The sequence below is a fragment of the Brassica napus genome, chromosome C3 (genome assembly GCF_020379485.1).
Source record: "Brassica napus cultivar Da-Ae chromosome C3, Da-Ae, whole genome shotgun sequence".
In the NCBI taxonomy this organism is placed as follows: Eukaryota; Viridiplantae; Streptophyta; class Magnoliopsida; order Brassicales; family Brassicaceae; genus Brassica; species Brassica napus.
Genome location: NC_063446.1, coordinates 60841500 through 61120297, shown reverse-complemented (window position 1 = coordinate 61120297; position 278798 = coordinate 60841500). Strand labels below are relative to the sequence as shown.

At 36.1% G+C, this 278798-nt stretch overlaps 23 protein-coding genes, 4 long non-coding RNA genes, 4 other non-coding genes and 9 pseudogenes across 39 annotated transcripts; 16 read left to right on the top strand and 24 right to left on the bottom strand.

Annotated features, from left to right (window-relative positions):
- Nucleotides 1–2839: 2839 nt before the first annotated feature.
- On the top strand, nucleotides 2840–4865 carry LOC106389818 (annotated as a pseudogene).
- On the bottom strand, nucleotides 4644–7234 carry LOC125584451 (annotated as a pseudogene).
- Nucleotides 7235–13716: 6482 nt separating this feature from the next.
- On the bottom strand, nucleotides 13717–16065 carry LOC106386462. The gene is made up of 3 exons (XM_048752931.1): nucleotides 14886–16065; nucleotides 14586–14814; nucleotides 13717–14201 (listed from the first exon to the last, which is right to left on the bottom strand). Exons 1-3 carry the CDS (start codon nucleotides 14952–14954, stop codon nucleotides 14053–14055), a joined length of 447 nt encoding a protein of 148 aa, XP_048608888.1. The 5' UTR covers nucleotides 14955–16065; the 3' UTR covers nucleotides 13717–14052.
- A 12386-nt stretch (nucleotides 16066–28451) lies between these two features.
- Nucleotides 28452–38502, bottom strand: LOC125584450 (homeobox-leucine zipper protein ATHB-40-like). The gene is made up of 3 exons (XM_048752930.1): nucleotides 37581–38502; nucleotides 29348–29673; nucleotides 28452–29139 (listed from the first exon to the last, which is right to left on the bottom strand). Exons 1-3 carry the CDS (start codon nucleotides 37660–37662, stop codon nucleotides 28885–28887), a joined length of 663 nt encoding a protein of 220 aa, XP_048608887.1. The 5' UTR covers nucleotides 37663–38502; the 3' UTR covers nucleotides 28452–28884.
- A 525-nt stretch (nucleotides 38503–39027) lies between these two features.
- On the bottom strand, nucleotides 39028–40203 carry LOC125584449. 2 transcript variants are annotated; one of them, XR_007321380.1, is made up of 3 exons: nucleotides 39994–40203; nucleotides 39486–39909; nucleotides 39028–39409 (listed from the first exon to the last, which is right to left on the bottom strand). It is a non-coding gene; the product is annotated as an uncharacterized LOC125584449 (long non-coding RNA). The 2 variants fall into 2 exon arrangements; XR_007321379.1 differs by having other exon boundaries at nucleotides 39195–39909.
- Nucleotides 40204–49466: 9263 nt separating this feature from the next.
- LOC125584448 lies at nucleotides 49467–50375 on the bottom strand. Its single transcript, XM_048752929.1, has 4 exons — nucleotides 50280–50375; nucleotides 50016–50177; nucleotides 49682–49934; nucleotides 49467–49604 (listed from the first exon to the last, which is right to left on the bottom strand). The coding sequence occupies exons 1-3, from the start codon at nucleotides 50346–50348 to the stop codon at nucleotides 49695–49697; spliced, it is 471 nt and encodes a 156-aa protein (XP_048608886.1). The 5' UTR covers nucleotides 50349–50375; the 3' UTR covers nucleotides 49467–49604; nucleotides 49682–49694.
- A 3155-nt stretch (nucleotides 50376–53530) lies between these two features.
- On the top strand, nucleotides 53531–56249 carry LOC106428003 (uncharacterized protein At4g04775-like). Its single transcript, XM_013868739.3, has 2 exons — nucleotides 53531–54053; nucleotides 54169–56249. Exons 1-2 carry the CDS (start codon nucleotides 53865–53867, stop codon nucleotides 54421–54423), a joined length of 444 nt encoding a protein of 147 aa, XP_013724193.2. The 5' UTR covers nucleotides 53531–53864; the 3' UTR covers nucleotides 54424–56249.
- Nucleotides 54886–56275, bottom strand: LOC106420858. Its single transcript, XM_013861715.2, has 4 exons — nucleotides 56210–56275; nucleotides 55695–56109; nucleotides 55092–55609; nucleotides 54886–55023 (listed from the first exon to the last, which is right to left on the bottom strand). Exons 1-4 carry the CDS (start codon nucleotides 56273–56275, stop codon nucleotides 54886–54888), a joined length of 1137 nt encoding a protein of 378 aa, XP_013717169.2.
- A 200-nt stretch (nucleotides 56276–56475) lies between these two features.
- Nucleotides 56476–59912, top strand: LOC106389819 (aminopeptidase P1). The gene is made up of 12 exons (XM_013830167.3): nucleotides 56476–56736; nucleotides 56844–56907; nucleotides 57023–57162; nucleotides 57240–57902; nucleotides 57988–58074; nucleotides 58405–58539; nucleotides 58618–58752; nucleotides 58831–58911; nucleotides 58995–59154; nucleotides 59230–59301; nucleotides 59380–59504; nucleotides 59586–59912. The coding sequence occupies exons 1-12, from the start codon at nucleotides 56644–56646 to the stop codon at nucleotides 59751–59753; spliced, it is 1923 nt and encodes a 640-aa protein (XP_013685621.2). The 5' UTR covers nucleotides 56476–56643; the 3' UTR covers nucleotides 59754–59912.
- Nucleotides 59913–60614: 702 nt separating this feature from the next.
- On the bottom strand, nucleotides 60615–62214 carry LOC106389820 (NEDD8-conjugating enzyme Ubc12). 2 transcript variants are annotated; one of them, XM_013830168.3, is made up of 6 exons: nucleotides 62074–62214; nucleotides 61680–61830; nucleotides 61489–61597; nucleotides 61311–61389; nucleotides 61075–61191; nucleotides 60615–60991 (listed from the first exon to the last, which is right to left on the bottom strand). In XM_013830168.3, the coding sequence occupies exons 2-6, from the start codon at nucleotides 61798–61800 to the stop codon at nucleotides 60854–60856; spliced, it is 564 nt and encodes a 187-aa protein (XP_013685622.2). In that variant the 5' UTR covers nucleotides 61801–61830; nucleotides 62074–62214; the 3' UTR covers nucleotides 60615–60853. The 2 variants fall into 2 exon arrangements, with proteins under 2 accessions (XP_013685622.2, XP_048608885.1); XM_048752928.1 differs by lacking the exon at nucleotides 62074–62214 and adding an exon at nucleotides 61951–61998.
- An 11587-nt stretch (nucleotides 62215–73801) lies between these two features.
- On the top strand, nucleotides 73802–73908 carry LOC125584604. Its single transcript, XR_007321516.1, has one exon. It is a non-coding gene; the product is annotated as a small nucleolar RNA R71 (small nucleolar RNA).
- A 3862-nt stretch (nucleotides 73909–77770) lies between these two features.
- On the top strand, nucleotides 77771–79552 carry LOC106384672 (heterodimeric geranylgeranyl pyrophosphate synthase large subunit 1, chloroplastic). Its single transcript, XM_048752927.1, has one exon. The coding sequence runs from the start codon at nucleotides 78281–78283 to the stop codon at nucleotides 79364–79366; it is 1086 nt and encodes a 361-aa protein (XP_048608884.1). The 5' UTR covers nucleotides 77771–78280; the 3' UTR covers nucleotides 79367–79552.
- A 4926-nt stretch (nucleotides 79553–84478) lies between these two features.
- On the bottom strand, nucleotides 84479–85177 carry LOC125584447. 2 transcript variants are annotated; one of them, XR_007321378.1, is made up of 2 exons: nucleotides 84969–85177; nucleotides 84479–84851 (listed from the first exon to the last, which is right to left on the bottom strand). It is a non-coding gene; the product is annotated as an uncharacterized LOC125584447 (long non-coding RNA). The 2 variants fall into 2 exon arrangements; XR_007321377.1 differs by having other exon boundaries at nucleotides 84479–84902; nucleotides 84969–85158.
- A 21410-nt stretch (nucleotides 85178–106587) lies between these two features.
- LOC125584446 lies at nucleotides 106588–111513 on the top strand (annotated as a pseudogene).
- Nucleotides 111514–125209: 13696 nt separating this feature from the next.
- On the top strand, nucleotides 125210–125316 carry LOC125584603. Its single transcript, XR_007321515.1, has one exon. It is a non-coding gene; the product is annotated as a small nucleolar RNA R71 (small nucleolar RNA).
- Nucleotides 125317–132138: 6822 nt separating this feature from the next.
- On the bottom strand, nucleotides 132139–132904 carry LOC106386118. The gene has a single exon (XM_013826006.3). The coding sequence runs from the start codon at nucleotides 132804–132806 to the stop codon at nucleotides 132285–132287; it is 522 nt and encodes a 173-aa protein (XP_013681460.1). The 5' UTR covers nucleotides 132807–132904; the 3' UTR covers nucleotides 132139–132284.
- Nucleotides 132905–133840: 936 nt separating this feature from the next.
- On the bottom strand, nucleotides 133841–134419 carry LOC125583213 (phenolic glucoside malonyltransferase 2-like). Its single transcript, XM_048749846.1, has one exon. The coding sequence runs from the start codon at nucleotides 134417–134419 to the stop codon at nucleotides 133841–133843; it is 579 nt and encodes a 192-aa protein (XP_048605803.1).
- A 9573-nt stretch (nucleotides 134420–143992) lies between these two features.
- On the bottom strand, nucleotides 143993–146037 carry LOC125584445. Its single transcript, XR_007321376.1, has 2 exons — nucleotides 144389–146037; nucleotides 143993–144310 (listed from the first exon to the last, which is right to left on the bottom strand). It is a non-coding gene; the product is annotated as an uncharacterized LOC125584445 (long non-coding RNA).
- Nucleotides 146038–150405: 4368 nt separating this feature from the next.
- Nucleotides 150406–151794, bottom strand: LOC106386119 (cold-regulated 413 plasma membrane protein 4). Its single transcript, XM_013826007.3, has 4 exons — nucleotides 151469–151794; nucleotides 151274–151381; nucleotides 150960–151030; nucleotides 150406–150875 (listed from the first exon to the last, which is right to left on the bottom strand). Exons 1-4 carry the CDS (start codon nucleotides 151645–151647, stop codon nucleotides 150622–150624), a joined length of 612 nt encoding a protein of 203 aa, XP_013681461.1. The 5' UTR covers nucleotides 151648–151794; the 3' UTR covers nucleotides 150406–150621.
- A 361-nt stretch (nucleotides 151795–152155) lies between these two features.
- LOC125584444 (NASP-related protein sim3-like) lies at nucleotides 152156–154516 on the bottom strand. The gene is made up of 6 exons (XM_048752926.1): nucleotides 154100–154516; nucleotides 153763–153998; nucleotides 153272–153490; nucleotides 153104–153194; nucleotides 152755–153028; nucleotides 152156–152677 (listed from the first exon to the last, which is right to left on the bottom strand). Exons 1-6 carry the CDS (start codon nucleotides 154393–154395, stop codon nucleotides 152321–152323), a joined length of 1473 nt encoding a protein of 490 aa, XP_048608883.1. The 5' UTR covers nucleotides 154396–154516; the 3' UTR covers nucleotides 152156–152320.
- A 3486-nt stretch (nucleotides 154517–158002) lies between these two features.
- LOC125583891 (transcription factor HHO5-like) lies at nucleotides 158003–159699 on the bottom strand. Its single transcript, XM_048751442.1, has 5 exons — nucleotides 159363–159699; nucleotides 159146–159291; nucleotides 158797–159052; nucleotides 158617–158693; nucleotides 158003–158521 (listed from the first exon to the last, which is right to left on the bottom strand). The coding sequence occupies exons 1-5, from the start codon at nucleotides 159586–159588 to the stop codon at nucleotides 158282–158284; spliced, it is 945 nt and encodes a 314-aa protein (XP_048607399.1). The 5' UTR covers nucleotides 159589–159699; the 3' UTR covers nucleotides 158003–158281.
- A 5444-nt stretch (nucleotides 159700–165143) lies between these two features.
- Nucleotides 165144–166844, bottom strand: LOC125583926 (annotated as a pseudogene).
- A 123-nt stretch (nucleotides 166845–166967) lies between these two features.
- Nucleotides 166968–168215, bottom strand: LOC106389826. The gene is made up of 5 exons (XM_013830172.3): nucleotides 168027–168215; nucleotides 167881–167933; nucleotides 167506–167682; nucleotides 167336–167413; nucleotides 166968–167243 (listed from the first exon to the last, which is right to left on the bottom strand). The coding sequence occupies exons 1-5, from the start codon at nucleotides 168096–168098 to the stop codon at nucleotides 167072–167074; spliced, it is 552 nt and encodes a 183-aa protein (XP_013685626.2). The 5' UTR covers nucleotides 168099–168215; the 3' UTR covers nucleotides 166968–167071.
- A 124-nt stretch (nucleotides 168216–168339) lies between these two features.
- TRNAN-GUU lies at nucleotides 168340–168413 on the top strand. Its single transcript has one exon. It is a non-coding gene; the product is annotated as a tRNA-Asn (tRNA).
- A 576-nt stretch (nucleotides 168414–168989) lies between these two features.
- LOC106389827 lies at nucleotides 168990–172250 on the bottom strand. The gene is made up of 9 exons (XM_013830174.3): nucleotides 171681–172250; nucleotides 171275–171370; nucleotides 171080–171196; nucleotides 170275–171005; nucleotides 170101–170200; nucleotides 169951–170010; nucleotides 169784–169867; nucleotides 169593–169709; nucleotides 168990–169509 (listed from the first exon to the last, which is right to left on the bottom strand). The coding sequence occupies exons 1-9, from the start codon at nucleotides 171744–171746 to the stop codon at nucleotides 169207–169209; spliced, it is 1674 nt and encodes a 557-aa protein (XP_013685628.2). The 5' UTR covers nucleotides 171747–172250; the 3' UTR covers nucleotides 168990–169206.
- Nucleotides 172251–181791: 9541 nt separating this feature from the next.
- On the bottom strand, nucleotides 181792–184461 carry LOC106389828. Its single transcript, XR_007321024.1, has 3 exons — nucleotides 184214–184461; nucleotides 184017–184123; nucleotides 181792–183498 (listed from the first exon to the last, which is right to left on the bottom strand). It is a non-coding gene; the product is annotated as an uncharacterized LOC106389828 (long non-coding RNA).
- Nucleotides 184462–185299: 838 nt separating this feature from the next.
- Nucleotides 185300–187231, bottom strand: LOC106389829 (methionine aminopeptidase 1D, chloroplastic/mitochondrial). 3 transcript variants are annotated; one of them, XM_048751541.1, is made up of 9 exons: nucleotides 187083–187231; nucleotides 186895–186964; nucleotides 186545–186776; nucleotides 186277–186438; nucleotides 186162–186203; nucleotides 186005–186076; nucleotides 185848–185927; nucleotides 185673–185770; nucleotides 185300–185603 (listed from the first exon to the last, which is right to left on the bottom strand). In XM_048751541.1, the coding sequence occupies exons 1-9, from the start codon at nucleotides 187186–187188 to the stop codon at nucleotides 185410–185412; spliced, it is 1056 nt and encodes a 351-aa protein (XP_048607498.1). In that variant the 5' UTR covers nucleotides 187189–187231; the 3' UTR covers nucleotides 185300–185409. The 3 variants fall into 3 exon arrangements, with proteins under 3 accessions (XP_048607498.1, XP_048607499.1, XP_048607500.1); XM_048751542.1 differs by having other exon boundaries at nucleotides 185718–185770; XM_048751543.1 differs by having other exon boundaries at nucleotides 187060–187195.
- Nucleotides 187232–198245: 11014 nt separating this feature from the next.
- LOC106384677 (probable disease resistance protein RPP1) lies at nucleotides 198246–204121 on the top strand. 2 transcript variants are annotated; one of them, XR_007320947.1, is made up of 5 exons: nucleotides 198247–198957; nucleotides 199150–200263; nucleotides 200368–200652; nucleotides 200778–202338; nucleotides 203710–204121. XR_007320947.1 is itself a non-coding variant. In XM_048751540.1 (4 exons), the coding sequence occupies exons 1-4, from the start codon at nucleotides 198446–198448 to the stop codon at nucleotides 202227–202229; spliced, it is 3363 nt and encodes a 1120-aa protein (XP_048607497.1). In that variant the 5' UTR covers nucleotides 198246–198445; the 3' UTR covers nucleotides 202230–202525. The 2 variants fall into 2 exon arrangements, 1 of the variants encoding a protein (XP_048607497.1); XM_048751540.1 differs by lacking the exon at nucleotides 203710–204121 and having other exon boundaries at nucleotides 198246–198957; nucleotides 200778–202525.
- LOC125583212 lies at nucleotides 204102–209927 on the bottom strand (annotated as a pseudogene).
- A 2049-nt stretch (nucleotides 209928–211976) lies between these two features.
- Nucleotides 211977–214776, bottom strand: LOC111204717 (uncharacterized membrane protein At3g27390). Its single transcript, XM_022700018.2, has 8 exons — nucleotides 214375–214776; nucleotides 214130–214238; nucleotides 213829–214024; nucleotides 213617–213750; nucleotides 213143–213538; nucleotides 212881–213058; nucleotides 212360–212808; nucleotides 211977–212264 (listed from the first exon to the last, which is right to left on the bottom strand). The coding sequence occupies exons 1-8, from the start codon at nucleotides 214463–214465 to the stop codon at nucleotides 212111–212113; spliced, it is 1707 nt and encodes a 568-aa protein (XP_022555739.2). The 5' UTR covers nucleotides 214466–214776; the 3' UTR covers nucleotides 211977–212110.
- Nucleotides 214777–215817: 1041 nt separating this feature from the next.
- Nucleotides 215818–217537, bottom strand: LOC111204716 (eukaryotic initiation factor 4A-I-like). Its single transcript, XM_022700017.2, has 6 exons — nucleotides 217340–217537; nucleotides 217199–217247; nucleotides 216998–217135; nucleotides 216364–216658; nucleotides 216186–216283; nucleotides 215818–216120 (listed from the first exon to the last, which is right to left on the bottom strand). The coding sequence occupies exons 1-6, from the start codon at nucleotides 217399–217401 to the stop codon at nucleotides 216103–216105; spliced, it is 660 nt and encodes a 219-aa protein (XP_022555738.1). The 5' UTR covers nucleotides 217402–217537; the 3' UTR covers nucleotides 215818–216102.
- Nucleotides 217538–217648: 111 nt separating this feature from the next.
- Nucleotides 217649–221917, top strand: LOC106384676 (annotated as a pseudogene).
- A 4927-nt stretch (nucleotides 221918–226844) lies between these two features.
- On the top strand, nucleotides 226845–228220 carry LOC125575279 (annotated as a pseudogene).
- A 55-nt stretch (nucleotides 228221–228275) lies between these two features.
- Nucleotides 228276–230559, top strand: LOC111205626 (probable disease resistance protein RPP1). Its single transcript, XM_048751544.1, has 2 exons — nucleotides 228276–228530; nucleotides 228646–230559. The coding sequence occupies exon 2, from the start codon at nucleotides 229202–229204 to the stop codon at nucleotides 230087–230089; it is 888 nt and encodes a 295-aa protein (XP_048607501.1). The 5' UTR covers nucleotides 228276–228530; nucleotides 228646–229201; the 3' UTR covers nucleotides 230090–230559.
- Nucleotides 230560–230717: 158 nt separating this feature from the next.
- Nucleotides 230718–234779, top strand: LOC111215688 (probable disease resistance protein RPP1). Its single transcript, XM_022719626.2, has 4 exons — nucleotides 230718–231527; nucleotides 231748–232864; nucleotides 232967–233242; nucleotides 233368–234779. The coding sequence occupies exons 1-4, from the start codon at nucleotides 230929–230931 to the stop codon at nucleotides 234499–234501; spliced, it is 3126 nt and encodes a 1041-aa protein (XP_022575347.1). The 5' UTR covers nucleotides 230718–230928; the 3' UTR covers nucleotides 234502–234779.
- A 1019-nt stretch (nucleotides 234780–235798) lies between these two features.
- Nucleotides 235799–238990, top strand: LOC111215689 (annotated as a pseudogene).
- On the top strand, nucleotides 238446–242000 carry LOC111215938 (disease resistance protein TAO1-like). The gene has a single exon (XM_048751545.1). The coding sequence runs from the start codon at nucleotides 238728–238730 to the stop codon at nucleotides 239463–239465; it is 738 nt and encodes a 245-aa protein (XP_048607502.1). The 5' UTR covers nucleotides 238446–238727; the 3' UTR covers nucleotides 239466–242000.
- Nucleotides 242001–247488: 5488 nt separating this feature from the next.
- On the bottom strand, nucleotides 247489–247595 carry LOC125584796. Its single transcript, XR_007321704.1, has one exon. It is a non-coding gene; the product is annotated as a small nucleolar RNA R71 (small nucleolar RNA).
- A 5850-nt stretch (nucleotides 247596–253445) lies between these two features.
- Nucleotides 253446–255934, top strand: LOC111215692 (annotated as a pseudogene).
- Nucleotides 254791–256876, bottom strand: LOC111215691 (transcription factor SPATULA-like). Of its 3 annotated transcripts, none has more exons than XM_022719629.2 (7): nucleotides 256359–256872; nucleotides 256101–256199; nucleotides 255951–256016; nucleotides 255761–255826; nucleotides 255405–255659; nucleotides 255247–255316; nucleotides 254791–255165 (listed from the first exon to the last, which is right to left on the bottom strand). In XM_022719629.2, the coding sequence occupies exons 1-7, from the start codon at nucleotides 256803–256805 to the stop codon at nucleotides 255107–255109; spliced, it is 1062 nt and encodes a 353-aa protein (XP_022575350.1). In that variant the 5' UTR covers nucleotides 256806–256872; the 3' UTR covers nucleotides 254791–255106. The 3 variants fall into 3 exon arrangements, with proteins under 3 accessions (XP_022575350.1, XP_022575351.1, XP_022575352.1); XM_022719630.2 differs by having other exon boundaries at nucleotides 254791–255145; XM_022719631.2 differs by lacking the exon at nucleotides 255761–255826 and having other exon boundaries at nucleotides 256359–256876.
- Nucleotides 256877–278798: the final 21922 nt, after the last annotated feature.

The following is a 278798-nucleotide window of genomic DNA, read 5'->3' as shown; positions in this document are numbered from 1 at the left end:
TTCAAATTTTCAATACCTTCAAGAGTCACTGATCTCGTGCATAAATCGCGGAAGAAACCACTTATCCCTGCAATTGCTTCATGAACATTTCGTGGTAATAGTTCCTTGAAGGCAAACGGAAGGAGGCGCTGCATCATTACATGGCAATCGTGGCTTTTCAAGCCAGTAAACTTTCCTTCCTTTCTGTCGATACAGTTACGCAAATTAGATGCGTAACCGTCTGGAAATTCCACATCGTTTGAAATCCAATCAAAGAACGCATCTTTTTCCTCTGCATCAAGTCGGTATATGGGAAAAGGAGCCCTACCATTCTCATCAACATGAAGTTCTGAACGAGCACATATATCGACTAAATCCAGTCTTGACTTCAAATTATCCTTTGTTTTACCTTGAACATTAAGGATCGTGTTCATGAGATTGTCAAAAAAGTTCTTCTCAATATGCATGACATCTAAATTATGCCTTAGCAGATGATCCTCCCAGTATGGCAGATCCCAGAAAATACTTTTTTTGTGCCAGTTATGTAGGTCTCCAACAGCATCTACCGGAAAACACTCATGTCCACCAAAATCTCTTAGTTGTGTCTTCAAATCTTTCCCACAAATTTCCGGAGGTGGACTGTCAAACACCCTCTTGTTCTTCGTAAACAAATTCCTACTCCTACGATATGGATGATCAGGTGGTAGGAATCTCCTGTGACAGTCAAACCAACACGTTTTCCTTCCGTGTTTTAGTTGGAAAGCATCAGTGTTATCTTGACAATATGGACATGATAGCCTTCCATGCGTTGTCCATCCAGATAACATACCATATGCTGGAAAATCACTTATTGTCCACATTAGTACTGCCCGCATTTGAAAGTTTTCTTTACACGAAACATCGTATGTTTCAGCACCTTGAGCCCATAGTTGTTGCAACTCATATATTAGTGGCTGAAGAAACACATCAAGTGATCTCTTAGGATGCTCTGGTCCGGGAACGAGAATCGAGAGAAACAAAAACTCTCGTCGCAAGCACAAGTTTGGGGGTAGGTTGTATGGTGTAAGAATGACTGGCCATAGAGAATATGTCTTCCACTCTTGCCAAACGGGCTGAAACCATCAGTACATAATCCAAGGTAGACATTTCTTCTCTCATACGCAAAGTCGGGATACTTTGATTGGAAATGCTTCCACGCTTTTGCATCTGAAGGATGTCTGATCTCACCATCTGTTGAGTGCTCCGCATGCCATCTCATTGGTTGCGCTGTGCGTTCAGACAGATACAACCTCTGCAACCTTTCCGTCAAAGGCAAATACCACATCCTTTTATATGGCACTGGAACTCTTCCACTCGTATCTTTATAACGAGGCTTCCCACAAAATTTGCATGTAACCCGCTGTTCATCCGCCCTCCAATAAATCATGCAGTTGTCGCTGCATACATCTATTACCTGATACGATAAACCAAGACCAGCTACGAGTTTCTGAACCTCGTAGTATGAACCAGGAGCTACATTATCCTCGGGTAGAATACCTTTTACAAAATCAGCAATCGCATCCACACAGTCTTCAGCCAAATTATAATCTGTTTTAATGCCCATCAATCTTGTAGCAGATGATAAAGCTGAATGACCATCTCTGCAACCTTCGTACAATGGTTGCTTTCCAGCATCCAACATATCATAAAATCTCCTAGCTTGTGCATTGGGTAAATCTTCCCCTCTAAAATGATCATTTACCATCTGCTCAGTACCTACACCATAATCTACATCCGTTCTAATTGGTTCTTCTAATCTAACCGCTGGCTGAGGTTCGCTAGTACTACCATGTTCATAATCAGTTTCCCCATGATGATACCAAATTTTGTAACTTCGTGTAAACCCACTCAAATATAGATGAGTCCAAACATCCCACTCTTTAATAACCTTTCTATTTTTACAATTAGAGCAAGGACATCTTAACATACCTGTTTTTGCTTCCGGTTGTCGGTGAACTAACCCCATGAATTCGGTTATACCTCGTTGGTATTCTTCCGTAAGCAATCTCGTGTTCGGATCCAAATGAGGTCGATCGATCCAAGAACGAAAATAATTTGAAGAAGACATGTTTTTATGAATCAAATTCGTGTGTAAAGAGAGTAAGAGAGAGGATGAAGATATGGAGTGAATGAAGAGGAAGAGGGGTGCTTGTATTTATAGTTGAAATCCTGGCGACAGACCGAGGAAATTCCGACGGAATTCCGACGCCAACGGCTAGTTCGTCGGAATTTCCTCGGAATTTTAAAAATCCCCCAACGGCTCTCTAACGGCTATAATATATCCTCGGAATTCATCAGCTTTTTCCGAGGAATACATTTTTCCTCGGTATTCCATAAGAATATTCCGACGGATTGATATTTCCTCGGAATTCCGTCGGTATATTTCGAGGAAATTCCGAGGAAACCAAGTTTTGTGTTTCCTTGGAATATCCTCGGGATATTCTGAGGATTTTATTTTCCGTCGGAATGTCCGTCAGAATACCGCTGTTTTCTTGTAGTGCATGGTCAGCCTTTATAATCACAACATAGTGAATTTTGAGTACTTTTTAAACAAAGACTACAAAAATTGAACAAACCATATAATTCAAATTTATCCTAATGATGAAAATATATGCATATAAATATACAAAGGCTACAACTTTGCTTCAACATTGTACGAAACATATAACTGAGATGATTAATGGAGGTTTGTTCAAGTAACAGTAAAGTTTCTATTTAAAAAATAAGAGTTTATTTAAGGGAAAAAAAATTCTTGTAGGAGTCTCTGTCTGAGGTAGAGTCTCTAAAATAATTCAAAAGCCTCTATTCAGAAACATTGGAGTGTGTAAGACGGAGTTCGTCAATCAGACAAACCGACGTACAAATCTCCGATGAACGTATTCGCTTCACAGATCCCATCCATGGCGCTTCTCGGATCCGGCTTCACCAGCGAGGTATTCTTTCCGATCCGGTTTATTGCGGATTCGTTTGTATTAATAACAAAACTTTATGATTTACTCAGTTGAATATGTTTTGGTTGGATTCTGCCATCGAATTCTCTTGTCCGAATTCAAAATTACGGTAATAAATGCCTGCGGGTTTTGTCTGATCATAAAAAAAAAATTGGTCTTTATGAACGTTTTGTCTGATCATCGGAAAAGGTTTGGTCTTTGTGAACGTTTTGTCTTCAGGGTTGTATTGACGGGTCATATTTAGATTCCTCAACTGTCGGAGAATTCTCGTACTTTGTGTTAATCTAATGTGAACTGTGTTTTGTTTTGTCTAATGGAAATTTCAGGTTGGGTTACGTGTACTGCTTTCACCACTTAGTTCCAACATCGTACTTCGTACAGCATGGTGAGTTTAGGTGATAGCGCCATCTAGTTGTTAAACTAATGGTACTATATGATTTTGAGGAAGGATTTGGGTGATTGATAAATGATAGCTAGGTGATCGATGTGATTATGATCTGATTAAGCAGATTCTATTTGATGTTGTTACGGGTAGGGAGTATTTTCCTGATGGTCTGTTTAGTCGAGTGGTCAAAGATTCCGACCTTGTTGGAATAATGTAGGTTACCTTCAGGACAGGAGACAATCTCTTGTTGGTGAATATTGTCTTCTATCAATAGAAAGTTTTGTTTTCTTGTTGCCTTTGGGTTCTTTACTCTATTAAAAAGTATAGCTATAGAAATGTCTGAGTCTTTGTTTCCTGCAGCTGTTCCATTGGCATAGGGTTGCCTGTGTATTCCACTTTCAAGGCCATTGAGAATAGAGATCAGAATCAACAACAAAAATGGCTTATCTACTGGGCAGGTTGTATCATTGTGACTGCCCTTTTTACTTCTTTTCCTCATCAACTACTTTATCGCAATCTCCCTGCGATTTCTATCACATGGCATTTGATATTTTCCACCTTCTTTCGTTGCAGCTTTTGGTTCTTTCAGCCTTGTTGAAGTGTTCACAGACAAGCTCATTTCTTGGTACACTTCTCAAAAACTATCATTGTCTTATCATAAGCAGAGTATTGATGATACTCGACAACTCCGGTTTTTTACAGGTTTCCACTGTATTATCATGCAAAGTTTTGCGTTCCTCGTCTGGCTTCAACTTCCCACCATTGATGTGCTTTTCCCATCTCTTTGCAGTCATCCTTAAAAACATTTTATTAATCCCTTGCTGATCGGTTCTGCAATTCTCAATTTGCTTCCTTGTCCGGTTATAGGGAGCAAAACTAATATATAACAACCATCTTCGCCCTTTCCTTATACGACACCAAGCTAGAGTGGATCGACTTGTGGATGGAGTCTATGAGGAGATGGTACACTGTTGCTTCCTTCATAACTCTTGACTATTCTGCATTCTTCAGTTTCTTTACAAATGCTTTTATAAACACACAACATTTGTGCAGGTCAAGGTCGTTAGGTCGCACCAAGGAGAAATACGGTTTGTGCGATCAATGATCGCTAGCATCTTGGGATCAGGTTAGCTTCCACACTCTAAATGTTCGGTCCTCAAATAACTACTAGTCTGTTATTAAATAGAATGTTATCCTGCTTGTTGTTCCAACAGCCAATGAAGTTACACCACCAAGCCAACAAGGAGAGATCTCAAACAGTAGTCCCGAACCAGAACTATCAACGGCAATAGTCCGAGATTCAGAGTCTGAATCCGATCATGAAGAGTAATAAAAACAAACAAGAGTAGTCGTCATAGCTTTGCAGCTTTTTACAACCTTAAGGCAAATCACTATTACATCATTAAAAATGTCAAACGATTGTACACGGTCACTTAAATCTCAAACAAGTTTTTATCCTTTGTTGAAAAATCTCAATAATACGTTATAAAGCTCCCTCCATGTTTTCCTAAGCGTCAATGTGTTCATTCGCCATCTTTAGATCCATCAGCATTCTGTTCTAGATTAGCTACTGCCTCTGGTCCATGAACTCTTACCAACTCATCCTGAATAGTGTTGTTCTCCGTCTTGAGCTTCTCACATTCTCCGGAGAGTCTCTGTAACTCATCTCTTAGACTTTGATTCTCACTCGTCAAACTCTCTACTCTCTGCTGAAGCTGCTCGCATTCCGCCTATTCAAAAAGGTGAATGGAATGAGTAATTTACATCAGAAGCAACCATAGTGAAGTGACACTAACACAGAGATGATGATAATGTTACCTGCTTCCGCAATCTGGACCGCCTAGCGGATTCACGGTTAGATTGTTTCCTTTTCTGCCTCTTGAGCTCTCTTTCATCCTGTTGAGTAATAAACACATGAATTTATAATCAAATCAGAGAAGCTACTTTGCATTTGAATATAAGATGAATAATGATTTGGTCTCACCTTCACAGCTACACAGTCTGAGAAGACCATAACTCCATCCCCATATTCAGATTAGTCCCTGGCGCCACTGGCTTCATGGGCATGGAACCTTGGATCTCACCAGTAGTATTACTCTGAGAACTTGCTGTTTTACATAAACTAATACAAGTCAAGAGAAATACCGAGAACGCAAGCAAAGGAGAAAAACAAAACTTACCATCAGCCAGCATCTGTCCAAAGCTTGGCTTTCTAAGTGAACCTTGTTCCTACATTAACATGATATCCAATTTAACAACTCACAGAGCAGTGAAGCAAACGAAAAACACGTCAGACTCATATCAGTGTACCTGGTGATTGGCATTGTCATCGTTTTCATCAGATGAACCAGCTGCGACACTTTCTTCACTGCACAATCATAATTACAATAAGTCGAATAATACAGAGAAGACCAATTACAATAAGTAACACAGTGAACAGAGCGCTTAAGGTCGCACCTTTGAGATACAGCATCGTTTCCTGAACCTGACAGCACCTTCTCACCTCCTCCACTCTTTCTTTTCGAGTTCCCCTTTGGCTTCTTGCCAGGGGCTTGAGCTTTCGCGGTCTCCGTGTTGGTTGGACCAGAAGCCTGAGGCTACAAGAGAAGGATGTCAAGCGAGTTATAGTTAGTCTATGCAAGTATCTTTGAAACTATAAACGATAACTTGAAATAGTATGGAGAGTTACCATGGGCATGCCAGGATGGGCATAGACAGTCCCTGGGGGATACATTGCTGGATACGGAACTGGGGTCCCATAAGGCGGCATCATATGGTGCTGAGAGTAAGTAAAACTCATGTAAGTGTTTTTCAGAAGACAAAGATAAAAAAAGCTTATTTGCCCTAGGAAGCTTACTTGAGCACCCCACATATAAGGGTGAGGACTAGGAGATCCAACTGGGGATGGGAAAAAAGGACTTGGAGTACCTCCTCCTCCATAATAAGCCTAAAGATATGAGTATACTGTTATATTCTGTGTTTCTCTAGAAAGAAGATACTCATACTACGGTATGAGAACTAACAAGTGCTTAAAGTTGTGCCATTACACACGAACCTGCATTGAGTTTGACCAGTCTGCATAAGGTGTGGGAGGAGTGTCCTGCAAACAAGAGGTAGATACATCAAATACAAGTAGATTAAAAGAAATATTGTATAGGGACATGAAGAAGAATGATGAACCTGTGCCGAGGATGCTGGCTTGGAAGGCTTAAATGGGGTATTTTCCTCGCTCGTTCCCATTGTCTATGATCTACAAAGAAGGAAGCACGAATCTGTCAAGACAAAGATTTTGAAACAGAGGATTAGTCATCCACAACTCAAAGCAGATGAAGCTTATGTTCTAAGACAGAAACTTTACTACAGAACATAAAAAAAAAAAAAAAACGAGAAGATAATTATTACAAACATACCAGAGAGAGCCTGTTGTTAAACGAGTTCAACCAATTCAATCTAATACATGAATTTCTCCCACAGAACCTCTAATTACAAGAACTATGCATGAATTTCTCCTTACGGAATCTCTAATCACAGAATTGTATTAACGAATTCAATCAAAGCTCAGCACACAATCATCATAACGAGTATACATATGCACATGCAAAAGTGTTTGCATAGAGAGAGAAAGAGGAAAAAAAAAAAAGAAACAGACCGATGTGGAAGTCCAGCTAGGACTTGAGACAACGATGAAAAGACACGTCTTTTCTTTTTTCTCAGACAGATCAGACAGAGACCAAAACTCAGGTCTCAAGCTCCTAAGAAAATAAATTTGATTTTTTTTTTTAATCTCTAGGGTTTCCTTACAGCTTCATTGAATCTGTCGGAGAAGTAAAGATCAGAGAAGGAAAAGAGGATTTTGAGGTGAGTTGTCCGATCTGCTGTGGCCAAGTCCGATAGGAGAGAAGAAAGAGGAAAGTTTTGTAAATATTTGGGGATTTAGGGTTAGGGTTTTTATGATCGACACGTGCGACAAGGAGACGTCCAGCTGTACACGTGTAGGGATAAGGATTTGACACGGTGGTGACAGTGGTGTGACTCAACTACCCATTTAAAATATCATTTATTACCAGTTTAAATAATTAATATTAGTGCTGTTACGAAAATCAAAAAAACAGAAGGAGCCATAATGTTTGAAATTATAAAAGATGTGGGGCCCACTGCACTATTTGCACAGTAAATTTCTTTCTATATATACGAACGTTTTCGTTCATTTGTAATCACCTTCAACCTTCTCTTCTCTCTGATAAACATTTCTATCAGTGTTATAAATTTCTACGGGTATAAAATTTCGCCCTTATTTAAATTCCTGCGATATAATAAAATACAAGTTCTTTTTATAACACGTTATCAGCACGATCACTCTGCGATTCGGTAAAATTTATTTGTATCATTTATACCCTGTTATAATGGTCGGTATACCGCCTCTACTATTATTTATATCATGTTATAATGGCCGGAATACCGCCTATATTATTTACTAGTAATTTAATTTATTTATTGGTCGGCCGAGCCGCCTTATATTCTGTTTATTATTTATTGGTCGGCCGAGCCGCCTTATATTCTGTTTATTATTTATTGGTCGGCCGAGCCGCCTTATATTCTGTTTATTATTAATTGGTCGGCCGAGCCGCCGTATAATTTATTTATTACTCTGCATTGATCGGCTGAGCCGTCGCATGATTTGTTGTCATAACATAAATATTTCATTGCCATAATTTTTACTTTTATGAAATTTTATAGATTTGATTGACTGTTTAATACGATATTTTCAGACTGATTTTTAGTGCACTCGATTTAACCCCAACGGTCACAAAGAATTTTTTCAAAATTTCCCTTTCTCCAACGGTCATGAACAGTAATTTTCATCTATAAATACAACTCATTTTCACTCCATTTCATCATCCAAAACATTTCATCTTCTCTCAAAAAAATTCAAATCGCTCTCCTCCGATTTTTCATTTCAAGAAAGATGATTCGCGCACTTTTGTTTTTATGTGCCATTTTTATTTGTGTTTCTATTTATGGTTTATTCGTTGGAGAATTTACTCCGAGTGAATTTAAGATGAATATCGGTTTAATTTTCTTTACATCGCTTCTCCTTGTAATTGCTTGCATGATTAATGTAAACGGTTTCTTTTAATATTAATAATATTCTAATAATTTTTATTTATGTGCTTTAGAAATACAAATGGCAAAAATCGAGAAACTTCAGTTTCCGGCATTGGAAGTAACTGGGACAAACTACACGGCATGGGTTACAAACATGGAGCTTCATCTAGATTCCGAGGAAATACTCGGAACAATAAAAGACGGCAATATATCAACCTCTCATGAAAAGGCTAAGGCCGTGATATTTCTGAGAAGGCATCTAGATGAAAATCTTACGCATGATTATGCGAGAACCAAAGATCCCTTAGATCTTTGGAAAGCTCTGAAGGAGAGGTTTGATAACCAAAGAAAAATTACTCTCCCCCATGCACTCGATGAGTGGAAAAATCTACGATTTCAAGATTTTGAAAAAGTGGAAACGTACAATTCCGCTATATTGAGAATAGCGGCGCAATTAGATTATTGCGGTAAGCCTGTCTCGGAAGCAGAAATGCTCGAGAAAACTTACCAAACGTTCCACAAAAATCATTATGTTCTACAAGAACAATATAGAAATTGTGGGTATACGAGGTTCTCTGAACTCGTTGTGGCGCTTATAATAGCGGAGAGAAATAATGAACTCCTCATTAAAAACCACAATGCCCGACCCACGGGAACCAAAGCATTTCCTGAGGTAAATGCAACGGATATAAAAAATCCGGAAAAAGGAAATTATTCCTATCGTGGGCGTGGTCGTGGCCGTGGTCACAATCGTGGTTTTGGTCGTGGTCGTGGTTATCGATTTAACCGCAACCATGAAAGGAGTAACAACCCAAGAGGAAGGGGATCCAACACATGGAATCGATCTGATCGGGTAAAAGGGAAAGAAACCCAAGAAAACCCTACTCATAAAAATGAGAACGTCTGTTACAGATGTGGATCGAAGGGACACTGGTCTCAAGTATGTCGAACTCCTCGGCATCTATGCCAATTGTACCAAGAATCTATTAAAGGCAAGGCAAAGGAAGTAAATCTCAATGAACACCTTGTGGGTACAACATCGACATACCTCGAATCCTCTGACTTTATGGGAGATTTCGACGAGGCCACTCATTAAAATAATTGAAGTGCTTGTACTGATCAAGCTTAATAATGCCTAGTGATGCCATAAAATATTATGTATTTCACTTTCAAAATAATGTTGTATTTCAAAATATATAATGTATAATTATTGTGTACTTGTTATTAATGCATAATATGTTTATTTATGAAAGTTTATTTTATTAATATTAACTGTGTGTTACAGAAATGGATAAGAAAGCAAATGGAACAACAACTAAACAAATTGGTAGAGAAGTTTGCATACCAGATAGTGGCACAACGCACACTATACTGAAGGATAAGAGATATTTCTTTACTTTAAAGTCAGTAAAAATGACTGTAAACACAATATCAGGTCCTACAGACCTGATCGAAGGAATTGGCAAGGCAAACTTTATGTTGCCTAATGGAACAAAGTTTTCCATAGATAATGCCTTATATTCTCCAAATTCTAAAAGAAATTTGTTGAGTTTCAAAGATATATACCGTCAAGGGTATAACACTCAGTCTGCAACTGAGAATGGAAAGAAGTATTTGTATATAACTTCTGAAAAATCAGGCAAAGGCCTTGTACTGGAAAAATTTCCAGAACTTCCTTCTGGATTGCATCACACTTATATTGATGCTATAGAATCACATCTTGTGATCAAAAGAAATCCAGAAGATGTTACATTATGGCATGATCGTCTTGGTCATCCAGGCACTACAATGATGCGAAAAATCATTGAAAGCTCACATGGTCATTCAATAAAAACCCAAGATATATACCAAAGTAATAAAATGACATGTGATGCGTGTGCTCTTGGGAAATTAATCATAAGACCATCACCAACCAAAATTGACAAAGAATCACCAAAGTTTTTGGAAAGAATCCAAGGTGATATTTGTGGACCAATACATCCACCGTGTGGACCATTCTACTACTTTATGGTATTAATCGATGCATCGAGTAGATGGTCACATGTTTGTTTGTTATCATCTCGAAATATGGCATTTGCGAGATTTCTAACTCAGATAATCAAATTAAGAGCACAGTTCTCAGATTATCCAATTAAAAGAGTTAGATTAGATAACGCTGGTGAATTCACATCCCAAGCTTTTAATGATTATTGTATGGTATCAGGGATTGAAGTAGAGCATTCTGTTGCTCATGTTCATACACAAAATGGTTTGGCAGAATCATTAATTAAACGGCTGCAACTAATTGCAAGGCCATTGATCATGAGATCAAAACTCCCAACCTCTGTATGGGGACATGCTATTTTGCATGCAGAAGCACTAATTCGGATAAGACCAAGTGCATACCATAGATATTCCCCATTACAGTTAGCATTTGGAAAAGAACCAAATATCTCTCATCTAAAAATCTTTGGTTGTGCGGTTTATATTCCAATAGCACCACCGCAACGTACAAAGATGGGACCGCAAAGACGGTTGGGAATATATATTGGCTATGATTCTCCATCAATAATAAGATACCTAGAACCACAAACTGGTGATGTGTTTACGGCACGATTTGCCGATTGTCATTTCAATGAGAAAGAATTCCCAACTCTAGGGGGAGACAATAAACAAGTAGGAAAAGAGATCAAATGGAGTGTACCATCGTTATTACACCTTGATCCTCCTACGAAACAGTCAGAACTAGAAGTTCGACGTATCATGCATTTACAAAATATAGCAAATCAGCTACCTGATGCATTTGCTGATACCAAAATGGTAACTAAATCACATATACCCGCTGCAAATACTCCTGCTCGTATTGAAATACCACAAAATGGTGGAACGGCAGTTGATACACGTGAATCAGGAACACGTTTAAAGCGCGGTAGACCTATTGGTTCAAAGGATAAACTTCCTAGAAAACGTAAGGAATGTGAAAAGCATGATACTCCCAAAATAACAGAAAATATTTTGGACGAAGAAAATTGTGAATCTAACGACAATATAAAGCATCTTGAATCTGAAGGAAATCATGAGATTTCTATCAATTACATCCATAATGGAAAGATATGGAAACGAAATGAGATGGATGATATTGATGACGTTTTCTCATACCTTTTAGCAAAGGAAATAAATGAAGAAAACGAAGATCCAGAACCAAAGTCTGTATATGAATGTCAAAAGAGACATGACTGGATAAAATGGAAAGATGCAATTCAAGTCGAATTAGATTCGCTTAACAAACGAAATGTATTCGGACCTATTGTGCTCACACCCAAAGATGTAAAACCTGTTGGGTACAAATGGGTGTTTGTCCGAAAAAGAAATGAGAAAAACGAGATTACAAGATACAAAGCTCGTCTCGTAGCCCAAGGTTTCTCTCAAAGGCCAGGAATTGATTATGAGGAAACTTATTCTCCTGTTATGGACGCAATCACATTTAGATTCCTGATGAGCCTAGCGGCCAATGAAAATTTAGAAATGCGTCTCATGGATGTCGTTACGGCATATTTATATGGATCATTAGATACTGATATCTATATGAGAATCCCAGATGGATTTAAAATGCCAGAAACGTTAAGTTCCAAACCTAAAGAGTTATGTGCAATAAAATTGCAAAGATCATTATATGGGTTAAAACAATCTGGACGAATGTGGTATAATCGTCTCAGCGAACACTTAACAAAAGAAGGATACACGAATGATCCTATATGCCCTTGTGTTTTCATAAAGAAAACAACATCCGGATTTGTGATAATCGCGGTGTACGTTGATGATCTTAATATTATTGGAACTCAAAACGAAATCCAAAAGGCATCAAACTATCTGAAAGGAGAATTTGAGATGAAAGATCTCGGGCAGACAAAATATTGTCTAGGATTACAAATTGAGCATTCTCGAAAGGGTATATTTGTACACCAGTCTACATATACCAAACGAGTATTGAAACGCTTTAACATGGATAAAGCAACTCCTCTTAGCACCCCGATGGTCGTTAGATCACTTAATGTTGAAAATGATCCGTTTCGACCATCTGAGGAAAATGAAGAAATACTTGGTCCTGAAACTCCATACTTAAGTGCAATTGGAGCTCTTATGTATCTTGCAAATTGTACTCGACCTGACATATCTTTTGCCATTAATCTTTTAGCGAGATTCAGTTCGTCTCCTACGCGAAGACATTGGAATGGAATTAAACATGTCTTTCGTTACCTTCAAGGAACAACTGATTTAGGCTTGTTTTATCCTAAAAGTTCAAAAGGTCAAATGATTGGTTTTGCAGATGCAGGTTATTTGTCAGATCCACACAAAGCTCGATCCCAGACAGGATATGTTTTTACAATTGGAGGCACCGCCATATCTTGGCGTTCTCAGAAGCAGACACTTGTTGCTACTTCTTCAAATCACGCTGAGATCATTGCACTCCATGAAGCAAGTAGAGAATGTGTATGGCTAAGATCAATAAGCCGACACATCTGTTCAAGCAGTGGGATTGACGAAAATACGGAGCCAACTATTCTATATGAAGATAACGCGGCATGTGTTGCTCAAACGAAGGAAGGATATATCAAAAGCGATAGAACCAAACATATACCTCCGAAGTTCTTCTCATACACTCAAGAGCTCGAGAAGAATAAAGAGATTGAAGTAAGATATGTTCGATCATGCGACAATGCAGCCGACCTCTTCACAAAATCACTCCCTACCTTGGTATTCAGAAAACACATCCATAACATTGGGATGCGCCATCAGAAGGATCTATGACTGTTCATTCGAGGGGGAGCTTACGTAGTTGTACTCTTTTTACCTTACTATGGTTTTTCCCATTGGGTTTTCCTGGAAAGGGTTTTAACGAGGCAACAAAGACGTTAAGCGAGAGCGGATAGTGACACCGGCCCCCAAGGGGGAGTGTTACGAAAGTCAACAAAAACAGAAAGGAGCCGTAATGTTTGAAATTATAAAAGATGTGGGGCCCGCTGCACTATTTGCACAGTAAATTTCTTTCTATATATACGAACGTTTTCGTTCATTTGTAATCGCACTTCAACCTTCTCTTCTCTCTGATAAACACTTTCTATCAGTGTTATAAATTTCTACGGGTATAAAAATTTCGCCCTTATTTAAATTCCTGCGATATAATAAAATACAAGTTCTTTTCATAACAAGTGCTTCTTTCATGACAATTAGATTATACTTTATTTTATTTTATTTTTGTCAATAGATTATACTTTATTTATTAGATGAAGAATGTAATCTCTATTGAAAATTGCTCATTTAATATATTTCCCCATTTTATTGTGCATTATATAATTATTATTATTATTTCAGTCTATTTTTTTTACGCATAACTAAGTAGGGGTTATTGGTTCTACTATTTTAATGGATTTGAGAATTCTTCTAGGATTTAAGAAATCCGTTGATTCTTAAATCAGACATATAGATTTTGAAATCAAACATACGGAATTCATAATCAAAATAAATGGATTTTTAAAATCAATCAAATGGATTTGCAATAAATTCAGCTTTATAATAAAAAAAAGTATATAAAAAGTAAAACACATTCATATATTATACATTTATAAAATCTCTCCACATATTTGTTGCTATTGTGGCTCTCACTTGATTGGCATGTTCTCTTTGCTGATCCTGAGTTTCAAGAATTTCTTCATCATTGTTATTAACTTCTTCAACATCTTCTACATCCTTAGAGTCATTTTCTTCAGGAAAATTATTTGTTCTACAAAACTTCCGAAGAAAATTATGTAACCCAACACACGTAAGTACGATCTCTGTTTGTGTCTTGTAAGGAAAAGGGGGTGCAGATTTAAAAATTAGAAACCGAGATTTGAATATACCAAAAATTCTCTCGATAACATTCCTCAAGGAAGCATGACTATAATTAAACAACTCTTTATCATTCAGAGGAATGGAATCCTGACCAGAAAACTCTTGTAGATGGTATCGAACACCTCGATATGGAGTTAAGAAGTTCCGACGATTTGCAAAACCGCAGTCAACTAGATAAAATTTTCCTGATATTAAACAATAAAGTAGTTAGTTATCTGGAAAAAATATGTATGATTTACAATATATATATGTACCTTCTGGAACTGGTAGTCGATTAGTGTTCCTTGTTAAAGCATCATTTAATATCTTTGAATCATGAGCTGAACCTTCCCATCCACTAAGTACGTATATGAATTCAAGATCAAAATTACATGCAGCCAACACATTTTGGGATATATCACCTTTTCTGTTGCGGAAAGGAGCTGCATCTTTTTTTTGCACCATTGCAAATATATGTGTACCTTCGATAGCTCCGACACAATCCTAACATATAGTAAAATTATGATCTATAGAAAATAATAACTCAATCATGGTTAAAATATTAAAAAATGTACCTTGAAGTATGGATAAAATTTTGTACTTTCTTTAATCTTGTGAGGTGTTCCGGGTCCGGCGGTAGCCATAAAACTTGGTGAAATTTGGTTTAAAGCTCGCAATACTTTGTGAAAATTTTCACTTATAGCAAACTTGGATCTCTTAAAAGTATCTCTTGTATAGCAATACCTCGAATTTTACATAATGAAAATAATAATAATAATAATACAGCCTTATGTTTTTTTACCTTTAGATATTCATCCCATACTTCTTTTGAAGCTGTAAACCTTTTTGTGGTTGAATCCCATCCAAATCCAGAACTAAAAAGAAGAAGTTCAGCCGCGTTTAGATATTTTGTTTTCAAGATCTTCATTCTGTTTGAGTAGTATTGATAGGTTTTATTGCATCCATGCATTCGATTGAGAGTAGATAGAATTCGTCTCTCCACCGTAAATTTGCTGAATGTGCCATTACTGTCACGCAAACCCGAAGCAACAGCATCTAAAAGTAAATTGATCAAAGTTTTATTTTCTTCAGGACTCCATTGAATATATGAACCTTTTTCTCGTTCTTGCGATGAGTCTTGTGTTTCTTGATGTGATTCTCCCATTGATGCTTCTGGTTTTAGGTTTTATGTGTTTGTCTGTTTATAAAATTATGTGTGTATAATGAAGATTATATAGAAATCGTGACACATGTATTATGGAAAACGGAAAATCAATATAGAAATAATAGAAAATAAAAAAAAATCAGGAAATATAACTTTTTGTTCAAAAGAAACGACATACTCCTACCCAAAAAATAAAAACGATCACATATTCTACTGAAAAATGGAAGTTGGTGTTAATAATAGAATATTGCATGATGAAAGTGCCATGGCTTATTTGAAATTTTTGTTGTATACGTGAGATATTGGACATTTTTTGTTAGAGAAAAATTTATAAGACAAATCCATTCAAAATAACAAGCTATAACTCAATATTTGTTTCTTTGTATTTTACTCTCTAAAACACTTATAAATCTATTCAAATCCAAATTCAAATCAAATGCTTAATCAAATCCTTACTATTGAATAACACCTAATTTTGAAATCTATTTTAAAATCATAGAACCAATAACAATGAATTTGAATACAGATTTTAAAATCATAGAACCAATAACACTAGATTTTGCTTGAATTTTCAAATCCATTAAAATCATAGAACCAATAACACCCCCTAACTAAGTGGAAGTTGTTTTCGAGGTTTGCATGATTGTCTCGATTTATTGAAACGCTCAACAGATAAAGTTTTAAATTATCTATGTTGAACATCAAAGTTTCTAGCTAGATAGAAAGACCATGACTGATATTAGGCCTGGAACTTAAATCCGAGATCTGCATTCGATCCGAGATCTGATTCGGATCCGATTAGAAAATCAGAATATTCGGGAGGCCAAATCCGGATCCAGATAGTAAAATAATGGATCCGTCAAAGTCGGATCCGGATCCGGATATCTTGATTTTTTTATCTGGATATTCGGATCCGTAATTTTTATTAATAATTATTTCAAAAGTAGTAGTATCTATATATAAAAACTAAATTTATTTATTATATTTTCATTTTATAATAGTATATTTAAATTTTATGTAAATTTTGTAATATTATACATAGAAATAATTAAAAATATTATATATATTTTTTAGTTTTAAATTATTGTTAATATTTTATATATATTAATATTATTTATTTATTTATTTTAAGGATCCAAATCCGGATCTGGATATCTGCCAGATATTATAATTTTGAGAAGGATATGCGACATTCCACTACAAGAATAATGCATACACTCCGACAGCTATATTCATCGGAAGTTACACGGTAATGACCTGTTCCCACTATTTTCCGACAATCGAATATTAGTCGGAGTTTGGCTCTCGGTAATTTCCATTTCTCGGAAACAAGTAGGTAAATTCCGGTGAAATATCTTGTCGAAAGTCTTTTTCGGAGAGTGATAGGAAGATACCGAGGAACATTGGAGCGATATGTACCAATAAACTTCCGACAATTTAGTATTTTTAAATAAAAAAACAAATTAATAAAATAAATAGAAATAGAATTCAAATAATATTACACTATCAAATATATATTACATATAAACAATTAATTACAAAATTCTATAAAATAAAAATAAAACTATTTAACTATACGGTGCTTCGATGCCGGTGTCGGTGTGAAGGCTCCCGCTACACGGAGTTGCGATGGTGACTGGGAAGGAGTTGCAGGTGGCGGTGCAAGGAGTTCCGGCGTGGTGGTGTAAGGAGTTCCGACGGTGGTGGTGAAAGGAGTACCGGCGGTGGTGGTGTAAGGAGTTCCGGAGTAGCGGTGCAGAGAGTTACAGTGGTGGTGGTGATGCAAGGAGTTACGGCGGTCCAAGGAGTTGAGGTGGTAGTTGTGTCTCTTGAAAGAATCACAGATCTAGAAAAACATAAGTAAATATGAATGTCTCTTGAAGAATCACAGATCTAAAGAACATAAGGAATATGAATGAGAGGAGGGGAAGAAAAAAATAGGAGAAAAAAGGAATGAAAGAAGATAAAATGCAGGAAATAAGAAGAAGAAAAGGGAAGAAAATATCTTATTCTTCATAGAGATCTGTGGAACAAAGTGGTAGAAGAGAAGATAAGCCGAACATTGATAGAGAAGAGGATCTATATTGTTGCTAAAAAAAAAGAGGATCAATATTAAATTAAATAAAAATTATTAAATACATATGTTTCGAAAACAGATATGAAATCGCTGTGAACCACATATTATAGATAACTATAAACGTTATATATTAAATATTATGGTTTAAATATTATATATATTATCAAATATGTATTCGATACAGATCTGTGTATACAATACAAAATTTCCGGAGAAGGTTTCATGTAAATTCATCGGAACAATACCCACTTTAAAACCGAGTATTTTCCGATGATAACCTCTCACAAAATAGAGAGAAATTTCATTTGAAGGTACAATCCGAGAATTTTCCGACAATTTAACGAGACGTTCCCGAGAACCTTTCTTGTCGGAAAAATCCTTCAAATTTCTGATGAAATTAGTGAGTCCTCACAACTATCTCGCTTAGTCATCGGGAATTTTCCGAGAACAAGTGCCATCGGAAACTTTTTGTCGGAGTCTGTAATGTTTTCTTGTAGTGTTCGGATATCCGACATTCGGATATCCGTGGACTCCCAGATCCGGATAAGATATTAAAATCATGGATCCCGGATCGATCCGTCCCAGGTCTAACTGATATAATATGAAGATTTGTGTAAAAATTATACATTATCTTTCAGTTTGTAAAAAAAAAGGAATTTCAGAAAGAAAAAAAAAGAGTTTGCAAAGAAAAAGAATCACATTTGTATATCTAATGTTGTTTTCTAGCTAGTTGACTATCTGTTTGTGATTTGTAGTTTTGTTGCTCTAGTCGAATTCATCGGTAACCTAGCTTTACCGTTTCACCATCTTTTTCCGATCTGCCCATTTACGGGATGAATTAATGAATTAAATATTTTTTTTAAAAAAAGTTACCAACATGCATCAAATCAAATATTAGCTATATTAAAAATAAAAATGATAATAACCAATGTTCAAGATGTAAGTTACATCTTCGGTAAACACTTATGACATATATGGGCGGGCCTATTTTTATCTCTTATTATGTGCTAGCAAAGAAATCATTTTGAATATTAGCTTTATTAGCAATTGTTTTCACAAAAAAAAGCTTTATTAGCAATTGTATTTTAACTAAATAGATAATCTACCAGTTTTTCAGGTAGAAAACTATTATAACAACATTTTCTTACAAACAACCCGTTCATCTGGTTTTATTAGTTTCTCCTTTGTTTTTCACTACAAGAAAACAGCAAGGATACCGAGGGAAAAAATCGTCGGAATTTCGTCGGAATAACGTTATTCCGACGACATACCGACGAAACAAGTCCTCAGAAATAATTCTTCGGAATTTCTTCTCTCCTCGGAAATCCCTCAGAATTTTCCGACGGAATTCCGAGGAAACAAATTGCCGAGGAAATTCCGAAGATCACTAGTTTGTCGGAAATCTCCTCGGAATATACCGACGGAGAACTTCGTTGGGATATTTCCTCGGAACTTCATCGATCGATGCGTTTTTGGACATATATACATCGATCGATCCGTTTATAAAAAAACGTTCGGAATATACCGAGGGACACCTTTCCTCGGAATATTCCGAGGAACATGTCCCTCGGTATATTCCGAGGAACATGTCCCTCGGTATATTCCGAGGAAAGGTGTCCCTCGGTATATTCCGAGGAAGATGTCCCTCGGTATATTCCGAACGTTTTTTTATAAATAGATCGATCGATGGATATATGTCCAAAAATGTATCGATCGATCGAGTAAAAAATATAATTAATTTCCTCCGAATGTAAAAAATATTTATTTTTTTTTAAAATAAAATTTTTGAAATTTAAATTCGAAAATATAAAATTGAAATCATATTAATTAATATTCAAAGTTTCACAAATAAAAATAAAACATTCCGAGTTTTTGGAAAAAAAAAACTACGGGCCTGGCACGTCTGGGAACACCTCGTTCGGGTACATCCTCTGCATCATCTCCATCATTTGCTGGTTCAGCCTCCTCTGCGCTTCATAGCCCGCCTATTGAGCCGTCATCTGGGTCTCCAACAAAGATATGCGATCATCCTTGTCCTTCAACTGAGCCGTAAGTACTTCTGGATCAACAAAGGGCGGTGGTGCAGAAGAAGGAGGAACCGACCGGGTGTGACGACCCAAACCGACCAAACGTCCCTTCTTCTTTGGAACCGACTGAATAGAAAATAGCCAAATTTACAAATTTAAACCAAGAAATAAATGAATTGAACTTTAAAAAAAAAGAACTTACGGATTCAACGATTTCGTTGATTCGAAATCGGGACAAGTTGGTCGAAGCCGTCGAAGCGTCATCCTCGGTTTGAAGCTGAGACACTTCGTCTACGACCTGAGTTTGGACCAGGTCGACCACGTCCCTCAGAAGACCGTCATCAATCTGGCCGGTCTTCTTGTTGGTATACGCCCTCCTCATTAGGGCGAGATCATCAACCGGCTCGCCATCATTTTCTTCCGCCTTGAAAAAAAACATAAATTAAAGAAACATTAGAAATTAGAAGAAATGCACGATAAATTAAAATTCTGAAACTCAAATAATTGAAGAAAAAGCGGTTGAACTTACCATGCGATCTCCCAGAGTGGCAATAGATTGAGCACCCAAGTTATGCTTGTAGATGCCCTTCCCTTTACGGTCGCTCCTGCGGTTGGTGGAGTTGGTGGAAGAAGTTTCTTTCGTCTCTTCCTTATCCCAATGCGCACACAACTCCTTCCAGACCGTGTCGTTCATCGACTTTGGGACCTTTTAATTAAAAAAAATAGTTTAATAAATTAAAAAAATAGTTTAATAAATTAAAAAATTGTTTAATAAATTAAATCGAACCTTATTGATTTCTCACTTCTTCTTCCACTCGTGGATCTGCTTCCCATAGTTGTCCATAACTTTATGGACGAAGTGGTGATAGATAAAGAGGGTCTCATCGGAATTCCAGTTGAACTCTTGCTGAAAAAAAAACACAATTAGTAGAAAATTTATATTAAAGATTAAAAAAAAACACAATTAGTAGAAAATTCATAATCAGTCTAAGACACTTAATAAGGGTTATATAAGTGTTATTCAAACCGCAAAACGTTGTTTTCGGTTTAAAAACCCTACTTCCTCGGAATTTCCTCGGAATTTTCCGAGGGAATTCCGAGGAAACCCTTATCTTCCTCGGAATTCCGTCGGAATATTCCGAGGAAATACCGAGGAACTAGTGTTTGGGGTTTCAAAACATCATTTTTTTTACCGTATTTCATTTCTTATACAATTGTAATGCATACCATTGAGGATTCTTTGTATAGATGAGCATAAACCATTAAATAACAAATTTCAAAACTAATTGAAAGTATTCCCTTTACCGTTCATTAAAAGGTATAAGTGTTTCTCTTATGTTGTGGGATTTCGTTCATACAATCGGAAAAGTGTTAATTATACGGTAAAGAACAAATTTTGACTTCATAATGAACGTAAGACACTTAATAAGGGTTATATAGGTGTTATTCAAACCGCAAAACGTTGTTTTCGGTTTAAAAACCCTATTTCCTCGGAAAAGCCTCGGAATATTCCGAGGGAATTCCGAGGAAACCCTATTCTTCCTCGGAATTCTGTCGGAATATTCCGAGGCTTTTCCGAGGAAACAGGGTTTGGGGTAACAATGTGATCGATCGAGAACAAAATCTCGTACGTTTTTTTATAAACGGATCGATCGATGGATATATGTCCGAAAACGCATCGACCGATCACTAAGATGGACCAAAGCGTAACAATGTGATCGATCGATTAGATTATCCCACCGATCGATCGAGAATATCAAGTGTTCCTCGAAATTTCCTCGGAAAATCTCGTACGTTTTTTTATAAACGGATCGATCGATGGATATATGTCCGAAAACGCACCGATCGATCACTAAGATGGACCAAAGCGTAACAATGTGATCGATCGATTAGATTATCCCACCGATCGATCGAGAATATCAAGTGTTCCTCGGAATTTCCTCGGAAAATCTCGTAAGTTTTTTTTATAAACGGATCGATCGATGGATATATGTCCGGAAACGCATCGATCGATCACTAAGATGGACCAAAGCGTAACAATGTGATCGATCGATTAGATTATCCAATCGATCGATCGAGAATATCAAGTGTTCCTCGGAATTTCCTCGGAAAATTCCGAGGCTTTTCCGAGGAAAGAGGAAGTGTTCCTCGGAATTTCCTCGGTATTTCTTTAAAAAAAAAAATCAATGGTAGTCTGTTTCCGAGTCATCATCACCAGATGAATCTGAATCTGGATCTTGGTGAAACTCTCCAATCACTGGTTCATCCTCTACGTGAACGACGGCTTCCTCTCCGAAGTCGGTTAAATCGACTACAAGGCCAACTCCAGCTAAATCTTTTGCTGCACTTAAGTTACCGGATGTGCTTGGTTGTAGTGGGTCTTCCAGCTCAGAACTTCTCTGAACTCGGCCTCTCGGGTTGAGTCTTGTAACAGTAACCCCTGGATCATCTCTGTTCCTTACCCGGGGGTACTTGATATAACAAACCTGTAACATTTAGAAAATTATTAGTAAAATTATAAATTAATACACATGATGATGAATCATTCTGAATAATTAACATTTAATTACCTGATCGGCCTGAGAAGCAAGAATGAAAGGATCATAATATTGCAGCTTTCGCCTCGAATTTACTGATGTAACACCAAACGCATCTGTTCTTACACCTCGATCTGGAGTGTTGTCGTGCCAATCACAATAGAAAACAGTACAGCGCAATCCAACCATGCCCAAATACTTGATTTCCAAAATCTCATGTATGTGTCCGTAGTATACATCATCTCCTGATGCAGAACAAACGCCAACATCATAAGTCATACTCGAACGTCTCCTCTTCTGAGTTGCGAATGCATATCCTCGAGTACAAAACCTCGGATATGACTTCACAACAAAGTTTGGTCCAACGACCATCTCACGTACCCAATCGTCAAATGTTTCACCTCTGGCCAAACCAGCAGACACCTATTAATAGCACATATATATATGTTATATCAATAAATGTGAATTAGTATAAATATGTGATAAAATATATTTTAATTTGTTTAAAGCACTCACATAAGTAAACATCCATCCAGTAAATTCTCTCTGCTTCATTTCTTCTAGTTCGTCCTCTGTGGCGTATCTATACTCGAACCGCTTTTCTGCCATGAAAATCCTGTATATGATGACAATAATGTAATTAATTAAGATTTAAATTTCAACTTGTTAAAATAAAAATTTGTAAGCTAATTTATTTACCTCTCATATTGAAGAACGTCTTCGCAGTTGGTGAGCAAATATGTTTGCAAATGACTGCGCTCCTGCTCAGTAAGTCGACGGTCCTTTGGTTTTCCGCTAAGTCGTCCAACGTCTGTGAAAATGTCTGGAACCGTAACATGATATGTTGCCCGTTCGCTTCTATCATCATGCCGAGCAGGTCTTCTGTTTTTGGTCTGAACTTCTGCTGGAAAGTAGTACTCGGTAAAGTTTGAAGTTTCTTCATTGATCATCTGTGCGACTATAGAACCTTCCACCCTACTTAAATTTTTCATCATCTTCTTCAAATGGAACATATACCGCTCATACAGATACATCCATCTATACTGCACAGGACCACCAAGTTCCAATTCTCTTGCCATGTGAATAACAAGATGCTCCATAGCATCAAAAAATGAGGGAGGAAATATCTTCTCAAGGTTGCACTGAATCACGGCTATGTTAGTCTTCAAATTTTCAATACCTTCAAGAGTCACTGATCTCGTGCATAAATCGCGGAAGAAACCACTTAGCCCTGCAATTGCTTCATGAACATTTCGTGCTAATAGTTCCGTGAAGGCGAACGGAAGGAGGCGCTGCATCATTACATGGCAATCGTGGCTTTTCAAGCCAGTAAACTTTCCTTCCTTTCTGTCGATACAGTTACGCAAATTTGATGCGTAACCGTCTGGAAATTCCACATCGTTTGAAATCCAATCAAAGAACGCATCTTTTCCCTCTGCATCAAGTCGGTATATGGGAAAAGGAGCCCTACCATTCTCATAAACATGAAGTTCTGAACGAGCACATATATCGACTAAATCCAGTCTTGACTTCAAATTATCCTTTATTTTACCTTGAACATTAAGGATCGTGTTCATGAGATTGTCAAAAAAGTTCTTCTCAATATGCATGACATCTAAATTATGCCTTAGCAGATGATCCTCCCAGTATGGCAGATCCCAGAAAATACTTTTTTGTGCCAGTTATGTAGTTCTCTAACAGCATCTACCGGAAAACGCTCATGTCCACCGACGTCTGGCGTCCTTTCTGCACCAAAATCTCTTAGTTGTATCTTCAAATCTTTTCCACAAATTTCCGGAGGTGGACTGTCAAACACCCTCTTGTTCTTCGTAAACAAATTCCTACTCCTACGATATGGATGATCAGGTGGTAGGAATCTCCTATGACAGTCAAACCAACACGTTTTCCTTCCGTGGTTTAGTTGGAAAGCATCAGTGTTATCTTGACAATATGGACATGATAGCCTTCCATGCGTTGTCCATCCAGACAACATACCATATGCTGGAAAATCACTTATTGTCCACATTAGTACTGCCCGCATTTGAAAGTTTTCTTTACACGAAACATCGTATGTTTCAGCACCTTGAGCCCATAGTTGTTGCAACTCATATATTAGTGGCTGAAGAAACACATCAAGTGATCTCTTAGGATGCTCTGGTCCGGGAACGAGAATCGAGAGAAACAAAAACTCTCGTCGCAAGCACAAGTTTGGGGGTAGGTTGTATGGTGTAAGAATGACGGGCCATAGAGAATACTGTCTTCCACTCTTGCCAAACGGGCTGAAACCATCAGTACATAATCCAAGGTAGACATTTCTTCTCTCATACGCAAAGTCGGGATACTTTGATTGGAAATGCTTCCACGCTTTTGCATCTGAAGGATGTCTGATCTCACCATCTGTTGAGTGCTCCGCATGCCATCTCATTGGTTGCGCTGTGCGTTCAGACAGATACAACCTCTGCAACCTTTCCGTCAAAGGTAAATACCACATCCTTTTATATGGCACTGGAACTCTTCCACTCGTATCTTTATAACGAGGCTTTCCACAAAATTTGCATGTAACACGCTGTTCATCCGCCCTCCAATAAATCATGCAGTTGTCGCTGCATACATCTATTACCTGATACGATAAACCAAGACCAGCTACGAGTTTCTGAACCTCGTAGTATGAACCAGGAGCTACATTATCCTCGGGTAGAATACCTTTTACAAAATCAGCAATCGCATCCACACAGTCTTCAGCCAAATTATAATCTGTTTTAATGCCCATCAATCTTGTAGCAGATGATAAAGCTGTATGACCATCTCTGCAACCTTCGTACAATGGTTGCTTTCCAGCATCCAACATATCATAAAATCTCCTAGCTTGTGCATTGGGTAAATCTTCCCCTCTAAAATGATCATTTACCATCTGCTCAGTACCTACACCATAATCTACATCCGTTCTAATTGGTTCTTCTAATCTAACCGCTGGCTGAGGTTCGCTAGTACTACCATGTTCATAATCAGTTTCCCCATGATGATACCAAATTTTGTAACTTCGTGTAAACCCACTCAAATATAGATGAGTCCAAACATCCCACTCTTTAATAATCTTTCTATTTTTACAATTAGAGCAAGGACATCTTAACATACATGTTTTTGCTTCCGGTTGTCGGTGAACTAACCCCATGAATTCGGTTATACCTCGTTGGTATTCTTCCGTAAGCAAGCTCGTGTTCGGATCCAAATGAGGTTGATCGATCCAAGAACGAAAATAATTTGGAGAAGACATATTTTTTATGAATCAAATTCGTGTGTAAATAGAGTAAGAGGGAGGATGAAGATATGGAGTGAATGAAGAGGAAGAGGAGTGCTTGTATTTATAGTTTAAATCCTGCCGACAGACCGAGGAAATTCCGACGGAATTCCAACGCCAACGGCTAGTTCGTCGGAATTTCCTCGGAATTTTGTAAAATCCCCCAACGGCTCTCCAACGGCTATAATATTTCCTCGGAATTCATCGGTTTTTTCCGAGGAACACATATTTCCTCGGAATTTTCTCGGAATATTCCGACGGATTGATATTTCCTCGGAATTCCGTCGGTATATTCCGAGAAAATTCCGAGGAAACCAAATTTTGTGTTTCCTCGGAATTTCCTCGGAAATTCCTCGGGATATTACGAGGATTTCATTTTCCGTCGGAATGTCCGTCAGAATATCGCTGTTTTCTTGTAGTGTTTGTTTTGTTTTTGTTGTGTTTTTTAGTTTCTTCTTTGTTTGGAGTTGTGATTCCTTCTTGTTGTGGTATGCCTCGGGAGTTTCGATAACTGCCCGCTTTGTTTTTTGCTATGTAATTCACGTTGATGATGGAATATTCAGACGAAAAAGAAACTGGAGTTGTGTGCGTGTGTGACTAAAATATTCTGATTAAGATATACAGAATAATTAATTTCATCCAATGGCCGACTTAACAGTGGGTTCAAACTCCAAATGACATAAATAGTTGTATATTAAAAGTTGACTAATTACAAAGATATGATATAGATATGAAAATTCACTCCAAACAAATCGTTTATCTTAAATAGAATATTTCATGGAGCATGCATGAGCATCACCATTAGCAACTAGGTGACCGATGTGATTGATCACCATATAGCAAAAGGTGACAAACATTTTAATTATCATCGTATGTGGACTCAGACAACACACTAGATGCACTGAATGTGTTGAAAGTTGTTATAAGTACTTAAAACGAACCGTCCTAGGAAAGAACCAGTACACAATGTTCGCCTTCACTAATTCGCCAAATATTTCTTCGTCGGCCCAGAGTTTTTTTTTTTAACTTTACGAGACCAGATTTTTTCGGTCGGTAATTTGAATATTGATTTATATATGCCTAGATCAAACATATCAGAACGCCATTCAAAAGCAAAACAACCTAGTCAAATGTCTTTTAAGGAACAGACTTTGAATTCTATTTACACAGCTACTGCATTGATTGTTTAAAATATTTATGTATAATCAAAACTAGATGATAGTTTAATCTCTAAATCAACAAGAAAAAACTGGATAGTCGTAGGTCTATTTAGCTACTCATCTTGATATAGTACTAATATGCATGTAACCGTTCATGTTTAAGAACATGTTTAATGCAAGTTTCTTAGCTAGGTCTCTTACTATTAAAATATAAAAAAGTAATTAAAAGCATGAGAGAGGAATATGATATGTCTCTTATTTCAACTTCCAGTTATCTTGGTAAATTTTTTATATCGTTAGTTGCATCTTAGGAAATCATTTTTTTTGAATTTTCTCCATTGGTTACTGGTCGAGCCACAGAAGCAAGAGCATGATTATTGGGGGGGGGGGTTAGGGTGGAATTCTTAGCGGAATATAAGAGTCTGTCTCTTAACTTTTAACTAAAAAGTTAAGAACCAGCTCTTAAATAAGATATTTAAGAGCCGTTTCTTACCTTTTTTAGTTAAAAGTTAATAGTCGGGTTCTTATATTCCGCTAAGTAGGCCAGAGACGGATCGGTATCCGGGCAATTTTAAGGTATCCGGATCCGGATCCTTATCCGGCGGATCCATAATTTTACTATCTTTATTTAGATCTGGGGTTCTCGGATATCCGGGCGTCGGATATCCTTCTAAAAATTGTAATATCCGACGGATATCCGGATTCGGATATAGATCCTTAAAATAAATAAAAATAATAATATTAATATATATAAAATATTAACAATCATTTAAAAATATAAATACATATAATGTTTTAAATTATTTCTATGTATAATATTACAAAATTAACATAAAATTTATATATACTATTATAAAAATGAAAATATATTAATAAAATTAGTTTTTATATATAGATATTACTATTTTGAAATAGTTATTAATAAAACTTACGGATCCGGATATCCAAACTAAAAAAATCAAGATATTCGTATCCGGCTTTGACGGATCCAATATTTTACTATCCAGATCCGGATTCGGCCTTTCCGGATATCCGGATTTTCGGATCGGATCTGGATCGGATCTTGGATCGAATCCGGATCTCGGATAAAAGTCTCATGCCTACCGCTAAGAACTCCACCCTAAGAAACTTCCCAATAATCATGCTCTAAGAGACATCTCTTAGCTTAGTTTCTTATTTTTTTCTCTACGTATCATTTTGTGAATGGCTTATTTTATTTTATTAAAATATTATTTTATTAATAAAAATTATCTAAGAGACTCTATTGTGGGTATACACCATTGAACATGCTCTTACGATTTTGATAGGACTATTGAGACATTTTCATTTGATGTATTCGAGTCATATCAATGATGATAACGCTTAAGTGATTAATAAAGCCAATATGACTGTTTTCTAACCATTAGTTGTCAAGTGACTATAAAACTCGACTCATAATGTTTAACCAAATTTAGGTATGTTTGATCCGAACTCCTCTTTATTTAATTTGTCAAACTCTTACTCATGGAGTTAAAACGTTTAACAACTATTTTGTTTTGTTCATGTCATCTAGTCATTTATCTTCTAGACATCTGCAATATATTAAAGGAAAGAATCAAGAATATTTGAATCTTGCATCGCATATTTGAGCCATACTTTTTTGTTAGTTGATAAAAAAAATTATTTGAAGACCACCATTAGCTTCTAGATATAAAGAAAAAGTCTTAATTACGGTATGTCTTAGTCACTTTTATGAATGAATCTTATACCCATCAACAGAACTATCAAATTCAACAAAAGTCCACTCCAAAAATTTCCAAAACTTTAACCGAACGAGGTGTTAACCTTCCATTAAACATATATAATATGATTTTATGTAAAGTACATTGCAAATTAGTAAACAAAAAATGATATATGACATACATATATGGATAGGTCAAACCAACCAGAGCTTGTGGTGCGGCGGTGATTAACTTGAGGGAAAAAAACCCAATACGGTGAAGCCATCAGGGTTCGAATCCCAGCCACTAGAGAATTAACATTTTGGCATCGTCAATGATAGAAGGGGGAAATGAGAACAAGTTAATTAGTTGTTATAATTGAAAGAGAATTAGTTATTACAGACTTTTTGCTTCGAAATTAATATGCCAGACAAAGTGACTCAAAATTAACTACATAAGCAAATGTTGCTTACATACAACATTGCCAAATTACACTAGCGTGAAATATATCGGCGTTATATTTATTTGTATATTAGAAATTCAGCAACTATATAGTCTTTTGATTTAGTAAATAATATTCCTTCCTGGTTCACGACACTAATTAATACAATTAAAATATTACATTAAGCTGGTAATTCATCCACTCCTCTCCGTCGATGTAGCTGTTTTCCGGCACCGGATAAACCATGTTATCGTAGTCGTCACCGTCCTCTTCAACTTTATAGTCTCCAAAAAACGACGTTTCATTGTGTTCGACGGAGACTGAAGAAGAAACTGGACTGTTGCTAGAGCCTCCTTCTACTCTTTCTGCCAATCTTTGGATCTCCCTCTCTGCATCAAAGAGTTGTTCCTTGAGCTGAAGAACCTGAGGAAGAATATGTAATGTTAAGCAACTAATCACCATGCAAACATTTGATAAAATTTCAAATAAAAAGTATTTTTGTTAGTGGGTCTGCTCTATAGTTTTGAGTCTCATTGATAAAGACTAGTGACTATTAAATTATAGCATTGTACGGAACACATAAAATTATTTTATGTTGTGTGAATGCAATGAGATAGAAAATAAATGATACCTGTGACTCAAGTCGGCACTTGTCGACAACGACGTTGTCATGTGAGCTTTTGAGTTGGTTGTACTCGTCCTCGAGCCTTTTGTTCTTCCACCGTGCACGACGGTTTTGAAACCAAACGGCAACTTGACGAGGGTCAAGCCCTAGCTCCGCCGCAAGTTTATCTTTCCTCTCCGACTCAAGCTTATGTTCATCGCAAAAGCTCATCTCCAACATGTTCATTTGCTCATCAGTAAGCTTTCTCTTCTTAAACAAGCAGTTACTTCCATCTCCGGCAGCCACCGCCCTTTTGCTCTTCTTCCTCCTTCGCTTCGGTGGCTTCACTTCTCCTACGTACCGACCAAAAGCAAATTAGTAATTCGCTAAAAATAGAAACATGTTAGATTAAAGATTTGATTTTATATTTACTTTTTAGTTTCTTGATGTGTATACCAAGATTTTAGATGTAGGTCTGTTGGTCGAGAACTTGTTTTTTAGGAAAGACTCAAATAGATAACTCAACTGAATTGTATAACTTCTTCCAAAACTAAATTGGAAATTTTTTTAGATAAACTAGCTAACACTACAAGAAAACAGGGGGATTCTGATGGCCGAAATCGTCGGAAATTCGTCGGAATCGGTCTATTCCGACGAATTTCCGACGAACCCGTCCGTCGGTATCGTTTCGTCGGAAAAAAAAAATTCGTCGGAATTTCGTCAGAAATTCCGACGACTTTCTGACGAATACCGAGAAACGTCATTCTGACGAACTTCCGACGATATTACGATGCGGCTACACGAGACCAGAGTTCATCGGAAAATTACAATTCCGACGAACGTGGTTCCTCGGTTTATTCCGACGAACTTTGGGCGTCGGAATTTACCGACGGACATCGGTCGTCGGAATATACCGACGAACCACGTTCGTCGGTATATTCCGACGGAAATGAGTTTGTCGGTAAATTCCGACGGATATATGTCCGTCGGTATATTCCGACGACCGTTGTCCGTCGGTATATACCCTTTTTTTTTTACAAATTAATTTTGCATTTTTATATATTTTTTGATATTAATAAATTTAAAAAATTGGAAATTTAAAACTAATAATATTATAAAATTTAAATTCATAAAAACCGAAATAGGAAAAAAACATTCATAAAGTTTAAAATTCATACAAACCGAAATAGAAAAAAAAACATTCCGAAAGTTTTATAAAGCCGAAATAAACTAAGATGAACTCGAAGACATCAAACGATCTAGCTTCTGCATAATCTCGGTGTTGAACTTCTTCTGGGATGCCAACTCAGCAAGGATAGTGGCATTCTCCGAACGGATAGTGGCATTCTCCGAAAGGATAGTGGTGTTCTGCTCCTCCAATGCCCCAATCCGTTCATCTTTGTCATGTAGCTCCTCGAGAATCATGGGATCGGCATACGGAGCTTGCGAAGAAGATGCCGGATACGAAGAAGCACGACGGGCCAACCCAACTAAACGGCCTCCTTTCCTTTTAGGAACCGCCTACAAAAATATTTAAAGTAAGTAAATATGGACAAGTAAGTAATCGACATTATAAAAAAATATATAATAAAAAAAATAACCTTTCAATCCATTGCAATCATTTGGTTGCAATAGAGACAGGTTGGTTGAAGCTCCCGTGGAGTCGCCGTCATCAGAGAGAGGCTGAGATTGAGAAACTATCTCAGCTTCCACCAAATCAACTACACCTCTGATCACGGGGTCCTGAATTTGACCCGTCGTCTTGTTAGTGTGAGCCACCTTAATGAGTTGGAGACGATCAACGGGATTACCGTCATTTGCTTCGATCTAAAAAAACCGCCATTATTAGCCAAAAAATATATAAAATATTTATTTAAAAATATAAAGATAAATAATAATAAAAAACTTACAAGTTCATCCTCCTTAGTAGACATGGAGCAAGCGCCGAGGTTGTGCACATACATACCTTTCCCGCCACGATCGCTCTTCCGGTTCCTGGAGTTCCTAGAAGACGTCTCTGCAGTGTCTTCCCTCTCCCAATGAGCTATCAACTGCTCCCACACCCCCCCCGTTGATGAACCGTGGCTTCTTGTTCTTCTGCCAAACTGTCTTCCACGCGTTTATCTGCTTTGTGTAAGAGTCCATGGCCTTTTCGTTGAATTTCTTACGGACTGTTTCCGTAAGATCGGAGTGCCAGTTGAACTCTTGCTACAAAACAAACACAATTTAATAAGTAAATATATGTAAAAAAATGTAAAAACTTAAAAAAAATGAAGGGTTACTATACCGCAAACTGACGAAACCACAACTCTCGTTCGTCGGAAGGGATCACACTCCACTTTGGATATCCAAAACGGAGCATGGAGTACATCATCTGGTTGATGCTCCGGCTAATGCCATTTTTCGACTTGGTGAACCTTTAAAAAAAAATACAAGTTAGCAAGTTAATTAAAGCAAAAAATATAACGGTACAAATAAAAAAAAATACTAACCAAGTGCTATGGCCTCGTCGTGGGTTGAGTTGGAGAAACGGGAGATGCTCTCGACCTGGTTGTTGAACCAATAGATGAACCGGCATGACCCCCGGATCCTGTTGAGCAGCAGCGTGAGGGGCAGAGGGAGCTGGAGCGGGAATATATGCGGGAACCGAGTCATGAGACGATACCGATGCACGGGAACCGCTCACCGAACTACGTCGAAGACGGGCTGCGGGGCGGGCTTCATCCTCGGCCCTAAAAAAAAAAATTTGTTAAATATTTATTAGTGGAAACTTAAAAAAAAATATAAAATTTTTTAAAATTTTAAAATTTTTACTATACATGATTTACATATATATATATATATGTATACAAAATTATAATAAATTTATAAATATAGAAAAATGTTGTTAAAATTTATAAATGAAGAAAAATGGTGTTAAATATTTATATTTTTTTTCAAAAAAACGTTTTTAAAAATCAAAAAACGTTTTTAAAAATCAAAAAACGTTTTTAAAAATCAAAAAACGTTTTTAAAAATCAAAAAACGTTTTTAAAAATCAAAAAATGTTCCAAAAAAAACTAAAACAACAATCCTAACTTATATATCCTAAACTATCCATTCAATCCTAAAATGTTCAATCAAACAACCTAAAATCCGAGATCAACTTCCAAAACCCTAAACAATTGAAAAAAAAAGGTTTGGGATGATTCTTACATGATTTGGGGTTTGGGGAAGAGATGGGAGGGTGAGGAGAGGATTCGCCGGTGAAGAGAGGCCGGAATCGCCGGAGAGTCGCCGGAATCGCCGGAGAGTCGGAGAGTTTTGAGAGAGAGAGGCCGCGGAGATAACGAAGAAGAAAGGAGAAGGGTTTTTATTTCCGTGGATTCCGACGGACACGGGTTCGTCGGTATTCCGTCGGTATATTTAAAATATACCAAATGCCGATTCGCGAAAATTTTCAAGCGGTTTGGTTCTCCCGGGCTAATTGAAATTCCGACGGAACGTGTCCGTCAGTATTTTCCGACGGACACATTCCGTCGGTATATTCCGACGGAATTCCGACGACTTAGTGTTTAGGGTGTTCTTTTCAAGTTTCTAAATGCAAAATCCAAACCTTTGATAATATATATAGTATTTGCATAAAGATTTAACAATAAAAATGTTTTATAACACGATTTTACACAACAATATTTTTTGTAGTGTAAGCTTATATAAATATGATTGTATAAGTACATAATGTTAAGATGAGATGTTATGAAAACAATGATATGCATACATAAATATTTTAATGAGTTGTTATATTTGAACGGTTGCGATCTAATACTATACTAAACACTTATTATGTGTTATTTTCATAGTTTTGGCATCTAAATTTATAGATTTTTATGATTGAAACTTTATAGAAAAACATGTCGTCGGTATTTTCCGACGAAATACCGACGACCTTTCCAATTTTCAATGAAACCCGTTGTCGTCGCTATGTCGTCGGTATATTGCGAGGGATTTCCGACGGACCATTAAAAAAAAAAAAAAAAAAACTAATCAGAATCTTCTGAATCTTCATCAAACTCCCCAACCTCGGCTTCCGGCTCTGAATGTACGACAGCATCATGTCCAAACACAGTCAAATTCTCAACGAGTTGAACATTTTCCAAATCTTCAACTGCCTGGGCGTTGCTGGTAGACTCTGGTTGCAATGGTTCATCATCATCAGAAGTTCCATCCACTCGTCCTCTTGGGTTGATTTGCGTTACAGTAACCCATGGATCGTCTCTGTACGTCACCCGAGGGTAACTGATGTAGCACACCTATACATATCAATTATACAAAGTATTAGTTCAATATATAACATTAATTAATTATATTGGTAAAAAATTATGAATATATTGACATACCTGATCAGCTTGCGAACCAAGAATGAAGGGATCATAATATTGAAGTTTCCGCCGCGAATGAACTGATGTAACACCAAACGCATCAATCTTCACTCCTCTATCTGGGGTGGTGTCATACCAATCACAATAGAATACTACACAACGCAATCCAACCATTCCAGGAAATTGGATTTCCAATATTTCTTTTATGTTGCCGTAGTAGACATCGTCACCAGAAGAAGATGAAACACCAGCATCATATGTTGTCTTAGAATGACCTTTCCTTGTGAATGCATATCCTCGCGTACAAAATTTAGGATATGATTTGACCACATAGTTTGGTCCCTGCACAAATTCGCGTATCCAATCATCGAACACAAGACCTCTGGCCAAACCATCATTCACCTATAAAAAAAAACATATATGATTGCAAAATTAATTAGTTTATATATATTAAATTTAAACTAATCATTTGCATAGGGTAATAGGATATATGACTCACATAACTACGAAGCCACGCAGCAAATCCGTTATCTCTAAGTTGTCGAAGCTCATCTTCTGTTGCATGCCTGTGAGTCATACGCAACTCCGCCATATATACACTATATACAAAAATATTATCAATATGAAATAAATTTATTGAATATTAATCTAACAATAAATGAATAAATATTTTTACCTCTCATATTGTAGAACATCTTCACAGTTGGTGAGCAAATATGTTTGCAAATGAGCGTTCTCAGTGTCCGTAAGTCTCCGCTTCGTGAATTTTCCACTAAGTCGTCCTATTTCCTTGAACATGCTTGGGACAGTAACATGATATGTTGCTCTCTCCCCTCTATCATCATGCCGAGCAGGTCTTCGGTGTTTTGTTTGCACTTCTGGTGGAAAATAATTTTCAGCAAAGATTGCAGTTTCTTCATTGATCACCTGTGCCACTATAGATCCTTCCACCCTGCTTTGATTTTTGACCATCTTCTTCAGATGATGCATATAACGCTCAAAAATATACATCCATCTGTACTGCACAGGACCACCAAGTTCCAATTCTCTTGCGAGATGAATAGCAAGATGTTCCATTACATCAAAGAATGATGGAGGAAATATCTTCTCAAGGTTGCACATGCTGACTGGTGCGTTTGTCTTCAAATTATTAATACCCTCTTCAGTCAATACTCTGCTGCATAAGTCACGGAAAAAAACACTAATCCCTGCAATTGCTTCATGAACATTACGTGGCAATAATGCTGAAAAGGCAAACGGAAGGAGGCGCTGCATAATTACATGACAATCATGACTCTTCAAGCCAGTAAACTTTCCTTCGCTTCTATCAACGCAGTTCCCCAAATTTGATGCATATCCGTCAGGAAATTTCACTTTCTCTGTAATCCAATCAAAGAACTCTTCTTTTCTAGCACCATCTAGCCGATAAATGGGAAAAGGGGCCGTACCGTTCTCATCAACGTGAAGTTCAGAACGATCACAAATATCGACTAAATCCAACCTTGACTTCAAATTATCCTTCGTTTTACCTTGGATGTTAAGGACTGTGTTCATCAGATTATCGAAGAAGTTCTTCTCAATATGCATGACATCTAAATTATGCCGCAATAGATGACTCTCCCAATATGGTAGATCCCAGAAAATACTCTTTTTGTGCCAGTTATGTAGCTCTCCAACCGCATTGACTCGAATGTTTTCATGTCCACCTACATCTGGCGTCCTTTCTGCATCAAAATACCTAAACTGCTTCAACAAATCTTTCCCACTAACTTCCTCAGGTGGACCATCAAACACCTGCTTGTTCTTCGTAAACGAAGTCTTACTCCTGCGGTATGGATGATCAGGTGGTAGAAATCGTCTGTGACAGTCAAACCAACACGTTTTCCTTCCGTTCTTTAGTTGGAAAGCATCTGTGTCATCTTGACAATATGGACATGATAGCTTCCCATGTGTTGTCCATCCAGATAACATACCATATGCTGGAAAGTCACTTATTGTCCACATAAGTACTGCCCGCATCTGAAAGTTTTCTTTGCGCGAAACATCGTATGTCTCAAAACCATGCGCCCATAGTTGTTGCAACTCATATATTAGTGGTTGAAGAAACACATCTAGTGATCTTTTAGGATGATCTGGCCCGGGGACTAGAATTGAGAGAAACAAAAACTCTCGTCGCATGCACAAGCTCGGCCGTAAGTTGTACGGTGTCACAATAACTGGCCATAGAGAATACTGCCTTCCATGCTTTCCAAATGGGCTGAAACCATCAGTAGATAATCCAAGATAAACATTTCTTCTCTCTTCCGCAAATTCTGGATATGTTGACTGGAAATGTTTCCAAGCCTTTGCATCTGAAGGATGTCTAATCTCACCATTTGTGGAATGCTCTGCATGCCATCTCATTGCTTTTGCTGTGCGCTCACACTGATACAACCTCTTCAATCTTTCCGTCAAAGGCAAATACCACATTCTTTTGAATGGGATCGGAACTCTTCCCCTCGTCTCCTGATAACGAGGTTTCCCACAAAATTTGCATACATTCCGTGTCTCATCCGCTCTCCAGTAGATCATGCAGTTGTCAATACATACATCTATCACTTCATACGGTAGTTGAAGACCTGCAACAAGTTTCTGAACCTCGTAGTATGAACCCGGTGCAAGGTTATCCTCAGGTAGAATACCTTTGACAAAATCAGTAATCGCATCCATACATTCTTCAGCCAAATTATAGTCTGTCTTAATACCCATTAATCTAGTTGCAGATGATAAGACTGAATGACCATCTCTACAATTTTGATACAAAGGTTGTTTTCCTGCATCCAACATGTCAAAAAATCTCCTAGACTCGGGGTTTGGTTCTTCCCCTCTATAATGATCATGTACCATCTGCTCAGTACCTACACCATAATCTATATCCGTTCTAGATTCTTCTAACCTAATATCAGGCTGAGGTTCACTAACAGGCTGAGGTTCGCTAGTACTACCATATTCATAACCAGTTTCCCCATGAAGGTACCAAACTTTATAATTACGTGAAAACCCTTTCATATACAAATGAGTCCAAACATCAAATTCTTTTATAACCTTATTATTATTGCAAGAAGAGCAGGGACATCTTAACATACCACTTTTTGCATCCGGTTGCTGTTGAACAAGCCTCATGAATTCTCCAATCCCTTGAACGTATTCTTCCGTAAGCAAATTGGTGTTCGGATCCAAATGAGGTTTATCCATCCACGAACGATAATAAACTTCTGAAGACATGATTTTCACGGAATTGTTATGACTAAAGAGAATGAAGAGAGAATGAAGTGTGAATGAGTTGAATGAGGAGGGGTTGTATTTATAGGAAATTGCTTACGGACCTCCGACGACTTTCCGACGAAATTCCGACGGATATAAAGAAGTCCGTCGGAATTCCGTCGGAATTGTCCAATCCCAAACGGCTATACAACGGTCATATGTATTTGTCGGCAACGGTCACATGGTTCGTCGGAATTCCGTCGGAAAATACCGATGGCATTCCGACGACTTTGCTGTTAATCGGAATGTCGTCGGAATTCCGTCGGAATATACCGACGACCTTCCGACGACTACAACGGTTACATTTTTTATCGGAATGTCGTCGGAAAATTCCGACGAACCGTATGTCGTCGGAATTCCGTCGGAAATGGCCGACGGAATTCCGACGACTTCATTTTTTTGGATTTGGTCGGAAATTTGTCAGTATTCCGTCGCAAATGTCCGACGACCTTGGTGTCCGTCGGAAGCTCCGTCGGAATTCGGAGTGTTTTCTTGTAGTGTAAAAACCCCACTTGTTAATTTATAAGAAAATCTATTAAATTTTGGCTTTATCAAAATTCAAAACAAACAAAAAAATGGTGTGGAAATTTCGGACAAACCCTGTGGTACTATATGAGTGTAGACATCAGGGTACAACTGAGAGATGAAAGCCATGTTATGGTCACTCGCCGTGGGGTTCATGTTCTTGTATATCTATCTCTCTCTGTTGTAATTTGTCTCACTTGTGAGCTGTGAGAAGTTGTGTTGTGGAAGAGATAGAGAAAGACCTGTAATTTATAAGGAGTATTGCCAAGAATGAGTTTGTAATCTATCTTTTGAAGTGTCATGTGCCTAATGTGGGCTTCTTGTCTTTGAACCAGCTCATATGTAGAACCCATTCTGCTAGACTACTAGTGGATTATAAACATGACAAAGCTCTAAACAGCTAATCCTGAACCTTTTGGTTCTTTTAAAATAAAAATTTAAGATTCTCAGTTACTCGATTAAGACACTAATCACCACCAAAATGTTTACGATCAAACATTCAATACCAAGGCACAACGTGGACGGTCCAGAAAACACTCACGTCGAGTAAAAGTTTAAACAAATATAAATATAGTCAGCCAACCTGTCTCTTTGGTTCCTTCTACATCCCAAATCACGATTAGAGCTTTAAGCACATGGTTAGCAATTAAACAAATCTTGTCACTAGCTCCTTAATTTAAGATTATAAATCTCCATTTTCGGAAACGTGGCATGTCTAATTACTCCACAGGCGTCCCTAATGACAGCTACATTGGGAGTCTTTTTCTAGATTGCTCTTGGGTTTGGCCCCATAGATTCGTGGGGTTTTCGTTTTAACGTATTGTTTTATAAAAACAATCTCATAATCAGTCTTAATTTGTTGTTATATATTTACAATATTCTTTCTATCTCCACTCTTGCAGCTTTAAACGCGATATTGTATGTTTTCATGGTGGTCCAAGGTTATAAATAGCACAACAAGAAGTATGGTCTTAATAAATTAATAAATCTTATTATAACACTAATACATATTCCGATTGGCTGCTACAAAATTATTGCATTATCCAATCAGGTAAGATCTAAACTAGCTCTTAATAACTACAATAAAATAGTTAAATACCCAAAAATGTATTAACATATTGAAATGCCTATCTTCTTTCACATTTTAATCGTATTAGAAATTCATTTACTTAACCAATAGCTGAAATTTGACCTTTCGGCTCTATTAACTATTCTCCTGATTAACAAACGAATTTAAAAATTGTAACACTATGATTGATAATTTTATGCAACTTTATATTAAGATCTTAGGTAAGCTGATAAATGTTAGGTCAATTTGACTACGTTAGTTAAAAATAGTACGCTTTCAACCACGTAAAAAGAGACCAGCGGATTAGTCACTAATAGCAACTCCAATGGTTTAGAACCCATAATGGGTTCTAATCATTAGTTTAATTGTTAATTTTGTACTTTTTAAGTTTAAAATATTTGCTAATGTAATTAAATTTGTCATGGTTTAATGGGAGAACTTCTTTGAGGTTCTTCAATTTTTTTTTTTAATTTTAAAAGTTGAATTATTAAATTTAAATTGTACAAAACTTATAAATTATTGGATTATGTTCTCTTTTGTAACAAGTTTTTTATTGTTTTCCACCTGCAAAAAATACTGATCAGAGACAATACACACAATAAAAACAAAGAGAACATAATCATATGAACAAACAAATATAATAAATAGACGTTGGGTTAAACTCAGAGCAAGCCATGCATAACGTTGGGTTATATTCATTGTTAAACCAAGTGTTCTTCACAAAAAACAACCGAGAAAGCAAAAGATGTTGGGTTTGCAACATCATTCCAGCACAGACCAAGACAACATGTTAAAGCTTACTTACTTTACCACCACATCTAAACTTCAGAACACCTAAAAATAAAACAACCAAGCAAAGTAATGAAAGAGAGAAGCAAGTGTCTGATGAAAGCATATCTAGAAAACATACTTTTCAGAGCAAAGACTCCAACACCAAAGGCTAAACCGCCTGATATTAGAGGATGAGATGCAGCAACGTTTACACCATTTGCATACAAACATTGAATCATCACATGACGTTAAGATAACAACAACGAGAGCAAATCAAAGCACTGAGTGTAAAAACAGACCTTTGATCTTAGTAATCACCATATGCTCGTAAACGTTATACTCAGAAACAATCTCTCTAATAGAATCCTATATCACAAACACTCAAATTCGTTCAGAGGATGAACAAAGCGCTCTCGATTGTCTACTAACCTCAGGAATGATCCGAATAAGAAATCATAAAGACCTGAAGAGACTGAGAAACACTAGAAACAAGGGAACTTCTTCTCCTTGCTCGGCATCGCCACTAAATGAATCTCCGTATCTCCCAGCAACACCACCGCAGTCTGTTAATCACCAAATCAAACTTCAAATTACTGAATCACTTCTACCAATTATGGAGAAATGAATAATCGATTAAATGCTGCTACCTTCAATTCATGGAAGCAGACTGCGTGGAGACGCATCAACTCGGGAGGTTTGATCGGAGCGGAGGACTCGAGCTTGCAACGAACGGAGCGGAGAAGGACAAGCCGACGAAGGAGAGAGTCATAGATGAGAGGTCGAATAACACCATGACAGATAGGTCTCTTAACAACACTAAAAGTCCCGAAATACACAGCGGTTCTCTGACTTTTAATTATTTTTCATTTATTTTTATTTTTCTTTTCCTTAAAACCCCTCCTTTAGAAACCTCGATGGAGATGGTCTAAGACGGCAACCATCATATCAGTTACAATTGAAAATTCCTACAAAAAAATATATCCCTACAAGTAAATAGTTATGTATATAGACGCACATGCACACTATACACTCATGCATAAAGACGCTTATCCATTTAGAGATCAAAAATACATACTTCGATGTACTATGAAACAATTCAAAGAAAAAACGTCTCAGTCTATCAAACTTAAGCTCGGATATTGATATGGATACAAAAACTGAGATCGAGAGAAAGATACATATTTATATAAAAAGATTGATGATGATCACTTGAAAATATTTACGCATACTAATTAATAATTATACATGTAAAATCAAACTACTGTATAATTGAATCGCAAAAACATGAAAATCTTTATGTCAAATACGACACAAGTGAGACACTGGAGTTAGTTTCAACAACTATTCTAAGCAACTTAACATTTGTAACCAAAAAGAAAAACTATTCTAGACTTGATTATACATTTAAACATTGTTAGTAGGTTGATAGATTTCTAATTTATAAATAGCGCAGTGTTGACAAAAATAAACCCAATATGAAATAAACCTATATTAAATAGGCTTCTAATAGATATCACACAGGCTAAAAACTATAAAGACCAATAACAGGTCATAGACTGGTATAGTATGAAACCAACAAACTTGGCCCAACTCAATATTGATCGAAAGTTACACAGGGCCGTTTTGGCTGACCTGATTAATGATCTGGTGACTGTTAATCACGGTAATTACTAAAGTGGTGATTGTTTATTTACTTACTGTTTTTAATACAATTTCATTCTAAAGACGAAAATATTTGCACAACTCTAATTGATTAGAATAGCATTGACTCTGAATAAATAAATGTAAATAGTTATGAATGAAAATAAAAAATTGTGATATTTGGATGTATTCATGTCCTAGCTTCATAGGCCATAGAAAAGAAATCTAACTTTTTTTATTAAGATATAACAAATCCATAAAAGAATTGTGAACATTTTAGATAATGACAAAAGATCTTCCATAAAAACATAAAATGTGCACTTTCTTAATTCCTATATTTCTATATGAGACTAAATTTGTTCTCGTAAGCGAACAAAAAAGATTAATTTCACTAGCTCGGTTAGAGCATCTGCAATGGAACACTATTTTATCCTTTATATTTTACACTAAAATAGAGTAATTCTATTATAGAATTGAATTTGCTCCAATGGTTTATTCTATTATAGAGTAATGTTATTTTTTACTCCAAATATAGAGTAAAAAAGCAACATTCCTCTATATTTCACTCTATTATAGTGTAACTCTATTATATAGTGAACCATTTGAGCAAATCTAACTCTATAATAGAGTTACTCTATTTTAGTGTAAAATATAGAGAAAATAATAGTGTTCCATTGGAGATGGTCTTATAGACCAATATTTTTGACCAAAAAGACCAATTTTAATCATACGACATTGACTCTTTTTATTATTTTTCTATATGAAACATTTGTTTAGAGCCAGAGGAGTGGAGAGATCATTTGTTTTTAGCTTGCCTTTACACATATGGATTATGGTTGCAGGTTATTGGATTTTTGCTGAGAACAGCTCATACGCCTGATTGGATAGAAATTTTGGCTAGGATTCTTGGTTCTGCGCATGACAGACTCACCTATATTCTTCTGAGTTTAGCTTTTCAAGTGACCATTTATTATATCTGGCGTGATAGGAATGAACGAAGGCATACGCAGAAAACTCGTCCAGCACATCAACTTGCAAAACTGATTGACAAAACCATTAGGCAACATATTATATCGACGCGTTACTACGAGAAGAGACGGCTCGAGGGTTTGCTTCAGCGATGGTTTGGAGCCTACATTGGGCAATTATAGGAGTTAAAAGATGCTTAATACTCTACAAGTTTATTTGTAAATAACTATTATTTTTCCGATGATCAATAAATTTAATATTTCATTAAAAAAACATATAAATTTCTTTTTCCTAGAAAACTTATAAAATGGCACTGATGTATCAATCAAACCCAACAAATTAATAGAAAATTTAGATGACACATGTCACTTCAAAATTGTCAATTGACTTATGCTTTTATAGTATAAAAGATTAATATTATTGGTGACAATGGGAAATGGGTGGATGCGTCCTGAGTTTAGAGTACAAGTATTAAAAGTTATGATGTTTTTACCAAAATCTTTTTATGTTTTTCTTTTATCCTTCCGTTTTGTTTTTAATGGAAAATTCAAATCCGGTGATCAAGTTGATGATGACCACTTTCGGATCCTTGATCTGGATAGGGATGTTGATAAGGGCTTAAACCCACATGCTTGATCCCGGTTAGAGCATCTCCAATGTATTACTCCATTTTCTACTCTAAAATAGAGTAACTCCAAAATGGAGTTGAGTTTTGTTTCAATGTATTACTCCATTTCCTACTCTAAAATAGAATATTTTTAATATATTATGTTTTATGTTATTAAAAAATTAGTAATATCATCTTTCATTTATACTATTTGCAAAATAGTCTATTTTCGTATGTATGATCTTTTATGTTTTATATTATATATATTTTGTTGCATAAAAGAGTTCACTAGATGGATATTTATATAATTAAGAAATATTAACAGTAATTTTTATAATATATATAGTGAAATAATATTTATATATTTATTTATAATAATATTTTATTAAAAACCAAAATATTTAAATATGGAAGACCATTTTATAAATAAAAAAGTTCAACTCCATTTTGGAGTAATGAGTTGGTTTACTCCATATTTGGAGTAATCATATCTATTACTCTATTTTGGAGTGGATTTTGGAGTGGGGTTGGAGATGATTTTACTGCAAAATGGAGTTTGGAGTGGGTTTTGGAGTAGGGTTGGAGATGCCCTTAGGAATGTTCTTACGTGTTTTTTGTTTTGTTTTTCTATTTTATTCAGATGTTTTTATCAAATCGTTTTCTATGTTTTTTTAATTATACCTTTTTGATTTTCAGTGGTGATTCTCTAATCGGATCTTTGATACCCTGTTGGGAATGTCCTTATGTGTTTTTGGTTTTGTTTTCTATTTCATTTTGATGTTTTTATTAAATATTCTATTTTTTTAATTATCCATTCTTTTTTATTTTCAGTGGTAATTCTATCATTTTTATTCGGTTAACGATGTTGATAAAGGCTCAATAGGTCAATCCCATCCCACATACTTCGTGGCACTTGGGATACGATTCTCGCCTCTTTCAGTGAGTCTAGTGGGCCAACCTTGCCGACCAGTTGTGGCCTTGTAAGTCGAAAAAGAAGACAAGGGTTCAATGGCTTAATCCCATCCCACATACCGGGTTTTTCAAAAGTCAACTCTCGCCCTCACGAGAGATATCCCATGATTCTAGGTTGTTTTTCAAAAGCGGCTCTTAGTCTCACGATTCTAGAATGACTAGAGTATAGAATGCTATTTACTACATTAGTGTAGAGCCTTTAAAAGTTGAGTTAGCAGTTGCACCTTACATTAGCGTTTTCAAGGCCGAGATAATCCAAACATATCCGGATGGTGTTGGGCTGATGATTTTTGGTTCCTCTGTTCTTGTTACGACTGTCTCTCCTCGTTTTAATTCAATTGTGGAACTTCGAAGAAACCCCACTACCATTTCTTCGGTTAAACAAAACTCAGCCTTTGCTGAGACGAATTTAGAGTTAAATCTCTTGGATAAAGATTTCCTGAAATTCAGAGACCCTTTCAGAGCCATCTAGCTCTTAAGAGAGAAGAAATTCCCTTATGGTTCCCGTTGCCTCCCTTCTTGCAGAAATTGCAAGTACCCTAGAAATCATAGTCTGGCGCTCTGTTCAGAAATGAGAATATAGCAATTCATGATTCGCTAACCCCATTGCAATTCGGAACACGATGCTGATCAAACAAGACAATTACCTTCCTAGAGGGATCAAGATAAATAATAACTAACTTGGAGATGTGTTACGATTCTAAATTGCCTGCAAAAAAATATTGAGTCATCATGTGTAAATCATGTGCAACTATAGAAAGCTACGAACTTTATGTGTGTTTACCTGAAAAGTTTCTGGTTGTCAGAACTTTACTCTGGTGCAATTAAGTTTATTAGAGTATGATTGCTTGCTTGATGTTTGATTACAATGCAACAATTTCGAGTACAAGAGTATTCAAGTCTTCTTGTCAAAGCTTTGTCTTTTGATTGAGCCATTTCTGAAGAAAATGCACAACTATAGAAAGACATGGACTTTATGTTTAATCTAGTACGTTGATTTATTGTCTATGATGGAATTGATTACTTCATTAACTAAACCATTTTATTTGTAAGGGAATCTAGTACATGTGTAGTTTCAGAACTCAATTGGATTTATGTCTATTGTGAACAGTTGCGAGGCCAAAAAGGATCAAAAAATTAAAAAGGGTCATTAGGAAAACCAAATATGGTTCTGGGAATTCATTGATATAGTTTTCAACTAAATATGTCACTTTCTATTATGAAATGCAACTTACCAATTTGATTTATAGTATTTGTGGTTTCAAGTGATCCTATTATCATTGACGTAGATCTTCCATGATCGTGAGTCCGTTCTGGTCACTATTGTGTACACTCTAGTATTCTATATGTTTGTTGAGTAAGATTCCCCATATGCTATGTAGGTGTTAAGCTGTAGTAAGATGAATTTTTAGAAGAAATCATAAATTTGAATCTAACATTCTCAACACCATGATTGATATATTTTTAGTCAGGAAAGTGTTGAGTCTTCTGTAAATTGCATATCTGCGATTGGTTCTTAATATGTTCTTTCATTACTTGCACTCACTTACTTATAAATCCATTTAATCCCACATTTTTATGGAATCTATCACTTTTACTGTCTTTTGGCTTATATGATAGTTTGGTTCCTTTAACCAGTTATTTTTGCAATTTATTCTTGTTTTAATGATCTAAGAAAGGAAAGCAATATAAGGAAGCATAAATGCGGAATCTTACATCACATGGATCTTTGTTCTACAATTTAGTGTCAATCTCTGAAACACATATTGATTCCACGTCATGTTTGTGTGCAAACGGATAATAATCACACAGCTAGTTCATCATGGGTGCTTTCATCCCAATAAGCTACATATTTGGAGTAGGAATGTTCAAGATAGACTTTATTCGTTGAGGCTTAACTTATGGATCATGTGTGTTTGCTAGTGATGGCTCAAGAAAAGCAACAGAAACCCATCCCACATGTGGGTTTGCTATTTCACCTTACTTGTTCATCATGGTTATGGAAGTGGCATCTAAGCTTCTTGAACAAGCAGTTGATAATGGGAATATTAGACTTCACCCGGGGTGCGTTGAGCCAAGGGTAACCCATCTCTTGTTTGCAGACGACCTCCTAGTGTTCTCAGACGGATCAAGGCATTCCATCTCTGGTATTAAGCATGTGATGTCCAGTTTTCGGGATTGGTCTGGCCTAGATATGAATGCTTCAAAATTAGAAATATTGTTTGGTGGTTATGAAGACATTGAGGCCTCGGTGATCAGTGATATCTCTGGTTTCAAGATTGGTACATTTCCTACAAGATATCTTGGTCTCCCGCTAAATCCGAGCAGAATCTCTCAAGCTACTTTGCAACCGTTTGTGGAACGTATATCTTCAAAGCTCAACAACTATACAGTTAAACTGCTCTCCTTCGCGGGTAAAGTTCAACTTATTGTCTCTGTGATTTATGGGTTAGTGAACTTTTGGAGCTCGGTATTTGTGCTGCCTAAGAGCTTCTACAAAAAGATTGATGGTCTATGCTATGCATTTCTTTGGAAAAATCGGACTGATTCAGCGGCTGGAGCTAGAGTTTCCTGGGATAATATTTGTAAACCAAAGATGGAAGGGGGTCTTGGCATCAGGAAGTTGGAGGACTTTGAGATGGTTTCCAGGCTGAAGAGAATTTGGAACTACTTCTCTTCTTCGGGCTCCATTTGGGTTGCTTGGCTCCAACAAAATGTGTTACAAAGGAAAGGGTATTGGCAGACTATGGATTCTCAACGATTCTCCCCTACAGTGCGGAGCATGCTGCAGCTGAAACCAGTGATTACGGATCTTATGCGCTGCACTGTAGGTAATGGTAACCTTGCCTCCTTCTGGTATGATTCTTGGACAAGTTTTGGCCCTCTAATAAACTTCATTGGTCATAGAGGCCCGACTAAGCTTCGACTGCCTTTAGACTCATTAGTGACTCAAGCAGTAAGGAACGGGAACTGGTACCTACCTCCTGCCAGGTCTAATGAGATTCAACAGCTCCAGATTGAACTCACCACAATTAATCCCCCCTCTGTTGCAGCAGAGCGAGATACATTTCTATGGCGCAGTAACACTGGTCAGTTTGTCAATACTTTCTCTTCCAAGGCAACTTGGGAGTTCATTCGAATTCAATCTCCCCATGTGAACTGGTCTAAGGCTGTCTGGTTTAAGGAGGAAATTTCCGCTGTAGTTTCATCACTTGGCTGGCGTTTTTGAGCAGATTACCTACACAGGATCGGTTGAGATCTTGGGGCTTAGATGTTCCAACCAGTTGTGTATTATGCACAGGGAACTCTGAATCTCACCGGCATATGTTCTTTGAATGCGACTTTGCAGTTTCCATTTGGTCTCGCTTCTCTGGGAGGTATCTAATCAACCCTCCTAGTAGTCTTGCTTTTGTTCTGGACCTGCTACAGCATCACAACTTCTCATCATCACCTCCAGCATCCATCATTTTGAAGCTCCTACTCCAAGTGGTCACTTACAACATTTGGCGTGAGCGCAATCACCGGATCTTCAGGGACTCGGCATCTTCTGATGCGGCTTTCTTCTCTTCGGTGGACCGAGCCATGCGTGACAGGCTGCTCTCCCTCTCAAGACCGATCGTGCGATCTCCTTCGCTTTTGGAATTGTATTTTTGGTTTGTTGTTCCTTATAGCTAGTTCATTGTCTCTCTTTTCCTTTTGTACTTGCGTTCCTTCTTGTAATAAGTGGTGGTCTACCACAACTATGTAATTCAGAAAATGGTATGAATTTAACATTTCAACCAAAAAAAAAAGCAACAGAAACAAAACTCGCTCTTGCTGAATATCAAAGAAATTACATGGCTGCAATAGTTAACACTCAAGAGACGTGCACAATCTTGAAACCCAAAAACAAGATTTTTTTAGAAAAAAGCTTCTATTTTAAAAATTAAACTAGCTTTTTTTTTAATTGAATCGAATTTCTGTTTACATGCTTGTTTTTTTATCGTCTCTTGATTATATATCCTCCACATATGTGAATTCGTGTATAATAAAAACAAACTAGGTGTCTTGCCCGCACATGCGGGCATAATCTTCTTATAGATATTTATTATTGGGGAATTGCCACTAATACCACTTTTCTAATACCACTTTTCAACTTTTACACTAACCAACTTTACCATTAAAATTTTAGTGGGTAAAGTACCATTATACCTTATCTAATCAAACATAAACATATGTCTTCTCCAACAAGAATTTTCAAAATCCCCAAATTGATCGACGACCCCAGCGAAAGATTCGACGATTCCAGCGAGATTCGACGACTCCGGCGATTTTCCCGGCGAGATTTGACGATTCCGACGACATTGACGTCCGACGAGATTTGGCGAAGACTACAAGCTCAAACGAACAGAACAATCTCTCTTCACGAACGCGTAACAAAGGTTAGAGGATAATAGATAGTGATTTTCGTCTAGTTTCTGTAATTTTTGCTTGGTTTCTCAAAATCGATCGATTTTTTGGAAGGAGACGAAGTTTTTCTATTAAGTTTTCAAATCACAGATTTATAAACCTTATAAATTTTTATCGATGAGGAACATAGTGTTATGTATTTTTTTTGATATATCTTGTTGATCATTCCTTCTCTAATCCCCATGTTCTTATAATCAGGTTATGACGATCGAATTGTGTTCTATACGTGGAGAATGAAAACTAATAAATAGAATTCACTGGGATTTCATAGTCGATGATGAAAGGGGATCTTCTCTTAGTATGATTCATGAAGATATCAGCTACAATGATTTGATTGGGGTTGTTTTAGAAGATTTTGGAATTGATGTCTCACCTTCCAAGTTAAACAGTATAAATCTTAGCTATGTCTCACCTTCAAAGTTTAACTTTGGTTCAAAAGAGCTTCCTCCAGTATTTATTAGGAATGATAGTCAAGTATCATCATATCTGAACAAACTTCAAGAGAATGGAGGCCTTCATCTATGTGTAACCATTACGGTAACTACATGGAACTCCTTGTTAAGGTTTTCGTTTATGATAGTTATCAGTTAGTTATTTTACAAGATAGTATGTAGTACTCAAGATTTGCTTATTGCTGGAAGTATGACATAGCAATACTTATTACAACTTTTAAATTTATAAGACCTTATAAATATAATGATGTCATTTGGAAATTCACTATTAGCTTTATGTTTTTTGTTAATGTTTCAGAGAATAACTCAATTATCATCAAAGATTGTGTCAAATATGATTCAGACACGGGATGAAGTTTTAATTACTCATGATTTGCCTATTGCTGGAAATAGTAACCCCCTTGAAGTATTTATTACAATTTTTATATTTATAAGGGCTTATAAAAGAAACCGTAAAAGATTATATATATTTAGCCTTATGTTTTTATGTTTTCAGAGGGAAACACAATGTTCAAGAAGATTGGAGTTGCAGAAAGAGAGAGAAGACACATGTTTTTATATGTAATTTATATGTTCTTGACACATATAAGAGAAACAAGACACATGTCTTTCTGTAATATATATGTTTAACACGTATTTTTATAAGTGATTGTAAGCTGTAAATCATTTGTACTTTACATTTACTCTAGTTTCTTTTTTAAGAAAATTAGTAACGAGAATCTTCATGTATTTATATCACCGATTTTACTTTTTAAACTTTTTATCATTAATTTTCATAATGCTTTCTAAAATCTTATTATAAGATATATAAGAGGTTATAAGTTATTTATCAGCCTTTACATATCATTTTTTTGTGTTTAAAATTTTCTTCTCCGAGTTTATATAATACTTTATAAACTAGTATATCTGAGTTTTACGAAGGTTTATAAGTGATTTTTAATAACTTTTAATACATTATTGTTTATGAATCCTTAGATAATGCTTATAAATGTTTTAATCATCTCTTGCGAATAATTATTTATAGGCGATGTAATCTGTAAACAAATTATTTAGCAACTATAAGTTTAAGCTTTATACATTAAAATTTACAAGGCCTTATCAAATATATTAAATTTTATACCCTTATATCAAAGTTTGGAGTAGTGAATGTTGGAGTAGACGACGTCATCTACAAAAGATAAGATTAGTTAAGCTTAATATCAAAAAATTTATAAACCTTTATATTCTATCTTTTTAGAATTGTACCTTTGACTTTTTTTCATGCATCTTTTTTCTTCACTTTTTTCAGTGTCTTCGTCTGAAGTGATTTCTCTGTATTCTCATTTTCCCCAAGAATATTCACTTCCATCAGTTGTTGTGTATCAGAAATTTCTTCATCATCATTTTCATCATCTGTTGCATTTCTTTTACCACCAGAATTTTCTTCTTCTTCATTTTCATCATTTGGTGCACCTTTTGTATCATCATAGTTGCATGGACTCTCATAACTGCCAGGTACCTTCAAGAAATCATATCATAATAGGTAAAGAAAATAACATGTGAAAATATTTATAAGTGCTTGGTAAAGTTATTTGCTTACCAATCCTAAGACATTCTCGATTACTTTTACTCGTTTATTCAAATCATAAAGTATTTGGATTAACTTATCGAGTTTGGAACCATCTTCATCTTGAAATTTCTCCTTAGCTTTCTCATACGCTTCATCTTTTCTTTTCTCTTCATTCTTCTTATGCTCTTGTTCCTAAACAGTATTATGATGGCTATATAAACATATTCATCATTCAATTTTGATAACACAATCAGAAAATAACATTTATAAACCATTATAAAGAGAGTTATTTACCTTATTTCCTCTTCCTTGTTTCTGCCTTTCAACTTGCACGGGCTCCTCAACTTCTGTCTCAGCTTCCATTTGTTCTTCTTCTTCTTCCTCAAGTGTCTGCCCCTATTTCCAAGAAGAAAAAAACAATAACAAATTTATGATGGCTTATAATTTTAAAAAAATGATAGTCCAAATTTATAAGGGTTTATATATTAGCTTACTTCATTGATTTTTTAAGTTTCTCTTTCTTTATCACCGTCGCCGAATTCAGCATCAACTTTCACTTGTTGTTCTTCTTCATCTTGTGTTTGCTCCTATTTCAAACAAAAATAAGAGATTTATAAATGCTTATAATATTAAAATAACTTAGCAATTTCAAATTTGATAAAGTCTTATAAAACATCAAAAACACAATGACCTTAGAGTTTTTGCTGTACATCTTTGTCTTCTGTCCTGCTTTGTCGACCAATGTCTTCTGTTGTAAGAAAAACATCCACAAATCCTTGTTCCCATTCGCTTTTCTTCACTTTGTATCCTTGTTGAACTAGTTGTACAACAATGTCATAGTCCTTATCATCAGGATGTGTTGGGTTCACCAAATGTCTGAATTCCTCAGAGAATCCAAACATTGTAGTAACAACACCCTGTAACAAGGATAAAACAACGTTTTATAAGTCTCTGTAAATCTCTTATTTATAAACCATTATGAAACAATATAGTTAACTTAGTAATCTCATGTGAATGGCATGAGCTAATGAGGGCATGAAACAAGAAAAGTGTTAAGAGAAGTGAAACATGCGAGTTCACACACAAAACACAAGATGCGAGTTCACACACAAAACACAAGCCAAGAAGAAACAGAGCAACCATTCTCAATAATCTAATGTGAATGTTAAGGGCTAGTGTGTGAATGATGCAAGCAACGTGTTACAGAAAAAGTACAAAATGAAAAATATTCTAAAATATCTAAACACTTCATATTCTTTACCAAGGCGCCTGCTTGTGACCCTTTTTCAAGGAGTATGTTTATAAACCTCTTTCTAAACAATACAGTACGAATAAATTTATAAATTTTAGTAAAAACTCACATTATTTTTCTTCTCCACCTCCAACACTTCAGTAATTGTCGGAGCCCATGTTGAGTTCCAATGTAGACATAACGGATCTGCAGAATAGGTTTCCTGGCATGGTTTTCCCAAAGTTTTACCAAGCATAGGCACTGATGACATAGCCCACAAATTTATGGCCAGCACAAAACCTTTCACTTCATAACTCTCTCATGTCCACGAACTTGCACTCAAACGTTTAACACTTTTGGACAAAACTTTATAAGCAACTTTACCCCAAGCCAACTTCGACAAGCTATCAGAGTTCTTATAAGCCAGCAACCTTCCCTTTGGGATTAGAGAGCTTGAGTTTTCTGCAATAATTACCCCTTCTGTGATTATTGCTATTCCTATAGATAGTCTCTATAGTCTTGTCATTGTTCTTGCTTTCTTTTTGAGCATATCATACAAGCTTCTCACTGTGTACTTGTCCCCCTTGCTTAGCATCCAAAGATAAGGTTTCTTCACTTGTCTCAACAATCTCATGAAACCCAGATTTATAAGGGGTTATAATTCCTTAATATTCAGTTTTCACTATCGAAAATTTTCTCTTCCTTAATATGCAGTTTTCACTATCGGAAAATCTCTTTCTTAGCTGGAACCATTCAGATCAATCTTAATATGACTTCAAAACCAGATTTAAGTTTTCAAATACTCAATGTTTTCACTCTCAACGCTTCACTATCAAATCTGTTTCTCTTAGATCGACCTCTTTAAATGAGATATCTAAGAGAACCTTGTTTGATTTTTCGATAAGAGAAAGCACAAAATCGAATAAAAAAATACAGAAATTAGAGAACAAACAAATGCAGAAATTAGAGACATACAAGTTGTGAATCACGTATAGGAGTCGACATCTTGGAGATTTTGAATCGATTCGTCGCTGGAACTAGACGATGAGAGAGAGACGCCAGAACTAGACGGTGAGAGAGAGACGCCGGAACTCGACGGTGAGAGAGAGACGACGGTGACTCGACGGTGAGAGAGAGACGACGGTGACTCGACGGTGAGAGAGAGACGGCGATGAGAGAGAGAAACCGATAGTGGAGAAGAAGATAATGTAAGGGTATTATTGTCTGTTTCTCATTAATGAAAGTGGTATTTGTGAAAATGTCCTTAGATTGATGGTAAAGTTGAAAAGTGGTATCCAACAAAGTGTAAAAGTAAAATTTTCCCTTTATTATTTTATATTTTGTTAATTCAAAAACAACATGTTAAGTTATTATTTATATTCTTAACAAGTTTATACCAAACATAAAATAATTTATATATGACAGCAAATTTCATTAAAATATATATACTAATTATTGTGTTGAAATTTTCAAAACACTCATATATTATAAATGTTTTAGACTATATTTTTATACAAATGTTTTTTCTTCATTAATATTTAATTATATACTGTTTTATATCTTAATTTTTATAATAAAAATATTATTTAAAGATAACAACACAACATATAAGTATTATCTTATTTTTTAGAAATATAAAATATTATTTCAAGATAACAACAAAATATATGAGAATTATCTTTTTAGAAATTTAATATTGTTAATTTAAAATTCGTTTTTAATTAAATTATTATATATAAAAATTTATTAAGGGTAACAACGACATTAACCAGTCTAACTTTTAACGTGGGAGCTCGATTCTGAAAATTTACTTCGCAAATAATAGTATAGATTACATATTTTATAGTTATATTATTTAAATTAATAAATTATGGACTCAACTAAAAACTATTAATAAATTAATGACTCAGTTTAAACCTAATTAAAACATGACAAATAAGCAAAATTAGCTAAAATTATGGATATCATGACAAATAAGCTAAAAATTCACTTCGCAAATAATAGCATAGATTACATATTTTATAGTTATATTATTTAAATTAATAAATTATGGACTCAACTAAAAACTATTAATAAATTAATGATTCAGTTTAAATCTAATTAAAACATGACAAATAAGCAAAATTAGCTAAAATCATGGAAATCATGACAAATAAGCTAAATCGTTTCATAAATAATAGTATAGATCGGAGTTCTAGTGGAAAAATCTAGTATTCTACTAATTCTAATTTGCTATTAGGAAAATTAAGCTATTTGTTTAATTGTTAAGCAAAAAAATACATTTTAAAAAGAACATTATTTATATTTAGGGAAGACGAGCTATTTCCCCACGAGAAGTATCGCATAGCACCAGATGTCTCCCAAAACTATGCCTCGTTCTATGTATCCCCGAGATTAAAGTTCGAAACCTATTTCCCCACCAATATTGGTTTTCTCACGGTTTCTGTAAACCTAATATAGAACCCGGGTTGTCTTGTAATAAAGCGAACAAAACTAAACCAAAACGACATAAAACCCAACCAAACGAACTTAACCCGACCCGACATTGCTTACCCAACTTAAATACACCCGAGAAAACAGAATACCCAAATCGATTTTAATCAAGAACCCTAAAATTGTTTCTCTAGATTGAAGCTGCAGAGAAGAAAATGTCAGGGGCTTCGTCGAATAGCTCAGGAGCATCGACGGGAGGAAACGCTTATCGTCGTCGGGGTGGAGTGGTCATGGGAATTCCGAAGAAGTGTTGGTGTGGTGATGAAACTGTTCCTCTCATGTCCAAATCTGACAAAAATTCGTACCGAAGGTACTACCGTTGTGCTACTGCTGCAAGAAAGAAGGTGAGCTGTTGTTTGTTATTTGTTTTGAAATCAATTTTTATAAGCTATGGTGTTGTCTGAAATCGATTCTTATAAGGTGTATTGTTGTTTGTTATATGGTGAAAAAATGTGGCAGCTTGAGAATGATAATCACATCTTCAAGTGGATTGATGAGGCACTGATAAATGAGGTTGAAACTCTTGAATTCAAAACCGCAAGACTCGAGCAAGAGTTGAGAGAGATACAAACGAAGGTGGAGAAGGAGTTATGTGATAAGGTAGAAGCGTTGTTAGCTGAAGGCAAAGGCAACATGAAGAGAATGATGATAGTAGGTATTGTTGGATGTGTGGGTGTGCTAGGAATCATGGAGTTATGCATAAGAAAATGGTGAATGTGATGAGAAGAAAATGATCGAGGTTGTTGGTTTTTAGTGCTAAGTAATATGTTCAAGTGGTTAGATTATTGCTTTTGGTCGATCTTGTATGAACAAAATGGTTGAACTTGTTGTGTTTCATTGGTATCCAATGTTATCCTAACCTTTTATGATCGTTGTGTTTTGTTGTCATATTCATTGAAAAGAGACAAAGATAACATAAACAAACACAAGTTGGCCACTTTAAAATGTTAAATAACATTGGTTTGAACAAAAGAAAGTGTTAAACAAACACAATTTGACCACCATCCAAGCCGACAAAAGAGTTTAAAAACACATGCTAGACAAGTTCAAACCACAAAGGACAAGACACAAGACACCACAAAAGTTAAGTCACATGACAACACAAAAGCTGAGACATAAAAAACACACCAGCCGAGTCAGAAAACACTACCAAAACACCATCTCAACTCGAGACCATCAACACATATCTTCATACCCATGAATGATTTGAGCACCAGCTGGAGAAGCAACCTGAGAAGAACTTTGAGAAGCAGCTGGAGAAGCAACCTGAGAAGAACCTTGAGAAGCAACTTGAGTAGGAGCACCTTGAGAAGTCTGCGAGTTAAAGAAGGTTATTAGTGAATCAATCTTTGAGAAGCAACTTGAGTAGGAGTAAAACAAACCTTATTTTTCGTATGGAATCTCGAATTGTGATCAGGTTGGCCACATATTCCACAATGCATAATCCGTTTTTTATGTTTCGGTTGCTTCTTGGTTGGAGACTCGTTCACACCTTTCTTCCTTTTTTTGTCGGCCTTAGTGACCTTCTTCCTCCCCGGTTGGTCTGGCTCAGGTGGAATATGATTGTCTGGAGCCCCTGTTGCTGGCCAAAACGGAGCACCTCTAACCGGCACAAGGCCTTCTACATAGTTTCTTCTCCACATCGCTGTTCTGAACCACTGACAAACGAAATCCTCAGGCTTAAGCTTCTTATGAAGAATGACTCCATATGCATGCTCACAGGGAATACCACATATCTCAAATTTCTTGCACGAGCAGGTGAAATTATCCAAGCTGACCCGGTAAGTGCATGAACTTAACTTAACTTCATACATTCCGTTGGTGCTTCTTGTAACTTTGCAAAGCGAAGCATCCTTCTTCTCTTCCTTAAGAAAGTCTGTCACATAAGGTGTACAAGTCCCTGAAAATACAAACAAAACATCATCACAAAGTCTGTTAAATAGCCGATTTTTTCACTAGAAAACACAAACATAATAACTTCATACCTTTGTGAGAATGAGAGATAGCAGATCGCTTTGCAATGCGAGCCATGGCAAGTCTTCTTATACTCTCTAGCATAGGCACAAATGGCATATCTCTTGCCTTCGTAATAGTGTTGTTGAAAGACTCCGTCGAGTTATTTTCAACATCTTCACAATACGGCCCCAACCTGTAGAATGCTCTGCACCATGACTTTGGATTTGTCTTCTGAACATCATCGTATACACCAACATCGTAATTAAAAATCCTATCAAGATTTTGCTGATACTCTGCTTCGTTGTAACTCCAAGCTAACCTCCATATGTAAGGCTTCATGTCGCTTTTACTCCCATGCTTTTTCTTCAGATTTCCATAGATATGTCTCACGCACATCCTATGCTCTATTTTAGGAAGCTCCTGTTGGACAGCACTAATCAGTCCCTGCATCAAATCAAAACCGAGAATCAGTCATGTTAACTGAAACAAACCCGAGAATCAAACATGTTAACTAAAATAAAATCCTAGAATCAAGCATATTTACCTTTTGACAATCAGAGATTAGAATAAATCCCTCGCCATCATCGAGTCCTAAGTCCTTCTTTACCATTCTCACAAACCATAACCAATTATCGGTATTTTCCACTTGAACTACTCCCCATGCCACTGGATATATGGCATTATCTGCGTCTATGAGATACTATGCGATACTTCTCGAGGCATAGTTTTAAGAGACATCTGGTGCTATGCGATACTTCTCGTGGGGAAATAGCTCGGCTTCCCTTATATTTATTTTAGTTGCGTGACTTGCGTCAGCCATTAGGATTCCTAGGAACACGTAATCTGTATATACAGTACTTTATTATCATCTCTCTCTCTCTCTCTCTCTCCCCATCTGTGCTCGACGACATTGACACAAGACTCAACATAACGCAAAATTCTATCTGAAACAGAAACAGAAACCGAAACACCGTCATCATGTCTGAGATTCTCTCTTCCCTGAGGTCACTAATGGCCTCTCACTCTCCTCCTCTCGACGCTCTCGTCGTCCCTTCCGAAGACTATCACCAGGTTTGAATCGACCCTTTTTCTTGTATCCATGATCCGATCTTTGAACAATATAAAGTTTCGATTTTTACAGTTTTATTAAATCGAATTTTGTGTTTCAATTTCAATAGAGCGAGTATGTGTCTGCTCGAGACAAACGGCGTGAGTTCGTGTCTGGATTTACTGGAAGTGCAGGTTTGTGTTGTGTTCTGTTCTGTAATAATCGTTGGACTGGATCTTTGGTTCGGAAAAAAGACTTACCCTTAACTGATGATCTCTGTCTCTATCTCTCTGTTTTGGGTTTTGATAGGTTTGGCGCTAATCACGAAGAACGAAGCAAGGCTTTGGACTGATGGACGCTACTTCTTGCAAGCGATCCAACAGCTTAGTGATGAGTGGACACTCATGCGTATGGGAGAAGATCCTCTTGTTGAAGTTTGGATGTCTGATGTGAGTCACTCACACGATGATCAATCACTTTCACATGTTTCTTTTGATTTTGATTTTTGTCTTCATTGATGTTTTAGAATCTGTCTGAGGGAGCAAACATAGGTGTTGATCCATGGTGTGTCTCGGTAGACACAGCGAACAGATGGGGAAAAGCCTTTGCTAAGAAGAGTCAGAACCTTATTCCGACAACAACTGATCTTGTGGATGAAGTCTGGAAGAGCCGTCCACCTTCTGAGATGAACCCTGTTATTGTCCATCCCTTGGAGTTTGCTGGCCGCTCTGTCTCCGACAAGTTGACAGATTTGAGAGCAAAGCTTAAGCAAGAGAGTGCGCGTGGTTTAGTCATCGCTGCTCTCGATGAGGTTGCTTGGCTATACAACATCCGTGGAACCGATGTTGCTTACTGTCCCGTTGTTCACGCCTTTGCAATCATTACAACCGACTCTGCGTTCCTCTATGTGGACAAGAAGAAAGTATCCAATGAGGTGAGTGAGTATTTCAAAGGGCTTGGTGTGGAAGTCAAGGAGTACACACATGTCATCTCAGATGTGGCGTTGCTTGCTTCAAAACAACTTTTTTCATCATTCTCATCTAAAATCGAGGACATGGAGATTGATTCTGACCAGACTGATCGGTTGTGGGTGGACCCTGCTTCCTGCTGCTATGCGCTTTATTCAAAGTTGGATGCTGATAAGGTCCTCTTGCAACCATCTCCTCTCTCACTCCCAAAAGCCTTAAAGGTAGTCAATAATGAATACTCTTTACAAAAAGTAACTTCTCTTAATTTCTTTGCTTTATAGTATTGATTCTTTTATGTTATGTTAGAACCCTGTTGAGCTCGAAGGACTCAAGAAAGCACATGTTCGTGATGGTGCAGCTGTTGTCCAGTACCTTGTTTGGCTCGATAACCAGGTACTGTAAATGAATACTTCCTCCGTTTCATTTCAAATGTCGTTTTAGATTCGTGCACAGGTTCTAATTTTGCATATTTTCTAAATAAAAACATCATTAACTATATACATAATCATATTTCAACCATAAAAAAATAAACATGAGAACATAAAAGAGTCATGTAGCAGGTAAAATTAATAAATTTTGCATTGAAATTCTAAAACAACACATATTTTGTAACAAAAATTTTACTCTACAACGACACTTGATATGAAACGGAGGGAGAACGAGTCCTGGAGAAATCTTGTATCCAAGATTGTTTCATGTACACTCGTGTTTGTGAAACTGTAGATGCAAGAGCTTTATGGAGCATCTGGATACTTTATGGAAGCAGAGGCAAACAAAAAGAAACCAACTAGTGAGACCTCTAAGCTTACTGAAGTGACTGTGAGTGATAAGCTGGAGAGTCTCCGAGCTGCCAAAGAGGTAATCTCTTACATATCAAACGTCATTCACTGTAAAAGCATCTTAATATATAAACGTTTCTGTTCAATGTGGTTGCAGCATTTTAGAGGTCTAAGCTTTCCTACTATATCATCCGTTGGTTCAAACGCTGCCATCATTCATTACTCACCAGAGCCTGAAGCTTGTGCTGAGATGGACCCTGACAAGATTTACTTATGTGATTCAGGAGCACAGGTTTATAATCACATGATTTGAGTATATACTATAAGCTTCATTTATTTTCTCTAACATACACATTTTGTTTGAGTGAAGTATCTCGATGGAACAACTGATATAACAAGAACGGTTCACTTTGGAAAACCTTCAGCTCATGAGAAGGACTGTTATACCGCGGTAATTAATGATTAACTTTCTGCTGAAGAATATAACGTTGTTATTGACTCTAATACGTATGTTTTAATGGGATGCATGTTTAGGTGCTCAAGGGTCATGTTGCACTTGGAAACGCTCGGTTTCCGAAAGGAACAAATGGTTATACACTTGATATACTTGCTAGAGCTCCTTTGTGGAAGTTTGGGTTGGATTATCGACATGGTACTGGTCATGGTGTTGGCTCTTACCTTTTCGTTCATGAAGGTAAAGCGATTAGAAACCTCTTTGGTAATCAATCTTTTTTGTATGTATATTAATAGGTGTTGGGATTGTGTGCAGGACCTCACCAAGTTAGTTTCAGACCTAGTGCTAGGAATGTTCCTCTTCAAGCTACCATGACTGTAACAGATGGTCTGTCTCTGCAACGAAAGCTTGATATTGATCTTCATATGCTAAGAACCGTGGTTTGTTTTCTTCTTTCTTTTGCAGAGCCTGGTTACTATGAGGATGGGAACTTTGGTATAAGGCTAGAGAATGTTCTTGTTGTTAATGATGCTGAAACTGAGTTTAACTTTGGTGACAAGGGCTACTTGCAGTTCGAGCATATCACTTGGGTACTTACTTGCTCACTTAACTGTTCTTGGTTCTGTTATCTATATGCATGTCTGAGTAACTCTCATTCTATCTCTCTCTAGGCACCGTACCAAGTGAAACTTATCGATCTAAAGCAGTTGACACGAGAAGAGATCGATTGGTTAAACACATACCATCTGAAATGCAAGGACATCTTGGCCCCGTTCCTGAACCAGGCTGAAATGGAATGGCTCAAGAAAGCTACCGAGCCTGTAAGTGTATTGGCTTGAATCCCTCCTGGATCTCTCTTACTAGATGTTTACCAATGGCTTCTTCTGTGCTGTGCTTTCACTGTTGAACCAAACATATTTGTAAGTCATTACACAGTTTTCTTCTTCTTGGTTTCCATTCAGACATCTAAAATAAAAGGTTCATGTTTCTTGAACACATGTATCTTTGTTTAGCCCTGTTCGTTTCGGTAACGCTGCGATCAAGACATGCGACTGCATTTTTTCACAGTTTTCTGCTTTATTGGTTTCGCGGGTGATAAAATAGAAAACGCAGCGATCAAATATTCAAAGAGCTCCCGTGACGCTGGTGACGCAAAAAATAACAGCGTCTCATTTTGTCCATATTCTCTCTCCTCTGCGGCTGAAAGACGGTTAAAAGCAGCGGATCCTGCGGTGATTCTTCCCTAGCTTCCGTTAAATTTTGTGACGCTCATCTCGATCGCAGCGTTTGACTAACGAACATGGCTTTTCTACAAGATTCTCAGTTCTTAAACTTTGTAGCTTACGGCGTCGAGAACTTTATCTGCTGTCTTATTCTTCAGTTCCTTGACATTCTTTCTCATCTCTTCTCCTTCTTCGTCATCCATCACTCTCTTCACCGTTTCAACTCTCTCTTCCTTTCTAACAATCCCATTGCCAACATTAATGTTGTACGTGAAGCAGATGCCCTTGATGGCTGTTCGGTTTGGGTTTCTGTTGGTCTGATCGAGAAAACGTGAAAACAGCGACTTCTAAAGAAACTGAAATGATCTGACATTGATTAATGTTCTGATTATTTCGAAACACAAGACATGTTCGAGACCACTAACACTATGTATTATACCAGAGCTGGACTTATAAAACAAACCAAATCAAACTGAATTTGAGGAGAATTATAAAATATAAGATTAGAGATCAAGCATGTTACAGAATCCACATTTTTTGAGTACTCAGTTCCTTTTCAGTCTCCTTTGTCGAACTCTCACGAACTAAAAGTTCAGAAAGATCACGCCAAGGGAAATGTAGTCTTACACAAAAGCAAATAAACAAGGGGTTTTTGAGAGATACAATAGGCAGACAAAGGGGCTTTCATCGGTTCTTATCGTCTTCAGAGCTTTTTGTTAGATACAGCGCGGGAAAAAGGTTTGACCAACATAGCCACCTGTCATGGCCCTCCGGACATTGGTCTCAAACAGCTTTGGGTTGTCCCTTAAAACTTGTGCTGCATCATGGTTCAATGGATCTTCAGAATTTGGTTCCTGTGTGAAAAAACACATACACTCAGTTTAAGAGAATCAGATAATAACACAAACACTAAGCCTGATTGATGTATCAGGCTTACCGTGAAAAGGTGGAAGAGTCCATAGATAACAGTGTTGATGTTAAGAACAGGTTTCCAGTCTTCACGCAAGATGTTGAGGCAAACGTTTCCTTCCAAATCAATATTGGGATGATAAACCTTAAAAAAAAAACAAAGAAAACAAGCAATCAGAAAGCAAAGATGGAGCTATAAGGAAAGCAAATATATAAACAAGTAACATATTCCAAGTAGAAGATAGAAACTATAAGGTAGCCTACCTTGGTTTTGCATTTAACTTTAGGAGCTTCATGTGGATACACAGGAGACACTTGGAACGTGAAAACAAATGTACCATTACTGTTTATCATTAACCAAGAAAAATAAACAAACAAATGAGTTTCTGAAACCCTTTCGAATTGTGAGCATGAGTTATGGAAAAAAGACTCTACACTCAACTGGTAGTATCCATCATCGGGTTTAATGGAGACTTCAAAGTTCATCAAATCATCTTTGCCATTAGGAAACGATATCGTACACGAGCTTGGAAGGTTCAACTCTGATATATCTACACAATTTTAAAAAGAATCAAAACTTTAGGAAGAGACCATATGCAAGAAGGAAAGAAAGATATAAAAAGGGAATAATACCTTTGTGAAGACGAAGTTCACCAGCAGATTGCTTCTTAACAGAAGCTCCTCCTCCTCCTCCTCTACTAGCGTTTTGAGCTTGTTCTCTTTGCTTTTCCTTTACTTTAAACAACCCAATCATTGCTTCTGCTTCTCTGACTTCTAAATAAAGCTGAGACAAACCAAGGAATGAACAATCAGTTGGTTTCTATGCAGATACGGAGACAGAGCAGTCAATCTTGGTAAGAAAGCTACGAGAATTTCTAGAAAGACTTGATCCCTAAACACAAACCCAGAAAGGAAAACGCTTTAATCAACTTAGAGCTCAAAGATCGAAACTTTCCTAATGAGTCGAAAAGGAAATACAAAAGAAACTAAAAGTTGATATACATAATAAATGAAGGAAGAAGCTTACAAGTTGATAATTTCGTTGCAGAACACGAGATCGGAACAGGTTAACGACTGAATCAAAAACGACCAAGAATGACACAATCCTCTCTTAGCTTTTTCTCGACGCCGAGTTAAAACAAAATCTTTACACAACTGGGCCCATTAAGCCAATTAAGCCCCTTAGGCCCGTTAAATATGTTTTACCAATAAGTTTGGTACTTTTGCATGTTCTCATGTCTTTAATTATGATTTTACAAAGCTTTAACACACGTCATGACTCACTAATGGTGACATAGGAAATGAAAAGAAATAATCTATTTTTACTCATTTTTTTAAAAGTAAAAATATTTGCTGCGTATAATTCTCTGTCATTTCTTAAATTTTAAATAGAACGAAAGTAATATCGTTCTTGTTCTTGTTCATTTTTTTTTCATTCTTTCTATTTGAATGGTCACCAGAGCCTATGTGAATGAGCCGATATTCTATAATGCCCTACTACCTATTACGTTTATTCTAATATGTCCCAGTCTTATTAAGTTATTTCTTTTCATTTATTTTTAAATGAAAACGTGGCTAAGTACAAAAGAGCCCTTAATGAATTTAGTTATCTACGGATCCAACCTAAACTAACTCACCCGACTCAAGCCTAGTCGGGTCTAACCCGGATTTCCCAACCCTAGCACGTGTTTCTCTTCCCCATTCTCAATCTCTCAAAAGAAAAATCTCTACCTTTCTCTCTGCCTCCGGGATGCCTCACTTCTCAGTCGAAAGAAAGATTCTTCTGTAAATCTATCCTATTCTCTATGTTTCTCTTCGCCTCTCCGATGTTCCTTCCTCAGTCTCCAGAGTTCGTCGGCGAGAGAGTGCTCACCAAGTTCTGGGAACTGACACCTCCTTTTCGTCGGTATTGCTGTCGATTATGGTTCCGTTTGCTTAGCCGTAGGAGTGTTGATTCAAAGATGAACCGTGTAGATGAGTCTTTATTGTCTTATGTATCTAGGATCTTCCAGGTTTACTCTGTTTTTACGAGGATTCTTGTAATTTTAGGAGTGATGAGAGTCATTTTATTCATGTGAGTGCGGAGTATCTCTAGTGAATTAATGAGAGCGAGTCTGTCGCTGAATCAAGTGCAAGCTTGGAACTCATTTTCAAGGGGAATATAAGGTTGTGGTTGCTCGACCAGCTTATCTTGATGGCCATGTTGTGCACCAACCATTAGGCTTGCCGGTTAGGAATTTAATGTCCGGTTTGTGAGATAACGCAGCTTGTTGCTTCTATGATTTGCACTTTCATCCCCTTCGGTGCAAATCTACTGAACTTTTGATTTGATGCTTGTGTTTTCTCTTTTGGAGCAAGTTGAGAAGACTTACATCATGGTGAAACCAGACGGCATAAAACGATGTCTTGTAAGCTGTTTTCTTCTCTTTTGTTTCACGCTTTTGCTTCTTTGATGTAAAGTAACCTCTGAACTCTACAAAGCTTTGAATGTGATTTGCAGCCAGTGAGCTATCTTTCTTTGCTTAAACTCTTTATTGTTTCTATGACACACATCGGGTCACCAACAATATCTCATAACACAATAGGCCATATACACAATTCCACTCACTCTAAGCCCAAATAAAAATCTGAATAAAAATCCCAGTAGCACCAATCCGTTTAAATCAACTCTCGTTTTGAGAAGAAAGGCTTTAAACTTATTGGATTTAAGATGTTTCAGTGTCCAAAAGAATTGGCTGTGGTAATCATTCATAACATCACTGGTTTGATTATGTTCTTGTTTCTTTTTTTGCCATGATCAGTTTTGTCTAGGTTATTTACAAGCTTAATAATAAGTTCTTTATCACAAATGGCTTCTCTTCTTTTACACAGGAATTTTTGCTTGCTTGATGGGTATATGAAGGAATGGTTTCACGTCCAGTCTAAGATATAAAAACTGAAGAAAAGTCAAAAGAGAAAAAAAAGAGTTGATGGAAAAGGGAAAAAGCAAGATTTATTAAAAAAAAAAATTAAACCTGGATCTATTAAAAATTTATTGTTTTGTACTTGTCTAAATGTATGACAAAAATATTGGATGCCAAAAGAAGAAAAAATTGTATAAGTGTAACTAAAAATTTGGATGTTTGATGTTTGCTATTTAGAACCTCTTGGTTTAGAATATTGGGTATTAATATGTACAAAAAAAATATTTGGATAACTGAGTTTTTTCAGTTATTATTAAGAAAACTATTTTTTTAAAAACAATGTCTAAAACTTAAAAGATTATTAGAAACTCAATAATTTAAAATGAAAATCAGTTATATACTAAGATGAATAAAACACCTAAAACATGTAGAACATATTTAACACATGTTTGAAAAATAATTTTTAAATATTACATTTACACTTAGTAATACTCAAGATAGTAGTAATATTATCTTGTTCATAGTAATACTTTTGAAACTTTCAATATTTATTAGTAATACCATATGAAAAATTAAAAAAATATTTCTATTGAAACCAATGTATATAAACAATTTTAGATCGTATATAACACTTTTTTAAAAACAAAATTCTGAAAATATGTAATTTGTGTGATTCACCTTATTATGACTTTACCATCAAGACATTAGGTATGGAAGTATACGGAAGTTTTTTGTGGAAATGATAAGTTTTCTAACAACTTAAGAAATATTAAAAAAATCATGACTAATTTGGTATCCAAATACATATATGGACATATAATTTCAATTTATATAAGTTATAACTGCCAAAAATATATAATAAGCCTAAATTATAATTTTTTTAGAAATATGCATAATACATAGTAGTTCAAGGTAGTTCGAGGTAATCCAAAATAGTCTTAATAGTGCTAATAGTCCAAAATACACATAAAAGTCCTAGTAGTTCTAGTAATCAAAAATACACATAGTAGTTCGAAATAAAACCATTAGTACCTAATAGTTCAAATCACAAGACAAGTTAATCGGTGGTGGCAGGACTATTTCCACATTCAAAATATTGATATAGACCTCTACATCAATTTCTTTTTATCTTTACCTCTTTCTCTTTCTCGTACACTAGATCCTTTGATTAATAGAAAACTTTTATTTTTGTGTGGATTCGTTACTTGTTTCAAATACTTGAGGATGCATTTAAGTGCTCTAACTTCTTTCTTTTTGTGGGTTATATGATTTTTAAAAGTCTTTTTGTTTCAAAATATTTGAGTCTTGAGAGTTTAAGATTAAATCAAATTTATTGAAAACTGTTCAGCTAATTAGATTTTACGGTCTTTATAACTGGTCGAATGATTTTAAATTTATATCTTTAAAATGTTTTTTTATAAGATATTGAATTTCTTAATCTGTGTGCAGTAAGATAAAACAACATATATTGTGAATGAAGGAAGTATTAAAATAAAAATAAAAATAACTATATTGAAATTTTAAAATGATACTCATTATATAATAAGAAAAATTGTCAAAATTATTTTTATGAAACAATAGGAATATTTTATATAAATTTTTAACTTAATTATAAATATAAGGTAATAAAATATATGAAATATCTTATTTTGATTTGAACGCTTTTATATAAAAGAGATAAAAACAATTTAAGAAAATATGTTATTTATATATTTTATATTAAATTTAATTTTGAATTTAATTTGTGGTTCAAATATTCTTAAATAATTTATTTGTTATTTTATTTTATTATTATAAAAGTATTATTTAGTTATAAATAGAAAAATGGAATTTAAAATTATACTTTTTCATGCACATAAATCATCAGTGATATTTTTATTTTTTTTGAATAAATTGTTTCAAAAAAAGATGATGAAGCTAAAAAAGATAAAAAAAAAGAAAAATGCTTAATTGTTTTTCTGATCGCTGTCAAAATTAAAAAAAAAAGGATGGTAGTACCCGTACAAATATTTTAAAGAAAAATAGAAAAGAAATAATATTAATAATAAGGGAAATCGCATTTTAAACACCGAGAGTGTCACTTTCTAGCACTTTAAACACTGAAATTTTTTGACTAGCACATTAAACCTTCAAAGTGACATTTTTATCATAATAAACCTCCAACGACATTTTCCAGTTCATAGACGACCAGTACTGTTCATTTTACAGGTTAAAATAATGACGTGTCGGTTTCTTTTTTCCTTAAAAATATAAAATAAAATACGTAAAATACAGAAAAATTCGAATAAAATTGGAAAAAATATAAAAAATTCAAAAAAAATCAAAAAAATCAAAATTCAAAAAAACATAAATATTAATATTTCAAACTTAAAAATAAAATACAATATTAAAAATTCTAAAAATGCAAAAATAAGATCTAAAATTAAAATTTAAAATTTAAAAACGAAAATAAAATTTTAAAAATTCTAAAATAAGATCTAAAATATTTTAAAAAAAATAATTTGAATTTTTTCTTTATTTATTTGTATTTTTATGTTTAGAGCATAAGAGTCTTTTGCATCTTTAATGAAAACAATTTGGTCATTTTTTTTTAGAAAATCTTTTTGGGACAAAACTCAATATAATCCATTTGAGAGAATTATTAGCCATGTGTCACCATCAGTTAACATGGGGTGAAATTGGCGGCTCCCGAGATGTTTTCCGCAAAGTGTACTTATGCGCTAGTCGGACTATGTAAGGTGTCTGGATATTCGGAATAAAAAAAAGTTTTTTTGATGGTAGCAAGTTTTGATATATTTTTTTTGATGGAGACAAGTTTTGATATCATCATAAGTGACAGTCACTTTAATTGGATGGAATTTTAAAATAAATATAATTTTTTTGGTTAAATATTTACAATTTTTCTTTTACAATTTTAATTTTTAAGTTTGAAGTTTTAATTTTAGATCTTATTTTAGAATTTTTTTAAAAAAATTTAAATTTTTTTTTTTAAATTTGACATTTTAATTTTAAATTTTATTTTTGAATTTTTAGAGTTTTAATATTTTATTTTAAATTTTGAAATTTTAATTTTAAATTTTATGTCTTTTGAATATTTAGATTTTTTTTTAATTTTGTTTTGAATTTTTTACAATTTTTTCCAATTTCATTCGATTTTTCTTGTACTTTTCTGTATTTTGTTTTTTTTTAAGAAACTGACACGTCATCATTTTGAGCTGTAAAATGAACAGTACCAGTCGTCTATGAACATGAAAACGTTTTTGGAGGTTTATTATGATAAAAATGTCACTTTGAAGATTTAAAGTGCTAGTTAAAAAATTTCGGTGTTTAAAGTGCTAGAAGGTGTCACTTTTAGTGTTTAAAATGCGATTTTCCCATAATAATAATAACAACTAAAGAAAAAAGTTGTTTGTGGAAAAAAGAACAGCTCCAGCCGCCGGGAAAAAAAGGAAAAAAATGCTGAAAACTTTTTTGATCGATGTCAAAAATAAAAAGAAGCTGGTGGGACCCAGAAAATATTCAAAAAAAAGGAGAAAGAGAAACAATAATCTATATATATATATATAAATACGTTGGTATATCTCCTGTTTTGCCACGTGGAAAGTCGTTCGCTGCAGAGACGACACGTGTCCGTCACAACATTATTTGGGCTTCAGACTTATAAATTTTGGGTTTTATACAACTCTAATTTTTCAAGTCCGGTAACCCACAAAGTCCACCTCTGAACCAGCAGCCGTAATCAATTATATATAGATAGATAACAAAAAAATCCACGTCATCGTAAACTACTTTACCACTTAAATTATTTGTCGGTCTCTTTAGGCTCTACTGTGTATGACTCTAAATTTTGATTTGGGTGTATACAATAATATTATTCTTACTATAGTCAACTAGCGAATAAAAATATATTTGATTCATTCGCCAATTTATTATTCTAAGTTAATATATGGTCAATAATTGTATCCCAATTTTAATTTATAAATAAATAGAATGACGAGAAGTTTGAGATCAAACATTAAAATCGATGTGCCGTTAACTAGTACTACAAAGCTCTGCACACATGAAATTAACCATGTGTTTACCCGTAACTGAAGAATCGAACCTTACCAAATAAAAAACAAAATCGAAACTAAATCAAATTTCATAAATCAGGTATATTTCTATATATCATGTATTCTATATTTTTCTGAAACTAAAATATCAAAAACAAACGAGAACCGAACCAAAATCAATAAGTATCTCAATTTGAAATATAATTTACAAATCTAAAATATTAAATAAACTTAGTTTTACAGTAACAAATATCATAAACTTATTATTTATAAACTGAACTATCCAAAATGAATTATATGAATACCATTTCCCTAAATTATTTAAAATTATATAAACTACCTGATAATTTATCCAAAAACTTAAATCACTTGTTTTTTTCCTGGCAAAAATCAATTTATCAATAAAATTTACTCAAATTAACCAAAATAATCTGAAACGCCCGTAACCGAAAGAGACCTGATTTTGTTTTTGATATTAGCTGGTTCCCCACTTTGTTGTCCAAACTGAACCAAATAAATAAAATATTTGAACGAGAATTGAATCCAATTTTATAAATAACCGAACATATCTTATATCTGTAGAATTAAAAAAATAAAATAAAATAAACCAAAACAATTCCAAAAAAAAAAAATCTAAAAAAGTATAATTCGAAAACATAAAAAAATATGTTTTTTATTTAAATAATTATTTGTTATATATATATCAAGAACAAGGATATAAGAGTCTTTTGCCACTTATTGCAAATATATTTTTAAAAATGCCCCTTTAGTGATGGTAAAGATCAATAATGGTACCATGAATGTGGTAAACATGAAATTTCACATATTATCTATTTAAAGTTAATATTTTCTTTTATTATGTCAAATTGAACTAAGAATAATAAGAAGATATATATATATATATATATATATTATCATATTATTCTGAATTGTTTTTTGCTAATTTTGTATTCTCTAAAAAAATAGAATAATGAAGGATATTGTCATTTTAATTTCAAACCAAAAATGTTTATTAAAAATAAGGGCACTCGCACTGGTTGAAATTCATCAGTTTCTAACAAATTTAAAAATATTAAAAGCTGAAAAAGAAGAAAGAGAAAGGATAAAAAAAAAGCAAGAGTGGTACCTGTGGGAAGAGCTTTCATACATTTCTAAAGAATCAGTGAATACATGTGGTATTATTTTACAGTTTTTTCTATTTTAATTTTTAAAATTATTAATAACTAAATTATGTACAAAAATAATAATAAAAATATTAGTGAGGTACTCTACTTGCTATTTTACCACTAATGATGCCCTAACAATGTGATATCAGAATTCTATTCATTATTGTTTTTTATAATATAGTTTTCAATCCACCATGATTTTTAAATGCTTCATAAAATTAATATAAATTTATATAAAACAGTTTTTATTATTCACTTGCCGTCCGTAGGGCGGACCCATCCTAATAAATAAATAAAGGGCAAGAAATCAAAGAAGAAAGAGGAGGGATAGTAAGAAAAGAAAGGGGATAGTGAGGATAAAATTTTAGTAAGTAGGGTGTTTTAGAGTACTTTCTTGGTTCTACTATCACATCACGATCTTTGTATATTACTTTTCTTGGTTCTACTAATCACATAAATTCCATAACATTTGAGAACCAACCACCGTAAAAGTACTTCATCAATCGCAAAACCGGAAACTATGGAAGTGATAATCAAAAACAACACACATTCTCCCTTGAAAACACAATAGTTCTTTTTGGGTAAACGAAAGGTGAGTTAATTTTCCACTTTTATTCCATCTATGATTCTGGAGTTGTGATGAGAATTGTTTCTTATGCATGGTTGGCGCCACGTGGAGCATGGTGACGAGAGGAAAATGAGAATAGATGATCCGTTTCACGTAATTTCTTACATACTTATATCAAATACCTTTTTTTTGACAAAACTTATATCAAATACCTTTTGTTTCATCTTAGTAATCAATAATATTGTTTGCCGGGACAGAATAGCCTAGTGGTAAACACTAGAGTGAATTGGATCCCAAGGCGCCTGGGTTCGAGTCCTCTGGGGTTCCGGAGACCGCCCGTGTCAAAAAAAAAAAAAAAATCAATAATATTGTTTCGTTGTTAACTTTCTATCACTTTCAAATTCTAAATCAATTTGTATTTTTGGCTAGACAAAAATCACTCTCACGTTTACAAGTTGATATCTTGCATATTTGCATTGTCTTAAGTCCTCATTTCACACATAATGATCATATAGATTAGGAATTTAGCATCTTTAGAATCCATACTGCATTCATATGTCCTAATCAGGTAGTGGAGTGTGGAGTAATTGGAAGTGTTTAGAAGCATTATGGCTCAAGAAGAAACGAAAAATGATGTTAGTTCGAGTTCAAACGAGCACAACTCGAGTTGAGCCAACGCGGGTTCCATTACCCGCGTCAAGGCGTCGAGAAGAACATAATGAAGAACTCCAATGCGGCTTGGAGCGACGCGGGGTCGAGTACCCGCTCGCACGAACTAGAAGAATCATCGGAAATCCAGCGCGGGGAGGATGACGCGGGTTGGTGTCGATCGTCTCAACCCGCGTCACGAAGAGAAGGGACCGATGAGTCACGCGGGACGGAGCCACGCGGGAACGTCTACCCGTGCGCATGACGAGAGAGTAACCTCGACAGTCTGACGCGGGACGAAGGCCGCGGGTTCCATTACCCGCGCGCATGACGGGAAAGATCGACGTTCTGACGCGGGACGAAGGCCGCGGGTTCCATTACCCGCGCACATGACGGAGAAGATTGGCGACCATCCGACGCGGGTGGTGTGACGCGGGGTATGCCCAGTCGCTCCAACCCGAGTCAATATTTATCCTAAGTCGAATTTTAATGTTTTTAAGGGCTTTTAAGACTTTTTAATGGAAACCATTAGGTTTTCCAAGGACATATACTCTTGTAATCCCAAAGTTGGGATCTTATCTTGTTTTCTCTATCTAATCACAAAGAACATTTAGGTGAAAGATCTTATCTTGATCATTTTCTCTTGTGATTGTTTGATTATTGGGATCACTAATCATGATTAACACCAAATCATCATTGATTCTTGGGCTCATCATGAAGAGTAGTGAGTAGTCATCTTTGGATTCATGGGTTAGGGAGACTAAGGGTGATTAAGCTAGATCTAAGGTGTTTTAGTATAGATCCATCTTGTTCCTTGCTAGTAGAGTGCTTTTAATGCAATTCTAGAGTTGGCCTCTCTAAAGTTGAGCTCTAGGCATTTCATGCCTGAAAGGTGTTTGATGAAATGCCTGAACCAACTCTCCTAAGCTTTTAACATTATTTACCAAAGAGATTTGTTGTTAAAGGTGTTAAGATGGCTAGTAGACTTGAGATTAATGATTACTTAGATAACATTCAACCAAAGAGATTTGATGCTTGAGTTATCTTAGTAAATGAACATTCATCTAGAGATAGAGTTTGTTTAGGATGGTGTCTAGGTCTAAGGTAGATAGATTGGTTGAAAGTTAACATCTTTAGATTGAAACTTGATCACCTAAGGTCAATTCCTTTAGCCCATGAGTTCTCTTATCCTATAAGAAAGAAACCTTTGTCCTTTATTGCATTTTAGTATCATTCTAGTTAAAAAAATCATCTCACCAATTGATAGCACTTAGATTAAGCATGGTCTTGCATTCCCTTTGCTTTAGAATCACTTAGAACTGGTTTGACATCCTTTATTCTACGACATTTGATTAGGAGCCTTGAAACTCCTATCATCAAATTGGCGCCGTTGCCGAATTCTAAGTTGATTGTGACATTGGGATTTAGTCATTTGCTTGAGACTAAGTCAATTTTTGTTTAATTGTGTTATTGCTTTTCTTTCTTTTTTCTCCCTTTGGATTTCAGGTGTATGAACACAAGGAGCAGAGGTCCAACAAACCTGGTTCCAAGAGTTGAAGACATTAGAGCACTTGAGAGGGAGATTGTAAGACAGAGAAGAGAAGTAGAGCAACAAGCTCATTTGCAAAGGTTGGGGTTTGATATGGAGAATCTGCCTCAAGATGGTGATGCCCAAGGAGGCATTGATCCAAGAGCTGATCACCTTCGACCACAGCGCCAGCCACAACACCCACCACGCCAAGCTCGCGCCATTGGAGCCTAAGATCAACCTCACATTAATGGTCATAGGTTAGGAATCAGAGCACCACCAGTGGAGAACAACAACTTCGAGATCAAAGGGTCTTGGGCTTCCTCCCCCATCTCCAACACAACAAAATCAGTAGGGATCTCAAAGTTACCAACCATCAAAGGGAGGTCTTCTAAAATACCTACAGGAATCTTCACTGATCTATCAGCCAACACCAAAGAGAGTTTACACTTCTTGTATTGAGTAAATCCAAGCTTCTTTGCAATAGACAAAGGCATCAAGCTGACACTAGCCCCAAGATCACAAAGACACCGTTCGAATACCATGGGTCGTAGAGCACAGGGTAAGGTGAAACATCCTGGATCCACTAGCTTCCTTGGAACATCTAACCTCTGGATAATGGCACTGCACTCGTGGGTAAGGATCATCATGCCCTCCATCTCTTTCTTCTTTGCAGCTACATCATCTTTCAAGAATTTGCTGTATTGAAGCATAAAAGCATCAATGATGGGCATTGTGATCTGAACTTCACTCATTTGTTTCTCAAAGAGTGCCTTGTACTTCTCCAATAGTTGTCTTTTGAATCTTCTAGGGAATGGTAGCTTTGGCTCATAGGGAGGAGGAACAAAAGAGGAGTCCTTTGTTGGAGTAGCAGCTTCACCATGTTTCATTGTCCTCTTCTCTTCTCCAACCTTTCCTTTACCCTTAGCTTCAACAATCTTCTCTAGAATTTCTTCATCAACCTTCTCATCTACAATCACCACTTCATCATCAATGTTGATAGCCACCTCCCCACCTTGCTTTTCACCATCCTTGGTGAGAATTCTTGGAGATAACTGTTTACCACTCCGTAGGGTGATTGCTTTCATAGTTTCCTTGGGATTTTGCTCTGGCTTTCCAGGTAATGCCCCTTGTTGGCGACTTGGTTGAGAATTCATTGAAGCAAACTGGTTCTCCAAATGTCTGATCTTGTTGTTGAGCTCATTGTAGCTTCCATCAATCTTGGAGTGAATGTTCTTGAACTCATACCCCATTGTCTTCTCATTCTTTGCCTGAAAATCCAAGAGTTTCTTGAACATTGCATCCACACTTGTATCTGAAGCTGGAGCTTGGGAAGAACTTCCTTGAGCCTGAGTAGACTGATTGTTGTTATTGTTGAAACCAGGAGGGGTGTTTTGTCTAGGTTGATAGCTCCCTTGCTGAGTGTTTTGCTTCTGTTGGTATCCTCCTTGCTGGTTGTTAGAGTAGGATCTTTGCTGGTAGTTGTTGTACTGAAAGTTAGGCTCCTTCTTGTACCAAGAACCATTGTGGTTGATGAAGCACAGCTCTTCTTGGCCTTCCAAACCATCAACCTCATTGATCTTGGGAGGAACCTCTTGATTAGGACCACCCACAAAGTTCATCTGCTCTTGCTTAGCTTGGTTGGAAAGAAGCAAGTCCATCTTCTCTTGCAAGGACTTGATCTCTTTCTTTGTCTGTTGATCATCACTTATGTTGACCCTATCATGCTCCTCACTGTAGACCGAGTCACTCTTAGCCATGCTCTCTACCAATTCCTCTGCCTCTTCCTCGGTTCTCCCCAAGAAGAAACCATTGCTGGCAGTGTCAAGCCTGTTTCTGCACTGTGGTAGAGCTCCTCTGTAGAAGGTGCTAAGCAAACTCTCCTTGCTGAAACCATGATGAGGGCATTGAGACCAATAGCCCTTGAACCTCTCTCATGCTTCACTGAAACTCTCTAGACCTTTCTGTTGAAACCCATAGATTTCGTTCCTGATCTTAGTTGTCCTTGAAGTAGAGAAGAACTTGTCTAGGAAAGCTCTTTTACACTCTTCCCAAGTGGTGACAGTGTCACTTGGAAGAGTCTTCTCCCATTGGTGTGCTTTGTCTCCCAAAGAGAAAGGGAACATCTTCAACTTGAAGGCATCTTCAGAAACACCATTTGTCTTGGAAAAGCCACAATACTTATCAAACTTGTACAAGTGATCAAAACGGTCTTCAGCAGCAAGACCATGATACTTGTTGTTCTCTATGGTGTTGAGCAGCCATGACTTGATCTCGAAGTTGTTGTTCTCCACTGGTGGTGCTCTGATTCCTAACCTATGACCATTAATGTGAGGTTGATCATAGGCTCCAATGGAGCGAGCTTGGCGTGGTGGGTGTTGTGGCTGGCGCTGTGGTCGAAGGTGATCAGCTCTTGGATCAATGCCTCCTTGGGCATCACCATCTTGAGGCAGATTCTCCATATCAAACCCCAACCTTTGCAAATGAGCTTGTTGCTCTACTTCTCTTCTCTGTCTTGCAATCTCCCTCTCAAGTGCTCTAATGTCTTCAACTCTTGGAACCAGGTTTGTTGGACCTCTGCTCCTTGTGTGCATACACCTGAAATCCAAATGGAGAAAAAAGAAAGAAAAGCAATAACACAATTAAACAAAAATTGACTTAGTCTCAAGCAAATGACTAAATCCCAATGTCACAATTAACTTAGAATTCGGCAACGGCGCCAATTTGATGATAGGAGTTTCAAGGCTCCTAATCAAATGTCGTAGAATAAAGGATGTCAAACCAGTTCTAAGTGATTCTAAAGCAAAGGGAATGCAAGATCATGCTTAATTTCAGTGCTATCAATTGGTGATGATTTTTTAACTAGAATGATACTAAAATGCAATAAATGACAAAGCTTTCTTTCTTATAGGATAAGAGAACTCATGGGCTAAAGGAATTGACCTTGGGTGATCAAGTTTCAATCTAAAGATGTTAACTTTCAACCAATCTATCTACCTTAGACCTAGACACCATCCTAAACAAACTCTATCTCTAGATGAATGTTCATTTACTAAGATAACTCAAGCATCAAATCTCTTTGGTTGAATGTTATCTAAGTAATCATTAATCTCAAGTCTACTAGCCATCTTAACACCTTTAACAACAAATCTTTTTGGTAAATAATGTTAAAAGCTTAGGAGAGTTGGTTCAGGCATTTCATCAAACACCTTTCAAGCATGAAATGCCTAGAGCTCAACTTTAGAGAGGCCAACTCTAGAATTGCATTAAAAGCACTCTACTAGCAAGGAACAAGATGGATCTATACTAAAACACCTTAGATCTAGCTTAATCACCCTTAGTCTCCCTAACCCATGAATCCAAAGATGACTACTCACTACTCTTCATGATGAGCCCAAGAATCAATGATGATTTGGTGTTAATCATGATTAGTGATCCCAATAATCAAACAATCACAAGAGAAAATGATCAAGATAAGATCTTTCACCTAAAAGTTCTTTGTGATTAGATAGAGAAAACAAGAAAAGATCCCAACTTTGAGATTACAAGAGTATTTATATGTCCTTGGAAAACTTAATGGTTTCTATTAAAAAGTCTTAAAAGCCCTTAAAAACATTAAAATTTGACTTATGATAAATATCGACTCGGGTTGGAGCGACTGGGCATACCCCGCGTCACACCACCCGCGTCGGATGGTCGTCGATCTTCTCCGTCATGCGCGCGGGTAATGGAACCCGCGGCCTTCGTCCCGCGTCAGAACGTCGATCTTTCCCGTCATGCGCGCGGGTAATGGAACCCGCGGCCTTCGTCCCGCGTCAGACTGTCGAGGCTACTCTCTCGTCATGCGCGCGGGTAGTCGATCCCGCGTGGCTCCGTCCCGCGTGACTCCTCGGTCCCTTCTCTTCGTGACGCGGGTTGAGACGATCGACACCAACCCGCGTCATCCTCCCCGCGCTGGATTTCCGATGATTCTTCTAGTTCGTGCGAGCGGGTACTCAACCCCGCGTCGCTCCAAGCCGCGTTGGAGTTCTTCATTTTGTTCTTCTCGACGCCTTGACGCGGGTAATGGAACCCGCGTTGGCTCAACCCGAGTTGTGCTCGCTTGAACTCGAACTAACATCATTTTCCGTTTCTTCTTGAGCCATAATGCTTCTAAACACTTCCAATTACTCCATAGGACACTCCACTACTTGATTAGGACATATGAATGCAATATGGATTCTAAAGATGCTAAATTCCTAATATATATGATCATTATGTGTGAAATGGAGACTTAAGACAATGCAAATATGCAAGATATCACAATGCAAATATGCAAGATATCACAAGTTGTCATGAAGTTTATATGCAAACAAAATATTCGGTGAAGACCAATCACCAACGAATGCTGAATTGTAAAGAAGACGAAATTACTAACACTTAATAATTAATTATTGTGTTAACGAATGCTAAATCACCAATCACCATAACTATTAATTATTACATTCTGGTTTATACTGTGGTTTTCTACCACTAATCCCATGTATTTACTATTTACTATTTAAATAATATTCATGAAACTTTCATGTATAAGAGAAAATATCAAATCCAAAAGTATGAAGAACTGGTATACAAGTGTTGTCTTTCTTTTTTAACTTATATATTGTTTCTGATTTTATTGAATTTTGTTTGGTTAGTGTGGTTCATTGCTATAAAGTTTCAGCATATTTTTTTCTAAAAAATGTCTGTTCTTTTATTTAAAAATGTCTAACTTTAAATATAGTTAATAAACAGTTTTCTTACTTCTTATAGATAGTTTACTTAAAACATCATAATAATTAGTAACACTTATATTTCTATTTTAACAAAACAAAAACATGTATATTAATAATTATACTGCACTTTTTAGTATTAACATTTTATTTTGACAAAACAAAATGTGCCACTGCATAGCAGGAGCCATAATACTAGTACAATAATAAAGAGTCATATGGGGACAAGTAAGAAGATGGCTCAATAATAAACTATTATTTTATGCCCTTCCCCACAAAACGTTTCTTTCAGGTATTTAAAAACATGAAAGAGTAAAAAATACTGTTAACGCACAAAACATGTGTATTGTCGCCTCGTTGGGTTTTAATAATTTTGGGTTGGATCATTCTAGAGGTAGATAATGCTTATTCAAGATCAGCTATTTCCGAGGGCGCAAAATGAAATTGTTGATTCGCTGGCTAGAAATGTCTATTCTTTTTCTAGATCTCTTTGTTTTATTGGATGTTCTATTTTAGTTTGATTACCATCTCAAGTTTAAGTAATATAATAGACGTTTGTTGTAAAAAGAAAATTAAAATCAATAATCAAAACTGTGACATGTGTTACACTTATCACATGGAAAATTATCGGATAAAATTTGACTCTAGTTAGTGGATATAATCAATCAGCTATATAAACTATTCTTTTATGCCCAATAATAAACTAGAGTCAATAATAAACTCATGTGTTACACTCAATAATAAACTATTCTTTTATGCCCTTTCCCACCAAAACGTTTCTTTCAGGTATTTAAAAACATGAAAAAGTAAAAGGGGAAATTAGGTAGATATACTGTTAACGCACAAAACATGTGTATTGTCGCCTCGTTGGGTTTTAATAATTTTGGCTTGGATCATTCTAGAGGTAGATAATGCTTATTGAAGATCAGCTAGATGGCGAAAAATGAAATTATTGATTCGCTGGCTAGGGAGGTCTATTCTTTTCATAGATCTTTTTGTTTTATTGACTGTTTTACTCCGATCTGGTTACCACCCCAAGTTTAAATAATATAATAGATGTTTGTTGTAAAAAAAAATTAAAATCAATAATCAAAACTGTGACATGTGTTACACTTATCACATGGAAAATTATTGGACAAAATTTGACTCTAGTTAGTGGATATAATCAATCAGCTATACTTTATTCTTCACAAGTTTATTAAGATATATATCAACATGAATTTCTAACTAATTATATTAGTATTTAACTAATTTTTTTAAAAAAAATTATATTAAAATATTTCATTTGAAAGAGTTTAACATAGATCTTTTAAGTCTATGAAACTTTTATATTAATATAATTGATAAGAGATTCATATTGAATACATATTCTCTTTCTATAACATTTTTATTCTAGAAAGAAAATTAAAATAAATATTTTGGAGGAAAATAAGCGTGACCATAGTTATATTTTACAAAATTAATAAACAATGGAAGTGAAGAAGAAGCTGCTTTCTAATAGTAAAACATACATCGTCATCTCCAACACTAACCCTTTATAATGATCTACACTCCAGTAGTAATGGCCAACACAAATCTTGTTTTACAATCCCAAGTTACATACTCTTGAGAAACCACAATGGCTTCAATGACTCTAGGTTCATTGGTTCACCACCATCATCCTTCTATCTTTACCCGATCTTCTTCCCTCACGACTCTTAAACCCATCGTCATCAACTCAAAACGCACCGTTTCATCATCATCATCTTCCTACATCGTCTCCTCTTCCGTCGTCACTAAAGAAGACAACCACAATTACAAACCATCATCCTTCGACTTCATGTCTTACATGGTTAGTAAAGCCGAGTCCGTCAACAGAGCCTTGGACTTGGCCGTTCCTCTCCAAGAACCACTCAAGATCCACGAAGCCATGCGCTACTCTCTCCTCGCCGGAGGCAAACGGATCAGGCCCCTTCTCTGCATCGCCGCTTGCGAGCTCGTCGGAGGCGAAGCATCCGTCGCTATGCCGGCAGCTTGCGCCGTCGAAATGCTCCACACCATGTCCTTAATCCACGACGATCTCCCGTGCATCGATAACGACGATCTCCGCCGCGGGAAACCCACGAACCACAAAGTCTTCGGCGAAAAGGTCGCCCTTTTGGCCGGAGACGCGCTTCTTCCCTTTGCCTTCGAGCATTTAGTGTCGGCGACGAGTCCCGTGGTTTCTCCGGTGAGACTGGTTCGAGCCGTGGGAGAATTGGCTAAAGCCGTTGGCGTCGAAGGCGTCGCGGCTGGACAAGTGGCGGATATAAGCAGCGAAGGGTTGGACCCAAACGACGTCGGTTTGGAGCATTTGGAGTTTATCCATTTGCATAAAACGGCGGCGTTGCTTGAAGCCTCTGCGGTGTTGGGTGGGATCGTTGGAGGAGGGAGTGACGATGAGATCGAGAGGCTGAGGCAATTCGCCAGGTGTGTTGGTTTGTTGTTTCAGGTGGTTGACGATATCTTGGACGTCACGAAATCGTCTCAAGAATTAGGTAAAACTGCTGGGAAAGATTTGGTTGCTGATAAGCTGACGTATCCGAAGATTATGGGGTTGGAGAAATCGAGAGAGTTCGCTGAGAAGTTGAGTAGAGATGCTCGTGAACAGCTTTTAGGGTTTGGTTCCGACCAGGTGGCTCCTTTGTTGGCTTTGGCTAATTACATTGCCAATAGACAGAACTGAAGTGTGTTTTCTTTCTTACTTGTTAGAATCATTCGAGATTTTATTCTCTGGTCTTGTTTCAGATTGAATTGTATAAAATATCGGAGAAGCTGAAACAGATTCTTGTGCTTGTTTGTTGGTGTAATCTCTATGTTTCCGTGTACTACAAGATAGTTATGTGTTTAATATTAGGGAATTTTACTCGAACATTACATATTTTAGGGCAATTGACTAGAATCATACAAATCTTTTTTTTATTAATGCCATTTTTTTTATACCAAGCGTGCCATTTTTTATGTTATGAGAAAAAACGTATTTACAAAAATGCCATTACTTTTTAGTGCCACATAAGGAAAAACCCGGCGCCACGTAGGAATTATGTTTCGTGTTTTCATTAAGTCAGCCGTAAAGCACTATATACGTCGTTACGACTGAGTTATTGCTACGTTGCGGCTGAATTAAACAACGCGGCTGACTTAAGAGAAAACGGCTGACGTAAGAACATAAGTCAGCTGTTAGTTACAGCTGATTTACAGAAATCTGGCTGATTTATGGGATAACGGCTGACTTACGTACACGCGTTACACGGCTGAGTTATGTTTACACGGCTGAATTAATGAACATCGACTGGCTGAGTTATTGAACTTACGATCGACTTATGGGATGTTGTTATGGCTGAGTTATATTTAATCAGCCATAATTGGATGGGTTAACAGTAAACTCAGCTTATTTACGGCTGACTTATTAGCGAAAGATTAATTACTAGAATAGCATTCGTTTGACGGCTGATTTATTTGACGATACGGCTGACTTATGATTTTGCATCCTAATTACGGCTGATTTATTAGCAAAAGATTAATTACTGAAATAGTATCCACGTTTCGGCTGACTTAAATTGTACACGAGGGTTGATTTATTTAGGCTGAGTTATATATTCGTTTGGCGGCTGACTAACCGATTTTCCATGTCATCTGCCATGTCATCAACTCGGATTTGCCATGTCATCACTAGTCTAATGTTACAACAGTAAAATAAGGGTCTATGTTATCTTTCTTCTTCATCTTTGTTATCTATCTTTTTCATCTTATTCTTCATCTTTCTCTGAGATCTTATGGATCTGGTAATTATTGTTTCTGCAACTAGGTCTATAAAAATAGATTTAAAAAAAATTTAAAATCTGAGACAGTTCTACTGCAGTCGTCGTCATTTTCGATGATGATCAGTTAAAGAGGAGCTTCCTCTCCTCTAGTGTCATGTATGGCAGCCCGACATCATGTAAGAATGCGTCCGACATCCTGCAAGAATGCTCCCTCTCTCATTGGATTCATCGTCTTGCAGAAGAAGAAGACTCAAAGAGAGATGAAGAAGCTAAGTCCTGTAAATTGTAAAAAAAAAAGAGAGTTGAATAAAAAAGTAAGAAAATGAGAGAAGACGAAGAAGATGATGAATTTGAAAACTGATTTTATATTTTTGATGACTTAGATGGTGCGTCATCTGAATATGATAACACCAGTGAGTCTTCAACACATATGTTATGACTGAATTATGCATACGTTACGGCTGAGTTATGCATATGTTACGGATGAGTTTATAATTTTTTATAACTTTATAGTTCTATAGTTTAGGGTTTGAAGTTCAAATTTATGAAAAGATTAAAGTTTTAATATTGTGTTCAAAAGATAAACTTTATAATTTTATAACTTTATAGTTCTATAGTTTAGGGTTTTAGGTTCAAATTTAAGAAAAAATTAAAGTTTTATATTGTGTTCAGAGTTGAAGGAATGATTTTGTTCCCGCCCAAAATATGAAACGTCGCGAAACAAATTACACTTGATGGCTAAGTTATAGGAACGTTACGGCTGGCTTATACTATTCAGATATGTTATGAATGAGTTATGCATACTTTACGGCTGAGTTATGCAAACGTTACGGCTGAGTTATAATCAAATTACAGCTGACTTATGCATACGTTACGGCTGAGTTTATAATTTTTATAACCTTCTAGTTCTAAAGATTAGGGATTCAGGTTCAAATTTAAGAAAAGATTAAAGTTTTAGTATTGTGTTCAGAGTTGAATGAATGAGTTTGTTCCCGCCCAAAATATTTTGTTTCCGCCCAAAATACGAAATGCCGCGAAAAAAATTACACTTGACAGCTGAGTTATAGGAACGTTACGGCTGGCTTATACCATTCAAGAGACAAATCAGTCGCATAAACAACATAGATCTAAAAACTCAAAAATCTGAGACAGATTTATAGCAGTGGTTGTCGTCTTCGATCATGGTCGGTTAGTGAAGAAGCTTTCTCTCTTCCAGTGTCATGTATGGTGATCCGACATCCTGCTGCTTCCTCTATGATCGATTTCGTCGTTTTGTAGAAGAAGAAAGAGTTAAAGAGAGAGAGAGAGATGAGGAGACTAAGTTCCGTCAATTGTAAGAAAATGAAAGCTATAGTTTAGTGATTGCAAGAGAACATATATAAGTGAGCATATATCAACTGAATTTGAGTTTTAGGATATATTTGTATCAATGATTGTAAGAGAACATATATCAACTGAATTTGAGTTTAGGGTATATTTGTATAAGTGATTGTAAGAGAACATATATCTCAAGATCAAATTAAAGTCTCAACTTGAAAATTCAAGAAACTATACACATTAGTTGATTTATATTCACATGATATTGTTAAGAAGATCTTCAATATAACTTTTTAAAATACTTGAATTCAGTTTTCTGATTTTAGGGTATGTTTGGGATATGGCTGAGTTATCTAAACGACACAGCTGAGTTATATAAATGATACGGCTGAGTTATCTAAATGACACGGCTGAGTTATATAAATGATACAACGATTTGGGATAAGACGCTTGTGGAGACGATTTCTTAGTTGAATGAATGATTTTGTTCCCGCCCAAAATATGAAACGTCGCGAAAAAAATTACACTTGACGGCTGACGTATAGAGCTGACTTATAGAGATGACTTATAAGAACGTTACGGTTGACTTATACCATTCAGATACATTACGGTTAAATTATGCATACTTTACAGCTGAGTTATGCATACGTTACGGCTGAGTTTAATTCTAAACCAACCCTAATCTAAAACCTAGAAACAAAATAGCTTGCAGCCGTCGTCAACAAAATCTAAACCTAACTAAATCACCGTGTGTTTCTTCCGCATCACGAGGCCGCAAGGTCATTATTGTTTTCTTCCTTCTCCGCCGCAGTCTCGTTACCACGAGAGCTCTGACGTCTTCAAGTCACACAACGGTTTTGTTACCTCCTCCACCACCAAGCTCCTCTGCCTTGTCCACCTTCCAGTAACAAGAACAAATTGTTATAAAAAATGAATGATGATGTATGAATTTCTCTTGTTTATAAGACAAAAAGTGAGAGAGATGAAGAAGATCTGGGACTGTGAAGAACTCCCGAAGGAAAGAAAAGAGGAGAAGGGGACGTCAAGTAGAAGAAAGAAAGTGAAGAAAAAAAGCATTTTAGACCACTAGATCAAAACTAATCAATGGTCAAGAATTGTAATCATTGTACTAAAAAAACTAACCAATGAGAAAGAAGTTAGAAGATAACTCCAAGATGGATTTGTAGTCCTTAGATTAAAACAATCAATGGTTACTGTTTTAATTTTGATGGTTAAAATTATATTTTATATTAAACTGTATTTTTGATAAAGTTTTAAATTTTAAATGAGCAAATCTCCAAAATAGCACATTTCTAAGTTTATATCACAAAATAGCACTCTAAAACTAAAATGACCAAAATAGCATTTTATCTTTTGAAAATTTTAATTTTTTTATTTTTTCCAAATTTGAAATCTTATCCCCAAAACCTCATTTCTCAACTCTAAACCCTAAACCCTAAACCCTAAACTCTAAACCATAAACCCTAAACTCTAAACCCTAAACCCTAAACTCTAAACCCTAAACCCTAAATCCTAAACCCCACTCTTTAACTCTAAAACCCTAAGTTTGTGACTTTTGATAAAACATTAAGTGCTATTTTTGTGACTTTTGACCTTGAGTGCTAGTTTGAGAACAAAAACTTGATTTAGTGCTATTTTTGTCTTTTTCTCATTTAAAAACTTGGATTTTATTATGTTGATTTTTTGATGTGTGGTTTAAATATGAAGTTTTAAGTTTTGGGTATATAATTGAGTAAGTTTAGGGTTTGGTATATAGTATTTTGGGTTTCGATTTAACATTTAAGAATATATTTTTAAATAACAAAAATATTAGAGTTTTAACATTTGTAGTTAGAATTTATGGTATATGATTAATTAAATTGAAGTTTAATGTTTTATGGTATAGGTCAAAGCATGTGGTTTAGGGTTTAGGGTTAAAGGTTCGAAATATATATGGTTTGAGATAATGTTTTGAAAATATTTAACTTTATAATTTTATATTTAATATTTGTAGTTTAAATTTTAAAATATTATAATTTTATATTGAAAATATTGAACCCTTAGACTAAAACCAATCAATGGTCATGAAAAACCAATATAATTTCAATTTTAGTTATTTTCAATTTGTTTTAAAAATTGCTTAAATTTAAAGAATATAGCTACGGGTTTAAATCAAAATTTTAAATAGAATTTTAAATTAAAGATTTTTTTTAAATGATTAAAATTTGAGTTTAACTCTAAACTATAAACCTAAACCTTAAACTTTAAATAATAAAAATATATCAGATTTAATGTTTAAAGATAAACTTTATAATTTTTATAACTTTATAATTCTATAGTTTATGATTTGAGGTTTAGATTTAAGAAAATATTAAAGTTAGAGTCTTGTAAATACGAATTGTATAAGTGATTGTAAGAGAACATATATCTCAAGATCAAGTTAAAGTATTAACTTCAAGAAACTATACACATTTAGTTGATTTATATTCATTTGATATTGATAAGATGATTTTCAATATAACTTTTTAAAGTACTTGAATTCAGTTTTCCGATTTTAGGGTATGTTTGAGGTATTGCTGATTTATATAAACGATACGGCTGAGTTATCTAAACGATACGGCTGAATTATCTAAACATTTTCTGATTTTAGGGTATGTTTGAGGTATGACTGAGTTATGCAAACGACACGACTGAGATATATAAACGACACGGGTGAGTAGTGTCAACATAGCATAAATCAAACACAAAATATATAGGTGAGTTATGTTTTTTACATAGAAAACCAAATATACAGGTTTTCTGCAACATTCCGGTGATAACTCGTCCATGTATCCAAGTTTCAATGAACTCCTCTGTGTCGTCTCTGTTGAATCCATTCCGGCTTACAAAACTAAACCAGAAATTAAAAATAAAATCAAACCACTACATTTCCCTATCTCGGTTTACACTAAACCAAATTAAAAAAAAAACTAGACCTAAAAAAAAAAACTTCAGCCGCCTCGATGTTCTGTCTTCTCCAGCCTCTGGCTCTGTCTTCTCTCGGACCTCCTCTTCGCCTCCTGCCTCCGGATCTGTTCTCTCCGCCTCAACCTTGAGCAAAGAACAATCCAAAGTAGCGGACTTTAACAACTACAAATCCCACTACAATCCAACAATGTTACGAGATGAAGATAAGTAAAAAAAAGTGAGAGGATGAGGAAGAGAGACCTTGGTCTGCGGCAGTTCGGTGATGGAACAAAAGAGAGACCTCCAGTCACCTCGTCTCGTCAGGCCTCTTGTGCTTCCTCCAACTTCCTTTACCAAAAAAACAAATCAAAATCAGATTCAAAGGAGAGAAAGAGAGAGGGAGAGAGCACTACAAGAGTGGAAAAGAAAGAAGAGACTCAGATCGTGGAGAGAGAGAGAGAGAGAGAGAGAGAGAGAGAGAGAGATGTGGGAACCGAAATTCGCACTGTTGATTTCCGTTTAAATAAGGAAACTAGAAAAACCCTAATTTCCCAGAGGACCCGGATATCTGTTAATTACCACACGTCAAGCAATCAGAACACGAGAATAACAACGATAAGAATAAGAAATCGAAAAAGAGAGCAAAGTAGATCTTATTCCGAATCTGTGTATGAGCGTTTACAACAAGGTATAAGCCTGGGCTCGAGAGCTATCGGCAAGATTCCTAGTTCTAGCAACCCTAAGACGGCTAAACCTAATTTAGTCGCAGCTCGAAATAACAAAAACGGAAAATTGCCTAAATTGCTCTAAGTGCTAAGTTTGCTCTGAAAAGTCTTCTGCCATGCTCCTCGCCTAGGACTCCTTATATACTAGCTCCAATGTCAGTTTACGCTTTTACTCTTCTGCCCTTAAGCCGTCATAGCATAAAAATGGAGATATTCCATTTTTCCCGATCTTCCAATTATCTTCAAAACTTCCGTATTTATCCGCGGAAACTTGACATTTATCCTTCCTTGTGGACCAAGCGTAAACCGTGCCGCAGTTTACGGGCTTTTGGTTAAGAAATCGTAGGATGGGCCTCGAGTCGTGTTTTAGATCCCTTTGGGCAGTCTTCCGACTCGACAAGTTTACTACGAATTTTTTTTGATAAAGAACGAACTTTCCGCGGTTTCTAATCCACGAAGTTTGATCGATGAATTTGAATAGCGGAAAACATGGACTGAGCTTGCTACGGTCTTCGGGAGATAGCATTCGAAGGTTTGACGAGAATGCATGGATTGATGTCGTATCGATGTTCGGAAGGGTTCAATCGCTACACAGCAACTGAACTTCGGCTCGAGCCCGGTGGCTACGTAGCGACCGAGCGGGACGAACACTCGGTAGCTACGTAGCAACCGAGCTTTGGCTCGAGCTCGGACGCTACGTAGCGACCGAGCGGGACGATCGCTCGGTCGCTACGTAGCGACCGAGCGGGACGAGTGCTCGGTCGCTACGTAGCGACCGAGCTTTGGCTCGAGGTCAGTCGCTACGTAGCGACCGAGCTGGACGAGCACTCGGTCGCTACGTAGCGACCGAGCTTTGACTCGAGCTCGGACGCTACGTAGCGACCGAGCGGGACGATCGCTCGGTCGCTACGTAGCGACCGAGCGGGATGATCGCCCGGTCGCTACGTAGCGACCGAGCGGGACGAGTGCTCGGTCGCTACGTAGCGACCGAGTTTTGGCTCGAGGTCGGTCGCTACGTAGCGACCGAGCTAGACGAGCGCTCGGTCGCTACGTAGCGACCGAGCTTTGACTCGAGCTCGGTCGCTTCATTGCGACCGAGCTTTGGCTCGGACTTGGTTGCTACGCAGCGACCGGACAGCGTGTATGCGTGGTAATTACGCAACGATCGAGCTTGGTTAGTTTGGTTTGAATCTTCAAGGATACTTCTTCGTAAAAACTTCGTGTTTGGTTATATTTTACGAAAGTTACATCTTCCTTTTTACTATCTCTTTCGGAAATACGATCTCCGAGGATTTTCGGGTGGTAATTCCGTCGTAACCGTTTTTGACCCCAACAGTTAGCCCCCCAGCCCGTTAGGATCATGCATCGTAGGATCCTAGCGTGCGGTTAGGCATGTTCGGCAAGTTAGGCGTGATGGATGGAATTAATATCCGAAAGTCCGAGCTTGAACAGTAAATCCTCATGCTTATAAGAAGGGAGGTAACTTGTTTCATAATTTTTTCACTTTCTTGTCTTTCTCTAAGATCTTTCTTAAGAAAAAAATTTCTTTCTTTCTCTCCACCCTTTTCCTCTATTTTCTTAGGAGAAGTTTAAAGATGTCGAGCAAGAAAAAGATTGCGAAAAAAGGGTCTTCATCCGCGAGTGCTTACGAAGAGCTCATTGTTCCGAAGATGGAGTTCGTGCCTCACTCGGTACATCCTGCCGAGAACGAGGCATGGTGGGTTGCTCATTATGGCTCGTTGACCCCTCCCAAGGAGAAGTCGTTCCCGGTCCTGACCCATCGTGGAGTCGAGAAAGGGGATGCAAGCAGGAGTACCGACGAGTTTCTCGCGATCATGCGATCGTTCTACCATATCCCGGATGCTGTGGAGTTCCGGGTTCCTCGCCGTGGGGAATGTGCTAACAGCCCCCCAGAGGGTTACTTCACTTGCTACGAGGCGTTCGTAGTGCGTTGTCGCCTATGGTTCCCAATACCCGAAATTCTCGTCCGAGTGTTGGACCGTTTCGAAGTTGCGATAAGCCAGTTGACTCCCCTTGCCATTCAGCATCTTATTGGGATCCTGATCCTAAGCTACGAGCATGGCCTTTCCCTTTCCGTCGATCATTATGAAGCGCTTTTGAGGCTTCAACTTGTCACAGATACGGATAAGCATAGGTTGGTCCCTCGGAAATTTATGTCAGTGGTTAAGAAGTTCATTTCGAACTTCAACTCGTGGAAGAAGTTCTTTTTCTTTGTTCGTATAGACGCTGCGTCCGTCGAAGAGAGTTGCATTCCACTGTTCCGGAGGTTGCCGAATGATCGTCCCTTCATCAACCCTCTTGCTCCGTTCCCTGAGGACATCATTGCGGTGAGGGATCTTCTCAGGAACGGTCCCTTCTTCTGGACTTCTTTTACGCCGAAGAGGGTTCGGAAGGCACTGAGATTCGTGCAACCCGGTCCTGCTTTGGCTGCGGACACGGGAAGCGACTCCGAATCTGACGACCAGAATCCCGTCGAAGCTCCAACAGCTGTGCCGGAGTCGAGCTCTCGGAAGGAAAAGATGTCGATCTTGGCGACATAGAATTTTCGATGGATGACTCTATGCTTCCAGGATGGGATCCGAACCTTGCTTACGGCGATGGGAGTGGTTCGAGCGAGGTCCCTATTCCGGATTTCGATGATTTCTTTGCTGATCTGCCACCGGGTTTCGATGCTCCTCCTCCTACGAAAGAATCGGCGAGGCCGAGAGTCGTTGCGGAAGGATCTCGCATCATCAATGGGGTTAGTTTTTTGAGAATTTTTTGGTGATTGTCCTATGTATATATATATTTATAACATGTCAATCGATTTTGCAGGGCCTGAGCTTGCTGGGCTCGGCCATTGAGGCGGGCCATAGAGAAGCCATGGTCTACCGCTTCAAAGCGGAGAAAGCGGAGCGGGATCTCGCTCGCGTGCAAGGCGAGATGTTGGAGCGAGAGGCGCAACTTACTCGTGATCATGCGCGGGCCATCCGCAAAGCGGAAAGGAAAGGCAAGAGGGAAATCGTCGAGGTGATGAAGACTCGTGCCTCTCAATTCCAGGTTGAGTATGGGAACCTCAAGAATGCCTTTACCTTGGTGGGTGACTTTCGTGAGTGCCGCGGTTCGGTCGGAAGTCTTTGGAGGACGCGAGCCGATGACTATGCGTTTGAGGAGGAAATGAGCTTGATGAAGAGTGGGATGAATGAACGTGCCCACGCTGAGGCGCTTATCCCTCCGATCGACGAGCGGATTCAAGGGTTCTGGGATTCCATCCCGGTTTCCCCTGATACCGAGGAGGTTTCGACTGGGTTTCCCGATGATGGCGAGGAAGTGGATCGTCCCGCGGATGCGTTCGGTGCTTCGTTGTCCGGGGACTTTGACTTTGGATTATGAGAGGTGGAATAGTTATCGAAAGAGAGATGCTCGTCTTTCTGTTTCATGTTTATGGCCGATTGTGGCCGAGAGATTTGTACGGGCCTGTTTTGGCCGTTTTTATCGTTTATCGGGATTGGCCGTTGGTGGCTTTGAATCCCCTTACCGCTTTACGCGGTTATTTATATGATGAATGTTTTCGTTTTCGAGTTTTCCTGAGTAGGTTTGAAGTAAATATGAGTTGTCGTCTCATATTTAATTCCGATGAGACGTTCAATCTGTTGGTTCGTTCGTGATTTTCGTAAAAATTATTTATCTTTACGATTTTCGAGAACATTGAGATACGAACGGAGAGACATGGTTTAGGATCTCGTATCTTTTAGATATCATGCCTTGAGATGTTTGAGACCAGAGCGTTGGGTTTAGGGCAAGACCTAGGTTTACTTTCGGTTAAGGTTTATGCGGTGACTAGCCGGCTATCGTTTTTCCTGTTGCGATTTCTTCCTGATTCGCACCGATTTAAAGTCCGCGATATGTTCTCGGCTTATATGACTTGTATGGTACGAATCGAGCATCTTCTCAGAATTAACTGGAAGTGCTAAACCAAAATTTCGGATTTTTGTTGTAGCGCGCTTTTGTCCTTGTGCTGGACGTTTTTAAAGATCAAAAGAGTGATCGAATTGCGTTTGTTTAAGACGGCTGGCGTGTTCGTCGGGGCCAATCGACGAACGGGGTGTAAGGTTTTGGTGGTCGCGTTCGGACAATTTGTTCGTATTATCTTCGAATTTTAACTTTGCGACGTCTCGCAGTTGTTTCGAGGATTATACGTGTATCTTTGTGCGTTTGAAGGATGATGATTTTTTTACGATTTTTGGGCCGGATGAGGCTGCAGACAAGAGTCTTAATGTTTCCAGGCGTGTCCTGAAAATTTTTTGTGTTTAACTGAAGCGTAAACGTTTTCCGATAAAAAGGACAACGTATATTGTAGTAAAAGTTTTTGAAGTTTCTTAAAAACTCGATTACAATAATGGCGATTTTTTAAGTGGGAGTATACGAGTATACGCACCCACTCCCCCCCCCTTTTTAGAGAGGGGGATAGCTGAACTCGTCTTTTGACGAGCTGCCTACGTACCCCTTTCGAGGATCAAGCCATCTCGTAGTTCTGTTTCATGCCGCGAGTGTTCTTACTCGGCGGTAGATGTCGCGATGTCCGCCTTGACCTTGTCGATCGTGGCTGGGTCAACGCTATTTTCCGGATGTTCCGGTTGAGTTGTAGCGTGGGCTTCAGACTTGTGTCGAGCTTCGACGTCCGATGCGTTTGCGTTGGTAGACGTTTTTAATTCGTTTTTCCCGGGGTGCTTTTGGCCGAAGATTGGTCTATCTTCGTGCGCTTGCCGTTTACAGCTGCAGAAGTCGTGATTTGCCTTAACTTGTGCTCTGCGAGGAAGCATAGCCGCGACTGTTTTTGGCACCCCCAGATGGCCGCGACTCCGCTTGGGGTTGGGAATTTGAGACCCAGGTGGAAGGTTGACGGAACTGCCTGCATGGCGTTGAGCCATGGGGTTCCCATGATCACGTTGTAGATAGCGGGATGATCGACCACCGCGAACTCGACGATTTTCGTGATCTCCTTGGCCATGACTGGCAATTGGATCGATCCAAGAGTCATCGATACTTCGCCTGAAAAACCCGTGAGTGGTTTTGGCGTCGGAATTACTTCTCCGAGTTCGATGCTCATCCGTTTGAGAGTGTCGCGGAAGATTACGTTGACCGTGCTTCCCGTGTCGACGAGTACCCTTCCGACTTCTAAGTCTCGTATAACGAGATCTATGACGAGCGGGTCGCAGTGAGGTTGATCGATGCCGCCGGCCTCTTCCTTTGTGAAGGTGATCGAGCAATTTTGGCCATCTCGGGGAGGAGACCATGTAGACCAATTTGCGCTCGACTCCGCCTTCCGTTGGTAAGCCTTGATGGCCGACACAGTGTCGCCGCAGTATTGTGATCCTCCGATGATCATATTGACTCTGCGGCGATTGTTATCGTTCCCTTTGTCGTCTGGCCTCCTGCCGCGTTTATCCCCAGGCTGGTTTTGTTGAGGGGATTTTTCAGCGGACGGATTTCTGTCCGTCTTTGGAGGGCGATCAGAATCGAGGATCAGATCCTTGACGCTAGTTACTTCCGAGAGCTCTCCAGCGAGTAGCTTCGCGGCCAGTCTTGCTCCCAAGACTTTGCAGTTGGTTGTGGAATGTCCTCGGGATTGGTGGAACTCGCAGAAGGTGTTTTCGTCATACCCTTGATTGCGAGTCCATGTGTTGCCCGTGGTCCGACCCTGATCCGAGTTGATCGCATAGTTATGCGCCCCCTGGAGATCTTCCCCCTCGTGATGGACGTACTTGCCGTTACGAGAGTTCTTCTTTTTCCCTTTCGGGTCCACGTCTTTCGAGGATGGTCTTACCGCCTTATGTTTTTGCGATAAGACTTTAGTTTCCTCCTCTACTATGATGTAGTCCGTTGCTTTGTGGAGGGCGTCCTGGATCGTTCGTGGTTTGTCGAGAGTTATCCACTTTCTGAATTTCGACTTGTACCAGAGCGTCTTTCTCAGCGCGTCGATGGCCACTTTGTCGCTTATCCCACTGACCCTTGACATTATCAGCTTGAACCGACTGATAAACTCGCGGAGGGGTTCGTCTTCCCTCTGGGAGAGACTCCAGAGGTCAACATCAGAAGTTTCTCTGTCTATGAATACAGAGTATTGCTTGAGAAATTCCGATGCGAGCTGTCGGAAACTCCCGATGCTGTTACGACGAAGGCGTGCGAACCATTCAAGTGCTGCTCCTTCCAGGTTTTCAACGAACAGGCGGCAGTAGCCGGCATCCTTTTCGCCGTCCTTCAGTCTAGCTCTTCCCATCGCGATGTGGAAAGCCTGAAGGTGCGCTTTTGGATCGGCCGTACCATCGTACTTCGGTACTTTGATTTTTCCCGGATCGGACACCCTCATGTCCAAAATGCGATTGGTAAAAGGGGTCTTCCGAGCTCCTCCCTCACTTATGCCGCAATCTTGGTGATGTAGTCGCGAAGATCGCGGATATCCGATGTCTCGTCAGTAGATTTCCGAGCCTGTCGGCGTTTACTGCGAGTGAGCTCGGTTTGTCTTTCAGCCAGCTCCTCCTGTTCGTTCCAATAGGTGATTTCTTCCTCTTCCGTAATTGGTTTTTCGAACGGGGAGCCTTCCCGAGCAGATCGGCTTCTGGTCCTTCTCGGATGTCTGTCGACGTCCTCGTCGGTGTCATTGGAAACATCGCTAGGATCCAGGTCAATGTGTTTGGCTTCGTTATCCTCCGAGTCCTTTGCAGGGGGCGGAAGACTTTCAGGGTTCCCCTTTTCGATGGGAGATTTCTCGCTAGGGTTTTGACCGGAAGGTCGTTCCCGCGCGACTCCTGATCTGTCGAGTGGGGTAGCGAAGTCGAGCCTTTTCCCGCGGATTTTGGTGGTTCCGCGGGGGCGGATTGCTTGGGTCCTTGCCGTTAAGGTTTCAACCTGTTGGGTCAAGGTATTCACGAGCTTATCCTGTTCTTCCGACCTTTTCTCATAGGTGGCGAACATCTTTTTAAACTCCTCGAGCGTCGCGGCGTTGGCTTGTGCGTTGGCCGCGGATACGTCCGCTACTGGAGTGTGGAGATCGGTGCCGCTGCCTCCGTTAAGAGGAGTTTGCACGTTATCCGCGTCGTTAGTTGACATGTCTGATCGAGAGTGATGTGGCTTTTGCGGGTTAGATTGATCCGTACCCCCCCTCCTTCTAGCGCCAAACTGTGGGAACCGAAATTCGCACTGTCGATTTCCGTTTAAATAAGGAAACTAGGAAAACCTAATTTCCCAGAGGACCCGGATATCTGCTAATTACCACACGTCAAGCAATCAGAACACGAGAATAACAACGATAAGAATAAGAAATCGAAAAAGAGAGCAAAGTAAATCTTATTCCGAATCTACGTATGAGCGTTTACAACAAGGTATAAGCCTGGGCTCGAGAGCTGTCGGCGAGATTCCTAGTTCTAGCAACCCTAAGACGGCTAAACCTAATTGAGTCGCAGCTCGAAATAACAAAAACGGAAAATTGCCTAAATTGCTCTAAGTGCTAAGTTTTCTCAGAAAAGTCTTCTGCCATGCTCCTCGCATAGGACTCCTTATATACTAGCTCCAAGGTCGGTTTACGCTTTTACTCTTCTGCCCTTAAGCCGTCATAGCATAAAAATGGAGATATTCCATTTTCCCGATCTTCCAATTATCTTCAAAACTTCCGTATTTATCCGCGGAAACTTGACATTTATCCTTCCTTGTGGACCAAGCGTAAACCGTGCTGCAGTTTACGGGCTTTTGGTTAAGAAATCGTAGGATGGGCCTCGAGTCGTGTTTTAGATCCCTTTGGGCCATCTTCCGACTCGACACGTTTACTACAAATTCTTTTTGATAAAGAACGAACTTTCCGCGGTTTCTAATCCGCGAAGTTTGATCGATGAATTTGAATAGCGGAAAACATGGACTGAGCTTGCTACGGTCTTCGGGAGATAGCATTCGAAGGTTTGACGACAATGCATGGATTGATGTCGTATCGGGTTTCGGAAGGGTTCAATCGCTACACAGCGACTGAACTTTGACTCGAGCCCGGTGGCTACGTAGCGACCGAGCGGGACAAACGCTCGGTCGCTACGTGGCGACCGAGTGAGACGAGCGCTTGGTCGCTACGTAGCGACCGGGCTTTGGCTCGAGCTCGGTCACTACGTAGCGACCGAGCGGGACGATCGCTCGGTCGCTACGTAGCGACTGAGCGGGACGATTGCTCGGTCGCTACGTAGCGACCGAGCTTTGGCTCGAGCTCGGTCGCTACGTAGCGGCCGAGTGGGACGATCGCTCGGTCGCTACGTAGCGACCGAGCTTTGGCTCGAGCTCGGTCGCTACGTAGCCACCGAGCAGGACGATCGCTCGGTCACTACGTAGCGACCGAGCTTGGCCGAGCTCGGTCGCTACGTAGCGACCGAGCTTGGCTCGAGCCTGGTCGCTACGTAGCGACCGAGCGGACGATCGCTTGGTCGCTACGTAGCGACCAAGCTGGACGAGCGCTCGGTCGCTACGTAGCAACCGAGCTTTGACTCGAGCTCGGACTTGGTTGCTACGCAGCGACCGGACAGCGTGTATGCGTGGTAATTACGCAACGGCCGAGCTTGGTTAGTTTGGTTTGAATCTTCAAGGATAATTCTTCGTAAAAACTTCGTGTTTGGTTATATTTTACGAAAGTTACATCTTCCTTTTTACTCTCTTTCGGAAATACGATCTCTGGGGATTTTCGGGTGGTAATTCCGTCGTAACCGTTTTTGACCCCAACAAGAGAGAGAGAGAGAGAGAGAGAGAGAGAGATGGCGGATGGTGGTGGTGACGAATCTGAGAAGCGATTGTGGTGGTGACGAACGATGGCGGATGGGAAAGATGGCGATGGTGGTGGTGACGAGTGAATGAGCGGTGGTGGTGGTGACAAGCTGAAGGAGAGATGGCGATGGTGGTGGTGGTAAGGAGGTCAAACGTGATGGATTGGAGGAGAAGGAGGCGTCACAGAAAGAGAGATTTGTGTGTTAGGTTAAGAATTGTTATCCATGCAGTATAGAAACTGACCAATAAGAAAGAAGGTAGAAGATAACCAAACGATGAATTTGTTGATGTGGATTGTTATTACCGATGTGGATTTAGTTTTTAAAAATAATTTCAATTAAAAAAACTAGCCAAATGTTTTTTTTGTCATTTACTAGGGTTATCCAAACATTATAGTAATTTTAAAATGATGTATAACACTCTAGTAATAAACCAGCTTTTCTAAAACATTCTAGTAATTTTCTCCTAATATTATGAGATCAATCTTTGTAGTTTCAGACTAAACAGTTTAGTCCATTAGGAACCTTTTAAGGCCCAGATTGTAGTACTGGGCTATGAAAACCGATTCGATCTTTAGTATATACGACTTTAACAGTTCTTGACCTTGTACCATTTTTCTTATGTTAAACATAAAAAGAGAGAGTGAATTTTGAGGTTTGGTGATGAAACAGGCTGGCAAACTTAAGTGGTCAAGATACATGACAGAACATACACGTTGATCTAGACATGGACCACGAATACCACATGGAGGTGGCCATCCCATGCCGGGATTCCCACTTGAACCAATTAAACTGAGATGTGTTTTGCGTTTTCCCTGATCGTTTTTATAGATGTGAATTATGAACTAGCAAACCTTGAGAGTCTTTTCTTTTTTTTTTTTGTCGCTAGCCACAAGTACGAACACTGAATAATACACTTAATGAATTTCATCTGCACTTCTAAGATAAATCTTTTATATTTTAGTCATAACTTTCACAGTCATTAACTTGATAATTCATCAAAATCATTGCAATAATTGTTTTACTATAATGTTATCTCATGTAGGAAAATATCATTGCAGATTGTTATAAAACGGTCAAGAGATCCAAAAAGCTAGAAAAATGGTCCTAGCTAACTTTGGTCTTAATGAATTTAGACAAGGCGAAATTATATAAGGTCTATTTTAGATGCAAAATAAATGCAAAGATAGTATTGGGAAATGGAGAGGCTCCAGACCATGAGAATGTTGGTCCCTTGGACCTTCACACATAAAAACAGTTTTGCTTCTTTTGTTTTTCTTGATTTGATGCCATTTATCTTCCAAGTAAGACAAACACTAAATGGTATCTTTTTAGCTTCCTTTTTTTTCATTCTCTTCCTCTTTCTTCCTCAAGAAACACATCATGGCCAAGTCAATCGTCATTTTCTATACAGTCTTACTTCGTTACAACTTACATGCACTATATAGTCACAGTCATGCCTGGCGCATGACTTAACTCGCTGAGATGTTGAAACTTTATACATCAAAATACAAAAGACAAAAAATCATTTTCCCTCTTTTTCGTTACTCTTTTTCGTTAATTATTAACGTTAAGAGGGGAGCTGGGTTTGAATATACATGGAGCATTGTATTTTTTTCATATAACAGTCATCGATTTTAGTTATGATATCTTTGTGATAGATATACCTGAATTTCAGTCTTTGTATATCAATCCTAGTGTGTATATCATAAAACTCTGACTGTTATAACTGTCAAAACTATAGATGCTCTCAGTTTTTAATTTAATATTAGAGCTTGCGTGCATGTACTTATTTTTACTTTTATATACATAAATATTATTTAAATATTTATTAGTTAATATTTTAAATATTATCATATTTTAAAATGCTTATAAGTGCAATAATTAAATAGTACAAATGCTATAAAAAAATATTGACATATACGCCATACTAAACCTTCGACAAATATTAACCCATTGATATGTTTGAATAATATTTCTTTTAACACGAAATTGTTTCCCAAATTTAATAGTATTTTAAATATTTTGATTAGATATGAGCTATATTGCGAGATTCAGATACATCAGAAAAAGAATATTCAGTTATAAACATTAATATTTTTTTACAAGTAATTCAATGATATTTAAATCTTAATATTCATAGATTTTATCGTTAAAAATAATTAATAGTAGCTGAAATGGTTAAAAATATATTTTAGAAATATATATATATATATATATATATATATATATATATATATATATATTATGTGAGATTTAGATAGATTAAAAATGAATATTCTGTCATAAGCAATACATATTATTCTACAAGTAATTCAAAAATATTTAAATCTTAGAATAGATATATTTTATTGTTGAAAATAATTAATGGTAACCGTAATGGTTAAACATATATATCTTGAATATTCAAAATACATATATTTTAGATACAATCTAAATGCATGGAGATTATATGATACTTGGGAAATATTACATAATATTATTAAAAATTGTTTTTAAACTTGAATTTTTTAAACTTTAGCTAAATCATTTTAGTAAATATGTTGACCACAAAGTTTTATCTAAACTTGATTAAGGAAATGATTTAGCAAAATAGGAAAAGACAATGATTACTTAAAGTTAAGGTTATTTAATACTTCAATGACATTGACTTATAAATAAATTGTAAATTTATGGTGAATTTGTATTTGTACTTCTCTTTTAATAATATAGATATAAAAATACAAAATCTTGATTAGTATATATATATATATATATATATATATAATCTAGTATATATTTATAGTCTAGCAAAAAGTAACCATACGAATAAGGTAAACATCGGGGAAATGTAGAGAGAGAATTCTCTCTGCAAATCTTCGATCTAGATTCAAATTTTGAATCTTGTTTTCCTTGTTTTTCATCTGAGCTATGTATAGAGCAGAAGAAGATCTCCTCGCTTGAAGCCACCATCTTCATTTGTCCCTCTTGTCGCTCCAATATAAGGTTCATATGAAGCAGCTCAACCTTCTCATGGCTCCTTTGGTGATTTCGTCCTTTCAATCGCAATTCCACCCTCCGTCTCCTCCGTCGCAAATCCGTCCTCCGTCTCCTCTGTTTCGACTCGCCCTCTAACTCCTCTGTGGCGACTCCGCCTTGCATCTCCTCCATCTCGACTCCGCCATGCGTCTCCTCTGTCTCGACTCCGCCCTCTGTCTCCTCCGTTGCAACTCCAACTCCGCCCTCCTCTTGATCCGCCACCGTGTACGTCTCCCTTGTGCCATTTGAAGCTCGCTCTCCACCAAAACCACCGGATCCTCTCGTACCGTTCAATCTCGTGCTTCTTCTGTTGTTCGACATAGCTTTCTTAGTGCAGTGATGACTGAGTTTTAGAAGCTGAAAAAAAAAACTCCCCAAGGTGTCCATGTACCAGTTGTGAATTACTACATGAAGTCGTACAAAAAGTGCAAGTGCTACGTGAAGTGAATCTGCATAGCTGACTTGAATATTGGACTTGGAGCCGACGTAGAGCTAAACTACAAGATACTTGGAGGAACAAGCTATGATTTACTTTGGAAAAAGGTAAATCATCAAGGGAAGATTTTCAAAAGGCTTTGAAGAAGTTTTGGAAATATTCCATAAAAGAAGATTTGTTAAAATCGCTTCCTTGAGAAGTTGGCAAGGGTAAGACACGAAATCTACATGTATAAGTAGACAGAGATGTGCCTTGGGATAGGCACCACTTCAAGAGAAGGCCGTAAGCATAAGGGCTTTGGGGTTGAATGAGAGTAGAGACAAAGCATAAGAGCTAGGAGTCATGAGGGGGCCAGAGGGGTTCTTGGGTTAGCTTGATCTAGGAACGTATTAGGCTAGGTTCTCTGTCTGGAGTGTGACATGTTAATCAACTCGAAAGAGAGCTAGTAAGGCACTTTATCTATGTAAAGATAAAGATTCATTATTATCCTGCTGTAGTACTTTATGAAATAAATAAACGCATTGTACTTATATGTATTACTCTCTGTAATAGACCCTTCTTGCACTTTCAATTGGTATCAGAGCGGGTCACCTAAGTCACTGGTGAAGATCCTGAAGGAAAGAGAGAAGACTGAAGACTGAGTACAACAGGAAGCATGGTGGTTGAGCTGAAGCAGTGTCTGGGCACTGAAGTAGTGTATGTGCGCTGAAGAAGTGTATAAGTGATGTATTCTAAAACTCAATCATCAAAGGAGATATTGTTAGTGCAGTGACGACTGAGTTTTAGAAGCTGAAGAAAAACAACTCCTCAAGGTGTCCATTTACTAGTCGTGAAGTACTACATGAAGCGGTGAAGTACTACATGAAGTCGTACAAGAAGTGCTACGTGAAGTGAAGCTGAAGTGAAGCTGTGTAGCTGATTTGAAGACTGGACTTGGAGCCGATGAGGGCAAAACTACAAGATACTTGGAGGCTAAGCAAGCTATGATTTACCTTGGAAAAAGATAAATCATCAAGGGAAGATTTCCAAAAGGATTTGAAGAAGTTTTGGAAATATTCCATAAAGGAAGTGTGAATATCTCTTCCTTGAGAAGTTGGCAAGGGTAAGCCATGAAATCTAGATGTATAAGTAGACAGAGACGTGCCTTGGGATAGGCACCACCTCAAGAGAAGGTCGTAAGCATAAGGGCTTTGGTGTTGAATGAGAGTAGACACAAAGCATAAGGGCTAGGGGTCATGAGGGGGTCAAAGGGGTTCATGGGTTAGTTTGATCTAGGAACGTGTTAGGCTAGTGTCTCTGTCTGGAGTGACATGTTTGTCAACTCGGAAAAGAGCTAGTAAGGCACTTTATCTATGCAAAGATAAACCTTCATTATTATCATGTTGCAATACTTTGTGAAATAAATAAAAGCATTGTACTTGTTTGTATTACTCTCTGTAACAGACTCGTCTTGCACTTTCGAGCTTCTTCTCAATTGTTTTCAAAAACTCCTGATTTGAAATCCCCTTTGCTGAATTTGGTGCATGTGTTCAGTGATGGTGTTATTTCTCTTGTGTATGTTGATGACACAAGTTTTGTCTCAAAGTGCTTATCTTTTGCAGGATGCAATGTGTTCCTTTACTGGTGCGTTGATTGGATTTTTCACCGTTTCTCTTCCATCAATTTCATATATCCTCCTCTCCCGTTCATTATGCTTGTCATTGTATTTTTTGATTCAACAATGGTCTGCTCGATCCCCATCTCCATATCCGTCTCTCTTCCTCTTCTATTAATCCATTGTATCTCAGAGATTTTTTAACTTAATATTAGGTGATGAGTTGATATCATTGGTTTGGTATCTTGAACTCTCCTTTGATATATCTCTTTTTCTCTCCTTGGTGTGATCCTTTACTGCAGTATGCAGTTCTAGCTTTGTGGTATTCAAGTTCTTATGTGCTCAGTTCTAGCTTTGTGGTATTTCACTTTTATGGAATTTGTTCTTCTCCCAATTTTATCATCTACTTTATGTGGCTCTGGTGTAGGGAATGTATTGTTGAGGATTAGAGATATTTCTAACACTAAAGTTCTAATCAAAGGCTTTGTAGCCATGTTGAAGATTGTTGATTGTGCACTTGTTGCTGCTTCATCTTGGTATTTATATCTCTGATTGTGGTCTCTAATTTCCAAAGCGTCATCTCACTTTACAACTCGATGGTCGTTGAGATTAGAGGACTTCTCGACATCATTAGTTGTTTAAGCGTTTTGTATGCCCCTATCTTTCTATCATTCTATGTTGATTTGCTTCCTTGTAATAGCTGTTTGTTTAGCATGAATGACTTCAATTTCATGTACGTATACTTTCTCCATTGATGGAAAGTAAGAATTTTATAAAAATAAGGTTTGATAAAAAAAAAGAGTAGCAAAAAGTACCTGACTTTAACAAATGAAAATATATTTATAGTCTACTTTTATTTTTGATGTTAGAAATCGGTATTGTCTTGTTATAGATGTTCCAATGGACCCAAAGTCTAGGCTCGTGAAAACTAGACCAGGTAAGAGTTAGTATACTAAAGCCATGTCACTTCGTAGTAGGTGAAAAACTGAATTCAAACTGAATATAACTTCTAAGAAGATTGAGTTGGATAACTATACTTATAAGAAGATGACGACTCTTTTTAGTCTAGTAAGGAACTTTGTGTAATCCATAATATAAATAAATAACTTCCACTTACTATGACCAGTTTTGTTTATATGTCACAAGCATCTACGCTCGTTGTCCCTATCTACCAACTCATGGCTCTCGAGTAAACGTTTCCGTTCAGAATGATCCCAATATTTTCAGCCAATGAAAGGGAAGAGTATAGAAACATTAAGGAAAATGCCAATTAAATAATTTCTCGTCGTTTTACTCTCAGTTTACATTAATTCAGGCATCTATAATAATTGTTGCTCGCGGATAAAATCTGATCGGTTAGAGCTTAGCACCATTAGGTGAGGGATCTCCCTATTCAACATTTTTATTAAATGCCCTCAAAACTCGATGTTTGATCCTTATATATATTTCGTTTCATTATGCCTACATCAAAATTACTATAACGCCCCGACTGTCCACGGGTAATGGGCTACCCACGCCCGTTCTTTCGGCCCGTGGGCCCATCCCGTTTGACAAGCGGTGCGTTAATTTTTTTCAAGGCCCGATTCTTGTTTACTAACCATGCAATCACCACTCGATTTTTCCCCGTGCTTTGGCCTCACTCGCACGGCATCGCGAATCACTTCCGGATAGGTCACCCATCCTTTCACTACTCCAGCCCAAACACACTTAACTTTGGAGTTCTAAACGGATGTGTGATAGAAAAAGTAAGTTAACTTTGGTGATATAAGTAGCCAAATCAATCCTCTTATGCCTTTCCATAAATCACAACTCGGGATGTTACAATTCACCCCCTCTCAAAGAACGCAACGTCTTCGTTGCGCTCACGACAGGTCTCAAGGCGCCTTTCGGGTCAGAATCAAAATGGCTAACCAGCTCTGATACCACTTATAACTCCCCGACCGTCCATGGGTGCGTTAAATTGTTTTCCAGGGATCGAAAGTCTTGTTTACTAATCGTGCAATCACCACCAGACATTTCCCTGTGTTTTGGCCTCACTCGCACGGTATCGCGAATCACTTTCCACTAGGTCACTCATCATTTCACTATTGCAGCCTAAGCACACTTAACTCTGGAGTTCTAAATGGAAGTGTGACAGAAAAAATAAATCAACTTTAATGACATAGGTAACCATATCAATCTTCTTAAACCTTTCCTTATATCACAACTCAGGATATTACCATTACTTTATATAGAAATTTTATTTCTGTAAGTAATTAATGTATTCACTCGTTCATCCAAAAGGAGACGTACGTAAAAGTTCCTATATTCCTATATACTCAATACACATGAGATTTTACATACACAAGATGTACTAATATGCCCTCATATATATACTAAACGGGTGATTGGTAGTTGCTGTAGGTGTTGTCCACAGCCCTATTTATTTCTAAAACACCAAATTCAGAGCAATCAAACTTTAAATTTTTTTTTAAAACCACGACTCTTGAAATAACCTACAGCTGTACAAGTGCTCTGCAGAGCCAAATATCCAAAGTAATTTTTTAGTGCTTTCCATAAAATTCTACAGCAATAAAATCTAAAGCCACGGAAAAAATCTACAGATTTTTTTCTACTACAGCCCTTACCAATCAGACCCTAAGATAGTACTCCGGTCAAGCCAGATGAAATATTCGCCTTAAGCCTCTAAAATTTTTGAAAAAATATTATATATAAACAATCCTCAAAATTTGTAAAAAATATAAAATCCAGTCTCCAAACTATAGAAATCCTTTTAAACCGTCTATAACCCAAAATCTTTGGGCCGGCTCATAATAGTTATAGTTCCCCGTTTCATTCATATACACATATATGTATTTTTGTATTGAAACCAGAAACAAATGCGCAAGTCATAATAGCAAACCTAAATACAAGTTTTTAGCAACAAAAAAAAAACTAAATACACGTAGTGAGCTTGTGGTCACACACCATTAGACAAAAACACAATGAAGTCGCTGAATACCAGTGCTTAAAAGGCACTGATAAAAACAAATAAAAAAAGCGAGAAAATTATTACAAAATCAGTTAAATAAAATAAAAAGATAAGATAATAGAAAATAAAAATGAGAGGAACAACTAGATTGACGCAAAAAGGACAAGAAATGGAATGAGAAGGGACCATCACTGCCATTTTCACAACCCCTTTGTTGCCTCGCTCTCCCATTACTCATGCATGTAAAAAATTCAAATTTATTTGTTTCTTTCTCATCGACTTTATTGTATTTTTGATTTTGTAAAATAATAAAAGTTCTTGGCATGGTCGAAACATAGAGTTAGGATACAACGAATATAAACAAAATTTTAACGATGTTAAAACCGATATTAACGCAAACATATAACTCACGTTCATTTTGGCAAAGACAACTCTATTTATTCGGTAAGGCAAATTGTCATCCATTTCATAATCTTAAACCACTAACCACCATATGTCAACTCACAAACTTATGAGGAATAGCATTATCATATGACGTAGACTGATGGACGGATGGATGGATGATATGTTTTAAAAAAGATTGATGGATACGAAATCAAATGATATATTGACAAGACAATAAATCGAACCTTTGAGGCTATGAGCATCTATTATGGGTCGTTGTAAATGCTTTTAGTCAAGAAAAGCTTCTTTGGATATCTTTCAACAAAAAAGAAGAAGCTTATTTCTATTTTTCCTTTTTAATGGTGGTTTTATCTTCTAACTATTAGCAATTGCACACCATCTGATCATATCGAAACTTTATGTTTAGGGAAACCCCGATTAGTTTTTTTTAACTGATACATTTTATCTGAAAATCAATTTTTAAAATGTTGTTATATCATGTAAATATGAAACATATAACGCTATATATTTACATAAAAACACTTTAATATATGTAGTTTGGTATACATTCCATTATCAAGAATTCGTATACCATCAGAATTTCTTGTTCACAGAAAAAAGTGTATAAAATGTCTTGTGAGTTCTGATTACAAAAAAAAAATATTACATAGTTATAAGTCTTTGGCTTTCTTATAGAAAACAAAAACGACTTTATGATGAATGTGTGTATGTGAGGTCGAGAAGCGAGAAACGTGTTAAAAATGAAGAAAATAATAAATATTTTCAGGGTTAGAGACTTGACATCATTGAAGATTTTATCAAGCAGATCAATAGAAGAGAGCCATTACCAGTTGGCTTTGGTGGGTAAAGAGTATAAATGCCTAAAGAAGAAGATCCTCTCCACGTACACGTGCGAAAAAGGAGGTTCAGCACGCAACGGATGGTTGTGCATAAGTGTGAAAGGAGGGTGGGATTCATGTGAGAGACTCACCCGATTAAACTCTTTTTCCTAAAGAGAACCATATTGAGTTATAAGGAAAAATAAATAAAAACGAATTAAAAAGAGAAAGATATATTGGTAGGAGGGAAGAAGGTTGAACTGTCAATTGTTATTCCAGGTTTACAATTGGAATTACAAAAAATTGCAACTAAAATTAAAACAATCTCATAAACATTTATTTATTACTAGTGTTACATGAATACAAAAGGACCTTGTTATATATATTGTCTAACTTTGACAGCACACCATGAAATTTACCTCACAAAAGTGGCTAGGATTATCACAATGTTTTATTAACTAAAAATGAATCCATTAGTTTCGTGGTAATATAACATTAATCTATAATGATAGATTCCAGCATGGTGTCATGTCACAAAAAAGTCTCAATGTGTAAATTATAAAAGTGGACTTACATTATTACTTTCGAATTTCGACATTTCCATTAGTTATTTATCCCATATAACATACGTTGTAATGTCAAATATCTATATAACCGTATATGGGATATGCACGACAATTTAAATCTGATAATAAAAAAAATTAGGTAAGACGTACGTGATACGAGATAAGTCTTCAGTTGAAGAGATGAATCTCAATATCCTCACTCCCTAACTAATGTAAAATTAAGGTTAATATATTTGGAGAAAGTTATATTTCTAAAAATTTAAAACAATCAAGTTGTTTGATTTTAAAATAGTAACACATGATATATAAGATGTTGAGCTCTCGTTCACACATATCGGTCTCAAGAATTTGTCGTTAGTGCGCTCATATAAAATTTTCAGACTATTTCCGCTTGTTTAAATCCTTTATTCCAATCTAAACGCTTATCTCGAAAGGAAAATATCTACCTTTTTATTTGGTTTAGAATTTTTCAATCGCCAAACCATGAAATGTACATATTTCCCCCTTTATACTAGTTTTTCTGCTGATTTTCACTATACTCTATCAATTTTGCATTGTTTCTAAGGAATATTTGAGAAGAAAAAAAATCCATCTATACAGTTTAATGAAATCATTTTGTTAGTGTGCTGAAAAACTTATATAATTGTCTACTCCATGTTACCACCTCAGACGTGATCCTCTATATTGAGTTAACATAAGAACCAAAAAAAACGCAGCCACATCGATCTCAAATTTGTTGAACCAAAAATCAGCTATGTGTCGATTTCATCGGTTTTCTAGATTATCCCCACACATACCTAATTGGCATTGTGAGAACTTGACTTCTAATCCTTCCTCTTACCTTCAACACGTGCCAAACAACACGTCCGGTGAGTGCGAACGTCCAACTTTCATTTTCTATCCAATGAGTAGAAAATGTAGACGGAGTTTCATCGTACTAGAACCTCAAGTAGCAAAAAAATTATGCTTTCAAGATCGATGGTCCGGGTAAAAAAATAAGCTAGGTTGGATATGAATTATTTTGCATTTTCTTGCATTGTTATTTAAAACTAGACCATCCTAGTTTTGAAAATTATATGTCTTACATAATTGATCTATGTAGGTTACGAGATAATAAAAATGCTAATTAATTAACTAACGGTCACTTCAACGAAAAGCCGATTGTAAGTGACTAACTTGTGGTTAGAACTTAGAATCAATTGATTATGACACACTCATTTGTTTTGGTATAGTGATTATCGTTTTAAAAGAATCATAATCTCCGTATAAGGAAAGTTAATCTGATTTTTCATAAAAATACAAATAAAATGTCTGAAAGAAACCAGAATACTAGTTTGTTAGGACTGATTCACAAAGAACATTTATGGTATTCCTAGGAAGGACTAAAGCTCACGCATATGTATTATAAGCTTAGTCTACACATTTAAAATAAATATGTAGCTTTTAAACTATATTGGTTTTTAGCTTTTTATTGGGGATGATTGATGTGAGGTCTAACCTATGTAATGTCATCTGACGATTGATGAGCGACGCACCAACAAGGATCAGTTTTGAATGGACGTAATTGACTCTATCTGCGAGTTAACCCAGGGTATCCAGAAAAATGATAGCGAGAGTATTTGGAGAATATGGCAGTGTCTTCATATTTTTGCATGATTTTAGACAAATAACCACATAGCATAAAAATTAATAAACTAACCAGAAAATAGTTAGAATATTTTCTATATTTCCTACAATATATGTTACTATCTTTTTATATATGTAACAATTATATTTTACTGTGTTTATATAAAAGTTCCATTTAATTGTAATCCGAATATATTTAAATTAGCCTAAGTTACAAAAAAAAGGAAAAAAATATATTTAAATTATCTAAGACTAAATTTTTGAGTTATTTAATATGTTTTATATTCTATCATTTTGTATTTTATATTTTATATCAAATTTATAAAGTATATCAATTTGTATTGACAAATATAATAGTGTGATTAGCATAATATTTCTGCTTTGTATACTACACTATTCTGTTTACTGATGAAGTAATCAAAATAGTATTTTATTTAATGATGTAGTACTCGATATGAAAATCTATGCATAATTAAAGAAAAGATGGAAACCATGAATGCAAAGAAATAGAAAGGAAATCAAGAGATAGTATTGTTTTTACAACTGAAAATGAAATTAACTTTATTTAAAATATTAGCTAGTCACATATTTATTTTGTATAACATTTTTTTCTAATACGTTAAATTGCCCATATTTTCTTAAGAAGTTGATGACAACAACAAAAACTAAAGAAGAAGATTGGTGAGTTAAAAAAGAAGAAGATTGGTGGGCTAAAAAGTAAGGCGAAGAAGAAAACAGAATAGTGCCTTCTATCTCTATCATATTTTTCTCTAAGTTTTATTATATTTTTAAAGAATTCCTGAATAAACTCTTAGTAACAAAGAAAACAAGAAAAGGAGAGTCCAGAAAAAGAAAGCCAGAGAGAAAGAGAAAACGATACCTATACCTCTCTCCCTCTTTTTTTTCAGCAGCAAACTCCAAAGGTATTCTCTTCTCATCTGCTCTCTCTATATGGTTATGTTCATCAGTTATAGTCTTATAGATGATGTATTTAGTTTTGAAAACAGCATAAGACCTTGTTGACTCTCTCTTTGTCTTTCTTTCTTAGTTATGTTTTGTATTATATCATGAAGAAGAAGATTGAATGATTCACATGGCAATAACCAAAACTTCTCCTACTACTACTTGAAGACTCTTCACAATAATTCTATGTCCCAAGATTACCACCACCATCATCATCAACAACACCAAGGAGGAATCATCAGCTTCTCTAATGGATTCGACCGATTAAATTCGACCAGCTTAACAGCTCAGCAGAAGCAAGAACATCAAAGAATAAAAATGGACGAGGAATCATCAGTCGCCGGAAGTGGTATTCCGGTCTATGAAACTGCCGGAATACTATCAGATATGTTTAACTTTCCCGGAAGCAGCGGTGCAGTAGGCGGAGGAGATCTTGACCACGACCAATCTTTCCGGTCAAATAGACAGTTTCTTGAGAAGCAACATCAGAATATTCCGGGCGATTCAGCCGCTGCCATGCAGTTATTTTTAATGAATCCTCCGCAGCCACCGCAACAACCACCGTCTCCGGCATCGACAACCACCACAAGAAGCCACCACAACAATTCTTCAACTCTTCACATGTTACTACCAAATCCATCTCACCAACAAGGCTACACTAATACTATGTCTATGCATCAGATTCCACATCAGCATCATCACCAACAACTGACGTGGCAGTCTCCCTCTTCCTCCGACCATCATCATCATCACAACAGCCAAACCGGTGGACAAGGCTTGTCCCTATCTCTCTCGTCGTCTTTAGAGGCTGCAGCAAAAGCGGAAGAGTATAGAAATATATACTACGGAAACAGTTCTTCTAATACATCATCTCATCATCAGCACAGTCAATTCAAGACACTTCTAGCTGACTACTCTCAACATCAATTCCGATCATCTCCGGCTGCTTCTTCTTCTTCCATAGGAGCGATCAATATCATAAGAAACTCGAGGTACACGACGGCCGCTCAAGAGTTGTTGGAGGAGTTTTGTACCGTTGGAAGAGGATTTTCTAAGAAAAGCAAACTTAGGAACAGCTCAAACCCTAATACTAGTGGTGGCGACGGTGGCAGTGGCTCTCCATCGTCGGCCGGAGCAATTACGGATCAGCCTCCTTTGTCGGCGTCTGATCGGATTGAGCATCAAAGAAGGAAAGTGAAGCTACTCACCATGCTTGAAGAGGTATGTCTCCTTAATTTAGTTTCAATTTTGGTTTTTTTTTTTTACTTGGTCCTTTAATGATAGTAACACATTTTACGTAAAAACTTTTCATGAAGTCCCATAAAATTCATATAATTTTAGTCAAATACTCAATTGATCCAAAAGTTATTATAACGAAGGGACAAGAAACGTGATATGACTGGATTGAACTCTTTGTTTTGAAACGATTAATTTATAAGAACTGGTCATAACTTTGATTATTTTGCTAGAGTCTGATTACGCAATCCTAGCTACCATCATTTATATAAAAAATATAAAAAATTAAACAACTTATTCGTGTGGCAGTCCTATTATAAGTTATATTGAGGAATATATTGATGCTTAGCGTTTGGTAGAATCGATTAATCAAAGAAAAATCATTACCATATATCTTCTATGTCTATTCCTTAACGTTACTTAATTATTTACCCATTATTCGAATAGTTCTCTTTTTTAGTTGACTTATTTTTCTCACTATAAGTATTTTATTTTATGCTTGGGCTGGGATACGAAAACTTTGGAGTATATTCTCTGGTTCTCAAATTTTATTACTGTCTCATCCTAACGTAACTAATTAGTACTCTCATTTGTTTTTTCATCATTAGTATTCTTCTTGTAAAAAATTCATCATTAGTATTTTGATCGATGAGACTCGTACACAAATATACTTGCTCGTGAAAAGATCTCTAAACTATATATTAATCACGTGAAATATAACACAAGCTATCGATAACATTGACTAAAAGGAAAAGCAAATATTAAATATGTATGGATTGTATAATGTAGAGTTTAATTTTGTTGGCAGGTGGACCGACGGTACAACCATTACTGTGAGCAAATGCAGATGGTTGTGAACTCTTTCGACATAGTAATGGGCCACGGTGCTGCGTTACCGTACACCGCTTTGGCTCAAAAGGCTATGTCTAGGCATTTTCGATGCCTTAAAGATGCGGTTGCGGCTCAACTTAGGCAGAGCTGTGAACTTCTTGGGGACAAGGATGCAGCCGGAATATCTTCTTCCGGATTAACTAAAGGCGAAACGCCGCGGTTGCGTTTGCTAGAACAGAGTTTGCGTCAGCAACGTGCGTTTCATCAAATGGGGATGATGGAACAAGAAGCTTGGCGGCCACAACGCGGTTTGCCTGAACGCTCCGTTAATATCCTTCGAGCTTGGCTCTTCGAGCATTTTCTCCACCCGTAAGTAAATTCTTTTATTTCTTACCTTTCCCGTTATTCCTTAATTCTTGTTATAAATCATTTACGATTGGTGTTAAAAAAAAAAACTCATTTACGATGAAAATAAATTATTTTTTATAACAACTGAGCAAACGCATTTATTTCTTGTTATTTCATCAGTGATTTCTTTAGATCTATGTCAGTGGAATTTTGCTATTTTTTTGTTAGTCAGAGTTATCGAAAAAAGGGAAATAAAGCAAAAGAGTAGTGTTTTTGTACTTTTTTACCTCTCTGTCAATTGCTTTATGAGTAAAAACAAAACAGAAAAGGAAAAAGAACTGGATCTATGCTATGTAATCATCAGCTTTTCTTTTGTCTCTTAGATTCTCACGCCCTTGTTAGTAAAAAGAAAGAGAAAGCCTGTACTTTTTCTTGCATATACTTGATTGTGTTGTATACGGAGAAAATATAAAGAAGATCATTTAGATTATGTTTAGGGCAAAGAGAGAGTGATGTCATTTTCTGGTATCTTTCTCAGGTATCCAAGCGATGCAGATAAGCACCTCTTGGCTCGTCAGACTGGTTTATCCAGAAATCAGGTCAGTATAAAAATATGAATGTTATATAGGAAATATATATAGTATATGTCTATTACATAAGCATAACACAGTAAAAATAATTATTTTCATCAAGCAAATACTAGACTATGTTTTAAGTTCGTGCACAAAAAAACTATGTTCTAAGCAAGCTATGTTTCCAGGTATCTTTCTTAACTAGATATACAATTCATGGAATGGTCACAATCTGGACTACTGATGAATTACCTTGTTAGTAATATGTCTTTAGAATTTGTCAAATTTTCTTCCACGTATAAACAGCTTCATATATACAAAAAAATTAAACATATGATTTTGTCAAACGTTTATTTTAAAATTATAGACGAAAACATAAAGAATAGTTTCCTTTGGGTTTAGAATTTGTAAGATGTTCGATAGAATAAAATAACGTTTTTCTCCTTATATATTAACCTAACATTTTTAACTTGTGAATCCAAACACGGTCAAACATTTAAGTTTGAAATAATCTAACTCTCTATATACTTATATATATGTACTATCGTGAAGTTTTGTTTTGGTTATATATTATGAAGTTCGTTTTATATAATTAGAACTAGATAACACTTTAATTAACGGCCCAGATTACCTATACACGTAGAATTTGACATTTTAGTTAGCATATGCTTAATAGTGTTTAGAAGTTAACCTCACAAAAGAAAGATTGTTATACCAAACTTTTCTATTCAGGAAAGAAGCAACATGCATGAGTCTTGAGTACACTAACTAGTAGGAGTAACTAACTTGAGATAGATCTTTTGCATGGGTTTTGTTTCTTTCCTTCGTTTGGTTTGATACTCTACTTTTACCAATCACACTGCATATGTTTTGCCTTCCACTCACTATTAACATTTCTTGGGATTCGTTTCGTTACAAACATATAGAAGAGAGAGAGAGAGAGAAGAGAGAAGAGAGAAGAGAGAAGAGAGAGAGAGAGAGCGATAGACATTAAAAACTGAAAAGGGACCATTTTCCTCAAGTAGATCAAAGTTTGCAGCTTTCAAGAAACCCTCAATTTCTTGCATACATTAAATAACAAAATGACAAATAAAAAGGAGTCCATTATTTTCTTTCGTTATAGTAACTGTTATCATTAACTTGGTGAATACTTTTTTGTCTTTTTATTCAGGTATCAAATTGGTTCATTAATGCTAGGGTTCGATTATGGAAACCAATGGTGGAAGAAATGTATCAACAAGAATCAAAAGAATTAGAAGAAAACGAACAAGATCAAGAAACAAAAAACAGCAACAGCGAAAAGAGCACAAAACCCAACAACGATGATAGCAACTTCACTCCAGTTCGGACCACTTCACAAACTTCAATGACAGCTGCACAATCAGCAACAACCGCACCCGACGCAGACGCAGCAGTAGCGACAGGCCACCGTCTAAGATCATCATCCGACATCAATGCTTACGAAAACGACCCTTCCTCCTCCTGTACCAACGTCGCCGCAGTCTCTAGTTACGCTGGTTCAACCGCGTTTTCGGCGGTTGCTACGTGTCAGAAAGGTATTGGAGGATTTGATGATACTGACATGGATGGTGGTAATGCTATAAGGTTTGGGACAAACCCTACTGGCGACGTGTCACTCACGCTTGGTCTACGCCATGTTAGCAATATGCCTGATCAACGCTTCTTTCTGCGATAGACAGTTACGTTTGGGGGGGGGGGGGGGGGGGGGGGGGGGGGTTTGATTTTGTTACTACATTTATTTAGTTAATGTATATTTAAACCCTCACAAGAATACTTTAGATCATCCCTATTTTCTTTTACCTCGTTTTCCTCTTGCAAACTAGAAGACAACCATTTAACATCATATTGTAATTGTACAACACTACAACTTATTGTTTTCTTTCACTGGTTTGTTTGTCTAATCATACTATCAGTTACCATACTATCGGAGTATTTTACATAATATTAGGTTCGGATCATTTCTAGTTCGGGTCTCCTTTAGATATTCATTCAAATTCGAATCATTTTTTGGGTTATTAGAAACACCACAAACAGCTATTTAAATACTCAAAATTTTTAAATAAAATTAATACTTCCTCCGTTTCACAAAAACCATGTTTTAGAAGAAGAAAAATATTTTTTTAAATAAATTATTTATATTTAATTCATCTAATTATAATTAATTGTAAATTTTAAAAAATTACGTTCACCGAATTCTTATTAGTTTAGAATTATGAAAATAGATAATTGTAAAATATTATGTATTTAATACCAAAATTTAATATGTTTTGAAAATCTTAAACATACATCATTTTGAATTGGAGGAAGTATATAACATATATAAACTTAAACAGTGAAGCCCTTTCTCAAAAAAATAAAAATAAATAAACTTGAACAGTGATTAAATCCTAACATAAAATAGAATATTTAAATTATTTGTTTTGGTTTTAGATATTAATTTGTATTTTTTGGATATTTATTGGAATTTGGATTCATGTTTTCCGAATATTTTTGGACCTTTTTGTGATATTTTAGATTTGTTTTTTGGGTTCGAGTCGATCGGATAACAGGATGCATTTGGATATTTTATATATTGGATCAAATTCGTATTTTCGGATCCGATGCATATTCGTATTTCAAATCCGTTTTTTTTTTTCAGCTCTAGTCGCTGCGATGCTTCCTCGATCTTCCACGGAGATGATGGTGACGGGAACCAAAAACGTTAGTAGACCGAGCAAAAATTTGGTAGTAAAAAGCCCAAATATATGAAAGGCTCAAATATGATTCAAGACTGCGTGCTGTTTTCCCCCTCCTATACCGGGAACAGTGATATTCTGCCTTTGTGAAATGTTTGTTATTGCGTAGGATTCTAGTCACGTCATTGTCGGAGACTCCGAGTAATAGAAACGAAAATTCTTAATGGCTGAAGCAACCCTCTTTTTCGATACAATTTAAACCAAATACACAGGTGATGAATAATTTGTGAACAAGATCAATTATGTTAGTTAAGAATTAAGATCAATCAATAAAAATCCAGTGCATTTAACTTAAGCAATATAGATGAAAGAGGGTTGATTTAACTTTACTATAATAGTTTCTGATTATGGCGCAATGCGTTAGGTCTTTAGCCACCATCCTAGGTCCTAACGAGACGAGTGGACAGAAAGAATGTAGCAATCACTATCCTTAAGAATATCACAAATACATATTATTGGTTGTTCATCCCATGAACATCTGGAGATATTCTACTCTCTCGTTAAAAAAGATAAAGATAAACAGTGAACTAATACGAAAGATTTTAGGAAATAAGTAAATAGTGCATATAATTAACATACTACTACGAAAAGGTTTTCTTTCGGAAAAGTGGATATTCATATTATACGCATTTTTAAAGTGGACGTTTGGTAGAAGACTTTATGGGTCTGATTGGTAAAATGTAGCGTAATATTAACTGTATAACATTTCTAGTGCAAATTATAATGGTGAAAACTTTATTACTTTAACTTACTCTTAAAAAATTCAAATCAATTGGAATTACATTTTCCCTCGCTTACTCTTATTACTGTTTTAAGAAAAGGGAAACATACACAACGTTACTCCATATTTGAGCTATGATTGATGTTTAATGGAGTAAAAATGTGGGGAAATAGGTGGAATATGGAGGAAAAATAAAAACAAATCCCTAATTTTACCGGAATGAAATTAAAGTGGAGTAACTCAACAGAAATATATTTTTACTCTACTCTTTGTGCTAGTAGTGCTTCCAGTGGCACTCTTAATAAGAGTAACCACATTTTTTTCTCTTTGTTTCCCATTTTATTTTATTTTTTTCTCGTTTTCACTTTTTATATTTTTTCATTTTACTCTAAAATTATCAATCAAAGCCTAATAGGGTAAGATAGAGTAAACGAGAGAGAATAAAAATAAAACAAATGGTGTGACTCTGATTTTTCTTTAGTGAAAAAGTAGAAAAATATAGTGATAAAACAGAAAGAGAAAACTTATTAGCCAGAAAGAGAGCGAAAATTTGTTTCCATTTTTTAACTGATCAGTAAAATGTAGTGGAAACTGGAGTAACATTTTTTAGTCTAAACTTTTACTCTAAAACAGCTATCCAATCAGATTCTATGTGTAATAGCTATTTATTAGTTTTTTTTCTCTACTTTTTTTGGTTTTATACTGTTTTGTGTAGAGATACTAGCAAAGCAAAATGATCGCGCGGGTAACAAATTTGTTGGTTACAATCCAACTGTTTTTCATGTTGGTCCAATTCACATAGAACATCATTGGTTTATAATGCATATATACATATATGTATGTGGTGGAAGAAATATTATTAAAAAGAACTCATGAATTGCAATGGATTCGAACTTGATCAGTGATACTAGGAGCTTTCAAGGCTCCTAAGACAAATGTTGTAATATAAATGATTGTCGAACCAATTCTAAAGGATTTCAAGCACTGAGAATGCAAGTACTTACTTAATCTAAGTGCAACCGATGATTTTAAAAGTTTTCTAAACTAATGATTATTACTAATGCAGTTTCAGAATAATAAAAACGGTAAATGAGTTGATTTTCTTAACTAAGGAAATGAGAACTCATGGGCATAGGAATTAGACCTTGGGTGATCAAGTTTCGAACTAAGAATGGCAAACGAACAATCAAACTATCAACCTTAAGCTTAGACATGATTCTAAACAAACTCTATGTCTAGATGAATGTTCATTTACTAACACATTTCAAACAACAAATGTCTTCGGTTGAATAATATGGAAGCAATCATTACTAACAGGTCTAAGGCTATCTTAGCACTTCTAACAACAAATGTCTTTGGCAAAATATGCTAAAAGCTTAGAAGAGTTGTTTCAGGCATTTCATCGAACACCTTTTGGGTGGGAAATGCCTAAAGATCAACTTTTGAGAAGCTAACTCAGAAGATGCATTATGATTACTCTACTAGCAAGGTTTTGGAATGATCTACTCTAAAACATCCTAGCTCTAACCTAATCACCCTTAATCTTCCTAACCCATGAATTCAAATGGTGATTACTCACTACTCTTCATGATTCCTCTTAAACCCATTTTGGATTTCAGATTAATCATACAGAGGGATACAACAACGAATTGGAAAACACAGAATTGCAATAACTAGATGAACAAAGATGATTCAAGAGATGAACTTTCCAAAGGTTTTTTCTTAGAACCAAGATAATCCGTCTGGTGGCTGCCAAAAATACTTAAAACATAGGTTTTCAGAAGTAAAAACGTGCATAATGAAATGACCAAAAGGCCCTTGAGTAGAAATGAATTCGAGCAAACAGAAGGCGCGCAGCGACCTCCAGTAGTTGCTCCGGGAGGTCGCTCCAGGCTTCGGGAGCGACCTGGAGGGGTCGCTGCGAGACGTCGCTCTGGGTCGCTCTTCGCGAGCGACCTCGCTGTGTCGCTCTGGTCACGTCACTCCGGGTGATGGAGACGCGAGCGACCTCGCTGTGTCGCTTCGGTCACGTCGCTCCGGGTGATGGAGACGCGAGCGACCTCGCTGTGTCGCTCCAGGTCACGTCGCTCTGGGTGATGGAGACGCGAGCGACCTCGCTGTGTCGCTCCGGTCAAGTCGCTCTGAAAGGGTGTCACAGCGACTTCACGGTGTCGTTCCGGTGAGATCGCTCCCATGCACTGCTCGTCCAATGATCACCTTTATCACCTCTTTTGAGCTCCAAATGCACCCAAATGTCTCCAAGAACTCCATGTGGTACTCCAATACCTGATAAGGACTCATGTATGCAAAATGCAACCTAAACATGGCTAAATCCTAGTCTATATGATCGAAATGCACATGGGTGAATGGATAAGACAATGGAAATATGCAAGATATCAACTCCCCCAAACTTGTTCTTTTACTTGTCCACAAGTGAACTTTCTAAAACTCATAGGGAGAGAGGTTTGAAGGTGGGAGCTCATAGCCAAAAGAAACACAACTAGCACTCGATTCAACATCTAATCTAACATGAGCACACTCTCTTATTACACTCTAGCTTCTCTAGGCCTATCTCAACTCTTTTTGCCCTTATACTGATCATCAAGCATCCACACATTCAAATCAACCAACTCTCACATTCATTAAGCATAAAACATCAAGTGAATTCTTGCAAATGGTGAATTGGTCCAAATAATTTGGTTGAGTAAGGGAAGGCTTTTATTCAAGTGGGTCAAGAGGTTCAAAATCCATGATCTTTTAAAGTGGTTTACTCTCAAAACAAGTAGCCTTGACATTGCACATAATATATCTAAGAAAGGGACCAACTCATGCATACAATGCTCAATCTCCATTGTTCTACCATTTTCCCAAACATACAAGTTACACAATCACTTCATAATGTCAAACTCAACTCCCATCTCTCACCAAAAGATCCCAAGAACACTATGCACATAAAACTCTTTTCCTTTGAAATCTATAAAGGATTTTCTTAACTTCTAAACAAATCTTAGCTCTAAACAACTTTGCTAGCCCCCTTTTCTTTCTTTTTCTTTTTTTTAATTCTTTTCTTCCTTTTTTTTTTTGGGCCAAGACTTTTCACAAATCGAGCTAGAAGTTTCTCTACTTATCCCATAAAGACTAGTCAATTAAACACAAGAGTTCACTCTTTTCCTTCAACTTTCTCATACTCCCAAATCAAACTTCACAACACTCACCCCCATCCTATGGCTAGACAATAATGTGCCTAATCTAGCAAGAATGAAGATCAAGCATTGTCGTTCCCGATACTCTCAACTTTATGTGCATGTAAGACTTTCCGAAAAAGGTCTCACTCATCAATCAATGAAGGCTTAAACAGAGGAAGGGATTTTGGGGAGAGGTCTACCACTAGAGGTTGTAAAAGAAGATTGGCATAAAGGATGTGACAACTCAAGTGTGCATATTCATGATTCAGTACACAAGGGACTATGAGCAAGATGCATTAAGTTCGTTCAGTTCAAATAAGGTTGTAGTTGGCTTCAAAGACTGAGTTTCAGCAATCAACAAGTTTCAGGAAGAGTTTTCAAGGCTCGAAGCATACAAGTCCTTTTGAGAGGTGCATAAGCTACTCAGGTGCAAAGTAGTGTTCTTTACAAGGCATTTAAAATCATTGCTCCCAATGCAAGTGAATGCAACCTATATGCTCTAGACTCTCCTAGAAATGCAAATGATGCAAACTAAATGATTTTTTTTTATGCAAATAGATATGCAATGCATGACTCAATGAAACAACATCAAAGCAAAATGATCAAATACTTGGTACCTCCCCCAAACTTAAATGGCATCGTCTCTGTATTGTCAAGGAGAGGGAGATACCCAAAAAGAGAAAACTAATATGCAAAAACGAAATGGTATATACAAGGGAAAGTAGAGAAATACCTTCAAGGATAGTAAGTGGGGGCAGATGCCCCAGCATCATCGTCGTCCGGTGGGAACGTGGTGTAGTAACCTCCATGTCCTGAGCTGTAGTCTCCATACCATTGTTGGCTCTGAACTTCTTCAATCTCAGCTTCACTTTCTGAAGAGGCTAGGGATGGAGACTTGTTTCCAGAGGCGGAAGGCTGAGTGGGTGGGTTCCTCCATTGTCGCTGGAGCTGTCTATCAGTGAGTGGGAAACCAAGATCAGTGGGATGAGGTGGGGGCTGGGGGACTGATGTGTTCGCGAAGGCGAAGTCCGCTGAGCTACATCCAGCTATTCCTCATCTGGTCAAGACATCGGCCACCTTCTTCATGAACTTGGGTGAAGTCTTTGCTTGCTTCTTCACCGTCTTGCTCAGCGCCTCGCACTTGTCCTTCAGCTTTTCGATTGTTATGTCTTGTGCCTTGTTCCATCGTTGAAGTCGGCTAATGTGGTCATGAGCATCACGAAGTGCACCAGGGGGAAGGACTCCATCATGTGGCTTGAAGTAGTAGCGTGGAGGTCCATAGATGGGTACAGATTCTTCCCTAGGAGGTTCTGTGAAGTCGTGTCTCGTCGGAACACTCCTTTTCCTTGGTGCAGCAATGGGACCGAGAGACCCGTGTTCTCCAAGAAAGTCTTCTTGGGATAAGTTGAAGCTGATAGCTCCAGGTCTCTCTAAGCTCGTCAGTCTCTGGTTTGGAAGAACCACTTCGACCGGCTTGCCCTGCAAGTAGTAGTGGTAGACGTAGTCCTTCCCATACATCCCACTGAAATAGGTGGCAATCCTCAAGTAAGTGTCATCGATGAACTTAGGCCCTGCTGCGTCTTTTCCCAAAGGAACATTCAGAAATTGGAGCAGTGGCATGATCATCCCGCCTATCCCAACCTTTGGTTGCGAATCAGTTGTGTACCATACCCAGTCTCTGTAGTGCTCGAGACGATTCACGAAGAAGCTGACCATCCCGAAGGAAGCATAGATGTCGTTGCTTGGAAGGGGCAACGTTCCAGGTGGGGCGTAGGGGCGGATAGCCAGGCAGAGCAGTCGCATGTCTTCCTCGGTGACACTACCAGCTTGCTTCCGTGGGTAGAATGCATGGACGAGCATCCTATGGAGGTAGCGTACAGACGGGTGCCGGATATGTGAGTTTTTGTCAGCCCCGGTAGAGTGTTTGTTTCCAGTGATTAAATTCCAAAGCTGAGTGGGAAGGTTTTCACACTTGGGAAGGGAGTAGTCTGCCAAGTATTGGAAACCCATGACTCTCCCAATGTCTTTGAAGTTCATGTTGTACTCTCTCCCATTGACCTTGAACTATATTTTGCCCCATCCTTGCCTCACGTGCGGATCGTCATGGTAAGTGACCTCAAGGGAAGACAAGAACTGACAGGAGACATCCCGGTAGGTGGAGTAGGCCATGGTGAGGAGTTTGGGCATCTTCAGGTGCCCCAGCATTGCCTCAATATCAGAATCGAGGCCCACCTCCTTCAGCAAATCAAGGTCAGCGAATCTGGTCGGAGTCCAAGTTACCCCATTCAACAAATAGTGATACAGCTCTTCCTCAGATGGAGTTTTCGCCATGTCTCTATACTCAGCAACCTCTTTCCCCTTGGACATCTTGGCCCTCTTTGTAGGAGCCTGCTCATCTGCACTTTCATCGCAACTCTCCTCATCTGTGGCAACTACTATACTCTTTCCTGCCCTCTTCTCTTGCTCCTTTGCCTTCTTTGCAGCCACGGTTTTCTGTCGAGAAGTTCTTTGTGTCCCAGAACCAGCTCGTTCCGAGGCTAAAGCCTTTCCTCTCAACGAAGACTCTTGACTTTCAGGTTCTTGCCTCTCAGCATCCGACTTTCCTTTAGTTTTCCTAACCATTGTACCTGAGAAATACAAAACTTGGAAAGGGATAAGTCGATTGACTTTGCAAATGTAAACTTCAAGAAGCAACGTAAAGAATCACAATTCTCAATCTTTTCATCATGTGAAAATTACAAGACAAGTAAAATTCAATAATCAAAGTAATTCTAGAATGAGAGGGTTCTCTAATCAAACCTTTCAACACCTTAACATATTAACTCACCCACTAACACACTCAATTAGGATCAATTTCGAAAAGCCCCAAATCCATGAACCCTAATTTTGCCAAAGTTCAAATTAAACTCAGTTCCACCATTGTTTCAACAACCCAACTTGATATATAAGCTTTCCCTAGTCTATTTTACCACAATCAAGCAAGAAAATGACCAAATTTCGATTTTCAAATTCTAGGGTTCATGGACCTACGAATTTGAATTTAAAAACACAATACCTTGCTTTGGATGGAAGGAAATGGGGAATGGGTGGTGAGGAATAGACTGTTGGGCGAAAGCTTAGATTTAGAAACAAGAACTAGGAGATTTGGGTGAGAATTGAGAAAGTTAGGAGATTTTGGGTGTGGGTTTGTTTGAGAGAGTATGAGTGTTTGTGAGAGGAGGGGAGAGTGAAAGAGATGAAGGTCGTGGGTATGAGTAGGTCTAGGGTCGTCCGGTTAGGTTTAGGGCTGGTTAACTCGAATTAAACCGGACAAAATCGAAGAGGGACTTACCTGGACCGGCTCGGGAGCGACCTGGAGTGGTCGCTCTGATAGGTCGCTCCTTGTCGCAGTATACGCGAGCGACCTCACGTGGTCGCTGCGTGACGTCGCTCCGAGAGCGATTCTCAAGCCTCGGAGACAGAAAACGCGAGCGACTTAGCCGAGTCGCTCTGATCACGTCGCTCACAGCGACAGAAACGCGAGCGACCTCACGTGGTTGCTGCGAGACGTCGCTCCTAGAGCGACTCTCGAGCTCCGGACACCGAATATGCGAGCGACTTGGACCAGTCGCTCTGATCACGTCGCTCCCAGTGACAGAAACGCGAGCGACCTCACGTGGTCGCTGCGAGACGTCGCTCCCAGAGCGACTCTCGAGCTCCGGACACCGAATATGCGAGCGACTTGGACCAGTCGCTCTGATCACGTCGCTCCCAGCTGGAGCGACCTCGTGGCATCGCTGCGGAACCTCACTCCCACGCTCGAGTCCTTGCCTTGACCGGATCGATGAACCACCTGAACACTACTTCAACACTTTCCCTTTTTTTTTTTTTATGAAATATGATGAAAATGAAAATACCAATGCAATATGTACAAGGATACGCATGGGACTTCCTCCCAAGTGAGCTTGTTTTAAGTCTCTAGCTTGACTTTGCCTCCTTTTGGACTAGGCTGGGGTAGGATCAGACAGTGGAGTTGAAACTCCATCTTCCTCAGGTGCATCAGCCATGTAGAGCTTAACCCTTTGCCCATTGACTGTGAAGTCTCTTCCATCAGTACTCCACAAAACTATTGCTCCATATGGCTTAACCTCTTTGACCTTGAAAGGGCCGGACCACCTTGACTTAAGCTTTCCTGGAAACAACTTCAGTCTTGAGTTGTAGAGAAGAACTTGATCTCCTTCTTTAAACTCTCTCTTTAGGATATTCTTGTCATGGAAAGATTTAGTCTTCTCCTTGTAGATCCTTGAGTTTTCGAAGGCATCCATTCTTATCTCATCAAGCTCATGTAGCTGAAAAAGCCTTTTCTCCTTGGCACTCTTGATGTCAAAGTTCAGCAACTTTACTGCCCAAAGTGCCTTGTACTCAAGCTCCACTGGTAGATGGCAAGCTTTCCCGTACAATAGGTTGAAAGGTGTGGTCCCCAGAGGTGTCTTGTAAGCTGTCCTGTAAGCCCAAAGCGCATCATCAAGCTTAACTGACCAATCCTTCCTTGTAATCCCCACAATCTTCTCCAGAATGGACTTGATCTCTCTGTTAGAAATCTCAACTTGACCACTTGTTTGAGGATGGTAAGGAGTTGCAACCTTGTGCTTAACACCGTTCTTCCTGAGAAGTCCCTCAAGCAGTTTGTTGATGAAATGAGACCCTCCATCACTGATTACAACTCTTGGAACTCCGAACCTTGGAAAGATGGTGCTCTTGAACATCTTGATTACCACTCTTGCATCATTGGTGGGACTTGCAATAGCTTCCACCCATTTTGAGACATAATCAACAGCTACCAGGATGTACTTGTTGCCATGTGATGATGGAAATGGCCCCATGAAGTCAATACCCCACACATCAAACACTTCAACTTCAAGGATTGGATTCTGAGGCATCTCATTCCTCTTGGTGATGTTTCCCCTCCTTTGGCATGAATCACACCTTGAAACAAAGTCTTGTGTGTCCTTGAACATGTGTGGCCACCAGAATCCAGCTTGTAACACCTTAGCAACAGTCTTGAAGGTAGCAAAGTGGCCTCCATAAGATGATCCATGACACTGTGTAAGGATCCCATCAATCTCCTCATTAGCAACCACTCTCCTATAAAGTTGATCTTTGCAGAGAATGTAGAGGTAGGGCTCATCCCAGTAGTATCTCTTCACATCCTTGTAGAACTTCTTCTTGGCATAACCCACAAGATTCAAAGGCTCTTTTCTGTGGCTAGGTAATTCACCAAATCAGCATACCAAGGTTCTTTCTCTTCTGTTGCCTTGACTTCTTCAAGCTTCCTTCCAGTCTCACAAACTGCTATCACTGCTCCAATAGCCATGATCTGTTCCTCAGGGAGTCCTTCATCAATGGGAATGCCACACTCCACTCTCAGCCTGGACAAGTGATCAGCTACACCATTCTCAACTCCTGGCTTGTCCTTGATCTCTAAATCAAACTCTTGCAGCAAAAGAATCCATCTCAAGAGCCTGGGCTTTGCATCCTTCTTCGCCAAAAGGTGTCTCAACGCAGCATGATCTGTGTAGACAATGACTTTAGATCCCACCAAGTAGCTTCTGAACTTCTCAAAGGCAAAGACAATGGCTAGCATCTCCTTCTCTGTTGTGGCATATCTCATCTGAGCATCATTCAGGGTTTGGCTCGCGTAGTAGATCACATGGGTCTTGCCATCTTTCTTCTGCCCCAAAACAGCTCCCACAGCATAATCACTAGCATCACACATGATCTCAAAGGGGAGATCCCAATTAGGTGGCTGGACAATTGGAGCACTGATGAGTTCACCTTTCAGCTTCTTGAAGGCTTCTAGACACTCCACATCAAAGCTGAAGGTGGCTTCTTTGCACAGCAGCCTGGTCAATGGTCTAGTGATCATGGAGAAGTCCTTTATGAATCTCCTGTAAAACCCAGCATGACCAAGAAAACTTCGGATGTCTTTCACTGTCTTTGGTGGGGGCAAACCAACCATAACATCGATTTTGGCCTTATCCACCTCAATCCCCTTCTCTGAAATCTTGTGCCCCAGCACAATCCCTTCTTTGACCATGAAGTGACACTTCTCCCAGTTCAGCACAAGGTTGGTGTCTTCACATCTCTGTAGGACCCTGCACAAATTTGACAAACAAGCAGAAAACGAAGATCCATAGACAGAGAAATCATCCATGAACACCTCCACAACATCCTCAATCAGATCAGAAAAGATCGACATCATGCACCTTTGAAAGGTGGCTGGAGCATTACATAGACCAAATGGCATTCTTCGATATGCGAAGGTACCATAAGGACATGTGAATGTTGTTTTCTCCTGATCATTGGGATGTATGGGGATCTGGAAGAATCCTGAATATCCATCAAGAAAACAATAGAATGGATGATTTGCAAGTCTCTCAAGCATCTGATCAATAAATGGAAGTGGAAAATGATCTTTTCTAGATGCAGAGTTCAGTTTGCGGTAATCAATACACATCCTATGCCCAGTGACTGTTCTTGTTGGTATCAATTCATCCTTGTCATTTTTAATCACAGTTATACCACCCTTTTTTGGCACAACATGCACAGGAGATACCCATTTAGAATCTGAGATAGGGTAGATAACACCAGCATCTAAGAGTTTAAGAATCTCTTTCTTTACAACATCCTTCAGGTTAGGATTTAACCTTCTTTGATGCTCGATAGAAGTCATTGATTCATCCTCAAGATGTATCCTATGCATACACAAAGAGGGTGATATTCCCTTGATGTCATCAAGTGAGTAACCTATTGCTTTTCTAAATCTTTTAAGTGTTTTCAAAAGTTCAGATAGCTCAGTTTCAGTAAGTTCACTACTCACAATGACTGGATAAGTTCCATTAGGACCAAGAAATGCATACCTTACACCATTGGGGAGAGGTTTAAGCTCCACCTTAGGCGCCTTAAGCTCGCTCCAGTCGTTTTGCTGGGTGTCCCCTTGTTGAATGACCGAGGCTTCCTGATGGACAATTTGAGGCAGCTCCTCATACTGATCCTTACTACCAAATCCTCTGTGTGAATCCAACATCATCCCATAGGCAGCACTCTCCAGGTTCTGAATCACTTCAGCTGGCCTCTCTATCGTCAAAGCATGCTGTAGAGGGTCTTCTATTGACAATTCTTCAAGGAGCTCATCAGCAAGGGCATCCATCTCTTCAATGTAGAAAACTTGCCCTTGAACTGTTGGTTTCTTCATTACCTCCTTGATGTCAAAGTGAAGAACATGCCCTTTACCCAAGTGGAGATCAATCTTGCCCTCTTTCACATTAACAATTGCTCCTGCTGTAGCTAAGAAAGGCCTTCCAAGGATTAAAGGATCTGCAGCTTCCTCACCCATCTCAAGCACCACAAAGTCTGTAGGGATCTCATATTTTCCAACCATAACGGGGAGGTCCTCCAAGATACCCACCGGGTACTTCACTGAACGATCAGCCAATACCAGAGACAGTCTACACTTCTTGTACTGAGTGAAACCAAGCTTCTTAGCAACAGATAAAGGCATCAAGCTGACACTAGCTCCCAAATCGCAGAGACATCTATCAAATACCATAGGTCCAAGAGCACAAGGTAATGTGAAGCATCCTGGATCTTCTAGCTTCTTTGGAACAACAAGCCTCTGGATGATGGCACTGCACTCATGAGTGAGAATCATCATGCCCTCCATCTCCTTCTTCTTTGCAGCTACAACATCTTTCAGGAACTTACTATATTGAGGAATTAGCATGAAAGCATCAATGATGGGCATTGTGACTTGAACTTCACTCATTTGCTTCTCAAATAGAGCTTTGTACTTCTCTAGCAGCTGCCTCTTGAATCTACCAGGGAATGGTAGTTTGGGTTCATAAGGAGGAGGAACAAAAGAATTCTCACTTGCTGGAGCAACAACTTCACCATCTTTCACTGTTTTCTTCTCTTCCCCAACCTTTCCTTTACCTTTCGCTTCCACAATCTTCTCCAAGATTTCATCATTGATTTTCTCATCAACAATCACCACTTCATCATCTATGTTGATGGCAACCCCCTCACCTTGTTTCTCAGCATCCTTGGTGAGAGCTTTCTGAGGTAACTCCTTACCACTCCTGAGGGTGATAGCTTTCATGGTCTCCTTGGGGTTTTGCTCAGATTTTCCAGGTAAAGAACCTTGTTGGCGATTTTGTTGAGTGTTCATGGCAGCAAACTGGTTCTCCAAGGTTCTGAACTTGTTGTTGAGCTCATTGTAGCTTCCATCAATCTTTGCGTGAAGGTTTTTCAACTCATAGCCAACATGCTTCTCACTTCTTGTCTGAGACTCCAAGATTTGTTTTAGTAGGGCATCAGTGCTGCTGACTGGAGGAGTAGAGGTAGAAGTAGTAGGTTGTTGTTGGGCAGGTTGTTGTCCTTTGTTGTTGAAACCGGGAGGAGGGTTTTGTTGAGGCTGATAGCTGCCTTGCTGGTTGTTCCGAGGCTGATAACCACTCTGTTGGTTGTTGGGGTAAGATCTCTGTTGGTAGTTGTTGTACTGAAAGTTTGGCTCTTTCTTGTACCAGCTACCATTGTTGTTGATGAAGCACAGCTCTTCTTGCCCTTCCAAACCATCAACTTCCTGGACAACAGGTGTGGCTTCTTTGTTTGGGTTACCAACAAAGTGCAGCTGCTCCTGGGTGGCCTTATCAGCAATGAGAATGTCAATCTTATCCTGGAGAGCCTTTAACTCCCTCCTCGTCTGCTTGTCATCTGTTCGACTGCCTCTGTCGTGGTCTCCACTGTAGACTGCATCACTCTTTACCATATTGTCAACCAGCTCTTCTGCATCTTCCTCAGTTCTCCCCAAGAAGAACCCATTGCTAGCTGTATCCAGTCTGGCCCTGTACTTAGGAAGAGCACCACGGTAGTAGAATGTGCTCAGCAAGCTCTCCTTAGAGAAACCATGGTGTGGGCATTGAGCTTGGTAGCCCTTGAATCTCTCCCAGGCTTCACTGAAGCCTTCCAAGCCTTTCTGTTGAAAACTGGAGATCTCATTTCTCAGCTTAGCAGTTCTTGAAGTAGAGAAGAACTTCTCCAAGAAAGCTTTCTTGCAGTCATCCCAAGTGGTGATTGAGTCACTTGGTAGAGACTTCTCCCACTGTCGTGCCTTATCCCCCAGAGAGAAAGGGAATAACTTCAGCTTTAAGGCATCCTCAGACACACCATTGGTTTTTGACAACCCACAGTAGCTGTCGAACCTGTCCAAGTGATCAAATGGGTCCTCTAGAGCCAAGCCATGATACTTGTTGTTCTCGATCACGTTGAGGAGTCCTGATTTGATCTCAAAGTTGTTGGCTGCTACAGCTGGTGCTCGGATTCCCAATCTATGACCATGAATGTTGGGGCGGTCATAAGTGCCAATGGGTCGAGCTGCTCGCTGTTGGTTTTGTGGAACGTTGTTGGCATCATTTTGAGGTATGTCTCCCATATCAGTATCCAATCTCTGCAAGTGAGACTGTTGCTCTTCTTCTCTTCTCTTTCTAGCACACTCTCTCTCTAAAGCTCTGATGTCTGCGGCTCTTGGAACTAGGTTTGATGGACCCCTGCTCCTCAAGTTCATACACCTGTAAATTAAAGGGAGGTGAAGAAGGAGAATCAGTAACTAAAGAAAATAAAAATGACTTAGTCTCAAGCAAATGACTAAATCTCAATGTTCAAATCTACTTAGAATTTGGCAACGGCGCCAATTTGATATTAGGAGTTTTCAAGGCTCCTAAGACAAATGTTGTAGTATAAATGATTGTCGAACCAATTCTAAGGGATTTCAAGCACTGAGAATGCAAGTACTTACTTAATCTAAGTGCAACCGATGATTTTAAAGGTTTTCTAAACTAATGATTATTACTAATGCAGTTTCAGAATAATAAAAACGGTAAATGAGTTGACTTTCTTAACTAAGGAAATGAGAACTCATGGGCATAGGAATTAGACCTTGGGTGATCAAGTTTCGAACTAAGGATGGCAAACGAACAATCAAACTATCAACCTTAAGCTTAGACACGATTCTAAACAAACTCTATGTCTAGATGAATGTTCATTTACTAACACATTTCAAACAACAAATGTCTTCGGTTGAATAATATGGAAGCAATCATTACTAACAGGTCTAAGGCTATCTTAGCACTTCTAACAACAAATGTCTTTGGCAAAATATGCTAAAAGCTTAGAAGAGTTGTTTCAGGCATTTCATCGAACACCTTTTGGGTGGGAAATGCCTAAAGATCAACTTTTGAGAAGCTAACTCAGAAGATGCATTATGATTACTCTACTAGCAAGGTTTTGGAATGATCTACTCTAAAACATCCTAGCTCTAACCTAATCACCCTTAATCTTCCTAACCCATGAATTCAAATGGTGATTACTCACTACTCTTCATGATTCCTCTTAAACCCATTTTGGATTTCAGATTAATCATACAGAGGGATACAACAACGAATTGGAAAACACAGAATTGCAATAACTAGATGAACAAAGATGATTCAACAGATGAACTTTCCAAAGGTTTTTTCTTAGAACCAAGATAATCCGTCTGGTGGCTGCCAAAAGTACTTAAAACATAGGTTTTCAGAAGTAAAAACGTGCATAATGAAATGACCAAAAGGCCCTTGAGTAGAAATGAATTCGAGCAAACAGAAGGCGCGCAGCGACCTCCAGTAGTCGCTCCGGGAGGTCGCTCCAGGCTTCGGGAGCGACCTGGAGGGGTCGCTGCGAGACGTCGCTCTGGTTCGCTCTTCGCGAGCGACTTCGCTGTGTCGCTCTGGTCACGTCGCTCCGGGTGATGGAGACGCGAGCGACCTCGCTGTGTCGCTCCGGTCACGTCGCTCCGGGTGATGGAGACGCGAGCGACCTCGCTGTGTCGCTCCGGTCAAGTCGCTCTGAAAGGGTGTCACAGCGACTTCACGGTGTCGCTCCGGTGAGGTCGCTCCCATGCGCTGCTCGTCCAATGATCACCTTTGTCACCTCTTTCGAGCTCCAAATGCATCCAAATGTCTCCAAGAACTTCATGTGGTACTCCAATACCTGATAAGGACTCATGTATGCAAAATGCAACTTAAACATGGCTAAATCCTAGTCTATATGATCGAAATGCACATGATGAATGGATAAGACAATTGAAATATGCAAGATATCAATTAGGAATCATGTGATAGCTAGTAAGAGTGAAACAGTTTATTAATAGTCACTTATAATCGTGTATACTATAATATGTTTTAAACATCTTGTCTTAACTTCTTCCTTGTGTTTACATTTTACAAGGTGGTTGTAGTCTTGTAGACGTTTATATAACTACATAAATAATCATATAGTCGTTGATGAACACACAAAAAAAAAAATTCTTTTCATATACATAGGAGTTATTTTTCATGGTTATGTTTTTGTTCGTTTTGACCAAATCTTTCGCAATCTCTTAACTATTATAATTGAGATGAACGTATTTACTAATTAAACCATATGGAAAGCTCAGAATATGATTTTAAGAACGTGTACAATATTAACAAATCAGGGTTCGACTGGTGACCATTCTAGAAACAAGAGGAACGAATAGGAAAGGAACGTAGAGGAATAAAATTGCAGGAATGAAAGAAAATTGTTGTTCCATCTCAAATTTAACAAGGACCAATTTTGTTCTTTATTTCTCTGCGAAAAAAGGAATGATAGGGAATGATAAGGAAAAACTATTCCTCGTGAATGGTGATTTTTTTCAGGAACATTAAGGAATGGATAATTCCTCTTCGTTCTTTGGTCACCGTTCGTACTCTCGAAAAGTTTGAAATAGTTTGTTGCAAAAATATCGAGATATAGTTGGGTCGACCGACTCATATCGACTGCTTCAGTTATGTCGGATCCAAAATTTGACTATAACTATTCACAGTAAAGGACACAATATGATTTTTACAACGTGTGGAATAAAAACAAATCATGAAAATTTTGAAATAATTTGTGGCAAATATATCGAGACATGGTTGATTCGACCGACTATATCCACTGCTTCAATTATGTCTGATCTAAAATTTGATTATAACATTTTTCACAGTACTATACGAAAATAATAATTCTAGATCTTGGGAAACGTTAGAGGCAAAGAATCTAAACAAAAACAAGAAATGATAAACATCCAGAAGCTAAATTTACGGGGTAAAGACAAGAAAACAATACTAGTAGTAGTACTATAGAAAGCTTTGATTATTTCTTAAAAATAAACAATGAACATTCAAACAGCTGGTGGATTTGTAGAACTTATCAACGAGTGTTTTGTTTTCTGTCAACCAATGAGTCTTTATAATTAGTAATAAATGTTGAGGACAGTCGCATTAATAAACAAAAAGTTTCATACAAATCATAAATGGATTGGCAAATGGCTACATCGTAGATGACTGGAAGATCGAACAAATAGCTGGACTTTTAGAATTAAGAGGCTTTCTATAAAACCGATTATGAATTGTACTAAGACCGTTGATAGATAAAAAAAATTTGTGGAGTAGATATACAAAAGGCGAATATCAAAGGTCATCTATACAACTATTTATCTATTTCTGTTACGAGTTGTACAAAAGGCAAATAAAATGGTCCCGAGCTTATCATGTAATCATGTTACACCGTTTACTATTTTTTTTGTTTCACAATCCAGATAGTCATTTAAAAATGAAGCTACAGAAAACATATTTCCAGTTTGATCTTATTTATATGGACATATGGGTCATACTTATAATATTCAAATGAGACGTTTTAAATGCTAAAGAATTTAACGTGATATAAATTAGGTTGACATGAAATAAATTAGAAAGAAAACTATAGTACAACCTGAAGAAAATAGATAAGAACTCAGTTTTCTTTAATAGACACAAGAGTGGAGTGATTAAAGAACCACATGTATGTGTAATACTATCACATATGCATGTATTTTGACTATTTTGTGTAACCATGCATTTTAATTTGGAAAAAAATTTCTCAGCTACACCATGTTTACTATAATATGGTGAAAACCATCCAAATGTGTTGAAACCTACACGATGTATATGATAAATGCATGTCAAATATACGACGTTAATAAAAACATGGTGCCAACATCATAACGAGGTTTAATTGATTTTAGCTTAAATAATTGGGGTTAGAGCGTAATTTATTAAAGTTAAAGTCCGATTAACAATACCCGACCCGAATCAAACGATAAACCCGACCCAGACTTAACCATTTTTCCCCAAATCGATTTAATTGCTCTTAGGGTTCCAAACAAGAAAATATTGGGGATTTCGAAAAGAGATTGAGAGATTTTTCAGAGACAAAGAGAGATTGCAGAGAGGGGTTTGGTGTTATCGATTCAGTTTCGGTGAAATCAAATTCGGATGAGCTAATCGAAGAAACAAGGCGACGATGAGGTAAGAACCCTTGCTTGTTTACTTCGATTATTGGAATCAATGGATGGCTTTACCATGTTCTAATGCTATTTTATTGGTAACAGTGATTCAATACCGGTGAAGATTAATTGCTTCCATTCCGGTGTGTTCAAAAATGATGAAGATGGAAAGCTAAATTATGTCGATGGTTTTATGGATCAGTTTGAAGTCAATGGTGATGCAGTTTATAAAGAATTTTTGAAGATCATTGTTCTAAAAGTTAGTGTGGAGAGAATGTGGTACAAGTTACCATATGAGGATATCTCAGAGAAGGAGTTGCTTGAAAATGGAGAGAAAAACAAAAAGAGGATGGCTTCTAATGGTCGTTATTATGGGGAGCTTGATGTCTTCATAGAGAAACCTGAAACTAGTGTTGTTATTGTTGATGGTGCCGTGGTTGACGCGGAGACTGAGCACGAAGCTATTGATGGTGGCGAGCTTGATGCTTAGCTACAAGACGACGAGGTTGATGGTAACGAGCTTGATGTTGAGCTACAAAACGACGAGGTTGATGGTAACGAGCTTGATGCTGAGCTACAAGATGACGAGGTTGATGGTGATGATGAAGCAGAAGAGAGTGAAGATGAGTATCAGGAATCAAAGTGGTGAGGTTTGTATATGGATGGGTTGGGGGCTGTAAATGGTCCAAGGTTTTGGAAGCTATCTGATGCAGACCGTATTGAAGCACCACCATACAAGAGACCGCCTGGAAGAGCAAAAGGGAAGGCAAGGATTAAAGGAGTGCGTGAATCCCCGAAGAAAAATCAGACCAAAGTTGATAGAAAAGGAAGAATATGTCATTGTGGTCTTTGTGGTGGCGAAGACCACAACTCAAGGAAGTGTCCTCGTGAGGTACATTGTCGTCGCAATTGTCTAGCTTTTTTTCTTTCTCGTGTTTGATTCACTTTATTATGTTGCAGTCTGATGAAAGCAGAAAGCGTAGGCATCTCAACATGGAACAACAATCACATGAGCAAGCAATCGATGACGTTTCCTCAACTGCACCACCTGCTACAAAACCTTGACTTTTCTAGGATGTATTTTTCTTCTCTCAGATGTCTTTTTCTCCTCTTTCGATGTCTTCTTTGGTCTTTGGATATGACCTTTCTCAATTCGGATATTTCTATTTTGGATGTTAAACTAGTGTTGATGTCTCTCTTGTTATGTATGATCGCCTATTTTGGATGTTAAAGCAATGAGTTCAAACTCTTTTTTTTATTGCTAACTGAAGTTGATTTCCAAACATTTCCAAACCATTACATAGTTAAGCATTACAATAACAACATTACAAAAAATTTTAAAGATAATGAGCATGTCTTCAGAGCTTGAGAAAGACGTTAATGATGTTTTCTTCCACTTCCAGCATTTTTTGGCCAAATCACTTTGAAGCTTCGAAATGGTCTTCTTCAAACCCATAATAGTCTTGTCCTTCTGGCGAATTTCGTTTCTAGCTTCAATCAAAGCTTTCTTTTGCCATCCAAAAGCTTCTCCCTCATCGAACCATTGAAAAACCAGCAATCACCTCCACTCTAACACAAACACAAAATTAAAAACTTCCCAAAGAACTCTATGACTATACCATACATGGTTCACAATTAGCTTATACCTTGAATTTTTCACACCCATAGAACCTTCGACCCGGATTTTTGTCTGTCCAAGCTTGAGATATCTTCGCTAGCAACACACAGTAACAAAGCACATTGCTTTCATTTGCTTTGCCCTTTCCCTTATTGTTACATCTTTTACTAATTCCATCTCATTTTCTCTCTGTCTCTGTTTCTGTCTCTTTTTCTCTGTTTCTCTTTCTGTTTTAAAACGATGAACCCTAAATGAAATCGATTTGGTCGAAGTTTAACTTTAATAAATTACGCTCTGACTCCAATTTTTAAAGCTAAAATCAATTAGACTTCGTTATGATGTTTGCTCCATGTTTTTATTAACGTCGTATATGTGGCATGTATTATCATATACATCATGTATTTATAGATACATTTCTATACTCTGGATGGTTTGCACCATATTATAGTATACATGGTGTAGCTGAGAAACTGTTTTCGTTTTAATTTATACTGCGATCCAGTACCGCGTTACGAGATATTATTGAAACCAGTCACATGACATGTATATCTCCGTATATCCAAAAGATGACATGAGATTATTGGAGTATTGTTTAATATGATGATCTACTTTTTTTTACCAAAACAATACTAATCATTTGAATTTTATTCGACAAATGCCACAACCCAATGAGAGATGTACTACTAAGCACACTAACCATAAAACATAATTATTATTATTATTATTGAATAATTTAATTAACATATAAATGTAAAAAATAAACTAAAAATATTATTAGAATTTCTATTGTTTTTTTGAGTAATTTGTCTGTCGTTTTGTAATTCTTTTTCTATTTTAATTGTAAAAAGATCTCCTTGATATTAAATTATTAATGATGGTCTAACTACTAAAATCCCAAAATAGAATTTTCCGAACATGCTAATTTGCAAATTGCTTCTTAATTAAATGACTAAAATACCCCAACATAGTTACAACTATCCACAAATTCCAAAACTACCCTTCACTCTTCTATCGTACTCAACTCAGCCGCGTAACATTTCCTCCGCCGGCCACTACTAGTGCTACCACCACCACCGTCAACGTTTCTCCCTTTCCTCCTTACCCGACCTGATCCCACCGTATCATCACCGGAGCCAACTTGAAGACGATATTTATCAGAGACGACAATAGGATTAATACACTTCCGGCGACAACTTCCTCCACCACCACCACCGCTTCTCATGAGAGCAGAGCTAGCTTTAACGGCCAATGCAGCCATCTCCTCCGCTTTAAGTGGCTCCCGAAGCCAACGAAGAGGAAGAGCGAAGTATATCTGACCAAGCTGAAGCTCCTCGTCGGCGCTAATAGCTGAAACGGCGTCGTCGAAGTCCATATCGTCTGAGTTACAGATAAAACACATGGGATACTTTTGCAAAACGTATCCGACTTTTACGGGGTTCGCAAACTCCATCATCTTCCCGTCTTGCAATATCAGTTTCGACGTCGCGACTTGTGTCGACTCGCTTGAACTGCATATACCCATATGTAAGTGTTAATAAGATTCTTAGTAACTTGTTGAGTTGACTCGTGAGTCGTGACTCGTTTCCGGTGGAAGAATGGATTATTGAGTGGAAATAATAATGTGGAAAACGAAGGGGAGATTTGTGTTATAAATAGACAAGAAGAGTTCGTGTTACAAAAAAAATTGGAAGCCACGTAGGACATTGTCGTGTTGTAGACCAGTAGAAGAGTGATGACAGGCTGTATAAGTGGTGGGGAGGATGACAGCTTTGTGATGTTTAGATATTACCCACTATACTTACCATGTCAGGAACTTAACTTAACTACTATGACTTTCTTCTCTTATTTTTCTTTTGTTCGATTACATTCAATCTTAAATAGAACTGCTTTCGTGTATAGTATAAAAAAGTACATACACTATGCTCTGTATAATTTATAGTACTCTGGTCTTATAGCAGTAACAGTCATATAAATATAATGTGTGTGTGTGTTTTACCTACTCTACAAAATCCAGGATAAAAGATAGTCGGTGTTACAAAAAAAAAAGAGTATAAGACCTATATACTTGCAAGAAATCTCGGTCAATTAAAAATACTTGTAGTAGCTTGTCTTACCACCGTATATTACTAATGGATATGAGCACACCTGTTTTTTGTGAATATTATGATCTATGAATGTATTTTGAACAGATAAAATTATCAATCTACTAACTTGATGTCAACATTATTTAACATCCTGCTTTATGATAAAGAAGAATATTGAAGTGGTCACGACTTGAGCTAAATAGAGTAAGTACTTTTTGCGGCCATGGTATTACGTATACATTGCAAGCAGACTTGTTTGCGGTTTTGGTTTTGGTTTACCAAGTTGCGTAATGACTACTACTTTACCTTTATTGTTTGAGAAATCGGCCAAAAAAACACTGAACTTTTCGGGAATTGCCATAAGAAACCTGGACATATGGGCTAGCCAATAAAATCCGGAACTTTTGTTGACTTTTCGGGTTTATTAAGAAACTTACGGTTGACTGACCATATTAACACACCGTTAACCGAGTTAACTGTTAAATAAGCGGACGTTAATTTTGGGTGTTAAACTATACGACGTCGTTTCATCACTTTGTCGGATTAAAGACAAACGACGTCGTTTGTCCACTAGAAACATGCAGTTCCCGAAGTAAGTCGCCGGAAGCGGCGGATGGAGCCGCTCTCTGAAATCCGCGACGAAGAGGAGACTCACGGGCCTCTCCATGTCTCCTCCGCGCGCCTTCACGAGGCACGTCCACACGTAAGCGTAGGCGACGACCAAAGTCGACAGGTGAAGAAGCTCACTCGGATCTGGCGACTCGTTCTTGACTCGCTCCCGGAGCTTCTCGACGTCGCCGCGCGACAGCACGAGCGTGGCGAAGACGCCGTCGTCTCCTCGATCCCAGGCGGGAATAGAACTCAGGTTTCTTATGCTCCCGGCGATTCTGCCGCCGTCGTTCAGAGATCTCACGATGTTGAGCATCTGTTCATCGAGTCCGGTTGTATCTTTGATCAACGACCGATCGAGAGACGGAGTTAGAGCCTCCGGTAGAGGGGCGACGACTTTGTTCTCTTGTTTGCACGTGTGAGCCCATGCTTTGACGAACATGGTTGACGTTTTTCCGTCTAAAACGGCGTGGTGTGCGGCGACGCCGATGGAGAATCCTTGGCCCGGGATCACTTTGTCGGATTGAAATCAAACACATCTTTTGATCAATAAAAATAAACATGTGTGATAATCTAACGAAAGTTCCACTAGCTCAGTGGCAAAACCCCCTTAAGACCACGAGTGCACGGGTTCGAGTCCAGCCAACAACAATTTTAATTACGCAAAACGACGTCGTCTTGAGATTTTGTGTTTAACAAAACAACATAATGAAACGACGTAGTTTCATTAAACGGCAGCAATTAACGGTGAGTTAACACTGTCTTAACTGTCGGTTAACGGTGTGTTAATCTGGTCAGTCAACCGTAAGTTTCTTAATAAACCCGAAAAGTCAACAAAAGTTCAGGCTTTTTTTGGTCAGGCTCGAGTACAGGTTTCTTTTGGCAATTCCCGAAAAGTTCAGTGTTTTTTTGGCCTATTTCTCTTTATTGTTTCTATGTAGAGGCATTTGCATAATCAAAAGTGAAGGTGGGAGTAAGGAAAGAATATATAACATAATTAAGTAAATAAATATCAAGTTGTTGTTTTAAATTGATTTTATTGTGTTGATAGATGTCAGTAATCGGTTTAACCTGAGCACATATCCACATTAGCAAGAAACAATATAAACATTAATTAACCAATATAATAGACCGTTAATCGATAAGAAACATCTTATATAAACTTATTTTTCGAGTACAAGAGGTGTAAAACGAAGCTTAACATTAGTTTTTAGGTACAAACGTAAAGCACAAGCTTATCATATTTTATTAATGTGTGAGCTCGGTGAAAACAAGTTGTATAGATTTTAAACATGATTTTTGGGCAATTAGATAGTATATTCCCCATCTTAGTTCTCGGTTTTATCAGTAGTATCTCTTGGAATCAACAATTCAGTAAACTCGTAAAGTAACGATTGGATTATTATCATACAAAAACTTCGAGTCTAATTAAGCTGATTAAACCATTGATGATAATGTCACTGCGCAATCTTGGTCTATTGAACTTCTATGTCTCATGTTTCTTCTAGGTTAGGTTAACCTTGTCCTAAATCATAAGATTTTTTATTTGTCACCAGAAAAGTAGTGTTCCATTTTTCGGTTTTTATGAAATTTGTCAGGTTTGGTTTACGTATAGGTTTAATACCACAAAAAATTAAATTATAGTAATATATTTAAGTTGTCCAAAAAGTAATAAAGATATAAATACATGTAGAAGGAGGTGTGGCCTTAGCTGAGTGCTGATAGTCCACGGAACATAACTAGGGAGTAGGGAATGTAGGAATAGCAGTAAGAAAGAAGTGTAATGAGAACGACGTGGCTTAATATGCTTCCAGCCACGTGTCACACCATAAGAATCCGACAATTTATTGGAGTTGGCGTAAACTCGTTTAGGTTCCTGGTTGCCTATTGACATGGCTCGTTACTGTTTCTGCTTGATGATATGACTTTATGTACTACAAGTTTAAATAAGATCGTTTATGTATGGTTTGAACTTGAGAATCATGTGCACTATTCAACTTCTTTTATATTTTAAGTGAAAATTTAGATTTTGGGTCGGGTCGGTCAATATGTGGTTAATTGTCAACTTTCACAACATGCCAACCAGGCAACCAGCAATTAAGTTGTGTTTAGCTAACACTATTATTTTCATGTGTTTTTTGGGTCAAACGACGGCTCTAATTTTTGTAATTATAGTAAATGCAATTTGATTACGGACTAATAATAGTCACTACAGGCTGAAATCGGTCAGCTGAACTCTTACGGTTGATATAAACTATGGAAATTATGCTGAATGCATGCGTTGTACGACAAGCTGAAGTAGTTTTGTAGTAAAAATCCACCGAATGCTATTCCTTCGCTATTAATTGATATTATCCTTCTTAGTATAATTTTCCATTTTATTTTTATTTTTATTTTTGATATATGTCTTACCATTAATCCGGTTGATAGCAACATATTGTCATCGTCCAACCAATATTCGATCTGAATTTCATCATTCATTTCTCTTGTAATTGAATTATGTCAGGTTAGATTATTTTTTTCAAAAGTTTGTTTTGGCTTTATTGATGCAATGTACTATATCAACTGTTATGATATTGTATTTTGATACACAATATTGAACAAAAGAAGCCTTAGACGAAAATGATTAATCTGGTTGGTCTCGGATAGAACACACTTAATGCTACAAGACTAGATATTAATATTTACTTACAACTTTTAACCCAAACAGTAAATGGTACTCGAGATAAATATTTTTTTTGTCAACTGTACTGGAGATAAATATTTTTTTTTGTCAACTGTAGTCGAGATAAATATAAGTATTGTTTATATCCTATATTATGGTAGAAGGTACCCAGATAGTAAAGATATGTTTGATCGAGTATATTAATATTGTGTACGAGCTAGATTAGATACAAATCAATTGAGGTAAATTATTTTCAGCTATAAATTTTTTTATAACTTTTATTAACCATACAAATAATTTAGTTTTTATTATAATCCGCGCATATGCGCGTGGTGAGTTTTTATAATAATGTTTGTTTATTAAATAGTTTTAATATTTTGCAACATTACAATCTTTATCGATTATAAAATGACGAATACAAATGTTGGTCTCTTAAATATATCATCGTTGTTGAAGAGTTAACGTATTACTTCTCATTATTATTTTTAATACTTCATATGCACAAAAAGAAATTAAGTTTTGCGGCTGACACAAATCACCGAAACCAAATAGGCAACATCGATTGTATAATGACGAAAGGGATTACATTTTTAGCTCTCGATTTGTTTACTATTGACTCTACATAAGTGATTTCATTTTCTACCTCTATAAAATTGTGCTTTCGTTCTCGTCTTTGTTTCATTGATATGAGTTAAGTTTCTTTTTTAACTTCTTCTATGAATTCGATGAATTACATAAGTGTCAATTTTAAAAAATGGACATATGTAAAAATTAGTTTTACTCTAGATACATATCTAAGAATCAGAATTTTGAAAAAAAATCACGGACAATTTATATTAACAGGTTAGTGTTCAAATATAATATATCAAGTTGTTATAGATTATAAGTGCAGACTCGAAATATAAATGTCTATCTAGTATATATTCACCAGTTCTGTCAAAAAATAATCTAATTCTAGAACAACAAAACAAATTACTTATTTCACCAGTTCAGGTAATATCTGAATCCGAACGGGTAATATCTGAACCCGAATAGATATCCGAAGATAACCAAACATAAGTATACTTAATCATGTATTTCTAGTTTACTTCTCTTATTTTATTTAAAATATTTATATTAATGATGCTTATTGCTCAAAGTTAGATAATATATATATAATTATGGACAAAATCATTTGCTACTCACTTAAAATACATATTAAGCTCTTGTTTCTTGCATTAACAAAAATTGCATCTAAAATTTCAAAACAACAACTAAATTAGTTTCTTTCTATTTTAAAAGTTTTATCTCCAAACCTATTAATAGTTTAATCTTTTAAAAATTAGAAAGCCACTTAAGTTAAAATATATTTTTCAAAATTTAAATATCCGAACCTGAACATAAAATACCCGAACCCGACTTGAAGTGTAGAAATACTCGAACGGGTTCTATACCTTTATACTGAAATACCCGATACGAACCCGAACATGTATCTGAACGCCCACTCCTACGATATATGATCATTTATATCTTGTTTGAACAAAAAAAAAGTTAAACCATTGATCATAAAAAATTTCAATGTAGGACTTTTACCATTTTTTAGTAATTTATAGTCGTTTTTAAAAATTTTAAATATAACATATAAGAAAAAATCTAAATTTTTTTTATTATATTCTTAATGTGATTGTTTAATTTCTTTTAATATTATAAAATTAAACAAAAAAAAATAGAGGTTAGAAAAATTGTTATCAAATATGTATGATTCATAATCATTATTTGTCATATATATGTTAACCATACTAGGTAATTCCGTAGCTTTTATTTTAGGAAAGGAAAAATATTCTTCTGTACACTACTAATTAATTTGATACTTAGTTTAATAAAAATCATAGTATATGTTTATATGGACCAACTTATTTTTCTAACAATTCTAAGAATAATTCTCGTGATGACACGTGGCTACGAAAACATGTTGTAATGCTCCAAGATTAATATATAGGGGATGTTTACAACTCTATACGAATAAGAAGAGAAAACTAAAAAATATATGTAATTCTATTTAGCATACTATCTCTCTCGCTCATTCGAAAATGACCAGATGTATATTGTAAAATATTAAGTCATCTAAAAAATAACAATCAAAATAAAAGCGTTAAAGCACATCCAATGGGAATTCTACCCATAGAGTTCTAAACTTGTCATATATGTATAAGTATATATTGTATATGTGTATGTAGTTGTGGAGTTTGCTTTAAGAGACTTTAAGAGGGGTTCTTCCCAAAATAATGGACCTCACAACTATATACACATATACAATATATACATATATGACAAATTTAGAATTCCAATGGGTAGAAATCCCGTTGGAGGTGCTCTAATTTTCGGATACGAGATATCCATCCTAGTCACTATGGGGTGCCCCATTGACACGTCTGAAGGAATCACTGAAGTAGGTACAATCTCTTTGTGGATCAATCTATAGAGTTCATAGCGAAGTCAAAACCTGAGATTAGCTAGAGTTGGAGAAAACCGCATAGAATACGAAAAGCAAAGGAGTTACGACTAAGCGATGTGATTAAGCTGGACTGTCGAAGTAATGCTAGTTAGTCGCAATACACTCATAATCTACGTATTATATTTTTTTGTACACAATAATGTCTTTGTTCTCTTTTATAGATACTTGTGTCGTAATTACGTGTGATTGTTTTTATTTTGTGTATATAATTTAAAATAAACATGTGTTCGCAAAAATGTTTGTATATGTAGAAGAAAGAGGGACGTCACATGCTCCATGCTTTTGTGTGAAGCTTCATGGATGCTCTGCTCTCACCGTCTCAGCCCATAAAATGAGAAGATTGAACCAATATCATCACCTCTTTGGCTCACAGCGAAAGAACGCTTTATTGGACTTCCAAAAAATTTTCTTATAATATCGTTTTACATCAGTATATTAAACCATCAAATTACACATATCATTAGAGAGACAATATTATAGTTGATTGGTTATAGCCTTATAGGTGTTACCAGTTTTGAATTAAAGATGGTTTGTTTTTTGTGTTTGCCTCATAATAGTTCTAAGTTTTCAGTAGAAAAGAGTTTTAGTCCCGTTTGCAAATTTTACGTGCTACAAGTATGTCATTAATTTCTTAGCTATGTTATGAATTTGGTTAAGATTCAATTTATTCAGATATTTTAATACTTTTATATGGATCGAAAACGTGAAAGCTGCCGTTTAACATGTCCATATGTACCCTTTTGGTTGTATTTGAGCAGATTATAAACTATTTCTCGAATTTGTATTCACATCAGAATAATTAATCATCTTAATAAATTTAGTCAAAACCAAGTAGCACTCATGGGCGCGTCCCTGTATTTCAGATTATCCAGTTCAAATTCTCCAGGTAACACACGTGATACAGAGAACTTAATATATTTAGCAATACTTAACAACATTTTCCTAATCTGACCACGCAAACATGAATAATTAACTAGAATCTACACACTTGAGAATTATACTGGAATATGCAATTCTTCGATTATACCCGCCCAAATACGACGTAAATATATTTTACACCATAATTAATTTTTCTAATCAATATGAACATTACAGAAATGTCAATAAAACATCACGGAAATTATGTTACAACAATATATTTTTGGGACGTCTAACATAGATAACCATTTGATTAGACTGAACTATAATAACTATCAGTTGCATTTTAAAACATGGTGTTAATTAACTAATATCAACAGATTTTGGTAGATTAGTCGATTATGGATCATATTTTATGCTAGAAAGTGTGTTTTTTTTCCTTTGAGACATTTACCTAACTACTTATTAATGAAATACTCTCCACATTATTCTGTTTATGTAATTGTTATTCTTTTTCCATCAATAAAGAATGATCAAACTTTGTACTTGTGATAAACGGGAGAAATTAAAAATGACGAAGAGAACAAAAAACTAACGGTTTAACTTAACATCACTTGGTGTTGATCTGAGAGTTGAAGTTTGTGTATCGTAAAAAAGAAATATATATACTAATTAACTGAAAATCTTGATCTTGATCTTGATATGAAAGTGTTAAGCTATTCCAATTTATTTAAAAGATGGAACAAGCAAAAACACCAAGCGTCAAAACGACATGGACTCAAAGTACTTGGGGGAAAATATTCATATGCTCAAATCTTAATTTTGTTGTATTGTTATTAAAGCTAGAAGATATGATTCATACGATATGGAATATGATTGTCTTGGGTCGTGTTTATTATTTTTTGACCCAATAGTGGGACTCCTTTTTGTCCAATAATTTCTTGTTTTGTTCTTTAGATTCATTGAAAAAAGCTCATACTTGTCATTACGATGAAACTTCCCATCTTATAAAATTCATATAAATTTAGAATCAAAAGTTTCATCATCATGCAAGGTTGTCTTGGCCCCTCTATCTTTAATTAGTTATTATCGCTTAAGAATCCTTCCTGATAATGGGTCATAATAAAAGGTATCAGCTATTATTGTTTCGGTCTTGATTTGGCTGAACAGTATATGCATATATCAATAATTTCTGATATATAAAGTTTAGAGTATCATACAATAGAGTACTTGTTCAATGTTAGATTCTTAGCAAAAAGAAAAGAAAAAAAAAGAATAATTGTGTACAAGATTCCAAAGGCTTTGTGTAAGTAGATTTTGCTATGATCAGCAGGTTTAGATGGTAACGATATGCATTATCATGGCTAATATATACTATATATGATTGATGATTGAGGAGTTCAAATTTATTAAGACTTATCCTTAGTAAAACTACTAAACCTTAATATTATTTGAAACTTCCTTGAATGTGATTTTAATTTAACACAACAAATAAACTTTTATTCATGTACGTTTTGATTTGAGTATCTAAGAAAATCTGTAGGAACTTACGTACGGAGCAGAAGAATCTATATGTGCATGTACTTGAACGAGCCGGTGCCTTTTATTAATGAATACGAAAGTTTTTAATATCCATAAATCAGTTCTCATCCATAAGCAAATGAAATATTAAAAATTTCACTATCACAAATCTAATTAATTGGATTCATCTGTATGAATGCAAATACTGGTTTAATTCCAGATATTTGTATTCCAAATGAGATTTGAGTCAGACACTTAGGATTTTGGATATTGTTTAGATCTATATGCGTCTCTCCCATCTTTTATGAGAACTAGAAATTTGATCCACGCTACGCGTGGGTTTATTTTCATTAAATTTTAAGAATAATTATAGTAAAACTATATTTATTAAATATTTTGTTTTATATTACAAATTATATAATCTAATAAATATATAATCAGAAAGAGTTTAGATTTTTTTAAAGTACAACTATTAGTATATGAACCAGCTAATTTATAGAATCATTTTTTTCTAAAGTATACATGTATCTATAGTAAAATTCGAATAAAACACTAATATTTACAGAATTTAACTCTCTATTTTTAAATATGATATTTAACTTTACATATTCTTTAATCTATTTATTGAGTAACATAATCCAACATAAACCTAATCCCACTCCTTAGATATTAAATCTTTAACGATGATCACTAAGGCATAAATCTAAATATTATATTATTTTTAATTGAATGTATTTTTAAAAATTATATCCAACTTAATGTATTTAAAGAAATTTCTCTTTATTCTCCCATTCTCTTATTAGACAGAACATAAATATTTTTTTGACCAAATTGAAAATGTGAACATTGTAGTTGTTGATTGAAATTGGTTCGATAAATTTCTTATAACTTTAAAAATATTTTTTCCTTTTTAAATTGTGCGCTCAGTTAAGTGAAATTGGAAATAATATATTTTCATCTTGGTAATAGTACATATTAATATCAATTCTTTTGTGAATCTTATAGTAAATTTTGCAATTTTTCCGAGAATCAGTGAAAAATATTTTCATTCAAGATAGTAATTAAACATTTAAAATTAATAATTTTATTAATTATTTGTCCTTGTTTAGAAAATACACTCCAGATATTTTTAATTCGAAAACTACATCATGGTACAACTTTTTGGGAACCTATTTTAAAATATTAATTAACTGAAATAAGTTTCTATTCCTAAACAATAATTTATACATCTAATATTTCTTAAAGTAAATTTATTTTCTGTGTAGTACTGAAAACAAATGTTTTATATTCATGCTATTTAGAGTCCACGATTATGTTAAATAACTTAGTAAACAATATTATTGATATGATGTTTGTGAACTTTTTTGGTATTACATAATATAAAGTACTAAAAATAGATGGAAAATAATAACTATTCAAAAAATTGATATGGAGTCTTGGTAGTACAAAAGATTATGTGTATATATATATAGGTTAACTGAACTTAACCCGTCTTTAATAGAATGCATCCATGATTCTGTCTCTCTTCTCATTGTCTTATGTTCTTGTTTGTGTCTCTCTTCTCATGTCATATGTTGTTACATCTCTGAAGTAGCAACGTGAAAGCAGTTGTTGCATAATCCTTGACTACACAGATACATTGATTACATCGTTAGCCACACTCTCTGACTCGGAACATGACTTATACTGAAACATGATTTATTGTAATTTGATGCAGCTTTCTACATTTTAGAATATGTTTTCGTTTTTGAAAACAATTAAACACCAAACACTTTTACAAGGTTTCCTCAAAGAATTGAAAACCATACAGTACAACATAGACACCATGCACACTATACATTACATTCCAAAAAAAAGAACAAAATTAAAGCCATAACAATTTAGCATGTATATATCTCTCTCAACTAATCTACATGATTCTTCTCCCAATACAAAGCAGCGGCAATGGCAGAAGCACTTGAAAGCTCCTATTAAAGAAACAGATAACAGCTAATTGATCTATTTGAATAATTCAAAACAAACTCTGTATACAGATCCTTCAATGCAATCACCATCGTCCTTATCAAGGTCTTGTTAACCTTCCCTCGAACAAAAAAATCACCAAAAGACTTCAAAACATCACCAACATAAACTTCTTGAAGATCCAATATTTATTTTGTGACCTAGAGAGTAGAAGGAAACATAGTCACTCCACCAATAATAATTAGTCCAGTAATGTAAGCATTAGACCCTGGAATGTCATCTTGCATCTCTCAAGCACCATACTGGTAACCGGATTTTTGGCTTCAGCAATCACTTGTCGAGTCATTTTGATCCGCTCTATGATACCAGAAAGGATGGGTATGACGGTATGACCCACTCAAAATCCTTAAGACCTAGATCTCTGCTCGAGTAACCCCTCCATGTTGTTGCTATCGCTATTACTGCCCCCAACACTCTCATTCCAAATATGCAAATGTCTCAGGGACAAACAAATAAAAAAAGGATCATCTTAATATCAAAAACAGTGATGAGAGACATCATTAAGACCCGAAGAAAACAACCCAAACATGTATGTTTTTCATTTGTAAGTGAGCACAAGCTAAACTCCCTATAATACTATAAGTCCGGACACTGAAAAACATACTGAAATTGACTATAAGATGTAGGAACATGTCATTCTTACAGTGCTTTAAATTGCTCAATTGCCAAGTTGATGTGTTTCCCTCTATGCTACAATCGTAATATGTGTCTTGTTAAAGTTCTCCATTTTGTGTTGAAGCAGCCTCAGCTTACTTTAATAAACTCCATGACATCTAAGAAAAGCCGTATCTATGAAAGTGAGCACAGAAAAGTAGCGTCAATTAGTCATCAGATTCAGAGTTTTGTGTTACCTTAAAGAGTTCAAGTAGAAAGTTGCCTTGTGATTCAAAAAGACAGTGATGACGGAACCAGTTTGGCCTGACACAGACCGAGGACAACATCATGGAAGAACCACCAAGCCCGGAATTATTAATACCACGATAGAACCAAGGTCCCAAATCGTGATACCTCTCGAGTTTGGCGAGAACACCATTCCTGCAAGAGTGTAAACCTCGAACAGAGGAACGAACTGAAGATAGTACCAAAACAGACTCTCTTGCCCTTAACCACCAAACCCACTTTCCCACCGCTTTCACAGATCTGATAAGAAGTTGTGAACTTGGGATTAAATAAAAAAAGGATGTTTCTTCTTTCTTTAGAGATCCAAGAATAAGAACGAATAACCACCGTCCGTTTCGATTCTCTCCATGTAAGCTTCGCGCCAAGTATATCCCATGTTGTCTTAATCTTAACCAGAGAAAGCGGACGTTTCCGCCATGCCTCTTGATCCTTATATGTAATACGACAGTTCACGTCCAACGATTCAGAAATCTCTGCAAATATTTTGTCTTTAGTATGAACTATGAAGAATTGCGCTTGATATGCCTGCACTATGAAAGAAGAGAGGTCTAATCCTAATTTGATCTCCTCATGTTTCCTTCCTTTGAGAGACTCTGTTTCATGAGAGGTCTACTCTGCGCTTGAGATGTCTACGCTTGTTAAGTACCACCTTGCCTTCTCATTCCTTACATGTATAATATTGTAAAATCAGGGTACTCGTCATTGGTCCATGCTTTTACGATTTTGCAGAACCTCAAAACCTTATGTCTAAGAAGATCAGTACCCGGGCGATGGTGTCCATGGAAGGTTTCCCCAGCAGATCAGTCATAAGATCCATCTGGTGAACCACATTCTTTCCAGGGAAAGTGGATTTCTCACTAATACTCCGGAAAAGATGCAGCCTATACTCCATATATCAATGGCGGGTGTATACTACAAATCCAAATCCACCAAAATTAGTTGGCAGTAATACAAAAATTGAAAGAAAGGCTTTATAGAGAAGCAACTTGGAACGGAAACATCCACAAAGTAGTGGAGCTGTATACTATCTAATAGCAACATAGTTCAGTAAATTTAATAGAGAATAAGGTTTGAGAATATACAAACTTACTTGAGGAGAAGAGAAAGACTCTTAGAGAGACATCTTGTTCACCATACCGTTCAAAAGATTTATGTGGGGCTATCACTAATGAAACCCCTTCCTAATCCAAAATCACAAATCTTGATTTTACAGTTTTCATTTGCCAGTTTGTTCTTTGGCTTCAGATCTCTGTGATAGACATTAGCTGCAAGTGCAACAACTGAGGTACATAAATTATTAAACAGACTAAAATCTCTAGAAATCTCGATGGGACTAAAATTCAAAAGGTCAAAACTAAGTGAGATATTAGGAAACGGCAAGAAGCCAATATACTACATCAGTGGGCTAAGTAGCTGAGTAAAAGTTAAGGTTTAAAAGACAATCTGCCATACGCTATAATCTGTGGAAGTCAGTGATCTCTAGACATATATTATATACACATAAAGAGATTGAATGATGAAAAAGGTAAAGTCAGAGACCAAAAGAAAATGAAATACCAATGTGGATGTACTTGAGTACCGTGATAATTGATATATGAAGAATTGGGGATGCTCTTTTGTCAAATAATCATTGATAGATGAGAAAGCAACTTCTGATTACACTTGAGAGCAGCTCGGTGTGTTGAAACCTATTATAGAAGACATCAAGATCACCAAACATTACATTTGGTACCATAAATCAGAATATTCTCAAATATTTGCTAATAACCAAGTCCAAAAACGCAAAGTGGAGATGTTTGATTGGTTAGATTTAGAGTGAGAACCTAATCTTTAAAGATAAACTAAGTTCTTTTTCTCCTTTGTGCTTCCTCTTTGCCTCAATAGCTCCCTCACAAAACGCTCCTCTTCTTCCTATCTGTCTATGGTATGTGGAAGCTTAGTTGTCAAACAAAAGAACTAAGGATTGAATAGAACATTTACTGGAAAGTTACCCGTGAGAAGACGAACACGGCAAAAATCAACATGAAATTGTTGCTCCGAAGAGATTTCTCTACTTCCAGGTCCCATTTTTTTGAACACGACATCAAACAACTCTTGGATCTTTTCACTCTGTTTCATTTCAATCAATGGGAAAGGATCAAGACGTTTAGGAACGCAAAAGACGGGAAGAGGAAAGGAAAACCACAATCGTAAAGCAAAAATATCGATTGCTGACATGGCATTAGTTTTGCATCTGATTGGTCGATTTTTTCTGCCCACGTGGATAGCTTAGCTATTGAGGATATGCAACTTTTAGTATTGTTAGATATACATTTACTCATCTAATAGTATCGAGTTCAAAAAAAAAATCATCTAATAGTATCATAGTTCAATCTTATATTTGTTGCTGTTAACTGAAAATGAATTTTAGATTTAACTTTAAACATTAACTAGATTTTGACCGGTACTTGAAAGCGCATATTTATTCTTTAAAATATAATTAAAAATATATAAATACATGTTAGTTTTTCATAAGCTTGAGCATTTTACTCTCACAAAACATATCAAAAATTATAGGCTCTGTTCGGCCAAGTCTAGATTAAAATATTTATTAGATAAAAAAATTGACTGATGGGTCTTATTTTGGGTCTATGTCCTATCCGAGATCCCATCAGATATTTGAAATACCCAAAATTTCTTGTATATGTTAGTTATATTTGAGTATTATAGTATATTTTAGTATTATGTATATTTTTTATGTTTCAGGTTAGAATTTGCGGTTATGGTTTCGAGTTTAGAGTAAAATTTCATATTTTCAGAAATATAATTCGGGTATTCAGGTAAATATTTTGGTAGTTTCGAGTCCTTAGATTAGATTTTGGATAAAATTTTGGGTATTTGAATATTTTAGGTATTTTCGAGTTTCAGATCTATTCTAGACATTTTGGGTCTTTTTCGAATCTTAAATATTTGAATATACCAAAGAATATACTTGAATGCCCGAATTAAATCTTGCATGTAACTTTTTGATTTTAAGAACCACAGTTCGATAAAGGAACAATATAGTTTTGGTATATTAGAATGCATCATGAGACATGTTTAGAGATGATGATATTTTAGTATATTGGATTTGTGCATATGTATAATTATTTGGTACACTTAGTCTACCTCCAAAAACATGATCTATAAATTTGGTCTACCGCAGTTAATCGAGTAATAATTAAAAGCTAATTTAGTCGAGTACTAATTAAAGATTGTTAGGATTAACTAAATGCATTGAATGTTACCTAGTTAGAGAAATATAAGGTAGGATAAAAAAATTAGTTAATAAAATGGTATAACAACTTTTTATAATTTGATTTTTGGGGATGATTTTTAATAGTATAGATAGAAATTTTGTTAAGCAATTCATTTAAAATATTTGGTTATATAGGCTTCGACCTAGCTAATGGTTATATAATTATATGATAATTTAAACATGATCTACTGTTTTAAGGTTTAATTTGTAGTAAACGGAATAAAAATATTTAAATAATATGATTTTTTTTGATAAAAATATTTAAAAAATCTCGAATTTGACCGCTCTCCTTCGAAGGTTGGCCTACTAGCTACAAGCAATACGTCTAATGTTCTTGCTTTATTACTTTGAGATTCCATCACAAACTCAATTACCAAAAGAAAAGAAAATTAGAGTCTAAGAGCGTCATTATCGCTCGTATGTAGAGCGTATCTTAAGGGGGAGCCCACAGTTTACATAAAAACTGTGCCTTAGAGCATAATTAACGCAGATTTAAAGTGCTTAAGGGTTTTTACGACGTGGGCCCTACAAATGGGCTTAGAATCGGTTATCGAAACTATCAAATAAGGATCGACTTTTGTGTGGTTTTTGCACTGTTTGCAGATTCCACCGACACGTGGCGGCCCGCGATTGGTCTCTTTTTTAATTTTGTTTTTAAGACAAAAAAAAAATAAACAAATTTACCTAAGAAACCGTGTACACGATTTTACCGTTAATGATGGTTTTATGTGTGCAAAATAAGAGACATTTATTGTGGGTTTTTTGTACTGTTTGCGGATCTCACCGACACGTGACGGCTCGCGATTGGTGCGTTTTTTAATTATTATTATTTTTTCAGATAAAAAGTAAAAAAAAAAAAATTTAAGAAATCTTTTAGTGGGTTTGTGGGATAAAGATGACCTAAGTTAAACAAGAAACCAAAGGAACCAGCAGCTTTTGCATAAATTGAGCCGATATTTAGAACACGCGGAACGATTCTTTATAGTGGATACCATTATTAGATAGCTAAGTTTTTTTTGGGTGTAAATCTAGATAGCTAAGTTGGTGTATAGACTAAAGCTTTATCCTTTCGCTAATGTGATTAGGATATCTACGTTTCTCATATGGTCCACGTACGACAGATAATATAGTGGGAGAAGTTTTTTTTTTTTTTATTGTAAACTAAGGCTTTGATTGATGAGATGTGGTATAGTTGATTTACTTTGAGTTAGGAGTAAAAATTATTGATGACTCAAAATTGTTACCAATCATGTATAAAATTTAACTTTTTGGTTTTAAGTTTGATTTAACATGTGTTGTGTTTGAGTTACTACAACTTTGACTTAAATCCTTTATAAAATTGCTCTCTCAAAACTTAATCTAACATCAACCAAAATTTCATGGTTTAGAAGTTGAGTTACAAAATTAATTGATTCTTTTGTCAAAAAATAAAAAGGAAAATAATGAGTTTCAAAACTGACGTGACAAGTTGGTTACGTACAGATTTCTTTGCTTTGTAAATTTTAAATATTACTATTTATGGTTACAATTCCACAATTATAGTAATGTCTCTAAGTTTATTTTGTTTGAAATTACAACCATGATTTGGATTGAACATATATAATTTTTTGCTATTATTAGATTTTTAGCTTAAAGTTCATGCTATTATTATTATTAATATTATTATTCTTATTTCATAAATTTATTTTAATATTGATATTATAATAAATAGTATTATTAGTGATGATAATATTTAGAAAATAATATATATTGAAAAATAGTTTTTCAAAATTTTATACTAATTTAAAATATACTTTTTAATTTATTTATTTTAAAATAGCTTAACGGTTCATTTGTTTATAATAAATATTTTCATTATTTATATGTTTATATATTCAATTCTTTTGTTAAAAATCCATACTGCAACTTATACATCAAAAGTGTTACTAGTCATAAAAGTTTTAATAAAATAATAACTTTTATTTTTACTGCAAATTTACCACATAAACTTACAGTTTTTACCAAATAATTTTTACTGCGAATTACATCGAATTATAAATCATATTGCAACTCAACTTTAATACTACATGTCACCAGTCGGAGCCTAAGTGGGAGAAGTTATTGCAGTAAAGCTAATATAAAGTTGTGGAATGTATTACAATTCGAATAGTTCTTGGATTGTATTTTGATAGCAACCAATTATGATGTAATCTAATATCCACTATGTCTATTACTAACCACAACTGATTTTTTTTTCTGGTAACACCTTTTCTAAACAATTGGTTCATTTCAAAACACCTTTCTAATCATATGAATCAAATGTGTTAATCTCCTTTTGTTTGCGTCTTAATTTTGTGATTGCAAACATTTTGAAGAGAAAAAAACACTACAATATTATATTTTCATTTTTGAGTTAATTTATCCATGCAAAATATATCACGAACGCAAAACGATGATCGAATGCTACGTGCTGTTGCTTGCAGTAGCCTCAACGCTTTTTTGCTTTTTTTATTAGCCAATAGCCGCCACCAACATAACCCTTGTCCCTTGTTAGTTACAGTGTAAATCTTTTTGGTATCAACCAGATTTGAATACTTATTTTGTGTTTACTAAATCTCTAGCCAATGTATTATTTGGGCTCTTAGTGGTTTGTTCTTTATTAGCCCACACACTTTTGTTCTAAAACTTAGAAGTCAAGGTTAATCGATAGTATAGTCTAAGATGTTTCAAGATTTCATTCAACACACCCAGCATATACAATACAAACCCATATATCTTACACATCAGAACTGAATCTTTGTTTTGTTTACTGAACATTTTCCCAAACACAAATGCTTTTAAAACACAAACAATTCGCACTTTAACAAATGAAAGCAAGCTAAGACACAGAATGTTGAAGGTGTTTCCAGGCCAATGAGTAGGAACGACTTAGAAGATGTTGAAAAAGATGGTCCAAACCGGGTAAACGAGGAGAGCAACGATCCCAATAGTATTGGAGAGTCCATGCTTCTGAGTTAAAGCGTTTCTGAACCCATCAGAAGCTTTAATGTGTTCATGGAAAAGGTAACATGCTATGATAAGACAAATCACTGCCCCAACCCAACTTTCTCTTACTGTCCCAGCTATGAGGCTTGGTGCAACCACCAGAAGAAGGATCAGTGCTGCTGGAATCTCCAACCAATCTACATGTTTAAATTGATTGAGAAGGGCAGAAAGCGTTAGGATGCAATTCAAGCTAATGATAAAAGTGTGTGTTATGGACTTACCTGGAAAGTGTTTAGGGCAGAAGAGCCTTATTGTGATCGAAATGAGAGCAATCCATTTCCCAAAATCTCCCCTGTGAAAGTCCATTGAATACGATTTTAGTTGTTAGATTTTGACAACAACAACATAACATCATCATGTTTAAGATCACTTGTTCTCAGGGGCCGGTTTTGGATATTTGTCTTGTCTCCTCCCAAATTTTAAAGAACTAACATATATATTCTTTAGGTTCTCAAACTGCTATTTTTACTAAATTTATCTTTAAAATGTTTATGGTATTCTAAGTTTAAGGGAGTCCTATTAGTTCTTTTATTACCTGAAGAAGTTGAAGATAACGTAAGGAAGTGTGAGAAAGATGTATGGCACCAAAAGTGTAGTCAACATTTTGGTTCTCCAGTTGGTCCGATCCAATATCAACAGATAACTGCCAAAACAAACAATACAACATCATTACAATAGTGATCCCAAAACCACAGAGGGTAACGGTTTGGTATCTTTTGTTTTGACTAACATGGCTGAGATTGAAGCGGCCCATTGGAGGAAAGACGTGCCAAAGCTTAAACCACCTAGCATCGTTGCATCTTTCACGAGTTTCTTCGCGGCGTCCACAAACTCATTCAAATCGGAATTGATCAGGTTCGCCGCGGTTTCCTCCTCAGTCTTCATGGCCAAATAATCAACTCTTCCCATATTGAAGTTTTTTTGGAAACTTTAAATTTAAAATCTCTCACAGAATACAGTTTTGAGTTATAAGTTGTGACAATAGCAGAGTATTTATAATTGCTCTGTTTCTTTGAAACTTTCAGATAAATGATTAAAAAGTATATGTTTAGTTACATTTCATTGGTGACAACTGTGTTTGAGTTTCGGATATCTCTAGAGCTGCTCGTCACGTAGGCTTCGCTGGTGACACTGACCGATGGTGGCTCCCCCAAGGGTCGCTCGTTTTCATATACAGCTCATCTTCATATCTCCACATACATAGCGAAATTTTCTACTAATCATATTAAATTCCATATTTTAATTCTACAAGTAACCAACATTTTCAATATAAAATACCCTATAATCAATTTGTTCATTACATTAATAAACTAAAAAGATATCAACAACTAAGCCAGTGCATATAATTATTATCAGACTTAGTGCTAATGAGATTTTGCTTTTGTAAACAAACAAAAAAAAAACATACGAAGGAAAGGATTTCAAGTCTCAAAGATTAAAAATCGTTTAAATTACGGACCCAATTACAATATAAGAACTCGAGAATCTAGTCTTCAAGGATCCATGAGGGTACACACCAAACATTTTTCTCAGTTTCTTCTGCTTAAACTTAGTAATAGACATTTTTATACCTTTTTCACCTTCAAGAAGAGTTGCCATCTGCTTTGTTTGAAGACTCAGGAGCTAGTTTCTTCGCAGGACTTGACTCTGCAGAGGTTGCGTTCATCAAAACACGCTTCACTCCTCTTCCAACAACACCCAAATGAGTAACACCTGATGATGATGCTGTTCCTCCTCCTGCTGCACCGGTGTGAGCAGTGGAGACTGTAGGCGACTCTAAGTCTTTCCCGTTATTTGCGGTTCCCATCCGAGAAGAGCTCATTTCACGAGCAACAGCAGGAACAACCTTGTCCCCAGCATTTGGCTTAGCTGATGCCATGCCCATTAGCTCAGCAAGAAGTTGCTTTGGGTTCTCTGCTTGTTGTTTCAAGTCCTCAAGCTGCATGGAATTAAAAATGACATTAGTATGGGTTTCTAGAGTTTTTTTTTGACAACCGAAAGGTTAAGTTCACTTGCCTTCTTTTCTAGGTCTTCTGCGAGACCAGATAAGACTCCGATCTCAGCTTCTTTGTCTGAAGCAGCTTTATCAATGTATGGAAAATTGGATGATTGTTGGATTCCTTCCTCGATCTCAGAGACAGTTGAGGAAGTTGCTGAAGCAGATGGACCCTTGATCTCATTAGTGAGCCTGTCCATCCTAGCTTTGCAGATTAACAGAGCCTTTTGACAATATGGTATCGCTTCCTTAGGCTGGCATCCTGTCTCTAGACAGATGCATATGCGGAAGTTTCTAAAACGTTCAAGTTAAGTTCACACAATGCACGGAAAATAGAAAATAAAAGCAAGATCACATATCAAAGGATACAGTTCGGCTGTGTGTCGACTGTCGGGTTCAACAAGTCGCTCTAGGATGGACAGAGCATTCTTGTAGTCACTCAACGAAGTCTCGATGTCCTCTACGTTATATTAAACAATTCAAAATCATTAATGAGAAAATGGGACGTTACGACGATGAAATAGGAGAGAAATTAACCTCTCTCCAGGGAAATTTCAGCAAGGGTAGAGAGAATATCCACTTTCTCCATTGTATCAGTTGCCTGTTTGTCAGTAATAGCCCTTGCGATGTCGAGCATTTTCCAGGCCATATCCAAATCAGACTCATCTTCATCGGCATCAGCATCAGCATCAGCATCAGACAGGTCGTCGTCTTGAGAATCTTCACCATCTCCTCCTTGCTCTTGACCACCAGAACCTACAAAAATAAGAGCAGGAATGCTGAGAAACCTTAAAAAGACAATCCTTTTATACACCAATTTGAGGATAAAAAAAAAAGACAATGTAATAAAAAAATCTGCTACAACAAAACAAAAACGAATCGTTTGATTCATCAACCAGATGATATATATGCGACACCAACAACCACTCATTGCCTTTGAATCCATAAACATAAGGGGGAAGGAGGTGTAATCATAGTCAAATATATTCAAATCTATAGAGTTGAGAGCATTATGAGACTTTCAGTACCTTCTTGGCCACCACTTGAGCTCCCCTGTCTCTCCGGGTCACTTGACACAACAGATGCGGCCAAAGGTTCACCATTTGCAGTGTTCTTATCGCAAGACTCTTGCTGAGTTTCGCCTTCTTTCTTGGGCATGTTACCAAGTGGATCAGCTTCAGCCTGAGCCTTCTCCAAAAGAGCTGATCCATACTTGTAATAAGCGTTTACACACTCAGCAGCAAGCTCACCATAGTGTGCAACCCTAAACTCATACCAAACAAAAACACACATTTGAATCTCGCTACCAAATCTATTAGCATAATTCTCAAATCAAAAATCTTCCAGGAATGTGAAAATGGATACCTGATCTCGAGGGCGCGGCTGAAGCAATCGACAGCTTCGGCGAAATCCATCTCTTTCAAGAACACAGAGCCTTTCTCAGTGAGCTCATCGGCGAACTCGAGCGTCTTCTCACGGTCCTCTTCGGAAACAACATCCGTCACAGCGCTCTCCGCCGCGTTGTTGTTGCAGGACGATTCAGCGCCGCCTTGAACAACAGATTCGACGGTGGCTTCGATCGAGGCTTGGTTAGGTTCTAGGGTTTGCGCGAGTTCCGTCACCGAAGCTTCAGATGCTGATGCTGCTGCTTCGTCAACCATAGCTGAGTGAATTGGATCTCTGGGTGAATTTGAAAATGGGAGAAGAAGAAGAAAGAAAGAAACGCGAAATTGATTCTTACCCTAAACCCACTCTTCGTTCTTTTGGCGGACTTAGCAAAATATTTAGTCAATGTAATGAAGGTTTTGTAAAATGACCCCAGAATGGGATGTGGATGTTGATGAAGGTGAAGATGTGGCCCAACTCAAGGCCCATCATAGATAGTTTTCTGGATAAACCGAATCAATTCAAAATTATAATTTTGATTCGTACAGCTTCTATTAAAACGAACCAAAGTAGAAAATCCCAACCAACCAACATTTGGTTTTTACTAAAGTGACAAAATCCATCTTATATATTAAAACAGAAGTCATAACTTTGATTCATGTGTGATTTTTTTTTAAAAATAGACATATTCATAGAAAGTCATGTTACATTTAATATCTAATCTTATCATTAAATTTTGGACCTACCAGAAATTTTTATTAGGCTATCGATAATTAGATTTAAAAAATAGATGATCTATTGGATTTATAGATATAATTTAATGTTGTAATATTATACCTCCATATGCTAAATATTTAAATATTTGTCGATGTTAACTTTTAAAATTATAAAGATTTTTTTTAAATAACAAAAAATCATATTATCTAACAATGATTAATCTTTACTACCTTAAACCAATGAAAATAAATTTTAAACTATATATTTTATTTTAAAACAAAAACTAAATGTTTAATTATTTACTCGATAATATAAATATATGAAGCGAAAAGTTTAATTTTTAAAAAACTTTCTAAATTTGTGAAATGTTACAATATCTTTGAATATGACAATAAAACAATATTTTACTAATCTTTATATATATATATATATATATATATATATATATATATATATATTTACGATTTTAATAATGAAACAATAATCCGAAAATATATATATAGGAGAAGGTAAAAAATACATGTGAAAGTTTGAAACAATCTTTTCAATGAAAAAATATACAGTAAACTTATTATGTTTTAAAAATTGATAGACACATATATATTATAATATATACCAATTTAGAATTGAAAACAAAATATTTATATAAAAATAAATGAAAACAAAAATCGAGATATAGTATTCTGTAAATTAGGAATCTACTTAACATGAATCTTTATCACATCGTTTCTTTTCTGGTTAGTAATTGTTTATTGTATTTCTTTCAATTAATTTGAGGTAGTCTAAACTAATCTTCCAAAAAGAGATACAACCCACAAATTGATCATCTATCAACGTATTCAACTGACTAATAAAACTCAAAACATGGTTCTATATTCATGATTACACTTGTTTAATATCTTGAGATTGTTTCAAATTAGGATCGTTTAACTCTTCAAAATCCGCCTAGCAATACGTGTGAATTAAGTAAAATTGTATTTTAGACACAATTTTATCATTATGCAGCTTACTAATCAAAAGCCATAATCATCAAAATTTAGAACATTGGTTGGAAAGGAAATGTAAATAATTTGGAATTTAAACAAAAAAGTTTCAAATTATGTAGGAAGATACAATATCTACCATGTGGTTGTGGGATATAATGCGTAAAACTAATAACAATGGGGATGTTGCATTATTATTTTAAAAGTTGAATGATTACAATAAGATTGTTTAAAAAATGATGTTGATTCATTGTTGTTGAAATTATTCACTCGGTGAATACTTACAAGTTGGATTTATTTTTAATCACATCTTAGATATTTAAGATCAGTTATTTTATAATATATTTTGTAAAAAAATATACTAAAATTTATCATTTTGTGTTTTATAAAAAGAAAATTGGTTCATTTGATTCAAATACAAAAAAAAATTTACTAAACAAATAATGGTGGGTTAGTGTATTGAATTTTGTTAAAACGAAAAAATGTTAAATTAATAGGCGGAAAGAAAAAGACTATATGTAATGTTAAAATATGTAAGATAAAGTGTTTAATCATTTTTTTTGTTTTTATTTTGTTTATTTCACCAAACTATGCAAATCTCGTGGTTTCAAACTACATTAATAATGACTAGGTCGACATTCGCGCTACGCCGCAAGAAAATGTCTATAATATTTTGTTATTTGACGCAACTAACATTTCATGTTAACTTCGTTAAAATCGGTTTGAAATTTTGGTTAGTTCTTCAGAAATGGGATTACTTAAAAAATCGAATTATTTAAAGTTTTTTAAATCAAGTAGAACCGAATTTATAAAAGTAAACAAATCGAGAAAAGACGCTTCTTCTCTCCTTCTTCCTCTTTCATCTCTGATTCAAAAACTCTCTCACTCTTTTGTTTATCACTTCCCAGCGATCAAAGACCATCTTCGTTCGAACCATTAACCCAGATCCCGATCATCCACGCTCCCCACCATCAAGATCCACCACCCTCCTTCCCCCCACCACCACCACTCCTCCTCCACCCCCTCCTCCGCTGATATCTTACTATTTTTATGAGTTTTAGCATTTGTTATTAGTACAATTTAATCATTTTAGGATGCATTTAGATGTATATATTGCATTAGAGTGTTCATTTGCATTTAATAGGGGTTAAAGTGCACTTTGAGAAGTTTGGGGCGAAATCACAAGGTTATTCTTGCAAATTTCAGAGTTCGTGGCCGATTTGAGAACCATCAAGAGGCGAGGGACCATTCTGCGAATATGAGGGGTCTGTAATGTAAAGCTGAAAGCCGGGGGTTGATTTGAATGGATATGTTTGCAATTTGAAAAGGCTTAGGGCCAATGCGAGAAGAACCAAAAGGTTCAAGGATCATCTGTGCAAATAATTGAAAATCCACCATTGTGGAGTTCCTGAGCTTTTCAATCTCAAGATGGCCGCGACGGTGAGAGGCAACGACTCCGGAGCTTCAGAACTGGCTGCCACGACTCGAGTTGAGGTCACGGCGGCGTTATCTGACGGCGAGTGAGGATTGCGAGAAGACGGACGAGTCGGAGGAGGAACCACGGTGGCTAGGTGAGCACGGCCATGGTTTGGGCGCCGAAGCGACGATTGAGCTGAGCATGACGACAACAAGCTGATAGAAAAGACGCGCCGGAGGAGCTTGATTTCATGGCCGAGACTTTGGCTCGAGCTTGACTGAGCGAGGAACGCGGGCTGTAACCGCGGACCACCCCAACTCAAACCGCCGGAGCCCGCCGCAAAATCGGAGTCGCAATCACCATTCCGAAGAAAGCGCATACGCCGTCCGCTGGGCCGTGGATCATTACATCCGCCCCGGAGACGTCGTCGTCCTCCTCCACGTCTCCCCCACCTTTGTTCTTTTCGACACCGACTGTGGTTACAAGAAGTTTTTTTTTTCTCTATCTGGCATGAGAAGAAAGTGACGTGGAGAGACGAAATGTTTTGATTGGTTTTCACAGTTTTTTCAGTTAATGACGTGTCATGTTTTGGAGAGAACCTTATTCCATTATTGTGTTGATTCATATTAGTGAGTCAGTTTTTCTAGATAATACATATCAATAATTCAATAAAGAAAATCTCGAATCGTTATCTTGTCATTTTAAGACAAAAAAATAATCTATCTTCTAGTACGATTTTATGCAATAATAGATTCGTTTTCATTATTGGTGTTAGAAAAAAAAGGATTCTTTTCATTACTATTCTCAAATTGGGTTAGATTGGAGAAAACGATGCATTACAAAAGACAAAGGCTGTGATTGTTTTCATCCTCTGTTTGCCAAGGTGGTAATTAACAAACAGATTGATAGATTTACTTTCACATGACTGAGATTAACTATTAAACAAAATTTTTGATTGATCAGTTTCCTCCTATGAAGTATTATGATTGATAGTATTATGATTTTGGATGCATCATCACTATGCATAGTATTATGATTGATCTTTCAAAGCTCAAAATCCACCACTTGTCTCTTCTTATCAGACTCACCTCTCCAGCTACGCCCATCAGATTTCTCTTCCTCCTCATCATCCTCTGAGATATGACTACAATTATTATTGAACAAACCTCTACCAACAAGCGGGCTTTGTGGAGAACCTGATCTTGACAAACTTATTAAGCTCTGTGTTTCCCTCGGCTGATCCGAGGATGACAAAGGATGCTTACGGATATGCATTCTATATTTCTGCAATAGCATATCATTCCACACACTATCAAAATCATTCATTCACACATCAAAGTTTTAAGTTTGTTAAAGAGAAGATCAGAACTTTTATTTACTTGTAAATGGCTCTTGACTTCATCATTGGTTAAACCATCAACTTTCATCTCATCTCTAATCTGCTTTGGTGTGGCCACTGGGATCACAACAACAACAACATAAACAGCATAATCTCAGTATAACCAATTAATGGAGAATTGAGTTACAAAGTTGGTTCCTTTTTTTGATTAAGGACTAACCTTGTGACCCTCCAATCCTACGAAGAGCATCAACGAATCTCCGGTGAAGATCCTGTGACCATCTCCTTCTCTGCTCTTTCTTGGGAATGTGGTGAGGTTTGTTGAATTGATGATTCTGTTCAGTTCTGCTATTGAATTGATGATTCTGCTCAGTTCTGCTACAGTTTATCATCGGGGGGTTAAATGGCGTAAATGACCCTCCCTGATTAAGGTTATTACATGTCTGAGTCACACGCCGATCTTCTTCTTTGTTTGTCTGTAAGAAAACATGATCAAAGGGTAATAAGATCAACTGAAGAAACCCAAAACAGAACATAAAAAAGGTTTGATTTTTTTTATTGTGAATTACCGAATTAGAGTTGGAGATCCATAAATGGGCAGAGCTCATCCAGTTCTTCTTATTATCATTTTCCAATTTTGACCCTTGACCCACATCCAATTTACCATTTGATGCCATCATCACTGATGAAGCCTCTTCCTTTAACCTCTCAATCGCTACACAGAGGAATCATTTTGGTTATACAAAAACACACAAACAAAATTGAGAATCGAGAGAGAAAGAATACCTTCGTTCAATAAGAGCATGCATAGAGGAAGTTCCCGTTTAAAAACATCAATCTTTTTCCTCTCTTCCTCCAATTTTCCGACATAAACATCGATCTCAGACAGCTTCGAATGATTGTCTTTGATCCTCGACACTTCATCGAGAAATTGAGATAAGGGTTTTGCTATAGAGTACACGGAAAGATTCAAATTAAGACTCATCCTTCGATCCTTATCTGTCTGAACCATCGAAAACTATAAATACAGAGAATGCTAAAAGACAAGGCGTTTATATAGAAGAAGTGAGATAACAAGAAGAAGAGATTAGAGAAGAAGAAGAAGGACGCGGAGAATTGTAACCGCTGTAAATAAGTGGAATCTCGAGGGCGTTTGTGTAAACTGCTTTAATTAGATTTGTCTTTAAATGGAATGAAGAATCTTTTTGTGATGCATGTACACACGCGGCGAATCGTTACACTAACTTGTATATTTATTCTCTTTTTATTTATTTATTTTTGATTCTTTTCCATTTTTAATATCCAATTTTAGGAAACTTATTACTATTTGAGTGCTTATTATTCAAGATTCTCGTATTCCTCTATCTTAAAGTTAATGTTTTCTTTTTTAGAAAAAAGATTGTGAAAGAATGTATGGTGGTACTATACTATTCTATGCATAACTAATAAGGTTGTACAAATCTCACTGAATATATGTTTTATAAGAAATAATGGTAAATGGAGTATTATATATATAATATGTTGTACTTTGATGATTGACTTTGAAAAATTAGATTCCTAGAAACAAAACACTAGGTGTCAAGATATATACATGATTGGGTGTATAATATTATAGAGATTGATTTGAACTTATTTCTATACTATTAGTTAATATATATATATATATATATATATTTATTTATTCTGAAATATAAGGAAAAATAGCAGTCATATTTCGAGTATTAATTTAAATATAATTTAAAATTTAAAATAATTATCATTATCTTTATATCATAAAATTATATAAAATTTGTATTTTTATAAAATTTGCATATGAAATTTTCACATTTTTAAAACTAATACATAGCTTACGTATCTTGTACCATGCTCTATATATATTTTAAAAATAATTGCACCATGCTATATAACGTGTACACTGTGCACTCTGCTACACAACTTATGCATCATGTAGCATGCATGCTTAAGTATCTTTTTTTTGAGAAAGTATGCTAAGTATCTTGACATTATGCAACTTACTATGTCACATACAACTTTTTTTTTTTACATACATTTTTTTTATAATCAGCTACGTACGTAGTTTGCCAATTATAGAGATATAGACATATAGTCAACTATATACCAAATAAACAATGATAATATAAAAGATTTGTAACAGCTTTTACCCCAAAAAAAAAGATTTGTAACAGCAAAGTCCTTTCTCAAAAAAAGAAAAAAGATTTGTAACAGCAAATTATGATTGAATAGGAACTGAATTACTGAACATAAGAAAAAGGAATTACTGAACATAAAAATTGTGTTTGTAATATCTATCTCAAATATGGTGTGAGCATCTCTAACCATACTATATATTTTCTGCAAAATGAAGTAAGAAATGAAATAATGAACAAAAAATAAAACATTATTCCATTTATACTCAAACCTTTTTTTAATGGAACATAATCACTCGTATGTGGCGATGATACTGTCGATTTTTTAATTTAAAAATCATTGGAGAGAAACCCAAAAACAAAAGGTTAAAAATCATTGGAGAGAAACCCAAAAACAAAAGGTTAAAAATCGTAGTGGTCAAATTCGGCAGTCTCGTTTACTATACAACATCCATTTACATTCACATTAAGATACAGTTTAAAGAAACCACGTAACCATTGAATTTATACTATAAACTTTAGAGTGCTTTTCATGTGTTTGGTTGCTTATCTTTTGCGTTTTGTTTGTCTAAATTTCTTAGTAGATTATAAGCAAGTAGACATTTCAATATGGAGACTCTTTATCTCGACCCGCCGGACATCCTAGTAGAATATCAAAAAAAAAAAAAATGGACTCTTTATTCAAATTCAAAGTAGATTGTATATATTTTAGTATCAATCGCAACTAGTCGCTGCAACACTAGCAAATTAGCAATTAGCAAAAATGATCTTTCGTACATTCCATTGTAAAAGATCCCACGACGCAAAGCAACTTTATTCAACGCTTTTTCCTGATAGCCAAACACAAATTTCTCCCAATTTTATATAATTTAGCTTTTACAAATAATGTTTGATTCATGTAACCAAAAATACACTACAAAGAAAAGATGATTTAACATCATTTATTTAAAATTTTTGTATTACTTATAAATGATGTAAAAGAATTTTGTATCACTTATATAAATGACTCTGAAAGTGGTGATCCAAATAATTTGCATAATTTTATTAATAACTGATGTAAAAATTTCGAATATTTGTATCAATTTTTAAGTGATGTCAATATGTATCAGTTGTAAAAAATGATACTAAAATTTGCATCAGTTTTTTAAAAAACGATGTTAGTATTAACATCAATTAAAATAACTGATTTCAACTATTTATTATTTATCAATTATTAAAATTTAACTAATATAACAATTTGGAAAATATTTTAATAATTATGTTGTTTATAATTTCCGATTTAAATATTATCACTGTAAATAAATTTGTCAATAAATAATAAAAAATATTTGCATTGACTTTTTTTTTTCCACTGAAAATATAATATGATGAAGAAAAAAAAAACCTTTACAAATAAATCAATAAGGTAAATGAATTTAGAGAAAAAAAGATTTAAAAATAACTGATTATGACTTTCTTCTATCTAGGATCTACTCTTTCTTCTTGATCTTGTATTTTATTTTCATCCTCAATCTTCGATCATGGCATGAAGGTTGTTGCTCCTAATTTTTCAAGACATAGCTCAGACAACGTGAGGCAGTCTTGTATTCTTCTTCTTCAGACCACGGTGCTGCTTTCATGTACTCCAGACACGATAATACTCCGGCATCAAACCCAATTGTTATTGAAACCTGACGAAACAATAGTACCAATCTTTAGGAAAAAGACTTAAACACATGAGAGTCATTCTAAAGTTAAAATCTGTTTATAATACCTTCAAAATACCAAGAACCCTGGACACGTCATGTCTCATCATCTTCTTCCTTAGATATTATCATCCGTTTCTTTTTATACACCTCATTGTCATCACAATCTGAAATCTTGACAATCTACAGAAAAAAAATATAGAGAGAGACGTTAAGTCAATTTAGAGAAATGAATGGTTTTTGTTGAAAAATTTAAACTAATAAAAAGCTTCAAAATTGAGAGAAGGAGAAGAACTCATGAATGCGGATCAAAATAGATAAGAAGATTTTTGGTTGAGGTAAACAGTTATAGAATTAAGAGAAAACTAATAATTGAATTAAAGAAAAACGCGTTGTTTTATTTAGTTTTGTGATGGTTACATCAGTTTCTGTAACTGAAGTTATCATACAATAATTATTTCTGATATAAAAAACATTATTGGCATCGGTTTTGTTTAGTATCACTTTAATAAGTGATGTCAACAACAAAATAAGTACATCATTCATATAATTGATACTACTTTAGTATCATTTTTTTGTTTTTGTTTTTTTTTTTGACGGCAAACGGCTATTCTATTACTCAAATTTGAGGTGGCCTGGGGAGTCAGACCGGAATAGAACAACCAATAAAACATAAGGATCTATGAAAAGAACGTGCATTCTTAGCTAGCGAATCCGCAATCTCATTCTGCATCCTTGGGAAGTAGCTGATCTTGAAGTCTGAAAAACACAACCGAAGAGTTTGAATGATCTCCAACTCTGTTGAGAAGTTGGGCCAATCTTGTGGTTGTTCTAACATCGCAATCAGGTCCTTGCAGTCCGTCCCAAACCTCTGACAGTACGAGTGTTGTATCATGCTCTCCATTGCCCACTGTAGCGCTTCCAGTTCCGAGTGTATCATTTTTTTTGTTAAAGTGATACAACTTACAACAAAAATACGTCATTTATTAAAATGATGCCAAATCATTTAATAAAACATCACTTTGAAGAAAGTGATGCTAAATTATATATATTTGTCTCATTTACAATTAAATGATTTAAAATAGAATCACTTAATTATGTGATATAAATTAAGTGATACAATTCAACTCTTTTTTTGTAGTGATATTTCGGAATACTCCATATGACGTACCACAAAGGAATCTGACGGACGGACATAGAGAAACGGCTAGTACAGCCAACTATACCACAACACATGTCCAACTAATCTAGAATTTTTCGCGAGAATCGTTTTTCTTTGAAGGAGGAACTGAAACGTCTCGAGTTGTGACAAGGACGTCGAGAGATTGATACCGTTGATTGATTATATTCTCTCTCTCGTCTTCTCGTCTTCTCGTCATCACATATCCTTAACCTTTTGTTTTCGTTCTTCTCACCACTCCTTTTACAAAAAAAAAAAAAACTTTGCAAAGTTCTTGCAGGATAGCTTTTGCTCTGTCTATCTAATTTGAGGATAAGGTTCGTCGGACTCGGTTTCTAGCTGCGAGAATCCACTGGTAATATTTTTAGGGTGAACAATAATCAAATGATTCGATTACTAATACTCAATCTTCAAAGTTTGAAAAAATCAAATTCATAACATTTGTCAATCTTTGAACATATTATATATATATACGGAATAATTTGATGATAGCGTGTACGTGCCCTAAGTTTCACACTTACAAATTTTAATTTAAATCCAAATACATATAAGAAAAGTCATTTTTGATCTTGAACTGAATCCATGCAAATCTTTTGACGTATGAAAATAAGTTATTTTGCCACATTTTTGCCACATTTAAAGCAGTGATTAGCCGTCAGAAAATTGAAAATCATAATCCTAGAAACCATATAATGAGTGCTTTAACTACTATCAGTGACACCATCAACTGGTTAAACATAGTAAATTAATAAACTCGTAAAATCGAAGAAGTCACATTTGCTAGGCTATTTTATGAAATGAAACAATAATAAGACAGAATGGTTTTATGTATGTTTTAGTGCCTTACAGCATGATTAACCCTATAACGGGTTTCTTATTTTTTATTTTTATTTTTTTATTTTTTTTTGTCTGATTAAAAAAAAAAACAATCACGGACCGACATGTGTCAGTGGGGCTCGCGAACAGTACAAGAAACACCCAAACCCGTTTTTTATTTCATATCTTTGGAGATAGTTTCTTGTGATTTTTTGGTGGGACCCACGCGCAAAAAATGGCTAAGAAATCTCCTTGTATACTGGGTCAATGGTGCTCTTAATATACTATCCGAAGATATTGTTGGTAATTGGTAAACAATCGATATATGCAGTTTCAAAGATTCTTTCATTCTCTATAACTAAAAACCTGAACGTTTTGGATGGTCGTAGTTTTATCATGTAAAGATGCTGTTTTTGTGAAATACAAGGAACAAAGAGAAAGAGTGATTCCCTTTTTATATAACAAAAAGAGAAGAAGATTCCATTTTCAAAACAAAAGGAAGCGCTTCATAGGGAACATATAGCAGGATTTTATCAAGTCAGCAACAAATCCGTTGTTGTCCAGCGGTTAGGATGCCTGGCTTTCACCCAGGCGACCCGGGTTCGCACGGAGCTTTTTATTTTCTTTTGGGTTAAAACACTTATGGTACGTTCTTGGGTTTAGGTGGTGCAATTATAATAAGCCGTTGATTCTTTTTTATAGGGTCTTCGTGAAGATGAATCATTGCAATGAGGGAAAGTTAGGTAAAATATTCACGGATTGATATATTCAAGAGAAACATGTCGTCCCCTCCATGAAGACAATAACACTTTCTAGATGATACACTATTCACTTTTGTTCCCTGTGACTATACTTTCGAGAACATACAATCATCAATTCAATGAATGAACTCAAGGCTTGTAAATGACGCGTGGTCAAGGCTGAGAGATGGAACTTAAAAATCAAGTGTCTAACGTCGTGAAGTTCGGGATTTGAACCTTGAAGGTCTCTGCAATGAAAGAGGAAAAAGAGTTCAGTTTCAGACATTTCTCCAGGGAGGTCAGGTGAGTCAATGAAGTCGTTAGATTGATACTTAGTGAAAAAGAGAGTTTGAAACCGAAGAGATGTACTTACTGTCAGAGAACTGAACTTGGCTCCTGAACCAGGTGAAGGACCTAAAGAGAAACAGATAACACAACTTGAGATTACGACAAAGACAAACCTTTATAGAAACTGTATCGTATTATGACTTTGTTGTACCTGCAAACTGTGAAGGCGTAGCAGGATTTGATGGAGATGGCTGGCCAAACAAAGATCCAGAAGCTGGTGGAGCACCGAAAACTGGTCTAACTGGTGTAGCGAAGAGAGAAGACGAAGGTACTGAAGCAGGTGTGTCAGGAAACAAGCCAGCTCCTGATGTTGGAAAGGCTGCAGGTGTTTGTGGAGCATTCGAAACCCCTGAGCTAGTAATCAACCCAGTAACTTGTGTTGAGGCTTGTGTACTTGTACTAGTAGTAGTAGTAGCAGCAGGTAGATGGAGAGTTGGGTGGACCCTTTTAGCAGCAGCTTCCTGTTTTGCTGTTTCCCTTCGATCAGCCTCAAGAAACGGATCATTGCATTCTCCTCTCCGCCGCTGGTCAGCAAGATACGCTGTCCTCATCGATCCAATGTACTGGTGAATATTCTCTACCTGAAGAAGACAACAATGAAAGACCTAACGGCAACCTCTGAATTACGAAACATATCTTTAACAACCAGCATAAGCTCGTGGAGAACAGCTTTTTGTCTGTCCATGGTAGCATTAATCCCACCAAGCTCCTACAAGTTTTATACAAAGGATGAGATAACTCACAAGAACAGTTCCTATATGAAAAGAAGTGAATCATCTAAGAAACCTGAACAATGCGGCTTGCATCAAACTCAAAACCTTCAGTGGCAATAGAAGAATCGTAAAGTCGGCTGCATTGATCTAGCCTCAGGCTTTCACTAGTGTACTCCAATATCTTCTTTCTAAGGATATTCACACAAGCAATAAGAATCAAGTTATCATTAACCACGAAGAAAACATCAAAAGATTCTAAATCTAACGAACTACGTTCTTCAAGATTTTGGCAATTGAACAAGAAAAGTTGAAAGAAGAGCAATACTCGATCCCAAGGAGAAGTTTCTGAGAATCGGGATGAAGATCACTCCATTCGGTGCTGTAACTCGCCGGAGCTTGATCGTTCGTGAACAAATACAGCTGCTGCTGACTTTGTTGTTGTTGTTGCTGCTGCTGGAACTGTTGCGGCTGAAACGACGGCGTTTGCTGTTGCGGTTGCGAGAAGAAGGAGATGCTCTGCGGCTGAGGCGTCTGTTGCGGAGTCTGAAACGGTGATTGAGGCGTCTGCTGATGTCGCTGTGGGGTAGAGAACGGATTGAACGACGACATTGCTGGATGAACAGACGGCGAATCGAATCTAGGGTTTGTTTATCGCCGGCGAGGATTTTGGAGTCAGAGGGAAAGATATTCAAAACCCCCTCAAAGTGGAGGGAATTGGTATTTAATGGCTTTATTTCACGTTTTTAACAAACTGGAGGGCTCTTTTGCAAATAAGGAAATAACTAATGAACTGAACTGTAGCAAATGAAGACAAAACTGTAATGGCATTGAAGAAGCACACAAGGATTTTGAATCTTGAATGAGTTTTATTTTCTCAGTGGCTGCTTCTTGGCACCGGTGACAAGGCAGAGAGCTTGGCTGGAGTTGTTGAGGATTGAAGAAGATCTAGGGACTTGTGCTTTACGCTTCTTCAAGAAATCTAACCCTGTTTTCAAGCATTCCGGTGGTGGAATCTCCTTGTATATAACCGTCTCAATACTGCATGTACATACACACGAGAGAGTCGATTACATCAAATCAAATCAAGGAGTGGTTTTAGAGTGTGTAAAAACCAAGAAGATGTTCATTACCCTGAGCTCTTTCGCTTTTTCTTTCTCGGGTGTTCTTTGTTGGCCTCCTCTTCTTCAGTATCCGAACTGTTGTTCTGTCTGTAAATGGGAGAAATTGCCAATCTTAAGTCCAATTTTTCTAGTTGAAAGTGTTTAAGCACAAGGAAAAGAGATTATAGAGTTTATATTACTTCTCCCGCTGTGCAAGAAAATCTATGATGTTTTTGGAAAGGAACCCCTTGTTTGCAAGAGCTTCAGGGTCTTCCTCATGCTCTTCTATGTCTTCGAAAGTTTCAACCTTTCGTGATTTCCTTGGCGTTATCTTCTCTGCCAAACGCCTTCGACTCTCTTTCTTCTCGCGGGCAACCCTATAGAAGAGAAAACAAAATCTAAGTGAAGCTACACAAATTCCACAAACAAAGAGACACATGGGGCTTTAAACACTTGCATAGGTTTTGCTAAGACCAAAGTACTACTAATCTTTCAAGACAGTTATATCTTCATCCATCAACTCCTAACCCACCACAAGCTTCAATCAAAGGAGGGAAGGTGGTGAGAATACAAACCTAGCCTTATTCTCTCTATGTATCTTCCTCAACTCTGCATCTTCCAACTGTGCCTGAAAAAAGAAAAGCAAAACCCATTAGACGCTAAGCTAATGCAATTTCGAGTTTAATGTTTCAGCTTAATCCACATAAAGACGGAAACATACCTGCTCCTGGGTGAATTCCTCCGGTGCACCGTCGGAGTCTGAATCGGAGTTGTGATCTTTGTTATCCGACATCTGATTATTATCTTCTTCTTCTTCTTCTTCTTCTTCTTCTTCGTTGCTTTCTTCTCCCTCAGACGACACACACTAGGGTTTAACGGCTCTTCAGTTTCTCAAAAACAGAAGATTTCTATTCTGAGAGTTAATTGCTTCTCTCCTTTATGGTGGATTCTATTGGGCCCTTGTTACAGCTTTTTTGTAAGCCCATTCATTAGTCAAGCAAAGATAACAAGTTGTTTGTTTTCGAATAACAAAAGCTGGAATAGCTCAGTTGGTTAGAGCGTGTGGCTGTTAACCACAAGGTCGGAGGTTCGACCCCTCCTTCTAGCGTTATTTTTTGTTTCCTTCTAGCGTTCTTTTTTTGTTTCATTTGATAACCCAAACACTGAGTTTCACATCTGGTAGAATACTCACCTAGACACATTAATCCACTATGAAACCAAGAGAGAGAGTTTTTGTTTGTTACATGGAGATCACACTCACATTTTTTCTTTCTTCAATGGTGTCATACTTCTGTGTCATCCTACTGTCAAAGTCGTTCAAAAAAAAAAAAGAATAGTGTCATACTACTGTCATCCTAAACAATGAAGTATCGTGTGAATCTGGACTATATACTTCTGTGTCTTCCTACATATTAACTACTTTGGTACGTAACTTTCACATGAAAGAAGTTTAGAGGCATAAAAAGAAGGTTATATACTATCAAGCTGGCCCAAACACACACATGGTATGAGACGAGAATGCTGTCAGCAAAAATGGCAAGAGACAAGAAAAAACAAATGAGACAAAATCTACTCTAAAATGTATGAACAAATAAATGGTGTACACATATAATAACATTGCAGATAAAACAAATGAGACAAAATCTAGTCTCAAAACAAATAAATGGTGTACACATATATAACATTGTAGATAAAATCAATTGAATAAATTACTATCACTCTATAGTTTATTGTAAAGAACACAAACATATGAGTACTATATATCTACTCTCAGGTCTCAGCCAACCAATAACAAATTTTAACTTTTGCTCTACTTTACACTACCCAACCCAAATCTATACAAGGTTCCACTTCCACATTTTTGAAACATTATTATCATTACAAATCATCAAACCTTTTTTTCATTGATGCAAAAGCAACCTGAAACTGAAGTCATATGGTACTACTTGAACCAACTCCATGAGTGATTCTTTGTTCTTTCTTTCCACACACTTCAGAGCTTCTTCTCTGAGTTTATCAGGCAACTGAAGGCAAACCCAATCTAACAAAGATTCCACATCTTTTGCAAAATCTAGCAAATACCAATCTAATACCTTTGGAATCATTAGTTTGTTCTTCTTTGAAATCCATACAGATGCTTGAAGATAATCCATCTTTGCAGCTTCTAGCTCTTTTTCTACACTTGCTGCTGTATAAACCCTTACCTAAATACCAAAAACAAGTTGTGTGTGAAAATGCTATAAACTTTTCCAAATTTGAGTGTGTATGATTTTAAAGCACAACTTACAGCAGGAGAAGACCAGCTTCCACAGGAGAGAGAAAAAGTGACCAAAGGTTCAGACCATTCCAATCCAAATGTGCTATGAGCTTTCATCTCTTCATGTGTTGCAGTTTTGGGACAATTCTTTTTAAGAGAATAAGCATTAAATTCTGAGTCAGCATATAATAATGAAAGAGAAGAAGATAAAAGAAACTTACAAACTTTAAGTGATATGGAAGTCTCAAGATGAAGTGTTCAATTGTGATAGCATTAAGTGAGTGTCCTCCTACAACTATTGTTGCCTGACACAACAAAGAGAAGATGAATCTAATAGGTAACACACATTTAAGCGCAATGGTTTCAAGTTTTGGTTTTGAGTACAAACCTTTTGCATAAGGGCTACAACCATTTCAGGGGTCTCAGGGATCCCATGCTCCAAGAAACCCTGTGAAGATAAATTGCAAACAAGACATCAGCCTTCTTTAACAACATCTTACAGACATGTCTCTCTATCTATCATACAAAGAAGTCTCACATTCATCACAGATGAGTTATAAGTATTTATCCAGAATGCAAGCTTCTGTTGGTGGCTAAGACCATCTAGATTTACAATGGAAAGCTTATTAAGCAGGAACCTGTATACAGGAACAGTTACACAAACATGAGTTAAAGTATACACTCAGTTGTTTAGGCGAGATGAGATACTTACTTGAGACGATGGATCAGAAATAAAGCATTGATTCTTCTTCCAAGATCAATGGAAGATGCATCCACCGAGCAAAGATTCTTGTACTCGCCAAGTTCTCTTGTTCTCCATTCTGAACAGTTTCTATATGGATCCAACACAATGTCCTTGGACGAGCTAATCCTCAAGAATATACTCACCAGGCATTTCAGTAAATCCTCTGAAACTCTGTTTGCTGCAGTTCCACTTTGCACCGATTCCGAGACACTCTCCTGTGCTTTGTCTTGGTCTGCTAATCTATCATCTAGCTTATTAAAAGTTTTCTTAAGTTTCTTCTCAGGTGATTTTTTGTCCTTCTTGTCTTTTAAACCGTTACTAGAGGTCTGATTCTCTTTCCCTCTCACATCAACTGGCTTAGTAACAACACTGCTTACATTTGGTTTAGGCGATGCTTGTTTGTCATTAACTGTCTGATCAGACGAGAAGAGTTTCCTACTTGAGATGCTTCTGCTAGGACTAAGAGACTGTTGATGCTTTTTAGGAGGAGTGGTCATAGATTTCAACTCATGTTGTGACATGGATTTAGATCTCTGGTGTTTAGTGCTTCTAACGGGAGAATTCTCGTTCAGACCGTTACTCTTGGAAGAAATGTAAACAGCTTCTTGGTATAGACCTTGTCTGAAGCTAACAACTTGCTCTTCTAACCGAACTACTTCCTCTTCAAGAACAGCTACTTCAGCAAGAAGCTCCAGTGTCTTTATCAGATAAAGCAACAAGATTCAGATACAAAGAACAACAAGTTTGATGATATGAATATTTTGGATCTTACATGTCGAGGGAGATAAGAGGGAAGACGAGGTAATGCTCCTAGAGGTCTAGTGAAAGCTCTCTCCAATGCTCTATGCACATTCTCCTCTTGTCTCAGCTTCCTCTTTAGCTTATCAACCTGATCATAACAAACATATCTTAGATGCAATTCATCATCAAATCAAGAAAGTGGTTTCTCAAGAACTTGTCATCATACATCTTGAAGCAAATCCATTTTCTTTTCTTTGTTAGCTCTGCGCCGATTAGCTAAACCTACATTGCCTTGAGACTCCATCTTCTTCTTCTTTTCCTCCTTTGCGGATTTCAGAATACCACCAAACATTACTCATATAGAACAAAAAGGAGTTTGTAAAGAAACTATTGATAGTGGAAAACAACACACAATCTTCTAGATAACAATCGAGTATCTATCACTTTCAATGTGACCAGTAACTTCACTAAGAATAACTATTCTATTAGTAGGATAGAAAATAAGCAAAGATTTGGTTGTGAAATAGTCCAATGTTGAAGCCAAGAATCTTAAAGAGATCACCAAGAAAGCAATCAAAATTGGGTTTTCAAGAGTGGAAAGTGGTAGAGAAGAGAGAAAGAAGAAAAGTTACTTGAGTGGTGACATGCTTTGAAGGAGCTTTCATGGAGGAAAGAGCAGCTCGAACACTAGTGTTCATCGCTTATCTTTCTCTCTCTCTCTCTCTCTCCAACTATTGCTTTCTCTCTACTCTAACTGTGATATAAACCCAAGAGAGAGAGAGAGAGACCACATCAAGATAAAAAAAATAGATACAGAAGTAAAAAGAAAGATAGGAGTTAAATGTTTAAGTATGTGGCTGTAATAAAAAAAATGTAGTACTAGCTCTTTGATATATATATGAAGACAGAGCGGGGAAACTTGAAGGTAAAGCGACCAAGAAGAAGCAGAGAAATGGTTTAGTTGAAGCTTATGTTTCCCACAGAACCACCATTTTCTTATAATATTTAATCCATATAATGTATCGTTGGTGTATGTATAGATGACTTTGGTCATATAGTCTCGAACAGAGCAAGGAAGAAAATCAAGAAACCACAGAATCTCTCATTGGAGGCGAAGACGTAGTAGATAACGACTTGATATCAACCAGTTATGATGTCTTTAGATTTAGAAATTGAGAAATAAGAAACTTTCAGTTGTGTTTCCCGAAAAAATTAGAACTCCACAATTACATATGCTTATATAATATATACATACACATATATGTATTGTAAGAACCTAGTAGTAACAAACCCCGACGAAGTTGCTCAAAGATCTGAGTTTAGTCACGAGTTCTTGAGCTAGCTGGTTGGAAATTGTGAGAGATGTGGACAACCATTAAGAAACGACTTCTTTTGTCACTTATTAATTAAAATTTGGTATTTAGTGGCTTAGTGCTTTCGTTTTCTCTCAATCTTTTCAGTTCTTTCATTTATTTCATTTCAGTAGATTTTTTTAAAATGAATAATATAATGGTCCCAAATAGAAGTAATTATTTATTTATAGTTTAATCAGTACTGACATAATTAATTAAAACCTGTTTGTGAATTTTGTTTTACATTTCTAAATCTGAAATGCATCATTTCAAAGTCAATCTCATTTGCTGATTAGTTTAATTTATAAATAATCAATTGATTATGGACTATATTTAACCATTTAACTAACTGATTTATAATAAGTTATGCAGGTTGCTTGTACTTAAAATACAAGTGTGTTTTCAGAGTTAAATTATGATACCTTTTAGAGAAAGCAAAGGTAACGTGCTTATTAATTATGATGTTAGAAGAAAATAAATAAAAGGTAAAAACTCTAAAGATGCTGACATGTCCCTAGAATTTAACATTTGATTATTTTTCTTGATCAAACATTTGAGTTTTTCATTTCTCCCTTTTTCTGCTGTCTAAACGGGTGATTCGCATCAAAAAGGAGAGTGGTAGTATTATTATACCATCAATAATTTGATTATTTCAATCAACTAACAGGGCTGCTTTTACCCCCCAAAAAAAAAAACTAACAAGGCTGTTATGTAATAGTGTTAATTAATGACAGGAAAAGAAACAGTGGATTAGGTATAAATTATGAACGTACTTTTTTTTGAACGATATGAACGTACTTAAATGATACTTTGGCAGATTCAATCAAGCATTAGCACGTGACAAAGCTAACTTCGCTTTACAAATAACTCATACTTTCACTTTCAAGTGGACCAACCATTCTCTATGTATACATATAGAACATAACTCAACTTCCTTCCATGTTATCACATTCTAGTAAAACAGTTCTATGTTTCATATAAAAAAATGCGAGCATTTGATTTACAATTATCAATATGCTTGCTTGTCCCGCTTATCTTGTTCCTTTGTAACAACTAACAATATGCCATTGTCAGCTAACTCTATTATAGTGTAACTTTTGCTTTAATGGTGTGATCCTGTAATAGAATTACTCTATTATATAGTGAAATATAGAAAAATGTCATATTTTACTCTATATTTGGAGTGAAAAAGTGACATTCCTCTATATTTTATTTTATGATAGAATTATAGAATAATACCATTGGAGCAAAAGTTACACTATAATAGAGTTACTCTATTTATTGTAAATTATAGAATAAAAAATAGAGTTTTATCGGAGATGGTCTCAACATAAGCATGGCGATAAAAGAATGAATAATGTTTTTAATGGGTTTATTTAAGGACAAAACTTAAGTTCACCTCCATGGTGAAACTTTAAATTCACCCCACCCTTTTAAGACCAATCAAATTGACACATATATTATTAATTAAAACATTAAATTAAATAAAAAATAGCTACAAAAAATAAAAACGCTAATTTTAACGACGCTAATGCTTCCAGTTAAACCCTAAACCCTAGATCTTAAATTCTAAACCATATACCCTAAATTCTAAACCCAAATTCAAACCCCTAAACCCAAACCCTATACCCTAAACCCTAATCCTAGACCCTAAACCCAAATTATATACCCTAAACCCAAAAACTAGATTATAAACCTAAACTTTATACCCTAAACCCAAAACAAGACTATAAACCTAAACTCTATACCCTAAACCCAAGTCCTAGACCCTAAACCCAAACCGTAAACCTTAAACCTAAACTATAAACCCAAACCATATACTCTAAATTGTAAACCCAAACTCTAGATACTAAACCCAACCCTATACCCTAAACCCAAATTTTAGACTCTAAACCCAAACCGTAAACCCAAACTCTAGACCCTAAACTTAAATCGTAAATTTGGATTTAGAGTCTTGTTTGGATTTAGAATCTAAGGGTTTAGTTTAAGATTTATTTCATGATGATATATTGGGAATTGATGATGAGATATACCAATATGTCGTAGGATTAGTAATCAAAGATCACGTTATCTTCTTCATATGTGAATTGGGAATTGATGTGAACTGAAAACCTAAAAGATGAGTCAAAGATCACGTTCTCTTCTTGTTAAAAGGCGACGTCTTTTTTTTCTCATCTGTTTTTCTTTTTTATAATTTTATTTCCTTTTTCATTGAACAAAACTTAGGTTCATCCCTTAGGGTGAACCTTTAAATTCACCTCACCCTTTAGGATCAATCAAATTGACACATAGATTATTAATTAAAAATATTAAATTAATTAAAAATAGCTAAAAAAGATAAAAAAGGCTAATTTTAACGAAGCTAACGCTGCTAGCGAAACCCTAAACCCTAAATCTTAAATTCTGAACCCTATACCCTAAATTCTAAACCCAAATCCAAACCCCTAAACTCAAACCCTATACTCTAAATCCTAATCCTAGACCCTAAACCCAAATTATATACCTTAAACCTAAAAAATAGACTATAAACCTAAACACTATACTCTAAACCCAAGTCTTAGACCCTAAACCTTAACTGTAAACCTTAACCCAAACCCTATAGCATCTAAGTTTGGGGTTTGGGCTTAGGGTTTACCGTTTGGGTTTTGGGTCTAGGATTTGGGTTTAAGGTATAGGTTTTGAGTTTAGGATTTACGGTTTGGGTTTAGGATTTACCGTTTGGATTTATGGTTAAGGTTTTGGGTTTAGGGTATATAATTTGGGTTTAAGGTTTACGGTTTGGGTTTAGGGTTTAGGACTTGGGTTTACGGTATAGAGTTTAGGTTTATAGTCTTGTTTTTGGGTTTAGGGTATATAATTTGGGTTCAGGGGTTTGGATTTGGGTTTAGGGTATAGGGTTTGGGTTTAAGGTATATAAAATTAGCGTTTTTATTTTTTGTAGTTATTTTTATTTAATTTAATATTTTTTAATTAATAATTTATGTGTAACTTTGATTGGTCTTAAAGAGTGAGGTGAATTTAAAGGTTCACCCTAGAGGGTGAACCTAAGTTCTGTCCTTTTTCATTAAACTTACGTGGCACTTTAATTGATGTAGAATACTGAGGTGAATTCTTTAATTTACCACAGGGGATGAACCCAAATTTTTTCCTTTATTTAATAACTAGATAGCATATACACCACAAAAGCTCGACGTCATTTATCTCCCAATATGTAAATCACATCTTCCACATATATTATTATGTCCATTTCCATTTAAATCGAATATTTGAAATTTAGCCAGGACCGGCCCTGAGATTTAGGTGGCTGTAGGCGGTTTTTAAAAAATTCCAGCTCAAAATTTTTTTTGGTAAATTTGAGGGCCTAAAAAAAAATTTTGGGAGTTTTTTTCTATGTAATTTTTTCCAAAATTTTTGGAGGCATAAGGCCAATGTTTCGTTAGGCTTTGCCGAAGACCGACCCTGAATGTACACTACAAGAAAACACATGCTTAACGACGAAAATTAACGAGGAAAAACAATCCTCGTAAATTTGCGTCGAGTTTACGACGAATTTACGTGAAAAACTAAAGTCATCGTTATTTCCTCGTAACGTAACGACAAAACTGTTTCGTCGTAAAGTGGATGTAACTTTACGAGTATTTTACTAGGAAAAACTATTTCCTCGTAAATACGACGTAAACTTTGCGTGGTATTTACGAGGGAATAGTTTACGTGTATGTAGCGAGAAAATTTTTGAATCCACCAACTTTATAGGTGTTACACGTTTTTTTTGCCCACCAAATTAATTTTCGTTGTAAATTCATAGCAAAATTACAACTACCAGATTCGAATTTTCCTATAAATATGGATGTTTGAACATCATTTTAAACACACCAACAACAAAAAACGTGAAAGAAAAAAAAATGGCTGGCTCCGGGAATATTTACGAGTTGCGGAAGTGGATGTATATGCATAGAGATGCTAACGGGAGAGTGACGAAAGAATACCTTGCGGGTCTGGAGACATTTATGCATCAAGCAGATTCAACACCGCTCGCCCAAGAAAGTGGTAAGATGTTCTGTCCTTGTCGGAAATGCAACAATTCGAAACTGGCAAACCGTGAAAATGTTTGGAAGCATTTAATAAATAGAGGTTTCACGGCAAATTACTATATCTGGTTTCAACATGGGGAAGGTTTTAATTATGATCAGAATGAAGCTAGTAGTAGTAATAGCAATTTTCAGGAAAAAGAACCGGTTGATCATCATTTGCATAATGAACATAGTTACCAGCAGGAGGAGATGGTAGATTATGATAGGGTTCATGATATGGTAGCTGATGCATTCGTAGCTCAAGATGAAGATGAAGAACCTAATATAGATGCAAAAAAGTTTTACGAAATGTTAAACGCGGCGAATCAACCACTTTACAGTGGTTGTAGAGAAGGTCTCTCTAAATTGTCGTTAGCTGCTAGAATGATGAATATTAAAACTGATCACAATCTACCTGAAAGTTGCATGAACGAATGGGCGGACTTGTTTAAAGAGTATTTGCCGGAAGACAATGTGTCTGCTGATTCTTATTATGAGATTCAGAAACTGGTTTATAGTTTCCAGGAATACTGAAGCTGAAATGCGTCCTCTTCAAATGTGAATGGTTCGACCCCGTCGTCAACAGAGGTGTTCGGTCTAACAAATTCGGTGTAGTTGATGTCAACGGTGGACGAAGGTACAACAAATTCGAGCCTTTCATCTTAGCTTCACAAGCAGACCAAGTTAGCTTCCTTCCATACCCTCGGATGAGAGATTCAGGTATAAATTGGTTAGCAGTGATCAAAGTTACACCTCGAGGACGAATCATCAGTGGAGAAGAACCACCATTGCAAGAAGAACAGATAAATGAAGTTGATGAACCTGAACAAGAAATTGATGACATCCTTCTCATTGATCCGCATAATCACGAGTACGAAGATCTTACCGATGATGCCACAGACGAAGCTGTTGAAGACGAGTTTAATGAAAATGATGATGTTTCTAGTGATGACGAGAATGTCGATGTATCCGATTGATGTATTTGTTTTATGAATAAGATGAGGGAGTTTGTTTTATGAATAAGATAATGTGGGGTTTGTTTTATGAATAAGGTAATGCCGGGAGTTTGTTTTATGAATAAGCAAATGTGGGAATTGTGGTTTGGAATGGAAATAAAGATGGGGTTTGGAGTATATGAAGTAGAAAATAAGGAATATGGAGTTTGGGGTTTCGGATTCAAGGGATTTAAACATAACACTCGTTAATTCCACGTAACAAAAATCGTCGTAAAGGACTCGTAGGTCAACGAGGAAATAACGACGAAATATAAAAATAAAGAACGCGGGACTCGTTAATTACACGTAGGACAAAATCGTCGTAAATACCACGTAGGGTGAATTCGTCGTAAATACCACGTAGGATGAAATCGTCGTAAATACAACGTAAGACAACGAGGAAATAACGACGAAACCTAAAAATAAAGATGGAGTTTGGAATATATGAAGTAGAAAATAAGGAATATGGGGTTTGGGGTTTCGAGTTTCGGGTTTCGGGTTTCGGGTTTGGGGTTTCGAGTTTGGGGTTTCGGGTTTAGGGGTTCGGGGTTTGGGGTTTCGGGTTTTGGATTTCGGGTTTCGGGTTTCGGGTTTGGGGTTTCGAGTTTGGGGTTTCGGGTTTAGGGGTTCGGGGTTTGGGGTTTCGGGTTTTGGATTTCGGGTTTCGGGTTTCGTGTTTCGGGTTTGGGGTTCTAGGGATTTAACCATAACACTCGTTAAAAATAACTACGAAACTTAAAATTAAATATGGGGTTTGGAATATATGAAGTAGAAAATTAAAGATGGGGGTTTGGGTTTCGGGTTTCGGGTTTGGGCTTTCGGGTTTCGGGTTTGGGGGTTGGGGTTTGGGGTTTGGGCTTTCGGGTTTCGGGTTTGGGGGTTGGGGTTTCGGGTTTCGGGTTTCGGGTTCTAGGGATTTAAACATAACACTCGTTAATTCCACGTAGGATGAAATCGTCGTAAATACCACGTAAGCATAAATCGTCGTAAAGACCACGTAACAGAAATCGTCGTAAATACCACGTAAGCATAAATCGTCGTAAGGACCACGTAACAGAAATCGTCGTAAAGACCACGTAAGCAGAAATCGTCGTAAAGACCACGTAAAAAGATTTAAACATAAAACACGTTAATTCCACGTAAGCATAAATCGTCGTAAATACCTCGTAGTGTAAAAACTAGAAAAAAGGGAAAAGGATCAAAATACCAGAATAACACGTGGCAAGACTTCCATCAATTATAATACGTAAGTCTCGCCCACATGAATTCTAATATCTTATCTTTTCCTATTTTTTTCAAATATTTATAATTTGAATATGATTTTGCTGAGGAATGTGATTTCAGATAGGTGTGTGATTTGGGAGTTTATGTGTGGTTTGAGAATGAGAGTTGTGGGTATATTTATAGGAAAGCAAGCCTCGTTAATTCCACGTAGGCTAAATCGTCGTTAATACCTCGTAAACAAAAACACGGGCCATTGTGATTCCTCGCAATTTCCTCGTAAAAAAAACACGGGCCTTTGTAACTGCTCGCTATTTCGTCGTAAACTTACGACGAATTCGCGACTATATGTAATCTTATATATGCGCCCGAGCGCTCACTCTTTCTTTCCTCTCTACTTCCTCTCTACTTCCTCTCCATTTCGTAACAATGGTAAGCCTCTCTGATTCCTCTCTAATTTGGTTAGTTTAGGATAGATTAGGTGGTTAGTATGGTGAATTTAGATAGGTTTGCGGATTTTATGTTATTTAGTGTTGATTAGGTGAATAATGTTGGAAAATATTTGTTGATGTTAATTTTAAAAATTTCATTTTTTTCCCAGGTTCGAAAAGGAAGACTTACTGCCCATTACAGAGAGATCTTCGGTGAGCCGGGTAGTCGTTTAGACCCGGCCTCTTCTTCCGCTCCCAGTTCTTCGGGCCAGGATACTGTCCCCGAGACTCAGTACACTCAGAGAGTCTCTGGGTCTACTTCTTCTAGTGCACCATCGGCTCCTCATGTGCCTCCTCCGATGCCTCCTCCTGTGCCTCCTCCGATGGCACCTCCGATAGCCGCCGATATTCATCCTGATCTGATGGTGCCTCCGAGTGCTCCTTACTCTCAGTACACGGTAGAGGACATTCTCAGTCTGCCAGGCAGAGAAGGTTTACCAGTCATCGACCCAGACCGACCGGACGGAACATTGTGGTATGTTGCATTAATTTTTTTAATTCGTTTAAATATCTTTTATAACATTAAAAAATAATTTATATTTTAAATTTGTATTTTCCAGGTGGGGGGTTGACGGATGTCTTGCATCGGACGTAACCGACACGATCAAGGGTTACTTCTCCATGGCACATCCAAACTGGAGTAAGACGCCTCACTACGTCAGAAAGACGTGGTTCAAAATTTACGCTGTAAGTTTCTATTAATTAATTATATATATTTTAATTTTTTCATGATTTATATATATACTTTCTAAAAAACTAATTGTTAATTTATTTTTTCCAACAGCAAAAATATAATTGGGCTTTGGGGATCACTGAGAGGGTGAGGAAGAAGTTTAACGCGAAAGCGAAAGTTCGCTTGTTGGACACGGTCTCCAACTGGAAGGGTGACTGGATCGTGAAGGGGTATGAGCGTGGCAAACCCGCTGAGCTCACCACGGACGTGTGGGATGGCCTCATCCGTTATTGGCGCCTTCCTGATTCGATTAGAATCGCCCAGGCTTGCTCTAACTCCCGTAACACGGTCGATGAGCACGGGAACGGGCCGATGCTTCACACTACGGGCCAAAAACCCCACGCCGGTGTCCGTTTGGAAATGGTAATTAAATATTTTATTAAGTAATTTTTTTAATAATTATATTAATTTATTCTAACTTTCTTAACTGTTTTCTAGGCCAAAGAGACGGGACATCTCCCGTCTCTTATGGAACTTTACGAGAGGACCCACAAGAACAAGGCGGGCGTATTTGTAGATGGCAAGTCCGAGCAAATCTACAACGACGTAGTTGCTCGGGTTGAAGACCGCCAGACTCAGCTGACCCAGCAGTCTACCGACGGATTACCCGTCACCTTATCCACACTTGAAGTGGATAAGATTTACGAGGAGGTAAATTTTCAAAAAAATAAATTTTTAATTATTCATTTAATTTAACTTTAAATTTTTACTTACAATATTTATTTTTTGTTTTTAAGGTTGTCCCTAAAAAAAAGGGACGGACGTTGGGTATTGGTTCCGTCAACGATGTTCCGAGAGCGACATCGTCTTATGGTCAGCGACGGGATGATGAAGTCACGGAGCTGCGTAGAGAGTCCGCTCAGCTGCGTAACGAGTTGACCGCGACAAAATCTCGTATGGGTGGAGTCGAGGGCTTCTTGGACGTTATTGCGGCCACAAATCCGGAATGGGAGTCCATGTTGAGGAACATGCGACAACAACATCCCATTCATGGCGAGTCATCCGACGACGTACATAACGAGGCGGATGTTACGAGGAGGAGTGATGAATTCTACCGGGCGATGAACGACCCTTAGTTTTTTTTGTTGTTGTTGTATTATGTAAATTCAAAACTTATTTATTTATAAAATATTTTCATATGAATTTATTTTTATTTTGAATTTTAATTTATTATTAAATTAAATAATTTTAATTATTTTTTAATTATATTTTAAAATTCTGTAAAATAACAAAAACGAAGTAAATTCGTAGCTAATGTACGACCTCTTTACGTGGAAATCTTACGAGGAAATGACGAGAAACAGTTTACGAGTATTTTACGAGGAATCATCTACGAGGAAATAACGAGAAAATGTTTACGACAATTTACGAGGAAATCATTTCGTGGTTGTTACGTGTATTTTGCGAGGAAAATCTTTCAAGGTATTTACGTGTAGGTTACGAGGAACTGTTTTCGAGTTATTTACGAGGAATTGTAGCGACGTCCTTACGAGGAATTGTAGCGACGTCTTTACGACGAATCGTCCTACTTCGTCTTTACGACGAAATATATTCCTCGCTAAGTTACGACGAATTAGCGAGGAAATATGTGTTACGACGGACGTGTAACGAGCAAACACGTTTCCTCGCTAATTCGTCGTAAAGCCCCTTTTACGACGAAATAACGAGGAAAACCGCCCTCGTTAAGATTATGTTTTCTTGTAGTGGTAGCTAATAAACTCATCCGAGATAAGAACAATGACAACTCAGTTACAAATTAGAATCATTACCACAACAATTATTCTTGTATGATCATAACATGCTATTTGTAGACCTAATAAATATATTAGATAACACATAATTGTTTGCCTCTTGCTTCTTCTCATCACATGCTATTAACGGATCTATGTGGTGCTGATAGTAACGTATAACCATGACGTCTCATAAAGGATCGTAACACAATCAAAAACAAAAACTTGCTCTTGTGACTTTGTAATTTCATATAAGGTAATAATTTGGATCTATATAGCTCCTTTTTCCTTTCTCTGTATTGTTAATTACCACATTTATACACATCAACTTAGCTCATATCCATTGATCGGTCCCCAATTTTTCAATGATTAGTCAATTTTTTCTTCATTTCGATAGCCACAGCTGTGGTCCAATAAGACAAGTGAATAGTGTCCATCTAGGGCTAGCGTACGTGGTATATCGCATGTTCACTATCACTTATGAGCGCATGCAACTGAAAGTACATGTCAAAACATTACGCCATATATACACACTTCTTTATATTTTCTTTTATTTTGTCAGTGACTCAATGTATATTGCTATATACAAAACAAATAGCCTTTTTATTGATCACATATTTTGTCAAAAAACTGTTTGTCTGTATCATTAGGTTTTTTAAAATTTTTTGCGGCTTCTTTGATCCTGAATGGCTTGTTTAGCAGACTTTGGTTCCAATTCATCTTGTAACCGAACCTTCATTTCTTTTCGAAATAATGACATCTACAATTTAGCAAAAATAATGTTTTGTGTCAGTTTCTTTTCCTGATAAAACAGTAAGGTTGTAAAATAATGTATATGCAAACCAATCTATACTATTAAAGCAGGATTTTATTGTATTTTTTACCTAAACCTGCATTTTCTTTTTTAATGCTTTCTTACATTTCGCAGAATAATAAAGGGTATTTACGTGAATTATGATCAACACGTTTTGTGTCAAAGTTTTTGAAATGGCCCAAGGCTGAATGTAGGCCCAAACGATTTTCCCTTTAGCGATTTGTATAAATGGCCCAAGGCTGCAGATATGTAAATTTCCGCTAACAGTATAACCACTAAATATTTTTACTTGGTAAATACTCTAGCGATTTTCCCTTTAATGAATCCGAATATACTAGCTTGGCCATGAAGCATATGTAATAACTACTCAAATATTTGTTTCATTTAATCCGTTGATGTTAAAACGATATCTAAACCAACAGAATTGTAAATATTGTTAAGATATGTAAACAACCGCAAACAATATCGATCTCTAAATATTTTTGCTTGATCAATACTCTAAGGGTCAATACTCTAAGGGTTTCCTATATCGAACTAAGAATATACGAGAGATATTTTTTAGACGTCATTTAGAACCATTGATTAACCTACTGCTATATAAACACCTACAACATGCCTAAGCTTTCTCACATTTACTCACAGCTACATTAGCAATAAAAAAAAATGTCTGCGGCAATGAAAGTGACCCCTTTGAAAGATGTGAAACTCTTCAAGAATGGCTGGAAAGTACATGTGAAGGTTCTGCACTCTTGGCAGCAGTACAACCCAGTGCACGGGGACACCCTCAAGATGGTGCTATCCGATGAATCTGTGAGTGTTCTAATATGTGTTTTGTTATTTTTTGTTTAGCGTATTATATAGCTTTAAGTTTGTTCACTAACTTTCTTTTTTTTTCAACCTGAACTAGTGATGTAAAATACATGCCTCTTGCAAGAGAACTTACATGGAGAGTAAAGGCCGCCTTCTTCCTGTTGGAGCATGGAGGTACATTCAGAATTTCACCCTCAGTCCTTCAACTGGCATGTACCGAGCAACCGATCATCCCTTCAAAATGAGCATCATTCAGAATACGGCAATCACAAGGTCTCCTCTTATCAACGAAGACATGTTTCTAAGCTTGGTGGCATTTGCTATAACAATCAATAAAAGCCAAGGTCAATCACTTTCGGAGGTTGGTTTGTTTCTACCGAGACCTGTTTTCTCTCATAGACAGCTATATGTGGCTACTTCTAGAGTGACTTCTAAAAAAGGACTGAAGATTTTGATTGTCGACGCTGAAGGCAAGCCTCAACGTCAAACAATGAATGTGGTATTCAAAGAGATATTCGCGAATCTTTGATTTTCGTTTTGCATTTGTTTCTCTATCATGTTATACTACTTCCAATTTGATACTGCTTTTTATTTACTTTTAAGCAAAACAATTTGTTTCAAACAAGTTTTTTACAATAAGGATATTGTAGGAATTTGAACAATTCAAATTTGGGACGAGGAAGTAACTTATCTTTGACTAAAAATCTGAGATTAACTTTTAACAAATGATTAAAAACTTAAATTATATTTACTGTTTAATTGTCTTTCAAATCTGATTATCACTCGGCCAAAGATATCTGAAAAGGCCAAATTGAAACTCAAATATCACACAACGTTCTTCTCACTGAAGCCTTCGGATCTGACATGCAAAACAGTTACCAAATATTTCTTTAGATCTTCATCGAAAACGATCTATATAATCTGAAGAACAAAATTTTGAAAAAATAACCTTAAGAGACAGGAATACGAGAAGTCCTTGGTGGATCTAACGAGTTTCCAACCAACGGTTTGATTTTGTTTCCAAATCAGATTTGCTACCCTCATCGTTGAAGATCTTCAAGCCATCGTTACAGTCTTTACCGGTATTGATTTTGATTTCTGAACCTTCAATCGCCATGGGTGGGGAAAGAAGCGTCGACAGATTTGTATTTTTTCCCTTTTCTGTTTCTTTTTTTCTTTTTAACATAGATGTGTCCCTGACCACCTATTTAGTCGGTAAAATATTTTATTTGGGCATTAAATCCAAGTTCAAAAATATTTTATTTTTCAACTATTCTTAATATTTTGTATAATAAACAAAAATTGAACAGAAAATTATTTTGTTTTTTCTTTTCTGAATATAATTTAAGCATTTATAAATATTTGCATTTTTATTGAAAATATATATATTTATTAAAAATAATATACTAATTTGTTGACAGTTTAAATTATACAAAATCTCTTTACAAAAATAAATTAACAACATAATAAAATTTATTTATTAGAGTTATACCAATTTTGATGCATAAAAAAATAAAGTTTAATTTTGTGAACATAAATGTTTCATTTAAAATGAAACATGATAAAGAAAAAGATAAAAAAATTCTATAAAATAAAACACAAATATATGAAAATATGATATTTACTAAAAAAATTCTGTTTATAGAAAATTTAAATGGAAACTAAACCCGCGCTTTGGTCAAAATCTAGTAGTTACTTAATTGGTCATACCAATTGTCCATTTAGACGGAAAATCGATCATAAGTCGAACAATTTTTCTAAAACGATCTAAAAATCGGTATAAACAGCACATAAACGTCCGCATAGACAATAATCCTTGCCCAATTATGGCCTCGAAATTTTGATATTTTAGACAGAAGTTCAAGATCTCCTAAACCCTTGCTACTTAATTTGCAAAGGTTCTGTCAGAAGAAATGAACTTCAGAGAATCAAGATCTACTAAACTCTACGATCTTATATTTTTGCTTGTACCTAATGTAATCTGTAAAATACTCATTGTTTGTATCTGTTGGTGTGAATACATATAGATTAATTATACTTTGAGTAAAAGAATATTTGAATATGAATATGATTTTCATACACACGATTTGGCTTTGTATTCCATTCCAATAAAGATCAATCTGAGACACATTTGGGAATCAAATTTTAACAGTTGGTTAGTATCTCAGCTCCATCTTTAGTTATAAGAATGGTATGCTCGAATTGGGCAGAGAGACTTGCATCTTCTGTGACCACAGTCCAATTATCATCCCACATAACCGGTTTAATGCTTCCTATCGTTAGCATCGGTTCTATGGTGAAGGTTTGATTCAACACCATACGTCCAGCTTCATTGTTCCCTGTAGAGCAGATGCAAGTTTAGAAAGCACGTGAATGGCCACAAAGCAATTCAACAAGAACAAACTTACGGAAGTGAAGAACAACTGGATCAGCATGGAAGACACGTCCAATACCATGGCCTACAAATTGTCTAACCACTCCATATTTATGTTTATCTGCATGATCACTTTATAAAGATTTGGTCTTTCAATATTGTAGATGAATAGAAAAATACTAACTGCTAAAAGGGAATCAGTCTCTTACTGAATTGTTTTGCCGATTTTCTTGTAATCAACTCCAGGTCCACATATTGATATCGCTTTGTCTAGAGACTCTTTTGTCACCTACACCACACTCAAAGTTATAAAACTCTCATCAAACTATTATTATAAACCAAGAGTTTTCATAGAACTGACTGTACCTGGACTAGCTTTTTAGCTTTCTCGTCGACATCTCCACAGAAGAAAGTTGCTGAAGTATCACCGTGATAACCCTGTAAAGACCAACACAAGCATCCAAAGTAGAGATTAAACGCAAGTAAATGATCAGGTCATACACAAAAGAAGAGAATTTATTACGTTCAAATAAACTGTGACATCAATGTTGATTATATCTCCATCCTGCAAAAAGACAGAACATTTGTTTAGCATTCGTGAGTGAAAGACACACAAACACACACAGGGACACACACACCTCAAGAGGTCGTGAATCAGGGATGCCATGGCAAATGCATTCATTGACTGAAGTGCAAACACTTTTAGGGAAACCTCCATAGCCAAGAGGCGAAGGATAAGCTCCATTCTCTATAATCATATTGTGAACCGCTTCATCAATCTCATCCGTGGTCACACCTGGCTGTTGAATACAAACAGAAAAGAAAACAAAACTGATGAGGTTCTGTAATAGTTTGACATTGACAATAAGAAAAAAAGTATCAAACTTTGTCCCACTAGGCCACTACCTTAACCAAAGTCCCGGCGTACTCACGAACTCTAGCAGCAAGCCTGCCAGAAGCTCTCATGCTCTCTATACCTTTCTTGTCGTCATGAATCTGGAGTCCACTTGAGATTCCAGGGACTGTAAAAGACTCAACGTAAGGAGGTTTTGTTATATGGGCAGGGACAGGGCGGCGAGGAGATACGTTTCCTGGCTTCAGACGTTTTCGCTTGCCATCAATAACTTCATCTTCGTTTCTTTACACAAGCAACGGACAAAAAAAAGTTATGATAATTACACACTTTATGTTAAACAGAGTGTTGTGTCCTTTGTATACATTGTAAGAAACTAACAAAACAGAGCGAGTCCAAATACCTTCTATTAAAGAAAAGATTGGTCAGTCCTGAAAAGGTTCTTGATAATTTCATTGAAACATGCCTTCTTCCTGTTAACAAACATCATTAGGATCAAAATAGCGATACGGGAACTCGAAAGTCTTCATCTTTTTTTTTTTTGTTGTGGTTAATGTGCTTAGCTTACAGAGTATGAAAACAGAGAAGAACCTAAGTCGATGCGAAAGCGGTGGAGAAGTGGTTGTGTTGATTGGATAGATTTGTGGCCGAGAAAGGAAGAGAACATTATTGGCTGCAGAGTCTTAGCGGTGGCCATTTGTGTCTTCTCCGCGAGCTTTCGTTATTAGCTTAGCCGTCGCTCCTTGATACCCTCTTTGGGCTTTTAATGGGCCTAAACATTAGCTGAAATACTTTAAAAAAACAAGGGAAAAAAAGAAGAGGAAACAAAAGCAACTTTTGTACATTCTTCACCTTCTACCACAAGAAAGAGGAAGGCAGTGTAAGATGATCATGATGAACAAGCTAGTGATTCAACAATACGTGCTATTTCGAATAAAAAACATTGTCTCAAAGGATATATATATATATATATAGACTACTAATAATCTGTAATAAAACAATAAGCCAAACAATCGAGAAGAGAAATATGGTTGCAGTATAATATATTAAGACTAGTATGGAGTCATGTTGTCTTCGCGCCTTTGTCTCCGTGTATGTTATCTTCTGCATATGATATTGTTCTGAATTGCTTGACTTGCATCTTAAGTAACACATCTCGATTCACCTTGTAAAATTTCCCATCAATGGCGCGAAAGCTTGTGCAATACATCTTGTTGCACATGTATAGGGACAAACTCTAATTTAGCCTAACTAGCTGTTCAAGTTCTTAACAAAGCTCAATGCTTATCAACTGCTGTGTATTCTTTTTTTTATATTACCTTCTATTACAAGAAAAAAAGAACATCTTATAAAGAAATAAAAAAACCTAACCATATTATTTTAAGACAAACAAATCTTGCTCCTCTTAGGTTAGACCTCTTCAATGAAATCTCCAGAACTCATGGAACCGGTGGTTCGATTCAAGCCTTGTTTCTCTAACCAATACGTTATTAGAGCCTTAACCACCTGCCTTAACCTTCTCCTATACCATTCCCATCATTCTGCAAAACAAAGAAGTAACATCCAAGTTTCAGAACAGAATCAAAAAACCCATAAGGACTCATATTTTCTATGTAAGAATCTTTACCTTCTGCTGATTCCTTGAATTTGAGCAGCTGGTTTTCTTGGGGTGGATTACCACAATTATCCCAAGCTTCCATCCTTTGTCCATGGTTTCCAAAGGGAACAACTTTCTCCAAGTATCTAATTTCACTTTCTCCAAGTTTAATCACGCTCTATCTAATCTTTCAACTATAGAGAAACCACCCTTGATAGTGCTTAACACTAGCCTAATACCGTAATATCCAAGAACTCGAAAGAACCAAGAGAATTTCTAAGTATGAAGAATAATATGGAAGAACTCTCAAAAAGATTTAGAGAACTTTTAGTAGAACACTCTTTCTTTCTTTAAGAAATTTTCTTATTATTACACTTGTTCAACTTCTTGTGTTTTTACAAATGAAAGGATGAAGAGGTATTTATAGCCTTCTAAGCTATCTTACAAATATCTAGGTTATTCTACTATAAACTCCTTACTTCCTAGATTTTTTTCTACTACAATATCTAGATTTTTTCTTCTTGAGGAGGTGATGATAATTCTTGAAAGATTCTAGAACTTGAGCTTAATTTTGGGTTTAGTCCAATAAGAGTTTATTGGCCCATAATTAAGCATAACCCAAAATCAAGTTTAACTTCAATACTCCCCCTTAAACTTGATTTTATCCACCATTCCGAGCTTGGAGCGGAGTATCTCGTATTGGCCTTTAGGTAACGACTTGGTGAAGATATCAGCGATGTTGTCCTCGATTCGAACCTCCAATGCTTAAATTGTTCCATCAAGCACCTTCTCTCTTATGAAATGATGTTCCAATTCAATGTGCTTCGTTCGTCCATGGAACACTGGATTATTGGCCAACTTGATAGCACTTTGATTATCTCCATAGATGGTAATCAATTTATTGACTGGCTCGAACAAGTCTTCAAAGAGTCTTCGAAGCCATATACATTCTTGGGCTGCGAGTGTTGAAGCTTTATACTCTGCTTCGGTAGTAGACAAAGACACCGTTACTTGTTTCTTGCTACACCATGAAATGCTTGTGTCTCCACACAAGAACACAAAACCCGAAGTCGATTTTTGATCATCTAAATCTCCACCAAAGTCAGCATCTGTAAAACCATGAAGAGAAACCTTGGCATTATACTTGTACATCAGTCCCATGCCAAGTGTTGTCTTCACATAGTTCAATATCTTCTTTGCTGCTTCTAGATGTGGCTTCCTTGGTTCCTGCATAAACCGGCTTACAAGACCAACCGCAAAGGCAATATCTGGTCTTGTAATTGTTAAGTATAAAAGACTTCCAACAAGAGAGCGATAAGGTCGAGGATTGGCTAACAAGGATCCTTCATCGAGTTTGAGCCTTATGTTAGTATCCAGTGGAGTAGAACGTACCTTTCCTTGGTGTACTCCAAACCTGTCAACAATCCTTTTTGTATAACCTTGTTGGCCGATGAATATTCCATCCTTTACCCTCTAGACCAAGAAAGTGATTAAGCTCGCCTAACTTCTTCATCTCAAACCTCATCGACATATCCTCTTGTAGACGAGCAATTTCAGCATCGTCATTACCAGTAATGATCATATCATCCACACAGAGGAGAACTACTACATGAGCTCTTCCACTTCTCTTGAAGAATAGGCTTGGATCAGTACTTGATGCCATATACCCGTAAAACTGGAGAAATTGAGCAAGCTTTCCATACCAAGCTGGTGGAGCTTGTTTTAACCCGTACAAGGCTTTATTTAGCTTGCACACATGGTTAGGATAATCTTGTGGTTCAAAACCAGGTGGTTGCTCCATAAATATTTCTTTATCAAGCTCACCATAGAGAAAATCATTCTTCACATCTAACTGCCATAATTTCCATCCAAAGCTTGCAGCTAAAGATAAAAGTGAGCGTACCGTAGTCATCTTTGCTACTGGACTGAAGGTCTCATCATAATCTTCTCCGTACTTCTGAGAGAACCCTCGAGCAACCAACCTTGCTTTGTATCTATCAATGTTCCCATCTGCTTTTCGCTTTAGTCGATACACCCATTTACAAGAAACAGGCTGAGCATCCTTGGGTTTATGAACCAAATTCCAAGTTTCATTTTTCATGAGAGCATTAATCTCCTCCTTCATTGCGGTCATCCATTCCTCAACTCTTTTTGCTTCTTCATAAGATGATTGTTCATCTTCATGTAGAGGAGCTGCAAAGTAACAAGAGTAAGTGGTGATGAACCTTTCATCTCTGAACCGAGCGGGTTTGACAATGTTCCTTTTTGGTCGTTGATTGGCGACAGAACCATGATCATGCTCCTCTTCTTCATCTTGGTCAACGCTCCCCGTTTCACCTTCAGCCTCCTTCTCAAAGCTTTCATTATCACTTGGAACTTGAATAATTTGTTCATCATTCTTAGAGGAACCTGAACCATCTTGCTCATCTAAGACTTGATGTGGTCCATAGTAGGATGAAACTTCGTCAAAGACAACATCACGAGACACTTTGTATTTATGTGTTTCTGGATCCATACACCTCCAGCCCTTACGTTGTTCATCGTAACCGAAAAAGATGCACTTCTTTGCCTTTGCTTCCAACTTTGTTCTTTGGGAGTCGAACACATGGACGTAGCAGACTGATCCAAATATCCTGAGATGCTTCACCGTCGGCTTCTTCCCGTGAATCATCTAGTAAGGCGACTTCATGTTGTTTGGACTGAGTGTTATCCGGTTGATGACATAGGCTGCGCATCTCATGCCTTATGCCCATAAGGACTATGGAAAATTCTTATCATGTAGCCAGCTTCTGCACGTCTCAGTTAGATGTCTAATATTTCTTTCTGCTACTTCATTTTGTTGAGGTGTATACGAACATGTATATTCTCTCTTAATACCATTCTTTTGGCAAAAAGGGAGAAACTCCTTTGACATGAATTCTCCTCTATTATCCGCCCTTAGAGTCTTTAGCTTCCAACTAAACTCTCCTTCCACGGTAACCTTGAATTCTTGGAATCTTTGAAACACTTCTGATTTTTCCTTCACAAAGTATACCCAAGTGTACCATGAGAAATCATCTACGAACAACAACATGTAGCGAAACCCGGAATAAGAAGATGTTCTTGTTGGACCCATCAAATCACTATGGACCTTCTCCAATGGACCGATGCATCTTGAAGCTGAATGATCAAATAGAAGTCTATGTGACTTTCCATATTGACAACCTTCACAATTTTTTTCTCCATCTTGAATTTTCAACTTTGGAAGCCCATGAACCAAGTCTTTATTCACCATAACCTTAAGCTTGGTCATATTTATATGGCCAAGTCTTGCATGCCAGATGGAAGCATTGTCATTCGTACTCATCTTCTCCACATAGGCATGTGAGGCCGATAAAACATATAAATCTTTGACGCGTGCTCCAGTGTGAACAACATCCGCCTTTAATTCTTTAATATTTCTTAAGAACTAAACATCTCTTGAGCCAAATAGAACATAGTTACATGAGTCGACCGCATTCACCACCGAAAAAAGATTCTTCTTTACTCCAGGGACATGGTACACATTCTTGAGGGGATCGGCTCTTCATCATCTCCTTTTATGACAACAGTCCCTTCCTTCTCAACTCGATGGATTGAATTATCAGCAGTAATAATGGTTTCTTTCCCGTCATGACGTTGAAGACTAGAAAATAACTTCTCGTCTCCGATAATATGATGGCTACAACCCGAGTCTACGATCCAGTCATTTCTCAAGTTCTTAGTTGTGGGTGTACCTGGATGTGTAGCCTCCACCATGAAACATTTCCCCCATTATCCTGGACCTGATTTGTATCTGTAGCCATCATATTATCGGATCAAGCGGAGAACCTGATTTTTATGGAGTATTACAAGAGATTTGTGAGCTCCATTATCCTGGACCGGTTCATCTTAAAATTGTGCTTTTTAAATGTGATTGGTATGATTCAACCGTTGGGAAAGGCATACGTGTGAACAAATCTAGGATTATTGATGTTCATACTGGAAAGCGTCATGGAAAATATGATCCCTTTATTTTAGCTTCACAAGCAGATCAAGTATGTTATGTTCCATATCCACGAGTAACTCATAAGAAAGATCATCACTGGAAATCAGCTATTGTGATTCAGCCGCGGGGAAAAGTATTGATGAATCAAAATTTGGATTCCACTGCAATGCAACATAACGATGATAATTCGGTTGTTTCTACTGATGTACTACATGTCGAGACATTAGTCAATCAACATGGTCAAACTGAACATCTTGAAGATGTAGAAGACGAAGAAGCGGGATTAAGATCAGATGCTGATGATGAAAATAATGATTATGAGTTAACAGATAAAGAATCTGACTAAATTTGGTGTTATAGATTTATATTTTATATGATTATGGCGTTGGTTTTGGAACTAAATTTAAACTATTTTATTTATTTAATCTTTGATCTCTTTTAAGTTTTAACTATGATCATTTTTTTTTAATGAAGGGGATGGTTTATATCACCGAAAGGCAGCTTGCATTGTTCATTTACTCTTTTTTTCTTTCGACTAACCCTTTTTAGATCGGAAGAAGAAGATTTGAAGAAGCAATCCAAATCTTGACCTTCTGTACCAGAGACTAATAGAGGAAGAGATCGAATTTCCTTCTTGATTTCTTCTTAGATTGGCATGTGAAGCCGGTTCAGTGTCAGAGATCAAACCATGAATTCCGAAGCCAGGTGGTTCACTGTGGGACTCTTCGTTTTGGTTCAAGTAAGTGTTCATCTCTGTTTTGTTCTGGATTCATCTCTGATTCTGAAACAACTACAAGTCTTAAAAATGTCACTTTTTTTATTGGCATGCAGCAGCTTTGATTCATAAGAATCGACGTCTTCTGCTACTTCGCTTCGAAGTTCTTCTCGCCGAAACAAAAACCCGTGGATCCTTCTAAGCCGCCGCCTCATCTGATATCATTAAGGTGTCCTGCTATATATATATATATATGTTTGGTTAAATCATATCTTCTCCTTTCAATCATTCTCAAATGAAAAACTTGGCTTTGCTATTTGTTTTGTTTTGTAAGATTTGCGAAGAGGAGATTGAGTTTCTAACAAAAGGAGAAGATTATGTCAATCTTGGTTTGTTTGCTTCAGGTACTTGAGATTCTAACTAAGCGCTTGTTGAAAATTATGTCAATCTTGATTTGGTTGATTTGTGTATAGAAATGTTAGGGCATAACAATACTTGGGTCTCTTAGTTATCTTGGAAGAAATTATATCAGAGTGATGTTTGATCTCAAATTGAGAAGCTTTTCTCCCATGTCTTGTGAGTTTCGAATTGTATAGACTACAATTTATGGTCGAGCTTGTCTCATAGCATGTGTTATTAACAGGAATACGTAAATACTATGATTTCATCTGTGAGGGGGAATAGGGGGACCTTATACTAATCAAGGTGATGATCTCTCCCATGGGAAAAGACTCGAAGAAGTTATATGGCGTCTGTTGCAGATTCTGAAGGAATTGCTTTTATCTTGTGCCAGGTCAACGTCGTTGAATAGACTAGCGAGGTATATACTTTGATTACTTGCTTATTTTGTTTCTTTTTTTTTCTATCTTTTTCTTAATGGCGCCTTAACTTCTTAATGGCGCATTTTTAAGTTGTGGAGATATTTAGATTTTTACTTTAGAGCGGCAAAACCTAAAAATTAAGTGGAAACCGGAAAAATCCCTTAAAACATGGTAAGAATATTAAGAAATATCCTAAAATTTAACTAGTATATAAAGGAAGTAATATTAGCTACCTCGTCTCACGTTAAACCTAAGAACCTAAACTACATCTTAGACTGAGTCAAAGCCGTCGAGGTCTCAGATCTCTTTGGTTTTCTTTTTTTCTTTGCAGTTAATCGTTTGTTTTTGTTTATTGTTTGTTATGTCATGATCTAATACTTTTGAGCTGCTTCTTTTTCTATGATTTATTTTGTCCTATTATAGATGCGTCCACCAATGATGTTAGGCGGTCGCTTGTTTGGAAGATCATCTCTTGAATCTGTTGGTCTCCAAAGACAGAGGGAAGGAGTTGCTGCAAATGCCCAACCACGTGAACAAAGGGAAGAATTTGTATCTGTTGAACGAAATTCTCGAGTGCTTCATCCATCTAGAAAGAATGGAGCTAAATGGTATTGTGATATATTCTGAATTACTCTTCCCTGATTTACAAAGTATATATATAACAAACTCAACTGTATCTGTACAGGTTCAAGAACAACACTGAAATATCAACACGTGTAAGGAAAATCATTGAAGGATTTTTTAAAGGACCATGGTACAGCTGGAGAAAGGTACCCCAGTTTTACAAGGATGCTTGGTATTCAACGTTTAAGGTATGTTTCTACATATTTTTAACATCAAATACATATTTCCTTTCTTCCACATTAAGAGTTTTATATTTCATGAACGTTTCATTCTTTTTTTTTTTTTTTTATCACTGGGTTGCTCTCTCGAATCCCGGAGGAGTCGAACCCGGATGCCATGGGATCCAGTTCACGGGATCCAGTTCACTCTAGTGTTACCACTAGGCTATTCTGTCCCGGCGAACTTTTCATTCATATCCTGTTTTTTGTTTGTTTTTAATAACTCTAACGACATCGTTTTGATTGTAGACTAAGTATGAGTGGAATGTCGCCATCGAAGATCTAGTTAAAGCTAACTTTGATGAACTAGCTGCCACTCGCCTCAAAGGAATGGTGAGCCTTGCAAAATCCAAAGGAGTGAAACCTGATTGGATTCTTTCAAAAGATTGGAGAGTAATGTCTGATTACTGGAAGACACCAAAAGCCAAAGAAAAAAGTGAGAAAGCTCGTCTGGCTCGCATGTTTAACCGTGATGGTTTGGGTCCACACAGCCACAGATCAGGCTCACGTTCCTATGCTAAAGTTCAAGATAATCTGGTAGTGTACATATTATTTTACTAAAAAAGAATTTACTTTTACTTTTAAAATGAGTTTACAGCTTACGTTAATGTTTTAGGTGGCAAACAACGAAGACTCTTCCTTCATTGCTGTGATGAAGAAAACCCACCAGAAATCTGATGGAACATATGTTGATGAAAGAGCACGCTTAGTTGCAGAAAAATATGATGCATATGTGCAAGAAAGATTGTCACTGGTTGAGCCTTCTAATGGAGAGGTTTTGACAGAGCCTCTTACTGTCGAGGAAAGAAATGAAATCTATGTGAAGGTAATTTTCTATCACATTTCAAATTTGTTTTTTTTTTCCTGATTTTTCTTTATATTTGGAGATACGATTGATTCTTTCCATAGCTTTTCTTAATTAAAGTTGTCTTTGCATTTTAATTGTATATATGTGTTTATGTAACTGTTATATGTTTGGTACGTTGCTGGAATATCAAAACAAGGTTGGGTGTTTGGACTTGGATCACTACAGTGTGGAGTTTATATGCCACTAGATGGTTCCTCAGTTTCACCACAAGCTGTTGAAGATGATGGTACTTTAACTCACCGAGTCAAAGAGCTGGAGTCAGACTTGCAAAAGAGTAATGAAGAAAAGGTTCAGTTTCAGAATAGGATTGAAGCAATGGAAAAAATATTGATGTCTGCTTTTCGTGAAAATGTTGACTCCAACAGATACTACCACACCCGCATGAAGTGGTTTCTCAGTTTGGTGTTTTAGCTTGGTGTTTCTAGTTTGGTTTTCATTTGGTTTTCTTTTGATTTTCGTTAGTTTACTAAGCAGTTTCAGTTTACTTCTTAAACGAATTTTTGTTTTATTCTTACATTTAATATTCAAATAAAATTCAAGCAGTTTTATGAGAAATATTTTTACATCATATTATTTGCAAGTTTGATATTTGATTTCATTTTTATTTATAATTTCTAATGTGCCAATAATTGAATAACAAATTATAAAAAATATGTGACAGATTTTAAGTAAAGAAAATTTGGGTCCTAAAATTGTAACCAATTGAAACTGAGAGGTTACTATTTTACGGTCATAGTTTGGGACATTGCTTTCGAAATAAAAAGTGACAAATTAATAACATAATGAATGTTACAAAATACAACGATTTTGTAACGCATTTATAGTATGTATTTAAGACGGATAAATATCTTTTCTTTAATCATTGATTATTATGTTTTGTGACTAAATTTTTGGTTATAATAGGCTACAAAATTAAGACTTTAAATTAGTTATGAGTAGTGACGGTTTGGGACAATATATAATGTCAGAAATGGTGACGGTAAAAAGACTATAATGGTGTCTCTATTAATGACAATTTGTGATAATAGATCCGTCACTACAAGTGACATAGTTGTCACATTAAACAGTAACAAATTAAGACAATTTGAGACAATTTAATAAGTAAGAAATTGTAACGGTTCTGTTACCAATATACAACGTAAGTATGTGTGACGATTTGTTACAAAAAAAATAGTCGCAAGAAATTGTAACATTTTTGTTACTCCAGAACATTTGTGACACACGTATTGCAACCATTAATAATTAGTAACAAAAACGTAACAATGATGATATTGTTACGAATTCTTTTCTATTGTGACAAAATTTTTTGTAACAATACCCTTATTTTCTTGTAGTGGTAGCATTTGAACTTTTTCTTATCCATGTAAGATCTTTCACTTCCATCATTGTGTCTTGAGCCTCCATCTTTGTTTTTCGCCTTGAAGCTTTGTTGCCTCCGAGCTACAAAGGCGCTTCCTGAGTCATCAGTGATTTTGACTCCTGACATTTGCATGGCTAATGACTCTTGCGAAGCTAGCAAATTCTGAAACTCTTCCAAGGAAGGCTGTGTTGCCCATCCTTGAACCGAAGTCACAAACAGCGTATACTCGGGCCGTAGACCTCAAATAATAGACCGCTTCAACCGTGCTTCAGAAATTGACTCCTCCGGATTTAGAGTATTAATCTCAGAGCATAGGTTCTTTACCTTAATGAAGAACTCTGAGATTGAAGACTCCCCATGCTTCGCATTCACAAGATCATTCTCTAATAATTGTAGCTTAGCCTCATTCTTCTTGTTGAACAATTGATCTAAAGCTTGCCAAATGGAACTAGCGGAAGTACACCTTGAGACATGCTCAAATATGCTTGAAGATATGGACCTCTTCAAAGCAAACTCTGCCTTGTCATTCTTCTGGGTCCACTCCTTTGTCGCTTCCGGGGTTGCAGCATTTCCCCTTGGTGGTGTTGTGTTGTTACCATCGACGACATTCCATAAGTCCTCACTCACCAGGTATGACTCCATGCATGACTTCCATAACCGGAAGTTAGATTGGTTTAGGATTTTCATTCCCAATCCAACAATACGACCCGTTGATTCCATATTTAGAATAAACCCGAGCTCTCTTTTAAACCCTGATCTTGATGAGCACAAGATTAGAATAGCTCTGATACCATGTAGAAAAACCACCCTTGATAGTGCTTAACACTAGCCCAAGACTGTAATACCCAAGAACTCGAAAGAACCAAGAGAATTTCTAAGTATGAAGAATAATATGGAAGAACTCTCAAAAAGATTTAGAAAACTTTTAGTAGAACACTCTTTATTTCTTTAAGAATTTTTTTTCTTATTATTACACTTGTTCAACTTCTTCTGTTATTACAAATGAAAAGAAGAAGAAGTATTTATAACCTTCTAAACTATATTAGAAATATCTAGATTATTATACTATAACCTCTTTACTGTCTAGATTTTTTTTTATTCTCTAGATTTTTCTACTAGAATATCTAGATTTTTTCTTTTTGGGGAGTTGATGATAATTCTAGAAAGATTCTAGAATTTGAGCTTAATTTTGGGTTTAGTCCAATAAAAGTTTATTGGCCCATAATTAAGCATAACCAAAATCAAGTTTAACTTCAATAACAACACCATAATAGAATTAATGAATGCGACAGGAATATCTATTATAAAGCCGGTTTAGTGATGTGTTAAAAAAAAAAGCCGGTTTAGTGAACATCGGTTTAGTAAATTCATGTATGCATTATTTCTCCTTTAGAATCGGTCTTTTGTGTATCACATAATGTTATAAATGTATATACATTTCCACGAAATGACTAAAACATTAAAGATACAGACAGAAGGATACAAAGTGAGGACTTGTGGTGAACCTTGTTGCAACGTTATCTTATCTCTTTGATATCTTCTTCTCTCTTTGATACGTAGGCCCAAATGATGTTGCTGGCTACAAATTTCTTGTGGAAAATTTATGATGCCAACTGTTTCCACGAAACTTTCTTTCTTGCTTATTTCAGTCAGTCAACGTTGTGTGTTAGTTAGTATGTACACATAACTAATTATTCCTCCTTATCAAAAAAGCTCTGCAATCTCCCAGCAAGAAAAAAAAAACAATGGCTTCTTCTTCTTCTTCTACTTCTTTAACTCTTTTGGCTCCTCCTTCTTCTTTGCCTCCCAATTGGAAAAATCATATTTTTCCAAGCTTCCATGGGCCAGATGTCCGCAAAACCATTCTCGGCTACATTGTCAAGGAGTTCAAGAGCAAAGGAATCCACCTATTCATCGACAAAAATATAGAGAAAAGTAAGTCTATAGGTCCTATGCTCATAGAAGCTATTAAAGGATCTAGGATTGCGCTTGTTTTGCTCTCGAAGAACTATGCTTCGTCGACATGGTGCTTGAACGAGCTTGTGGAGATCATCAAATGTAGAGACGAGGTGGGTCAAACCGTGATTACACTTTTCTATGAAGCGGATCCAACTGATATAAAGAAGCAAACTGGTGGTTTTGGGAAGGTCTTTGAAGAAACTTGTAAAGGAAAAACAGAGGAAGAGATCCGAAGATGGAAACATGCTTTGACGGAAGTGGCCCAAATCGCAGGTTTCCATTCATCCTCAATAGAATGGTTCGTCCTCTTAATCTTTCTAACACATCAACCCTCTCCGCACTTGTAAACAGCCATCCTGAATCGAATACATAGAAGAATAGCCTCAATCATCTTTGATCTACAATTATTAATATGAGAATATCTGAATAGCAGTATGTGCAGTTTTTCTTGACTATATAACATAACTATTGATCACCCCCAAATGTCCAGGGAAACTGAAGCAAAGATGATTGAAGCTATTGCGACTGATGTTTCCAACAAGTTGAACTTTTACTCATCATCAAATGATTTCGACAGCATAGTTGGGATGGAATCTCAGATGACAGAATTGGAACCACTTTTACAGCTAGATTCAGACGAGGTGAGAAAAGTAGGGATTTGGGGTCCGCCTGGGATTGGTAAGACCACCATTGCTAGATATATATTCAACCGATACTCCCAAGATTTCCAAACGAGTGTCTTTATAGATAATATCAGAAGAAACTATCCAGCACCAGCTTGTTCCGATGACTACAGTGTGAAGTTGGATTTACAAAAACAGTTTATGTCGCACCTAACCAATGATAAGGATATCAAGGTTCCACATTTGGGAGTCGCCAAAGATAGGTTGAAAGACAAGAAAGTTCTTGTTGTCCTTGATGATGTGGATCAGTCAGTGCAAGTGGAAGCCATGACAAACGAAGCTTGGGTTGGTCCTGGGAGTTGGATTATTATCACCACACAAGATCAAAAGGTCTTAAAGGAAAGTAGGGTCGACCATATACACGAGGTGAATTTACCATCATTTGATGAGGCTCTTCAAATCTTCTGCATCCATGCTTTTGGTCAAAAAATACCTAAGGATGGTTTCATGGAGTTTGCTCGTGAAGTTACTATTCTTGTAGATTATCTTCCGTTGGGGCTAAAGGTTATGGGATCATATTTTCGGGGAATGTCCGAGCAAGATTGGACAGTGGCACTACCAAACTTAAGGTCTCACCTTGACCGAGTCGGAAAAATTGTGAGCATATTAAAGTTTAGTTATGATGCCTTATGTGATGAAGATAAAAGTTTATTTCTTCATATAGCTTGCTTTTTCCATTTTGAAGTAGTTGGTATAGTGGAAGCCTGTCTAGAAAAATCTTTTTTGGATGTGACACAAGGGATTCGTGTCTTATCTCAAAAAGCTCTCATATCTATTGACTGTGGAAGGATACTTATGCCTAATTTGCTAATCCAACTGGGAAGAAAAATTGTCCGACAAGAATATGCTAGTGACCCTGGAAAACGGCAGTTTTTGAATGATGCAAAGGATATTGAAAAAGTACTTAGTGACGATAAAGCTGTAAGTTTTGATATTGATGTTTTCATTGCAGTACTCTCTACAAATGTGTGATTATTTTAATAATTAACCATCCCCTATTTATGTTTCATTGGGTTGTTTTACAGGGTAGTAGCGGTGTCATAGGAATATATTTCGATCACAATGAGGAAATAAAATCATCGACAAGTGAAAGAGCCTTTGAAAGATTTTCTAATCTTCAGTTCTTAAAAATCGTTGGCAAAGGCGTTAATCCAGGAAGTATGAACTACATGTCCCAAAACCTAAAACTAAAAGTACTAAAATGGTGGGAATGCCAGATCCCATGTTTTCCTTCAAGCTTTAATCCAGAGTTCCTAGTCGAACTAGGCATGATGCACAGCACGCTTGAGAAATTGTGGGAAGATATTAAAGTAAGTAATATTTTAGCTTTGAAAATAACTGCCCAAGTTAGGCTATCTAACCAGTTTTCTTATGTGTCTAATACTAACTGTGTCAATGTGTTTTTCTTGTGTGCTTCCTTTATTTGTCTTTACAGCCGCTCAACAATCTACAGCTGATGGACTTGACTCATTCATGTTATTTAAAAGAGCTTCCTGATCTCTCAACTGCCATTAATCTATATTATTTGAGTGTTAGCTGTTGTTCAAGCCTGGTGAAACTCCCTTCCTCTATTGGGAATGCAATCAATCTCCAAAGATTGGATCTTAGTCTTTGTACAAGACTAGTGGAGCTCCCTTCCTCTATTGAGAATGCAATTAATCTCAAATTTTTAGATCTCAGTTTTTGCGAAAGTCTGGTGTTTCTTCCTGACTCTATTGGAAATTTGACTAATCTCCAAGAATTGGATCTCAGTAATTGCTCAGGTCTGGTGGATCTCCCTGCCTCTATGAGAAATCTTGGTAGCGTGTCGAAATTGAAATTAGAGGGATGCTCAAAGTTAGAGCTTAATCTGGCCAACATCAACTTGGAATCTCTAGAAGAATTCGATCTCTCAGGTTGCTTTTTGTTGAAAAGCTATCTTAAGAGTCATTTTGTAGTAAGCGGAGTGAAGGAGCTGGTATCACGCCTACCTCTTCCGGATTGGCTAGGAGAACATCTCTCAGATTGGCTTTTGTCGAAAGTTTATCCTGAGAGTTCAACAGAAATTAAAGAGCTTGATCCATGGATCGGGAGAATATCTCGTCTAAAGTTTCTTAAACTAAATGGGATGAAGAATCTGGTATCACTCCCACCGCTTCCGGATTCGTTATTGGAACTCGATGCAGAAGATTGTGAGTCCCTGGAGCGACTAGAATTCCCCTTCCGCAATCCAGATATTCGTCTCAACTTCGCAAACTGCTTCAAACTAAATCAAGAAGCAATAGATCTCATCAGCCTGATGCCGACCAATAAATATGCGGTCTTTCCCGCTGAAGAAGTGCCTCTGTGCTTCACTTACCGATCTTCTGGGAGTTCATTAACCGTGAAGTTGAATCAAAGGCCAGTTGGAAAATCAGCCAAATTTAAGGCTTGCATCTTATGTGCTTCTGATGACGAAAATAACATTAGTCTTTCGGAAAGTGCAACCATTGCTTATAATAAAAGAATAGAGCGAATTTTACTGGGGATTCTGGGCATTGAGGGTGAGGTTGGTGAAACAGAGGATCTATCTGCTGATGAGGGGGAAGAGGAGTCTAGTAGATATTCGGGATCTATTCAGGATCTCATTTTCAAAGAAGAAAAACGATACTCGGGATCTATCTGTTGTAGCATCACGTCGAGAGAGAATTCTCTCACTTATTGTAAAAAAGAAGTAGAGGCATTTTTTCTAGGGCATCTGTGCACATTCGAGGTTGAGGTTGAGACAGAGGAGGTCACTTCCACCGAGCTTGTTTTTGATTTCGGGCTCCTCATTTCGGATTCCACAACATTGAAGATAAAAGAATGCGGGATACTCCCACTCCCAGAGGTCCCTTTTTTGAGCTTCACAGATTACGATGGATTATGAACCTTCACACATTGAAAGCTCTGGAGATCGCGATGAAGATTATGAAATTCCAGACAATGAGAGCAGCGGAGATCGCGATGACGGCAACAACTAGAATATAAACTCCATGGTAAGTAGTTTCATTTAAACAATGTACATACAACAAACCAATACTACTTCATTTGGTCATAAAAAAAACACTTAATCACCACCTAATCTATACTATTAAAGCAGTATCTTGTTGTCTTTTTTTCTCATTTTCTTTACTAACATTGCATTGCATGTTTGACAATCAAGTAATATTAATAACACATCTATATTGGGTCATTTTTTTCGGATCCAGCCCACATCAGATCTCTCTTGGGCTATTTGGACCGATTAAGAAATCAGATCCAATTCTCACATTTTTTTCCTTTGGGCCATTGAATCCAAGTTCAAATAATTTTTTTCAACTATTCTTAATTATTATTATTTTTCTTTTTTTTAAATATAATTTAAGCATTCATAAAAAATTGAATTTTTTCATTGAAAAGTATAAATCTATACTATTAAAAAAAATTCATTGAAAAGTATAAATCTATACTATTAAAGCATGATCCTATTGTCCTTTTTATCTTAACCTGCCATTTTCTTTACTAACATTGCATGTTTCATTAAAAACAATCAAGTAATATTAATAACACATCTATATTGAGTCATTTTTTCGGATCCATCCCACATCAGATCTCTATTGAGCCATTTGGACCGATTAAGAAATCATATTCAATTCTCACATTTTTTTTCTTTGGGCCATTGAGTCCAAGTTCAAATAATTTTTTTCAACTATTCTTAATTATTATTTTTTCCTTTTTTTAATATAATTTAAGCATTCATAAAAAAATTGAATTTTTTCATTGAAAAGTATAAATCTTTATTAAAAGTATATATATATATTTTTAATTAAAATATTAACCACATAATAAAATTAATTTATCAGAGTTATACCAACTTAATTCATTAAAGAAATAAAGTTTAATTTTTTAAACATAAATAGTCATTTAAAATGAAATACGATAAATAAAGATAGAAAATTTAAGTTTTTTATAAAATAAACACAAATATATGAAAATATGACATTTACAAAATATTTGTCAATCGAAAAAAAATAAAAAGTAAACCCGCGTTTTGAAAACGCGGATCAAAATCTAATAATCTATTAAACCAAGGAACGTTAAAGAATCAAGTTCTACTAAACTCTAAATCTTATTTTTTTGCTTGTACCTATAGTAATCTGTAAAATACTCATTGTTTGTATCCGTTGTGTGACTACAAAATTCACTACACTTTGTGAGAAAAAGAATAATTGAATATGAATATGATTTTAATACATACCATTTGGTTTTATGTTCCATTCCAATAAAGTTCAATTTGAGACAAATTTTGAGAATCAAATTTGTCTAAGAGTAGGTTAGTATCTCAGCTCCATGTTTGGTTATAAGAATGGTATGCTTGAACTGCGCAGAGAGGCTTGCATCTTCTGTTAACATGGCCCACTTATCATCCCACATAACCGGTTTGATGCTTCCTACCGTAAGCATGGGTTCTATGGTGAAGGTTTGATTCAACACCATGCGTCCACCAGCTACACTGTTCCCTGTGAAGAAGATGCAAGTGTAACTAATAATGGCCACCAAAAGCAATTCAATATCTGAGTTGAAGGAACTAAACTTACGGAAGTTTAGAACAACAGGATCAGCATGGAAGACACGTCCAGTACCGTGGCGGCGTGGCCTACATAATTTTGAACCACTCCATATTTATGTTTATCTGCATGATCACTTCATAAATATTTTAATTTTTCAATATGTAGCAGATGAATAAAAAAACACTAATTGCTCAAAAGGAATTAGTCTCTTACTGAATGGTTTTGCTGATTTTCTTGTAATCAACTCCAGGTCCACATATAGATATCCCTTTTTTAGAGACTCCTTTGTCACCTACACCACATTCAAAGTTATAAAACACTCATCAAACTATAACATAAACCAGAATTTTCATATAACTGACAATACCTGGACAAGCATTTTGGCTTTCTCGTCGACATCTCCACAGAAGAAAGTAGCTGAAGTATCACCGTGATAACCCTGTAGAGACCAACACAAGCATCAGAGAGTAAACCTAGTGAAGGATTGTGAAACACGCAAAAGAAGACAACTTGCGTTTAAGTAAACCGTGACATCAATGTTGATTATAATTCGCAAGTAAAAGACACTCAAAAATGAAACACACACCCCTCAAGAGGTCGTGAATCAGGGATGCCATGGCAAATACATTCATTCACAGAAGTGCAAACACTTTAATTTAGGGAAACCTCCATAGCCAAGAGGCGAAGGATAATCTCCATTCTCTATAATCATACTGTGAACAGCTTCATCAATCTCATCTGTGGTCATACCTGGCTGTTGAATAGAAACGAAAGCAATGTTTTGTAAGAGTATATATAATAACATAAGAAGAAAGTATGAAACTTTGTCCCACCACCACCTTAACCAAAGTCCCAGCGTATTCACGAATTCTAGCAGCAAGTCTCCCAGAAGCTCTCATGCGCTCTAGACCTTTCTTGTCGTGAATCTCAAGCCCACTTGAGATTCCAGGGACTGTAAAAGACTCAACATTTTTTTATTTAGTAAACTTACTATCAGCTAGACATGTCAATTAGGGCCGAAGTCCGCAGTCCGAGCCCACCCAACCCTAAAAATTACCGGGTTTGAGCTTAGTTTTATAAGCCGAAAAAAATTGGGCCTTTCGGGCTAAGCCTATTTGGGCTTTGGGTATTTTGGACTTAAGCCCGTTTGGGTTAGGGCCGGCCCGAAAACCCGAAATTTTATATTTTAGTGTAAATATTATCCCTTTTTGTATTCGAAACTATTGACATATTATTTTAATATTTTTATTCAAACTCTAATAAAGCAAATATAAAAGTTGTTAATGCACTTTATTTTTTTATCATTACAAATGTTACATTTTAAAATTTACAAAAGTATATTCTTCTTTCATGTACAACGTGAACATGTTTTCTTGTAGTAAACATGTTTTTATTTTCAAAATACAAAATATGAAACGTTTGACCATGTTTATCATAAATTTTGTTCTCTTATATTTTTAGTTTTAATTGATATTTGATTATTTAAATATTATTAAATTTGGTTTGTGTATAAAATGTTTTTAAAGTATACGAAAAATAAAACATTTGTGATAGAGAAGAAAATGTTAAACTCACTTTATATATTTTTTATTTTTTAAAAATGAAACTCTTTTTTTAATGAAAATTCACATGTATTAAAACGATGGAAGTGACAATGACAAATTATTTTTTCGAAAAGCCCACAAAAGCCCGAAAAACCCTATAGCCCTATAAAGGCCGGGCCGGGCTTTGAATTCTAGGCCCAAATTATTTTCGGGCCGGGCCAGGCCGGGTTCAAATATTTACGGGCTTAGCGAGTTTGGGCCGGGCCAGCCCGAATTGACACCCCTACTATCAGCCATCTAAAAATATACAGAGAGTGATATCTAAACATTTTTATATATTTTTTAAAAATATATTGAAAAATCGATTTTTTCAAATATTTTCTTTTTCCTTTTTGGTAGTATTGATTAGCCATTTAAACAAAAATGAGTGACATTAGCTAAATATTAAACCATTTTTTATTTATTTAATAAGAACTACTATCAATACCATTAAAAGATGATCATTCCCTTAATGAAAATTACACTTTTCTCAAAAATACCCTTATTTTTACAAATGATTAATTAAATTTATTAATGGTATTTATGTCTTTTGGTTTTGGACCTACAAATACACCAAAATAGATCTATTAATAATGGGCATATATATATTTAAAAGATATATAAACTTTAAATTTAATATAAGTATAAATATATTATGAACCATAAATAAATTAACAAACATGAAAATATCATTTTCTTAAATATATGTATCAATATTCAAAATAGATCATTTGAATATTATACAGATTTTCAATACAAACCAAATCATATATCTTACACCATATATCATATTCATATCGGAATATTATTTTTTCATGTATAATGTCATTTTATACATAATATTAATATGGAAATTACGAGTGTTCAAGAATATTTTAAAAATTATATTAAAATTAAATTTTAAATCTAAAATGTAAACACAAACTTATAATAGGTTATTAATAATAAAAATAAACTAATATTTTTCATATCAATAAGTTTTTTTATTATCATTTTTTATATGGATAATATAATAAAATTTTATCAAATTCTAAGGAATCACTAATTTATGTAATATTAAAAAAATATGAGTAATTTAATCAATTTTTTTTTAAAAAATACTATCAGATATTTTGTGTTTTATCGGATCAATGGTATCAGATTGAAGGTTAGTAGTGAGTTTTTGGGTTTTTATCGGGTTATTTTTAATTAACTAATTTTTCATTAAATCCGAACCGGATTATATACAATATATCGGGTCTATAGGTTCGACCATGAATCTAGGTCGGATATGAAAACAAATCTTAAAAATCAAACATTATTATAGAACAACAGCCATATTTCGAACAAATACCATATTTTGAAAAAAAAACAAATGATAAAAAACCTAAAAACTCAATTGTTATGGTTCGAAACAAAAAAAATAATGGTAGTTTGTAAATAAGTTTTCGATCAATAAATGAAAAAAAAACAAATCCGCTCTTTCTAAGCGCGGATCAAAATCTAGTTAGCCATTTAAAATATAAAATTTGAGTGACATCTAAATTTTTTAATATTTTTGTAATTTTTTTTTGTAAGATAGATTGAAGAGATTAGGTGTTTAAAAATGTAAAATAGATTGAAGACATAATTTTTAATGAGTTTCAAGTAGCACACTAGATTTTGATCCGCGCTTAGAAGCGCAGGATTTATTTCCTAAAAAAATTTATAAGAAATAAAATTTGATAATTATAAAATTATGTGTTTAAAGTTTGTTACTTATAATATATTTATTTTATTTGTTGACGTGACCTGTATCTGTACGATATAATCGCTCAATCTGGTGATCTGTATATAAACCACCACTATTCAAGAATCCGATAAATCTTGGGTTAAATCCAAAATCCGTTAATAACCTATCACATGGCACTGATTGACTCGCGAAAATTAAGATATATCCAATAATATATAAAAAACATTAAATTAAATAAAGTATTTAATTTATAGTTTTTATTTTTAAATTTTATTACTATAAATCATTAAAAATGCAGAAGACCAAAATATATGGATAGGTTTTCATTATTGATAATTTATTATAATTTGTTTTTAATTTTAATAGAAAGGATGGCACCAAGAAACAATAAAAGTTTTGTTTATTGAGACAAATCATTACTATTTTGGTCATTAGATTTACGAGACATGAATAGAGAAGATGATATGTTAGTATAATATATTTATATGAATTAGTATAATATAGTTATGTATGTATAAAAATTTGGTATAACAAAAATATAGTATCCCCTATATATTATTTGAGAATCATTGCAACATTTTTTTGTAGTCATGTGTCATCTCTAGAATGATTCTTAGAATCTTTAGAGAAATATGTTGGTCCATCTAAATATATAATAAGCTTTTTACTAAACCACAATAAATACATTATTAATGTGTTTCATTATTTCCTTAAATAAGATTACGGAATTGCCTAATGTAGCTAAAGTATATATGGTAATTAATGATTTTGAATAATAAAGATTTGATAAAAATAAGTGTGTATTATAATTATATTTGTTTAATTTTAAGCTATTAAAATAAATTAAATAATCATAATAACCATATAATAAAAATAAAAAAAAAAAATTTATATATTATATTTTGAATTTTTAAAAATGAGTATAAATTACTAAAACTGTTAAAAATTTCACATTCAAATTTTGTGATCTATGATTTAAAAATTTTGTTATGACATAATACAAATAATTAAAAAATAATATAAGTTGAAAGTCTCATTTAATAAGTCTCAAAAATAAAAGATATATAAATATATGTATCATTTTAAATTAAACTATATGCCTTATAAAAATACATAAAGATCTTAATTTTGAAATTTACTTTGAACAGTTTTTGATTGGCAACTTAATTTTTTAAATATTATAAATAACTTAAACCATTTATCCCACATTTAAATTTTTGTTATCACTAATTTAGACTTTTTGCTATAACAGATACAAATGATAAAAAAATATGAGCAAAAAGCATCATCTAATAAATATTAATATTAAAATATACCATATATATATATGTTATTATCATTTAAATTTAACTATATATTATATCAAATAGAAGAAATATTTTTTCGATTTATAAAATTTATTTATATGTTCGCACCAATTTAATTATATAAGTAGTAGATAATAACTTTTTAATTATTCAATATATATTTATAATTTCATAATATGTCATAAACATATAAAATAATTTATATATCTATATATATAAAGAAATGTTTATTCACTCCAGAGGCTGCCACATCAGATTCCAGTTAGGAAAGTCGAGCTCCCTCTCGCTGACACGTGTCTCACTTCTCCCAAAACGCAGAGCTTCATTAAGTCTCATATATTCCGTGTGTTAAGGCTTTTCGATTGGATTATTTTTGCTATGTGTTTGGGCTGCCAAAACTGATGGGCTACGCTTGATAATACTACAGGCCCGTAACTTGAAGAAAGGAAACCCTACGCTTCTTGCAATCATCTCCCTCTTTGTCATGCGGCGACTTATCATCTTCGTCTGTATCATCTGAACACCGAAACGCTCCCGATTATTTCTTCATCATGTTTAATCTCCATTAATTGATTCAACCACAATGTAGCCTTGAATGCATTCTTTGATTCAGAGTCGGTGTATCTGAGAGTATAAATAGATCATCATTCTTCCTGGCTCTCCGCATCCTCGGTTAGTCTTCCACATTTGTTTTTGATCTTTTGATATCATTGTGTCTTTGTTTTGTCTGTGTTGGCAAGCTTAATAGATTCGATTTTATATTTCTATTATACATTTATTGGCTTTATATTAGAAAAGGTAAAGTCTCATCCATTGAAAATCATCTTCACAATTCTTCTGTTTCATTTTGTTCATATCTTGATTATCAAACTTTTCATCCAAATATTTATTTAAGGATGAACCATTTGTTAATGTATTGATTATCAATTTTTTTCTCAATAGCTTCTGTTTGTTCTTTTGGATCAGCAGCTTTCATATAGCTTACTCTCATTCTTTTATCTCATACTTTTATTCACCGTGAAATTGGGTACTTACTGTGATGCGGTGGTGACGGCAAAGACGGTGTTAGAACGACCAGACGATAAGTCGGAGAGGTTTTACTGTACAATAAGTGCCAGTGAGGTGGTTAAGTCTCATCCGGCCACCAGCTCTCCTCATCTCTTCCTCTGTACCTCACGGCGGCTCTCTCCGCATCATCTGAATCAAACTACTCCGTTCTTTCGATAATCTCTTGCAAGGACATGTATGTAGATTCATCTCCTCCGCAGGTATTATCTATCAGTTACTTTCCTGCAACTTCACTGTTTCACATGGCATTTTGTTTTGTTATAAGGATAAGATTGTTCCAAATCCTCAGGATTTGGGCTCCCGACAACTCTGAACCATTACTTCGACGGAGCCACCGTTAGCTATGGTGGCAAAGAGACGCATCATTGTAGTGCTGGCCACGTTTTTCAGTAGAAAACGACATTCCAAATATCAGTCACGAGATTAAGTTGGCGGAACATAGGTCATATCCCTGAATCTCTAAGTAGTATGCCTAATGTATTTTCATCCCTTTTCGTGTATATGATTCTGCAGCTTAGTAGAAAGGAGCAAGATAATCTCTTGATAGGAACGTGAAGCAACTTCAAGTGGTCTCATCAACAAAAAACTCTGGCCCCAACATCTACCGACTTGACCAAGAAGTCCCGCATCGCTTAGGTGGAGTATGTAATATATATATTAGTAGCTTGTATGGTTACACATCGTTGTCTTTTTTTTTTTCAATATATGCAGCCCACATGATTTAATAAAACATCAAAATTTACATTAGTAGTTTTTTAAACTTTTTAGCTATGTTTTCCCATACAAATCTTATAAATTATGTTTTAAGTTTAACTTTTAGTGTAAGGTTATTTTCCTCCCAAGTCAATCAAGTACTTATTTCCATGTTTCAACAAATACAAATATAGTTTTCCTTACATTTAATGTAGGGTTTTAACATTATGCAAAGTGGTTGAGGGGTTATCTCAGAATTAAAACATTGTCACACAAAAGAATATAATGTGGGGATGTTAGATAAACATATTGCTCTGTTTCTAACCAATAAGAATAAGTCGTTCATGCAAAACTTATCTTTATGTACACAAATGAAACGAGTGCATGAGATAAAGTGTTAGTTAAAGCCCAATTGAGACAAAGTTAACCTTTCCTTCTTTTTTTATCAAGATAAAGTTGAACTTTCAGAAGAACTAATTTTTAAAAAAAACAGCAAGAGTTGATTACTGCATCCTCCAAATACAACAATTACGATTGACCATTGTAGGATTTACAAAGTTGTGTACTACTAGAAGGATAAATTAAAAAAAAACAGCAAGAGTTGATTATTACATCATCCAAATAAACAATTTATCATCTGAACCAAAACAAAAATGAAAAAAAAAAAAACATATCTAACAAACTTATTTTAAAGTACAAAAAACCTTAAACATGATTCACAAGCCCAGTTAATAACACCTAAAAACGTAAAACTCATTGTATCTAACGGGCCTAAGAAATACAGCACAACACTAAACAAACTTTACATTTCAATCTTCAAAGGATCCAACCAAATGTACTCGCCTCCAAACCCACCACGTTTTAAACATGTTTAACAATAGTTTAAACTTCATGTTTGTGATTTGAGTAATAAACCTTATCAAAACCTTAACTAATTATAACTTTATGGTCTTTTATTAGAACTAATAAACACTAACTATGTGAGGAATATATTTAAGTTGGCTTACACTCTTTGTTAACTATACGATTATCAACACAGTGCTAACATTATATTCAATACACTACCACATCGTGATAGACCATTATTCCTTACGAAAAATACTTCCAATTCCAAATAGCAGCACACGCCGCACGCACGACATTTCATCCCAAACTATAAAAGAAAAGAAATAACAAATAGTCAATATCCCGTGCATAGGCGGCCGACTCCTACTATTTTTTTAACGACAGATAATTATGCTATTACAACTATGAGAAATATTACAGACGATTTTACAGCCGACAATTCTACCTGCCGTATGAGGATTTATGCATGACTGCATCACCTGAACCGTCATATAATACACAAACAATTATAATTTACAAAATATACGTCAATACATTACACGTAGAGCATATTCCGCGCTACGCGCGGACCGACCCTAGTATATAATGTTCATTCCGTGTAAGACACGGATCTTAACCTAGTAGATGGTAAAAGTGATGTATGTATAGTTAGAGAACATTAAATTGTTAGTATAGTTAGAGAAATAATAGAAAATATAAGGTAGGACCAAAATTTTAATTGGTTAATGAATAGGTCCAACAATTTTTTTGTAAGTAAATTTTTTTAAGATTTCTTCATTTTTAATAGTATTGATTATATGTTGCACCTTATAAATCTTCCATTACTAAATTAGCGGTTCAAGTTCTCAGCAAAAGGGTCGAACAAACAAAGCTAAATGAACGAACGATTAGCAACTTATGTACATTTTTTTTAAACACCTTCTACTACAAGAAATTAAATACATCTTACAAAGGAACTAAAAGATCCCTAACAATATATATATTTCTTAACAATTATTGCTCCCCTTAGGTTAGACCTCTTCAATGAAATCTCCGGAACTCATGGAACCGGTTCGATTCAATCCCTGTTTCTCTAACCAATACGTTATTAGAGCCTTAACCACTTGCCTGAACCTTCTCCTATACGTTGGAAGCTTAGATACGCTCCGTACCATTCCCATCATTCTACAGCACAAAGAAGTAACATCCAAGTTTCAGAACAGAATCAAAGCATCCATATGACCATAAGGACACATCCTTTTCTATGTAAGAATCTTTACCTTCTGCTGATTCCTTGAATTTGAGCAGCTCGAAGGTTTTCTTGCGGTGGGTTACCACCATTGTCCCAAGCTTCCATCCTTTGTTCATGGTTACCAAAGAGAACAACTTTCTCCAAGTGTCTAATTTCACTTTCTCCAAGTTTAATCACTTTAATCTGATCTTTCAACACCATAATTGGATTAAAGAACCAGTCCAAGAACTTGTCCTGCGGTCTATTCAAATGAGTCACTTCCGAGCCATCAAGCAAAAGCACTCCATGAGCACCAGCTTTAATAGACCCAAGCAATGTATGAAGCAAAGCATAAGAAGGAAGGCCAACATTGATAATGGGTGATTCGGTACCATGTCTTCCTTTTAAAGACTCATAGAGATCAGCTGGTGTTATCACTCCTTGGTCTAGTAGATCTTTGCCTTCCATCTCAAACCACCCCATCATATGCTCCCAAATCTGTTGAAAAATATTTCAAATGATGAATGTAAGAACTAATGTGTTAAGTTCATAATCAAGATTGAGATATACCTGAACCATCCTCACTTCATGTATTGCTCCTCTAACAGATACAGACCGAACTAGACTTGGTACTAGCATAACTGGAGGTTCTACAGAACCATAACTATTGACTCTGCTTACAGTTGTAGGGTGAACCGTCACAGATACTTCACTTGAAAAGGATCCTTTTGTCATTCTATATTTTGGCCTATGTGTAGTACAGTTTTCTGGTGTTAGAAGTATAGATGCAAGAGTAAGTGAATGTAATAAAAGGGTTGAAAAGAGACAATACTTTGGGAAAATAGTTCCTTCTCTAAGGTAAAGCCAATCATTTGTGTACTCATCAAACTCTCCAACCACTGCAATCACATAAGACACCCCTCTTCTAAATGACCTTTCCTGAAACACAACTACAGCTCCATACAACCCGACAAAGATGCTGGCGAAGATGGTCGTCAAGACAAATCCAATGACGATAATAGGCCATAACAGTATTGTCAAACCAGCAACTGGGATGCAAGCTATCTCAAGGAATGGTCCTTCTCGGTTAATAGCATCTTGAGCTAGTCTGTACCATCCTTTGAACAGAAGGTAAGGGCTTTTAACGACAGCTATTGCAGTGAAAAGAGGTATATCTATAACTAGTCCTATAATCCCAACAATGATGCATCCAGGAACATGAATCAACCTGCAAGAAGAGGCCACACATCAATACACAAGAATCAGCAAAAAGTAAAACTATATGTTATAGTCTTGAGCCTTTTACCGAAGAGTTTGAAGCTCATTTGAGTCAGGGGATTCTCGCAGTTCCTTTAGGTAAAGAGGATAAGAATGGTAACAAAGATCTGCAAAATCGGTAACCACGGTACAACTTCCTTTGATTGTTCCCCAAGTTCCATCCTAATAGTACATAATAAACAGAGTCAAAGTGGTATGGTTCACTAAAGAAGTACTCAAGTGAAAGTTATTTTAAAGTACCACAAGACAGTGGAAGAACTTGTTGGATTCAGTGTCTTGTCTGAATGCTTCAAAAGCAGAGATCCATGGAGTGAAGAATCCATAGCCAACACCAACAAGGACACTTATTGCTATACTTAGACCTAACCATATACCAAACAGTGCAGGAAGGGCTACCAAGATTGCTAGTTTCAGAGGGATATCAAATCGGTTTGTCCTGAAATTTAGAAAAAAGCATAAAAAGACCATTTGTTTATGGACGTATTCTAATTGAGAAACAAATTTTGCAGGAGAATATGAGAAATAGAGTTTGAATATATACTTTGCAACAGCGTAAACAGTCCAAGTAACATGTGCAGGGAACAAACCAAGAATCACTCCAACGTTTCCTGCTATTAATGTTAACCCAGCAACGGGACCTACGATCAAACCTGCATATATAGGAAATAAATATTCAGACCTTTGCTTAAGAACAAGTGATTCTTGAAGAGAATCCATTATCAAGAAGTTCAATCATGGACGCAGAGCAAAACAGAGCTTAAAGACAGAACCAAGAAAGACTGAAACCTTTGAGAGCGCCGAGAAAGAAAGCAGAACAGAAGGCAAATATGACATAAGAAATCTTCAGACAGCTTCTGAGGTTAGTTACGACAGCCATATAGTCTCATGGAAAGAAAATCTCAGATATTCTTGGGTCAATTTTACAAAGTTATAGCTCTGGAAAAGATCAGAGAGAGAGAGAGACGTGTTGTACAAGTCTGCGAATGAGATGAAATCAGAAAAATACAAGAGGGGTGAAGACAAGAAGAAGACTCAAACCCAAGAACCCGTTTAGAGAAAGAAATAAATGTTCAGAGAAAGTTTGAATTACTTTGGAAATGACATGAAATAATGGAGTAAATTAATTAGGTGATAGGAGAAAATTGTTGGAGAAAAAGGTGGTCATACGTGTGTAAATACGCTATTGGGTTTTGGCAATATATGGTGCAGGTATTACAACATGGCGTGCCCAGCAAACTATACTGATTTTGACATCCATATGCATTTCTTTTTAATATATTTCAGCATATATTTTCTTATGTTCTTCAACCTTTGGGGATTTTATATTAAAATAATTGTGTATATTTATAAGAAATGAACTTTTATTATTAATGAAAGAGGATTCATACTCTGTCAAAAGTCTCAGAACATTATTTCGTCTGTTAAAACATTATGCAAGCTTGTTAATTCTGACATCAAACATGTAAAAGTTTCATGTTTGATAATGAACAATATTAATATCATCTTTTCTTGTATATAGATACCACCACATGATATAGTTTCATGTTGTTTACCTTTTCTGAAGTTACGGCCGTGTAATTACGACTATTTGTTATGGTCAAAACGATTAAATTATTTTCAAAGGATATGTAAGGCTATTGTAATTCGACAAACTCATTTTCAAAGTCAAAACTAAGGAATGTTCTTCTACATGTACGGGCTCTTATATTACTGCTATACAATATACAACTATATGACAAAGTTTCTTCATTTTGAGTTTTGACCTTCAGAAAGTAGAAAACTCGTCGCAAAATTCAAATGCGATAGTCATATTATTACAGTACTAAATGATCTAGAAGACATTCAAACGGCAGCAATCACACATATATGTTGCAGATGTTATTATCCGTAAATATTTTTGAAGATTTGCATGAATAATTGAATAATTTTAGTCAAAAGAGTTTGCTGTTTCTGTATTTTAATTCAGGTCACCAGATAAAAGAAAGTTTGTGGTTAAAAAAAAAAGTTGGAAAATTCTTCAAACGGATCTATACGAATACCAAGTTCTTATAAAAAAGACATCAACTTTGATTATTATCTATTTAAATGAAATTCGTATCAAAATTTCTAGAAATTATTTATAAAAGTAAGCTGTATGGGTACAAGTTAATGCGCAAACAATAATTCTACCAAACAAAAGCTATATAGGTCATATGTAAATAGCAATCCCTTTACAGAAACTAACACGTATAAAACAAATCAGACAAGATTATGAATTTGATAGTTACGTAATAATCACAATCACATGTCCACTATTGCACAGTTGATTTATTTATGCCTTTATCCAAATGTTCTAAAAAAGAAAAAAATTTCCGAGATGAATAAAACTGTCAAAATGGACAAAAGTGATCAAGCCAATAGCTAAAAGTGCAGCAGAGAGACAGGCAGCTTATGTGTATCAGCACAAAATATTGATGTCTCTAGAGAAGTCATGAACAAATAGACAGTCCTTCAGATCGCAGGAACCATGCATTGTTATAAGATCTCAGAAATCTGCAAAACGAAAGCATATTTTAAGCCAATCATCAAAGAAAAAGAAAAACAGCAGAAAGTTATACATTGATTGGCATCTCTGCGATGATAATGCCGCTGCTCTCTTCAAGGCTTCTGAGAGTGGTTACTTCACCTCCAACAACCATGTTTATAACAATCCCACCTTAAAAAGAGAGAAAGTTTCAAAATGTTAAAAAAATAGGCTTCGATGATGATTGATGAAGAAAGGAGTTTTGTTTTCACCTGAAGCTAAGCAAGATGTTAAACGCCTAGTATAAGTTTCCTTTTTAGTAGGAAGCTCGTAGTTGATGAGAACTCGTGAGGAAAGAGAAGACTCTCCAGATGAAAGCATCGGAAGACAAACATCAGTCACAACCACCAAATGAGATTTCTTTTCATCTTCTTCTTCTCTGGTTTCACTCTCTTCCAAACCTTCTTCTCCTACTATTGCAGAGTTAAGGTGCTGGTTCCAGTTGATTGTTGCTTGTCGGAATTTCTCTAAAACCGAAGCTCGTTCTCTCTCTCCCAGATCACTGTACTGCACACACACAGTAGCCACTGAGTGTGAACATAATCTAGAGGAAGGAGAGCGTAAGAGAATCTAATGTAAAAACTGAACAAAGCTAGTGAGTAATCAAGCACCATTAGATCTCCACGGATAGATACAGCACACTAAGTAATCCTATATATATAAATAAAGTGGAGCAAACACAATGTAACATAATCTAATGCTGAATCGATGGATGAAGCCAAAAAAAAAAAAAAAAAAAAAGTGATTCAACAACAAGATTCCCTTTTTCGAATCAAGAAGATTAGATATCAGAACACTAAGGAATCTGAAAAACAAAAATCAAGAAGGAGAAGAAGAGAGTAGTACCAAAGCAGCAAAGGAGATGAAAGGAAGAGTGGATAAGGAAGAGCAGACGGCGTCGAGCTCATCGCGAGAGCTGCAACATACCACAATGGGAAGCCACGGACGACGACCTAGCACTCCGAGTAACTCCACCACCGTCTCCTGTGCGTCGATTTTCAGAATCTCAAATTGTTCTCTTTAGTAATTGAAAAATTTGAGAAATACCATTTTGAATTGGGGACGATCCACGGCGAGGTAGAAATGCAATTGCTGACTGCCAAATGAATAAGAAGACCAAAAGAGGGGTTTTTGAGATTCATTAACCTCAAAAAAAAAAAACAAAAAGTGGAAGGGATAAAGGTGAACCTGGAACGAGAAGGAGACTGAAAAGCTGGAGAAGGAGCTTCCATAACTACTGTTACGATCATGGCGCCGCTTCGAAACTCAGGTCCCAAGTCAACTCAAACAGTGAAGCTCTGTTTCTTTTGGTGTCAGTCAACAACCTAAATGACGTCGTTTGGGCGTTTCATATTGTTTGATTCTTTTTTTTTTTTTTTGTTTTTTGGGCGTAAAGGCTATCGAGAGAAGTAAGTCCATCGGTTCTGAGCTCGTAGACGCTATTAAAGGCTCGAGGATTGCCATTGTCTTGCTCTCGATGAACTACACCTCTTCCACATGGTGCCTGAACGAGCTGGTGGAAATCATCAAGAGTTTGGTCAAACAGTGATGTCCATTTTCTATCAAGTGGATCCAAGTGATATAAAGAAGCAGACTGGTCAATTTGGGAAAGTCTTTAAAAAAACTTGTAAAGGAAAAACAGAGGATGAGATCAGAAGATGGAAACGTGGATGGTATTCTAAGTGTTAAGTGTCTAGTTTGATGAAAAAAATCTCTAGGAAAAAAAAAAAGAAAAGGAGTCAAAGTTTCGCCTGTTAGTCGTCTTCATCTCTCGACGTTGCTCCGGTGCGTCTCCCACCACGAGCTCCAGATCCGGTCTCGTCTCCTCTATACGAACCCAGCAAACCAAACATCTCTCTCTCTTGTGCTCTGTTTTGACATGGATCTCAAGCCTCCCGATGATGAAATGAAAGCTAAGGCGAGCTCTAACTTCTCCTTGCCGGCCTCCTCCTCTCCAATAACTAGCAGCCTCTCTAACCCCTTTTCTGTGACAGAGAGTTCTCCGGCGCTCCTGCAACCACCGATCAATAACACCGATATAGCCAAAGTTCTTGTTCTTGATGAGGATTCTGAGAAAGAAACTGATGTTGTCGACTCTTTGGTGGATGCAGGAGAGCTATCTTCTAACCCACCAGATGCTTTTGTTCCATTTCTTGGAGCATGGGCCAAACCTCTGACATTCGCACCACCTGCTACTCCTCCAATACCAGCAACACCATCAGATTTTGACCCACAGTACCTCAACAACCTACTTGATTCCTTCTGGCCAACACTAAATGATGGAATTGGGAAAAAAAAGAGATATACACACTGCTGTAAGAGAGTTTCCACGCATTCCGGTCCAAAAGATTCCTGTTCTGGAGCTTAAGGATGATGGAACACTAAGGTTTCCATGGGCAGCTAGAATGAATCCTGCAACCAGAAATCATTATCGAGCAGCCAAGCCTACCTTTCGACTTAACGGAACTCCTCAGGTTACAATCTCTCAGGTTCTTAGTTTAGGACCAGAGAATAGAAGAGAGTATGTCATTGGCCAGTTCCATCGATGTTCTCTTCCTCCTGGAGGTTTAATTCATGCTGTAGTGAATAGATTGTTGGGAAGAAGTTGCAGAATAGGATGTCGTAAGCTTAGCGAGTCGTCTTATATGTTTCACATTCCCCATGATTCAACTCGGGAATGGGTAGTTCAGAGAGGTGTATGGCATGTTGATGACTGTTTGCTATTTGTTTCCCCTTGGAAATCAGTGAACTCATTCAAAGTCCCTGAAGTATCAACTATTCCGGTTTGGATAAATTTAAAAAATGTTCCGGATTCTTGCTACTCAAGATTAGGTCTCAGTCATGTAGCATCAGGACTTGGTGAGCCTATGCAAACGCACAAACCTCGCCTTGATCCGACTACTTTGGGGGAAGCAAAACTCTTAGTGGAAGTAGAACTTGACAAGCCCTTCCCTAAGCAAATTGCTTTAGATGATAAACAAGGTAATATATTCTTGGTAGATGTGGAGTACACATGGATTCCGAGTACTTGTGGCAGATGTGGACACTTGGGACATAAAGAAAAAATGTGTCTTCTCCCAGCTGTCCAAGCGAATGTTGAAACAAGTCCAATGCATGAGGTTCTGTCTAATGAAGCAAGAGTGTTGAAGTAGATACGGAACAAATTCATGTTGAAACAGTTTCAATGCATGAGGTGTCTAATGAAGTAAGAGGTGTTGAAACGGATAAGGAACCAGCTCAGTTCAGTGCTGTATCAGATCAAGTGGTGGTACAAGTTGAAAACTCAGAAACGAGTTTAGTGCTAGCTTCTACTGATCAGATTGTAGAACACATTAATGAGATAGAGATTGAAGAATTGCAATCACAAAAGGGTGTTGAGCTGAAGGCTCTTTCAATGCCAGCAAACTTGCCCATCCACTCTAAGGTAACAATAGCCATTAGCTCCAACTCTCAGTCCATTTCACCACCATTAGCTGGTATCATTTCTGCTCCAGCTCAACCTACTATTATAGAAGAAATTTCATCACCTATTATGGTCTCCAAAACCAATCTGGAAGTAGGAGACAATTCATTGGCCTTTACACCCACACATGACAGCCTCTCTCACAATCATACTGAGCAACCGAATGTGCAAGATGATGAAGATGGGTTAATGAGTGATGCTATGACAAATCTCAACACGTCAAGAGGTGGAAGGCCAATAAAACCACTTCAAAAGTATCAAGATATGGATTGGAACATGATACGAAGAAAAGGTAAACAAGGTCGCCGAGGCCGAGGGTACCAAACTCCCTAGTGTTTCTTTTATCATTTTCTTGTTTCACTAAGCTTATGTCCTATAAGTTTCTCTGTTCTAAGTTCATGCTTAGCTGAATATGAGGATTGTCTCATCTTGCTTTCTAAAACTTTATGATTTCAATGCCATACTTTGTATGTTTTTATGTTCTTAATTTGAATGCCTTTTTTCAAAAAAAAAAAAAAAGAGATGGAAACGTGCTTTGACGGAAGTGGCCCAAATCGCAGGTTTCCATTCAACAAACGGGTTTGTCATTTTCTTGATTCTCATAATCTTTCTAGCACATCAGCGACCTCTATATCTTTGTAGCTTTTTAAGAAAAGCCATCCTGGAAAGAATAACTGTTGCTTATTAGTATGAGAATATCTAATTAGTATGGTCATTCCCTTGTTCAGGAAGACTGAAGCAGAGATGATTGAAGTTATTGCCACTGATGTTTCGAACAAGTTGAACCTTTCCGCACCATGCAGTGATTTTGACGGCTTAGTTGGGATGGAATCTAAGATGACAGAAATGAGATCATTGTTACAGCTAGATTCCAATGTTGTGAGAAAAATAGGGATCTTGGGTCCGTCTGGGATTGGTAAGACCACCATTGCTAGATCTCTATTCAACCGTCACTCCCAAGATTTTTAACTGAGCGTCTTTATAGATAATATCAAAAGAAACTATGCCATACCAGCCTGTTCAGATGACTACAGTGTGAAGTTGAATTTACAAAAACATTTTATGTCTCAATTAACCAATGAGACATATACCAGTATTTCACATTTGGAGTTGTCAAAGACAGGTTGAAAGACAAGAAAGTTCTTGTGGTCCTTGATGATGTGGATCGGTCAGTACAACTAGAAGCCATGGCGAAAGAAACTAGTTGGTTTGGTCCTGGGAGTCGGATTATCATCACAACCCAAGATCAGAAGGTTTTAAAAGCAAGTGGGATCAACCATATCCACAAGGTGAATTTACCATCAGATGATGAAGCTCTTCAAATGTTCTGCATGTATGCTTTTGATCAGAAATACCCAAAGGATGGTTTTGAGGAGCTTGCTTGGAAAGTTAGGGATCTTGTAGGTAGACTTCCGTTGGGGTTAAAGGTTATCGGCTCCTATTTTCGGGGAATGTCCGAGCAAGAATGGATAAAGACACTACCAAAGTTAAGAACTCACCTTGATCGAGATAGAGAAATTTCGAGCATTTTAAAGTTTAGCTATGATGCATTACATGATGAAGAGAAAAGTTTATTTCTTCATATAGCCTGCTTTTTCAATGATGAACCAGTTGATATAGTTGAAGGCTGTCTAGCAAAATGTTTTTTGGATGTGACACAAGGGATTCGCGTCTTAGTTGAAAAATCTCTCATATCTATTGAAGAAGAAAGGATAAAGATGTCTAAGTTGCTAGTCCAACTAGGAAGACAAATTGTGCAAAATGAATCTGTTAGTGAACCTGGAAAGCGCCAGTTTTTGAATGATGCAAGTGATAGTGGCGAAGTACTTAGTGATGATAAAGCAGTAAGTTTTGAGATTGCTATTTTTCATTGCAGTACTCTCTACGAATGTGAGATTGATTATTCAGTAACTAACCATCCTCTGTTTATGTTTTATTGGGTTGTTTTTACAGGGTAACAGCAGTGTCATAGGAATAAATCTTGAGCCGGATGATGAAATAACATGGACAAGTGAAAGAGCCTTTGAAAGATTGTCTAATCTTCAATTCTTAAGAATCCTTGGCAAATGCGTTGAACCCCAATCTATGAACTACTTATCCCAAAAACTTAGAGTACTAATTTGGCGGAATTTCAAGATAACATGTTTTCCTTCAAGTTTTAATCCAAAGTTCCTAGTCAAACTCGAGATGCATTCTAGCAAGCTTGTGAAATTTTGGGAAGGGATTAAAGTAAGTAATATTTTTACTTTTTGAAAATAACTTAGGCTGTCTTTTATTTTGAATACTAATGGACGTGTTGCTCTTGTGTGCTTCCTTTAATACGTCATTGCAACCGCTCAACACTATCATACTGATCCATGCATAGTCTAGGTCAGTAGAGAATGCAGGTATAGTCTTTAGGACTTATTATGGCCTTGGCGATTTTATACAAATATCTGAAGGAACTCTTTGTTTCCTTCGCCAATTGTTTCAATATGGAAACCATTCATTCTTATATCTTTAAAATTCAATAGGCTGCTCTTGCTCTTAGAGCTGGGTGAATATAAGGCATCACTAATTTCTAGATGCACACCCTTAGGCAATAATATATTAGCCTAGCCATAGTCTTCTTTCAGACTGGCGATACCTGCTTTAGTACTTATATTGGTGTTTTTCAGTGTACTCATATAGAAAAATCATTCATTCATTTAATCTAAGCAGACAATGTAATAGAAATATATTCAAAGAGATAAAAATCAGAGAAAGCATACAAGCAAAGCAATCACACAAGTTTGATGTCGAAATCAGATTATCAACTTGATTCTTTTATGCAATCATAAGTCTCATATTCCATAAGATCATCTTGATCATGTTTGAAATTATTTTCACCATCTTTATAGACTAAGTGGGTTTCAGGATTCTTCCCTTTCAGACTCTCTTTGATAGAGGTCACAAATTTTTTTGGGAGTCCTTCATATCTTAGCCCAATGGTTCCCCATTCCACTTCTATGGCATACTGATTTGGTCGAGCTTTGTGGTTTAAAGGATATACCACGGTCACTGCCTTGACCATGGCTAAAATTGGGTTGACACCCACAGCCTCTGCCATAGTGATTCCCACGGCCAAATGTGTTATAGTGGCCATGGCCACGTCCTTTCCACCCTCCACGGCCATGACCGTGTGGTCTATCATTCTGGACGTGGTTACCTTTTTTTTTTCTTCTGCGGCCTTATTGGTGTCAGGTAATGGGGTTAATCCAGGAAGTCTCAATTCACTGTTTCTCATCAGTAATCCATTATTTTGCCCAGCTAGCAATAGACTCATCCACGGACTTATAGTCCTGGATTCTGGGATTCCTCCAATTAAATTGGACCTTTGGTAATAACACCGTTCTTTGGTGATCATATCTCGATTTTTAACTATGTCCAAAGGTCTAGAGGATTCTCTATAGTCAAATACTGATCTTTGAGACTCTTAATAAGATGATGACTAATAGTTAATATTACCTTGTATCAATCTTTCTCATTGGCATTATTTCCTTCTATGATACATTCACCAAGTCTTTTTGACTTTAGGATAATCTTTGTATCCAATGCCCACCGTAAATAATTATCTCCAGAGAGATTTAGGGCAGCAAAATCCAGGTTGATTTTCGACATCTCAAATCATATATTACTTAATATTTAGGTATAATTTTCATGCGGCCTTACTCTTAAAAACAATGAATCCGGATTTCAATATTGTGAGGACAATGAGACAATCAGTCTTAAAGGCATTTAATCAATCAGTCAATTTCTAGCAAGTCTCAGCAATACTATTTCTATGTGCTCATAATATTATGGTTTATCAAGACTAGCAAAAACTGATTCAATTAATCATGCAATTAGGGTTTAACAATCAATTGATTTTAGCAAGACTAGTAAAAAGATTTATTAATCATTCAATCAGTTTCAAGGCTGATTTTAACAATACTAGAATATAGATTTCAAGCATGAATTTCAATGAATCAGTTTCAAGGCTGATTGGTATTTAGCATAAACCGTGTGTAAATAATTTATCTAGTACCCGAATTTATCAAACCTCAAAAACATATAATCAGATCAATCAATTTAATCGAACTTAGCATACAATCTTAAACCTCATGACATTAGATTTTATCATGAATCTATCAACCTAGCATACAGATTCTCAATTCTCAAAGATATCCAAATCAGATCAATATAACCTATCATACGGATTATTTAGGGTTTCTATTTAAAACAGATCAGATTACAAAACTATTAATCCTAGCAGATGATATTAAACCTCAAGAATCATGCAATCAGATCATTCGGATTTTAAACAAGTAAACCTCAATCAATCTATCAACCTATCGGATTATATAAGCAAAGCAAGCTAGCAACCTATCAGATTCAATCAATGTTTTAACAGGCTGGTCGGTTTAAACAATTTTAAATCAGATGAACAATTAACCAAGTAGGATGAGAAAATAAATCTTTCAATTTAAAGTCAAACAATTCTAGCAACATAGCATCAGATTCAATCAGATTTAAAACCTCAATGATCAAAACCGAAAACAGTTTTGATTTCAAAATATTCGATTAGGGTTTTAATATGTGATTTGATAATTATAGTATAATTAATTCTGATACTTATATTATTTAGGGTTTATAGATATAGGGTTAGGGTTTATCGGATTTTAACTTGTAGAAACTGATTTGGGGTTTTAATCATGTAGGAACATGATTTAGGGTTTGGGGTATCGAACTTTTAGAGCTTCGATTTACTCAATTGGGATTTTTGATATATTACCCTATGGTTTTGATTCATAAAGATTAGGGTTTTAGGGTTTCATTCTTTATCAATCAATCCATGTTCAATTATGGGTTCTTAAGTTTTGAATTACCTTTTAACCTTAGATGATGGTTGAATCGAACCACCAAGGGAGTTGAGCCGCGAGCTGGACACGAACGGGACGCGAGCTGGAATGGATCGAGTCGCGGACTTCCTTTGTTGGTTGATCGGAAACGCCTTGATCGTCGGACACGAGCTGTCTGATGCTGTCGCGAACGAGGAAGAGGTCGCGTGCTGGAGCTGCTCTCGGGTCGCGTACGTCTGAGCTAGGATCAGAAACGCCTTGGGCGGAAGCTGATCGGGGACGCGAGCTAGAACAGATGCGGGAACAAGAGACGCGATCGGGGATTAGGGTTCGTCGGATCGCCGGCTAGGGTTAGGGTTTTAGGGTTTTTTGATTTGGGTATTAGCTTAGGGATTTAGAGTTTCGTGCTGATAAAGTGTTGTGAAAATAATGGAAAAGTCTATATTCATAACATTGAGGTTCCTTATATAGGAGATTACACCGTCATACATAAATAGAAAGATTACAAATCATAATCTCTTGGTATGAGCCATCCACAATCTGGTTCATAACAAAAGATATAATAAACACTAGGTAAGATATGTTTTTTACTTCTATAATAAATACTGTCAAATTATTTGGGAAAGAACAATTAATAACATATTTAAGATGAATTAAAATAAGGAAATAACAGATCTAATAAATCTGTTGGAAACAAGGATAGTTATATTTTGTACTTTAGTTTTAATAATATAGATATGAGTTACTATATATATTTTTTTTTTGACAGCAAACATTTACAGACTCATGTAGACTCTGTAAACCAAAGTGGTAAAACTACATCCATGTGCACGACGAAAGACAGTTGTTGCCGAGCACTCCGTGCCAAGCTATCCGCCCTTTTGTTCTCCGTCCTAGGAACATGAACAATTTCTGAGTTGACAAAACTTTGTCGCAAAGTCTTGATATCTTTCAGGTAGCTTTCAAATGCTGGCCATTCCTCTGGTTCTGAAACCATCTTCACCAGTTGAGAACAATCCGTTGCAAACGTAACCTGAAACTGCCTTAAATTTCGCATACATTCCATCGCCCAAATCAATGCCTCCATCTCCGAATGAAGAGGTGAGAGGGATGCCCTTACATTTCGTGCTCCCAATAAGCCATCAAACCCTGGCAGCGTGCTATGCCATCCTTGTCCTGAAAAAGATCCTTATCTTTCCAAGAACCATCCATGAAACACCATCGTCCTATGGTCCCTATATCAGGCCGTACCTGTACTTCCTGTACCAATCTACGATCTTTAATAACTTGTGCCTCAGCCCACAATGTTGATTCCACTTCTGCCAATGTCAGCATGTCTCTTGGGTCCATATCTAAATTACTGAACACTTTGTTGTTCTGACCCTTCCAAATATACCATAATATCCATGCAAACTGGTGATCCACCATTTTTGGATTAAGTCTCCAGAATAGATGATCCATATTAGCAAAAAGAGAGCCAGTTGGGAAAATGTTTGGATTTGATGGGATCTTGGATAATGCTCACACTTGACGTGCTGGAGGACATTCAAAAAACACATGGTTTATTGATTCCTCCGGAGCTCCGCACCTGGCACAGCAGGTGTCTCCTTGCATCCCTCGTGCTTTTAATGTTTTCGTCACCGCTATACAACCAGATACCAGCTGCCAAAGAAAGTGTTTTAGCTTCGGAGGACACCTCACCTTCCAACAGTATGCCTTAAGGATATCCACATTAGGGCCATAAAAATCAGGTGGTTTCTCCTTGTCAGGATAAATCCTTTCTACCTGATATCCTGATTGTACCGTATATTTTCCATTTTTTGTGAAATGCCATTCATTCCTATCTGCCAACTGATTTCTGCCCAATGGTATACTCTCAATTATTTTTGCATCTTGTGGATCCACCAAGTCCCTAATTGCCTGTCCATTCCATGTGCGTGATTCTTGATTAATGAAATAATCTACAGTGAGGTCCGGGTAACTATAATGTAGGTTTTTGTTGGCTGGTCTCGGGCGAGTGGATGGGAGCCAAGGGTCATTCCATACTGAAATAGATGATCTTGTTCCTACCCTTTTAATTAGTCCTTTATAAACCAGAGATCTAGCAGAAGTAATACTCCTCCAGCCATATGACGGGGAGTATGAGCGAATCGGTTCCAGGGGTGAAGAATTCCTGTAATACCGTCCTTTCAAGACTCGAGCAAAGAGGGAATTTGGCTTCTCGATCAGCCGCCACAACTGTTTCCCAAGCATTGCCATCATGTCATCATGAGTTACAATGTTTTATAATAAAAGAATTGATTGGTATAAATAAATTTAAAAAAAAAAACTAAACTTAAAATAAAGGACTATAAAAAGGTATGTAAATATTTATATATAATTTCATGTATGGAAAAATTTTAGTTACCAAACAGAATTAACAATTGAAATTACAAAAAAAAAAATGGAAATACGAAAGTTAATCATATGTAACTCATGTCATCATTCAAAACAATAAAAACAGTATATGCAATTTTTTGGATTAGATAATTTAAATGTCGATGATCATCGTGTTCAGGGAAACTGAAGCAAAGATGATTGAAGTTATTGCCATTGATGTTTCTAACAAGTTGAACAATTTCGCACCATCAGGTGATTTCAACGGATTAATTGGAATGGAATCTCACATAACAGAAATGGAACCGTTGTTACAGCTAGATTCGAATGAGGTGAGAAAAATAGGGATCTTGGGTCCACTTGGAATTGGTAAGACAACCATTGCCAGATATCTGTTCAACCAACACTCCCAAGATTTCCAACTGAGCGTCTTTATGGATAATATCAGAAGAAACTACCCGGCAGCAGCAGCTTGTTCCGATGGCTATAGTGTGATGTTGGATTTACAAAAGCAGTTTATGTCTCAACTAACCAATGAGGCATGTATTAAGGTTCCACATTTGGGAGTTGTCAAAGACAGGTTGAAAGACAAGAAAGTTCTTGTTGTCCTTGATGATGTGGACCAGTTAATACAACTGGAAGCCATGGCAAAAGAAACTTGTTGGTTTGGTCCTGGGAGTTGGATTATCATCACAATCCAAAATCAAAAGATTTTAAAAGCAAGTGGGATCAACTATATATACAAGGTCAATTTACCATCAAATGATGCAGCACTTCAAATGTTTTGCATGTATGCTTTTGGTCAGAAAGACCCTATGGATGGTTTTACAGAGCTTGCTCCAGAAGTTAATTAGGAGTCTTGTAGGTAGACTTCCATTGGGGCTAAGGGTTATGGGATCATATTTTCGGGGAATGTCCGAGCAAGATTGGATAGAGGCACTACCGAGGTTAAGGACGCACCTTGACCGAAATGGAGAAATTGCCAGCATTTTAGAGTTTAGTTATGATGCTTTACGTGATGAAGATAAAAGTTTATTTCTTCATATAGCCTGCTTTTTTCATTATCAAAAAGTTGATATAGTAGAAGGCTGTCTAGCAAAATATTTTATGGATGTGAGACATGGGCTTCACGTCCTAGCTGAAAAATCTCTCATATCTATGGATTCGGGAAGGACAAATATGTCTAATTTGCTAATCCAACTGGGAAGAAAAATTATGCGAGAACAATCTGATAGTGAGCCTGGAAATCCTCAATTTTTGAATGATGCCATCGATGTTGGTGAAGTGCTCATTGATGATAAAGCCGTAAGTTTTAAGATTGGTAATTTCATTGCAGTGCTCTTTACAGATTTGATATTGTTTAATAGCTAACCATCTCTATTTATTTATGTTTCATTGGGTTCTTTTATAGGGTCGTAGCAGTGTCGTTGGAAGAGATCTTGACGAGAAGATAACATGTGCAAGTGAAAGAGCCTTTATTAGATTGTCTAATCTTCAATTCTTAAGAACTAAAAGAGATGGCGTTAATCTACAAAGTATGAATTACATATCCCGAAAACTAAGAGTACTAAGTTGGCCAATGTTCCACAGGACATGTTTTCCTTCAAGTTTTAATCCAACGTTTGAAGCCAAGCTAGAGATGCCATTTAGCAAGCTTGAAAAATTGTGGGGAGAAACTAAAGTAAGTAATATTTTATTTTTGAAAATAATAGGCTATTTAACCAATTTTCTTATGTGTTTTATGCTAACTGAATCAACATGTTGTTGTTGTGTGCTTCCTTTATTTGTCATTACAGCCGCTCAATCTCAAGTGGATGGAGTTGAGTTATTCCAATTGTTTGAAAGAGCTTCCTGATTTCTCAACTGCCACTAATCTATATGAACTGGATCTCACACACAGCTCAAGTCTGGTGAAACTATCTTCCTCTATTGGAGATGCAATTAATCTCCAAAATTTGAATCTCAGTCATTGCTCAGATCTGGTGGAGATCCCTTCATCTATTATCACTAATCTCAAATCTCTTGATTTCTATGGATACTCAAGTTTGGTGGAGGTTCCCTTCAATATCGAAGAAGTCATTGATTCTATTTACATTAATCTCAGTTATTGCTCAAGTATGGTGGAAGTCCCTTCCTCTACTGAAAATGCAATTAATCTCCAGGAACTGAATCTCAATGATTGCTCAAGCCTGGTGGAATTTCCTTTCTCTATTGGGAATGCATTTTATCTCCAAAAACTGAATATGAGTTATTGTGCAAGTCTGGTGGAACTCCCTTCCTCTACTGGCAATACAGCTAATTAATTTCGAAAGACGTGATCTCAATCATTGTCGGGTTGAACTCCCTTCATCTATGAGAAAACTTGGTGGATTGTCCGAACTGGAATTAAAGGAATGTTCAAAGTTAGAGGTTCTTCTGGCCAGCATCAACTTGGAATCTCTAGGAGAAGTCAATCTCTCAGATTGGTCTTTGTTGAAAAATTATCCTGAGAACTCCACAGACGTTCAAGAGACTGATCCATGGATCGGGAGAATATCTGGTCTACGTAAACTTGTACAAAGCGGAATGGAGAAGCTTGAATCACTCCCACCGCTTCCGGATTCACTATGGGCACTAGATGCAGAGAATGGTGAGTCCCTAGAGAGATTAGGTAGCTCCTTTAGGAACCCAGATATCAATCTCAGCTTCCTTAACTACTTCAAACAAAATCAAGAAGAGAAAGATCTCATCATCCAGACGCCGAGCAATGAATATGCGGTCTTTCCTGGTGAAGAAATGCCTCAGTGCTTCACTTACCGATCATCTGGGAGTTCATTAACTGTGAAGTTGAATCAAACTCCTCTTGGCACATCAACCAAATTCAAGGCTTGCATCGTATGTGCTGGTGAGGACGAAAAGGGCTTTACAGAATGGGAACGAGCATCTGTCTGTTGTAGCATCACCACGTCAGGAGGGATCTCCCTCAGTTCTTGTCTTAAAACAATAGAACAGTTTTTGCCGGGACATCTGTACACATTCGAGTTTGAGGTTGAAACAGATGAGGTGACTTCCACTGAGCTTGTTTTTGAGTGCGAGGTTGACTATGCGGATTTGATCAAAAAGGGCAAAACACTGGAGATAAAAGAATGTGGGATTATGCTGGTAAACATGATTGAGAGCTTCGGAGATGACAACAGTAGCGGAGCAATCGACGGAGCTAGAGGGTCAGCTGACCCCTATCAACTCTTGTATTTTATTTAATGTATGCATTTAATTTAATTATAATATAGTACTACATTTGATTAGTTGGTTCATTTTTAGTGGCTTGATGTCTTTGTTAGTTTCGAAGCCTCCAATACTATATCTATTGTTATGAATCTGAAACAAACCTTGAAGATTGAGCAATGTACGCATCATACGCTCCACGTCCACACTGTTATGGTCGTAGATCGTAAGTCTCTGTAAACTCCAAATCCTCTGCTTTATTGAACGTATCAAACGAATAAAAAATTCATCATTCTTATATTCATTGCCAAAAATTCGAAAACTCACACACTGACATTTCAAATCTCGCTAGCTCTCTTCCCTGGAGGAATTAACACATATCTTTTTCTCTGGATTTGGTTTCTAAAATGCCTGTCAACGGAAACAATACATTTAAGATGAGGAATATTCCGGCGATGCAATTTATTTTCTCATTTTATTATCAGAGATCAATACATTTCAAGCTCAACTGCTCAAATACAATATAAATATAATTTTAGGGCAGTGTCATGTGAACGCCATTGGGTTTGGTCCAAGTGCTTGGCAATGTTTATGCATATTCCACCGATTCAACTATTTATTTATCGCACAAAGAATAATCTAACATGTCTGTACAAGAGGAAACGTAAACGATGACCCGGTCTAAATTGGGGTAGCTCATGACATTTATATGCATATACAAATCCACTTGGGTTGATAGATAAATACTATTTGAAAACAAAAAGTAAACGATCAACAGTTCCTTGTTGGTATATACAGAGAGTCTCTTTGTTCTTTAATTCTTCCTCCTTATTTAGAAAGCTCTGAGATCTTGATTCTCTCTTCATCATACTAGTATGGATTCTTATTTTTCTCTTACCAATCCCAATCTTGTTGCTTCTGCAATATGCTTCTTGGCGCTCTTGGGTACACTATTTTTCTACAGAAAGTCCAGATCCCATCAAGAAAAAAAAACTATGGCTACGTCTTCTTTAACTCTTTTGGCTCCTCGCAATTGGAAATATCATGTTTTCCCAAGCTTCCATGGGGCAGATGTACGCACAAACTTTCTCAGCCACGTTCTAAAGGAGCTCAGAAGCAAAGGAATCGACTCTTTCATTGACAATGATATAGAGAGGAGTAAGCTGATTGGTCCTGAGCTCGTAGAAGCTATTAGAGGATCTAGGATTGCGATTGTCTTGCTCTCGAGGAACTATGCTTCTTCGACATGGTGCTTGAACGAGCTGGTGGAGATCATGAAGTGCAGAGAAGAGTTTGGTCAAACAGTAATGCCCCTTTTCTATGAACTGGATCCAACTGATGTAAAGAAGCAAACTGGTGATTTTGGGAAAGTCTTGGGAAAAACTTGTAGAGGAAAAGAAAAGGAAGACATCCAAAGGTGGAAACGTGCTTTGACCGAAGTGGCCCAAATCGCAGGTTTCCATTCAGCAAAAGGGTTCGTCATCCTGATTCCCACTTACTCTTAATCTTTCTAACACATTAACGGCCTCTATATATTTGTAGCTTTAAAACAACAACCTTAATGAAATTTTATAGTTTTTAAAAAAAAATGTCTATGTGTGTGTAAGTTGTCATCGAAGAAGTGTTGATCATCCACAAGTATGTGCAATTTTTTATGACTATATAACATAACTATTGATCATCCACTTGTTCAGGGAGAATGAAGCAGAGCTGATTGAATATATTGCCACTGATGTTTCCAACAAGTTGAACCTTTCAGCACCATGCAGTGACTTTGACGGCTTAGTTGGGATGAAATCTCGTATGGCAGAAATGAGACGAGTGTTGCAGTTAGATTCGGATGAGGTGAGAAAAATAGGGATCTTGGGTCCGCCTGGGATTGGTAAGACCACCATTGCTAGATCTATATTCAACCGATACTCCCAAGATTTCCAACTAAGTGTCTTTATGGACAATATAAAAAAAAAGTATGTGATAATGGCTTGTTCTGATGACTACAGTGTGAAGTTGGATTTGCAGAAGCAGTTTATGTCTCAACTAACCAACGATACGGGTATAAAGATTCCACATTTGGGAGTTGCCAAAGACAGGTTGAAAGACAAGAAAGTTCTTGTCGTCCTTGATGATGTGGATCAGTTAGTACAACTAGAAGCCATGGCAAAAGAAACTAGTTGGTTTGGTCCTGGGAGTCGGATTATCATCACAACACAAGATGAGAACGTTTTAAAAGCGAGTGGGATCGACCATATACACAGGGTGAATTTACCATCAGATGATGAGGCTCTTCAAATGTTTTGCTTGTATGCTTTTGGTCAAAAATACCCCAAGGATGGTTTCAAGAAGCTTGCTTGTGAAGTTAGGAGTCTTGTAGGTGGACTTCCGTTGGGGCTGAGGGTTATGGGATCCTATTTTCGAGGAATGTCCGAGCAAGATTGGAGAGAAGCACTACCAAGGTTAAAGATCCACCTTGACCGAAATGGAGAAATTGCGGGCATTTTAAAGTTTAGTTATGATGCTTTAAATGATGAAGATAAAAGATTATTTCTTCATATAGCCTGCTTTTTTAGTGGTGAACCAGTTGATATGGTGGAAAGATGTCTAGAAAAATGTTTTCAGGATGTGAGACAAGGACTTCGTGTCTTATCTGAAAAATCTCTCATATATAGCAAATCAGGATTGATAATGATGTCTACGTTACTATTCCAACTAGGAAGACAAATTGTGCAAAAAGAATCTATTAGCGAACCTGGAAAACGCCAGTTTTTGAATGATGCAATTGATATTGGTGAAGTACTTAGTGATGATAAAGCAGTAAGTTTTGAGATTGGTATTTTCAATGATGTGCTCTCTAAAATGTGAGTTTATTTAATAACTAACCATCTTCTGTTTATATTTTATTGGGTTGTTTTATAGGGTAATAGCAGTGTCATAGGAATAGATCTCGAGTGGAATAAGGACATAACATGGACAAGTGAAAGAGCCTTTGAAAGATTGTCTAATCTTCAATTCATAAGAATCCTCGGCAAAGGCGTTAACCCGCTAAGTATGAACTACATATCCCGAAAACTTAAAGTACTAATTTGGCCGATGTTCCCCATGCCATGTTTTCCTTCAAGATTTAATCCAGAGTTCCTAGTCAACCTATTCGTGCGGAATAGCAATCTTGAGAAACTGTGGGAAGAAAATAAAGTAAGTAATATTTTATTTTTGAAAATAAATGCCCAATTTAGGCTATCTATCCGGTTTTCTTATGTGTTTAATAGTAATTGTGTCAACGTGTTGTTATTGTGTGCTTCATTTATTTGTCATTACAGCCGCTCAAAAATATAAAGTGGATGGATTTGGCTCTTTCAAGAAGATTGAAGGAGCTTCCTGATCTCTCAACTGCCATTAATTTATATTATTTGGATCTCAGCTATTGCTCAAGCCTGGTGAAGCTCCCTTCCTCTATTGGGAATGCAACTAATCTTGAAAAATTGAGTCTCAACTATTGCTCAAGTCTGGTGAAGCTCCCTTCCTCTATTGGGAATGCAATTAATCTCAAAACATTGAGTCTCAAAGGTTGCTCAAGTATGGTGAAACTTCCTTCCTCTATTTGGAATATAGTTAATCTTGAAGAGTTGAATCTCGAAAATTGCTCGAACCTTGTGGAGATCCCTAGCTTGTTGAGATCGGAAATAGAGAAATGCACCAAGTCAGATTGCTCGAGAGGTAGTGGAAAGATCATCAACCGTCTCCCTATTATAGCGGGCTTACTTTCCAACCCGCAATTTGAAAAGAATAACACCATTAAGTATTCTGAGAGTTCAACAAACATTGAAGAGCTTGATCCGTGGATAGGGAGAATACTTCGTCTACGTCGACTTGTACTAAGCGGAATGAGGAAGCTGGTATCACTCCCTCAGCTACCGGATTCGTTATTGGAACTAGATGCAGAAAATTGTGAGTCCCTAGAGAGACTACACTGCTCCTTTCCCAATCAAGATATTCGTCTCAACTTTGCAAACTGCTTTAAACTAAATCAAGAAGCAAGAGATCTCATCATCCAGATGCCAACTAATAAATATGCGGTGTTTCCCACTGAAAATGTGCCTATATGCTTCAGTTACCGATCTTCTGGGAGTTCCTTGACTGTGAAGTTGAATCGATTGCCCGTTGGTAAATCAACCAAATTTAAGGCTTGCATCTTATGTGCTTATGATGACGAAAATAACTTTGGACTTTGGGAAACCGCATCTGTCTTTTGTACCATCACGTTCGGAGGGAATGCTTCCATTGCTTGTAATAAAAGGGTAGAACGAGTTTTGCCGGGGAATCTGTGCACATTCGAGGTAGAGGTTGAAACAGAGGAGGTCACTTCCACCAAGCTTGTTTTTGATTTTGGGCTCCTCAATTTGGATTTCAAAACATGGAAGATAAAAGAATGTGGGATACTCCAACTCCTGTAGGTCCCTTTTGAAGATTTTGAATCTTCAGATATTGAGCTTGTTCGTGAAGATGATGGTAACAAGATACTACCTCTTTTGTGATTCTGTCTCATTTTTTGATTCCCTAATAAATTTTTACTTCTACGTCCTGTCAATCACGAGATGAAATGTATCAATACATATTTTGGGTACTTCTTGAGTATGTAATAAACAGCAAAGTTCCAACTAGTCAATCACGACAGAAATGTATCATTTATATCACAGTAGAAAAAAACTGCAACAATTCCTAAACTAGTAAACAAATTCTCAAGATTTTGCCACTTCTGGAATAGGTCGATATGCAACACAAAGAGAAGATTAAGCAATCCTTTTTTGTCAAGAAAGATTAAGCAATCCATTTAAGCAATTTTATGGTTTTAAAATTCATTATCCAGTTGTATTCTCTCCATTTTCGAAAAATCATTGCAGTTAGTGAGCATGCCATGAAGCAGCCTAACTTCACCGCAGTTGACTTTTAGAAAGCCTTTCTCTGACGAGCTATGTACTCGGCTTCTTCTATTAACTCTTCCCTCTTCACATCAAATGTTCTCCCACTCAGCTTCAAATTTAGCTTTCTCCATCTTCAATCTATCTGCTTCAATTAAAAAAAAAATATCTATCTGCTTCAGCCAGCAGCAGTTCAAGCTTTTGAACCCTCAAACCATCTAACTCTTCCTTGAGACTTATCTCCAGAATGGATAATTCGCTTGTCTCATTCTTAAAGGCTTCAAGTTTTTCCTTTGCAACGCGTTTTCCTTCTTATTCTCCAGCAGGTTGATATCTTTCTCTATAGCTTCTCCTCCTCGTCAAAATTATAAGACCTCCCTGTTATGTTCTCTCTTTCTCTGCCAATCCCCTTGATTTGAACTCTTGCAAGGGAAACAAAACATGTAAACAGAACACAAGATCTTCCGGTTGATCTCGATCCAAAAGCTTAACCAATGTTTCAGTTAAATTAGTACGGAATTGAAAATAAAGAGTCGTACAAAGTTATACGTTATTAGTCATAACTCATAAGTGAAGTACGATTGAGGAGCAAAAATAAAACACACTAAATACTTACAAACGTCGTAACTACCATGTATGGATATATCCAGGGTAAAATAACTATTTTCACGATCATATTACAACAATTTCCGAATACAACCTCCTGGTGATGATAGTGGTAATGCGTCTATGTATACTAGCATTTCGCTTGATATTGATACTTGTAATCAACATGACGAGTGAGCTCTAAGTAGTTACCTATGGTTACGGATACATCCTGAGGTTCTAAGACGGACCAATCTATACAACAAACATGTCTAAAATGGAATAGGCTGGCCAACAAATTATCAAATCCAGAAGAGAGAAAAAAATTTCGGAAGTCGTGATCATATTATTCCACTCTGAATTTTTATATACCTCTGATTGTAACAGGGGGGAACAATGATAAATGGTTATACAATAATCAATATTACAAGAATTGACCCCCAAAAAAAACAATATACAAGAATTTTGACACGCATTCATGTTAGGTAGATCCACTGACTATATTGGCCCAGAAATTTCGCGTGGAAAAGTGATACCTATGAATGATTCCACGAAGCTAGAGCTTTCTGGCTTTTTCAGTCAACGAGATCAACAGTTCCGTGTTTATATATACAAAAGTCTCTCTGTTTTGTTAGTCTTCGTCTTCACTAGAAAGCTCTACGATCTTGATCCTCTCTTCATCAGACTAGTATGGATTTTTATTTTTCCCTTACAAATCTTCTTGCTGCTGCAATATGCTTCTTGGCGCATTTGGGTACAATGTTTTTCAACAGAAAATCAAGATCCCATCAAAGAAAACAAACAATGGCTTCCTATTTAACCCTTTTGGTGGCTCCTCCTGTCATCTTTGCCTAGCAATTGGATACATCACGTCTTCCCAAGCTTCCACGGGGAAGATGTCCGAAAATCCTTTCTCAGCCACATTCTCAAGGAGTTCAAGAGCAAAGGAATCAATCTATTCATTGACAACGATAGTGAGAGAAGTAAGTCGATCGGTCCTGAGCTTATAGAAGCTATTAAAGGATCTAGGGTTGCTATTGTCTTTTCTCTCGAAGAACTACGCATCGTCGACATGGTGCTTGAACGAGTTGGTGGAGATCATGACGTGCAGAGAAGAGTTTGGTCAAACACTTATGGTACTTTTTTATGAAGTGGATCCAACTCAAGTAAAGAAGCAGACTGGCTATTTTGGGAATGTCTTTAGAAAGACTTGTAAAGGGAAAACATGTTCAGCAAACTGAAGGAGGACATCAGAAGATGGAAACATGCTTTGACGGAAGTGGCCCAAATCGCAGGTTACCATTCAGCAAACTGGTTCGTTCTCTTGATTCCCACTTACTCTTAATCTTTCTAACATATTAACGACCTCTATATATTTGTAGCTTTTAAACAACAGCCATCCTGGACCGGATAACTATTGCTATCTTTCTTTGATCTACAAGTACTACTATAAGAATATCTGAATAGTATGTGCGATTTTTTATTACTATATAACAGAACTATTAATCATCCACTTGTTCAGGAAGACTGAAGCAGAGATGGTTGAAGATATTGGCACTGATGTTTCGTACAAGTTGAACAATTCTGCACCATCCAGTGATTTCGACAGCATAGTTGTGATGGAATCTTTGATGACAGAAATGGGACCATTGTTACGGCTAGATTCGGATGAGGTGAGAAAAATAGGGATCTTGGGTCCACCTGGGATTGGTAAGACCACCATTGCTAGATATATATTCAACAAATACTCCCGAGATTTCCAACTAAGTGTCTTTATGGATAATAGCAAAAGAAAGTATGTGATACCAACTTGTTCCGATGACTACAGTGTAAAGTTGGATTTACATAAGCAGTTCATGTCTTAGTTAACCAATGAGATGGGTATTAAGATTCCACACTTGGGAGTTGTGAAAGACCGGTTGAAAGACAATTAAGTTCTTGTCGTCCTTGATGATGTGGATCATTTAGTACAACTGGAAGCCATGGCGATAGATACTTGTTGATTTGGTCCACGGAGTCGGATTATCATCATAACCCAAGATCAAAAGGTTTTAAAATCAAGTGGGATCAATCATATACACAGGGTGAATTTTCCATCATGTTATGAGGCTCTTCAAATATTTTGCATGTATCCTTTTGGTCAGAAACACCCGAAGGATGGTTTTATTGATCTTGCTTTGGAAGTTATGAGTCTTGTAGGTGAACTTCCGTTGGGGCTAAGGGTTATGGGATCATATTTTCGGGGAATGTCCGAGCAAGATTGGACAAAGGCACTACCAAAGTTAAGGACTCACCTTGACCGAGATGGAGAAATTGCGCTTATTTTAAAGTTCAGTTATGATGCTTTAAATGATGAAGATAAAAGATTATTTGTTCATATAGCCTGTTTTTTTCGTTGAAGAAAGAGTTGATATAGTGGAAAGCTGTCTTGCATACTCTTTTTTGGATATGACACAAGCGCTTCGCGTCTTAGCTGAAAAATCGCTTATATGATCCATGGAATCGGGATGGATAGAGATGTCTGAGTTGCTAGTCCAACTTGGAAGAAAAATGGTGCGAGAACAGTCTGTTAGTGAGCCTAGCAAACGCCAGTTTTTGCATAATAAATTTGATTTTGGCGAAGTACTTGGTAATTATAAAGATGTAAGTTTTGAGATTGGTAATTTCATTATAGTGCTCCCCACAATTTTGATATTGTTTAATAACTAACCATCTTTATTTATTTATGTTTGGTTCTTTTATAGGGTAGTAGCAGTGTCATTGGAATAGATCTTAAAGAGGATGAGGACATAACATGTACAAGTAAAAGAGCCTTTAATTAAGAGATTGTCTAATCTTCAATTCCTGAGAATCAACAGCAAAGGCATTAATCCACAAAGTATGAACTATGTATCCCGAAAACTTAGGGTACTATGCCATGTTTTCCATCTAGGTGTAATCCAAAGTTCCTAGTCAAACTAGAGATGGCTTATAGCAAGCTTGAGAAATTATGGGAAGAAAGTAAAGTAAATATTATTTTTGTTTAAAGTAAAGTAAGTAATATTTAGTTTGAAAATAACTGATCAAGTTAGGCTATCTAACCAATTTTCTTTTGTGTTGGATACTAAGTGCATTAACATGTTGTTTCTGTGTGCTTTCTTTATTTGTCATTACAGCCGCTCAGCAATCTCAAGTTTATGGATTTGAGTTTTTCAGAAAGATTGGAAGAGCTTCCTGATCTTTCAACTGCCACTAATTTATATGACGTGGATCTAACAAACTGCTCAAGTCTGGTGAAACTCCCTTCCTCCATTGGGAATTCAACTAAACTTAATAAATTGAATCTCATGAATTGTTCAAGTTTGGTGGAGATTCTTTCATCTATTACAACTATCACTAGTCTCAAATCTCTTGATCTCTGTGGATGCTCAAGTTTGGTGGAAATTCCCTTCAACATGGACATTGATCTCGGTTATTGTTCAAGTCTAGTGAAACTCTCTTCTTCTATTGGAAATACATTTCATCTCCAAAAATTGGATCTTAGTGATTGTTCAAGCTTGGTTGAACTCCCTTTATCTATTGGGAACACAACTAATCTCCAAGAACTGAATCTCAATCATTGCTCAAATCTGATGGAGCTTCCTTCCTCTATGAAGAAACTTTGTAGATTGTCGTTATTGGAATTAAAGAAATGCTCAAAGTTAGAGGTTGTTCTGGCCAACATCAACTTGGCATCTCTAAGAGAACTCGATCTCTCAGATTGCTATTTGTTGAAAAGTTATCCTGAGAGTTCCCCAAACATTCAAGAGCTTGATCCATGGATAGGGAGAATATCTCGTCTGCGTCGGCTTGAACTAAGTGGAATAAGGAAGCTGGTATCACTCCCACCTCTTCCGGATTCGCTATTGGTACTAAATGAAGATTATGAACCTTAAGACAATGAGATCTGAGACAAACCTTGAAACCCAAGAAAGACTGAAATATCAGGAGAATGACAGTGCAAAATCACCTGAGCTTGTTCGTGAAGATGGTGGTAACAAGAGACTACTTTTGTAATTATGTCTCATCATATTTGATCCCCTAATAAATGTTTACTTCTACGTAGTGCAATTTCTTGTATTTTAATATCTTTATGGTACTTCAAGAGTATGTAATAAACTGCAACCATTTGGAAACTAGAACACAAAGCCTCAAGATTAAAGATTAACTAAAACTGTGATAGTACAATAGCCAGGACCGCATTCGTCAGTTTATTATGTTACTTTCTTAAACTTTGATGATCCAAGTTCTAAAACTGAAACCTGATTATATCTGTGTTATGCTCTTTAGTTAACTTTTGTTTTTCTTGTGGGACAGAAACTTTTCTTCTTAATTATGATGGCATTCATTGTGAGAAACATATTAATAACATCTTTTTATGGTTCCAAGTGCTTTGCAATGTGAAAATGAATGCAAATAGTCAAAAACCGCAAGATGCAAAATGGTATACGTTATTGTTGGGTCACTTGGGATCTATTATTCACATGTTCCTGTATATATATCTGTCTGTACAAAGAGGAAACGTCAACGATGACCCTGTCTAAATTCGGGTATTACATGACATTTCTATGCACATACAAATTAATCCACTTGGCGTGATCCACTTTAGTGATTTATGCTAACGTGTCGCTTATAGAAAAACTTTTCAATTAATTGTTATTATTTGATTGGTTGATGGTTTTTCATTTTTCATTTATTTAATTAAAATTTTTAAAAGGAAACTATTCATAGAATTAGCTAATCTAATCTATGTTTCCAAACATACAATTAAGCATGTTAAATATAGATGATTTAACATAATTTGTTTATAGAAATAAATAAATATCAATATTATATTATATAAATTGATAAGATACATATAAATACATATGATACTATAGAAACAATTATAAAAACGGGTTTTATTAGGTTTATATTAGTAGTGAATAAAATAAATCATAGATTTTAGAAAACTAATTAATCTAAACTTAATAATATTAATTAAATTCACTCATTCACTATATATATAGTATAAAAATATGTCAAATGAATGCAAAACAGTCAAATATATAATTCTAAAAAATTCCAATCATTTTCCAATGACAATGTGAATACATATATGCGTTATCACTTTTAGAAATGATTAAATATTTTTATATCTTAAAACATAAAAATTATATGGTAAGTTATTTAAATGTATATTAATCAAGAAAAAGTCTATTTAATTAATCTATTAATATAAACAGATGAATTAATATTATTATATGGTAAGTCATTTAAAATTATATTATTTGGTAATCCATTTAATTTATTATACGGTAAGTCATTTAATTATATTATTCAAAGTATTTTTCACAGGATTTTTTTAGAGTTAAGACACTATTAGTATAATTCATATAGCTTGGATTATAATAAAATTTGCACGCTTATTTTTAATTTAAAAAAACAGACATAAATAAAAGAACAAGAGGAAAGAATAATAAAATATGTTTGTTGTGTTCTTGGTATTTTTATATTCTTATGTATTTAATTTTTATTTGTTTTTCGAGGTACATGTACTTTTTGTGTTACTATAAATGTGAACTAATTAGTTTTATGTGTATTTAAAATTGTAAGATAAATTTAGTAAGGAAGTTCAATAAAAATGACCATCTCTACAATTGTTAAAGTCAAAGATGAAAAAATATAATGTAAATTGAAAGTAAAAAAAATATTTAAAAATTAAGGAGATGTATTTTTTACGCTATATTGAACTTTTAAAATGTACGATAATAAAATTTTAACCAAATTTATACAGATAAAAATATTTTATTTCATATAATATTGGATCTCACATTAATATTAAGTATATATGCCTAAATTAACGACATTTGGTTATTTAAAATTTTAAATATTATTTTTTCTTATTAGTTAATCATATTTAATTAATATAGGTATGTTTTAGTTTAATTTAAAATAAATTAAAAAAATAATTTTAAAAGATATGTAAACTATGATTAGTTTTAATTAAAAACATTTGGTTGAATGAGTTAGTGTTTGATAAAATAGTGTGATGATCAGAGATAATTTAAGAAAGAATTTGTTTGCTTAACCCATTTGAGTTTTATGTTAAACACTAAATAAAAAAATGAGTGAGAAAGGGTTATTTGGAACAAATTATGAGAAAAATTGCTTAAACTACCATTTTCTAATACATGTTTTATGTTTACCTAAACCAAATTTATCCTTAGTTTTAAAGCGATAAATCATACTATATATTTATTGAGAAGTCACTTAATTGACTTTTGATTATGTGTCTTTAACAGGTTAATTTTTTTAAAAATAGTTATTATTTGATTGGTTGTTAACATTTATTAGTTATTATTTTAATTAGATCTAAAATAAAATAACTCAAGAACTAATTAATACAAATCACAAAATAACACAAATGATATTACAAATAATGATTTATGGTAACTAATTTTAGAATTAGAGAAAGAATATATATGTTTTATCAATTTCTTTTTTTTTATCAATTAGTTATATATATAATTAAATAAAATACTTTAGCATTTTTTATAGAAATAATTTTAATGGTTATATATTATTATATAGAAGAATCATACTTGTAGGTAAGGAATTATTATAACTTTTATGTTCTTAAAGCCCACATAAAACCCTTTACAAAAGATCTTTCATGAAAAATGTCTTCAATCATTGTATTGGCCATATTGGAGTTACACAAAAAAAAATATACACTCTTTTTTTTTTCTCTTGAGAGCTAGAGTATTATCGGTTTTTCATCTGTTAAACTAAAATATAAAGTAATTCTACAACCAATTATCTGAATTAATTATAATATTCTTTTCTGTAAGAGGGAGATTTTTAATGACTAAGGTTTATGTTTTTGAACTATTTTAAATTTCACATATCTTCTAAAAATATATACTGAAATTTTTGATTATCCAAATATTTGAAATTAAAAATTAAATTTTTAAATTTTTAAATTTCTAATTATTATTCAAAAATTAAAACAGTGTATAGATAATATATATTTCTTTATATAATATAACTACCCGCAAAATTGCGGGCAAACACCTAGTAAAGAAATATATGAAAACAATTAAGTAAACTATTATTAATTAGAAAAGTATCGTTTTTACGACCAACAGGATCAAAGTTCTAGTCAAGAAAACTGTTAAAGTAACAACTAGGCATAGACATTTTATCTAGACTCCGAAGATCCAAAGTGGAGCCGATCTGAATATATCTGATCCGAAAAAACCCAATTTGACCCGACCTAAATACATGAATAGACTCTATGTGTTCTATTTTCTATATTTTAGTTTCTGATTTAACTGTAATACTTTTTTGTTTAAAATCTTCATTATTATTTTTGTAAAAAAAAATCAAGTAATATGAAACTTGAAATTTCAAATTTAGAGTTCATACTGTTTAATTTCAATGATTAATAATTTTTGTTATTTTGTAAGATTTTAGATAAATATAATAGAATTTGGCTAAATTACGATGGAGTTCGGATACTCGAGTTTTTTTGGGTCTTAAATACTTGAACCGAACCCGATCAAATTTGTATTCATAAATTACAGGTATTTTACAATTATTTTAATAATAGATCTGAATTGACCTAGATCCAAAAATAACTGACCTGAATCCAAAACCAAAAAATTTCAAATAGTTTGTTGAGTTTAAATGGCCCGAACCTGATTTGAAGACCCAGTGGCCAAGCTTAGTAACAACTGTCAACCAAACGCCATTTTGTGGTTGTGTCATTGAGCTAATCTATCTATCTATCTATATATATAAAGAAGGGTTTACTCCCTCCTGGTGAAGCCACCTCCGCATCCAGGTCACAAAGTCGAGCTTTGAGGAGCCGACACGTGTCACACGGTGCGTTTCGTGTGTGTGATTTGTATGGTCTTTAGTTATATTTGGGCTTTGGATTAACTTCTGAGAGTACAGCCCGCTTATCATCTCCCCCTAGATGAAACGACGTGTTTTCGTTTAGGGTTAAACCCGTGTTCTTCTTTGCCTCTCCAGAGATTAAACGACAATGAAGATTCTTCTTGAATCGTAATTCTAGGGTTCCTCCTCTTTATGAAGAAGTGACTCTGTTACCCACAATGCCAGTTCTGAAAAGAAGTGTGACTCGACGCTTTGTTAGTAATCTTCGCTTGGACTATGTTCATGTCGTTTCAGTCTCGATCCTTCACCTCTGAAACCATTACAAATAGCCTTGATTCAACTTCATTGACCAATTAACTCTTCCTGCCCACTCCGACCAAGATCTCGCATTCAATGAATCTTATTCATTTTTCACTTATAAAAATGTAAGCTCTCATCCATTGAGAATCATCTTCATAATTCCAATGGCATTCAGTATTTCATTTTCAGTATAATGGTTAAGCAGTTTGTTCTACTTGCTAACTTGAAGCCCGGCCGGTGTTCTTGCTCAGATTTTGGGAAGGAAGCCACAAATATAGAGGCGTGGAAATATTAGCTTGATATATAGTTTCAGGTCGATTTGATTTTGATTTTTTGTGGGATATTGGAAAAGATGTGTAGGAGAGCTATTCAGGAGGACTGATCATATTCTCTATGTAGACAAAACCATGAGAGCTATTGAATAAGTTATAGGTTTTTGACTATACTTCTACGTTTCTTCTTTTCCTTATGTTCTCATCAGATTTTTTTTAAATGACAAACTTTGAAAAATGTATTCAGTTTCTTTTTCTCTTCATAAGCCAGGGTTCATCCAGAAGGAATGAAACAACGATCCAAGCTTCTTTGCTCCTTTGATTTCTCACTTTCCAGAGATCTCTCATGATCATAAAAACAACTATGCAACAGTAGATTCATTGGGCTCGAAGATTGCCCCAGTTGCTGCTGTCTGCCCTTACTCATTCACTTATTCTAATCTATTATTACTCTCTTGGTTAAACATGACTACGTAATAGCATCTTGAACACCCATTAAATTTTTTTCTTTCAGGCCGCCGGTTCTTAAATGCCACGTCGGGGACACATATATCTTTTGACAAATAGACTAATGCAGGGGAGATTTTGTTTCTGAGTAAGTATTTGATGACTCTTAAGTTATTTCGACCACATTCAGTTTCTCATGTTCTTTATCCATAACACCCTCACACAATTATCCATCACTTAAGGCTGGTCTGGAAAAACACTGGGAACAACCCAGACCCTTCATTGCTGAGAGGATATGCCAAGGTTGAACCACTGAGCATATCTAAGCTGAATGAGTTCATCATCGCAGCCGAGCCTCACGTTGTACAGAAATTTTTGTTTGTTCTACATTTTGGTTGTCTAGATCATGAATGTGATTCTAACAATATTGCAATGTAGGAGATTGAATTTGTCCGCACAGGAAGGGTGACTGGAATCAAGATGGACAAAGGCTGGTGTTACGTTTCCTTCTCCAGGTGCACAAGAAGCTCCAAAGAACTGACTCATCTTTTACTTGCGTGTCCTGCAACAACACAAGCGTTTTGAAAATTCTCACATACAATCAACATGGTTTTCATACAATTTGTTACAAGGTACCAGATGAAGATGAGCATTGTTGACGATGCGGATGAGGGTCTATTTGTGGCTTTCGATGGAGAGATTCAGAAACTACATAACATGGGTGCCTATGAAGCTGGTCATTTAATGGTACGTAGCATCATCCAACAAGTTTCATATCTTAACACATATCTTTGCAACTAAAACATTTAACTCATAGGCTGGAGAGGGAGTTAAACTAGAGGAGACTCAGCCACCTCCTTTTATTGCAGATATAGTTGGTAAGACATACAGCTTCCAGGTCAAGGTAGACATGAACAACTTCACTGCCAACCATCAGACCTTCACTATCTCTCGCATGAACAAGCGTGTGACTGTCTGCCACTGACTGACTTTGTTGTCGACGTAAAATGCCACATTTAATTCATTCGGGTCCTTCCGTAGAATGCAAATTGATATATGGTGTTTTTGCCACCTTGTATATATGTTTTCTAATTGGTTTTCAAGTCATTATCGAGTCTTCCTAGTCTTTTTCGAGTCATTACAGGTTTGGAGTTGCATTGGATTGGAGATAGACCAGCTGGAACAAAAAAGACAGAACACAATGCAATCTGGAGATTTTCACGCGGAACAGTCTGAGTGACTGTTCCCGATAGCGGAGCAACCCGAGTGACTGTTCTGGATAGAGCGGAGCAACTCGAGTGCATGTTCCAGCGGCAAAGATTTTTAAGGAAACTACAAGTCATTACGGGATTTGCCCTAATTATCCCATCTTTTTCTCCCAGCCGCCTGTGGCTTCCATAAAACTTCTTTTTCTGTTTTTCTATATTTTACTACGCTATTTTGGAGAAGAAACCAGACCTTAGAGTTGGAGACTTGAGATTTTGCTACTTTGTAAAAGGAGAAGGCTATCTCTCTCGATTTAGAGAAGAACCCCCTGAACCCTATTACTTTATTTCAGTCATATTTCATGTTGCTTTATATCTCTGTCTCTGTGTTTTCTTGCTTCATGGCTGAGTAGTCAGCTTGCTTAGTCTAGGGTGTTAGGGTGTTAGATCTGTGAGCTTGACATAAATAAGTTATAAATCGATTGTCTTCATTCATTGTTGTTCTTAAGGCTTGCATCAAGCTAACCACTTAGTGCATGATTCTAGGTTTAATCTATTCATCAAAAGTGTTATAGGTTGCTAGACATAACTTGGATGAGCATCATATCCCTAACCAGCGAAAGTAGATGTTAGGGTGTTTTGTGAACAGATAGGACTTGATCTTAATGTTTGTCATCGCATCTCAGTCCAAACGACAGTTTAGGTACTGAGATCGATTGACAAAAGGTGAAGCACCACGACAGTGGGCTGATCTATCATAAGTGATCCGAGTTCTAGACTGGTCTTTAATCGAACTTGAATAATTGTTTGGCTCACACTTGCTTAACACCCGACCAAACCACCCTAGGCTAGCATTTTAATCATCTGAAATTTTTAATTAATCTTATTAATTGCTTGTTACGAAACCTTAATCTCAAAACCCCATCATTGTTTTAGCTAAGTATTGATCCCATCAAGATAAAGTGTAATCGTTGGTCTATGTGGATTTGATCCTAAAGTGCTACATCGACATACCATTCGATTGTGTAGTGTGCACATTAGGTTAATTGGTGTGCGTATACACGTAATATCAATTTGGTGCCGTTGCCGGGGACCATCTTTTTACCTTTATTTTTTGGTTATTTATTTAGTCTAAGACCTCTAACTTGCTCTATCCTTTTTGTTGTAACTAATGTTCCAGGTGTATGACCAGTAGACATACTCGGAGAAACGCACAAGGAGAATTGGTTACACTTACCAACCAGGAGCTAGCAAGGTTAGAAAGAACAAATCGTCAAAAGCCAAGGCAAACCGACACCACTATGGGTGATCACGCCAATCAGGATGATCTCGCTGCTGCAATGGCACACATGCAGCAGCAGATGCAACATTTGCAACAGTTGCAGCAGACCATTCAAGCGCAGGAACAAGCTGCTCAGCAGCAGCAGGAACAGCAGGCGCAGACTGTTCCGATCGGGGAGAGAAACCTTCCGCGTAACATCCCTACTACGTGCTCGGCCATTTTTCCTCCACCCTGCACCAGGCAGGACTTCGAGATCAAGCCTGCTTTGATCGGTCTAGTACAGAGAAAGGTGTTCTCTGGCCTCTCTACAGAAATTCCAATGGAGCATATTGAGAGCTTCGAAAAAGTCTGCAGTTTCACTCGCGCGAATGGTGTTCCACCAGATTACATCACATGCATGTTATTCCCATTCTCTCTTAATGGAGAAGCTGCACGGTGGTTGAACTCTCTCCCTACCGGCTCTCTCACTTCATGGGAACAGGTCCGATCAGCGTTCTTCAGCCATTTCTACTCTAAGGCGAGAACAACTGCATTGAGGAACAAGATCACCTCCTTCAGACAGCTCACTGATGAGCCTTTCAGTGACGCATGGGAGTGCTTCAATGACTATCGCAGAGAATGTCCTCACCATGGATTTGATGATGACTACCTCTTGGATATTTTCTATGAGGGAGTTGACTGGGAATTTCAGAGTGCTATGAACTCTGCCAGCAATGGATACTTTATGACTCAGACCACTGATGGAGCGTTTAAGCTGATTGAGAACATGGCTGCTAGCTCAGCTAATAAGAAAGAGGAGAGTGATTGCTCTAAGAAAGGGAACAGTTCTGAGAACCAGAAGATAGATGAGCTGACTTCCAAGGTTGATCAGCTACTAAAAAACAACCAAGGGCACGTCTTCAGCATGGAGCAAGCTACGGCCGGGCAGATTCAGAACCAGAACCAGTGACAGTCGCAGAGCAATCGGCAAGCTGTTCCAGCTACCGGGAACAGTCAACCAGATGAGCTGAAGGGTCTGGGGTATGATGATGCAACAACTGTTGCAGGGTTAGCAAGTTCAGGCCAAGGCGTTGAATCAGGTGACCACGGTAATCGACACCAGGATGGGTAACATGTTCACTGAGCTGAATGCCAAGTATGATACTCTTACGATCCACATAAGAAAGATCGATGTTCAGCTTGCTCAGACAGTTGAGAGTGTCAAGATGCAACAAGGGACGCTCCCTGGAAAAATTGATAAAAATTCTAGGACTGAGCACTGTAATGCAATAGAGCAGCCGTTTGCTGAGACTGTTCTAGGCGCAGAAGAGAACACAGAGCAGTCTGGTAGCTCTGGAGAGACTGGTCCTAGAGAACCTGCTGATACTTTACCAGTGCGAGTCTATGTTCCTATGGTTCCCTATCCAATTCCATCTAAACATCTGATGGATCCTACTAGTACAGAGCAGCTGGCTGGGTTTAGGAAGATGGTAAGAAGGTTTCCTCAAAAGATCTCATTTGAACATGCCTGGGAGATTCGGCCATTGCATATGTTCTTCAAAAATTGCAGAGAATCTCAGGAGGAAATCAAGGCACTCTTTACTGAAGCAATGACACCATCGCTGAAGGTACTTCTTAAGGTTGATGACCCTAGAAAGTTTATTTTTTGTTGTTCCATTGCTGGAGTGGAATTCAAGGAAGCTCTTTGTGATTCTGGGTCTAGTGTGAACCTTGTCTCAAAAGCGATTGTAGACGAACTGGGCATTGTTGATGTTGAGCCTTCTCGGGTGAAGCTGGCCTTTGCGAACTCTTCCATGGCAGTCCCTTATGGAACCATTCACAATCTTCCTGTACAGGTTGGGGACTGTGTGCTCCATACCGAATTTCAAGTTGTTGAGATGAGGAACGATCATGAGATGCCTTTGATCTTTGGAAGATCATTTATGGCTACAGTGGGAGCAATCGTCGACATGCCTAATAAGAGAGTTTCCTTCTCCAACATCAACAAGAAGGTTTTCTACAAGGCTGTCCCAACCAGATCACAAATCCGATACCCCTCTTGCATCTCAGTGGTTAGTGGAGAACAGCTGGAAATTGTTCCTAAGAAAGAGCTTTGTAAAAAGGGTGAGATCAAAGAAGTCTTGGATGGAGATCCTCACACTGATACCAAGAAACTCAGTGGGAATGTAAAGCTGAATGAAAAAGTCCAGAAGAAAAAGGTCAAGGCTGATCCTATGATGACTTTGATACCTCGCTTGTGTGATGAAAAATCCATTGAGTATGAGGTAAAGTGCAAGGGTACCCTAAACCTTTCTCTAAATTCAGAGTAATTCTCACACATGAACTAAAGGGAGAAGCTGCTGTGAAAGGGTTGTTGAGCAGAGTTTTGAATCTGAACATGTCTGATTGTGCAGCTTGTTTTGGAACAAGCCCTCATGCTCAATCCGACTGATCCCAGTCACCAAGTCAAGCTAGTGACTTAAACCAAGTGCTTGGTGGGAGGCAACCCATTGGTAAGTGTAAATATAACTTGGTTTTGTTTTTGTTTACTTATTTTTCGTTTTAGTTTATTGAGTTTCAGGTCTAAAAGCAGAAATATCAGAGATACTTAAAAATTTTGGGTTACTGAAGGAGCGACTGCTCCAGGCGGAGATCTTGCAATGGAACACCCAGAATTTTCGTGGAGCGCCCGCTCCACTCAGGTAAGTATCTCACAAAAAAATGTTTATTCTTGTTTTCACCTTCTCTCTGATTTATTTTCACACCAGGGACGTTGTGAAGTAAGTATGGGGGAGGGTTTTCGTCGTTTACTAACTCATTTCTTTCTTTTATTTTTCTTTTGAGTCAGTTTTTATGATCGAGTCAGTCAAAATTTTGTGGGAATTAGGACCTTATTCCGTGTTGATCACTGACCACCTCGTGCTTTAGTTATCTTAGTCAGTGACCTTAGTAGTGGCGAAAGACACACATATGGACCTGGAACACCCTGACATATATCACTTGATTCTCCAGAAGTTCTCAGCCGATCAGGTTACACTGGGTAAACTTAACTCCACTTAACTTGAACCTAATCTTGACTGAAATTCTTCTTGTTATGGGCATTAAATCAGGGAAACGAGAACACACTCAGGACTTCTTATCCTTTTTATCCATCTTGCTGATCCTGAGTGGCTAGCTCATCTTTAGCTAGTTCCCACCCTGCACCTTAACCTTTATTCCACCTTCATGCATTTGTTTTTCAGTGTCATATGTGCAGATATGTGCAAAAAGGTCAGAGAGGAAAGGATCAATGCAGCCTCCTACTCGTTACTGCTGCAGAAATTCTGTCAGAAAGGAGAACAAGCAGATTAAGGGAGCAACCGCTCCATAACCAATGAATTGCGCAAGAGCAGGGGTGGAGAACCAGAATGGTTGCGAAATCAGAACCACCAGTGGCACTCAGATCCATCATGTATGACCTCCTTCTTCGTCACATCACCATATCAGTCTTCAAAAAAAACAAAAAAAAAAGGTGATGGAGAAGGGGAAGAAATCAAAGAAACATGAGCCACTGAGAAGATCGAGCAAAGGAGTGGGTACCAAAAGGAAAGTGGAACGCAGAACAATCAGTTGCCTGTTCCGTCACCAGAACAGTCGCACCAGATAGAGCAAAAACGAGTAGAGGCTGTGGACATCAATGGATCTATCCACTCTTGCCATTTTGTGCGATATTCTGCATCCTCTTCAATGAAATGGAAGCCCCTAAACACTTTTAACTCCACAATTAAATAGTCTGTTTCACACCTAGACCGTCTACCCTGAATGATGCATGTAATGAGAAGCTCACGGTACTCTTAAATGAACGTAGGGAGTTTTGTCTCGATGTGTTGCTTTTTCAGGTTTGAGATGAAGAGTATGGAGCCGATTTTTGAACAGCCGTCAGTGGGGATCCGGTAAGGGTGTATTGTCCTAGTTTTATTGCTTGTATGGTTCAGAGATTCGTGGTTAAAGTATGGTTGTTGAGAATAGGAGAGTTCTCACACTTTCAAACCTTTCTCTCTGTTCTTGATACTTGACATTGTTTGAGGAAAAACAAGGATCTAAGTCTAGGGGAATTGATATATGGTGTTTTTGGCACCTTATATATATGTTTTCTAATTGGTTTTCAAGTCATTATCGAGTCTTCCAAGTCCTTTTCGAGTCATTACAGGTCTGGAGTTGCATTGGATTGGAGATAGACCAGCTGGAACAAAAAGGACAAAACACAATGCAATCTGGAGATTTTCACGCGGAACAGTCTGAGTGACTGTTCCCGATAGCGGAGCAACCCGAGTGACTGTTCTAGATAGAGCGGAGCAACCCGAGTGCCTGTTCTAGCGGCATAGATTTTTAAGAAAACTACAAGTCATTACGGGATTTGCCCTAATTATCCCATCTTTTTCTCCCAGCCGCATGTGGCTTCCATAAAACTTCTTTTTCTGTTTTTCTATATTTTACTACGCTATTTTGGAGAAGAAACCAGACCTTAGAGTTGGAGTCTTGAGATTTTGCTACTTTTTAAAGGGAGAAGGCCATCTCTCTCGATTTAGAGAAGAACCCCCTGAACCCTATTATTTTATTTCAGTCATATTTCATGTTTTTTTATATCTCTGTCTTTGTGTTTTCTTGCTTCATGGCTGAGTAGTCAGCTTGCTTAGTCTAGGGTGTTAGGGTGTTATATCCGTGAGCTTGACATAAATAAGTTATAAATCGATTGTCTTCATTCACTGTTGTTCTTAAGGCTTGCATCAAGCTAACCACTTAGTGCCTGATTCTAGGCTTAATCTATTCATCAAAAGTGTTATAGGTTGCTAGACATAACTTGGATGAGCATCATATCCCTAACCAGAGAAAGTAGATGTTAGGGTGTTTTGTGAACAGATCGGACTTGATCTTAATGTTTGTCATCGCATCTCAGTCCAAACGACAGTTTAGGTACTGAGATCGATTGACAAAAGGTGAAGCACCACGACAGTGGGCTGATCTATCATAAGTGATCCGAGTTCTAGGCTGGTCTTTAATCAAACTTGAAGAATTGTTTGGCTCACACTTGTTTAACACCCGACCAAACCACCCTAGGCTGGCATTTTAATAATCTGAAATCTTTAATTAATCTTATTACTTGCTTGTTACGAAACCTTAATCTCAAAGCCCCATCATTGTTTTAGCTAAGTATTGATCTCATAAAGATAAAGTGTAATCGTTGGTCTCTGTGGATTCGATCCTAAAGTGCTACATCGACATACCATTCGATTGTGTTAGTGTACACATTAGGTTAATTGGTGTGCGTATACACATAATATCACAAATAATGATATGTGTTTCTCTTTAATCAGGATGGTGACGATGATGACGGAGACGACTTGCCTGGGAACCCTTCAGCCCTTCCTAATGTTGGCATCGAAGGTAACGAACGTGTGGAAACCTCTTCTCCAGGAACATCCTCCAGTGGTCCTGCCACCAAGAAGCCTCTCCTTTCAAAAAGTGGTCAAGAAGGCACGAAAAGCTTAAGTGAACAAGATGGAGTTTCTAGAGTCAGTTTTCCTCTTTCAATAATGCTAGGCATCAATGTTGGTTTTTTTAAAATTTGAATTCTCGAGTCAGATTTCCTCTTTGGTTAATGCTTAGGCATCAAAGTTTTTTTTTTTTAATTTTCTCCTCGTCTGGAGTTTGCTATTCTTTTTTTTAGCTATCGTGAAAATGGTCTCAAGTTTAAAGCGTAACTCTGAGTTTAAAACCAAAGAATACAAATATATATATATATATAAAACTTTGCGTCCGGTTGTAGATACATTTCATAATAAGCCAACGACGAGCAATAAAGCATAACTAAATAACCAATGCCTCAAGATTGAAAATAAACTTATTCTTCTACAATTTATAAAGCCCTTCAAATACATATGTTGAGTTTAAGAACCCACCACAATACCCAAGAAATTACTACACAATCAGAAGACACATATCCACTCAACTTAGACGACATACTTATTAAAACTTCCTAGGATCTAACCATTTTCATTACAACTTCCTCTAAGCACTCACTGTAAACATGTCTTCACAGCTAAAAGAACATGCTCATCAACAAGACATTGAAATAATTTTAAAATTGCCTAATAACTTACATTTTATAACATATAAATATAAATACAAAATATATGCTGCACAAAACAAAAATACAAACATGTAATCAAGTTTATAGGAAACCCCGGACGTAGCAAATTATAAGAATAATACAAATATTATAAAATATAAAATAATTACATAATAAAAATGAAATTTCTTTATTAGCTAGATAAACATATGATTTTTTGATAAAAAGTAACAAAACTGAATAATAAATATATTTTAAAATAGTTTTCACAAATTGAGAAAACACTAAATATTATTTTTTTCTTACATCCCGTCTGTAGATCTTAGTGTTAAATATATATACATTTTCCACGAAACCTTCAATACATTTCCGCGAAATGACTAAAACATTTAAGAAACGGACAGAAGGATATAGGTAGGCCCAAATGACATTGGCTGGCCACAAAAATTGACACCTTTGTTTCCACGAAACTCCTTTTCTTGCTTATTCTCAGTCAACTTTCTGTGTTAGTTATACACATAGCTTCTTTGTAAATTCTTCCTCCTTATCAGAAAAACTCGGTGATCTCCCATCAAAAAAAACAAACCAATGGCTTCTTCTTCGACTCTTTTGGCTCACAGTTGCATACATCATGTCTTCCCAAGCTTCCACGGGGAAGATGTCCGCAAAAACTTTCTTAGCCACATTGTCAAAAAGTTCAAGAGCAAAGGAATCGACCTATTCATTGACAATAACATAGAGAGAAGTAAGTCTATAGGTCCTGAGCTCATAGAAGCTATTAGAGGATCTAGGATTGCGATTGTTTTTCTCTTTAAGAACTACGCTTCTTCGACATGGTGCTTAAACGAGCTAGTGGAGAGAAGAGTTTGGTCAAACAGTGATATCACTTTTCTATGAAGTGGATCCAACTCATGTAAAGAAGCAGATTGGTGATTTTGGGAAAGTCTTCGAAAAAACTTGTAAAGGAAAAACAGAGGAGGAGATGCGAACATGGAAACATGCTTTGACGGAAGTGGCTCAAGTCGCAGGTTTCCATTCATCAAACTGGTTCGTTCTCTTGATTCTCACTTGCTATTAATCTTCCTATGAGTATTTAGCTTTTAAACAACAACAATCATGGACCGGATAACTATTGCTATCTTTCTTTGATGTATGAAATATCTAAATAGTACGTGCAATTTTTTCGTGACTATATAACGGAGTTATTGGTCATCCCCTTGTTCAGGAAGACTGAAGCAAAGATGATTGAATATATTGCCACTGATGTTTCCGACAAGTTGAACCTTTCAGCACCATGCAGTGACTTCCAAAGCTTAGTTGGGATGGAATCTCAGATGTCATAAATGGAACCATTGTTACAGTTATATTCGGATGAGGTGAGAAAAATAGGGATTTTGGGTCCACCTGGGATTGGTAAGACCACCATTGCTAGATATATATTCAACAAATACTCCACTATAGTGTGAAATTGTATTTACAGAAGCAGTTTATGGCTCAACTAACCAATGAGAAGGATATCAAGATTCCACATTTGGGAGTTTCCAAAGACAGGTTGAAAGACATGAAAGTTCTTGCCATCCTTGATGATGTGGATCGGTCAGTACAGCTGGAAGCAATGGCGAACAAAACTTGTTGGTTTGGTCCGGGGAGTCAAATTATCATCACAACCCAAGATGAAAAGGTTTTAAAATCAAGTGGGATCAACCATATATACAAGGTGCATTTACCACCAGATGATGAAGCTTTTCAAATTCAAGTAGAATATGATGTTTATCTATAATTTACATATGGGTCTCTCACTACAATGCGATATTGCGAATATGATATTGAACATTTACATTTACATATAAACCTAGCAATTACTTGGTAATAATACTTCTGTTTTTTCGATCAAATAGCTAATTAGATTCAAAGACTAGTCTCCAGAGTTTGTAGTAACAACTATTTATAAGGAAATAGAAACCTAAATGTGTGTTCATTGTCAAGCAGCTTTGTTGCTTGCCTCCTACGAAACATAGAACCCAGAGTTTAGATGCTTCTGTTCAAGTAAGCCGATCTTTTATGTCAGGTTGTTGCCCATTAAACACAGCTTGTCTCCCTGAAAAATCCCCAAACATTCTAACAATTGAACATTGACATCAGTACGGCAATACCTTAAAACTTTTTGAAGGGATTCAAAATCAGAGGGAGAAGTTTTACCGGTTAAGTTTGTGTTGGAATGACCAATATTCAACCTTGGATGAGTTAACCCTCCTTCACCACTCATCTCCTTTAATAGACAAAACATTCTACTGTGTAGTAAGCAAACTAGCTTTTGCAAAGATTCTAAAGTGAAACTGCGTTACTGAACTACGCACCGCAGGTGAAGTAAGGAGAGGGAAAGGTCCAAAGTGACTGCGAATGGAAGGTTCCAACGCGTATGAAGAAGCCACGGTGTTGACCATTGCAGGTGCATTAGAAGTGGAAGCAAAATGATTGGTGTGATTAAACAGAGAATCATTGGTTGCTTCTGGAGGAACACCAGGTCGGAGCTGAGAGAGTTGCAATGGGTGTAATGTAGTTCCAGGTAAGCACAGAGGATGTAAGTTTACCCCATTCCTCATTGTCAACATCTACAAAGATCAGAAACAAAAACGAATAGTATTATTTCATCGTCTGACAGAGAATAGGCTAAAAATTCTTAAGAACAGCCAAACTTAGTGAATAGTGTGACCTGAACTTGGAGCTGAAGCTGTTTCAGATACTCTATGGCTTCATCAAGCATTGAAGCCTTATCCGTCTTCCCACAATGTAATTTTACATTTTTTTTTTTTTAATGTCATTTTACATTGAATAATATATTTCAGAGATAATAAGAAACAAAAGAGAGAGAAATGGTTCATGTGAATGAATATGTATTTTACCTTATTTGAATTAGGGATGAGACTTTGTAAAGCTTTCATCTTTTCGTTGATCCTACTTCTTCTTCTCTGTCAGAACATAATCACATAAGTCTCAAGTAAGCGTATTGTATGAAACAAAACAAAAAAAAAAAAAGACAAGAAAAACAAAACCTTCTCAGATAAATTATGAACTTCAGCAGCTCTGCATCTCTTTGATGAGGTACGAGACTTGCAGAGAAGTTCATCGTCAACCACTGCTTCTACTCCTTCCTGTTTTTTTCATTCAATAAAACTTCATTACTATACATTTAAGGTGGGGAACGTACAGATCAGTTAGAGAGAATCACTGTTGACCATTTTGTCGGAAAACAGACAAAGATGGAATCTTTTAGAAAATGCACAGAGAGAGAAAGAGAAGTTTCAAAGCACCTCGCTTTCGCAATCATACTCGTCGGTCTCATTCCCGCTAGCTCCAAACGAAGAAGACGAAACACGAGTCCCTGAGCTGTTTCCTTGAGCAACGTTATTGCCACCACCACCGGAGAAACCATAACACGCGGCGGCGGAGCTTGATCCAACGCCGGAGCCTATCAAAACCTCAGAGTAATCAGCTGCGCGCTTCGACGTTTGAGGAGAAACGAAACATCTCGGGTTGTCTGCATGCGGGTCTGCGTTAACTCCTATCTCCGCGGTAGAAGCCGTCGCCGGAGAATAGTGAGAGGGTAAAGGAGAAGAAGAACGGTTGATAATATGCCGGAGAAACAGAGAAATCTCGTCGGAAGAAGAGGGTGGATGATGATTGCTATTATTACTACTACGAGTATCGTAAATCGATGTAGTTGAAGAAGAAGATGGAATCAATTTCTTATCAGCCATTACTCTCTTCTTCGCTTCTCTCTCTCTCTTCTCTCTTCTCTCTTTTATGGCAAGTATATAAGAAAAAAACAGTTTTCTATTTTATGGGCAATGGGAGGGAATAGAAGAGAGAGTTATTGTCACGCGCCAGGTTGGAGACAGAGGTTAAAATGATTGGACTGTTATAGCGCTAAAAGTGACTGTAGCTGTTACTCTAGCAAAAGCAATGAGCTTGTGTCAGCGCACGGTATAAAAAAAGTTTCCTCGTCCCGCGTGAGAGTTGAGACACACTACTCCTATAAACTAGTATGTTATAAATTTTATGTTATAAATTATAAGACATTTTCGAATTTCTATGTAAAATTTATTAACAGTTAATATTATATAACCAATGATAATATACTTTGTACTCCTTCTGTTTTTAATATATGTCATTTTAAAGAAATTTTTATGTTCCAAATTATATGATCTTTTTGGTTTTCTATATAAAATTTATTAACACTTAATGTTATATGATCAATGATAATATACCTTATATTTTATTATTAGTTGATTTGTGGTTAGGTAAATAATTAAAGATATTTTTGTTTAGAAAATATAAAAGTTTAATGATTTTTTAATCTACGTGCACAATTCTAAAACGACTTATATTAAAAAAAAACGGAGGGAGTATTTTATTATTGGTTAATTTGTGGTTAGGTAAATAATTAATAATGTTTTTGATTAGCAAATGTAAAAAATTAATGATTTTTTTTTAATTTGTGTATTTGTGTGCATAATTCTAAAACGACATATATTAAAAAATTGAGAGAGTACTAACGGTTAATTTATTTGTTAGTTTATATTTTACTTGTTTTCCTTTCATTTATGTTTTTTTTTTCTCGGTAACAAATGATACAACCTTTTATATGGTTTCTCATAGTCCATTATTTAAAATAGAAATCTGTTAACATGCATATGTATATTCTTCTTGATATGGATGAAACACAATAGGAATGAATATTTATTTAGTTTAGGAAAAAAAAAAACGAGCCCAATTATTTTTGTTGGAGAGATTTTGAACAATGCCATTAGTTTATAGAAAACGAAGTTATACGTCTTCGGTTGTTTGACAAAAACATTATCTACTTTTAGTAATTTGAACGGCAATTCCAATTCTTACTTGCTAGGAATTCAAAAAGAATTAGCATTGAAAACATGTGTGTTTATTGTATAATATGAAATATTATTTATTTTCAAAAATTATAACTCTTGCCGTGATTAAATCATTAAACATTAGAGCATAATTAATGGGGTGCTTAGAGAGGAGTGCTTAGCCAAAAATTAATATAACTAGAGATTTTACCGCGCTACGCGCGGTTTATTTGTCTATTAAATGTCTATAATTTTAATGTTAAATATAATTCAAAGCTTAGAGTTTAAAAGAAATTAAGTTATAAGCTTTAAAGTAAATTAAGTTTATTTTTGGGTTTATATTATATCATTTTTTTTATATAAAATTTGATAAATTAGAGTGAAAGAGTTTGAAGAAATTAAAATTTTTGTTAGGAATATCACTAATTTCTATTTAATATATATTTTATATGTAACCATATTTAAATTTTCTATTAATCTTTTAGTAATCGTTTAAAACTTTATTAAAATTAAAATAATTTATATTTTATAAAATATTCAAATTTTATTAATTTATGTATATCATATATTTGTTCATGAATCATCTGAAAGGTTTTTTTTTCAAATTATACTTTTGAAGAATAGGTAAATAAATTCATTTCATATAAATATATATATTTTCATAAATGTGTAATCATTTCTGTGTTAAAATTTCATTGATATTAATTATTTTGTAAATAATTATTTATTTTAAAAATGTGAAACTTTTAGGAGATTCCGTATTAATGATTTCATGTTTAAATATTACATAAAAATATTTGGAATAGATTAAATTACATATATGCAGATATATCAGGCATTGGTATTGGCTAAAAAAATTATAACCATGCAAGATTGTTTGTATGTTAGAGTTGAAACATATTTCCATTATTCTTAAATTTGTTATTAAACAACTTAAAATGGATTTGGAATAGCGAGAAGCAAATTAGAAATTTTTCAAAAATTGTAAAGACTTCTCAAAATGAACCTACTGGTAATTCTCTAACCTAAACTTATTTTTACACAAATTTGTTTTGTCAAACATTGCAAATAAACGATGAACAAATCTAACAGTATATTGATAGCCTAGAAGTAACAATTAAAAAGTCTTTGTAATGCGACTTATCGAGCGTAATCAAAAGCTATAGATAACTAATTAAATTCATAATTTTTCATCTTATAGTTTTAATAAAAAATAAATTTATGATGATTTCTATTTTATATTGGCAGATATGATTTTTAAGAATTTTATAACTTTTAAGATTTAATTTGTTTCTTCGTGGTAGTTAAATTTGTATGTTGATTTACATAATATCATTCTAAATATCAATTTAGTACCTTTTGAATAGTTTTTAATTTTGATTCTTTAGAAATTTATTTCCATTTTGTTTTAAATGATTTGGATATTTTTTCTAATATTTTACTAAATAATGGAATCTTATTATATTTTAATATTTAATTAAAATAATATATGTTAATTTCAAACCACTAACCTAGATATTAAATTAATTTCTTGTATGTACTTTTTGTTAGTCATTTTATACTGATTTTAACTTAATTTTTTGAGAAACTTATTTTAACTTTATTTTGGCATAATGGTTTTTTTTTTTTAAAGTCTTCCATTTAAGACAACAAAAACAACAACGAACAATTTAGTGATGAGGATTCAAAAGGGTCGTGTGCTCGTCTTCATAGCCTCTTTGTCTTCATCCTCCTTTGAAGAGTTTTTTTCGTGAACGCAAGCTCTCCACAACATTAAACCACAAATAGATGTGCCAAGCAGATTTTGACACTTTTATACTTTTACGAACTCCTGTTAATAGTGACCATGAGAAAACTTAGTTTCAAATAGAGTTAGCTACTCTAGGTAAATGGACTCGTTATGGCTATAGTCTCAAGTAATTTCAGTAAACAAAGGATGATTCAATATGTTCATGATTATAGATGGTGAAGAAAGCAACTGCAACGCCAATACTAAGGTACTGCATAAGCATGGACTCATGTGCTACTCAATTATAGATGGTTCAATGATAAGCTAAATTAAAGTTAGGAATCAATACCTATATGAAAGTTACCTGATCCTCCCCTGAATAATTTAATTTAAGACCTCACAACTATTGAGAATATCCAAAGAGTTTTTTTTTTGTGAAATAGCATGTCCAAAAAGTGGGTGCATATCAAAAAACATATACAATTGTAAAACAGTTTCATAGAATGTCCAAAAAGTTATTTTTTTTTTGGTGAAATAGCATGAAGAATCACAATCTCAACGTAGTGAAAAACGTAAATAATTATAAGAATGACATGGTGTTATTTAGTCTTTCAAAACGTGCATAAAACTTAAATAATATAAATTATGTAACGTTTATCGGTAGTTCTTATATGAAAGATTTTGAATTATAATGTAGCTTTGCAACTTTCTATGGTGAATGAGTAGAATTGCCACCAAAACCAATTTATGGTTAAATATGGTTTGAATATTCATACTCCTTGGCTACAAAATAATTATTATAACCTAAAAGATAATAAACGCTACTGGATGCTTCTAATTTTCTTTTTTCCTGAGAGAAATATGCAGGAGATTAGGTATTTACCTGTAACTTCAATGGGCTGGTTATTGGGGAGGCTATCCATTCCGCTGAAACAGAGATCCGCACAACCAACTTATTCTTGCCTTTGTAATCCATCCTAGAGATAATTTTATTCTTGTCTTCCAAGGGTAAAGACATGAGATCAGGATGCAGTCTTGTTCATTCATCTGTAATATAACCACCTGAAAAGGAGTTTTAAATGTTCAGCTTAGTGGAACATAAACTCAATGTAACTCTTTCCCTGAAAAAAAAAACAGATGAACATACTCTGAATTCACTGTTTGAATTTCGAATCAAAGACGCTACTCGGGATTCCAAGAAAGAATCTGCAGTTCGATAAGCCAGCCCATCATTCACCTTACTGCCACTTCAAATTTGAATCGTGGATAGTTTTTGTAAAACCAACCAGGATCAACTGGATCATCTATTGTAACGGTGACTTCCAGTTCATTTGAGAGAATGTCTGAATATAATATCCTTCGAACATCAAATGGTTCTGGAGCATATATCCTGATAGGAGTCCAAAATATGACATGCTCAAGCTAAAATGTCTTTATTAAAAAAAATGATGAAGCAAAAAAGATAGAACCAAATACCATTATATTGGTTCCCTTCCTCTGGTTTCACATGCTGCACAATATCACAGGATCGAACAGTTGGAAAGATGATCCTAGAGATAGTAGTGAAATCATTTTAAACATACAACACATTGAGAAGAAGAACTTGGACCCAACCAAAATAATTACCCTGCATAGTATACATCCGTACGTATCAGCTTACATGTTCTTGACAACTCCAATGTATGATCTCGATCTTGGGGCTTAGCAAATTTAGTTTTGAAGGGTATTGTTAGATGTGAACCTTATCCAGGGAAGGATGTTTTCACAATTCTGCAACTCTTGGCCCCACTTCTCGACATTAGACTTCTCACCATCCACCACCACTTCCTCTAAACCAGGTTAACATCGGTTGCAGGAGAGGCCTCCCTCAAAGGCTCATCAGTGAGAACAACAGGCTTCTCCGCATCCACACCTTGAGGATCAGAGGATCTCAGCTCCGGCTCTCCAGATTTTAATTTTTCATTGTTGTGATCTTAGTCATCCGCAAGTGCCAGCATGAAACTTTCGTCTTTCCATCATTCTCACTAACCTGTAAACACAATAAGAACATGTAAACCGAGATCTATACCATGGAATCATAGACGATGGTGAAACTACAATCCAATATGTTGACGAAATTATTGAACCCAGAAATGGTATCAATGGAGGATGAATACTGATGCAGAGTTAAAAGTTAAAATCTTACGTATATAGATTGGATAGGCTTGAGATCCACGACTTGGATGAATATATCAGATCGATTCGAAGACGAAACAAAGGATAGGTTTGATAGGGTCACCGAGTTCTGCGTTCTCTCTCGCGTGAAAACGTTCGGTTTGTGCTTTAATTGAAATGGAAACCCTAAAGGTATGTTCTTGTGGGCGATTGAATAGGCTATAGTTGACATGAAGAGGAAATGATTTTGTAAAGGTAGTAAATGAGATTCTATAAAGGAGTTTATATAAAGCTAAGAACAATGGGAGTCAGAACGCTAACATCTCTAACTTGTAAGGGAGGAGTAATGAAGGTTATTAATGTGAAAGAGTGGGTCGACTTAACTCCAACGTAACTGTGATTTTCAGATACAACATAATTTTCGATCTAAAAACGGTGAAGATGAAGTGGAGTCTGGAGAGTCGCGCTTTGCCAAGCGATGGATTCGTATGGAAGTGGGCCACATCGACTCAGATACATAAATCTTGGCCCGGTTCAGACCCAGAAGATAAGTGACGTGGCATAAAGTCAGTTTCTGATTGGCCTGAATTTCCAATCCGACGTGGACAGCTTAAGAAGGCTTGATATGTTCCTTTTAGTATTGTTAGATAGTGGGTGAGACCCACACAAAAACTAAGCACATGTGCTTATTCTGCTTAATTAAGCACCGGTGCTAGCACTGTTTCGCGGGCCATACTGATACGTGGCGGTCCGCAATTGATTCGTTTTTAGCTTTTTTTTTTTTTTTTTTAATCAGAGAAAAAACCAAAAAAAAAAAAAAAAAGGGTTAATAGTGGTCTAAGTTGGTTGATGCTTGTATTGTTGGTATTCTATTTTATCGACTTTAAGCCCATGCACTGATATATGCGTTAAATTAACGTGAGACTTTAAAATCAGTTCTTGTATTGCAGGCAGGAACCAGTAATATTGAATTTATGGTGTCTTTTCTCTTCAACTATACATTTCGTAGTCTCGTATACGTCTTTATAATTTGAGCTTAACAGCTGCTAAATCAACTACCATCCGTTTCATTTCAATTGTTGTTTTAGGTTTATGCACATATATTAACAAATATATGATTTTGTATATTTTCAAAATAAAAACACAATTACCTATACATCTAACCATATTTCAACCAATAGAAAAATAAAGTGGAAAATCTTTTTAATAAATTTTGAAATGAAACTATTAAACGACACTTATTTTGAAACGAATTTTTTTTTCCTACAACGACAATTAAATCGAAATAGAGGGAGTATAAACATCCAAGTGTATATGTTTGTTAATATGTAAATATTAGTAAGAAAAACAATCCTTTAATTTGTTCGTATTACTCATCCAATAGCAGCTTATAACAGTTTTATTCAAGTTATCTAGTAACTTGTGCAACAAATAAAAAATTCACCATATGATACTCTATATAGTTTTTTTGCGCTGAAAACATCACTCGTACTTGTTCCATTGATGAATGCGCTCTAACTGCATCATTTGTTTCACTGCAACATTCAACCCAAGTACATTTATCCTCGTATTTTCAATTTCTGAACCAAAGAAAAAGCAAATGGGAGACAATTACTGAAAGCCTGCAGCAATTTTTCATCGTCCGCTTTTCAATTATTATTTTTTTTTTTGAAAAAAAAAATAACCTTTTCAATTATTTTATCAGGGTCCTTTTGTTATTCTGTTTTTTTTTTAATATAGAAGTAATCAAGTGACATGGTAGAGTTTGATTAAGTGATTATAATTTTATATGTAATTGAAAATTGGAAACATACACAGCAAATGCAACATAAAGATAATTAATGGTGGTTTGGCTTTTAACGGATACTATAGAAATGGAAATTTAAACTATTTTGTTTATGTTAAAACTTAAAACCTGGAACAATTAATCACATCTGTTTTTCAACTTCAATAAACAAATTAACGGGACAAAGCCTCCGCAAACAAGAAATGTTACAAAAAGTTGAAATCACTTTCAGGTAACTTTAATGAGACTACTGGTTTAGTTTATTATTGATGTTTTTCCGTTTTACTATATTTGAATTCAGGTAACGCTTGTTAAATTTTTCAACTAATAATTGAAGTTATCTTATTAAAATTCAAAATGCATGGATATGATAGATATGAGAAAAGTGTTGTAATTAGAGAGTTTAGAGACTGAATATTTCTCTGTGTTATTATTAATGATCAAGGGGATTCCTTTGTATAAGGATTACAAGACGAAAATAAATGGAAAGTATCCAAAACCTAAATTCACTAGGATTAGGAAAACTACTAATACATAATAATGGAAAGATTACATCTAATAGGAAAAGGAAAGAGTTTTCTTTTCTCCAAGCTTTGTGGTCGCCTCTCTCTCTCCTGAAGTCGGTTCTCTCTCTCTTCTCTCTAGGGCTTCGGCCATCTCTCCATCTTCTAGGTATTGAGCCGGTCTTGGACCGGGCCTGGTTAATGGCAATCCACTCCATGATTTATAACACTCCCCCTTGGATGCCATAACCATACATGATTTGTAGTACGCTTCATGTTGCCTCATTAAAACCTTTTCAGGAAAACCCAGTGGGACAAAACCATGATGAAGGAAAAAGAGTACAACACGCACTACTCCCCCTGATGAGAACCTCAGTGTAGGTTCTACATTCTACGCATCTTGTGCGTGATATTTCTTGTATGTATAGGATGGGAAGTAATCGGCCAGTTTCATTACTAAGTCGTAACTAGAGCACTTCGACCTCTTAGGTCGTTTCTCATGTCTTTTGACATCGAGTGTCCCGGTAAAGCATATGTGCTAAGCAATGTGAATCACTTTGTCCTCGGAGATCACTATTGGGTCTTTGCAAATCGTGTTTGCATATGTCCATAGTGTAGACGTGATCGTCTACTCTTAACTCTTTACTATGGTTGGATAAACCAAGTACTCATGGACAATGTACTAAACATGGTTATCATGAACCTATGTCTCGGTGTATCTTCTATACACAAATGTATATCAATGGCTTTATAATTTTACCATACTATGGCTTATTGGCCATAACATATTCATGATCCATACATATGGTCATCGATCTTTCTTGCTTTAGGCAATACCATATGTATTTATCTCGGACATTGCAGTCCTTTATCCATCTCTTGATGGTGTCTCATGACCTCTGTTGCTGTGGATTATATCACACACTGAAATATATATTATTTGGTCATAGATCTCGGCTCTCACAAGCTTATGGACTACAATACATTTGTGTCCGGTTGATCTTTTCTCTCTACTAGCCCGTGATCAAGAAGAAGGGCCAGACGCCTTTTAGTCTTAAAAGCCGGACGCGTCTAATAGAAGAACCAGACGTTCTTTGCTGAAGAGACGGACGCCCTTAGACGGACAGAGTCGGACATCTTTGGTTTGAAGGGCCGGGGCTGGACGCTTTTGGTCGGACACCCACATAGATTTATTCTATGCCTACTAACCTCTTTTAGGTTTAGTATAATCACAAGGAATTTCAAATATATGGACTGTATTGGATTGTCTTTTATACAACTCCAAGATCAATGATCATGCGTGATCAATTTCTTTTACATACTATATGCAGTTGCTTTATGTTTCAGTCTATGAATCAGCTTAGGAACGAAGTTGTTCTTTCATCTTATCCAGTGATCCATATGTTGCTTACTACATCATTGTATCTAATTTCTTTCTTATGATCAGACCATTGTCAATTTCGAAATCTGTAGCAGCAACCACCACATAGGAGTTCATCTCCTTATAATCTGTTCCTTTGATCTCTGTGAGTACCTTGTGTAACAAGCTATAATCTAATGCTGTTAGTAGGAAAACATGAACACTCTAGACCTCGTGATCATGTGCCTTTTCTCACGGTTTCTTTATCTCACAAGATCAATCTATTTCACTGGTTTATCAGCTGGTGTTTCTGTATATGTATATGGCCAATACGCTCATCTCTCTTTTAGATACTTTGAACCTCCACGTTTTATCTTTTCTAATCTCTATGATCTTTTATGATTGTATGAGTACTCTTTCGTGGGTTCATGATCCTCGTTCATCTCTTTATGTTCAAGTGCTATAACTTTATGTATCTTTATACAAATGTGTGTGTGTGTCGACACTTTCATGTGGTTCCATTATGTTCCAGACATGATCTGATCACTTTGAGATTTCATTATCCAGGACCTTTGTTACCTAGTAGCTTGGCGTCCCAAGACTACATGGTTTGGTACCTTAGATGTGTAGCTGCGCAGCCTTTTCTCAATGTGTGGTATGGTTTCTCTTATAATCTCGAATCTGTATTCTATGCACCATTTTTCTATCCGAGATTCTTTTATCTTATGGAACACTTGGTCTATCTTGTATAGACTCTATAGCAACTTGATTATGTCTCTTCTAGGACATTCATTTGGTGCTAAGCTGGTTAGTCATTTATCGGGTCAGTGTCTGGCATTTCGATTAGCTTCTCAATTAGCTAGCTTTATATGATCTTTCTTTGGACGTCTTAAATTATAATCTCTAGTCCGAGGATCTTTGCCAAGACAATGATGGTTAAAACCATTCATAATTTTAGCATTCTTTATTCAGCTTATAATCTTTCTCCTTTAATATTCGGATTCATTTGTTTCATGCAATCCTTACCTGGCCACTATTTTAATCACCCATGTTTTGGCTCACGGTCCTTTGAATTCGTGGAGAAAATCTTATTCTTATATATTCCCAATCCTCTTCTGAGGTTCCATCTTAGACGGCACATATATGTTTGTGGTGTTTTCTTCAAAATCTCTTAAGTTGGTGTATGTCTGGTTTTATGACCCGTATATAATCTGAGATGGGAATATCTATGCATGCTCACTTATATGGCCTGATGCATATTATCATTCTATATATGTAAATTCATAATGTCCCCAAGCTTATAGACTTTAGAATCTTAGTCTTATAGATAATGGCTTACATGACCGAACCTTTTATAGGTAATGGCCTCTTTGGCCGGTTATGTCCCTTGTGGCCGACCTGTTCATAACATGGTCTCTTTGGCCGAGTAATGGCCTTATGGTTTGGCCGTTTGTATCATGGCCTCTACGGCCGAGGAATGGTCCTTTATGGCCGAGTAATGACCAAGCCATATAACATGGTGTCTTAGACCATAGTGGTACACGAACTTGTAGTATTGATCATGGGTTTATCCTCTTTCCCCCTCATGACCATACTATAAGGTCGTGGTGCTTGGGACAATTAAGCCTAATGAGTTTCTCTTTGTGTACATGTTTCACAACGTGAGATCTTTTACGGGATAACTCTGTGCCTTTTCAATCTTTGCATCAAGTTTAGACTTTAGGATGGCTAATCCTATCATGCCATATAGTGTAAAATTTTGTGGGATATATCAACATAGTCACCACTTCTCTTGCCTCTTATCATACTGACCTTATAGCGTAGTTTTAAATCAGTAGAGATCATAGGTATAGTCTCGACCACTTATAAGGTCTTAGGCGTTTGTGTTTCTTTAAAACCGAAGGAACTTGTTTCCTTCTTGCCCATTGTTTCTATTTGGAAACCATTTATAATTCAATGGGTCACATATCATTGGGTGTGTATAATGCCCTTTAGGAAATGCCTTAGCCATAGTTTCTTTACTAGGCTTACTATACCCCTTTCATGATTTCTTACTTGGTATTATGCTCTTTAGGCAAAAATAGAATCATTCATATGTTCAAGTAAGATCAGGCAAGATAATGAATTCAAAACCAATTCCATTGTATATGTAAAATCGTGAATGACAATTAGGTTAAAGCAAATCACAAATCAAGGACTTTAAAATAAAATGTCGAGATCCCTCTTAGTCAATAGACATGCCGGCCACTCCTTGAGTTATATTAGACACGGCTCCCTTGGATTCATCCTGATTTATGTCAGTTTTATTTGTATCAGGATATCTCATCTCACTTCTCCTCTTTAGTACCTTGTCATTCTCAATCACCGTTAGGTAAGAGATCAGGTCATTGTAAGTGGTAGAACCTCTTTCTATGTATATATGTTTTGACAACAAATCTTCTGGATGGAATGTGGAGTATGTCTTGAATAGACAATCATTATCTGTTACCTCTTCTCCACATAATCTCAGTTGGTACACGGCCCTGGACAAGGTAAAGTGAAACTCGACCACTGTCTCAAAGTCATGGAATCTGAGACTCATCCATTCATGTTTGACCTTTGGTAATAATACCATAGTGTATCTGGACTTTAATTATATCCAAATGTCACGAGGATTCTCAATATGTAGATACTGATTTCTCAGTTCCTCAGTGAGATGATGGCGCATTATTGTAATGGCTCTTAACTTTTCACTTTGAATTTCATCATTTCTTTCAATGATACATTTCTCGAGTCCTCTAGACTTCTGGGCAATTGAAGTGTTCATTTCCATTCTGGATAATATCTTCCAGAGAGATTTAGAATGGTATAATCCATGGGTTCAAATCTCGGCATCTGAAATCATATTATCAATTTATGATTTAGAATTCTTGCAACCAATTAAATAATCAGTGCATATGATTTCATAAGTCTCTCTATGATACTTGGACCACACGGTCATGTTTTGTGATGCTTACACTTCACGGCCATTATTTGATACAACGATCTTAAGGATCGGATCATGATGCAATCCGGTTTATATAACCATCCGGATACTAGGCCACACGGCCATATGGATATGCATTTAGCCAAACGGATTTTAATCAATCAAGGGCACAAGGCCGCAAGTGTGTACAATGTATTTAGGCCTCACGGCCATATACAAAACGGGATCTAGATGCATTCAATCATATTTCTTAGTTGCATATCTATTAGGTTTTAGAATTAAATAATCTAGCAACCTAACTCTCATTCAATATGTAAATTCTTTAAATCAATCTTTCCAGCTTTAAGTAATGAGAGATTTAAGGTTTCAAGGCCTTTAGGAATTTTAAAATTCGAGATTAGGGTTTTAGCTTAAACAAGATTCAGATTCAAGTTTTAAAACAATCCTAATCATAGCTCTAGGCGATCAATCAAACACTCAAGTTTCAAATCAAAATTAAAACCGATTTTCCAAAATTAGGGTTTTAGGGGATTTCGAAAACTTTGATCTTTGATCAAGGGGATTTGATTTGAGATTCGAAAACCTTTAAGGTTCAGGTTCTGATTTTAATTGATCAATGGATCAATCTCGTTCTTAGGTTTTAGATCGAACTTATAGAGCTTCGATGTACTCATAGGGGATTGATCTATTTAACCTATGGCCTTTAGTTTTAGAGATTATATTTTAAGGTTTCAATCTTTACAAAACAACCAAATTCGATTCTTGTTTTCAGATTTCGAATTACCTTTGTTTTTTAGGGTTGAACCGGACCACCAAAGTCAGATGAACCTCTAGTTGCACACGGACGCGAGCTGGCTCCTTATCGGGTCGCAAGCTGGGACGGGACGCGAGCTATCTGGAACGTCTTGCGTCTGGTCACGGACGTGTGCTGAGGTAGTCGGACGCGATCGGGACGCGTCTTCTTCTTATCTAGTTTGCGAGCTGCTGCAAGCGGCTGATCTGAATAGCGAGCTGGCTGTGACGCGAACGTGAGCTGGTTTTGTTGTGTACACGAAGCTGAGAATATCTAGGATCAGGAACGCTTAAGAGCTTTAGCTTATCAGGTGTTTGCAAGCCGGAACGGAAGCAAGAACAAGTTAGGGTTCTTCGGGATTAGATCTTTGCACCAACTCCTCTTAGCTCATGAAATAAAAACAAGGAGTATTAGATTACATGAACACCATAATCTGAACAAGATATCATCAAACAACTAAGGTATGATAAACTTATCTGTCACATGATTTGAATTTGGCTAGAAAATCATATTGGTTCGGATTAGGGTTTCAAAAGACCAAGACGGCGCCGTGTATTGTTTCTGCGAATGAGGGCGCGTCTGAGATCGGATCGATGAACGGTTTGCGCTGATAGATTCGTCTCGTCAAGAGCTTCAAGATGATATGTGGCTCGTCGTCTGGTTCCTCAGGGTTTGAGAGATATATCGATTTTAAGTTGTGCCTGATTTAGGGTTTATGTGTGACGGATTTTAGGTTAGGTTTAGGGGTTTTTCTTTCTCAGGGTTTTGGAAGTCTATCGTGCTGATAACGTGTTGTAATTAGAGAGTTTAGAGACTGAATATTTCTCTGTGTTATTATTAATGATCAAGGGGATTCCTTTATATAAGGATTACAAGACGAAGATAAATGGAAAGTATCCAAAACCTAAACTCACTAGGATTAGGAAAACTACTAATACATAATAATGGAAAGATTACATCTACTAGGAAAAGGAAAATGTTTCTTTTTCTCCAAGCTTTGTGGCCGCTTCTCTCTCTTCTGAAGTCGGCTCTCTCTCTCTCTTCTCTCTAGGGCTTCGGCCATCTCTCCGTCTTCTAGGTATTGAGCCGGTCTTGGGCCGGGCCTGGTTAATGGTAATTCATTCCATGATTTATAACAAAAAGACAAGATTTACACGGCTTCTATAATTTTCAAAGATGTCAATGAAAGGATGGCTGAGATCTTCAATAGCTTTTTCAAAATCAGCATGATGCACTTTTATATTTTGTCTGGATTCTAACAAGATAGTTGAATGTTTTCTCTTGTCTTTTTCGGGTGGTTTGATGGAATTTCAAGGGAGTCTCTGTATGGTAAAAGACCCATACCTCGTTGTCATGTCGGTTTTGAAAGTCAGTAAACAAAACAAAAAAAATTAAAAAGTGATCCTGAACATCCTTTTTCACCTTTTATCCACGTTCTCTCTTTTTTTAGAGCATCTCCAACCCAAAACCTTATTTTAAAAGAAGCAAAACTTCAAAATGAAGATTTGAAAGGTGGTTACTTCAACCATGAATCCTCAAAAAAAAAAATCCTTAAATATTTATCTATTTACATTATAGTTCTTGACATTAAAAAAAATTACTAATAATAATAAAAACTTCACAAATACATATAAAACATACATTTAAACACACAAGATTACAATATTATAAGGCTAAAAAAATAGCCTTAAAGGAACGAGAACGAGATGATAAGATATTACTAACAAATTTAGATTTTGTCGATGATGATACACGTGAGTATATGCGATTGGAAAAAACGAGAATCATGCAAAAAAGAACTCAAGCGCAACAACAACCTTCATCTGATTCAAATATTTATCAACCATATTTTGACTATCTTGGAGGTTCAGGGTCCGGTTAACCAATGAATTCTACAATTAGTAAGATATGCAATGTTTAAGTGTTCATGTAATTTGTTTTAATTTGTGTTAAGCTTGTTTAATGTATTTTTATTTTGTGTGAACTCTATTTTATGTATTTTTATTTTGTGTGAACTTTATTTTAATGTTATGTAATATTTATCTTATTTTATTTTATTTTGGTGTACTTAAATATTCTAAATTAAGTTTAGTATATGTATTTATGAAAAAAAAATAACTATAAGGACCAAAATAAAATACAAGATAGTTTTGAAGTTTCACTATTTGCAACCTAAAAATTTAAAGATTTGAAGTTGGGTTGGAATGACACAAAATTTTAAAACCTTAAAATTTGAGGATTTGAGGTTAAGTTGGAGATGCTCTTATTTGATTATATCCATGCAGCATATCAAATAACCACCTAATTAATATGTATGATACAGGATACGTAGTTCAAAGTCACGCTACTCGAGCGAGATTATGTTGAACATCTTAAGAAGTAACTTATCATTGAGTCTTCGAAAAATTATATACAATTAGCCACTGCAAAATTCTATCGATCATTTTGGTTTGTGTCCTACAGCCTTTTAAGCGAATGCCTGCATATCTTTATATAAGCTTCTGATTTTCACTATTATTCTTCATTTTGCTGATTTATTGATTACTTTAATTAAAACATATTACATGATGGATATATATATATACTGCGAGAGGGACCACGAGATTATTAGGGTCTCTTACATAAATTCATCATCACACGTCAAATGAGACCCCGAGACAACTCCCCACTTGGAATCTAATTTTTATTTTTCAAAGGCTGTTGTATATTTTGAAAAAGAGCTTTACAATAAGAGATGGTTTCAACTTTTGTAAAACGTGTACTAAAGTATCCTCACTACATGACCTCTTTCAAAGAAAGAAAAAGTATCCTCACTACGTAAGTTAGAGTCGCTAATGACTATAGTCTGATAGTACCAAACAATGCAAGCATTCATGGAACGTAAGCTGATATCTATTCCATTAAAATAGCAGTGTGACCCATTGATAAAAGTATGGTCCAACTATTATTTCTTTTATCTTTATTATTATTAAGAATATTATTTATTATGCTTTATATCATTAGACCTATATTTAAATTACCAATTGAAAAGACCTAAAAAGATGTAAAACAAAAAATATACTCACAATCTAGTTATTATTAAAGCGGTACGTGAGGCCTTTTTAAGCGTCGTTCATTATTGATTGCAATCATATTGTTAACAACTTAACATTAAATAGTGATAAAAAGTTTTCAGCCCAGTCAAATTAAATATAAATTGTGTCCAGGTAAACAGATCATTTTTTATTTTTGGCCAAGATGACATAATTCTTCAATTTAAAGATTTTCCACAAAAGAAAAGATTGGACGGTTGTATAAGAGCATATCCAAAAGATACTATATAACTTCAAATATGAAGTTTTATGATCTCCAAAAAGAATCTTCAAAACTTCAAATTTAAAATTTTGAGGAGTAAAACTCTATATTTGAAGTTTCACTACTCAAAACTTCAAATTTGAAGTTTCATATTTTTATTTGCATTTTGGTCCCTACAATCACACATCACCTTTATGATTCATAAATATTTTCTCGTTTATTATTTAATCCTTAAAAAAATATATCTCATAAACATTTTAAATTTTGTTTACAGATTTTAAATTTTACAGATAAAATTAAATAAAACTTTAAAATAAGATTTAAAATATTTTAAACTAGATTTAGACAATAATAATATACAAAAGAAATTTAACAAAAATATTTTAAAAAATTACATGAAGACATAACTATTACACAAATTTAAATATTACAACAACACTAATAATCAGGTAAGTTTGATCTTGATCCTTCAAAATTTTCAAATTTTTTTGTGTAACTGAAGATGGTTGTTGTTGTTGTTTTTTATGTATTTTTCTTACAATTTTTTCTTGTTCATATCGAATATATTCATGAGTATTAATACCATCGAAAAGAAATTAGTCTTTTAGCAATATTTTATATTTCTCTTTTACTTTCTTGTTCCGATTTAATGTATTTACAAGTATCAATATCATCTGATTTCAACAATTTTTAGCTCGTAATCTACAAAGTAAAAATGAAGAGGGCCATTTTTACTTCGAAATGCACTAATAGATCATATATGCCTTACGAAAATCATTTTATGGAATAATATGATATTTTGTTTGAAGTTTAATATTAATTAAGTTATTTTTATTTAATTTTTTATATTTTAATAGAATATTTATTAATTAATATTGTTGTAATATGTTTATATATGTGCTAGTTATTTATAAAAGTTTTATGAATTTAAATTAGTTATGACAAATATAAAAATCATATTATAAAATATAAATAGTTTTGAAGTTGAGTTTGAAGTTTTGCTTTTGAAAAAAAAACATTTTTAAACTTCAAATATAGAGTTTTAAAAACTTAAAAATAGAGTTCCTTTTTGGAGATGCTTTAAGCAGGCAGATTGAGAGAGCCTAGAGATATGCAAAAACTAAACTTATTATTATTTCACAAAACCTTCCATGATCTGACGGTGGCGGTTTCACGAGAGAAGGTGGTGGAAGGTGGAGAGAATCTGATGCGAGTGACACCGTCCTTTTAAAGGCGTTCCCAAGATGAATGAATATAAAGTAGATGTGTCGTAGTTTCATTGGCATATATTTGTACAAGATTGAAGTAGGATTGGACTTTCGTTGTGTACTTCGTTGATACGTACTCTAAAGACTTTAACTTCTTACAACAATCCAGTCATTTTGACTCTCTATGTTACCCGTGAATATTTGCGCGTTAATCGCACACGTACAGGCAATCGAAAGAATCATGGTTGTCAGAAGAAACTTGTTAAAAGATATGAATAACGAACCCTAAAAGTGTGCTCAAAAAAAAAAAAACGAACCCTGAAAGTGTACAACTGACTCAAGTATTCATAGTCACTACAAAAAAAATTTTACATTGATAGCACATTGTTATAGCACGTTTTACTGAACTGATATCGTTGATAATTTATAAATTTTTGTATTATATAATAGCGTTGGATAAACGCTATGATAGAGTAAAACCTAAAATAACACTTAATTAATGCTATTTTAAAAATTAAGTGAGTGAGAATATAAAATCACTGATTCCACCAATATTCAGCAGAAAAATTGACTTAAGCGCCAAAGACATTATTTAATCGGCTTCAGTAATGCTATCAAAGACGTATAATAGCATTTTCCTAACGGTAAGAAAAGCTATGTGAACCCTAAACCCTAAACATGGTTTTAAACCCTAAATTCTATAGACAACCCTAAAAACTCTAATATTTTCATATTATAACTTCAAATCTTAAAACTATCTCAGAATTTAATATTTTTATCTTAAACTTTAATTTTCTCGACACAAATATTAAATCTTCAATCAAACTCTTTTATACCTAAACACAATTTGTAATTTCCAAAATTCTTTAATTAGTTTTATAACTTTAAATTCATTTTAACATTTATAAGCTCTAAACTAAAAAATCTAAACTCCAAACCTTGTTCCCCAAACCCCAAATATACTTCAAACCCTATGTACTATTCCATATATATATAGTTTCATATCTTAAATTCAAACCTTAAACTATAAATCCAAACCATACCCTAAATCATAGACCTTAAATGCATACTAAAAACCTTAAAATTTTAATTTTTAAATACACAAATCTTATCCTGTAGCGCTAGGAAGGCAACGTCTTTTGTAGTTCACATGGATCAAGATCTCCCAGTGTGGTTCACAGAGTCAATATGAGTCTATAATGTTGATGTCAAAAAAAAAAATACACAAATCTTATTGTTGTAGTATATGTGAAATTGACATTCACACTTAATATTTATAATTTTCAAGCCTTATACCCCAAATTTAAACCCTAAACCAAATACTTCAAACCTTATATCATAAAACACTAAACTTTATTTATAAATCTTATATCATAAAACAGTAAATTTATTTTAAATTTCAAATCCCATACCTGTGCTTCTAACCCTAATTATTTTCTAACTCTTACTTACAAAAGTAACAAAATATTAAAAACTAGATAAAAATAGAAAGCTTGCTTCTGACTGGTCAAGGCACAAAGGGAAGGATTGGCTTTGATTAGCCATCCACAGTTGATATGAAAAACCATGGTCACTGTTAAGAAATAACTTATAATTTATAGTATCGAGAAATTTAAATAAGAGTAGAATTTGATACCCGTAGGAAGCAAATAACACTAGTATAAGGGAGAGAGTTTATTATAAGGAAGAAGAAGAAGATGTAATGGTTCTTTGATTATAAACTCTTGTTCTTGTTTATGGTGTACAAAAGAGTGAGATGAGTGATGGTATTTATAGTGAACAACAATACATAAAATAACAAAGATGGTGCTTAATTTGGTAAATGAGTGGGTGATCATAGTGCTTGATGAGTAGATGATCATAGTGCTTGAGTTGGTAAAGGAGTGGATGATCATAGTGCTTGAGTTTGGTAAAGAAGTGGATGATCATTTCAATGCTTATCTTATAACACTCCCCCTTGATCATCCATCTTGTATTACGTGGTGCCTCGTTAAAAACCTAGTCATGGAAAACCCAATGGGAAAAACCGTAGTAAAAGTAAAAAGAGTACAACTACGTAAGCTCCCCCTCGAATAAGTAGTCATAGAACCTTTAGAACAATGATAGATTTTCATCTCTCAAATTGTAACATTCTCTTTGGGTGTCTATCTTTTGTATATTCTTTGTTGCCTCGTTAAAACCTTGTCATGGAAAAACCCAATGGGATAAAAAAAACATGATAAGGAAAAAGAGTACAACCACACTTACTATCATATTTCTTTCCCTGGAAACAATATCTTCAGGATATGCATTCCAATCAACTCTCTTCAGAGAATTGAGCTTAAGAGAATAAACTCTATTCATTTCTATTATGATATCTAGGGCCTTTAGACTTCTTGTCCATAATTCTCTTTTGACTTAGACAATAGTTTATTGGTCTATTTGGATTTCAAACCAAATTTCTTACATACAATCGTCTAGAGATTCGCCTCGTACATACGAATTATTCATTTGTAACTATAGAAGTTACTATTATGATTTTCTTTCTTTTCATATGAAATTACATCTTTCAGTAATGAAAAAGATTAATAATTTTCTCAAATAACACTCTTACGTATGGTATTTCAGGACCAAACATATACGAGCGTCTTAAATAAAATACTTTAAGGATCTTTACGATAACATCTCAATTTTAGATCTCTAGTTTAGAATACATAAAAACAATATGGTATTGTCAAAAGTTTTCTTCCAAAACATAATTTTTCTATAACTCTTCAGGAGTTTTGATTATATTCAAATCATGATTCTATTGATTTATAATCTCTTGATAAATACAAATGGATACATTTGTTAACCTTATAATATTTCATATATCCCATAAAATAGTTTGCTTCAATTCGATCGAATATACAGAGTTCCCGGGAACATGATTTTGATATCATCAATCCTTCATGGATTATACTTTCAGGGATTAACATTTTTCAAGTGGATTGTTTTATTCAAGTTCTTCCTTTATTACAAGACTATAAGGAACTTGAAAACTAGTTGCATCTACCACATGAAATTATGTCTCTTCACAATTAATTTCATATTGATCCTTCTTTGTGTGCAACGGTTCATTTACATCTCACTTGTTTTACATCTTTTAGTGTATGGACTACTGGTCCAAATACTTCTCTATTTCACAAGAAGTTTATATCTTTGTCTATTGCATCTTTCTGATTTGGCCAATCATTTCTTTGTGTACACTTTTCAATAGACTTTCTTTCATGATCATCTTTCTCATTTATTATATTAACTGCTACTTTGCATGTATAATATCATCGACGTCAATTTTCTTATCGGTTCCATTTTGTTTCATACATGACATAACTTATTGAGATCTCTCCATTTGTCTCAGGTACCTGAATTTTCGTCAGTCATGTTTAATTTCTCTTCTGGAGATCATACAAAACTATATTGCCTCGTTTTGACCATTATCAATATATGCTCCTTTTCATTTACGAGGATTTATCTTGGGAACCAATCTGTCTACCACGCTGCAGGCGTTACTAGCAGTTTGATATTGTTCTTGTAGAACATTTATTCTTATTGGAGCATTTACAGCTGGTATATGTGACTTGATCACTATATTTATATGGGTCGTGTCTGGCAACTGCTTTAGTAAGTTTTGAAATGAATTATCTTTTGGACTTCTATTTCACATTGTGTTTAGCCCGAGGATCAATGATAATTCATTTCAACTTATTTTCTTTTCCAGCTGTTTATTTTCTCCCCCTTATGTTGGAAGTACTAACTCACTTTTAGAATTCATGTATAGCCTTACTTATATTTTTCGGGATGGCTCTGGATTCTTAAGTGTCAATAGAGATTTATATCCAACATATATTTCCAACCTCATTTGAAAACACATCTTCATTTGAAGCTCTGTGGCGGAGCAACATCCAACATTCTTAGATGAAAATGATTGGGTTCTGATCCTATACCAATGATGGGGAGAACTAGTGAATATTTATTGGCTTGATGCGAACCAGTGTTGCTCAAAATGTTTAGCACTTATCTCAGTGAATGTGCTATAGTCGTTAAAGACTTTAAGAAGTGAATTCACCAATATTATAAAAATGCATAGTGGGTGATCAGTCCACTAACATCTTCGTTATTTATGCCAATATCTTATTTTGGCTGGTGAAAACCATATTACCCTTTTATCTTATGGGTAAGCAACATATGTCAAATCATTCGGAAGAATCTTCTGGTTCTTATATGACTATGCATATGACCTTTAAGTATATATTCGCATTATTAATGAACCAAAATGGTCTAACTGATTCATTCCAAATGTAAACTTCTAGTTTACTATACATTTATCTTCATTATACTAATCTTTATGTAGTACAATATATAAGAGGCTGTAGATATTTTCTCTAAAATACTTATACTGCTTTGAGAATTATTTCTGTTTGAAATGTATATATCATTTCGTTTGCTTATTGTCTCAACATAAGTGTCTCAAAATCTTACGGATTTACTTTGAGAAAAATTCATCAATCTTAGTTTTAGTGTAAACATAATCTTATGGATGTTTGACTTATCATAAAAAGTGAGATTCTTTAACTCTTCCCCTCGAGATTATAATACTACAGGTTTATCAATCTCGAATGTATCTCATTTTCTTAATCAACAACATATCCTACATGGGTTATGTATTTTTCGTAGATCCTTTTAACTTTTGATACTTATAAAAATACAATACCTTAAGAACTTTAAATTTTATTCTTAAGAACTTTAAATTAAATTTTTATGTGCAGTAATACTATGTATACTTCTGGAGCATCATATATATCCTCTTTTTAAGCATTCTATAAGTTTTTACTACCTTGTATTGTACACACAATAAATTTTCTTTCATCTTCAGACGAATTCATAATTTCTTTTCTTTATTACCATGTTTATTTTCTCAACTTTAAGTGAGAGTATGAATTCTATAAAGAAACTCTTTGGACATTGACCTCATTTATGCTCACGTCTAAAACCACTATTTATGAGTTTTTTTAAATGTCATATTCTCTTCAGGAGAATGAATCATAATCAACTATACGTGATTTATCA

What these genes read in the sequence shown, in the direction of transcription:
- LOC111215691 (XM_022719629.2), bottom strand. Translation starts at nt 256,805, where the DNA reads ATGGCTGATAAGAAATTGATTCCATCTTCTTCTTCAACTACATCGATT. An exon ending in AGCTTCAGCTCCAAGTTCAG is followed by an intron (nt 255,660 to 255,760) that starts GTCACACTATTC and finishes TGATCTTTGTAG; the next exon opens with ATGTTGACAATGAGGAATGG. An exon ending in CTCTCCTTACTTCACCTGCG is followed by an intron (nt 255,317 to 255,404) that starts GTGCGTAGTTCA and finishes TGTCTATTAAAG; the next exon opens with GAGATGAGTGGTGAAGGAGG.
- LOC106389826 (XM_013830172.3), bottom strand. Translation starts at nt 168,098, where the DNA reads ATGTCGGATAACAAAGATCACAACTCCGATTCAGACTCCGACGGTGCA. An exon ending in AGGAATTCACCCAGGAGCAG is followed by an intron (nt 167,934 to 168,026) that starts GTATGTTTCCGT and finishes TTCTTTTTTCAG; the next exon opens with GCACAGTTGGAAGATGCAGA. An exon ending in TTTCTTGCACAGCGGGAGAA is followed by an intron (nt 167,414 to 167,505) that starts GTAATATAAACT and finishes TCCCATTTACAG; the next exon opens with ACAGAACAACAGTTCGGATA.
- LOC111205626 (XM_048751544.1), top strand. Translation starts at nt 229,202, where the DNA reads ATGAGAAAACTTGGTGGATTGTCCGAACTGGAATTAAAGGAATGTTCA.
- LOC111215688 (XM_022719626.2), top strand. Translation starts at nt 230,929, where the DNA reads ATGGATTCTTATTTTTCTCTTACCAATCCCAATCTTGTTGCTTCTGCA. An exon ending in GGTTTCCATTCAGCAAAAGG is followed by an intron (nt 231,528 to 231,747) that starts GTTCGTCATCCT and finishes CCACTTGTTCAG; the next exon opens with GGAGAATGAAGCAGAGCTGA. An exon ending in AACTGTGGGAAGAAAATAAA is followed by an intron (nt 233,243 to 233,367) that starts GTAAGTAATATT and finishes TTGTCATTACAG; the next exon opens with CCGCTCAAAAATATAAAGTG.
- LOC125584450 (XM_048752930.1), bottom strand. Translation starts at nt 37,662, where the DNA reads ATGAACCCCACGGCGAGTGACCATAACATGGCTTTCATCTCTCAGTTG. An exon ending in CACTCATATAGTACCACAGG is followed by an intron (nt 29,674 to 37,580) that starts GTTTGTCCGAAA and finishes GTCGGTACGTAG; the next exon opens with GAGAAGTGAAGCCACCGAAG. An exon ending in AGTGCCGACTTGAGTCACAG is followed by an intron (nt 29,140 to 29,347) that starts GTATCATTTATT and finishes ATTCTTCCTCAG; the next exon opens with GTTCTTCAGCTCAAGGAACA.
- LOC111215938 (XM_048751545.1), top strand. Translation starts at nt 238,728, where the DNA reads ATGGATTTGAGTTTTTCAGAAAGATTGGAAGAGCTTCCTGATCTTTCA.
- LOC106428003 (XM_013868739.3), top strand. Translation starts at nt 53,865, where the DNA reads ATGTCAGGGGCTTCGTCGAATAGCTCAGGAGCATCGACGGGAGGAAAC. An exon ending in CTACTGCTGCAAGAAAGAAG is followed by an intron (nt 54,054 to 54,168) that starts GTGAGCTGTTGT and finishes AAAATGTGGCAG; the next exon opens with CTTGAGAATGATAATCACAT.
- LOC106386462 (XM_048752931.1), bottom strand. Translation starts at nt 14,954, where the DNA reads ATGGCTACCGCCGGACCCGGAACACCTCACAAGATTAAAGAAAGTACA. An exon ending in AATTTTATCCATACTTCAAG is followed by an intron (nt 14,815 to 14,885) that starts GTACATTTTTTA and finishes ACTATATGTTAG; the next exon opens with GATTGTGTCGGAGCTATCGA. An exon ending in TCGACTACCAGTTCCAGAAG is followed by an intron (nt 14,202 to 14,585) that starts GTACATATATAT and finishes ATTTTCCTGAAG; the next exon opens with AAAATGACTCTAAGGATGTA.
- LOC106420858 (XM_013861715.2), bottom strand. Translation starts at nt 56,275, where the DNA reads ATGGTAAAGAAGGACTTAGGACTCGATGATGGCGAGGGATTTATTCTA. An exon ending in TAATCTCTGATTGTCAAAAG is followed by an intron (nt 56,110 to 56,209) that starts GTAAATATGCTT and finishes GATTTGATGCAG; the next exon opens with GGACTGATTAGTGCTGTCCA. An exon ending in GATTCCATACGAAAAATAAG is followed by an intron (nt 55,024 to 55,091) that starts GTTTGTTTTACT and finishes TTTAACTCGCAG; the next exon opens with ACTTCTCAAGGTGCTCCTAC.
- LOC106384672 (XM_048752927.1), top strand. Translation starts at nt 78,281, where the DNA reads ATGGCTTCAATGACTCTAGGTTCATTGGTTCACCACCATCATCCTTCT.
- LOC106386119 (XM_013826007.3), bottom strand. Translation starts at nt 151,647, where the DNA reads ATGGGAAGAGTTGATTATTTGGCCATGAAGACTGAGGAGGAAACCGCG. An exon ending in GCCGCTTCAATCTCAGCCAT is followed by an intron (nt 151,382 to 151,468) that starts GTTAGTCAAAAC and finishes TTGTTTTGGCAG; the next exon opens with TTATCTGTTGATATTGGATC. An exon ending in CTGCCCTAAACACTTTCCAG is followed by an intron (nt 150,876 to 150,959) that starts GTAAGTCCATAA and finishes TTAAACATGTAG; the next exon opens with ATTGGTTGGAGATTCCAGCA.
- LOC111204716 (XM_022700017.2), bottom strand. Translation starts at nt 217,401, where the DNA reads ATGATCGTAACAGTAGTTATGGAAGCTCCTTCTCCAGCTTTTCAGTCT. An exon ending in CAGTCTCCTTCTCGTTCCAG is followed by an intron (nt 217,248 to 217,339) that starts GTTCACCTTTAT and finishes TTCATTTGGCAG; the next exon opens with TCAGCAATTGCATTTCTACC. An exon ending in AACATCTTGCTTAGCTTCAG is followed by an intron (nt 216,284 to 216,363) that starts GTGAAAACAAAA and finishes TCTCTTTTTAAG; the next exon opens with GTGGGATTGTTATAAACATG.
- LOC106386118 (XM_013826006.3), bottom strand. Translation starts at nt 132,806, where the DNA reads ATGGGTATATGCAGTTCAAGCGAGTCGACACAAGTCGCGACGTCGAAA.
- LOC106389819 (XM_013830167.3), top strand. Translation starts at nt 56,644, where the DNA reads ATGTCTGAGATTCTCTCTTCCCTGAGGTCACTAATGGCCTCTCACTCT. An exon ending in CACTCCCAAAAGCCTTAAAG is followed by an intron (nt 57,903 to 57,987) that starts GTAGTCAATAAT and finishes ATGTTATGTTAG; the next exon opens with AACCCTGTTGAGCTCGAAGG. An exon ending in TATGTGATTCAGGAGCACAG is followed by an intron (nt 58,753 to 58,830) that starts GTTTATAATCAC and finishes GTTTGAGTGAAG; the next exon opens with TATCTCGATGGAACAACTGA.
- LOC106389827 (XM_013830174.3), bottom strand. Translation starts at nt 171,746, where the DNA reads ATGAACACTAGTGTTCGAGCTGCTCTTTCCTCCATGAAAGCTCCTTCA. An exon ending in ATAACTCATCTGTGATGAAT is followed by an intron (nt 170,011 to 170,100) that starts GTGAGACTTCTT and finishes TTATCTTCACAG; the next exon opens with GGTTTCTTGGAGCATGGGAT. An exon ending in GAAGCTGGTCTTCTCCTGCT is followed by an intron (nt 169,510 to 169,592) that starts GTAAGTTGTGCT and finishes TTTGGTATTTAG; the next exon opens with GTAAGGGTTTATACAGCAGC.
- LOC106389829 (XM_048751541.1), bottom strand. Translation starts at nt 187,188, where the DNA reads ATGGCCACCGCTAAGACTCTGCAGCCAATAATGTTCTCTTCCTTTCTC. An exon ending in ACGCCGGGACTTTGGTTAAG is followed by an intron (nt 186,439 to 186,544) that starts GTAGTGGCCTAG and finishes TGTATTCAACAG; the next exon opens with CCAGGTGTGACCACGGATGA. An exon ending in ATGTCACAGTTTATTTGAAC is followed by an intron (nt 186,077 to 186,161) that starts GTAATAAATTCT and finishes TGGTCTTTACAG; the next exon opens with GGTTATCACGGTGATACTTC.
- LOC106384677 (XM_048751540.1), top strand. Translation starts at nt 198,446, where the DNA reads ATGGCTTCTTCTTCTTCTTCTACTTCTTTAACTCTTTTGGCTCCTCCT. An exon ending in CATTCATCCTCAATAGAATG is followed by an intron (nt 198,958 to 199,149) that starts GTTCGTCCTCTT and finishes CCAAATGTCCAG; the next exon opens with GGAAACTGAAGCAAAGATGA. An exon ending in AATTGTGGGAAGATATTAAA is followed by an intron (nt 200,653 to 200,777) that starts GTAAGTAATATT and finishes TTGTCTTTACAG; the next exon opens with CCGCTCAACAATCTACAGCT.
- LOC106389820 (XM_013830168.3), bottom strand. Translation starts at nt 61,800, where the DNA reads ATGATTGGGTTGTTTAAAGTAAAGGAAAAGCAAAGAGAACAAGCTCAA. An exon ending in TGAACTTCGTCTTCACAAAG is followed by an intron (nt 61,598 to 61,679) that starts GTATTATTCCCT and finishes AAAATTGTGTAG; the next exon opens with ATATATCAGAGTTGAACCTT. An exon ending in AAGTTAAATGCAAAACCAAG is followed by an intron (nt 61,192 to 61,310) that starts GTAGGCTACCTT and finishes TTTTTTTTTAAG; the next exon opens with GTTTATCATCCCAATATTGA.
- LOC125584444 (XM_048752926.1), bottom strand. Translation starts at nt 154,395, where the DNA reads ATGGTTGACGAAGCAGCAGCATCAGCATCTGAAGCTTCGGTGACGGAA. An exon ending in AGCCGCGCCCTCGAGATCAG is followed by an intron (nt 153,999 to 154,099) that starts GTATCCATTTTC and finishes GTATGAGTTTAG; the next exon opens with GGTTGCACACTATGGTGAGC. An exon ending in TGAAATTTCCCTGGAGAGAG is followed by an intron (nt 153,195 to 153,271) that starts GTTAATTTCTCT and finishes AATATAACGTAG; the next exon opens with AGGACATCGAGACTTCGTTG.
- LOC111204717 (XM_022700018.2), bottom strand. Translation starts at nt 214,465, where the DNA reads ATGGCTGTCGTAACTAACCTCAGAAGCTGTCTGAAGATTTCTTATGTC. An exon ending in ATGAAGTGAGGATGGTTCAG is followed by an intron (nt 212,809 to 212,880) that starts GTATATCTCAAT and finishes ATTTTTCAACAG; the next exon opens with ATTTGGGAGCATATGATGGG. An exon ending in ATTCAAGGAATCAGCAGAAG is followed by an intron (nt 212,265 to 212,359) that starts GTAAAGATTCTT and finishes TTTGTGCTGTAG; the next exon opens with AATGATGGGAATGGTACGGA.
- LOC125584448 (XM_048752929.1), bottom strand. Translation starts at nt 50,348, where the DNA reads ATGGAAGCTGAGACAGAAGTTGAGGAGCCCGTGCAAGTTGAAAGGCAG. An exon ending in AACAAGGAAGAGGAAATAAG is followed by an intron (nt 50,178 to 50,279) that starts GTAAATAACTCT and finishes AATACTGTTTAG; the next exon opens with GAACAAGAGCATAAGAAGAA. An exon ending in TCGAGAATGTCTTAGGATTG is followed by an intron (nt 49,935 to 50,015) that starts GTAAGCAAATAA and finishes GATTTCTTGAAG; the next exon opens with GTACCTGGCAGTTATGAGAG.
- LOC125583213 (XM_048749846.1), bottom strand. Translation starts at nt 134,419, where the DNA reads ATGTTCGTCAAAGCATGGGCTCACACGTGCAAACAAGAGAACAAAGTC.
- LOC125583891 (XM_048751442.1), bottom strand. Translation starts at nt 159,588, where the DNA reads ATGGTTCAGACAGATAAGGATCGAAGGATGAGTCTTAATTTGAATCTT. An exon ending in GGATCTCCAACTCTAATTCG is followed by an intron (nt 159,053 to 159,145) that starts GTAATTCACAAT and finishes GTTTTCTTACAG; the next exon opens with ACAAACAAAGAAGAAGATCG. An exon ending in AAGTCAAGAGCCATTTACAA is followed by an intron (nt 158,522 to 158,616) that starts GTAAATAAAAGT and finishes ATGCTATTGCAG; the next exon opens with AAATATAGAATGCATATCCG.